The 288358-nt window shown below is 46.1% G+C and overlaps 6 protein-coding genes and 1 long non-coding RNA gene across 12 annotated transcripts in view; 3 read left to right on the top strand and 4 right to left on the bottom strand.

The window, feature by feature from the left end:
- Sbp2 (SECIS-binding protein 2) overlaps positions 1-17828 on the bottom strand; it is a 72647-nt gene extending 54819 nt beyond the window's left edge. Inside the window, exons 1-4 of the mRNA XM_065434142.2 lie at positions 17181-17828; positions 12629-12821; positions 11518-11635; positions 1210-1891 (exon numbers count right to left, since the gene is read on the bottom strand). Coding sequence (XP_065290214.1) covers positions 1210-1891; positions 11518-11635; positions 12629-12821; positions 17181-17482 — 1295 coding nt within the window. The 5' untranslated portion in view covers positions 17483-17828. The remainder of the gene's footprint in view (positions 1-1209; positions 1892-11517; positions 11636-12628; positions 12822-17180) is intronic.
- Positions 17829-18022: 194 nt separating this feature from the next.
- D12 (YEATS domain containing 2 homolog D12) lies at positions 18023-50706 on the top strand. Of its 2 annotated transcripts, XM_065434140.2 has the most exons (17): positions 18023-18419; positions 19389-19486; positions 20280-20372; positions 21131-21358; positions 23076-23194; positions 24720-24890; positions 25605-25716; positions 26513-26557; positions 30386-32148; positions 34930-35012; positions 36965-37044; positions 40340-40481; positions 43034-43069; positions 44472-44758; positions 45399-45473; positions 47543-47616; positions 50507-50706. In XM_065434140.2, the coding sequence occupies exons 1-17, from the start codon at positions 18320-18322 to the stop codon at positions 50637-50639; spliced, it is 3639 nt and encodes a 1212-aa protein (XP_065290212.1). In that variant the 5' UTR covers positions 18023-18319; the 3' UTR covers positions 50640-50706. The 2 variants fall into 2 exon arrangements, with proteins under 2 accessions (XP_065290212.1, XP_065290213.1); XM_065434141.2 differs by lacking the exons at positions 40340-40481; positions 43034-43069; positions 44472-44758; ... (1 more) ...; positions 47543-47616; positions 50507-50706 and adding an exon at positions 37157-37330.
- Positions 32094-92517, bottom strand: LOC135903764 (uncharacterized). The gene is made up of 3 exons (XR_010564925.1): positions 92146-92517; positions 43011-43108; positions 32094-32222 (listed from the first exon to the last, which is right to left on the bottom strand). It is a non-coding gene; the product is annotated as an uncharacterized lncRNA (long non-coding RNA).
- Positions 92518-105082: 12565 nt separating this feature from the next.
- LOC135903815 (uncharacterized) lies at positions 105083-109349 on the bottom strand. Its single transcript, XM_065434233.1, has 3 exons — positions 108303-109349; positions 107033-107253; positions 105083-105570 (listed from the first exon to the last, which is right to left on the bottom strand). Exons 1-2 carry the CDS (start codon positions 109111-109113, stop codon positions 107114-107116), a joined length of 951 nt encoding a protein of 316 aa, XP_065290305.1. The 5' UTR covers positions 109114-109349; the 3' UTR covers positions 105083-105570; positions 107033-107113.
- Positions 109350-116303: 6954 nt separating this feature from the next.
- Positions 116304-122207, top strand: MED6 (mediator complex subunit 6). The gene is made up of 2 exons (XM_065434148.2): positions 116304-116829; positions 120643-122207. The coding sequence occupies exons 1-2, from the start codon at positions 116563-116565 to the stop codon at positions 121030-121032; spliced, it is 657 nt and encodes a 218-aa protein (XP_065290220.1). The 5' UTR covers positions 116304-116562; the 3' UTR covers positions 121033-122207.
- Positions 122208-123005: 798 nt separating this feature from the next.
- On the bottom strand, positions 123006-256103 carry LOC135903765 (protein Aster-B-like). 5 transcript variants are annotated; one of them, XM_070537741.1, is made up of 18 exons: positions 255564-256103; positions 169033-169281; positions 158000-158170; positions 151913-151978; positions 150316-150502; positions 148952-149185; positions 148680-148764; positions 148152-148255; positions 142984-143160; positions 142172-142342; positions 140223-140612; positions 136475-136667; positions 133968-134021; positions 133071-133217; positions 131839-131905; positions 128294-128395; positions 127830-127950; positions 123006-124200 (listed from the first exon to the last, which is right to left on the bottom strand). In XM_070537741.1, the coding sequence occupies exons 1-18, from the start codon at positions 255680-255682 to the stop codon at positions 124093-124095; spliced, it is 2745 nt and encodes a 914-aa protein (XP_070393842.1). In that variant the 5' UTR covers positions 255683-256103; the 3' UTR covers positions 123006-124092. The 5 variants fall into 5 exon arrangements, with proteins under 5 accessions (XP_070393842.1, XP_070393841.1, XP_065290215.1 ...); XM_070537740.1 differs by lacking the exon at positions 255564-256103 and adding an exon at positions 182240-182477; XM_065434143.2 differs by lacking the exon at positions 255564-256103 and adding an exon at positions 182240-182459 and having other exon boundaries at positions 148952-149122.
- Positions 256104-256648: 545 nt separating this feature from the next.
- mRpL41 (mitochondrial ribosomal protein L41) lies at positions 256649-273893 on the top strand. The gene is made up of 4 exons (XM_065434149.2): positions 256649-256985; positions 258481-258575; positions 260600-260733; positions 273729-273893. Exons 1-4 carry the CDS (start codon positions 256823-256825, stop codon positions 273835-273837), a joined length of 501 nt encoding a protein of 166 aa, XP_065290221.1. The 5' UTR covers positions 256649-256822; the 3' UTR covers positions 273838-273893.
- The last annotated feature ends 14465 nt before the right edge of the window (positions 273894-288358 follow it).

The following is a 288358-nucleotide window of genomic DNA, read 5'->3' as shown; positions in this document are numbered from 1 at the left end:
CTTCCCTAACTTGCTTTATCGGCGTCTCGTATGGACGGGGGGCCCTGTAGCGCCCACCAACGCCGCAAAGCAGTGCGCTTTGATTGGTGCTCGGACGAAAACAAAGTTCGCAGGCGCATGCTCGAGGTGCAAGCTAAGCATGCGCAGTGCTGTTCTGGAAGCCTGCTACATTGTTCGCCGCAGCCGCTTTCGCCCTTCTGTCGAAGTAAATGTAGGAATGACAGCACAGCTCTTGGACTGTTGTCACAACATCCTACAATCTATTAATTCGAATTAATGAGGGGACAATTAACCCACTTTTACTGTAGTGTGTAGTGGGCGTTTGCTTTACCATTATACTTCAACATAATGGACAATGACAGCTAAAATTCGACATTTACCATCAGAATGCAAGGTTCCAAATGCAGCACGGTTGAAGAAAACACAAACAATTAGGTTTTTCTAACACGCAAAGGCACTTGATTTATATAATTCCTGAAAATTTTCTAGTTCTCAGCACTGCCGAAAAGATAGCATAATTCTGCAAGACGCACAAGGTCACATGTCAACATGGTGATGACAATTAGGGGACCTTTATGCACGTCAAATATTACGATTCTGTCCCTTGGTCTACATGAAGGCTCTCTGCGGTACTGATTTGTCCAAAATGCATATAATAAGAAAGTGGTGTGTTTGCATGGGATCTAGCGGCTGGAAAACGTATCATCAATCACAGTTTGGAGACGTACTGAATGTTGGTGTCGAAGAATCGCGTTTTCCAGAAATGTATGGACCAGTAAAAAATGAGTAACTCAATTGAGTCATTCTTTGTGTTCTCGATTGCGAACGTTGGTGCTGGGAAAACATACATAACGGGAGCATATCAATGAGGTCCTGCTGTATATATATACATAAAAAAACATTCATTTTGGGAGTGCACCATGAATCCTGTGAAAGCAACCCATGCTTTATCATGGCCACAGAGCCTACACGTCATACAGCTAATTTCGGCTGCTCACATGTAGCGTTTGAAAAATAAAGTGCATACCAGTAGGCTATTTTCGAAGTAACTTTCACAACTCTGATGTCACTAAAAAGCAGCCAATTGCTGTCGCATCGCTAAAAAAATTGCCGGTGGCTAAATTGAAAAATTTGTCGCTAAACAGACAAGAAAGTCACTAAATTTAATAATATCACTGAAATGGCAATGATGATGCCAGGCGGGCTCACCTAGGTACATTTTGTACAACAGCTTCTGTTTCATGCCTCAGCTCCGATTTGTCCTTTTCGGGGGCCTCGAACTGATGCTTCTCAGCACCTCCGTCGATGGCTGGCACAGCTGCCTTCGCTCCTCCACCACTTCTCTTTGGGCCCCTCCTCTCCTGCTGGTGATGCTGCATCCTTGTTGATGGTTCTGTGTCTTCCACACGCCTGACCCCTTCAATCCCGCCACCAACACCAGCGCCCCCACCACCACCACCACGCCGATGTTTGCGCGACCCACTGCCTCTTTTGTGATGCTTGTTATTTGCATCGTTGGGGCTGTTGCTGCTACTGTTTCCACCACCACGACGTCCTTGTTGTATGCTTCGCGTGTTCACCCCCGCTGTAGATGACCCCAGCTCTTCTGTGTCCCTGTTTGTCGTGGCCCCAGAGGGAACTGCAGGTGGCCGGGGTGCTTTCTGCTGCTGTAGTGCCGTAGAGTAGCTGATGCCCGAAGGTGACTGCCGTTGTGGAAAATCCTGCACAGACAGCGACGGGAACTCGGAGCTGCTGGAGAAGTCGGGGCTGGCCAGCCCTCCCTGCCACTCTTCACGGTCGACAGTAGTGACCCTCGCTGCACCTGCACCGCTCCTCCCTGAAGCCTGCCCAAACTCGGGCAGGACGTTTGTGTTTGCATCGACTGCTGTCACTGCACAAGAAAAGCGACAACACATGAGGCTGCCTGCAACCAGAACACACAAGTAAACGGAAGACTGTTCTGAAGTGAAGCTGCATGTTCAGACAGTCCTGTGGAATTCAAGCGGTATTCAGACATACAGAGGCTTTCCTTATAGTGGGATTAGAATAGAAATGATTGCAACTTTGCTTCTAGTAGCCCTTCTGTACTTCATTAATGGAGAACAGCACAACTCTACAATCAAGTATGCAAAAAGTTCTCTCACCTCAAACAGCACCACAATAACCACATGACACTAGCTAAACGTTTAGCCCCTATGGCTGCAAGGGCTGGCTGGAGCACCTCTGACAGCCAGGGAGATTATTGTTCTTACTCAATCCATCCCATATACTGGAAAAATCTCTTAACTCTCTCCTTTTTTACTGTTCCTGATTTCACGTTTCTGTAACCCTTCTGTCTAGTAGTAGATTCATAAGCAAGCTTGGTCACCAAGCAGTCGCCAACGAATCAGAAAACGACTGTCAGCATATGTCAGGCCCGATCACTGACGGTGGCTACTTATACTCACTAACAGCAAGCTTCCGGTGACGACCCTGACAAAAATTAATTTTTGTAACTATTACTTCCTTAGGCCTAACTACTGCCATTACACAAGTCTGCATGGCCAGTGACCGAAACTTAGTTTGGTGCTAAGTTGATGAATATTTCTTTACAGCACCTAAATTGCACATGGAAGGCCAAGAATCACCTCAGAAATGACAAGAGGGAGAGCAATAACTTGATTAGTATCAAAATTGCTTACGAACGCCATATCTAAGACGTCACATGTGTGGATTGAGCACTAAAAATGGAGCGAGACACTGTGCAGCACTTGAAATTTTTATCTGCTAGAAATTGGTTCTAGGGAGTAGGTGCCAGAGCTTCTGAAATGTACAAATAATCAAGCAGGCCAAAATTATCTAATTTCTAGAGTTCCGGTTGTTTACTGTAGCAATAAAGTACCAATTCCCCTACAGCCAAAATAAACAATCAATCAATCAACATCAATCAACACAATCACTTACCACTTAAATGACAGACATCAGAATATGAAGATGGTTGTGCAGAAGTGCATCTTTAAAAACAATGTTATATTTCTCGAATGGTGTAAACTTGGTGGTCTCCTGCACAGCGGTATTGTAAGCAAACATCAAGTATGGCAAAATTTCATCCCATGTTTTGTGTTCCACAGTAATGTACATGGAGAGCATGTAGGCCAATGTTCTGTTTAGGTGCTCTGTTAAGCCATTAGTTTGGGGATGATAGGCTGTGGTCTTTCGGTGGTCAGTGTGCATTAGCGTGACGACTTGTTGCAATAACTCCACTGCACTGCGGTCAGTAATCAGTACAACGGATGCACCATGACGAAGCATGATGTTGTGGACAAAGAAGCTGGCGACTTTAGCAGCAGTTCCCCACGGCACAGCTTTCGTCTCCACATAGCAAGTTAAATCGTCAGTTGCCACGGTTATCCACTTGTTTTGCAAGGATGACGTGGGGTATACCCCAGAGCTAAGCCCAGCGAGGAGTTCGGCCGAGCTTACCCCTGTGCACGTACACACCAGCCGCCGTCTCCAGGGACTGCAGCCACAGCACGGTCTGTTACCCAAACGAACTAGAATAACGAACCAACCACATCCTGCCACTACTGCAGCATCGCACGTGGTCGTCAATCACAGAGGACGCCGACGACTGGCTTGACCATTTTGACTGGGTTACCAACCTCAACGACTGGACCCACGAGCGTAAGCTACGAGACGTGTACTTCACTCTTAAGATTCCGCGAAAACATGGTTTGCAAACCACGAGGCGACATTGACGTCATGGGAAGAATTTCGTCGGCAGTTCCTCGATGCCTTCGCCAGGGTGGACAGGAAGGAAAGGGCGGAGTTAGCAATGGAGGCGAGAATTCAAGGCCCGAAGGAGCGAGTGCTGGCATATGTAGAAGACATGAATCGGCTCTTCAGACGTACAGACCCTTCTATGACTGAAACAAAGAAGGTGCGCCATGCAATGCGCGGCGTCAAAGAGGAAATCTTGGCGTTAAAGAGGAAATCTTTGCTGGCCTCATTTGAAACCCGCTGACGGCAGTTGCAGAGTTCCATGACGAAGCCACTACCATGGAAAAGGCACTTCAACCGCAGGCCAGGCAATACAACCGCGACACCGTGATTTCACGGGAGCTCTCTGCAGTTACCCTCAGTAACGACATCAGCGCCTTGTGAGAACTCATCAGGGCTGTCATCAAGGAGGAATTGCAGAAGATACAGACGACCGCTGCCCCTATAGGACAACTTTCCATTGCGGAAATGGCGCGCGCCGAGGTCCGACAGGCCATCCATGTCCCTGGACTGTACGATGCACCACAGCAGGGACCGCGTGCTGAAATGAATTACAGTCGAACCCGGCTATATCGAACTCGCAAAAAAAAACGCCTATCAGTTCGATATAGAGCATAATTCGATATAAGCCTGCTAAATAATTGGATGTCATAAAAGCACATACCATTTATGAAATCACTTTATTGATGAAACTAGCTTCGTTTCGCACGAAATGGTTCTGCATTTTCTTCTGCTTGGGCAATTTAGCTGCGTGCGAGGCACGCACTTCCCCACGTTGTCTAAGGAGTCAGAGCAGCTGAGGCCGCAACATTCCGCATTCGCGCAGAAGCACCGGACTAGTGCGAGCGCACCAATCACTTCGGAGGATGTGGGCCAAAGACGGTCGTTGCTTTCCTTGTTGCGCCCATTTTCACTTGTGCTCGGCACGATGTCGGCAATGTAGTCTTCGTTTCCGGGCTCTCCTGTGGTCGCGACACCATCATTTGCGCTCACAAACTCGTCCACCGTTGATTCGTCAACAGCTTCTGGAAATTCTGACAGCTCGCTCTAAACTTCGGCAACAATGACAACGGCTTCATCGCATTAATCAGAATTTACAGTCATCACCGAGCACGCGGAAGTCGGCACGGCTGAAGCTATTTTGGATGAACCACTCGTACACGGCCGTGCGTACGCGTCGGGCGCCACGGGCACTACGGGCACCGGTTCACGAGTTAGGCCGCTTTAGCCCTAATTTCCCCCTTCAAGATCGTGCCAAGAGTGCACCTCGGAATCTTGTACGTTGCGGGGACATCCGACTTGTCACCGCGTTCGACCCGGTTTATGATTTCGAGCTTCACGACGAAAGGCGAATTCTGCCGCTTCATCACAGCAACACTGCAGGAGAAGGCGCACACAATGAATCAGATAAGCAGCGAGACAACTCGCACTTTCGCCATCTTGCACGACGAGGGCACAAGAGCCTCTGATTGGCTGTCTGAGCAAGCGCTGCGGGCGGGCGGGCCAGGATCATTTTTTGTAGGGGGGTGTCGCAGCTCCAAGGTAGCGCGGTCACGTAGGGAGAGCAGTTGGATGGAGCCGCGCCACCGGGTTTTCCCTTCACCGCGAGGGAAAGCCAACTTCCGGGGGCACTTTCCGCCGCTTGACGTTCAATATATCCGGAGTCGCTACTAGTTTTGTTCGATGTATGCGTAATTTTTGCAATATATACTCATTGTAACTATACCGTGTCCAGAAATTGTTCGATATATGGAATAATTCGATGTAAACGGGTTCGATATAGTCGGGTTCAACTGTACGCTGAAGCAGTATGCCGTCCACCACACTTAAGTGCGTACAGCATGATATAGCCCACACCTCCACCAGGAATGTCATCCAGCTAGTACAAGCTAAAATAGTTCACCAGTGACAGATTGGCAAAAAATGTCTGCTTTTAGCAATGGCTGATCTTGGCGCAACCACGAACTTCCTTGTTCTTGCCTCAAGGGGCCAGAGTCATCATGTGCCAACCTATTTCGCGTCAACATATGTAGAGGTGACCGAATATTAAATTTTTCAAATACGAATTGAATATAAATAGTACTGAATATTGAATAGAATAGACCCACACAAGCATACATATTTATAACAGGAATATTTATTTTCGTATAATTAGGTACCAAGCTTGTACAGGTAAGTGAAAAACAACACAGCCCATTCCCACTGACAATCAGCATCAGCTTTAAACAGAAAATCACTAATTGTTAATACACAAACAGCCTCCATACATCTTTAGAGCCCGATTACAAACAAGTTGTTCAAGAATCAATGGCTGCTATATGACTAGCTTTCCAAAAACGACAAATTAATGGTTGTTAAAAAAGATCAAAGGCTGCTGAAAAACTTGTGTGCTGAAGACCCATAGAAAAGGGCCCATTCCAAGAAAGACATCAGTGGTTATACATTTGAACCCATTTATAACAATATTCAAGTGCCACGAAAATACCATTGTTATAACCAATAATTATAACCATATTACATGAAAAAATCAAAATCGCAGGATGGTAGAGCGGATGTCAGAAAACTATAACGGCGGGGAGGCCAGTGCCCCTCCCTACCACCTTGCTCCATCCGGGTGCTTATTGTGTTCACTCTTGCTTCCTGGGCACTCCAATCGCATGCAACAAGCCGCGGCTGTCAGTGTTAAAGAATGGCACTGCTATAACAACTGCAAAGAGGGGTCACGGGTGGCAAGCGATATGCGAGCACCGCCGAGGCATCGCTTTGGTGGCCCCCAAAGGGGCCTTCTAAATATTGCGAAAAAGCTGCCGCAGCAGCCTGTCAGCTTGAGAAATCCAGAAGAAACATTGGGGCGAGATCCCCACAAGCCTCTCACCACATGCTTCTCACTGGTTTGCACAAGAAAACCCTATGTGCATCAGCCCTGATTGCTTACGCGTAGCTCGCCGATATCCTTCTCCAAGGAAAATGAGCACGCGGCAGCTGTTGCAGCTGCATCCCCATCGTGCAACAGCTCAAATTTTTCATTTTCTCTTTGTCTCTTCGAGAGTATTGCATTTCACTACCTTTCGGCTCAGATAACCGGCAGCCAGACTTCCATCGTTATAACCAATAATGTGTCATGAGGGCATTGCAGCAAGCGGGCTATTTTACTATAGAAAACATACAAAAGTTGATGGTGCAGCAGCTTCACTGTTATAACCGATATACTGTTAAAACCGGTGTCGTTATAAGTGGGTTCGACTGTAGCGTAAGAGATTAAACTGCTACATGACTAGACTGCAAGAAATACTGAATCTGCTTTTTGCGAGCTCCAAGTGCACATGCACTGTACCACAGTGGCAAGCGCCGTAACGTTTCGTAGGGCATCAACAATTCGTGGAGCAGACGACGTGTGCATGGAATAGCAGGAGTAGTGTGCAGCGTAGTTGATGCGGACGCAAACTCCTATGGGGGGGGGGGGGGGGCAGTGCCGACAACACAGTATTTGCACTAGTGCTCTTGTATAAATTCCAGCTGTTCACAACAATATTCAGATAATATGTGGTATGCTCCACTGCAGGCCAACGCGACACCGATGCAAACAAGAAGTCGATATGACACCGACAGCAACATAGGCAGACTAGTTGGCAGACCATGTCAATGGGTTTGTGACTATTTAGGACAGTCGAGAAGCGAGGACGATTGGTTCTAACAGAAAATCGGTTCCAAAACCCAGCACAACAGCACACCCGGCTCGTTGCCCACGTATGTCAATCGCCCATTTAAATGGCACACACAACGGACACGCACCCGGGCACATTCATGCGCAATTTGCATGCAGTGCAAGTGTGCTGATGGTAGCAAAGCCCCTATCCGTAAACGCTAGTTCGCTTCTGCAGTGTCTACTTCTACCTTTTCTTGGTAAAAAGGCCCAACATGCACTTCGATGCGTGCAAGACACACCACGATCTTGTATCTGTGCAACGCAGGCTTTCAGGGTTAGCACTGCAAGGACCATTTCGCAGTGCAAGCGACTAGCAACATTCGTGAGCGAAAAATAAGCCACCTTTGCGCAGTCGACACAGTCTTGTAGCAGTAAATTGACAAGTTCTGGCTTTTCATAACCTCGGGAAACTGTCACGGACGTGCAGATATCTCGGAAGATAAGCCTCCGATAGTCATATTTCGAATTTCCCTTCGAAGTCTGTTCGAGTTTGATATATACAACATCAACTGGATATCTATTTCAGTGTATCTACACTTTTGTTCTCATTATAAGTATTTACGCAAGCCTATCTGCATTCATGAATAAACAATGCATATGGAAAAATGTTTTTCACTGTATGGTCATTCTAAGAAAATTGCTGTAACTTTTTCAATATAGGTCACTTTAAAGATTTTAAATCTGCAATAAACAATATCGACACTCGGGGGTTGCATTTGGTGAAAAATGGTGACCATCAAAGGGTAGAGCGCCACTCAAGTACTTTTAAGTATTCCTCTCTCTAGTCAGATCTGCACAGTAACACAAAGCTAGCGAACTTCGAGGTACTTCCACCATTCGCTCTATAATTCTAGAAGCATATTTTCTCATCTCTCCGAGCTTGCTCAGTCTCAGTTTTTAAAGTGCTGTAAACGCGCCTTTTTGTACGCATGGTTGCACCACATGGAGAGCACATCCGCAGATGGGACGGGGGCTCGCCGACTTTGTTGACCCCTACCATGGCAATTCTCAGTTCAAATATTAGCACCGTAGCGCAAGGCCACCATCGCATGTTTCTGTCGTCCGTCGTATGTTTATAGAACAGGTTTCTCTTTTTCTTCTTTTTTTTTTCTGTTTTACCCTCACACAGCAGTGCTATCGCAGAAGTGTGCATGTCAAAACAAAATAATGTAAACGATATATCATGAAAATAGGATTGTGAGGACCATATTAAGAGTGCATTTGCAATTATCAGTGTCATTTTTTTCCCTTCTTAATGACCAAGAATGAATCATTGGGTTTGTTTTATAATAGCTGAGGAAAAAAGAAACAAGACCCTTGGGATGGCTCACCTCCGGAAAAAAACTCTGCATTCAAAGGGTTCAAGAGCTATGGTCGCTATGGTCAATAATGAACTATAAGAGCAATTTTTATTGTCCTATTGTGTACATTCAACGCAGATCTAACAGTGGAAAATGCATCAACTCAGCTGATATATGCTATGCCTAACCTCCGCTGAGCGAAATTGAGTTCGGCTCAAACTTAATGTGGCCGGCTGAAGCAAGTGTTCAAGTTCGTGTACTTTAACTTCCAAAGCATGTTTGCATTTATAATGAGCACGACTAAACATGAATACAAGTGTAGGCATTCTGGCAATCACGTTACAGTACAATGTATTCGTTCAGTGGCCCATTGCATGGTGATGGGTTTTGTTGGTGTAGCTGCACAAAAGCCTGTCATCGCACATCAACTCACAGTTGTCAGTCGCACTGGAGTCATTATCGGCTTTGATCTCCTGCCTAGGAAGCATCCAGTGACAAAACAAAAATTACAAGAATGACTGACAAATGCACAAAAACAACTCGGCTCACTTCTTGCAGCGCACTCCTCTCTGCATCCAGTGGCGCCCCGACGCCGTACATTTTGGTTCTTGCAGTGACCACTTGGGTGGCACCACAGTGCAGTGCAAAAGACGAATTACACACTACAAGCAAAAACCATGTAGGCTAATGCCGCGAAACCTAAATCACTGCTTGCATTACACATTTTCTTTCAGCATTGCTTTAAAAGCTTTTGCACTTGTTTCCCTTCTGATAATTTGGGATATTTCGTTAAGTAGACAGAAAACAGTAACCCTACTACAAGAGTCAGTTATTGCAAAATATTTGGCTAGTTTACATTTTCGAAAGTACCAAATAGTTCATTTTCAACTATAAATAGCCAGCGTAATATTGAATTCGAACTTCGAATATTCACCCACCCCTAGTTATTTGTGACCCTTAAGCTCATTACTGGCAAGAACAAACCCAACTGGAAAAAATCCTTTGTATAGGTTAGCCGCCCCCTCCATCTGGCATTGACTGAGCTCCATCTGGTGCAGTTTTTTCTGAACATGGATGTTGCAGTATTGACAATTGGCCACACTGGTGCACAATTCTTACTGGTGAAATTTGATTGAACCCAGATACTACATAGAACTCAAAGAGGATAAGAAAATAGTGTGATATGTAGATACAAAAAATTGCACTTTATTATGCAGATTATTTTCATAACTCAGACCCCTATTTTCACAGTGACAGTTGGACTGTTCAATAGAGGCAATAAATCTATGCATGAGTATGTTACACAGGTAGAGCTGTAGATTTTGTTGATATGCACATACTGTAGACCTTAAGCGAAATTCCATAAGCAGACTTCCCAACAAATCAGAATGGCCCTAACTATGAAGGCTGTGATCATGCTGGAACCAGCATCAAAGCTGGCACCATGAGCTGGCACAACAGCTTTTTTGCGTTCCTAGCCCAATGTCCACCATACCTTGAGCAGGCCAAGTATGCTGTGTGGCGAAACACAGTTGTAGAATTCGGCATAAAATCAATATACTTCTCAAACCCAAAGACAGCTCAGGCTTTTGAAGTCTGTCCGTATTATCGACTAGTATGTCACAAACAAGAAAAACCTATTTCTTGTTTAACTATACCACAGCTAGATGCGGACAGCCGCATCTCCATTTACATTCACAAAGTAACAAAAACAGCTTTTCTTCTAGACGGCCACATCTCCATTTATATGGAGGAAGTAACAAAAACAGCTTTTCTTATGATGAAGGTGTAACAGTGTGGTAGGTTGGCATGTTGATGCTAAATTCCAAATTCTATCAATTAGCTATATTTCAAACATGCTTCACAGGTGCTTTTCATTGTCTATTACGACACAAATGTCTAGCTCAAATTAGTAAACATTCCCCGAAGTGACAGCAAAAGCACTATCCCCAAATCACTCCCATACAGTCTAACATAGGCAACATTATTTATCTGGGATTACTGTTATATATGATCACTTCAGAGTTAACTTTGAGAAAGATTGAAAGCAATCTGCACTACAATGTAAAAAAAGGTCGCACCAGGCTACAGTCACCAACTGATAATTTGGACTCAACGGGGACCGCCAAAACATCCGAATAATCAGGAGTCCGAAAAACTAGATTCCCCTTAAATTAAGTGACTTCATATCACAAGTGGCCAAAAAAAGGTGTGCTATATTTTCGGACAGGCACTGTCGGGGATACCTTTAATTTTGCACGGCTAATGCAAGATGCATCGGCGTCTACGAGTGACGCCATTTTTAGCACGGTGCCAAGCATGCTATCTTATCACAGTGTGGAAACGCTGCCACCCATCAACGTTTCCAGTGGTAGTCACACAAAGTGTGAGTATCTTCCCAAGTGATGGCCCGAGAAAACGACCCAAAAGAAATGTGCCGCTTAAAGTCTAAGTCTTCTTTCTTGCGAGCTCTGCATTCTTTCGAGTGACCTCCTAAATATATGCAATTGCATCAACTCCTGTAGTCTTCAGTGCCTGTAGAAGAAAGTACTCCAACACTGTATTGCATGCAGCTTTGCTAATACAAGACAGAGGAAAATACCAGGCACACCATGCTAAATAAAGAAATTGCATGCAAGATTGATGACAATTATTGTTTGGAGCCTAAACCCCAAACAGTGTGAACATCTTTTAGAGTATATAGTAACGAAAACACACACACACAGGCACACAAATAAAGAGCACGCTTACTAGCATCCCTATGTGGAGCACTCTCTCTCCTGCGTCCACTTCTACTTTTTTTTTTATTTCTTCTGGCATTTTGAACCATGGGCTGCTGTAGCTGCTGCTGCAAGGGCTGCTGCTGTGCCTGAAAACAGGGATGCAAAAATCAAAACCCAAGAGAGACACCTTATAGCAGGTGTAAGCCGAGACTACAAAGCTGACACTTTCTGAAACTCAAGCGGGAGAGAAAGGATAGCAAAGGAATGTGGCTGTAGCTGATGCAGGCCCACTATTATCACAGCTTCTAACATGCTGCTGGCAGAATCTTAACTTTAATATTTTCTCATTCACGTAAAAGGCATGCAGAGCACTTGACAAGACATGTTTTCAGAATAGATATGTGTGCTGGCACATTTTTATGTGTTGCCACAGTATGAGTACCAATTATCCTAATTTTGTAAGCTCAATGATGATGAATTATTGAACAAAAAAAGGATGTCCCTAATTCAAATCCAATGTGCCGACCACTCAGCAAATTCAGGCACTGTAAAAGGACGTGCATGCTACTACAAACGTGGCATGTGTACATGTTGAGGCAAAGAACCCATGAACCTGTTTTTTTTTTTTACTTTATGTGGCGCATCACAATTGTCCGTTAGGCCTCAGGACTACAGGCAACACAGGTTCACATAAAGCACCTAGATTTAGCTTTGTGGTTATCTTTAGGTTCAAGGCACTACTTGAGCCATACCAGTCGAGTGCAGAGACTGGCCCCACTGCCATTTTTGTTGGCAAAAAATTTCATAGTACTTCACACATGCTTCTGAAGCTTTATTTACTTGTGGTGTCATACACAGATCTGCGAGGGAAGGCCTATGCAAGTGTATTTCAAGTGAACTGCTTCTTAGAGTTATTCCAACAACAAATTCAAACATGCCTGTCATATTGCATGACTGACATGATTGTACAGTTTGCTATCTGTATTCTATCTATGCACAATCACTTTTCACATCTTCAGAACTGCACTAACTGCTTCACTAGTGACCAGCCTGTCTTGTGGACAAAGGTGACCCACAGGTACATTGAAATGTAAATTCAGTCAAACCCTCTGCCAGGACAAGCCAAGTTAACTGCTCACCCCAGAAGTAGCTGCAGTGGCAGGAGCCACTATGGCAGTAACAGGTGGTTCGTCAGCCACTGACGGCATGCTCTCCTCCATAGGGCAGCAGACACCCATGGGTGGTGTGGGCTGGTACAGACATTGGTACTGCATGGTGTAGAAGGGCATCGCTGGTGTTGGCACGTACGAGGCATAGTATCCAGGCAGGCCCCTGCACATTGGCACAACATAACGGCTTGCTTGCAAACAAATGCTGAGGCAGGGGAGAAAGAAGAAACAGTTCAACTCACAAGTGGCTGCCTTCTGCAGATGTTGCATCTGTTAAAAACATTTGGATGAGTGAATGACTGTGTTTACCTCTCATAACAATGCCGGGGCTAGGAAAGATACCAGCTGTGGATTATATTGAACTTCGCGAAGTACTGTCTTTTAACATGCACACAAAGATAGGTAAACAAGCATTTTTGCATTCTGCCCTTACTGCACAGCTGCGAAATCGAATCCGCTTCCTCACACACAGGGTCAGAATGCCTTTGAGACAGCATCAGTCCTATTGTAAAGGCAGCATTCTTCATTGACATAGGCAGGAATGGAAAAAAAGTCAGCACAAAGGACTCACAGCTATGAATTGCAACATTCTAGCATGCTTCTGTTAGCAGCTTTGGGATCACCAACATTTCTCCTCAGTGCACCTTGACATGCAGTGATCCCTAAATAAATCCAGCATGCATGCAATGCTCTGTATAATATATTACTTACAGAAGTCTGCTCATACTGCAAACATATCACTGCCTATTATATGAAAAAAAAATTCCCATTAGTTTTATCATATATTTAGTTATACTTAGCCCAAATCTGCTCTGCTCTTGCCATTAAAGGGCAACTCCAAAATTTTTTTTTTTAAAGATATTAGGATATAGTCATTTTCAAATGGCACTGACAGTCCTGCCACCAGTAGGCTGGTTCAATTTGCTTAGAAAGTCATCAATATCCAATAAACGAGGTATCAAACCGAAACAGGTGGCTGCATCGTGTGACGTCTACGATGACGTCAGATCCTACACTACCACAACAATGAAAACACACAGAATGCGTACTAAATATGCAGTACACGTGGTGTGAACGCCAAGAACTAATGCTCACGATGTCTTCCGATGACACGGAGAACTTTTCCAGCTCTTTCAAACTACACAGCAGCGATTTCAAGGATTATTCCAGCAACAGTATGAGCGCTGAAGGATTGCCATTTGCTTTTGACCCACCACTACCGCGCGAGGCAGATGCCCCAAGCTCAATGCATTGTGCTGCAGCAAGACAGAGAGAAGCACCAGTTACCACATCAGTCAAAACGACGATTGTCGAAAGTCGTCGTGCAGAAAAAGGAACCAGCTTCATCCTTTCTGGGCGAGGTGGCGGTGTAGCCTCCAATGTCACAAACATAGGGGAGCCAGTAAAAAAGTGATACGTTCATGGGCATGAGTCGGGAACACGCAAGCAATCTTTAAAATTTATTTTCAAGAAAACTAAATGACTCGCAGTCATATAGTTTGACCCAGATAATCAGAGTGCAGGAGAGAACATAAATTCGAAATTTTATCAAGGTCAGTGGACACTGAAAAATGGCCGGAGTTGCCCTTTAGCAGCAGCCATCGACTCACTCCTGCATTAATTTATAGTGCCCAAGAAGCGAATGGCAAACCATTTGTGCCTGTGAATGTCAATAATCAACAAAGCACTTCAGTTGCACTGCGTAAACCCCGCGCATGCTTTATACTGCATAACAATTAGACATGAGCAATATTTTAGGGACTGCCACGACAACTACCCTCATTTTCAATGACCGCACAAGATTACCCTTTAATTTGTGGCTTGCCATTTGCTATTAGACTCTTTAGAGACAGGCCATAGCAAACATCAAACACTTGCAACTATGTTAATTATTATACAGTGTAACCTGCCACAGTGGCATTCCAAGCGGCACAACCACATTCCAACGGTCGTAGAATGCAAAAGCGCTTGTGTACAGCAGTTTGCACGCCCATTAAAAAGCGCTGGATGGTTAAAATTAAGCCAGAACGTTTCACTACATCTCTGATAGCTACTCTGTTGCTTTTGGAAACCTCCTCAACCATTGCTTCAGTATTTTCTTCCTAACCTTCGCTTCAAAATATCAGCTGCATTTTGTAACGTAATGCTGTATTTTTATATAGCTTCATACCCATCTAACTTTTTAAAAACTCCTGCACTATTTCCTGATTAGCATGCATTCAAAGCCAGGGGGAAAACAAGGAAAGCATGCCACACACAGCCTGGGTGTACATGTGCATTACACAAATGATGCACACAGCTACACAATGCAAGTCTCAATTTCTGGCTGCAGGCTTAGGTAGTGATGTTTTGCTTGTTCATGTGTCCTCACAGTCAACAAAACTTTGTCTGCTCTTGTGCAGTGGTGCCAAAAATTTGGCACGCTTGTCAGTATAAGTTAGTCCTTTTGCCTCCAGCATCTTATCAGAAAGAGAAAAGTATTTCTTCTCAATCACTTCAGAGCCCAAAGAAAGAATGAGCCACACTTTGCACTATAAAAAAAAAAAAATGAACCTCTGAGTTCTGTCCTGTAATTCAACTGTCTGCTTGTTAAGACAAACTAATGTTTTGACATACTCTCAGGAGACTTTCTTTAGCGTACTAAAATTATCAGAAAATGAACATGCCCTTTCGCACATAAAGGAACAAGGGAACTTCAACTTGATTTTATCTGATTACATTTGTAACATGCTTCAAGCTTCAGCAGATCAGCTCAATACAAGCCTTTCACACATTGTACAAGTGCCAAGGCTGGCATTTACTCACCACTCGAGTGTGCAACATGTTATGCAATTAACTTTGCTACATGTGACGGGGTCAGGATTCCTTCATTCAAAAGTGCTAAAACATGCTAAATTTACACCTTTAATACTGATCAAGCGTTATGCTTTAAAAAGATTATTCGCACAAGCAGTGAAAACAAGGTTGTCAAAAATACTGCTGGAACTAATTTTCTTAATATAGGGCTGCGCTGCTTTTTCAAGCAGAACTGAAAAGTTCCAGAGCTGCTTTTCATTTATAGAGACAAAAAGGCTGATTAAATACATCATATCATGAGTGGCATTTTATCGTAGACATGTTACAAGATCTCAAGCATGTTATCAATTTCTACACTTTAAAATTTGGAACACTGGTCGACATAGCAAACTTTTGTACTATGGTAACGTTAGAATGCTGGCACTGTAAAGTGTATCATTGGTTATTTTTCACTTCGTCAGTGCAGATGAATTGTGTTTTCATTACCTTTGTGTACCCTCCCAGTGTTGAGGCTATGCTCAATGCCCCACACAGGCTCATATTCTTGTGAGAAGAGCCAGAAATTTATTTATTTATCCAGAAGTGACGACCTATGCAGAATGTTGGAATAAGACAGTAGCCCACTTTAAGCTTCCATCCTTTAAACAACAGTGCAAATCATTACATATCTCACATCTACTCAAACGGTGTTCGCGCACCTTCAAGCGCCTTAGCGGGCTTTTCTCTTTGAGGACAAATAAGTGTACAACTGTGCTTGCACGCACTGTCAACATTATCACGTGTTAACTTGTCCGACACATCTACGTCAACAGTAGGCATGGTGCGGGCTCAGATAGGTTTCGCAACTTTAGCGGTCTGAACGATAATGCGCGGCGCGTGGACAGAAAACTACGCCTCTGTGCGGCCGACGAGCGACGATTCGGTTCAAGTTGCGATCGTGGTGCAGCAAACCACGATTGCAACTTGAACCGAATCCTCGCTCGTCGGCCGCACAGAGGCACAGGTGCAGCAACATAGGATTTAGGAAAACGTCGCTTCCTTATCAGCTACAGTTACGACACACGACGAGCACTTGCCTCCGCTGCCGTCGCATACAAGTGGCCGACAACGCGCACATTTCCTGGCTCTGAAAGCGTATACCCAAAAAAGACTTTCCGGGGTTTTTTTTTGTTGTTGTTTAGCGGGATGCGGTTCAAATTGTCAACTGTGATGCCACCGCACAATACCTATCATCCCACCACGCAATGAATTGACAGGGGAGAGAGGCGATAGCAAGCGAAGCGCGGGATGTATCAGCATGCGCGCCGTGAATTATGCGCCGCGATGGATAGCATCCGCCACATTTTGGGAAGTCGCCATGCGCTTCGGAAACGCCACGTTGCTCACGTGAAAGGAGACGCGAGCGAAGTTATGTCGCACGTTGGCGATTCAAACAAGCAAGCTTTTTTTTTTTTTTTGTACGCAATGAAGGGCAACCGCAAAAGGGAAAAAAAAAGGCGGGTGAATCCCCCATGAGCACAACGAAACGACCCACCAAAGCGCGGGCGCTGCACGCGTGCCATTGCCCTCTATCACGCTGGCGTTTCAGCGTGAATCCACAACTCGCGAAAGAAAAGCGAGGGTGAGGGTGGAGAAAAAAAATTATAGTTCGGGGAAAGGTCGTACCGACACAGAAGTCGCGCGCGACTCGGCCGCGCAAGGGTCGCTGATGCGAAGAGACGCTTACGTGACGTAGATGGTTTGAACATTGGGAGGCAGTGGCGGTGCGTATGACATGTCGCTGTCGGCCACCGTCGCTGCGGCTGGGGCCGTCGCGGCAGCAGCGAAGGGAGTTTGTGGAGTGGCCGCCGCCACGACGGGCACAGAGAAGTTCTTGGGCACGAAGGGTGATGCGTTGGGAGACAGCGTAGATCTCTGGGCAACGGGAACAGAGGGTTGCAACGGCACGCACGGGTCCGCCGCAGCTGCCGCAGGAGGCACGCCGAAAACCACCGTGCCCTGCGCACTCACGATTCCACTGCCGGACATGATTTGATGTGATGTTGTCGGGGGGACTTCGCCGATGAAGGGTCGTCGAACGGAAAAAGGGGGTGTTGGTGGGAGATTTGCAAGCGAGCACGATGGCGTAACTGCTAAGGATCACAGCGGCTCATGCCAGAGGGCTGCTAGGGAGAGGTTCGGCACTGGGGCGGAAAATTAAAGCAGCTTTTCACGCTAAGCAAGGCATTATCGGGGGGAAGAAAAAAAACGCGGACAACACAAAACAATTCACAAACACCGTGCGCACGAATAATGGTCGGCGCAGTGGCAAATTTTCTCCCGTAGCGCCCGCTGCGCCACCTACTCCCCGCGAGCTCCTCGCGAGGTACTCGAGCAACTATGGTCAAGCTAGCGCCAAGCGCGCGCACCTGATCAGCGCACAAGCTCAGTAATATTTAAGACCAGTATGTTCTGGCTATCTCAAATTGTTTGGCTAAAATTATGCAACATTATTTACTTCAATTGCCTACATTGTTTTTACTTGTTTGTTGCATCAGAGAAAGTGATCGCTTATGGTGCTTCATGCGCGTGTGTTTTAAACATGGCGGCGCCCATGATACAGTGTCAACTCCTTCCATTAACATAAGAAAGCGCTGCGTTTCTAGTGATATTGGTTGTTATACTGTGTTATAATCGACTTTCAGGCTACATGGAAAGAGAAAAATAAGCTTTTAATATACAGTTAATGAGTTTATGCAGCGTTTGTAGACGGTTCTCGCAGAGAGAACATAATCGAGGCGACCCCCCTCGATCCCTGAACAGGGGCAGTAATCACCTCTGTTTCATGTTTTATTTTTCTCATTCCTCGCCTCCTGTTATCGCAGTATGTCACAGGGGCAAAAGAGGGTCATCGATCAGGACCCAGACTATGAGTCTATTCCTTTTCAAACCCAGCAGAAGAGACTCAAGTTACACGAACAAGACGGTGAGTTGACCACCGACCGAAACGATGAGGCCGTAGCTGCCGTAGCTTAATTATGATACTGAAGGGGCTCTTTGAATTAGTTATAATAAAGAAAACACACACACAAGGTTGCGCTCGAAAGGTTGGCGTGATAGCTACCCTATTCTTATTTCAGTTCAACGCGAGCATAAGCAGCGTACATATGGTCGGAGCACTACGCCACCACACTGCTTGACTGAAAGGTCGCAACAAATAGTGGTACCATGCAGTAGCAAAGAAGCACTTTATTTTGTGTGAAAATGGTGTCATGTTGGCTGGAACGTCATCGGTTCAAGACGTGCGTAATACGCTACCATTGAGGTGTCAACTTCGCAAAGGACGCTTGTTACACATTCGCATTAAATTAAAGAGCAAGGTAAACTCCAGCCAAATTTTGTTTTAGTACTGTTGCCTCTGTCGCCAGATTTTGCGTTGTGATGAAAGACCGTGAGTTCGTGCGTTGGCATACCTGCTAAAGCCCGTTCGCGGATACATAGAATGTAGAGCAGCAGACAACATTGATGCAGAGCTTCCCTGAAAACCCCGACTGCATAGCTGAAATCTCATGCCTTAAGCTTCAAGCATAGGGGTAGAAGTTTCTAATTGCGTGACGCGGCAAACTGTCTACCATATAGCAGTGTGGTAAAGGAGGGGAGCACTAGCTGCATATATATATTCGCTGAGTAAGGTTTCTACTAAAAGGCAGCTTTCATTTGCTTCGTTTTCTTAGTCATGTGCCCTTAATATTACCATAGTCCTTTGATATATTACCAATACAGTAGAACTGCACAAAGAAAGCACAGTGATGGGTCTCTTGTTCAACCTTTCCTTTTACATTATGTGCCGTGCCTTACCTAAAATGTTCATCATTTTTGATAATCTGCAGGCCCTTTGCATTGCATGCCGAGATGCATGCAGCCATGTCAACCATTTGTCTTTTCACTTCCACAGCCAAGGATGCTGCTGTCAAGAAAATTGAGAAGATCGTCCGAAATCAATTCTGTGACGAAATCTCAGCCCGAGAGGCCGAACTGGACCTCATCAACAAGGTTTGAATTTTCTGGTACACAGCAGCTAGTGTGACAGTTCCCGCTGTTGGCGCTGTTGTAGTCTTTCCACTCCAGGTTATTCACTCAATTTATTGTTGTTCTGTCAACTGTCATACCTTTTGCATACCACCTGCAGCTTCTCTTGCTTGGAACAAAGTCAAAACGTCGATGGAATGCATATGCTGTACTTGTGTTCATCTTTATTCATTCCTTGTCTTTCAGGCCTGTATTGCTTAATTAAGCACTGAATTGGAGCCCAAATTGCAGTTGGAGTTATGAGGTGCATTCTGCTATGTGGTAAACCCCTTCAGCACTCTGCATTTCTGTGGGGTGGAGAATTAGTGAATTCTAGACAGGGCGGTGATCTTGCCGAACAAGTTATCCACAGTTTTAGCACTGACAAACACAGTTTGTTCCTGATGCAATATGAGCACACACATGCTCTACATACGGCCATGGCAGTGGGGCATACGATAACTGAAGGATTTACAAGGAAGCACACTGCAGAGCCCATTGTACTAGAAACAAATTCAGTTTCTAGTATCCTGGTGTCTGTGTCTGTCAGTGCTAAAACAAGTACACTATGAATTCTAGAGATGCTTGGTATGAAACTTTTGTTTGTTCACACTCCACTGCCTGCACGCACGTACAGGAAGTCTAGGTTATCCTCCCCTACACACTGGTGCCAGTTATAGCACCCAACATTATTTACAAACATAAAAGAACACTTTTAGCAGTTTGTGACTTAATGCAGCAAGAAAAAAGGTAATATGCCCTGCCATTGGTGTTTCAGAGAATCTACCAGGCCCAGATGATGCTGGATCGTTTGCGTGTAGGCATCATCACCAAGTACTACGCCAGCGGTGGGCAGGCTGCTTCCGACAATGTGCGTATCTATTATTCGTTATCTTCTTTGTGATGTGACTACATCATATGAGCAGCTTGTGGTTTTATGTGTGCCCATAGAAGGCTGCCAGTAAAAACTGCAGTTTACGCCCTGGGTATAGAAAATCTAATTTGCCTGGAGAATGTAAAGATATGAGGGAAGAGCCTGACATCACTACTCTTTCATGTGGCTGTATTCATAATATTTGCAGCCACATTTGTAGCATCTTTAACAGTGTGGTACTCTCTTCACCACTGCACCAGCTGGTGCATCGGTGATGTGACATCATCATCATTTTCATGACACGTAGAGGCCCTAGGCCAAGAAGCTGTGCTAAATTTGCTGCGAGTTTTGAATTTCTCTCATTAAAAGATTTCTCAATTCATTGTTTGTTGAACCTTCGAGAAGTTAAGGCCTCGTACCAATCATACCAGTGATTACAGAGTCGGAAGTTACCTAATAAAGCAAAAATAATAGAAAACAATCATTTGTGTCGATACTCCTTAAATAATAGTACTTGTCTCTAGAGAAATGATTAATTGAATCTCATCTCGCATCATTGGGAGGTCAATTCATAATATACAAAGAAGCATATTACAAACTGCCACTTTGTTTAGTGAACAAAGCTTCCTGCAGAAGCTGCAACTTTTCTTTTATCCTTTAACCATGCCATTTTTTTATTGGTGTTCTGTTTCCTTGTGATTCACCTTGACTGTGCCTTTTCATGCTTCTTGCCTGTAAATGCACATCTTCCTTAGGGTGGAACGTCAATCCATGGTGGCTGGGAGGACAGCCAGCAGGCCCTGGCCAGTGTGCATCCGACTGTTCGCCAGTTCCTGGGGAAGGCACCACCCGCACACATGCGACCCACTAGCCAGTCAGACGAGAGCCATCACCACAACTATGCAGAATTGAGAGCATCACTCACTCTCATCACTGGGGACAGCATTGATGGAACAGGAGCTGCTTCCAGGCTTGATGCAGAGGCAAGTCTTGCACAGCAAAAAAAGTGTGTTTATATATAATCTGTATATCACTTCATGTTTTCAAAGAGTGAGTGTGCTGCATGATGTACAGATGTCCTCACTTCTGTCTAGAGCTGCTTAACAAAGTGAAGAAGGAGTAACAACACAGCAGTTTCTAGGTCCAAGGTACCAGGCTGAATACTGTGTGACCCAGGTGTCCCTGTGGCTTCCATTATCCACAAGCATTTTCTCTCAAACTGGCCAGCCATACACAGATACTGATTTATTTGCATTGCTGCACCAATTTGGCACTCTGCACAGAAGGGTGGACAACTTTGCATGTACATAAGTACCCAAAAAAGGGGAGGGCGGACCTCCACCGCTATAACAGTAGAGCACTGCGTGCTCCCATAGTCTATGGGTTTGCCTTCGACCAGTGACACATTGTCTCTTCTTTGGCTTTCATTTCATTTATCTTTTTCACAGATCTGAAGGGGGACATATATTATACCCTCACCTACAATTAACTAGATGCCTTATTCGTACAAAAGTGATGCATTGCCATTTTTGGGCTCCCTCTTTGTTGGCTTCCTGCAGTGGTTACTTCAGTTCCCTTAGTTACCCTGATCCCTCTCGCACATCACTCTTGGTGATGCTTCTCAGTTCTGCACAGCATAATTTTTGGGACAGTGTCTCATTCATGTTGCAAAAAGTGCTCTTTTTGCAATTTATCTATTCAGCACTACCAGCTGTAAATGCTTCTGTGGACTGTGTTGTTATCCATGGTGAAGAGCTCCCATGTCTCACTTTGTTAACGCACGTTTGGTCACCTAACGTGGTATTCATTTAAAGAGTCGGTGAGACCATCCAAGTTGGAGTGCACACTTTTGGTTGGGTTCATCAGCTCCCTTGGATAATCATCTCCTCTGTGCTAGTCTTGTCTCGCTAGTGCAGTCATACGCAGTTGTGAGCAATACGAAAAGGAAAAAGGATTCGATTTTGCATGCAGCTATGATTGCATGCAGTGTGTGAATTCCAACCTAACATCTTAGTAGTAGCATGTGACAAGTAGCTCTCCCATGAAACATTTAGCATCTGAGCACATTCATGCAGGACATATGTGTTTAACTGTTATGGCCTCTTGAAGACAATCTTAGTGTTCCTTTTCATATTGCTTGAGAGCATGCCACTGATTGTGGACATGCCTTTGCCCAAACTTCACACCTCTTCAGGACATTCTACAATATCACATGCATCTGTGAGGCTTTTTCGGCAGCTCTCTAAAATGCCCAACCTTCCCAATAAAATCTAGACTTATCAGGAATTATATTACACATCCTCTCGAAGTTCATGGAGGACACGAATTCACTATCGCTATAATTCCATAACCAACTTAAAACATATCACACGAGGGCATACAAGGAAGCAATGCCAGCATCATTTAATATGGCTGACCAGGCCTCTGTGCATACGACAAACTCGTTGACGCTCCTTGGATGTTTTAATGTGTCGCATTGTAGGCGGTAATGATGTGCTTTACACGCCATGCTTGTTTGCAAAACTTATGAATGAACCTTTTAGAGCTAGCCCTTTAATTAAGAAGCAGTGCAGTAAATGTGAAGAAAAAGAGGCTGCAGCGCTCTAGGATATAAAATATAATTGTGTGACCAGCCCAGAGAGTTGCTTGTAGGCCCATCCTGCAGCACCTGGCGATGACAAATGCACATTTTCTCCCCAGCATGCCGCAAAACTTTCTGGGAAAGAAGCAGGAACCGGGAAAAATGCGACCACTGCAAGAATCAGCAGAGGACCTCGATGCAAGAACAGAGTTCGGGTTATCGTTGGCAACATCTCCAAGTGAGTACTAGTACAACTACAGCTGATACAGCCCAATCCCTTTCCTGTTTCCTAACTTGACCACTACTACCCAGAGCCATACTTTTTGAGCTAGTAAAGATTGATTTATTCATGTGGACTATTTACTACAGGCTACTTTGTAGTGCTGTTTCACCTTGTGGTAAACAAGACCATTTAGGTACAGGTACAGCAGGCTTAGCTTTCTCTGGCTAGCAGAACTGAAGGTCCATTTGATTCACCTACGCGTCATGAATTATTCAGGAGGGCTTCATTCCACAAATATTTTCACCAGTTTAACATGGTGTCATATACGCTCGTTGCCATTCACTTCACACTGCGCAGGACCACTCCACAGCAGTCCCTGCACTTGCTGTAGAGTTGAAGCAGGGCTCTGTAAGGTTGGTTATGCACGAGCAAAGACCAACTCTCAACTGATGTGAACTAGTCCTGGAGGAGTAGGTTCAATTTAAGGGATCTTTAGTTTTATTCTGATCCCTAACTTCTTTCAGTGTTTGAATGCAGTCAGATCTCATTTTTATAGTCACTATAAGCATACATGCTGATATGTATACAGGGGAAAACATTTTTTTTTTTAGATTGGGTCTATGTGAAGGAAATGAAAGTTTGATGCCTCCAATGGACAAGCGAAGAGTCCCCAGTTGATTTTGACGGCACGTTGGTGGCTTGCCATGCCAAGACATGGTACAAGAACAATGCTTAATTACAAACCCACTTTCCACCATCGTTAATATGCAACTCTGCAGTCTGTGTGACCAGCTAAGTCACACAGATGCACACTCGCATCCTAAATGTGCCATTAAAAATTGCTCCTGATGATGCGTATGCTACCAAAATACGCGCATGTTGAGCTGAGAGCAAACAAATATTCGCTTTGCTATAATCAGTATTGTCTCAGATCTAGCATTTTGAGTTTTATTGTATAGTAGTAAGATACTCTTTGAAGCAAAGCATGGCCAGCCAAATTTATATGCACTTCATTATATCCAATAATTTGTTGTATCTAGGTTTGTTATATCGAGTTTCAACTGTTATAAACCTACGAGTGACCTGCCGCTTCATGTAAATTCAAGATGATGAGCAAAACAAAAACAAGGTAAAAGCGGGAGCCAATGTTTCGACAAGGTGTCTTCATAGTGTTTCGTTATAGCAAGGACGTAAGAGATAGTACGGTTCTCTCTCTAGCTTTCTGTTGAAAACTTCAAAGCTCTAAATGCAAAATTCAGAATAGTTTGTTGGTCTTTTAGGCCCATAAAATTGCCCTATGTAACCTGTGTAACGAGAAGCTAGATCGTTGCAATGCTGAGCTCGATCCCAGTCGTGGCAGCCGTATTCCAATGAGGGTGGAATGCAAAAGCGCTAGCGCACTGTGCATTGGGTGTGCGTTAAAGAACCCCAGGTAGTCAAAATTAGTCCGGAGTCCCCCCCACCCCTAAACTATGACGTGCCTCATAAGCAGATCGTGGCTTTGATTTAAATTTTTTAAGGTTGTCCCATGCACTTGTAGGTACATTCCACTCGACCGGCGAGATGATGGCAGCGGAGATCAGGCGACACACAAGTGGCTGGCCTATGTGCGGACAGCACCAGAAGAGCCCTATACCATCGGCGAGCTCGTGCGGCATGTGCGTTTCTTTCTTCACCCCAGCTATCGGCCGCATGACCTGGTTGAGATCACGTAAGTTTGGGCACATTTGCTCTCCCCTCTCTCTGGGGGCCTTCTCGGTAATGGTGATACACAGCACAAACTCGGGAGTAAATTCTCCCCTAGGGTATAGGGAACAGCTTTTGTTTGCTCCATGCTGGAGAAATTTGTTTTACACATTTGGAAGCCAGCGTTCTGTCGTGTTGTATGTCGGTTATCCTGGCTCACCCTCAACAAGTGTGGGAACAGGAGGAGAGAGTACTGCATCGAAAAAGAGCGTCTAAAAATGTAGAAAGGTCATACAATGTTAACTGAAGGAAAGTAGCAGCAGCACGCAAAATAGTGGCGCCCTTTTTTGCAGTACCTCATTTCTTTTTGCCAGCTTGTTGCTGGTTGTAATAAAATAAGGTGCAAAGAACTGTAGCACTGCTTGTTTCATCACTGCAGCAGATTTTTTATTCTAGTTTTAGACCTTATTTTAGTTTAGACTCTAGTGTTTCACTTTTAAAGAGAAGTTTGACCACCAGTTAAAGCAGTTGATATCATAGCTGTAATACGTAGCACTAAAACGGGTTTGACACCACCTTTTGGGACTGAGCATTCACATTTTCTCTGCACTTTGGTGCAGAGCATGTTTCTTAGTTTAAGGAATTAGACACCTCTTAACAAAGCTCCAGGTTTAGTACCACCTATACATTGACCATTGGAATTTTATGTTAATAATGGTGGCATTTGGGGGCATTCCAGGGAGCCACCTTTCCAAGTCCAGCGTAAGGGCTGGGGCGAGTTTCCACTGCGAGTGCAGCTGCATTTTCATGATCGCTGGACAAAGCACGTGGACATCATACACCACCTCAAGGTTGACTATAAGCTCTCTGTTTTCTCTTTCTCTCTGACAGTTCATGTTAAAGAGACACTAAAAAGTAAAAGTAAATCAGTTTAGACTGATAAAGTATTCATTTTGGTGTAAGAATTTGATTACTCGAAGATAAAATAAAGGCCGAACTTCCATTTCTCTAAAATGACACTAAAGCCCCAGCATCGGTACGCAAGTAAGATGTCATGAATTTCAAAGTATTTTCGCATATTTTGGGCCATTGTAAAGCAGTAAAAGTTCCTGAAGCTTGCTAAGTTCAGTTCAGTTCTGGCTTCATTAAATACAATGCAGTCCATTCTCACTGACAAAAAAATTAGCTAAACCTGAGCAGGTGCAGTCAAGGTTCATGACATCACTGCGAGCTGGTGCAGGAACTTCAAGGCAGTGTTGACATACATCGTTCATTCTTGTGTTTCTGTTCTGGCTTATCAAGCCCATTCTTGTGGTAAGAGTAATCTACTAATGCAACTACTCTTATCCTTTTTTTATTGTCATTTCAAAGATAAAGGAGTCCTGAAGCAAAATTTTGAACCAGAGTTTTCCTAATTATTTACTACTATTTTTCACCAGGAAAAGTAAATTGCAGTAGTAGTAGTAGATCTGAATTTCTAGCTGGCAGCTATAAGGGGCATTGCAGGGAACAGGAATGTGCCACGGCATCTTAGGTGTAAAGTGAACAGTAAGGAAGTGGCAAAAACAAAGAATTTTGCTCTTGTACCTGTGACATGCATACATTGCCCTTGTCTCCTTTTTTCTTTCTTTGCTTGTTTTTTCATAGTTGGACAAGACTTACACAGGGTTGCAGACGCTTGGAGCAGAAACGGTGAGTGTGCAGAAATACGCTAACACACATAAGATGCACTCATGCTAGTGTAAATACACATGAAAATCGAAAGAACACACTATAACATTACGGATGATTACCTATGTTGAGCAAAGTGGCCATTGAGTAAACAATCTTGTGGTTCTTCACGCTGTTAGTACAGTAGAATATCATTACTTTGTACTCCTAGGGGGACCAGTAATTTATTTGAATAAAAAGTATTTCGAACTAAAGAGAGCCTTTTTAAGCATAGTGCCTGATCAGTCAATCAATGATGTTGTAGAGCGTGTGAAACCAAAACCGTCAGTGGGCTCACATTGAAAAGGTCTTATCTTTTCTCCATCAGCGTGCAACAACATGTGCCAGAAGCCTAGGTTCTGTATAAAGTCCAAGTGCAGTAAGATTGCGCCTCACGAACCGCTCTCTATGCGTGCAAGGGTGAGCCAAGAAGGTTGGTGGCTTGGTGCTCTTGTACTCTCACATGCCCATGTTGATATTACATGATCGAGCACATGCTGCTAGGCGGGTATGAGCTGTTCTGCTTGCTGCAGTTCAGTCTTGGCTCCCTGCTCGTCCTCCTTCATAGTTTTTACAGCATACGACATTACAGTAGTTAGCGACGCATCGAATCTTCATCTTTGGCTCTGGTATGTCTGAAAAGCGGTGCATGGGAGTGAGAAATTTTGTTAAGAATAACCGTTGCATAGTGTTTGGACTTTGAATTTGCAGGAGCATTTCTCTAGTCAGAAACATAGGACTTTGCCGGCACTAACAGGGCAATTTAAATTATTGGCATTTCACTGTTTAAAGTATACGTGCTTGTTGATGACTCCTTGATGCTGTCACTATGGGTACTATTTAAATAATGCAGTGGATGTTCAGTGGGACTGCACGCATTCAAAACTAGGGAACACTTCAGGAGCAACTGTTTCATGAGTCTTAAGTCCAGTGCAAGCCACAGCTGTCAAGAGCAGCTTTGGAAAATGAGACCTCCAGCTTTGACCTCGCATGGCCGCATGGAATAATGACTTATGCGTCGAGACTTTTAGGAGCAATCATGTATCTGGTTGGCATAGTCCTATCAGTCTTTCTTGCCCAGGGCATTCGCAGTTTGTTGAAAGGCCCCTCACCAGGTCTGGCCATATTGAGCTGACAGGCGCCATGCATGCAATGTGCGCTAACAATCGTGTCTGCTAAGTATTATATCGCTGCGCACCGTGAAAAGAGCTGAAATTTCAAACTGAACTCCATTTGCCCTTCTCCTTGTGGGCGCCGCGCTCCCAGCCGGAGAGTCAACATACACTGCACAAGTGCACCTACGTACATCACATTGCTGTGACGTCGCTCATAGTGACACGCGACCGAGAATTATTCAAGGCAACATCTGCTATTTGTGTAATCTGTTGCTTCAGCAGATGAATTAAAGCTTAGAGAAATAATAAAACACACAAAATGAATGTCTGCATGTTCTTGTTTTATCTTGCTCTGCAGCAAGAGAGATGTACTTCCATTCTGTCTGCTTGTTCCCACGTCATGCAGTTGTGTGCGCACACAATGAAAAGCAGCTCAAAAGCAGTTCATAAAGCAGCCAATCATGCTTTGTGAACCGCTTGTGTCTGCCTCAGTATTTGTGTAGCGCTGATTTGTACCGCTATCTATTTGTGTAGCGCTGATTTGTACCGCTATCAGGTGTTCTCACGCACAGCACACAAAATCGTGTGCTGCACAAAACAAAACAAATGCAAGAACTTGCGCATCGCCATGAGCGGACGTGCACTGCACAGCAAGAAATCGGGGGGGAAAAATGAAGGCAGGGCCCATAACGTATGCATCGCACAATCCTCGAGCTCCGGTATGGGAAAACACAGGGAAGGAATTTCGCTTGTGGAGGCCAGACGAGGCAAGTGGAGAGAACGTTTCTCTCGACAGTGGTCCTCGCTTCCTGATCTCACGGGTTCGTGACACTGAAATATTTCTATCTCGGCTATTAATGAACCAATTTGAAAAATTCTCATGGCAGAACACTCCCTAGAGGGCACGTAACAATTTCCAGCATATAATCAAAATTTGCTATATCATCTGGTCAGTTGTCATCTGTCAGTTGTCAGTTGTCAGTATGTCATCTGGCAATAAAGCTGCGGCATCGTGTCCCTCTGCAAGGCAGCGGATAAGCAGAATGGCTGCGACGTGTCAGACTGTTGATAACCGATTGGCACTAGGATTTGCGCATTTGCAGCTGTCGCTTTACGGTGGAGCATTACTACCACAATAGCATTTCGCATGTCCGGTATTCAGGTAAACGCAAGCACAAGCAGACTGATCCTGTCTGTTTCATGGGATGAGTGGAGGCGTAAACGTGAATGATCTGCACAATGCAGTCACCTGGTGGCACAGAGTTCATCCAAACAAATAACTAATATAGCAGTAACGAAATGTATTCTACTTTGCCGCTGGTGTAAACTTTTAGCAGGAGCGTAATTGTGAGCACATTGTCTTTCTAAATGCTTAAAATGTTTACACAGGGTTAGAGCAATTAGCTCTTTGTTTGGCTGGTAAGCGCTGCACCACCTGGTGGCTGAACCGTGCAGATCGATCAGGCAGCTCACGTACGTATACACTAAAGCTCCTAAATCACAGCAATAGTAGTATGGAGGGGCTTTAGTTTACGCCTCCACCCATCTGTTGAAACGCCCAGCTCGCCTGTGGTTACCAGAACACCGGACACGCTCAGCGCTGTGACAGAATGCTCACAATGCACGCTGCTTCAATAGCTCTCACTTGGGATCGACTGCCAGGCGGCAGAGAGGTTGGAGAGGCTTCGTGCACTGGTTCAAGACAACCAGGAGTAGATGACACGACGTTCCATCATGACGCAGAGCCATTGAAGGCAGAGCTTAGCCTCGATCACTTGGTGAATGAGTTGAGGGTAACTTGTAATTGTCTGTATCTCTCGTAATATGGGACACTTCACACAAATTGTGGTGTGAATGATTTACTGTAGCTATACCCTATGCATCTACAAAATTTGTCCAAACCGTTTCAGGGACCCTGTAAGTTTCATTGAGGGAAGTTATAGATGGAACTAAGCATTCACAAACATTTTGGAAGTGGTCTGGGCTTTGTCTTGCAGTGATCAGGTGCAGACTATGGTTTGTATAATTTGAGCATAGGTGTGCGCACAAGAAGGGGCCAGCAGGGCCATGGCCCCCCCCTGGCCTTGGCCAGTTCTGTTGTGGAGGGGGCCGTAAATCGAGTGCACACTCTTTAGTTCCATGTCCCATGAGTGCCTTTGATGATCGGAACCTTTACTCAAATGACACATGTTCTTTAGCATCCTGAGCAGTTAATGTTCCTTAAAAAGCATGGTGCAAGATCTTTGGAACATTGCTTTCCATTTCTAAGAAGGTGTAACTCCTTAAATGTTTCTTATGCTAAGGACAGTTATGAAAAGCAACCTCCACATTTATGACTGCACAACAATCAACACCTTGTGCATTTTCTTTTACAGAAAGAGAAAGTCATTTATATATATAGTTTTTTTGCACCAGTTTGTATGATACTAGTTCCTTGTACACCGTTGCAGGTTGTTTAAAATAAGCTATAGACAAAATACACATTGCACAACAGCGTAGCACATTGCAAAGTAGAAGTGTGGCAAGTAATTATTTAATAAATATTATACTGTATTTTGACTTCATTTTTCATTGAATCTCAGCAGAATGTCCTAGGGTGGACTCAACCACATAGATTCAATTGACGAGACTTGAGCACTCGCTGCAGGTATCCATGCGAGGCATGTGAAAGTCCTAACCTTTTCTTGTATTACAGGTTGTTGACCTCTGGTTGCCTGCTTCAGCAACAAGATCTGAGGACTCGTCCACTGCTGGAAACGACATCAGTTCATCCAGTGGAGGCATGCATAAAGCAGTGGAGTCAGCTTCAGCATCACGCAATGAAGGGGTAGTTGCTGACAAAGCAGAAAACGAGACTTCTATCAGCACAGGCGACTGCAAAGATCCTATGCCAGATCATCCAACGTCACAGCAGCATTCAGAAACTTCCAGCACGTCAGAAAGTGTGCCCATTGTGTCATCAACCTCAGCAACTGAACAGCTTTGTAGATTGGTCAAACTGTCAAAAACAGAGCCAGCAGCCAGTAGTGCCATCACAGACACTGAGACTTGTCTAGCACTGCCAGTGGAAGTTGATAACTTAAAGCCACCAGCAGCAAAGTGCAGTGCTAGTAAGCCAAGTGCCACATCAGTCGTAGAGATGCCATCGCCATGCACAGTGGCTGGAGCAGCCTCATCACCTGTCAGCATTGCACCAAAGCCGGTACTGCCAAAGGTCCCTGCAGTGGTCAGTTCGAATGGAGTCATGTCATCCACATTTGTGAAATGCACTGATGCCCTTGGCAGGGTACTCCTTATCCCAGCAACATCACTGCTCTCAGCTTCTAGTTCACCCATACAACAGGCAACAGTGTCACAACAGTCATCACTCCTACGGTCCGGTGGTGTAAATGTTCCTGTTGGTGCTGCAGTTTCTGCAACCACGCCTAAACCGCTAGGCCTTGTGTTGGCAAGTGCTAGCAGTTGTACTCGCAATGCGTCTCCAGTGAATGTCACGGCAGTTGGTGCTACATCAGGAGCAGCCCTGAGCAAAGGAGGCACTGCTGTTGGAATTACCCATGAAGAGATGCCTCCGTCTTCATCCAAAATACCAGGGAAAGCTGCCACAATCACCGTTGTTCCATCTAGTGTGCCTCATGTAGCAAGCGTTACACCTGCGAATGTTATTGCGAACGTTGCAACTCTTCCACTTCCCAAGGGCAGTCTCATTGCTACACCTGGTGCTGCTGGCATTGCCAATGTAAAGAAAGTTGTGCCTGCAGTAAGAGTGATTAGGCCTGCCTTGTCATCATGTGCTGCAATTGTGAACAGGACAGCTGCGCCTACTGGCACTCTTCATGCTGCCTTTGCTTCCACAGTAGGAGGTACAGGTGGTGCGGGGCTCCTTAATCATTCCAGTGTAGTGTGTACAGCGCCCATGTCCCCAAGTGTCAAGGCTGGAGTGGTGCCAGCAGTGGCAAACAGAACAAATTTACTCAGCGTCATCTGCAGCAGACCAGCTGTCACTAGTGTAAGCGGTTCTGCTCCCATTGCATCTGGTGTGTCACCGCAGTTTGTTGCGATTGCTCCAGCAGCAGTGAATAAAACCAGCCCACTCAGTGTCGTCTATAGTAAAGCCGCCTCAGAAAGAACATTGGTGGTGCCACAAGTGGCATCGTCAGTAATGTCATCTGCTTCTAAGGTGAAACCTGTACCGAGCACATCACCCTACACATTAGTCATGCTTCCTGGCACTGGCAGTGGCCAGGGCCAAGTTGTCTTGCTCCCAACATCTTCTGTGAAGCCCAAGGACACAGTCCCAGCTCCAGTGGTTGCCCAAGGGAAGCAATGCCCTCTGCCATTTGGTTCACCAGGCAACCAGGCTGTGCCCACAGTTGTCTCTCCTGCAGCCTCTTTGCCAGCCCAGCCTGAAAAAGTTGATCCTGTGAAGGAGTTGCGAGACAGACTGGACTCTATTAGGTTAGAGAATTTGCTTCAGGTCTTTTTTGAAGGGCTTTGCAGGACTTGCATCTTTCACTATTTGTTTGAGCCACCTGCAAGGAAAACATTCGTGGTCAAAGTCTTTGGCATGTGCAGTGTTGAGTGCACATTTAATATGCATTTAATATGCCCCTAAAGATCTGCTGTTGTGTGCCTGACTTGTTAAACTTGTAGTACCAGTGTCACGCAATGCAAGTACTACTTCGCTTAAATCCTTTGTGAAAGCAGCTTAACCACCGGTTCTTTGTGAAAAGGAGAAACGTCTGTAGGGGTTTTTTTTCCTCTTTAATTTCTCCGGGATATTATTGTACATCTTGGCTCGAGGTTGTAAAACTACATTCCCGGATTGCCCTTCATTATTCATTCAGAAAGCAAGAAATGTATGTTGCACCCTGCACATATGCAGGGTGCGTATTTGAGAATAAGTTTTAGTCAGGCCATAATTACCTACAGGCGGTAACATAACAAAAGTTAATAAAAGGAAAGTGAGACCTCCACCCAAACATAGCTAATTACTGCAAAGAAAACCTATACAGGTTCCTCGAAAGAAAAGCCTTGCAGTTGAAAAAAAAATCGTCCTGGTCCGGGACTCAGACCCGGGACCACTGCCTTTCCAGGGCAGCCGCTCTACCATTTAAGCTAACCAGGTGGCTAGTAGATGGCAGGGCAAAGTCAAATTTATCAACAACTCAAAGCAAAGGCAAGCGTTTGACATAAATAGTTCTGCCCGCAAGGTGGAGAGAAGTAATTAATAAAGGGAAAATGAGACATCCACCCAAGTGTACCTAACTGCTACAAAGGAAGCCCACACGGGTTCCTCGAAAGAAAAGCCCCACAGTTATTATTATTATTATTACTTCTCTCTTATTAATTACTTCTCTCCACTTTGCGGGTTTCCACAGAACTATTACGTCATAGCAAAAGTTGTTCTAAGAAAGTGGCTTTCCCGCAGTGCATAAAAATTTTATTTCAGATTATTTGTCTTATCATGCCGACACATGTGGGAACAAGAAAATAAAATGCATGAATGTCAAATGACACTTGGTTGTAACACAACTGTTGGTTCGTTTCTGGCAAATAAAGTAAGGCAACACTACATACTCTGTTTTATACTTAGCAGGCAGCACAATGTGAGCTATGCAAGTAATGCCATAATAGAAGTTTCATTCCATGCACTTCACAGTGCAGTCATTTTTTTATTTGCGATGATTTCTACAGAATAATTACTTCTTATATTACAACTACTGCTTGTGGATGTGAGGTTACATCAAATAACATATTAGTTGTAATTTGTACTGCAAATATGCGACATACTATGTTTTGGTCACAAGCTCTAGCGGTATGCTGGTCACAGAAACATGCTAGTTTTCTTGTTCTGTGATTAAATAAGTTCATATGTGCAATGCCTTCCGTGTAATTATGTCAACTTTTGCAACGTAAATTTATGAGACCTAATATTACATTGAATATACATGGTACATACCCATATTTTTCTTTGATATGCAACGCACTATTTCTGGTAAAATGCAAGGAGGTTAGAGAAATCACTCTAGCCTTTGCCGCATTGAAACAAACCACAACTTAGACATGATGAGCTTGTCTTTAGTAATATCAGTAGAAAGCACTAGGACAAGTTTAGCTAATTTTTTGAACAATTTAACCACGGTTTGTTTCCATCTGTGAGTTCAGATTAAACCCTGTGACTACATATGTAATGGTCATTAGAAGTCTCATTTCCAGAAGAGTTTTTACTTAAGGGGCAGATAAAGGCAGGAGCATGCTGTTGTCAATTTGCATCATATGTGCTTAACAGTACGTAGGCAAACAATGGGTCACTTTGACTTGTGCAGCAAAAGCCACAGTGTGTGTGTAGAGTACAGTATTTCTTCTCACTACTGTCGAGGCCCCACAAGGCTTCAAAGCCTAATTGCACAGCATGCTATGTTTTAAATTCGGCACCGATTTATGTGTTAGCAGTGACGTAAATGACACACAAGCCCTGGTATTCCGTATTAAAGGGGTTCTGCCAAACATTTTTAGCATGGTAAATAAACCTGCTTAGTCGTTGCAGAATATTGTCATGAGCATTTGAGCTTAATATCATTGCTGTACTTAGAGCCAAGGACCCTACAAAAGACTGCTTCCTCTTCTCTTGAACTTTCTGAAATTCCTGCCATTTATTGTGTATATCCCTATACACTTATACACAATAGGCATTCACTGAATTTCTTTAGATGCCAGTTCTTAGCAGTGATCTTAGCAGATGCAAAAACAAACAATCTCACTGCATATGGGGAGGAGGTGCCATCTGCTGTTAGGGTATGATACTACTGTACCAATACTATGACTTACAAGATCAGGTACCACAAGGGTCTGTTGTGACACATGATTTCAAAGTCATGATGATAGGCACAGCATAGTTGAACAGTTTTGAGTGCAGTCAGAATGCAAAATGAAAAGGAGGCTGGGTAGGCATGGCACCAGCAGCTCTCTATGGCTGATAGCAGTTTGTACAAGGTGCAGTCAAAAACTTTCTGATGGAGTAGCTCTATAAACAGACACCCAATCTAACAGCCACGGAAGGTGCCCAGGATGACACAAACACATTTCACACATCTTGTAAAAGGTGTCACTGGTAATACACATGTGAGCCGACACAAGCTGCACATTCTGCCTCAAGTGTGCGCAATCCTTATGATTTCAGTACCAGTCTACAATGTGCGATTCTGCATTCTGAAATTACTATTTTCTACTCTACAGGCTCTGTGACTTCAAAGATATGAGAGAGACTCTCTTTGCAGTGGTGGCACATTTTCCCCTAGTCGGTGTTACAGAGTGTGAGAGTAAGTAGCCTATTTCTAGAGTTGGTCATTGCATTTTTCTGAATCACTTTAATTTAGTTTACAATTCCGAACTCATAAGGCTGTGCTCGCATTGTACCTCCATGGTGGTTGCATACTACCACTTAAACGGCCCCACACCACGTTTGGACAGTGCAAGCAGACAAGCGCAGTTCGTGGATTAGGCAGTGGAAATCGTGTCTGGAAAGTATCAAACAGCTGCATGGCACAAGAACAGCTGAGATTTCAAACATTAGCCTGCACAGTCTTCCTTCCAGGGGAGCCCCGCTTCTAGCCAGAAAGTCAAGCTCGCAGAGGAAAATGCTTTTACATAAGATGCAGTGCCTGCAATGGCACATAACCTCGGTAAATTATCTAGTGCACAATGCACAATATCATCATTGGGAGTATGGGGTGCTGCAATAAGGATAAGACAAAAATATGGAAGAGAGGCTCATGATGTAAACATGATGCAGACGCTTGGCTCCGGTGTGGGAGAAGGCTGGGAAGAAAACTCGCGTCACGTGCAGACGCTAGCCAAGGTAGAGGGGGAGAGTGCTTACATTGGCTGTGAAGCTCTTCCCTGGCAGCATGGCAACACATTTCAGTATCTCCTGTTTTCTAATAATGAACCAATTTGAAAAATTATTGCAGTAGAATGTTCCCTAGACTGCACTCTTCAGGTTGCAGTCGATAACTAAAATTGGCAGTGGTGCTCGATGATAAAGGCACACTAAAGAGAAGCGCTAAATCAGTCTAGACTGATAACGTGTTCTTTCAAAACTCTATTTTCATTATTGTCATGGTATATGGTGAATTACTAGGAAGCAAGAATGAAAGCCAAACTTTCATTTTTTAACTTTCATGCCAACACCCAAGCACCGGTATGTCCGTCAGACATCATATATTTCAAAGTATTTCTTTCTATTTAGGCCGTTGTGGTGTAATAAAAGCTCTTAAAATTTTCCAAGTTCGTTATGTGGCTGCTTTAGAATACAATGTAATACCTACCAATAAAAAATTAAATAGGCCTGAACAGAGGAAGTCAGAATCCATGATGTCATAATGAGCTAGCGCAGGAACTTTAAGGCAGCTGTGCCATCAGTCTCTCACTATGGCATCTATTCCGGCTTATCAGCCCTTTGTAAGGCTGGCTGTTTTGGTATTGTACATGGGTAATTTTAATTTACTAATACAGCTGAACTTTATTTTCTCTTTAGTGTCCCTTTACCACGAGGTTGCTTGTTCGATCCCTTATCATGGCTGTCGCATACTAATGAAGGTGAAGCATAGATATTCGTCTGCTCAGTTTTTATGCACTTCAGTGAAACCCAGGTGGTCAAGGAAGGAAGGAAAACAAGAGGTGAAAGGTAGAGGGGTTACGGGTGGTCAAAATAATTCAGCAAATCTTCACTACCATGTTCCTCTTTGTTTACTATACAGTTTGGATTTGTCAAATCCGATTGGTAATAATTTCATAAATTAAATTGTAGCTAATCGGGCTAGATGTCTGTCTACCTGCTCGGGCACATCGTTTTGTGCTGAGTTTGTATTTATTGTGCTAGAAAGGCAGTGACCAAATATGGTGGAGTTTTTAGCACATGTTTATCTCATTTAAATTTATAGCCAAGCAGGTAACTGGGTGAGTTGATTGACATTCACATGAATGACTGCGGCACAGTTTTTAATTACGCATGCCAAACCAGACAGGATGACATTTGTGCTTCTTTTTGTACAGTGTCATTAAATATGTACTGCAATTATCAGGATATTTCACTTGGATTAGAAATTTAAAACTCGCCAATGACAATATAATAACTATATTATTTCATAATACTGGAGACCACCAAATGTCTCCCAAGTTGAATCAATGGCTTACTAGTGAGGGTCAGGCAGAATTCACTGAATCTATTCTTGATCTTTACACACAATTTAGCTACCTTTCTTGTTTCCAGAACTGAACTGCTTTCCATATGCTGCAACCGATAGTGCAACATACTTTTCGTGGCCTTTGCCCAAGCGGCGAGCCTCGGAGGTGAGTGTAATCCACAGTGCTGCTTCAAATTTCCTTTCTGTTGTGTTTTATGGCGATAAGTGTCATGGGCTCGTTCCCCTAATCATTTTGATATTTGTCACTGGAATCCCAGAGCACTTTATCAGAACTTCAAAGAAGAAAAGTTGCAGTGCCCTGTGAAGACTCGAACTCTGGAATCTCTGGTTGCCAGCCGAGGAGTCTGCCTCAGCAATTTCACCAATGCTGCATCAAAGAATACTGTGCTTCAACAACAATGTGCCTGGTCTCCTGAGCACATTTAAAACGATTGGCTGTTGTGGATTATTCATACAATAGTGCCAAGGCAAAAATATATTTAAACAGAGCTGGTAGTGTGAAGCAAAATACAGGATAGGAAAAGCAGAAAGAAAGAGTTGTATCTCCACTTCACCACTTGGGATCACTACCTACACAAATTAACACGACTCGGACTAGAGGCATCACTATTTAGAAATAGTTTCACTTTTCCGAGATTTTGCAAGACTCAGCATTGGACGTGTCAAAATATGTTGGCTACAGCACTCTTGGCATTGTGCGAAGATAGTGGCAAAGCTTCAGAAACTGTCAGCCAGATATGCGGATGCATCTGGTGCCTAGTTTCACAAAAGGTCGCAAAAGTGATTGCTCGAAAATACTGCCCCTGTGAATTTTTCTCACAACCAATACCATATAAGACAGTGCAAGACTTGCGTTGCATAATATTGCGCTGGCTATTGCATCACTGCTTTGCATTATGGGCAAAACTGCAACTTTCCTTTTTCTCCCTTATTGGAAATGAGTTGTGTGTGTATGTGTGAAAGAGAGAGAGAGAGAGAGATATTTAGACTACTCGCTAAACTTTTACTTTCTTGTGTATATTTTTGTTTATTCTTGTCCCTTTCATTTGCATGAAGGTTGGATGGGAAAACAGCATGACATGCATAAGATGAGGCAAGCAATGGGCACAGATTGCGCAGAACTACGAAGTGACGTACAATAACACGGAAGGCCACATAATGTACAAGAAGGTTTCTTGTTTAGGTTATTGTTGTTGATTATTTATGTGCACATTAATTTTGTTTCCCTCTGGCTGTCTTGAACATTTCCAGTCACCATAATAGCCTATGACTACTGTTTGTTCCTTGTTGTTCGTAGGAAATTGTTCAACAAGGTTTCCAATAGAGCTTGTTGGTTTTCCATTATGAACGTGTAGCGTTGCATGTAAAACATAGACACAGACTGTGTATGTCACCATGTTCCTTCTCTTGTCTATGTTTTGTATGCAATGGTACATGTTCGTAAAGAAGATTGTTGTAGTTGTAGACAGTGCACAGACACCACAGCTGGAGAGGCACTATCATGAAGTATGTGCAGCCATCATATTTACTTACCATGCACCTGACCTTCACATACTCGGAGATATGGCAACAAGCGTTGCCAAGTGACGGGCTCACATATTTCGGCGTATGCTTTAATGCTTTAGTGACCGGTACAGAATGCTATAAAGTCATAAAATGCAAAGATATTGATTACCTTTCACTTTGTCTGGACTGCAACAGTTGTCTCTTTTTGCTTAATGTATATGCTGATGGCACCAATTCTCTATAGCAGAAATATACTTTTATTGTCTTATTCATTAATTCAAAAGCTATGCTAAATGTAATCAGACTATAATAAAATTTTTACTGCACAACTTTTAAGCATAATCGCCTTGCAAGGCCCTTCTAACCTCATCTCTAGATATAGGAGGAGTTTCTATATACTGTTCATTATTGTTTCAAATAGAGTACTCCTGAGTCCTCTGAGTACTGTACAGGTCAGTATAGAATTCTTCTGCTGCTTTTATTACACCTTTGAGATTGCTGATGATATTACCCTGCTTATTTTTCATTGCATACATCTTGGTTTGCCTGTGCCAAGTTTCCTTCCAACTGATTTCAGGCTGCGACCATTTTTTATGGCTTCTTCAGTCTTTCTCACGTTATAATTTAGAATATCACTTATTTTAGCTTTTTTTATCAGTTTTGACAGTTTCGCGAATTCGATCTTATCTCTTGAGTTGGACACTTTCATTCTTTGTCATTTCTTTATTAGGTCCTTTGTTACTTGGGAGAGCTAGCCTACTGGTTGCCTTGGTGCCTTGCCTCCCACTTCAATTGCTGCCTCTGAAGCCAGCCTCGTTATGGTTTCATTCATTACCTTTATGTCATCACCATCATCTCTATGTTCTAAGGCTGCATATTCGTTTTCAAGTACCAGCCTAAATTTGTCTGCTTTTACCCTTGCTGCCTCTAAGTTGACCTGTTTATTCTTGGCCAATTTTATTCTTTCTCTGTTCAAATTGAGGTGAACCCTAGCCCTCACTAACCTATGATCACTGCACTTTACCCTACCTATCACTTCTACATCCTGCACTATGCTGGGATCGGCAGAAAGTATGAAATCAACTTCGTTTCTTGTTTCACCATTAGAGCTTTTTGAGGTTCACTTTCTGTTGCTGCATTTCCTGAAAAAGGTGTTCATTATTCTCAACTTATTCCTTTCTGCGAATTGTACCAGCATCTCTCCTCTAGCATTTCCAGAATCGACACCGTAGTTGCCAATTGCCGCCTGCCTTTTCCCTACTTTTGCATTGAAGTCACTCATTACTACCGTATACAGAGTTTGCGCTTTTCTCATCGCTAACTCAACATCTTCATAAAAGTGATCTACTTCATCGTCGTAACTGGATGTTGGAGCTTAGGCTTGTACTACCTTTAATCTGTACCTCTTATTAAGTTTGATTATGACTACTGCCGCCCTCGTTAATGCTGTAGAATTCGTCATTGTTGCCCGCTATGTCTTTATGAATTAGGAATCCTACCTCACGTTGCTTTTTATCAGGAAGGCCTCTATAGCTAAGGACATGGCCGTTATTTAGCAATGTGGAAGCCTCACAAGTTCTTCTAATCTCACTAGGGCTGATAATATCCCAAACAATGTCTGATAGTTGCTCAAGGAGTCCTGCTAAACTAGCCTCACTCAGCAGGGTTCAGGTGTTAAACGTTGCAAGGGTCAGTGTTTAATTCTTACTGCAAAATCAACGTAACAGTAACTGCAGTGTAAGAAAGTCCACTTTTTTTCAAATCTGCATATTCCTGCAGCATTGCAATTGTCTCAACACATGCCATGTTGTAACTACCTATAGGCCGTGAAAGTTACCACTTCTTGTGTACATTTTTTACACAATTTATGCTAAGCCTATCCTTGTTGTCTCTTTGATTGTACAACTGTCCGTGCTGTTTATCTTATTGGACAGTGGATGCGGGCTTGCGACGTGCGACAGACTCTCCAGCTGCTCATCCAGCGCCAGCAGCCTTCTTGGCTTTTGTCATATCTCCCTTCGCGGCGAGCCATTGTCCTGCTGTGTCGTCGTTTTGGCTTCACACCTCTACACCTCGGTAAGAAGCAAACAGAGAGCTAATATCAGAGAGACAGCTGTAACATTCATTGGAGAGCCATCCAATGTATGTCCACAATGGCTGGTATCTAAAACTTTCCAGACACTCTGTCGTCAATTGTTTTGGTGTTTTATATTTGTAAGTACTCACAGCAACATGAAATGTTGCTTTAAAGTCCAACTGTAGCGAAATTTTGGACAGCGTAAGAAACCTAGATTAAGATAATGTAGATATAAAGGAGCGTCCATGCAAAATTTTGCATTTGAAATATGAGTGTAAGTGTCACAAAAAGCTTGCAAAAGTAGCAGTCACGAGGTGCCACAATGAGCCCTCTTTTCCTCCAGACGCTCGAGTCTACGAAGTGCGGCTGCCTGCGACAAGCTGAAAAATCTCCAAATGCAGCCTGATAAATTATACAATGACCAGCTCTGTGGCTATATCAAGATTGGTTCAGGGAAATATAAAACTACTCGCCTATAACAAATTTAGCCAGCGTAATATTGCAGTAGGCCTTTAACTCCACAAATCCCAGACACTATTCCACATCACGGAAAATAAAGCAACTTGTTAACCATTTTTTTCTGTCCATGAAGGTTATTTTCGTACAAAAAGATCAACAATAAAGTGTTAATTGAGTAAACATTAACTTGTCTAGTAATGAAATACTTAATAAGTTATTTGCTGAACTAACAGCAACTGAGAACTCAATTCGTCTTATCGAAAACACTAGCAAGGGCTTTTCGGTAATTATGTGCTCGAGTCAAAACTTTAAGGCGTCAAACCCAGTGCAGTAAATATTATATGTTGTACTTCATGGAGTTAAATAAGTGAAGCATGTATAAATAGGTTTTTCACCTAAACTGCTTGCTCATTCTTGCTCACATTTCATGCAAGGCATTTCACAGTTCGGTTTTGTTTAATGCCGTCGTAAGGTGCACGGCTGCGTAGCCAGCAGATGTTGCCCATTGCCAATTCAGCATCCTGACCGGTGTGCGTGTTGCAGTTTTCTTTATCCTGCCCAAATTAATGTAATTGGAAAATAAACTCTAAACAACACCTGCCTGTGGACAGAGTGAATTAATAGATGAAGTGAACCGTGTTAATTGAAGTGAAAAAGGTGAAACAACCTGAGCATTGTAATACCAATTTCACTAAAAGTGCAGCTACTACTACTTGTTGCACATAGTCCTCTGTATAGTTTTTTGTTCTAGTTCTCTTGTCTTTTCGAGTTGCATAATACTCAGTCCTATTTGTGAATCTTTCTTCTTCGAATGCTGAGCAACAGCTGTGCTACTCACCCCAGGTCTTTACCATCATGGTTGGCACTGTGGCTATGTTGGTCTGTTGATTAGCACTAGGTCGCAGGTTCAGTTTTTTTTTTTTTTTTCATGTGTCGATATATATAGCAACTGTTGTGCATCAGGCTGTTATAGGGTGGGTTTACAACACTGACATACAATGCTTCAAAATTCAAGTAAATAGAGTGCCTAGTGCCTAGAACTTTATATAATGCAATCTTATGTAGTTGAGAGAAAAATGACCAAACTTCAATGTAGCACTGTTATACACCTCTGGTTTGAGGTACTGCACACGAATTTGGAGTTTCGGTAGGTAGCCACGTTTCAACAGGGTCGGAATCCAAAAACACCAAAGTGCCATGTTTTGGGAGCCTGTCGAAGGATCTCGGGGGGATTTTAAACACAGTCAATCAATTGATCTCCTACCTCCCTCTCCCCTAGATTATGTTGCCTCAGCAAATGTAGCAACCCTACATGCGTGAGCTAGACATTTTGGTATGTGAACTTGATGAGATGCTGTTCTTCAAATATGAATATTGTGTATACTTTTTTCCTTGTATTCTGTAGGTTTATATTTTTGCATAAGCAAAGCACCTTAGGTATGCTATTTCTAAAACTCTCTATCTATTGATTAATAGGTTTTAACGTCCAAAGCAACTGCAAGGTTGAGAGATACTGTAGTGGAGGGCTCCAGATCAATTTTGACCTCCTGGCTTTCTGTAACGTAAAACTAAATTAAAGTTCACGAGCGTTTTTTATTTCGCCTCCAGCCAAATGCGGCTGCTGTAGCGTAGAATCGAACTCACAACCTCACGCTCAGCAGCTCAATGCCATCTCCACTGAGTTGCAGCAGAGTCATCTGCAGTATCATCTTATTACAAGCAAGCTATGGCTCCGCTTTTAAAATCTCACAAAGGCTAGGCTTGGCTTGGCCCCAAGAGTCACTGTAGAAAATATCTCAGAGACTGACAGTATTGAAGATAAGCAAAATAAATACTTAAGTTGAACAAACATTTCAAGATACATGGTTTAATTAAGTGATGACATTTTGCAGCAATTAGAAAAAACTGCTGTCAAAGTGTCTTTCTTGGACACATGCATTTAGCACACCTCTTTTGTTCAAGAATGCCAGTTACAGTGGTTCCTGTGCCCTTATTCACTGAGCATTCATTTTTTTACCTTTATAAAAGCAAGCATCGTATCTCCTTTGCTGTGATTGAATGTCACTTACAATCCTCCTTGTACATTTTGCAGATGCTGATAATGAAATCGAAGAGATGGAAATTGGCAGTAAGTACTTGGAAGTTCAACATTCGTTTATCTTTGCACCTGGAATAAAAAAGCAGCTTATCAGTCCCTTAAGTCACATGTTCCTAAACACTGTAAGCTTTTAAGTGGAGTGGGGATAAATTATAGACATAATAAATTCAATAAACATTTATTAAACATTGTACAGCCAGTGCACACTTCTCAGAGATATATATTAGGTGACTGTATTGAGACGGCTTTTCAGTTTTGTGTACAATTACCACTTTCTTTTTCTTTTTTAAAAAAAAATTCATGTTTATTTCTATAAACTCACCAACTGTACATTGTGTAACTTTGCCTTGGCAGTTATGTTTTATTGCGAACAGACGCAGATCGCATATGGCTGTTTCACCAATCAGCAGATATTCTGTTACTTACTAATTACCATGTTCAGTGTACAGGCCTATTTCATGCATTTAAAGCTCGAGGCTGCTCCATTTTGCAGAACTTTCTGTTGCAATTTCATGTAAGGATGCCCATGCCCTAAAATTGCAGTCCATGTGCTATGCATTATGCACCATGTTGGGGACGGAGCAGGCGATCACACATTTGAATATTGTGTACAGCAAGATCATTGAAAGACCCCACTAGATACTTCAGGGTTCTTGGTTTTTGTTTGTGGTATCTTGTTTCATTTCACCGTTTTTTGTTTTTTTGTTGTTAATTTACAATACTGCTACTCTCACTTGAGAGCGTGGCAGTTGGGCGATACAGTATACATGTATATCAGTACACATCTAGGCAGAACAGTTAATTGAAAAAAGGAAAATAAAAAGAAAACAATTGCCCAAGGATGGCAATATAAGAAGAAAGCTGATATGGCACAATGTTGTGACAGATTATTGTTAAACATTCACTTCTTGAAGAGCACATTTGTGTGTCTGCACTATTATACTCTCTCTTTTTCTGTTTCCACTGTGTGCTTCTAACCTTTGGTGCAGTTCACCAAGACTCGTTTCTGCTGATGAACCAGGCAGCCATGCCAAATTTTGAAAAGCTGTGCAGTGTGGGAACAGAGCACAAGCTGATCAGATGACGTTCTATGCTGTGCATTGTAAATTCTGCCTTGTTATGGCATGCTCCACACTGCAATTGAGCACACTGTACGACAAAGCTGAAGTGTCTACCCAAATCTGCCTCCTTTGCTCGATCTCGCCCACCCTTTTTTTTTTTTAACTCACAGAGCTGATGACACACAGCAGTGATTGTCGTCTGATATGTTCACCCAGAGAAAGTGGCAGCCATTGCACTTGTATGCCATTCCCTCTGCCTTTTTGTCCTGTGTTCCAGGACTGTGCACTTAACCATTCCGTTACCTTGAGCCCCAGGTATCAACCCAAATGTGTCACTTGCATAATAATTACTGCATTTTCCTTGCTCACAGCTACAGATGCTGATGCATGCAACAGCTACTCAGAGCCAAGTGAGCTGGTCTCACGGCTTGCCAATGCTGCATGCACCATGGAAGGTGCCCAGGACGACACAGGCAATGTTGAGGAAGAGGTGGATGTGATGGGGCAGGAAGCTGGAGCAACCTTGATAAAGCGAAATGGTCGCACGAATACTGTGTTGAAATGTGACTCCTCACCAGAAAAGTGCCTGCCACGCAAGGCGAAAATTCACTTACCACTGTCTCCGAGGGCTGCCTTCATCCGAGAGGCTGCCTCTGAGGTAATCATCTCCATCTGTTTCTGGTTTGTCCCGATCTGCATATGCACTTATAAGGGAAGCTACAGTGGACCTGTTGATGACATTTACAACTATAAACGATTCACCCACAGCAACAGTCGTCGATCAGCTGAAGTACCATATTGCACACATAGCCCACGCATGCACATATCCTGTTTTCCAATTTTCTTTTTTGCCTTATAGTCAACTAAGTCAACGGTTCAATCAAAAGTACTGGGTAGCTGGCATTGAATCTATAGGTGAACATTTGCTACAAACAGCTAATGCCTGCACAGACACTTAAGCTCACAAAAAGTTATAATACTATATACTTTGTTGCTTGGCACACCATTATTCAGCATAAAATAGTTGTGTTTGGCCTATGTACTGCATGGAAGAGTATGCATTTTGAGTTCTGTCAGAATCATTGGGTTATGAATATCATAAGGTGTTATGCTGGTGGTGTCAATACAAATAGAATTAAAACTTAAAGCACTAGGTGCACTTTTTTTTTGTGTCCATGTGCATGTGTCTGCATGGTTTTCAGGAGCATGTGTTTGACATTGAAAAGTGCTGCAGGCAGTTTCTTCTTCACTGTTTCTTCACTTGGTGCATTTCCGAGATTGTGCTCTCTTTCTAACAGGTTGGTGTCCACCTCAGCAGCTGTGAATTAGAGCCACGAATCGATGTACCTGTTGTGGAGGAAATGATAGTCTCTGTAAGTGTGCCCCATACTTTTTGGTGCAATTTGTTACAGGATTTATTGCCATGTGCTTGCCCATTCTCATAAAAGCAAAGACCTCTAGAGATGCACACCTGTGTTCCTTCTTAATTTTAAAGGAAATGTAACTGATAAAAAGGCTGATGTAAGTACTACATTTCGCCACTTGCTGGGAAATGCTTGATATGACACATTAGGCATGCACATGGGTGCATTATATATATATATATATATTGCTACGGAACAGCCGCCACAGTGTGGCTGCACTGAGGAGGATGAAGACGACGTGTGTGCCCATTTGATTTAGTGTCACCATTCTGGCCTCCGTGAGCTTCCCTGTAAATAAATTGTAAATAGTATTCGGCTTCAGTTTCACGTAACATTAATTTGGTGGAGGTGCAGGTTAGAACGGGCGAAGGAAAAGGAGGGGGCATTATGCCGCTGCAATTTTGACCCACACGGCCTTGACCTTCTGCTCGTCATTCCATCGAACCTGCGTTCGATGGTCCTCCAGCAACTTCACGATGCTCCCTTGGCTGGACACTTGGGCGTCTCGCGCACATACGACCGTGTACGCCGTCGATTCTTTTGGCCGGGTCTCGCCACTCCGTGCGGCGCTACATTGCCGCTTGTGAGCCCTGTCAGCGCCGGAAGAAGCCCTCCACACCTCCAGCTGGATGTCTCCAGCCGATCGACATCCCACCCGAACCGTTTTTCCGTGTTGGTCTAGACCTTCTTGCACCATTTCCTCTCTCGGGCTCCAGAAATAAATGGGTCGCCGTCGCTACCGATTATGCTACGCGGTACACAATCATCAGAGCCCTCCCAACAAGTTGCGCTACTGACGTTGCTGACTTTCTGCTCTATGACATCATTTTAGTGCATGGTGCTCCGCACCAATTACTCACTGACCGTGGCCGCAACTTTCTGTCAGCAGTCGTCGAGAACATCCTCCGCTCCTGCTCGACAAAGCACAAGTTCAGCACGTCCTACCACCCACAGACCAACGGCCTCACGGAGCGCTTCAACCGGACCATCACCGACGTGCTTTCGAAGTACGTTGCGACCGACCACCACGACTGGTATCTTCACTTACCATATGTGACGTTCGCGTATAATTCATCGTGTCACGACACCGCTGGCTATTCACCATTCTATCTTCTATATACGGCCGAGAACCCGCGTTGCCCTTGGAAACTTTGCTGCCCTCTGCCACACATTCCGCCACTGAATATGCCCGCGACACGATCGCACCCGCCGACCACGCGCGCCAGCTCGCCCGCACCTGTCTCGAGGCCTCACAGGAGCATCAGAGATGCCTCTACGATTGCCACCATCCTGACATGCACTTTTCTCCGGGTTCTCTGGTGCTTCTCTGGTCACCCGTTCGACGTGTGGGCCTTTCTGAAAAGCTGCTGTCACGCTACACTGGCCCTTACCGTGTGGTACGACAAGTGACCGATGTCGCGTATGAAATCATCCCCGCCGATCTCTCAGCGTCATCATCAGTTGCAACTTACATCGTTCACGTGGCAAGACTAAAACCATACCATACACCTTTCACCGCGGATGTGTAGATTAAGCACCGGGACGGTGCTTCTACAGCCGGGGGTGATGCTACTAAACAGCCGCCACAGTGTGGCTGCACTGAGGAGAACAAAGACGACGTGCGTGCCTGTTTGATATAGCGTCGCCATTTTGGCCTCTGTGAGCTTCCCTGTAAATAAATTGTAAATAGTATTCGGCTTCAGTTTCACGTAACAATATATATATATATATAACTATAAAAGTAAGTGTTTTTGGCAACTGTTTCAGTTTTGTCAGTTTTGAGTAAGTGCATAGTGCAAAACAAATTTGTTTCGATTTTCGATGTTTTGGCCTAAACCAAAAAATTAAAATAATAAAAATAGATTTGTTGCATCGTTAATTAAGATACTTATTTATATATTTACATGCTGGTCTTTTTGTCTTATCTCAGCTGTAATCGATGATGAAATACAGATGACCGACTACATAAATGATCGTTTATGTATTGGACTTTTACATGAATAATATATAACTTGCAGGCCTGCAAAAACTTTGCCACAAAATTGATGAGGAGTGCAGTGAACATGGCCTTCAAGAGAGTTTGCGATGAAAGGTGAGTACTATATCTTCCCTGGTGATGGAATTAAGCCTCTATTACATGTGCCTTACACATTCCTGAATGTAACTTAAACATGTCAGCTTAAAAGGCAGCCAATTTAGGGGTGTATGAGAAAGCAACGTTAAATGTAGCTTAATCATGTTAGCCATGTGCCCATTTTGTACAAGGCTACTGTTCTTGATGAGCACGTTTCACTTCATTCTAATATTTACCCCATCTGTTCTTTGATTCGTGGCTTTAAAGCCATGCCTTGTTTATGCCTTTTTCTTGATATCACTTCCTTTTTTCATCAACTTCAAAAATCATTTGCCTCTTGCTATGATTTTGAACTGGTAGCTTAATGGTATATTACTAAATTCTTGAATACAATTTTGACTTGGATACTCAATACAAATTCATTCAGTCAAGAATAAGCACTCTTTAATTACACTGAAGCTCCTTTCATACGTTTCGGAAAAAGCCGCGAGAAAAAACGTACTAACCGGGAAACGTACAATCCGTAGTAAAAAAAAAAAATTTGACAGACTCAACTAATGTTGATATCTACGTAATGCAAATCGTTGCGGAACGAGACGTCGACGCGAATTGAGCCAGTGGTGCTCCGGCGTTTCGAGACACGTTTTGTTGTTTTCATATTGTGTGGTGTTTATAGAGCGTGACGGGAAAACCGAAACGAAGTCGAGCTGGTGGGCGATGCCGGATGCCGACGAAGTGTAACATGATGCCTACATCGCGCCACCTGCAGCAGGAAAATAGCAGCGCGTTTGGATTATCGCCTACTGAAAACGTGAAGTACGCTACCAACGTCACTACACTCTCAGACAAAGGTACACTCTTTGGGGTGTGTATCTGCCACACAACAATAATCGTTATCTGCCCTGCTTCCATTTCCTTTCTTGAAAACGCCACGCCCGCTACTTTCCTGTCGGGAATGCTATGTCGTTATGATAATGCGCATGCCGTTCGTTACTGGGAAGTACCGTGCTCGCAGCGTTAAAGGAAGGAAATGCGGGCAAGACAGACGACGTTTATTGTTGTGAGGCAAGATACAAACCAAAGGGTGTAATTTTGTTTTAGAGTGTACGCACCATGTGCTGCAAAACAGATGCTTATCGCTATAGGTTTGGCCGCGAAGGCTGTGAATGCAGCGTGCGATGACCCGGGCAGAAAATTGGTGGTACTGGAATAAGAAACTGTGCATGTCGTTGTCTTCACATGAGACGAATCTCGATTGTGCACACCTCGCACCTTTTCTTGTTCACATGGGATCTAGTGGCCAGAAAACGTTTATGGTCGCAGTCTGCAGCAGGGAAGAGCAGCGCATTTCGCTTATCGCCTATTAGAAGCATGCACATGCAGCGAGCTCTCAATTCCCCGGAATATGCACCCCGACCGTCATACAGGTCGACGAAAGGCAAGAGCACAAGCCCTGGCTCGCCTATTTGGCGATGACACATCAAGCACTCCAGTCCTATACACCGACATGGCCTGCTACCCACAGAAACGTGCCCTATGTCTAGTCATACTAGATAGTGCAGACATTCTGAGAGCTTCGGCCACGCTCAACACGCGGGACAGTGGCATGGCGGAAGAGGCTGCTATTGCCCTAGCCATCGTACACGCTTCAACCATGCCGGCGCCGGATGGACCTATCACAGTGGTCACTGAGGGCGACACCCTACACACACTGCATCCTTACATCATTACACCCCACAGCGTTACACAGGGTGCGTATCGTCTGGACGCCTGGACACGCCTCTTTCCATGGTAATGAACGCGCTAATGCAATAGCTCGAGAGCTCGCTAACCATCAATAAAGGAACAGACATCCCATGCTGCATACAAAAAACCACAGGGCGAGAGAATGCTTGTTGTGGTGGAGGGCACTCACTATGGGGACGATGCTCGCCACTCAAGCTTGCCTGTGGACACTTTTTACAGAACTGCGGATGTCATATTAGTTATTCCAAGAACTTTACAGGAGACAGCTACATTAATTGCTCTCAAAGGCCAACCATCACCATAATGCTCTCTTTATTTCGAACAAGGTTACTGGAGCTTCTGTGTGATGCATGCATGTCAATTTGTTGCAGTAACAAATGACTGCTTGCAGCTGCTTTACTTCAATAAAGAAAAGGGGGAGCGAATGCTGAATTAAGTTCTTTGTATTTTTTCTTGCCAAAAATGTTAGTGGCAGTAGCAGACAGTAATGTTAAAGGGACACTAAAGTGAAAAATGAGTTCATCTGCATCAGTAAATTACCGTTCTACAACACGAAAAACACCACTCTTACAACGATATGATGTTTGGTAAGTCAGAAAAAGCGCAACTAAATACGGGTAGCGACGCCTACTTAAGTTCACACACCTGGGGGCTGTGACGCCTTGGATTTTGATAGCATCTTCTAGGGCCTACTAATTACATATAGCAGTACAGATTGACTACATTGTGTTCTAAAGGAACCAAATATTCAACATGGCAAGTTTCTGGAACCTTTATTCAGCCAACGTGGCCCAAATGCGAAAACACACCTCGGTATCCCTGACGTCATGCTGACGTACCGGCGCTGGGGTGTCGGCGCGAAATCCAAATACTGATACTTGAACCTTCATTTTCTCATCTAATAATCAAACTATTTTTTTAAATGACTGCCTGCAGGGTCCTCAAACAATGATTCACTAGTCTAAACTAATTTATTGTTTCGCTTTAGTGTCCCTTTAAAGCATGATTGTTTGACATTCGTGGCATATTGGCTTTTCCTTGCACATTATAGAGGCCAGGTTTATTCATTTTGACAGCGTGAAAATTGCCATTGCTGCATTAGTAATCTATTCCCAAAGAAGTTACAGTGCAGTGACAGCTGACTCCTTTGTCTTACTCACAGGATACCATCAGTAGTGACGTTGGAGGACACGTACCGTGGTATACTGGACCTCAAGGAGTGCAGTTTCCTGACAAACGAGAACCTTGGCATCGAATCGACTAGGGAAGGCAACTGCGATGACACTCATGTCTAGCAGCTGCACATTCAGCCATCATGTCGAGCTGCATGCTCATGTGATTAAAGGCTATATCAATTGTTGATACTGGTGAGGTCATTTCCTTAGTTCACATGCTCACTGAAAATGCTGTCAGTAGGCAGGAGAGAACAGTCCCGCACATTTGCAATTTCTTGTGCATAATGTTTTAGTAAATCTGAGAATTAATATTCAGGTTCACTAGTGACATTTTATCTCATAGCTTATGCTTGAGCAGTATACTTACATGATGCAATTTAGGTAGGTCAATTTGCCACATTCTGTGCCTTGGCCATTTGTTTTCTGAATGATCCAGCTCTTGTCCAATCAGCATCACACAATACCAAGAGCAGTTTTCTTAATGTTTTTTCTAATCATATAAGAGATAGGATGCACCATATTAGACTTTGTTAGAACATTAGCCATGTAACTTTTAGAAGTGTGGAGGCTACAAATGCAGTCACATTTAGTAATTTATGCATTACACTTTCTGTGGTTTCTGCATTGCCTGCATTCTTTTTCGCTGTCATGGTATTGCTCATAAATCTCGCGACTGTAGCTAGGGCTTGATGAAGTTATCATTCAATGGTTAAACCAAAAATCATGGGGAATTTTCCGTATTCAAACTTATAAATTGAATTCCTTTTCTTTTCTTTTCTATTTTTTATAGATTCCACAAATTCATGCAGACAATTGTGCTGTATGGGGAGACCCATCTCTCTCTAGAGCATCATTCACCCTGAAAGGGCACGTGACAGGGTTCAACTTGAGGACAAATAAAGTGATATGGAAAGAGAGAAACAGGGGCTCTTTAATAAAAACTATATATGTTTGTCTGGCGGCATTCCCTGCAAGCTTCTTTACATGAATGCTATGACAAATGAAGTGATGCACACACAAGACACAACAGACATGCAACACACAGGAAACAAAGCATAGTTGTATTGAATTAATACTTGTAAACGTGTACATGGCACAAGTTCAGTCTGACCCTGACAGTGGATATTAACACGATAGCGTTAAGGGCCCCGTATCGCAGAAATGCTGTTTAGGCGTCTGGCACCGGCGTCCCCGTAAGCGGAAATTCACGTCTATATTTAGGTATACAGAGCCCATTATGAAAGTAATGCGCATGATTTTATTATGACACAACTATCCATGGGAGCGCGGTAAAACTGGTCGGCAAATGTGGCGAGGGTTCTACCTTACACATGTCCACATTTGCGGTACATGGCATAGTGACCGAGGATCTGCAAATGCGCAAGGTCTGCATGAAGCATGTGCTGAAAGTGTTGACAGAAGATCACAAAGAACTTCGAGTTTTGAGCTGTCAAAAATTGTTGGATTTGATTCAAAATGAGCTGGACTTTCTTAGCTCTGTTGTAACCGGAGACGAATCCTGGATGCTCAAGTACGACCCAGAATCGAAAATGCAGAGCAGCGAGTGGCACACAAAATCATCTCCCCACCCCAAGAAAGTGCAAATGAGCAAGTCTCGCATCAGAACGATGCTCATTGTCTTCTTTGAAGCCCAAGGAATCGTCCATTTTGAGTTTGTACCGCAGGGAGAAACTGTCAACTCGGCCTTTCACCTGGAGGTGCTCATGAGATTGAAACACCGGGTCGTGCACCTGAGGGCTAACACCAAAGACATGGTCAAGCTCCACCATGACAATGCCCCCAGCCACACATCCTTCATTGTTACCAACTTCCCGGCCCGGAGCAACACTCCGGTGGTCCCCCATCGCCCTTACAGTCCTTACTTGGCTCCGTGCGACTTTTTTTTTCCCCCGACTGAAGAGAGCGCTGTAGGGAAAGCATTGGGAGACCGTGGAAAACTTCCAAAAGCATGTTACAGCATTCCTCAGAGACATTCCCGTCAAGGACTTTCAAGGTGCATTCCAAGCATGGCAGATACATCTGTGCAAGTGTATTGATGCAGGGGGAGAGTATTTTGAAGAATTTTGACCTTTTGTACAGGTCCGGTCAATAAATCTATTTTTCCCAGAAAATGCACATTACTTTCATAATGGACCCTGTGTGTATAAACCCCACGCCTTGCTATATGACATGCGGTATATGCGGGTTATATTGCCATACGATTCTATCACCTAAGTTGTTCATGCCTTGTCATACATTGGTGGCGGCATCGAACCCCGGCGCTGGCAGCCGCATTTCGATGGGGGCGAAATGCGAAAGCACGCGTGTACTTAAATTTAGGTCCACATTAACGAACCCCAGGTGGTCAAAATTTGTGCAGTCCCCCACAACGGCGTGCCTCATAATCAGATTGGGGTTTTGGCATGTAAAACCCCAGAATTTATAATATTTTATCACATCATACATTCTTGACAAAGTTATTCATCGGAATTTTGAGAAAAACAGCCCACAAACAAATGTCATGAAACGAAACACCAACAGTGCATGTCTTTTATGTTAAACCTTCTCAGACTGAAATAGTAAATGTGCGAAACAATAGCAGAAACCTGAAAATTATGTAAATTTCTGGCGCGGCTGTGCACTACCTCCGGGATCGTCCCATGCAAGGGGCCGCGTTTCTACCAGAAAGCTTGCCTGCGTGCTGTTGTGCCCGGCGGTCCTTCAGAGTGGGGGATGCCACCTCAGCAACTTACAGTTGTCACGCCTCATTCTACGATTCTTCACCCCTGTCAGCAGCCCAAATTGGCCTGTCCACGCCGGAGATGAGTGATGTGCGTGCGTCTCTGACCAAGCTCCCTTTAGAGGAAAAGGGCAACCGACCTCCTGACGCCATCAATCTCCCGACGCCGGATTGGTCTCCTGATGGCACCAGTTTTCCAACGCCGGATTGGGGGAGGCGACTGAGCAGTGACAATGTGGCTAGGGCATAAAAGCGGATCCAGACGGCTGAGGAGAGAGAAAATTTATTTTCATGTAGGGTGGTGTGGTGGAACAGCCCTCAGTCCAGAGCCTCGCTTGCGGCATTCTTCAGTGCAGCACAAGCTGAGGAGGAAGACGCATCGGAAACAATGTGGTGCCCGGACATGCTAAGATCGACACCACCAGCTCCGATAGTTGGAGCCGTGCTGTAAAACTCAACCATGTACTTTTTTGAAATATAGTCCTTTTTTTTTATTCTCTTAAGCGTCGCTCGGAACCCTTTCTCCCAGCTCACACCATCAATGGAAACTTCGTTGGCCGCGTGGACCCCCGACGTCACAACAGGGCATAGCGTTCGCCGCCAGCGTTTCTTGGTAAACATTACGGTTACATAAGCTTTGACGTGCTTTTCTAGACTTCTTCAGGGAAAATGTAGGGCCTGGCCGCCTCTTTGGAGAGCCTACCTCGGGGCCTCACCGCCTCGAGGAAGAAAGCACCAGTACACTCTCGCATACTAAAATAAGAAAAGGGAGGAGACTGCATTCTCTGACGTTTTAAATCAGATGGGCAATCGTTGCAGAGGGGATAATGGAGGCTGACAGACACGCACACAGTCACGACAAATATTGCCGTATATAAAAATAATTTAAGCGCTTCGCTTAGAACCCTCCATGTTGCACAGCATAGAGGCACGGAGGCATGGATGCCACTCGCAATGTTCGGCACCGTGCGACGGCAGACTCTGTAGAGAAGGGTATCACTTGGTCGGTACTGCAGGGTGACGAGTTATGCCCACTAAAAACTGTTTGTTGCTTGTTCCGTGGTTGTAGCGTCCAAGATTGTCAGCATTCTTTTTATGATGAACAGAAACATTTATGAACCTGCGCTGTGATAACATGCTCCGTTGTCCTCGATCATTTCATTTTCATTACCTTAGCACCTCTTTAGCGAATTCTTGTCGAATAATCCGCAATCTGTTTGATCCCGCGAAACACGAAATTAGTGGGGTAAAGATCACTCGCCAACAGGCAAAAATAAAAAAAAAACCCTTAAAGGATCACGAAAAAAGTTTCACTTCGTGAATGCGGGTGACGTAAAAGCGTATGGGTAGCGCAGAAAGTCGGCCCTCGGTATATGCTCGATATGGTGGCGAGCTCCACCACTGGAAAACCTGGCGCTACCGTCGGCGCGACGTAGCATGAGGGATCACATGGACACAGCTGCCGCGTCGGCTGCTTTGGAAGCGGCGAAGCGAGCTGAAAACGGAAGCTTAAAGGGACCCTGAAACGGTTTTGACGATTTTCTACAAACGTACTGAGTCGTTACAGTAGGTTCTTCTGATCATTAATTGACACATCTAAGTGCTATGCGTAAAGCGTGTAATTTATTATAAGGTTTTAAAAATGCACATCACTGCCGATCGCAGCACGCTGCTCGGCGGAATTTTAAGCCGCCCCTACCCGTATGACGGAAATCACCCATATGACGTCAGTGGGGTGAGCTATCTGATTGGCTGACCAGGGCGCGTGATTGATTTTTCCAACTTTATGGTAAAAAAATAATCTTCGTAATAGTTGGAATGTTAGTTCATTTGTTTTTATAAAAAGAAAGTAACATAAAGAGAATGCGCAAGAACAATTTTTCAGTAACCCGCCATGGTTGCTCAGTGGCTATGGTGTTGGGCTGCTGAGCACGAGGTCGCGGGATCGAATCCCGGCCACGGCGGCCGCATTTCGATGGGGGCGAAATGCGAAAACACCCGTGTGCTTAGATTTAGGTGCACGTTAAAGAACCCCAGGTGGTCAAAATTTCCGGAGTCCTCCACTACGGCGTGCCTCATAATCAGAAAGTGGTTTTGGCACGTAAAACCCCAAATATAAAAAAATATATATAAAATTTTTCAGTACACTTCAGCACTTGCGGCACACAGAAAGTGTCGTCTGCTTGTGTTACAACGTACTCCATTTTGACGAGAGCTCCGCGGTCAGAGTCGGTCTCAGTCTTTTCGTGAGCACTATGATTCGACTTTGCTGCCTTGTGGACTGCAAACCTAGCGACTGGCAATATTTCAAGCTGAGACATCGTGTCCCTCTGCAAGGCAGTATACAAGCGAACTGGCTGCTGCGCATCGGACTGCCGGTATCCGATCGGCGCCAGGATTTGCGCGTTTGTGGCCGTCACTTTACACAGGAAGATTACTAACGCAATAGCGTTTCGCGAGTCCGGTATTAGGGCAAACGCAAGCGCAAGGGGACAGGGTCTGGCCGCTTGACTGTGCCGGGAGGCAAATGTGAATGGTCTGCACGGTGCAGCCACCTGGTGACACAGAGCTCAACCATACACAGTAGCAGCAAAGAAGTGTATTCTTTGGTGCTGGTGTGTATTTTTCGCAGGAGTGCAATCATCAACACGTTGATTTATAAATGTTTAAAATGTTTTACACTTGGTTAGATCAATATTAGCGTTTTGTTTGACTGGTTAAAGCAAGTGTCTGGACCGTGCAGACCGATCAGGCTGCGCACGTACGTCTACGCTAAAGTTCCTTCATCAGCTTGAGTTTATGCCTCCAGTCATTTGCCGAAATGACCAGCTTGCCTGTGGTTACCGGAATACCGGACACGTTCGGCGCTACGACAGAATGCTCGCTACGCACGCTGCGACGGCCAAGCGGCTAGCGGAGAGGTCTCGCGCGGGAGGGGGCGTGCTCCAAAACAACCGGAAGTGAACGATGTGACGTCGCATCGTGACGCTGAACCAGTGAAGGCGGAGCAGCGCCGCTCGCTCGGCGAGCTAGTTGAGGAGGAAAAGCATAGCTAGGGAGGAGGGTAACTTCTAATCGCTTGCAACTCCATTAATACGTAACGCTTCACTAAAATTGTGGTGTGAATGTTCTACTTGAGCTGTACCCTACGCGCCTACAAAATTTGTCCGAACCGTTTCAGGGGCCCTTTAAAGTCCCACCGCTGCCGTTCTGATTAAGCGGTGAGGCTTTACCGCCTTGTGTGTCTACTTGACAACATTTGAAAGTACTATCATAGGTAGTGGCTGTAGCCTAGCCTAGCGTTAGGCTACTGCTTTGTGCGGCAGTGCCGGACGTATGCAACGGAGCCCGGTGTCAGCCTTATTCACTCGTAGCCGCGGGGTAAGGAGCAGCTTGAAGCTTGGCTGGCGAAACATAGAACCGGCAGACAGCCATCGGCTACAACTTGGGTATGAAGCAAGCACAGATGCGAGGAAGATTTCTGCTACGGCGCCAGGACTGCGCGATGTTCGGTGAGTAGCAGAAAACGCGCACTGAGACGCTCGCCCGCTGCCCGGCTAATGTTATGACGCTTTATTATGTCTATGAACTTGTTGATAGTAGATTCTGGCAAGTTCACTGGAATGGAAAGGGAGCGGTAAGAAGCGCATTTAAAAAAGGCATGACATATGGTCATGTTTGTGTTATGAATTAATGCACTGGATTACGAAAAAGAAGCATGAGGGAAATCGCACGCTGAGAAGGCCGATAAACATACGGTGCGACGCAGCTTGCGAAATAATATAGAAATGTCCAAGGATTTAGAAGACAAAAAAAGATTGAACCGTTGCGACGGCACATCACAGTCGCCGTAGGCGTCGAAGTCTCTATAACGAAATTATTCTCCATCAGTTCTGATAGCGTCCGCACAACAATGGTTGCTAGTGTGCTGTCAAATGCTGATACGCTGCGACCTAAAGCTCACGGCACGGTGCGAAAACGCGCTCACAGCGAAAGCAAAACATTGTGCGCAAACATGCAGGTAGACGTGCAGTCGCTCGCCGCGAACCCGTGCGATCGCTGCATTGAGGCTTCACTCTGTTATGCCCCATTTGGTTATACAGACAGCCTACTATAAGAACATATTTCACATATCTTACTCTCAGCGTTTGCCTGCCTTTCACGCAAGAAGCCGGTTCGGGAGATGGCCATCGCGGAATCTGCGCGCAGTGGCGTTCACTGTACGTATTCGGCGAAGAGATAGCGTCTGTAAACGATTCTGTGCTTTCCGTTTGTCCAAGATGATTATATCGACAGTCAAAAACTTCCTTCGTTTTGAGGGCACCTACATAAATGTCCATTAGGCCTGCCGCGTGCTGTTTTTATTGAGCGCCGTAAGCAAAACCTATGAGGAGCGCGCCGCGTGATCCCTCATATTATGCAAGGGCGGCGCTTCCGACAGATGGCGACTCCGTAACTCCTCGCCTAAATCCTCGCCCCCAATCATGGAGCCCCCAATACTCCGTTTCATACGTCAACGCTGTGGAAGCTACGCAAGAAGTTCGGTCAAGTTATCACTCCGCGCGTTCCGTCCATGCTTCGCTGCGCGCGAACAGCGTACGCTCGCGCTCGCATGCACGTGAGGCTCCTCGCCACGGGTTGCAAATAAAAATCCGAAAAGAAGAACAAAAGTAAAAATGATCTAAAACAAAGCATTTAGCAGCCGTATACTACAGTGTGTTTGTTTCTAAGGATTAAAACTTGTTTCATTCAATACTGAGCCTCTAAAAAAGAGTTGCGCACGATTGTGGTAAAAAAAAACATCATCTAACTATATCCAAGTGCGAACGAAGCCACTGCAAGAAGTCTCTCTAGCCTCCACAGCGTTGACTGCTCTGTACGGAACGGTGTGTAGACGCCTACACTGTGCGCATCGCAGATTGCATTCAAGATAGGGCTCGCGCGGCCGCGCCATATGCAGCAACCGCCGGAGTAGAACGCCTCGTCGTAAGCATTCGCTTACAATCTAAATCACCTAGTATGGTGTCAGCGCGCAGAGGCAAACATGAATACTTCACACTCGATGACCGCGGACACTCGATCGCTGTCAAAAATTTAGAGGACGCTTAAGCTTCGCCTTTAAAAGTGGAACGCGATAGCATTCAAAGATCCCTGACTGCTTCTCACACTTCCCGGCAACTGCAGGTTATGTAACCGTAATGCTTACCGCGAAACGCTGGCGGCGAACGCTGTGCACGAAGGCGAGCTTTCTCGTAGAAATGCGGCCTCTTGCGTGGGCATAGAGGCACAGAGGAGTAATCAACTTCTGCGCCTCAACCGAACACCCACTGGGCGAAACCTATACTCCGAACTCTGGGGTTTGAGTAAAGCGGCACGATACCGATAGAAGAGCCGTGGTTCCGCATTCCTGTAAGACTCGCAGCTAACATTCAACTCAAACCGTTGCCACGAAACATGAATTCGCACCGCTATCCGGGCCGACGTAAGGCGCGGGCTGATTACTACGCCCGACGTTATCAAAATCGCGAAGACGTCCTCTATATGTCGACGCCGTGATGCCGTGATCGGGCCGCTCAAAGGAACGGCCACATGCAGCGGATGCCATGACGGAGGACGGACGCATTAACATCTCTGCCTCGATTAAAACAGCGCGCACCGACGTGGCTGAGGGGGTCGCATTAGCCCCAGCAGTGGCGCATGCGGCTGCGGATTCGACCATTACAGAAATCTGCACCCATTCCAAAAGTGCATACCGTTACTTTCTTCAAGGAGTAGCACCTAAGACGGTATCACCTAAGACTATAGTATCAGTTTTGTTTCCTAGGAGGTGCATATCTGTCGTCCCATGACACAATGTGCTCGCGTGGTATTTCGGGTGCTCATGTGGTATACCTAACTAGGAAGCCTGTTAGCATGCCCAAGAGGCCTCATTACCTGTAAGAAACTAAGTGATCATATCAATACAAACCCATCTGCCATCTGTTAAAGTTATAGCCAATGACCCATTCATTTAAGAGTAGGAGAAAGACATTTAAATGTGTATTAGGCAAAATAACAATCTTTGGCATGATACTGTGAATACTCCAGTCACGTCTTCTGAGCATATCCCTATGCACGGGCATATTTAACTACCAGCCAAAAAAATGTACAGACAGTCCAACTGGGTAACGTTTCAGCAATAAATATAGAGATCATTCGGGATAAGTACAGTAATGCATCATATATGAACTTGTCATAAAAGGGAACATACTGTTGCTGGAATGAGCAGCAGTTGTGACTGTTTAATTGTTCACCACATCATAAAATAAAACATTGTATAATGGTACTGATTTGTATTGACAAGCAGCCATTAGTCATAGTTAAACCGCATGAAGTATTGACTTATATGGTTTGAGCAATTATACTAAGCTGCTTAATGAACATACAAAGAATACATACTTGTTATTTTTGTCTCATATTGCTGCATCTACTTATTTGCAGCATACACCTGCATCACCTTTGGGTCTAATGACACAAAGGTCAAGGCCAGCCTGGCGACCATGCTTGCCAAGGGGAAGTAGTGTAAATATTAGTCTCTTTCCATAATAGCATAAGACATGTATTTTAAGAAATTCATCCATTATATCGTGCAATAAAAACGGTTAATTTATTACTGGTGCATTTGTTTTCTTTTTTGCACTGCATGATTCAGCACTCAATTCTTTCTGTTTAAGCAACATATATGAAAGTACAGCTGGTTCAGGAGCATTAATAATCTACTAACGTTAATGCATAAGTGCAGATGAAAAGCAACAGGTGCACATACATAAATACATTCAACATTTTTTGCTACCACATGTAAACAAAAATGTAAGCTAACTTGTAGATAGCAGATAGCTATGGACTTATGGCCTTATACGCTCTTTGTAGACTTGTCTATAAAATGTCTGTGTCGATAGACTGCCTATAGATTCATGAAAATTCATGTTTGTTGACAAATGTATGCAGAATGTCATAGAAAAAAAGTGTATAGGACTATAAAGTTCAGTTTTTGTAGACTGAAGTCTATAGAATGTCTATAGACTATCTATAGACATTTGTCTATAGACATTCCATCGATTTCAGTCTGCAAAAGTAGAACAGTATATATAGTTCTACTTTTGTAGATGGAAGTGTTTAAAATGTCTATAGACAAATGCCTATAGATAGTCTATAGACGTTTGTCTATAGACATTCTATAGACTTAAGTCTACAAAAATAGAACTGTATAACCCTATACACTTTTGTCTATAAACATTCTGTGGGCATCTGTCTACAAACGTGAATTTTCATTGTTCTATAGACAGTCTATAGACTCAGACTTTTTATAGACTAGTCTATAAAAAGTGTACGGCCATAAGTCTTTACACAGTCTATACATAGTCTATAGATTCAGACTTTTTATAGATTAGTCTATAAAAGGTATGGCCATTAGTCTATAGACAGTGTATAGACTAGTCTAAAGAAATGTCTATAGACAGTCTATGGACATTCTATAAACATTTTTGTAAGGGATAGTACTCTGCGGCTTAAGCATAATAAGAAATAATTCAGTTGAGTACAAAATTCACATGCAAAAATGGACTACGTTGTGAAACAAACAAATCACTCGGCGTGGCAAGTCTGCTCAGACAGCCTCGAGTTGCGATGACTTACCAAACGTGACGCGAACTTTTCAGCGAAAATGGAACAAATACACCATATGCAGCAACTATTAGCGATTCTCGCCCTGAACTCACTATTTTCTAAACACATTTCCCCAAAGGGCACAATATCTAAGATGCCCTCGTGCGAAAAGAATAAAGCTGTTAAAGAAGCACTTGTTTGGTATCATTGCGATAAAACACAGCGTGATTTAGACCCTTTACAAACGAGGCAGAGTGAAAACCTCGCACTTCAACAAAATCAACAACAGTTATGCATGAAGCAACTAGCAACAGTTCAACATGCGGGAAGCCACGCATCAAATAGATGCAAACACATGAAGTGCGCGACAGCTGGTACGAGGATTTACCAGGCCGCATAAATCCAACAATTTCAGTTCTTGCAAGCTTCAGTAGCTTTAACATGCAACACAATGCACTCGTGCAGTCGTCCAGTCGTGCTGCCTAGCTAGCGCAACGTGGTGTTGCAAATGGGTCGCAAGCCCCAAGGGTAGCGTTGGCCTGGCGGCCTGGGGCACCACTGGAAGCATCCGAAGGTCCTGGCAAAGCATGAGACGACTGCTAACAGAACAACTTGTTTATTCTAGCATCGCAAAAGAGCGGCCGGTCAGGTCGACCGAAGTGGAGAGACGGGTGAGCACGTTACTCAACAGAAGAAATCGGAGCCTCTCGTTCTATCTGTTGTTTACGTTCACGCTCATCTTTCTCTTGTTGCTCTCTAAGTTCGCGCTCCTGTCTTTTTGCCGTCTCCCTCTCCTCAATGGTCTCAAGGCATTCCGACAGCTCGTCATCCTCAGCTTCTAACTCCAGAATAGCCCTCAGCAGTTCTGGTTTTCTGAGTTTGTCTGAGACATCCAGACCCAACTCTCTTGCAAGCTCCAGCAATTTCGGTTTGCGCAACGACTTCAAATCCATGGCTGCTCTGAATGCTGCTTTCTCTACTGCCTACTATTGTCTTGCCGCAAACTAACCCGGCAGCAACGACAACCACAATTACCAGCTCTGTTTCTGACACTAACAAAAGCCTGGCAAAACTCAGAAGAAGTCCAGCACTCACCAAACCTCGCAGCCAAGAATTCAGCGCAGTCGTTCCGCTGCAGGCAACCAGTCATCACACAGGGCTCGTTGCACTGCTCCCGGATGGTCGTTGTGCTGCTCAGCAAACCGTCAACCGCATATCTTCGCTGCAGGCCTCCGTTGTCGCGATCCCACCGCTGCCACCAGCTGTTTTGATCCCGCCGATGGCACCAGCTGTTGGAACCTCACCGATGGCACCGGCTGTTGGAATCTCAGCGCTGCCACCAGCTGTTGGACCCTCAGTGCTGACACCCGTTGTTGCAACCGGACCGTTGGCGCCCGTTGTTGCAAATGGGTCGCAAGCCCCAAGGGTAGCGTTGGCCTGGCGGCCTGGGGCACACTGGAAGCATCCGAAGGTCCCAGCAAAGCATGAGTCGACTGCTAACAGAACAACTTGTTTATTCTAGCATCGCAAAGAGCGGGCGGTCAGGTCGACCGAAGTAGAGAGACGGGAGAGGCTCCGATTTCTTCTGTTGAATAACGTGCTCTCCCGTCTCTCTACTTCGGTCGACCTGACCGCCCGCTCTTTGCGATGCTAGAATAAACAAGTTGTTCTGTTAGCAGTCGACTCATGCTTTGCTGGGACCTTCGGGTGCTTCCAGTGTGCCCCAGGCCGCCAGGCCAACGCTACCCTTGGGGCTTGCGACCCATTTGCAACAACGGGCGCCAACGGTCCGGTTGCAACAACGGGTGTCAGCACTGAGGTTCCAACAGCTGGTGCCATCGGCGGGATCAAAACAGTGGTAAAGAAGCGGCGAACAGTAGAAGCAGCAAAGAGCATTCAGAACTTTAGCGAAATGCCTTTAAACCACATGCTTCACTGCAGACGAACTTCGGCGCTTACCTGTCTAAATATGATCGAGTGGAAAAAAACACCGACACGACAAAGGAAAGGATGAGAACAAGAAATTTCCCACCGAACGACGGCGACCCATTGATACTGTTTCTCCCGCTGATGAGGCTTTGCGGGGAATGATTAGAACCGTATCGCCGGCACGTTCTTGCCAATATTTGCCGGCAAGAATGACACGTTCTTCCCGGCAAAAACTTGGCGTTCTTGGCGTTCGGACGCGTCGCCCGCGTGCGCCGGGAACCACTTGAGTCTTACTTTTCTGTCTTGTAGTTTGACCGCTCGCAGTACGCGCTCGGCCTACCTGTAGATTTGGCCTTTGGCGAAGTTTCGCACCGCCTGTCTCGAGTCACTTAGCACCGTGTGGCAGTCTGCGTCGGCGATGGCCGGGGTGATGGCTACCTCCTCCGCTTCTTCCGCTCCGGCGCTTCTCACGCTCGCTGCCGTCCTCGTGGTGCCGGTTGACGCCTCTATGACGACCGCTGCGGTATTCGGCCGCGTCCACGTACCGTGCATATTCGTCGTTGGCATGCTGGTCGATGAGAGCCTTGGCCCTGGCCGCTCTTCTTCCCTTGTTGAACTCGGGTTTCATGTTCTTCGGTATGGGGTCGATTCTGGTCTGGCGTCAGACCTCTTCGGGGACGGGGATCTTCATCTTCATCTCGTTCGAGCGTCCTATTCCCAGGTCGTCCAGTATCTTCCTCCCGGTTTTGGTCATGGACAGCCGCTCCAGTTGACAGGTCCATTGCGCTTCGGCTATTTATTCGAGCGTATTGTGTATACCGAGTTGCAACAAGCGGGTCGTGCTCGTGGACTCGAACAGGCCCAGCGCCGTCTTGTACGCTCTTCTGATGATCACGTTGATTTTGTTACGTTCGTGTTGCAGCCATCTGTGGTAGGCTGCAACGTACGCGACGTGGCTGATGACGAAGGATTGGACGAGCCTAATTAGGCTCTCCTCTCTCATGCCAGCCTTCCGGGAAGTGACTCGTTTGAGGAGTCGAATCGCAATGGCTGCTTTTGCCCTGAGACGGGTGTTGGTTTCGCCGTTTCTTCCGTGCTTTTCGATGACCACAAACAGGTGGGAGGGCATTCAGGTAGGAGAATGGCCTCGAAGTCCACGCATAAACAGAAATATAGGAATGTTAGCGACCGTCGCGCCATTCAACAAACCGGTGAATGTTGAGTGTGACCGTGACCAACGGAAAATAATGTTAATAGGGGGAGCGGAGTGACGGATACGAGGAGAGAAGGGACGCGCATAAAAGGCGTCAAGAACAAAGTTGGCGGATAATTATGGACATAGGGAGAGCACCTCGTCTCGTCACTGTCCGATCGCTCAACATCAAACACTCGTGGTCTGTCGCCTAGCTGAGGCTCACCTACCATGTAGTAAAACGTGCTGCTTGCTGCGGAGAGCCCGTCCTAACAAAACGTCTCGGCAATATTCAGAATAGACGGGTGTCAGGAGACAATGCGCTTTCATATCTCTTACAGCTACAGCCCTTTATTTTACTGCGAACAACGAATGCCGTATACAATTTCCTCAAAGTCTTCTTCTTAACAGGAATCAGTCCTGCTTTGGACTGTCTACCTCTTCTGTTCCCGCGTGTGATCAAATAACAATATGCGTCGTATGATGACTACAATATCATGATTGCAAGTTACTTGCAAACATCTCTTCAAACAAGTCAGACAGCAAGTCACCAAAAGTAAGTGAAACTTCCATCATATGACACTATCGAAGTCCTAGCGCAAAGCTTCGTTCCTTTATTTTTAAATCTAGAATAATATAGCATGTGCACAGCGCCGAAAGCGCGAGTGAGTGATAGGAAACTTGCGAAATAGGGCCTGCCCTCTCCCGTACGTAGCCGTGGCCGTACCAATCGGTCTGGCTGGAGAACAACGGCGACCTACTGTTACCTGTACTGCAACTAGTCTGACCTGCAAACGAGAACACAAACGACAGTGCGCTGTCTTGTTTATGTATTTCTCCGTATTTAGCGCTGTTTGTTTTTCCAAGTCATGTACCAGCCATAGCTCATCGACACACATTATATAAATGCATCAATTCGTAAACAAAATTTTAAATTATCTTTACTATCATGATGTTTAAAGATAGCGAAAGGATGATTGCTTAATTTGATACGAAATGACTGCAACACATGCATCCTCGTTTGTCCTTGCATGGTGTACAACCTCTATATCATATATTGGCCTCGAGCTCCACCACTGGAAAAGCTGGCGCCACCGTCGTCGTGACGTGCTAGGAGGGATCACGTGGACATAGCGGCCGCGTCGGCTGCTTCGGGAGCGCCGAAGCGAGCTGAAAACGAGTTCAAATTCCCTCGTACGCTGCGGTTTTCATTTAGTGGCGAAATTTTCCCGCTTCGAGTGTCTCCTTTACAACGCTTGAAAGCACTACAATAGGTAGTGGCTGCCTTTGAAGGCGCGCAACATGGTAGGCTACTGCTCGGTGCCGCAGGGCCGGACGCACGTGACGGAGGCCGGTGTCGGCCTTATTCACACGTAGCCGCAGGACAAGAAGCTGTGTGAAGCTTGGCTCGCGATACATAAAACCAGCAGTCATCGGCTACAACTCTGGTATGCAGCAAGCACAGACGCGAGGAAGATTTCTGCTACGGCGCCCGGTCTGCGATGTTCTCAAAACGCGCACTGAGACGCTCGCCTGAGTCCGCTGCCCGACTAATCATGACGGTTTGGTCTATGAACTTGTCGATACTATAGATACTGCCAAGTTCAGTGGAGTGGAAAGGCAGCGGTGAGAAGCACATTTAAAGAAAGCATGGCATATAGTCATGTTTGTGTTATGAATTAATGCACTGGATTACAAAAAAGGAGCAGCGGGAAATTGCACGCTGAGAACGCCGATAAACATACAGTGCGACGCAACTCGAGAAATAGTATTGAAAGGTCAAAGAATTTAGAAGAAAAAAAAGATTGCATCGTCGCGACGGCACATCACAGTCCCCGTAGGCGTCGAAGTCTCTACAATGAAATTATTTTTGAACAGCTCTGATAGCGCCCACGCAATAATGGTTGCCTGTATACTGTCAAATGCTCATATTCTGCGGCCTAAAGCTCATGGCACGGTGCGAAAACGCGCGCGCGGAGAAAGCGAAACAGTGCGCGGACAAGCATGCAGACGCGCAGTCGGTCACTGCGAATCTGTGCGATCGCTGCATTGAGGCTTCGTTCTATTACACTCCATTTAGTTATACAAACACTATAAGAACATATTTCACATAGTTTTCTCTTAGCGTTTACCTACCTTTCACGCAAGAAGCCGGTTCGGGAGACTCCATCGCGTCGACCGCGCGCAGTGGCGTTCACTGTACGTATTCGGTAAAGAGATAGCGGTTGTAAACGATTGTGTGCTTTCAGCTTGCCCAAGATTATTATTTAGACAGTAAGAAACTTCTCTCGTTTCGAAAGTACTTACAGAAATGTCCGGGAGAGCTCGCGCGTGGTGTTTTCAGTGAGCGCTGACAGTAAAACCTATGAGGAGCGCGTCACGCGATCCCTCATACTACGGCATCGAGGTGCTTCCGATAGAGGGCGACTCCGTAACTCCTCGCCGCCAATATTGCTACAGAATAGTATTACCGATGTCGAAGAGGCGAGCAGTAAGAAGACGACGACGACGATTAGAGGCTAGCGCGGGCTGTTGCCTCTTGGCCAAGTGCGGCGTATTACGTTGTAAATATACTTGTATATAGCTTTTCATATCTGCGTCTTCTTACGTTACAATATATATAACTTGGGCACCAAGATTTTAAAAATACCCAAGAGCTCGTGCGTGCGTGCGTGCGTGCGTGCGTGCGTGCGCGTGTGTGTGTGTGTGTGCGTGCGTGTGTGTGTATGTGCGTGCGTGCGTGTGTGTGTGTGTGTGCGCGCGTGCGTGCGTGCGTGCGTGCGTGTGTGTGCTTACATGTCAGTCGCCAACCGCTGGGGCCAGCGTAAACTCTTTGCAACACCCATTCATCTTCATCTATCCGGAATCACACTTCAACAATGTTCAAATATAAAAATTCTGGGTTTGACGGTCCACGAGTCGGGATCTGGGACTGTTTGGCTCTCCAGCGCTAAAAAGCAGGCGATTCAGACGTTGTGTCTGAGTAGAGGCATTGCTCCTAAAACGGGCGGCGCCCGCTCATATGTTGCGCGACAGTTGGTGAAGGCGGTAGTGCAACGACGCCTTGTCTATCCAGCCCATTTCCAGCATTTGACAATGGCACAATGGAATAGTCATGAAGCTGTTAATCGCGAGGCAATATGGGCAATCACTTGCCTTCCCCGCATCACTCCGATCATGGCTTTCCAAGAGAATGCACAACTGAATATGCTAGATGAGCTGGTGCAGCAGCCACGTGATGCCTTTCACACGCAACGTGTGATCTCAGGGCTTACACTTTCCAGCACTCCCTTCCACACCACCGCCATCGTCAGTTCTTCCTCCCTGGAATTTTGTACAGCTGAGCGATAACAAGCCAACTGATATACGTCGCCCGACATCAACTCACGCGGCGGCGTCGCTCCGTGACCGAATCATAGCGCAAGACGCCCACCTGCCGCTTAATTGCTCCATCGTGCTTTACAGCCCTGGATGCAAGCACCCAAGACTATGAAACGACCACTGCACTTCATTGCCCTTGCGCACCCGCCCTGAATAATATGCCCCGGTTTCAACTTCAAGAGCCTCCTTGCTCCTTTTGTGCTGAGATCCTTGCTGTTCGAGAAGCACTGTGCTCTGTGGCCGCCTTTCCCATGCATGGTCCCCATGGTCCCCACGGTCCGCATCGTCATCCACACTGATGCCCTCCAGGTGGCGCGGCTCCTGCGACGCGTCAGTCGCAGCCCTGAAATATGTCAGCAGATCCATCTTCTGGCGGCACGCATCCCGCAGCAAATATCTATCGCGTGGATCCCGTGCGACCTCGTGAAGTTCCAGAGCCGTGCGGATTCTGCGACCCGTCTAGTGACCTCTCCATCGTCACTGCCTCAGCTCTTTCACCTAGATGATGCCAACCTCCTTTTGACAAGAAAGGAGCACCTCCGGCGCAGCACACGTGCTCTCATACCTCCGTGTGCGGTAACCCTCCCCCGCGGTCTTACCCGTGCAGAGGAGGTTGCGCTTCGGAGGATCCGGGTCAGGGTTGCCCTCACTCCTGCCGTGACTCAGAAGTGATCGCACTTTCGCCAGTTATATCCTCGTCCTGGGTGTTCAGTCTGCAAGTCACGCAATGCTGAAGCTGACAGCCACCACCTGCTGTGGGTTTGCCCTGCGTTGAAACCGACGAGGCTCCGGCACTTCGAAGCAGCCCGACTTTCGTCGCGTAATCCTAGCCACTACACTGCTTGGACGCAGGGACCACGTTATCGAACCCTCCTGGACTTTATTAGATCCGCAAATATTGTTTCATTAATTTAATCATCCTTATTCACCCGCATCCTATAACCCTGTATGCCCTAGCTGAGGCATTAACCCTCGCATCAAAAAAAAAAAGCAAGAGAGAACAATAACTCGCAAAACACAACGAACATATTACTATGCTACAAAAGTCTTAAACTACCGCCATGCACAGACACATACAGTCGACTTCCGTTAAATAAAAACTGCAATGCAGAGAGGACAAATAATAGAATAGAATAGAATTTATTGATAGAAAAGACAGAGAGGTCGACCGGAGCTGGTGCGCTCTAGTCTGCTACTCTGCACAGGGGAAGAGGGAAGGGGAGGACGAAGAACGGCACCAAAGCGACAGGGACTAGTGCAGGCGCTCGTCCCGGTCGTTCCTGCGCCTCCTCTTTAGGGTTGGTAATATAGATGAACGATTAATCAATTTATCGAATAAATTTATCCCGCAAAACGATTAATCTTCATCGATGACCGCCTTTCATTTATTCGACTTGATCGATTATAGACATGTTCGATTAATCGTTTTCGAGAGTTTGACAGGAATGGCGCGAAATTTAAAATCTTACTACAATGTTGAAGCACGAGCACTGGCTGCGGCTGTGGTAGAGCGACGGTCGACTGTTATTCCGAGTCCAGAGCGATGTCGAGCCGAGCGCTTTCCCTCTCTTTCCCCACACCGCCTGAAGCCGGAGGCTTGAAACGCCCTCGCAATTCAAGGCATAATCGTTTTTCATCGTCGTATCAATCCCAGTCCACTAAAGACGTGACGCAGCATGTGCGCCGATTTAGAGCATGTATTTGACAAAGCGGTGGCGTTCATGTCGTTTCCAGCAAATCTATAGCTCCTATTCTATAATCTATTCTCGCATGCTGGTTGTGTGGCCATACAAAGAAGGCATCGGTTTCACCCAAACATCCCAACCAATTGAAATTCCTTCGTTATGCATGTAGAAAAGAGCATGTGGTTTAAAATCATAAACCAATAATTTTCGCTTCCCCTGTGTGTATTGCAATTTCTTACATACTTTAGTTGGGCATCACCTTTAACTTTCGCAATTTTTTTATTTCTTGTTGAACTGTACTGTATATAGAAATTCACTAGTGCCATGTACCTGTGTAATTCTGCCTTACGTGTCATTTTATAACTTACATATATTTATAATTTCAAAAGCCGCTAGTGCCAAATCTAATTAGTCTTCAATAAATTGAAATATTATTTTTATCAAGCTTTATACACTTGTGTTTCTAAGAGTTCCACTTCTCAAATATTAAAATAGGGTCGTACAAAACTAAATAGCTCTGTTTCAGACTTTTTAAAGTGCCCGGCAAAAGTTTTGATTAATAATTTCATCAATGAAAAATCCTGCTCAGAAAGCGATTGATCAATTAAAGGCTGAAGTGACAGATGAGTAATTGTTAATCGAAGAAAAAGAGTGAATCGACCATCCCTGCAACCTTCTCCACGTTGCATTACACAGTGTTTAATGTAATTAGCATTCTTAGGGTATAACAGGCACTCTTCGCTGCCTATGTTCCTAAATGTTTACCCGGGCAAGAATTCGCGCGACGGCCGGGGGGAGGCCGTTCCCCAGCCTTGGTGTAATACGATCTGCCGCTTGCACGGCACGAACGGTCCTGCTCTCGTGCGACGTGCTGGCGGCGCGTATAAATAAAATTATGGCAAAGGAGTTCTGCTGAAGCTCGCAAGATGGAGGAAGTTTCATAAAAGGGAAAACTGTCATCCACCTGAAATTAGAACGAAGCTACAATGGAAACCAGCTTCAAGAAAAATTCGTCGTGGTCCGTCCACAAAATTGAACCCGGGAACAACGTCCTTCCGCGGTGGTCGGTCCACCACCTTAGCTAGCAAGGCGGTTAGCAAATCACCCAGAGCCAGGCCCGATTATTCGACAACGATGGCTTTCCTTTGTAGCTTCGTGCTACAGTCAGGTGGATGACATTTTTACCTTTCGTGTAAATAGAATTACGGTCATCAATTTATGTCGCCCAATGTCTCCACTTATGTGCGCCACGAGTTAGCACATACAGCTCTTAATCCCAAAAGTAATGAAAGAGTAATTAATTTAAACGTTGCACTGAGACTACTATATCAGCGAGCTCAATAAAAAAATATATATTCTGGGGTATTACGTGCCAAAACCACGATATGATTACGAGGCACACCGTAGTGTGGGGTTAATTTTGACCACTTGGGGTTCTTTAACGTGCACCCAACGCCCGGTACGCGGGTGTTTTTCGAATTTCGCCTCCATCGAAATGCGGCCGCCGCGGCCGGGTTTCGATACCGCAACCTTTGCTTAACAGCGCAACACAAAAGCCACTACGCCACCACGGCGTTTTCCGAGCACAACACTACACTCACTACTTCCAAGACCACTTACGGGAGCCATAACTAACTTAATAGCATAAGTAAACGGTAACTCTCAAGTAATAATTGCTGCGGCTACTTTTTGCTTGCAGTTACTAACTTTTAACATCATGCTGTCGTGGCCGCGGCATCGTATTTACACTGCTATCCTCATCACTTCAGAATCGTCATCCTATTGTCATGCCGTAATCGTCAATGCGCCTTCGGCGGCGCCCGTGAATGCTGCTTATAGAAAGCAGACTAGGGGAACGTAGTTTTAAACTAGAACGCTATAAAACATTCTTTACACTGAAATGGTATGGCACAAGCGGGGCCTTCAAAACCGCAGCGATACGGTGAGCTCGAGACTGGGAGCGAAAACACCTAGCCCACACCACAACCAACGCTTAAACATCCGTGTTACAGACTCACAACCGTCCTTTTGAGTTTTTGTACAGAGCGCATAGCACCTGCACTCTCTCAGCCACTGCCGCCTCTCCGCATCAGCTTGCTTTCTCTGCGTGGTTTTTTTCCTGTCCGCCCCACTGCGCAAGCATACGCCATTGTTGGCTGGTTGGTTGGTTGTTCGTCAGTGAACTCGCACAACCCACTCTGAGGGATGGGCCACGAATCTGGCCGTGTGAGGGTTAAATATAGTAATACTGCTTTTGAGAAAAACAAATTAGAACAAGATTACTAACTGGAAATTGTGAAATTGAAAATGAACTGATATTGATATGAAATTTGTAGTAACTACGCATTACAGCAAATAAATGTGTGAATAAATATGGAGGTGTGTCGTACACGGAAACAGCTATCTCCTCCTTTATCTTCTAATTGCAAGTTGTCACAGGTGGAACCAATCTCAAGAACCACCAATGTTTACAAGCCATTTACCTACGACATATAGCACGCCATGCGATGATTGACTACAGCTGCTGTAGGTGGGGACGCTATGGAATGTGGTTGCTTGCAAGTGGAGCCTCACGCGCAGCGTAGTGTACGTACGTGCTGCCCCGAAGACGGTGTTCCTAGAAAGCGTAAAATGTGTGAATGTCAGCATTAGTCTTTCCGTTTACGATTGGTATGCATTTTCGAAATGCTATGTAGATGTTGCTTTCGTGAGAGGCTGAGCGAGTTCGTTTACTCAGTCCAACCACAAAATTTTCAGGCGGCCCCTGGACCTTTACCTCGATTTGTTGGCCGTTTAACAGTCCGAGGACGTGCGAATTTGACCTGACATTATTTTGATACTAAGCGCCTTGTCTTTGGCTGAGGTTTCAGAGAGAGTTCATTTGTCAAACGCATCCGCTTCTTCTGTTAAAAGCTCGTTAAAAGCTTCGCTTGTAACGAGCAACTAAGAATTTGAGTACTGTGAATGCGACAACTTACCGTAAATGCTAGAAGATTAATACGCATGTTTTACGCGAAGACAGCAGTATATTAAACGCGCTACCAATGTAAAAAAAACTCACGTAGCCGTTTACTGTGGATGCAGTAAAAGCCAACAGCCTTAAACGAAGGATGTTCAGATAGAGACGGCTATACATCGCCTTCCAGTTCTCTAAAAGAAAAAAAAATGACGAAGAAGACGGGTGTACACATAGGCTGAGATGCGCTGCACGCACGAGCTCTGCTGTATTGTATGACGTTTCCTGCATGACTCTGACCTCAATGGTCAGCTACCTCCGCATAAAGCATCACGCTGCTTTAGTTGCAAAGCTTTCCATGGCCGACTCTGACCCCAAAGTAGTGCGCGATGGCCATGAGAAAAGCAGTGCAAGTCAGGATCATCCACGGTGGTATCACCATCTTCCGAGACTGACGCAGGCGGCTGGTTTTCTCTTTCCGGTACCATTCGGCTTGCTGTAACCCACGAATGGCGTCTTCCGTCAGCGGTGGCGGCGACTCGTGCAACGTTTGTGTTGACGCGCTAGGTCCGGCTTCGTCGATGTTCCGGCCTGCCTGCGTGGAAGAGTCACGTTTTTCCGGAACTGTGCCAGTTTCCTGGCTGCTTTCCAGGACACATGTGGGTATGGGCGTGTGGTCTCGCTTTTCTGAGGGCTGTCTGAACTCTTCGTAGGCTTTCGGCTTCCATTTCGTCATAGTCACGTGCTGTCTTGCTTGAGCCGATGGTGGACGCCCATCATCTAGCCGTTTACGAAGCCGTGCGAAGCCGCTTGATCGCCCGTGAAGAGTCTCTATAGGTAGCACTGTGCTACACGTGTCCGACAAGAGGCTTGGTCTCAGTACGCTTGTAACTTTGGACCTCAGCTTGGACTCAGCATCGCTGATGCGCCTCTTTATCTGATCTGCTTGTTCGCGTTGAAACTTTTCGGGGAAGCAGTGCGCGTTTTGAAATTTTGCGTTAAGTTCATCTGCACACTTCGTGAAAGGGGGCTGGCGATCTTTACAAGGGGTTCCTTGAGCACGCGGACCAGCGTTCACGTTATGGGCTAATGCAGGCCTAACTTCGCCAGCTAGCGTTTCGCCGTTCCCTTCACCGTGTGTTGGACTGTTCACTCTGGTAGTACTTCCCTCCGCAGATTCCCGTACGGATGCGGATGGCTCTTCCTTGGAAGGCACATTTTCGTCCGAAGATTTTTGAGCGAACGTGGATGGCTTTTCCCTGGCACTTGCGTTGTCCTCTGCCGATTTCTGTACGGCTGTCGACGGCTCCTCTCTGGCGCCGTCCTGCTGAAGTACTTCCTTCTCGCCGAAAGGACTGGCAGAGAGAACGCCTGCGTTATCTTTAGTCCTTGTTAAGTCAGAGGTCACGCAGCTTTTTATGGGCTCTGTACAGAATACTTCTCCGCCTTTGTTTGACCGAGTGCTGCTGCAATGTGGAATCAAACTGTCGGGTTGACGACGACCAGGCACACTATGCGGAGAAAGTGAAAGCGAGCCTTCGCGTGCCGATTCCATGAAGCCTTCATTATGGCTAAACTTACTGAATATGACTTTGCCGTCTGTGGGTGCACGTGCTGCCGCGTTTTCAGTAAAATTAGCCCACGGGACTTCCTTAGTGGCAAACGGCTTGTGCGAAACTTCCATCGGAGTTGAGGAGGTGAATGGGTCACGACTCGGGAAGTGGCGTGTTGCTAGTGGTGATAGGTCCGCATCATTAGCCGGCCCGGAAACATGTTCCAACTGTATGGACGTCGGTTTTGCCTGAGACGGTTCATAGCCTTCGAAAGCGGCAAGAAGATTTTTTCTAGTTCTGCTCGTAAGCTCGACGGCTACGTTGCTGGTGGTGTCAGCAGATGGCGACTCTATCGCATGACGTACTCTATCCGAGTGGTTCAGCGTTGTTTGCCACGTGGCAGTTGGTTGTAGCGGGAACTGAGCAGGCGTCTGCTGGTTCCAGAATGATCCCCACGCTTGTGTTGTTCGGTTCAAGTCGTCCATTGGTGTTGGTGGCATAACAGGAACATGACTTTGGAGTTGCATCGGCGGCAAGGCGAGCGGTGCGGTGTCCGTCGTGTTAGCGGCTGGGATGCTACGTGCGGCTTCTTTCTTCTTTCGCTGGATGCTGTTAAAATGATGCGATGTCACATCCGTTGCTTCTTTTCCTGTGCGATGACGTTCTCCAAATGGTGCTTGAAGCGCCTCTCTCCCTGGCGAGTCCTCGTTACCGCCAACGGCAGTATGGCCGGGCCGGCTGCCGTCGGAATGCACGGTACTGCTGCTGTTGCTGCTGCTGCTGCTGCAGCTGCTGTTGCTGCTACTCGCGTTCGACGAGACTTCATGCGAGTGTTTATCTGGTGGTTCGCATTTTTCTCGTTCCTCGCCTCTATCTGATGTGGCCATTCGCGCGCAAGTGACCCTTTCGGGTACCTCCATAGTGGTGGCGTCTTCCAATATGACGCTGGTCACTTTCCTGGGCACCGACCTACGTCTCGAGTCAGGGAAAACTTTTCCCGCAATATCCCGTTCTGCGCTCCGTTTACGTGACCTCGAGTACTGGACAGCGGTACGGGCCTTGCATTCAGACGACCCTTTGGTTAGCTCTGTCACGCTTTCTTCGCACGAGGAGGTCAATAGATCACCGGTGCCCTTGTCAAAATCCAAGGACTCGGATCCGGCCTCGGGCCTTGCATTCGAAGCACATGTTGCAGCTCGAACGCTTCTTTTTTGAGATGGGTTTCGTATAACCAAGTCCCTCGAGTAGCCTTCCAATGTGACGATCGGAGGGACGGTTGCCGTTGGCGTCATGGCTGACATGGCCGAGATCCCCGAGACGACCGAGCACTGGGACGGGGAACCGGCCGACTTTCGCCGGCTCTTGCGCGTGAAGTAGTAATGAAAGACTTGCTTGACTTTCTTCTGGGACTTCTTCGAGGAGTCGGCGCTTGCGCGGGGAGAAGTCGGCTCGGTCGCGGCTTCCTTCTCGTCAGGGGCAGAGGCCTTGCTCGCCCGCGATCGCATGCGGCCGCTCAGGATGGACGGAATGTAGCGCCCTTGCGATGGTGGACGGCGCCGGTCATCCATCCCTTCAGGAGCAGTCTACGGCCACGCTGCGAACAAATAAATTTGGCGTGGTCGCCGATGCAGCCGGCGCAAGGATTCCCTCGAGCACGGCATATCACGAGCTCAGACGCTGCTTCTTTTTTCTTGTGACACATTCGCCCAGAGTGGCATTGGTAAGCGAGGTAAGTAGTGGGGAGAACGCTGAAACCTTGAGGGAGGAAGACGCAACGTTGCTAGACCAGGTTAGTAACGTTGAGAAGGCGTTTGTACGATACGAATCTTTGAAGCAACTGACTGGTCATATTTAGTACAACTGGTAGGGCATCACTCCGCGAACGCAAAGAAAGGAACACCCCAAGAAGATACACATAAATAGCGTATAAGCGCCTACATACTATTCTTACGTGCATTATTTTATGGTTGAATTCGCAAATTTACTACAGTTCAATAATGGCCCACTAGCCCCTTAAGATACCTTCTCAAGTTTATCACAGCTGTTAGGGCATTTCGCCCATTTTTGACACCATTTTGTTTTCTCACTGACCTTCTTTGCATCTTGTTGCCTTAGGCGCCGAATAAGGGGGGGGGGGGGGGAGAGGCTCCGCAAAGTTTCGGCATTACCCCCCGGGCAATGCCGAAGCCCCCTCCCACCCCTCGCACACACACACACCTAAAGTGTGATTACCAGAGCTTTGTCATCCACATCATTTGAGGTTTCTCTTGACTTTCCTCGACCTTTTCATTTGAAATTTAACTGGGGCTAATAGCTTACTGCATCATTATTGGCGCGGAGGGGCACGGCTTTTAATTCGTACTTTGGCTTTATTTCTGCAAATCCTGACAATAAGAGGGCACGCACATTAGAAGCACTTGCGGCGGCTGCCTCATCCGTACTTTTTCACTTCAACAGTGTTTTAAATTTCCACTGTAAAGAGCATGCACACACACAATACATTTAAGTATACACACAGGACAAGGTTTATTATATTTTTGAAAGAGATGGAGGAAGTCAATTAAATATTATTTCTAAAGGCTATGCATAGGCTATGCATAGGCTGTGCATAGGCTATGCCTAGAGAATGAATATGTTGCTGTATGTTCACCATGCTTCAAATTGCTTTGCGTGCTTTTTCTGCCATGAAAAAAAGAAGAACCAGAGACTTCAGTGACCCCTTAGGCAGAATCTTTTATTAATGACGTATGAAATGCACGTAAATATTGTGTCTCTCAGTATTGCTTCTCTTTTCAGTAAGCAATGCTAACGACCCATGAGAAAAAAAAAACATTTATGATAATTTACGACATTTATTAGGGATGGAAACCTCGTCATTAGCATGCAAAGGTCAAACATATACAGGCTGTTCTAATTACCGAGATGTGCTATCCGAATTATCAAAGTGTCAATGAGGCATTTGAAGGCACAACCAGGGGACATCTAACTGCGGTATCTTCAGCGACGTACTAATTGCGTAATTATCTTTTTCCCGACTGATAAATACCTGCGAAATATGAAAAATACCACGTCACTGCGCTCCCACCCACCTCATAAGGCAGCCCCCTCGAGCAAGCTCCCTCCGAGTTATCCAGAAGGAAATAAAGGAAAACATCGTGATCGAGCTGGTGCCTTACCTGCCGCACCCCGGCCAAAGTAACACGTCGTGTTTGGTGTCAGTTGGAAACAAGCCGTGATACCGTTGTCTTAGCGTAGATGAAGTGCATGGCTGTTCTTTTTTTTTTCACAAAATATATCACCACAAAAGTGAATTGACAACATCAGTGCAATGGTTTAAAGGTGCATTTTGTTTCGTCCCAGTCGCCATGTCTTTCTGTAATGAGCAGAAGGTAAACATGACCCTTGCCTCGGTATCTGCAAATGGCAACAAGAGGAAGGCCGCAAATATATATACCAGTCATGGAAGTCTGGCGGTAGACCAAACGCATCGACAATCATCAGAAATTATGAAAACCTGAGACAAACCGACAGCTTCGAGAAACAGCAGCGGAGGACTCCATCTTTGAGTCCTAGCCTACGTACGGATGTTCTAGCATTCATGGCCTCAAACCCTTACGCTAGCGCGCAAGGACGTGGCCGCCCAGGTACCAATTTCCAAGTCATTAGTTTGGAAGATTCTAAATGACGACCTTTAACTCGTACTACCTGGACAGCACCAATGCTTAGAAGATAGATGTAAAATCGTCTGTAAAATCGCCTGTAAAATCGTCTAGATTTTCTCGAATTGGGTCTTCACAAAAGCCGATGAGTCACCGGACTTCTTGAGCAACATCATGTGCACAGATGAAGCCAATTTTCGCAGAAACGCCTAGGTAAATTAGCCTAATGCACACGATTGGAGGGAGAACAATGCACACTGTGTAAAGCGCAATTGGCACCAGTACCAGTGATTGCTCAATGTGTGGTTCGGAATTTACGCCGGTGCTATAATCGGTCCCATCTTCTTCGATCACACACTGACTGGACAGCGTTACGTGAACGAGATCCTTGAAGGAGTGGTGGATGGGTTTCTCAGCGAAGCCCAGCTGTCGCGTGTTCCACTTCTGTGGTATCAGCGAGATGGGCGCCAGCACACAGCAGCAGCAGCCGAGTGTGAAACTGGCTGGATGCGACTTTTCATGCGCAATAGATTGGAAGGCACGGGCCTGTAAATTGGCTGGCTAGGTCGCCTGACCTCTCTCCATTCGATTTCTTTCTTTGGTGTTATGTGGAAGATCGTGCTTACATGATCGAGACGGACGTCACATTCGTTCAAGGCAAGGATAACGGATGTCTTCCGTAGAATTGCGGCGTCGGTCATCAAGAAAGCCACTAAAGGTGTGATAAAAACGGACACAGTAGTGCGTAGCTGCGAAAGAAGACCTATTCGAACACACCATCTAGGCTGGTGTTTAACGGAGATTACGAATTTATAGATAATAAGGGCGCACTGAAATTTGATAGCTTTTTTTGTTTTTCTTTCTTTTTTTCTGCAGACATCCTGATTGCCAAATCAGCTCACATAGAAGTGGTATAGTATTTGCATTCTTGAACGCATCGGTTTTGCCTTTTCTCTACACGTTAGTTGCTTCCGGGTCTGTTTATTTCGCTTTTATTTTTTGAAACGAACCTGTTTTTGCAGCACGTATGCACTTTCATGAAAAAAAAACGGTTACTTTAATTTCACTTTGATCCGAAGCAAGTTTCCGGCACGAAATATAGCTTCGCGCGCACTCTTTCAACGCGGCGCGAGCAACGCCCAGATTTTAATACATTCCATGCCTATTCCATTACTTTTCGCATTTCGTGCGTGGTCATAGTGGCGCTTGATCGGCCGCGTTATCAAGGGGCTTTTGTTATCAATGTGATCAGTCGGTCTTGAGAGACGGATGGTAAGTGTGACGTAGAAATGACAGGAAGGAATGGCTGCAAAGCCGCGAAACCTGCTGTTGGTGCTCCTTCCTTACCATTATAAAGATGATGCGCCGTCTCTTCGGGTTTGCGACAGGCAGCGCAGTTTCTTTAAGTCAGCTTATTTGCGGGCACTGCTTTATGGATACTGGTGGGAGTGCAGTCCCGTGGTATTTTTTCATATTTCATGAGGTTTCTTTGCCAGTCAGAAAAAATTGTACGAAATTAGTACGTCGCTGAAAACAGCGCATTTAGATGTCATTTTGGTGTGCCTACAGATGTCTCATTGACACTATGAAATTTAGGACAATGCTGCTCGAGTTAGATACTTAATTGCAATTATTGAATTAAATCTCAATAACGAAAGAATTATTGGCGGTTACTCCACTGTACTGAAAACAATGTGCACTAGGTGTTCTTCGAATAACGGAACTGCTCTTCTTTGTTTAAGTCTCGTTGCATGATAATTGGGGAAAACCGTATAATTCACTCAGTGACCGAAATGAGGCCAAGCCGGATTCACTCGAAATCAGAATCAACAGCACTTATGCGCAGTAGCGCTTATACTCAGAATTATACTCGGAAAAGAGAGAGAGAGGCTGCAGTTTCGCCGGAAAGATGAAACAGAGAGTATTAGTGATATCCAAGTATGCGACAATTACACGAAGGAAGATTACACCACCGAGAGGACTCAGGCTGTGAAATTGAACTGTCTCCTACTATGAGCTCTTGTATATACTCATATAACGCCGTCACCTCAGCGCTCAATTCCTCGAGGTCACACAAAGTTTCAAGTGCAAGACATCCTATATATATATATATATATATATATATATATATATATATATATATATATATATATATATATATATATATATATGTATATATATATATATATAATGAGTTTCGCAGGCGGAAGTGCTAGCTCCAGTATTTATTGTTTTGCTTAGCTCCATCCCATCCTAAGAGAACATGCATACTTACGTGTATGCGGATGACATAGCATTGCTTATAATTGCAAACTGTATTGCTTATATTGCAAACTGCTTATATTGTCGCGGTACATAAGACTTTCGTCATGCCTTGGCGTTTATCGTATACTGCGATTTCCTGTAAATTACAGAAATAAAGTGCTTCTTCGTCGGCTTTTTTTATTAGTCATCATGTTTCCTTTGCTTTAGAAGCAGTCTGTGCCAACCCATGATTCGGACAAATAAGGAAGACGAGGATGATCAGTGTCATAATAATGAGGCTAAAAAATATTTACAAGCATGGATCAAGCAATTTTTAAGTGGCAGATAATTTTATTGCTTTCGGAACGGTTTTTCATCGAGTACACATAAGCAGGCAAAAGGAGTTTCACAGGCGGAAGTGCTAGCTCCAGTATTTATTGTTTTGCTTAGCTCCATCCCATCCTAAGAGAACATGCATACTTACGTGTATGCGGATGACATAGCATTCTTCTCATCGGCAAAGGACATTCACACACTTTACGAAAACTTGCAAAGGTTCTCGTAATGTGTGTGAATGTTCTTGTATGCGAATGTTCTATGTTCTATGCATGCAACGTGTGTGTTATATGTTCTAGAATACTGGCTAAATTTCATTCGTCTGTCTCTAAACTTGAACAAGTGCTCATTGCTCGTATTTCCTCTGAAGGACCCAGTACATATATCTCTGTCGTACCAGCTCGGATATCATTCCACAAGTAGATGTTGTCAAGTATCTTGGTGTTACATATGACCGCTCCCTTTCATGACGTACGCACATAGATTATATTGCTGCAAAGAGCGTTTGAGCAGTGGGATTATTACGTAGACTGAGCAAGAGTCGATAAGGGATATGCAGGGTCACCTTGTTATCAATCTGCCGTATGTACAGTCGCGGACAGAATAAAATGGATCACGGGATCTCCGAAAACGTTCAATTCCCGAGCAGCCTGCAACAGTAACCAGTAAAACTGCCCACGACCACGTTGTTAGCATATTCTAGTCGAGGTCCAAAATGCAAATACCAGATTGCGTTGTGAGGTTGCGGAGATATTCAGCTTTTTCTTAGATTTCATGGTCCATAATATTCTGTCCGCGACTGTACGTACGCCCTGTCGTGGAATTCGGGTGTGTGTTAATTCGACAGAAGTTTCGATAGCTTCTCGTGACAGTTTGCCTTCCACAACCACGCCTGCCTTGGCTGTTACGCCTAACCAGCGCTATTTTGCCGGGTGTCATCCACCAAAGTTAAGGTTGAGTGCCGCGAGTATGTGAATTTTGACTTGAAGTGTGGCTTCACGGCAGCATGACTCGAGCTGCAGTGAACCCACCTTTAGGGCAAAGTTCTCCGCCATCAGCGTCGCCAATGAGGAGGAGGAGGAAAAACTTTATTTGCTCTAATTGGTTAGAAATTAGCGGTAACAGATGTGGTCGGCCGTCTTCACGGTCTTCTTCCCCATCTGCGCAGGGTCGACGCCCCTATTCCAGGGCACCACTGAGGGTGGCTACTCAATAAGCGTGCCTTACTAGTCCATGCTGGACTTTCGGGTCGCTGCTGGAGAGCACCCTCTCCCACTGCTCCGCACTCGGGTCTTTTATTTGAAGGAATTGTTGATTCTGAGCGCATCCCCATGTAATGTGATATAAGGTTGGCTTGGCGCCGCACCAGGGGCAAATGTCTCTATACTGGGTGGGAAACATCTTGCTTAGTGTGTTTAGATTTGGGTATTTTAGTGTGTTTAGATTTGGGTTCCTGTTTGCAGCCTCCTCTAAGAGGTTGCTTCATGCTGATTTAGGCTGTTGTGGGGTGGAGGGTATTTGATTCGGACCCTGAAGAGGTGGGAAACAGATCAGCTGGCCGAAGATAAAACGTGAGCGATTCATGCGCCCGCGAAAGGAGATTGTTTTTACAAAGATTTCGGCGTTGTATGCGGTTATCTCCATGGATTATACGCGCAGGTGTGTTTTCTTTTCTTTTTCTATTTTCAGAGTGTTGCAATTGCGAGTGCGGCTTAATTATACACGGAAAAATAAGCATATATTCGTTCGTTTCGAACATTTCTATAACTTCGAATTCTGAAGCGTTACGGCTTGGGCGAATTGGTTGTACATGATTCTTCAGAGACGCGTGCACAAAGACAGGACGTCGAACGAAGAAGGGACACACCACATGCGCATGCGGTGTTTCTTCGTTCGAAGTACTGTCCTTGTGCGCGCGTAAGTCTCTAAAGAATGAAATTTTGAAGTTGGAGTCATAGAGCCTATCGAAAAGCGCAATATTCGATCTTATATTCGAGAATATCGAATATTCGCACGAGCCTACAGTCTACTCAAAAACACGAGGTCGCTGGTCTGATAACCAGGCGGTGGCGGTCGCATTACAGTAGGGGCGGAATGCAAATGCACATGTGTGCAATTTAGGCACGCTATAAAGGAGACCATGGTGGTCAAACTTCATCCGGCGCTTCTTTGTAATAGCCGAGATGTTCCATAGGGACGTTAAGCTCCGTTAATCAAATCTGTCAGCATCGGACTACAGTAAGAGCAAAATCAATTCAAGGTATACTTACGTAGAGTGCGATATTATTGCTGAATCATCAATGCCATTATCATGATCATTCAATCTAGGTCAACTGCAGGACGAAGGCCTATAGGCCTTCATCTTGCAGTTGCTAAGATATACCCTAGTTACTGCAGTTACACCCGTGCTCTTCAACACCGAGACCATATAATTCGCTTGCAAATTTATCTCATCGCTGCGTCTAATCACCTGCTGCCCTCTACGGCGTTTCCTCTACCTTCACACTCAATCTGCTACTATACAAACCGTGAAGTTGCGTGCAGTAGTTACTCAAATACGGCGCATATGCCCACTGTGATAGGTCGATAGGCTATGAATCGGGCGGAACATGTATTACGGTGGCAGGAAGGCGACGTGCGCTTCTGGCCACTATGCAAGGAGTTGCTGTTTTCTTCGCTCCGACAAAGAAAAAAAAAACGGATCCACTTTGTTGACACTTCAATCGAACTGTTGTGAGCAAGGATCAGCATCATTTCCAGCGTCATCTTCACCACCACCAGAGCTACGCAGCTGTGTGGTATAACTTGACGTTTAAATTTGCGCTGAGAAGGGACGTGTTGTCGCTTTCACGCTTGGTTGTTCCCACCTCTCTTGGCAATACTGTTCCCGCTTGGTTCCGACCTCTAGCATAACTTTTCATAAGTAGGTGATAAGTATAGGTAACTCGTAAAGACCTTGCTAATGAATTTAACCGACTGTTTCTGAGATCTGGGGAATTTGGTTGCCCCAGCAACAATAATAACGTCAACCAGCTCATGCAGTTTTAAACCTGAGTTCTCCTTCCGAAACTGCAAGCATCATACGTGAGCTGAAGAATAATTGCTAGCCTGGTTTCGATGGTATTAAGGCTCTACCAATTAAAGCTGTCTCTAATGTAATATGCCAGGCAATTTATAACATAATTGATTATATGCTGTCTCCCGGAACATGTCCTGCGGATATGAATATATTGTAAGAGTTACATAAGGATGGCTCCATTCATAACATGAACAATTGCCGACCTATATCTATATTTTCATGTTTTTCGAACATTGCAAAAAAATATTTCTAGATTTGTAAATTACTTGTATAAGTATATAACTTGTTATCACGTCATCAAAACGGGTTTGAAAACGGCAAATCAACTGAAAGTGCATTGCCTAATATTAGGAAGAAATGGTATCTGATACCGAAAACCAATTGAACTGTCGGGATTTTGATAGACTTAAAAATAATGTGATTCTATAAAACATAAGCTTCTCTTTGCTAAGTTACCACGGTATGGAATAAAGGAAACGCCACTTGGCCTGATTGACGGATATTTGTCAAGCTGAAGTCAGTTTGTTCTCATTAATGATGTGAAGTCCGACTTACAGCCCATTAAATGCGTTTAGGGCCTATTTTAGGACCTATTTTATTTCTTTATGTGAATGCTACCGTATTTGTTCTTCCAGAGCACTAATATAGTCACCTATGCAAATGACATAGGTGTTTTATTTTACTCTCCTCGTTAACCTCACATCATAGCTTCGGCAAACCCGTGGCTGCAGTATTTAACAGAATGGTTAAGCGTCAATCAGCTAAGTACACGTGTCCGCAAAACTAAATGCACAATATCCCATGCTATTAAAAGTACCGCAGGTGTTGCACTCTTGTAACACAAGAAGGCCAAAGTCTGCTGCACACTTGGTAATATTTGAGGTTATACAATCGCGGCTGTACTTCTTGCAATACATAACAAGCCGCAATGGGAAGTACACGTGTGGCAATACGGCAACCTCCTCACTAAGGCGCAGCTGCACGCGCTTCTTCCGCAGTGGCTTGTCTGCGCGCTCCTCCATCGCTCGCCGCCGACCACCACTCCGCTCCGACTGTGACGTCAACGCGCAGAGAGCGCGTGGGAACAACACCTGGCGCAACAGCAATTACTAAACTTAAAATTCGGCAGGCACTTAAGACTGCTTACGTGTGGGAATGCGAAAGCATTATTGGGGGCAAAGACTTACGGAGTCACCATCTGCCGGAAGCGCCTCCCTTGCGTAGTATGCGCGGCGCGATCCTCATAGGTTTGGCTTACGGCGCTCAATAAAAACACCACGCGGCAGCCCTCCTGGACATTTCTGTAAGTACTCTCAAAACGAGGTAAGTTTTTTACTGTCAAAATAATAATCTTGGGCAAACTGAAAGCATAGAATCGCTTACAGACGTTCTCTCTTTACCGAATATATACGGTGAGCACCACTGTGCGCAGTCACCGCGATGGAGTCTCCCGAACCGGCTTCTTGCGTGAAAGGCAAGCAAACGCTGAGAGTAAACTATGTGAGTAAACTATGTTCCTATAGTAGGCTGTCTGTATAAACAAATATAGCATATCAGAATGAAGCCTCAACGCAGTGATTGCGCGGGTTCGCAGAGACCGACTGTGCGTCTGCATGCATGACCGCGCACAATGTTTTGCTTTCGCTGCGGGCGCGTTTTCGTACCGTGCCGTGAGCTCAGGCCACAGAATATGAGCATATGAGAGTACACAAGCAATCATTGTTGCGTGGACGCTATCAGAACTGTTCAAAAATAATTTCGTTATAGAGACTTCAACGCCTACGGCGACTGTGATGTACCGTCGCGACAATTCAATCTTCTTTCTTTTCTTGTAAATTCTTGGACGTTTCAATACTATTTCTCAAGTTGCGTCGTCCTGTATGTTTATCAGTCTTCTCAGCGTGCGATTTCCCTCTGCTTCTTTTTCGTAATCCAGCACATTAATTCATAACACAAACATGACCATGTGTCATGTCCTTTTCTAATGTGCTTGTTACCACTCCCTTTCCATTCCAGTGAACTTGCCAGTGTCTAGCCTCAACAAGTTCGTAGACCAAATAAAGTGTCATGACATTAGCCGGGCAGCGGGCGAGCGTCTCAGAGCGCGTTTTCTGCCGTTACCGAACATCGGAGTCCCGAGGCCGTAGCAGAAGTCTTCCGCGCGTCTGTGCTTGCTGCATGCCCGAGTTCTAGCCGATGGCTGTTTGCCGGTTCTAGCAGACACACAAGGCGAGAAAACCTCACCACTTAATCAGAACCACAGCGCAGGTGGGACTTTTAATATTTAGTTTTCAGTTTGCTTCGGCGCTTCCGAAGCAGCCGTCGCGGCCGCTGTGTTCACGTGATCCCTCATGCCACGTAACGCCGACGGTGGCGCTAGCGTTTCCAGTGGCGGAGCTCGCCCCCGATAGCGTTTGTAGACCTCAAAATGTCATCAACGCGCTCATTTTGTATACTCGTCAGGTGGCGCCACCTCTTCCGCACCGTTTCACGTGCGCCGCCCAGTGACGCGCGCACTAGACAGAGAGATGGCTGCGACGGGACGTGTGCAATCAGGAACGCACTAGGCACACCTTTAGCGAGCCAGAACCGTGGAGCAGCTGCGGCTTCAGACAAGCGGGCTCGATCGTCTCGCACCCCGGAAGCCCGGGTTAGATTCCCACCAAGACCAAACTGCACCAAAGTTTCTTTTCAAAGCCACTAATTATTTTGTTTACGGGTACCTTCGTGAGAAATGCGACGTCAATCCGAGCATTTTTTACGGGTTTTTACTCTTTGCGGCGTCAGGCATTTTTCGTCACGGCACAGTTTCGCCAAGGTCACCAACAAACACCTAAGGCTTTCGCCTTAAAAACCGGTTATTTCATTCACTTCACACACACCTCAGTCTCAAGTTTTAGAGCGTGTCACAATACAAGTTTCTAGGAGTGCAATTCCACTAAATTTATGATGGACACCGCATGTAGAGTTTGTGATAAGCAACACAGGCGAAATCAATTGGTAGGATTAATAGATATCGGGCCTTGTTACCTCAACAAACAAAACGTCAGCTTTTTCTTTCATTCATTCCAGACTGCACTTCTATGTATCTTGTTAGGAGAGTGACATACCAAATCAATATGAATAACGCTTAACTTGTGCAAAGTAAAAGCTGTTCATTTCATTCATGACTTATCATATCACGAACACGTTTCGTTTTATTTTAAAGTGACTACACCGCTGACTGTCAATTATTTCTTTTGAGCTGTACTAACATTGTTTGGAACTATGAATTCAAACATTCGACCTTTACGAAACGAAAAAGTAGAGTCAGCAGTAACTAAAATGGCAAATTCCTCATATCTTAAGTACTCATACGCAAGAACAAAACCTAATGACACAATCTTCTTCCATCTTAAGAAGCCAGTCGAAAATGCATTTTCTTGATATTAAAGCAGTGTTACATACATACATACATACATACATACATACATACATACATACATACATACATACATACATACATACATACATACATACATACATACATACATACATACATACATACATACATACATACATACATACATACATACATACATACATACATACATACATACATACATACATACATACATACATACATACATACATGTTAGTTTCAATTCATTCAGTTTCCTCTATTTTATGGGTTTATACCGTGTACTTGATTTTATATTGCACAATTATGTTTTATTGTCTATATGTTGCGATAGCAGTTAAATAGACACTCCTGGCGAATTTACGTCCTCGCCGTTGCCGTCGCCGTGAGGTTATGTATGAAGCTAAACTGCGATAAGATCGCGTCCGCCCCGCCGTGTGCCGTTGGTGCGAGCAAAAGCGTGCGAAGGTGAACCGATAAGAATGATGGCTGGATACGTGCATCTTCTCGTGCGCGCAACATCTTGAAGTCAGAGGCAGCGCGAACGTGAATTCGCTCGCCGCTGCTGCCGCTGCTCTTCATCACGCCAGCGTTGTGATAGCGAGTGCTCGCGGTCATAGCACGAGATCTCTTCATGCAAGCCCGTAGGCACATGACACCATGCTTGTTAATTTAATTAGTAAGCGAATGTTTACTGTAATTTACACGGCCGATAAACTATACGAGCCTTGTGTCCAATACTTTGCCAATGTTGCGCCTTCGGGCGAAACTGCGACTTTTCTTGTTGTTCATTCAGACCCTATGAATATAGGGGTCTATGAATAGACCCCTATATTCATAGGGTCTCCCACAACCTAAGGAATGTAGCCAATCGCTACGGTGTGCCGGTGGCATTTTCTGCCCCGCGCAAGTTGGCCTCTTTGTGCCCCCGGATTGTCTCCGGCGAGGAATGCGTGCGAGACTGCACGAAACGTCACGCCACCCAGTTTGTCAGGTGTTCGGTCGGGGCTGTGTATGAAATTCCCCTGACATGTGGAAAAGTTTACATTGGCCAGACGGGCCGTTGTATAAATGAACGAGTAAGGGAACATAAGCTTTCTATGGTTAACGAAAAAGGTTCAAATTTACCCTTACATTGCGGCGCATGCCCTTTGGCTACGCCTGATAAAGCATGCCAGCCTTTGCTGGCTAGAACCAAAATCTTAAGGCGCAGTCGTAACCAGGTAGCACGTGAACTCGCAGAGGCTTTTGACATTGATAAGTCAGGTGATAAATGCGTAAGCGATTCTAGTATCAATTTGTATAAGAAAGAGAAAACGTTCTTGGCATGTGCGCTTAGGCAATGATTGAATAAAAATTTAGGTATATATATATGTATGTTCTTTCGGAATAAAATCAGTCGCGAGTTTGCGCCCGTCCATGTCCTTACTCGTCCGTGTCTTTTTTAGCGCAATTCCCTTCTTTAACTAAAGCCCTCTATACCCACCTGGTAAATTCACTGTTTTCCTGCAGCTGCACGGGCAGTATACCAACATGAAACCTCTGTAAGTGGTTTACTTCACGTTAGCTTATATTAGAGTGTTTCAAGACACCTACGTTCTTAAAGTCGACTTCACAAATACAACGAGAATTTTGGTGACTTCTTTGGCTCACTGACACCCTTCAGAAAATATTGGCAACAACCATTAGATGACAAAGATAACTTTCACTGACGCATTTTCAGCCTCAATACTTATGGCAATGACAATAAGCAAATACCTCAAGGGAGGCGATCTTCACAGTACACGCCACCTGGGCCCGCCCAGTCATGAACATGAACTTCTGTATAACTTGCAATAATACTTTGCAATAAATCAACGTGTCACTAACACATTAGATAGAATAATGTGTGATTGTTTATTGGTCTGCGGCAGCTATAGCGGCATCTACCTTACCCCCTCCCGCCCGCGCTGCGCGGGTCCGCTCCGCTCTCCTTGGTAGCAGCCCACCGTCTCAGCCTTTGTGGCAAAGCAAACGAAACGAACATGTACTGTAGAAGTCAAAGGGAAAATTATATACAAGTTTACAGTAATGCAGCTTCTGTAGTTGGCTTGGCGGCAATGCCGACATTTTAGCTGTGGCAGAGCGATCCCAGGCGGCACGTACTGCAAAGATGACTTTCCAATTAGCATACAGAGAGAGAGAGAGAGTTTGCTGATTGGAAAGTCATCTTTGTCATCTTTGTTAGTCATGATATATATATATATATATATATATATATATATATATATATATATATATATATATATATATATATATATATATATATATATATATATATATATATATAGAGAGAGAGAGAGAGAGAGATAGAGAGAGATAGAGAGAGAGAGAGAGAGACAGAGAGAGAGAGAGAGAAATGGCTTGCCCTCCCACCCACCCACACACACACATACACCAGAGAAATAGTTGGTAAGCCACTGTCCGCAGCTGGAGTAGAAGATGATATGCGCACTATAACTTGCCTCCTTCACGCCCCCCTCCGCCCACCTCCTAGCGCGCGCACGTCTGCCGGTTAGCACTCCCCCCCCCCCCCCCTCTCCCCTTGCGTGTGTGACAAGACGGTGCGTACACTCCCCACCTTCCTCTCTTGCGAGCGCGATACACCGCCGCATTAAGCCACCATAGGAGATGCGGCTCCCCTGAAACCCTGGAACACATCCTGTGCCACTGTCCAGGAGTGGCCTCTCAACGGCAGGAGATGACAGCCGCATACCGCAGCCTCGGCCTTTCAGCCAACACCGTAGCGGATCTCTTTCCCCGCGTATTCCCGGTCGCAGCACTGCAAGCCTTCCTCTAGTTTGCTCTTGCGGCCGGACTTGCCGCCTTGTAGCCGATCCCCCCGGCCACCTACTCCTTGCGGCGTCCTGCCATGACATGTTGCTGCAGCCGACCCTTCCCATAACCTACTTTCTTCCCCTCCTTACCTATATGTTTTCCCCCTCCTCCTGATGTTGAGCCGGCCGTGCTCCCTCACGGGTCGCAGAAAATAGCATCTTTTTTATTTCCTTTCTCCGAATATATATATATATATATATATATATATATATATATAAACGAGAAGAAAAGGGGTTAACCGAACCCGATTTTTATTAGTCATATCATGAGAAGCCAACAAACACTGACACCAAGGACAACATAGGGGAAATTACTTGCGCTTAATAAATGAAATGAAGAAACGATAAATTAATGGAAATGAAAGCGGACGAAAAGAGTAATACACACACACACACACACACACACACGATCCTCGGCTGACCCTCGCAAGCTTTCGTTCGCACCTGCAGCATACTTCGCGATGCCGCGGTATCATGGCGCTTGGACTTTATACGGAACATCACGGTGACGCCGACGGCGACGGCGGAAATTCGCCTAAGTGCTCATTGCTATTGCAACAATAAATTGATTGGTGCCCAACGTTTTACACATAGGGCAATGTTTTTCTATGTTTTTTTTTCTTTATTGTTTAGAGTAGTTGCCTCCGACTGCATCTTATGTATGCTCACTCCCGGTGGACTCGGCGGCAGCGCTTCTGTCCACCCCAAAAAAGCCAAATTCCGCGCATGCGCTCACGACTGCCCGGCGGGTTTTCTCGTCGCAGGGGGGGGGGGGGGGGGGGCTCGCATATGCCACACGTCGGCGAATTCCCTCATGAGCCGGCTCACTAAGACCGAATCCCATCAATATCACTGAACTACACTGAGTTCAAATACATTCTTCAAGATCGACGCGACGACTCTGGGTGTGCGACGCTCTCCGCCGATGCTCAAGAATGCCATAAACTTCCCCGCTCTTTTTCGACCGATCTTCGATGCCAACGGAAATCGCGTCGTGATGGCGACCGTATACTTCATACAGCTTTTTTTCTTGCCTCTTGGTGGGGCTCTTCCTCTCTTACCGCCTCGTTCAGCCTTTTAACTAAGTTTGTCGCGAAATATCATTTAGGGTTTCCCACGTAATTTGAGCCAAACTTTAAAGATATGCAAATGCCACGCACAGTAGCTCAACAGCACCAAGGTAATGTTGTTTGCGGTCGCCTGGAGATACTCAGGTTATTTTGTGCATTCCACCTAATTACGAACTTAGTCTTAATTATTCGTCTTCTCAAATATTATAGTTAGACGAAAAGTATCAATGGAGAATTGTAGAGCAACATGCAAAACTCCCGATACAGCTTTCTGTTGCTCCGTACGTACTACATACAAGTGTTTTTCCAAGCACGAAAGAAGCCTGCGAATACACGAAAAATTGCCACGTGACTGGCCGCTCGATAGCGCCTCATAAAGCGCGCTGCGTCTACAGCACCCGGTGCTGTGGTTGTCTATGTATAGGTATAACAGGGAATGGCCGCGGAGTGAGCACGACATGAGAGACGTATAGGTTACGACACGACATTAAATAACACTCTTTTTTTTCAAATTTACGACACGACTTCTTATGCGGGAACGCTGTTATTGCGTCCTAAAACATCCTTATGAGCCGTATCAGCTGCGCAACTATTTTTTCCCGCTCTTTACTCGTAGTGCGTGATATATGAGAAGTGTGGAGTGATTGCGCGCGACGCGACACCAGTGAAGGGATTTAAGGAACTCTGTTCGATCATTGCCTGACCCGGACACCGCCGGGCCATGCGCGCGTAACACGCGGTCATGCCACGCGGAACACAAATCTCGATATCAGCAGAAGCCACCACAACACAGCTTGCCACTTCCAGGCGCTTGCTGTGCGGCAGCGGTTAGGGAGCCTTCATACAAACTTGTACAAGGCGGGCCCGGCCCTACAGTGCGATAGTTTGTTTGATGTTCTTTCGAACGTTTGTTAAGCAAAGATGACCCCAGACGGCTTTTATAAACTTGGTTGATACAACACCTCCTACGTATAACAAAGCCTGCTTGCTCCGGTTGTGACGTCACTATTACAGTTTGACGCTTCTAGCAGTTAGCGACAGTCTGCGGTGGGTATCTCCCTTGAGCCGTGAGCGATCGTGCTCTTTTTGCCTGCTGTTAAGTTTTCTTTTCTACGTACACAGTCACGGCTCCGATGCGAAGACGCGTTGAACAGACCAGACTAACACTCGGTATAAATTGAACAGGGGTTGCTGTAAATCTAACTAATCGTGGCCGCGTGTACTTACATCCGAGTGCAACTGCGCTAACAAACGCAAAAGAATATGAAGGATTTAGTGTCCCTTGTCGGCCAGCAAAAATTTAAGGTAGGCGTTTCATTTATTACTTGGGGAGCCAATGCATTGCATCAAGAAACGACTCGAAGGCGTCTTGCGCCTGATGAACTTCTTGAAACGCCCTGCACAGACACCTGAGAAAGCAAAATTATTAGTCGGGCGTTTCATCGGCATCTATGCTGCAGTCACGCCGATTTCTTTCAAGAAAACATGGCTTGCACTACACTGCAACACACGAGTTCGAGTCAGTTATGAACAATTCTTTTGTTTGTGTGAATTGCGCTGCAGGGAAATGGCGAAAATTGTGCCTTTTACGTTGTGGGCGCAAGAATGACTGAGCAGCAAAACCACTTTCGAAGCTCAACAAAAGAGAGCACATTTCTCGGTATAAGCGTGTTTCGGAATGCTGCTGTCAAGGACAAAGCAAGGACAAACGCCGCTCTTCATTATAATTATTATTATAGAGACTGCCGAGAGCAACGCCTTCGAGAAAAGCTGGCCAGGGTGCGCTACGCGCACAGCAGCATGATCTCTTTTTTTTTTTTGTCTTTTTCAATGTACTTGGCGCTTTATCTGTTGAAGAGTTAATAGAAATAATTTCACCTACCTACGTAGAGCTGTTCGCTTCGTATTGCTTCCCCAGTATAGCCCATAACAACTTATGACGGCGGCTTTCGTCCTTCGGGAAGTAGAACAACACCGGCTTGATAGGGTAGTTTGCGCGGCACCTCTGCACACAACGCTTAAGTGGTACGTCTCTTATGTCCACAAATCAGTAACACGACCACGCAGAGACTGCAATATCGCGCGCGCACTCATCACACGCCGAGGTAGCACACTGCAGGCACGACATTCCACGATCACAAAAAGACGTGTTCCCAAGCCGGCGGCTCGTCGCCTACTGCCGGTGGACTATAAAAAATAACGCGCGTGACGTCATACGGAAAGCCAAGCAGAGGCCTTCAGTTATATCTACGGAGGTGTTCGCTGATCCCGGAGACGGGCGGGACTAAGTGGACTGATTCCGGAGACAGTGTAAACCGCTGTCGCGATGATCGCATGGATTTAGCGGTGGAGGTTTCCACATCTTGGCCGTGAAGGCACGTCATCAATATGCTGCGAAGCGCGCGTTGCAGATAAGCAGTTTTATAGTTCGATTTACACAGATTTCAATAGGTGCGTCGGATGTGCATGATTGTTTTGCCTAAAACTACTCTAGTAATACAATATAATAGAAATTGCAGCAGACTCCGTCTTGCATTTTCTTTATGTAACAGTGGCAGTTCTACCCAATTTGCGAAGCGCTGAAAACGGAAGATAGCATTGTGTTGCGTAACCGAATGGATCGAATGGTATCAGGCAGTGGTAGATCGCCGCGATGATACTTCCACGCCACGAGCGTTATACTGAAGCGTTTGCGACACTGTTCTTCCGACAGCGTTGTCACGATACATGACAGTGATATCTTACATATAACGCGATCCGAAAGAATAATGGCACTGATCGGCTTTCTTCGCGAGTCATTTGGCTAAGCCAAGGATTACCTTTGTTTCGCTGTTCTGTATGGCTCGAGGAATATGGCCAAGGAAACTCTCATAGCCTATCACTGCTGACCCTTCTGAGGCTTTGCGTGTGCTACGTTGCTCTTGTTGAGACCACGGTTTTTAATTCTCCTGTCTTCTTATCCTGTGTTTAATTTAATGTCCATATTCGCTTAACGGGAGTATGAAACGCCTTTGAAACATGAGCATTGCCTTCGAATGGCTGTAGAAGGAGCGCTTTATCGCTGCAAGCAATCATTACGCCGACCTCTATCTTTTTGTCATCACACAGCACACCGTTGTCGCCTCAATTAATCGTGGCAAGCTGGAGCAAAACTCGCAATCTGATGGGCGAAAATGAGATAGTTCATCGTTTTATCTGCGTAGCTGCACGAAAGCGCAGGTACGACTTATATATACTACGAATACAGTGGCAAGAGCTAGGCGTTTTCTGCATGCGGTGGAGTAAAGTTGGAGCACATTTATTGAGCAAATGAGTGCGCCGGGCAGGCAGGTTCAGATTACCAGCGGTTACCGTAGCCGCTTAGCTATCGAGTATATTAGAAGTTACTTGTACATCTGAGCAACACTGAATGGTCCACTAAAGCCTGTATCAATCAAAACCGATCTCAAACGACATGGTTTAGTGACCACTTCTAGGAGGTCCCTCATGTTTCGAGTTTATACCGCTGCACAACTTCCGGTACGGTAGGGTTATCCTGTGCCTTCAGCTTGCTATTTCGTGCGGCTGAGTGTAGACCGATTCTTTCAGAGGCCGCTGCAGGTACAATAGTCGCTGTATCTCGTCGATGCATGAAGCCATACAGATGGTTAACCAGCGAAGCTGAAATGTGCGGCCCCAGTGTTTATCACTAATCCCGGCGGTTCATAAAACGACGGCTTGGTAGGCTGCCAGCTCCTCGGTACGCAGTTGTTGCTGGAGCTCGGCTGCACGAGCCTGTTCTTGTGCCCGGACTGCAGCATCGGCACGGCATAGACAAGTTCTTTCCAGGTTCTGTTCACGGCGTTGCTGATCGAAAGCTGCCTGCTTGAAAGTAGTACGTATGGCTCGTGGCCTACTCATTTCGAAGCCAAAGGGAAACTGCTGCGCGCGCTCGGCTGCGACGGAGAGCAACGACGTCACTACTGGCGCAGCTAATCCAACACCACCTGGATAGAACAAGGCCTTTTCACCCCGACCCATGACGTCATGTTACTTGGCCCCACTGCCGTAGTTCTAATGTGGATGCTCCCTATATATAGTAAGGAAGGAAGGAAATCAACTTTATTCAGGTCTTGCAGGCCACGAGAGCTTTGGGCTCTCATGGAGTGGGCATCTCATACGACGGAACCGGGAGGTTGAGTTTCCTGGTGGCGTCGTGGACCTGCTGGACGGTCCAGAATTGGGGAGCGAGTTCTTCGCTCCGGATTGCTTTTTCAAACTTGCGCTTGTCCGGTTCGGAGTTTATGTGAGCTTGCGAGCACGGCCAGAGTAAATGATATAGTGAGCAATAGCGATTTTGACGTCACCACTTTCATCACGCCAGCCTTGTCAATGGAAATTTCTAGCCAGATAGCATTACAACATGGATCGGAGTAAACAGGCCTTGTGCTATCTAGGCGGTGGTGGCTAATCGTGCGCCTCTCTTTCTCTATCTTTGTTTTTTCGCGCATGCACATGGGGTTGCGCCGGAGGTGTTTTCGGTGTACAGGTGACCGACAGACAGACGGATGGACGGACGGACGGACGGCTAGCCGCATGGAGCTTCGCTGTAAAATTGAACTGTAAATAGACACATCAGTGTCCGCGAAGCCTTCTCGGACTGAAGTCCCCGACCATTTGGATATGGTGCATTGCTGTCAAATTCTATTTACGTTCGAAAATAACTTTTCTTGCGGAATATTATTTACCCGCTTAGCTTTCAGCGGCCTTTTTCAATGGCTCGCGTCGATCTGAGTACTATCAAGGTCCTTGTAATATCAGTACTATCGACCAGCGTACCTTGAGGGGAAGGCGGAACAGGTCCTCCTCGCCACCCTTTCTGGACTTTTTAATGAGTGGTATAGCAACAATTTCACGGTGCGGACAGCCGAAGTGCGTTTCAGTCTCGTTCTTGTAAATTGTCACATCGACTCACTGGCGTGGCAATTTCGCCATTATTTCGCGGGAGTCGAAGCCATGCTAGCTGTCTCTGTTCACCGATACCTCACACCTCCCAGGTAGCACAAAAGAGATACGTAACGTTTTCGTAGCGTTTATCCAAGACGATAAAAACGGGTTAAAGAAGACACGAATGAGAGAACTTCGGCGGGAAAACGTCGTATATCTCTGCTAATGTCCGGCTTAATTACTTTCTTGAGACGATCTAGAACAGGTCTGCAAGACGTATTCGAAAAGCTGGTCTAGAAATAGGATTGGGAAAGACACAAGTAATCCCTTTGCCAAAACTATTCGTAACCAATTTCTAAACGTTTTTAGGAGGTTATCAAAAAGCTGGTCTAGAAGTGGTCTTGAAAGGTTTACGATCATCTGAAGCTAATTTTCGCGAGTGACGGGTGCGATCAGACATCGTTGTTCAAAACACGCGTTTAGTTTCGCCTCACGCGACTGGCCTATTCCGCGCAGACGTCGTCAGCCGCACCCGTCGGCACGGCCTAGGCCAATCGCGTGAGGTGAAACTGATCGGGCGTTTCGAACAACGATCTCCAATCGCGCCCCAGATGAGTAGAAGCGTCGTGTTGACTGTAAGAGCCATGGCGCAGTGCCAAGCACTGTTCCCCGCATATGGCCGGCGTATCCTCTACCAAGTCCCACGAAAATAAGCCTGTTAGGAATAATGAATCCTTAATACCACCTTTAGTAAGCTACGATGCTTACAACCAAAATGGGAATGACATCCTGCAAAGAACAAATGGTTACGACTTGGCAGGCGGCAAGACCAAGCCCTTCATGCCAAAAGTGAATGAAATGAGAACATTGTGACCAAGCAAAAACACTTTATTAAAATGTAATGCTTATGCAAGCTTCGAACAAACTGTGTGAGAAATGCAAATAGAAGTAAAAGTACATCAACAATGACAAAAGTCGCAGAAATTTAAGGATTCGTAATGAACTCGAAAGTGAACATTCACTAACACATAAACAAAATTCCAAGTACACATACAAAAATGAATAGAAGAACCTGGAGTGTACTAAAGTTTCTCATTTATCATAGTAAAGAGCACGTGCTATTAGATGGACTAGAGTTATGCAGAAGTGACATTCGGAGCGAATGGAAGTAGACTGAAAAATGCAAGAGTATGAGTCGGATGGTAACTGCCTCCAAGCAATGTTACCAATCAGCTAGAAGCTTGAAAAGAGCACAAAAAGAAATACCACCGCATACCATCATAAAATAATCCTGTGACAGAAATAAAAAAATGGGAACAATGCAAAATTGGAAATATCGCCTTTAGGATATATCAAAGAAGGTAATGGCGAGAAAAATAACCATACAACAAAAAAGCAATAAAGTGAAATTAGTACAGAATACTTAAACGGGGGATTCAGTGTAACAAGTGAACACTACTGCAGTACAGCGAACGATGAGACAGTAATGCTGCATCTTGCCACTCCAGAACGTGAGAAATGAATATGCAAGCCTCATATTAGTAACTTACATAAACATGGAAATAAACTGGAATGCACTGGAAGCTGCATTTGTGTAACAAAGGAAGCAATGCTCGTAATAAATAGTAAGTGTTTTATCTAAAAAACCCTGTACAAGAGGCAATGTTGTACCTCTCTGGCAAAGACAAAGTTGCAACGAATAATTTGCAAACCAGCAAATACATTAATTAGCACACTGACATGTCACACTTTGCGCACATCTTCAGTCTCCTAAAGTAAAAAAAAAAGCACTCTGAATGAGAAAAACGTTTAACACATGTAGCCCAGAGCAAATTCTTTGCCAGTTCACCCGCACTTTCACATCCAAAAACATTTGCCACAAAGTCCAGGCATAGTTCCACTGATGTTTACCAATTCACCCCCACTTTCACGTCCAAAAATATTTGGCACACAGTCGAGGCAGAGCTTCATAGATAAACAGCTTGAGCGCACCCTACTGATTATTCTGCAGTCCCGCTGGAAATAGAACTGCCGCACAAGCTGGTAGTGATTTAAATGTAGACACACTTGCTGCCCTGGACAGGTATGCTCAGATATCTGCACTGGTGCTCCGTTTTGTGAAGTAGACACATTGATGCACTACGCTGGTAGTTGAAATGTTTTGAATGCACAAGTATTGGCTTCACCAGAAAGACTTGCCCACATACCACCACTGGCATATATATGCACTTGCTCTTCACTCAGTAGCATTGAACTTAAAGTGTTCCCTATGTGGGAGCCATGTGTAAAACCGGTGTCACACGACCACTCTCGATCGCCATCACGCCCGATCCGGATCGAAATTATCGATGCGACTGGCTCACTGTCGTAGCTTGCGCAAAAGAGCCAATCACGACCGAGAAATTCGATTTGTAACGGATTGGATAGCGGTTAAAAGAGCCCCGTGTGAAACCGGTATCAAATAATGCACAAGCGTACGCTAGGAAAATGTGTTGCACAAGGACAAAGAACTGCGGCATGCCCTGCTGTGCGAAGCGCGCGAACAGAACACATACAAAAAAAAAAAAAACCGCGCGAGCGCTTCGCTAACTCCACGCGCACACATTGCACCCGCACGAACTCGGCAGGCCGCCGACTAATTAAAGCGCGAAGGGCGCACAGCGTACATTCCGACACATGTCCCAAACGGCAAACAATGGTACTACCTGAAGCATACTCGACTCACGTGCGCAGTATCCACAAGCGAGTTATGCAGCGTACATGCTGTATCCATTCGCCAAGTAGTAAAATTGATAACAAGCACAAAGCTACAAGGGACTCAATACATTAATACCATTTGAGGCGTCAAATAAAATAGGGTTGGGCCGTTTCATATATTGGACACAATATATGGACACACGTGGTACCCCGTAAGACCATGAAATACCGCTCACGTGGGTAAAGGGGGCGAAAACACAATCGAGAACCTGAAGCGTAAACGATAAAAGCACGGTATATATGGTGCACGCAAAATTCTGTCAGTGCGCTGTAGCGCGAGGGAAGAAAATAGGGCGAGCACTTGACCTCACCTTTTGGGATACCGTACTAGTACTGAATCATAAAAAAAAAAGCCTGTTTGAACCAGTTATCTTGTCTGCAACACTCTTGCTAAACGGGAGACTAAAATACCACGATGACGGCTCTATTGCGGAGATTGGCAAGGTGCGCACAGACAGCAATTTTGCCATCTTTCTTCGCATTCTGCAAAATGCTTTCTTGTTAGGATCACGCATAGCGGCCGATCCCGACGCTAGGGACACACAGGCACAATTTATTCCCTCTAACTTTCGTCCTTATACTGCCCTTAACGCCTGAATTACAGCGTCAGTGAAAAGGCGCCTCAAATAACGTGACAATGAACTTGAAGAGCTGATTAGTGCCCTCCACTCGGCGCCCTGCAATTGAAAACACTACTGAATTCGAAATTAAAACTACGCAAACAGATCGCACAACCCAAACTAATCACAGAATGTCGTTTTCTTGACGGCAAAACACTGCAACACTTACATGACAAAGGGCAGCGGCAGCACATTGAGAACAGCCGCAAACATACCACAGCGCAATGCAAGTGCGATAACGCAACTATGCCAGGCTTCACGAATAACATGGCCGCCATGGTCCGATAACAATTGAAAACACTACTGATTTCCGAATTAAAACCACACAAACAATTTCGCACAACCCAAACTAATCACAGAATATCGTTTTCTTGACAGCAAAACACTGCAACACTTACATAGCAAAGGGCAGCGGCAGCACACTCAGAACAGCCGCAAACACACCACAGCGCAATGCGAGTGCGGGGACGCGACGACGCCATGAAGACGCGACTATGCCCGGCTCGCCCGGCTGCCCGGCATCACGAATCACGTGGCCACCTTGGTCACATGATAACTAAAGAGATAGAGCGAGTCATATGAAGTCGTTTTCAAAACGTATTCACCCCTCGTTTTTAAGCTGCCTGGCTTCCAAGGTTATCCAAACGTATTCACCCCTCGTTTTTAAGCTATCTTGTTTGGAACGTCTTTGATGCGTCGATTTTGGTCAAAAATCCATTTCAGACGTTGAATCCCTTAATACGACGTTTTCAAGACTTTGTGTGCTACCTGGGGCACACCACGGAGCTTGACCAACGCCCTCTAGGAGGTGTTGGCTTGACACGTCTTCCCCGAGGGAGACCTCACTCAATATATACCTGTGGCGCTTTCAACGTCGACGATGCATCGAATTTGAACCATGCATATTGTATCCCAGACGCCGCTCATCGAATCAAATTCGTCCCGCACGTGTACTGCTCGTCCAAGTAGCTGTTCGCACCTACAAACAAGACGCGCTGTTCTCTCAACGTCGCCACCCGTCGCCGCTTCGCCTCACGTTTTTGTGCAAGGAGCTCGTCGTTGTCCTCGCTGTACATGGCCGCCAAGCGTCGTCGTTCCGCCTCGCGCTCACGAGCCAGAAAACGTTCGTGTTCTGACTCCGGCTTAGTAGCATAACGAATACGTTATAGTTGCACTCGACGCTTCTTTAAGGCTACCATCTGTTCCACACTCAATGCAAGCTTTGGCCGTATTCTCGGCTACTTCGGTTGCCGGCTTCTTTAATCCTTGCCGCCGGTAGTGGGCAGCTTGTGTTCACTCAGCAAGACAGCAGCACCCGCAAATTGGGTGCTGCTTCGAAAGTGGTCATAGGTAGATAGCACCCCATGTTATGATTAAGGAACTTGTCCAGTTCATCCACCTTGGTGGCTGCAGCTCGAAGGCTTCTAGACCCGGAACAGGACTTCCTCACACTCCTTGTACCTCCCACCTATTCCCTGCTTCTCGTTGTCATCGCAGCGCAGGAAAAACAGGCGCATATAAGAACCCAATAAATACTGCTATGTAGGGTGACGCGTGACATTGACCTCACGAAGCTCCTGGCATCATAGCGCATCTATAGGCTACAGCATCTGCGCGCTCTCCTATCGGGCCGTCTTAGCTCTCTGGTGAATTTGTTTCCGCTGACCCTTTTCGATTAAAATTAAAACGGAATTCCGAAACGTAATTATACGTGCTTGAACAGTTCTCTTTTATTTATCAGTTTCAACCGAAAGCGCTGAACCCTATTTATGGGAAACTCTTCCTCACGTCTACCTGCCCAATTGTCGCCTTTGCGGTTTTTCCTCTCCCGGGCCTCCAAATGCCGGCACAGCAACGTGACCCTGCGCTCGGTGAACTCGATCCACTGTGCTTAGTCTGCGTTTAATCGATGCGCACTTGTTCTGCTACTTTGCGAAACGCTCTGTACACAAATTAATTTAAGAACAACAACAACAACAACAACAACAAGAAACCAAAAGAAAGGCACAAAAGCTTTCGAGATTTTTGCATAAGACGCACCACAGCGAGACGTCATGTCCTTCGCGGATTTTATCAAATTGATGTTATTAATCTCCACTGTTGGCGTGACGCTGCAAAAGCTGCTTTTATCAACTTCCATAAAATCTACACTTTAACGTGTGTGTGTGTTTGCCCCCGACAGCAACGAAGAGACTGGGATTCTGCGAGCCAAAGCGTCTCTCAATGGCTGGTCTGGGAAGCAGAAGCACGAAAACGCAGCGGTTCAGCACCACATTCAAAATACATGCAGATTCGGGGTGCTCACCACGGATCTGTACTATGTTCTGCCCCTTAACGTAGGTACCAGTGGTGCTCACATATCTGCCTTCACCCATTTACGTCGTTACTCCCTTAGAACACTGGCAACGCTAGCACCGAAACAAATAGTTGCGATAATTTATTTTATGTATTTGGAGCATACTGCCAATCCTACACGGTATTATTGCAGGAAGGGTACAAGGTCAAACAATAAACATGATAAAGTTGTAGTAAAAATGTGAAAACAGTACGAGATACAAATACATAATCTGGATAGCAAACATTAAGTAGCAACATCAAAGTGCGAAATATAAAGAAGGAAATATGTATATCTATACATTCTAGCAGTTTTTACAAAAACGTTGCAAAGAAGGTGGTGGTAACAACTTTATTGAGATTCTGCTAAGTTATGATCTGGCAGGCCCGAGTCCTAGGATGGCCCCTCACGAGGAGCGAAGGTTAGCAAATTGAGCTACCAAATTGAAGAAGGCGCGCAACAGTTCAATTTCATAACTGAGAAACCAGTAAGTAGTTTTCGAGAAGTGACAAAAAAAATGTGTAAGCGACAAACTATTGGTGATAGTGGGAGTTAAACCATTCCACTGCCTTATGGCTTGCGGAAAATGAAGAGTATTTAAAACAGTCAATTTGAAAACGATATTCATGTAGGCTTTACGAATGCTTAAGTCGTGTTATTCTGGTGTTTGCGATGGTAATGTACTTGGAACTATTAACGTTTAACTTCTTGTGAATTACCTGGTGCAGTAATTTCAACCGCGCGAGTGTGGATCGGTTTTGGATTGTGAGTATTCCGGCAGTTTTTAGTAGAGCACTTGGAGAATCTGTAAGGCGATGTTTATTGAAGATGAATCTGATTGCTTTTCTTTGTACACCCTCCAGCATGTTAATTAATTTGTTAGTCGACGGAAACCAAGCCGAGATAGCGTGTTCCAGGGTTGAAACTCACGAGTGCATTAGAGGTTAGTAATTTAGTTTAGCGTGGAGCTAAACTAAATTGGAGCGTGGAGCGGCGTAGACGCCGCTTAAGAAAGAAAAGTGGACTTAGGGCCGTTGAAGTAATATGATATGGGAGTCCCATCTAAAGTCAAACGTTAGTGTTAGACCGAGATACTTGTGCTCTGTGACTGCTGTTATGGGGTCATCGTTTATGGTGCAAGGGAACTCCTGTACATGGTGGCTTCTTGTTATTCTCAAAAGAACATATTTTTTACCATTGAGAGTCATTTTCCACTTCGTACACCATGCAGAGACTAATTTCAGTGCATTGTTTAGAATTACATGGTCATCTAGCGAAGTAATTCTTTTGTACTGTATACAATCGGCAGCGAAGAGTCGTATGTTGACGTGAATGTTAGTGGACTAGTCATTATTATAAACTAAACATAGTGCAAGTGCTAGAACGCTGCCTTGAAGCGCACCAGAGGTAACGTGAGTTAGAATTCAAATCTGCACAAATTCTTTCGGGTTAGTTAAGTAGTCTTTTGTCAATTTGCTAATACACGCAACGAGTAGGCGCCAGGATATTTTCGTACTAGTTAGCCTCGCCGTAGTCTTCACACTTCATGTGATCACCGTGAAATTATAAAGCACTAATCGTAGGTCGCCAATTTTGAAATAATTAGAGCAGGCAAAGCTCTTAGCTTTGACTTTTTCACTGAAGTGTAAAACTTGCCGGCGACGGTGGTGGTGGTGGTGGCGGTGCATGGTGTCGCGGCGGCAGCCTGAACACTATGGCTCTTGGAACCACAAGTTAATGTCACAAGGATTGTGGATGTAGCCCTATCGTAATGCACTCTTTTTTATAAATCTCAACTTGTGATGGCCGCCGGCCCCTATACAGGTCCTACTCGATATTTCACAGCGTTTCTTTTTTTCGAAATTTGTGTCCGAACTAGCTTTTTCTCAGTACATACTTCTCATACATTGTAGCAACATCGACATGCGATGTCCTTGAACAACGGGCAATAGGACGGTCCCAGTTGGATTTTAAAAAAATCTAATTATGAGGCACGCCATAGTGGAGGACTCCGGTATTTCGGACCACCTGGGGTTCTTTATCGCGCACCTAAATCTAAGCACACGGTTGTTGTGCCATTCAATTCCCATTGAAACGCGGCCGCCGTGGCAGATATTCGGTCCTGGTCCCAATTGGATGACGGGACGGGCAACAATTTCAGAAGCTAATTGCAGCAACACCTGCACCACACAGGGCTGCTTGCGTTTATGTGATGTCCCTTTCTGTTAACTTTCTTTTACTGCCAAGTGCGCTGCGGCAAATACCCAGTATAAAAAAAAGTCCTTTAAAAGAAATTCATTTTTTTTCATGCCCAAGTGAATGACAAGCCACACAGGCATGTGCACATGTGTACGCCATTTTAGTGTATTAGGCGAGAAAGAAGAGCTAGCTGTTTTAATGACATCGCTTCGTGAAACTTGCATAAAATTGCTCAAAAATCGAACTATTCTTAGATCGTGCTGACACGATTGGTGTTGGTCAACGCATAAGCCGTTACAATAGATCTTTTCCATCATCGACGTGTTCCAAAACCAGTATATCAAGGCCAACTACGTTCCCCCACATTCTCCTAGCGCAGTCCTCAATTTGATTGAAAAGCAGACTGGCCATCATTGATGCTGATAAGTCGCCATAAGCGCTGGCACGCCACGTGTGTATGCCCTAGAACACCGGCGTAATGGTATACGCACAGCCTGCGTTATACCCCAACCACGAACAGAGACATGACATTTTTCGAAATAAAATTAAATAACAAAGTTAAATAAATAAAGTATACGGTAAATATTTACTCGTCACCAGCACTGATGATCTGAACTACTCAAAATAACGGCATTTCGTTGTAAGGTTCATCTCCGACCCCTGTGGGCAGGAAAACGCTTTCGAAAATGGCGCGAAGTTCTTGACTGCTTCATTGCAGTGGGGAGAAAAACTGTTACTGCTGTTCGGGTAGAATAAACACGTAGTGTGGCAAAAGGAAATGAAAAATATTTGTTCCGGGCTGTAGCTCAAACCTTTGAGAGGGAGATCCGACTGCACATCACGAAAACGGAGGTACGCCGCGTAGGCCAAGTCGAGCGCAGGTAGCTCCGGAAAAAGTAAATGCAGATTCTGGCATGACGGGGCCTCTGAAAAGCTTGTGTTTAGCGGCTGGGCCGACAATTCGGAGACGTGGTCGCGGATCAGAACGCTCATGCTGTTCAACGCCGTCACCATCTCCATGGAGTAGATAAAGCCGAGGCCACCGTAAATCATGGCGCTGGTTCCGCTAGGATAGTACAGGGGTGGCCCGATCGCCTCTGCCGACAAAGCGATGCTATTGAACACGGGATTATAGAAAGTCAGCAGCTTATTGCCAGAAGCTATGAATATCGCGGCAACAAGGTCGCCATGGTACGTTCCGATGAACCGCTGCACGTAGCCCGCGATCGCAAACACCTCGCCAAACAGTCCGCCCGAGCCGTTATACGGTGGACCGTAGTGATGCTCCAAGCCTTCGGGACTTGCCAAGCTGTCATCGGGCCATATGACGGCTTCGACCTTCCTGAGCATGTCCTCCAATGAGTGTCTTGTTATTCTATCGATTCTTGTCGTAGACGCTAGTTTGTCAAGAGCAACAGCCTTGATGTTTTCCAAGTAGCTGTTTATACTAATCTGATCTTCTATTGAGGTACTAGCCTTAGACGCAGCTGCCCATAGAACGTGATGGATTTCTTTGCTGATAGTAACGCAGTATTCTTTCTGCGTTTGCATTCCGAACCGGGAATTAGCGACAGCGTCGAATAGGACGCGACTTGCGATGGTACAGATGTACTGCGCGAACCACCAGACGGTGTGAAACGCAATTTCTTGGGGCGAGTAAGCTTCCAAGAGACCGTCCATGATAGCTAGCAGCCGATGGTTTGTCGCAAGCACTACGTCGTTGCGGTCAATGAGTGGATCAATGTCGTACACTATTCGCAGCGGTCTCTGCCAGTCGTCCGCCGTCAATCGGCGCACATGCAAAGGCATTTTTCCCAACGGTACTTCTTTTGGTTCGAAAAGAGAATTCGTGAAGACGTTTGCGAACATGTTGAAGACATCATCTTGGATCTTCGCACTGCGCCGGACAAATGAGAGAAATTCGGGCGTTGGTTTGCGAAGTGGAAAAATGAGGCTTTCTATGACCGAAACGTAGGCACGCGAAGCTCTTGTCTTGCAAGAATTCGACTAGAGTAATTAGCGCGTTGTCGTCAGCGCTTCCGTAGATGCATTTCCGGGTCATTTCGAGTGGTCTGCTGAAGATGGAACCAGCCGGGTGCTGCGTAACCATCGCCCACGTATGGTCCATGATTCTCTGCGCAATGACACTTTCACTCAAGGCGCCATATCTGTTCCGTCCTGCAGAACAAACGAACGAGGCAAAGTTTTGGCAAGCAGCGGGGTTGGTGTCGTTGTGCGTCAAACGGAGGGCCGTAACATGGTCGACGCAATCGATATTCCCGCATATTTTGACTCTGTTGCGATCACTTCTCCAGACGACACCGACTATAACCAAGTATAAAAGTAGAACACCAGCAGCTGTAGATAGGAACACAAGCGAAACGAACTTGCGGCAATGGTGACGTGCTTCTTCCACAATGAGTGCCTGCAAGCTTCGCCAAAATGTCTGGTTCTTCACTGCAGTCTTTTCCTGCAAAAGCAATTGCAGGAAAGATCACTCTTGAGCAGTCGATCACTACTTCAGCTCACCTTACCACTCCATCTGACATGTACGGAACGCATATTTCTAGAGCAACTGCTCGTACCTGGCATAAGTGATATGCCTCAGAACTTCATCTTGGGCAATATCCCCGAAAATGCGTACTTCTGGTACAGGCACACATAAGCACCAGATCGGTGTCCGTCACCAGAATACTCGTGGTTGTATAACTGATATCTAATTCCGTGTACTTAATATTAGCACATGACGTACGTGTGGCACAACTCTCAGCAAGCACAGGTGAAATTCCCTTACGAATTTATTTAGTGTGTACTATTACACGGTGCGCCTTTACTTTAATTGCATTGTTTTTCGAAGTAACACGCAAGCATTTGGATTGGAAATAAGGATATACCACTGCACGGCTCACCAGTCTACTGATTGATGCTCGAAAAGTTTTCTCTGACCACAAAATTATTCGCTCTCGCTGTGGCATCGTGCTCTGTAAAGTACAGCTTAACAGAGGGTCTCTTTGTCTCTTCGCATATCTCGCTACCTCGCAGCCGACTAAGTTCGTATAAACAATGCCCTTTCCTTTACAGGTGAAGAATGTGCAATGCAAAGTGTATTGACCCCTGTGCTATGTGGTTTAATTCAATCAAATCAATCAAATGTTTTATTTCCAACAAACTTGTTGGGGTCCTCCAGGCGAAAAGCTGCGACATACAGCTTGAATGTGCCTGAAGGCCCTCACATGGCAGCAGTACAAATACAAATACAATATACAAATACAATACAATGTATTGTTTCAAATACAATGGGTTACATTTACAATAATTATAAAGATCACATTTCAAAAATTTCTTTACAAAAATATGCTCTAAGTTGTTTTCGAGTCAAGGTATTTGTCATAACAATTTCTTTCCCAAATTTATTTAACAGTGAAGGTAGCGTGTGTCTTAGCGACTGCATAAGGTAATTTGTACGCCTGTACTAACCACCTGTCTTTGCTGCGGGTACGCGCATCACTTCTGTCATATTCAAGTCGTGACGTATTTTTAAAAATATTTGAAACTTTTCGGAGCCGAAGCAAAAAGAATACAGTAGCCTGTATTCGTAAATGTTAGCTGCTTGTATTATGTTATAACTTTCAAAAAGTTGCGTGTATTCAATATACACGCGAACATGCATAATGCTTAAAGTATCAGCGAATTTTCAACGCATATACTTTATGCTTTATGCCTTTATGCTTACACGTTCGTATGAATTAAGACTTTCGCACGACCACAGAGCCCAAGCTTGCACTCTCATATGTTAATTGGTGCTATGTAAAAACTCACTATACTGAGGCTAGCGCCATTGACGATTTTCACTCATGTAGAAGTGTGTGTCTCAACACCTCTGCTTAGCGCGCATCCAGCAAAGCAGTACACTCGAAAACTGTTGCACTGACCAGCTCGAGGAGGGTCGATCGCATGTCCTGAGTTGAATGAGCTGCGCCACCTCCAATATCAGTCTGCGCCTCTAGGTTGGTTTAGGCGGTGACTGTGCTGAAGCTGCTTCTTGTTGTAAATGCCGCGGCTCGCTTTCCAGGAGCCCGTATAGGTGGATGATCCACGAGGCTGCTACGCGTTTGGCTCAGGCACGGGCTGGTTTGTGATGGCTGCAGTTGCCCTAGTGCGCACATGCAACAAGAGACGTCTGTTAAGAAAACTACAAAATAAAATAAGCGACCGCATTCTTCGGTAATCCGTAAACATTATAGCGTGATGCGCGCTATATTTGCCAGAACATCTCCTCTTCATGCGTATGTTGCAGTGTTTAATGCACCAGACCGAGGTGAAATGGCAGTTATTACTGTGAAAACACAATTACGAGAAATTTTCACATAGATCGAATGAGCGCAGTATACAGCAGCACATAAAAAGATTTGAGGCTAACGGGTCTGGCTAAGAAAGAATCTTGTGTGGCACTAGTGCGGTACAAGGAGTAATTCATATCTTGAGCTGCAAGAATTTTGCTGTCGACGCAACACAAAAGTTGGAATGGCTGCATATGAGCAACAAAACAGAGCTGGAAATGTGGAAATGTGGAAAGTTTCTATTTAGGCGATTTGGTAGCAGGTTGGTTGCTAAAGCCACGTAATCCCCATTCAAGATAACTTACGTTTCGTTGAATGCTCGCGCGCTGCGCTCTTCGATGTTACGTTTAGTCCTTACGCTGACAAAGCCGACCCGTATGCGTGCTATGAAAGAACTTTAGATTTATAGTACACTGGCTCGAGGAGTGTTCTAAATTGCATTTTTGCATGGTGCTGCCACGTTGGTGCTGCGTTCCACGGGGCTGATTTGTAAAAGGAATATGCCGCAGTAAAAGACCGTCGCGTTATTCTTCGTCAGTCCCGTGTCGTTTTCATTACGTCCATTATTGTGTCGGTATCGATATTCATAGCAGCACTACATGCTGGCTGAGTAACGCAATACCATGGTTGTCAAGCTCGAGCCGCACGATGTAGAGCACTATATAAAGCTGTACACAGCTCTTCGCGCGCCGCACACAACGGCATGGCGGTATGCATTCGTCAAGGGACAATAAGCTGCCACTTAAAGCATTTTATGACAGCAGCAACTTACTTCCCAATAATTTACTGTCATTTGCGACAATGTTTATTGTGGAACTTAATTTACCGACTGCTAAGCATGCAAGCGGTCACCTGTACTCACTTGACCGAGAGGCTTTGATGATCGGCTTCGTCCGTGACTCCGTCACTCGCTCCGGCACCTGCAGCTCCCGGATACACGCCTCGCTACTAACACTAGTCTCAAGATGGCTCGGCGTCTCTCTGGGAAGCTCGCTGCTGCCGCGGTCTCGACCAGTGTTACGGAGAGACTGTTCTCGCGTCGCTGGTAGTATTTGATACCCGAAGCGTTCCGTGACAGATGCTGTACTTTCTCGCCTGTAGAGATCAGCGTGCGGGCGGCCATGTTTGTGATGACGCCCGCTGCCGCTGATGGCCCGGTAGGCGGTCGTCGGTGCCGCCGTTACCTCTTTCGTTTCGGCTGCGGTCGACGTTTCAGTAGATGACCTGCCGCCTCTGGAAACAGTGACAGGCTCAGCGGCTTCGCCAGAGCGCAAAGGCATACGTATGTGATTCGGCAAGCTCGTCAACTGCTCCGGGACGGTTACGCGGCCTTCCGGGACGGGCAAAGGAATGGACGACGACTCGCTTCGACGTCGCCCGGAGTGCTCGGAAACGTTCTTGTTGCCAGCAACTGAAGAATTGGGCACTTTTTGAACAATTTGGGACATCTCGCTCGGTGACCGGGGAGCCTCGTCTGGTACTGCACCTCGGAAAACGTCATTCGTAAAGCCGGTATTTTCACGGCCATGATCACCCTGCGTTAGCTTTTCCATCGTCGGTCGTTTTACGCAGCGAGCCGTAGGGAAGCCGTTCTTGTCAGAACGCACGAGCACTTCATCTTCACTGATGTCTCGAGCGAACCACTTCTTCGCCAATGGTGCACGCGAGCTCATGGGATAGCTTATTTTATCGTTGACGAATACACGGAATTATTAAATGAATGAATCAGAATGAAGCTTCACTAGGGAAGTGGAAGATGGGTCAGGTTTACGCAAAACGAGCTTGACATCAGCATGAACATCCCCGCCCTGCTTTCGTTTGGAACTTTCACGTTGTGGTACAGCCACCATAATGTTTGCACAGCGACTAACGACTCCTTTCTTGACACCAATCGGCTGTCTTCATAAAACAGTAAGCTTACGACAATTATTTATCTATTTTTCGATTTACTTTAGCCGTTTGACTGTTCCATTTTGAACACCGAGCAGAATACGTCATTTCCGCAGTATGTTTTTCTAAACACTTTTCAGCCATTTTGTGCGAGCCACCATATTCTAGGCCGATCTCCCACGGTGGGTATGTGCCACTTGTGCAGAGAAATAACAAGAGGCCCGGCATTACGATTCCGGCAGCAAGGTTCTTCAGACGTGATAGAAAACGCCAGTTTCATGAGCGTAAAGGCAACCTTCTGGGCTTCGATGCTTCTCGGAGTGGTGCAGTCCTCGTAGAAGTTGAAGGTCAGGCCTTACAGTGCACATCAGCATAGCTGCACGAAGGGCAGAGTGCCCCGTATGAAGTAAGGGAGGCTGGGTACGGGAACTTCGCTCCTGCTATCCAGGAGCAAGTCCCTCATCTTGAGGCTCAGAGGCAAACACCCTACGCTATCGTGCAGTGGCTGTGTGTTTCTGTTCGTACGTTCCCCATTTGTTCATGACATTAGGGCGCCGAGTCTGAACCAGGATTTCTTTTTGTGAAGTCGATCTGCCTGGGGGGCGGGATTTTCGGAGGACGCCCGAAGATTGGTGAAATGTAATCTCTGAAGACATATCCTAGGGAATGCGAGAAATTTAGAACATAAATATCTTTCACCAAATCTGTCCGCATGAGCCAGCCTTCACTCATGGACGAAGATTTGGGATAGAGTGCAACTAGTACTAGTTCTGCTATAGGAAATTATATTCCGGCAGAATTCTACCAAGGATTACTGTCGCTGTTAATGCATTAGCACCGAAGTAATCTAGTGGTACACCGTATTGCCACCGCTGAAACGCGTCATGTATACAGCCGGGCTCCTCTCGCTCCTTTCCAACTTCAGTACTGTTATGGACAGTACTGAAGGGCATTGCTATCGCTCTTTGGCCAAGTTGCTGAAACTCCCTATTCCCTTGCCGTTGATGACTATTATTATTAAGGTGGAAGCTCTAGACGGCTCATCGGTCAAGAAATTCGATGTTCGGCGTTATGACACCAAAATTCATAGAGAGTCGAACCCACGTACGACCTGTGTTGTTAATTATTAAGACGCAGTTAATTAAGATGGAGTTAAGGCACTCGAATCTAAATCTGGCGGCAGTCGAACCCTCAACCTTTGGTAGGAGTCGAACCCTTTGGGCCATATGGGCGAACCGGCCATATCTCCAAGTTGGATGCCATTTGACATCATGAATGTCGAGGGTCGAACCCACAACATTTGGTTTTAATTAAGGCGGAATGAATTAAGACACAGTTAATTAAGATAGAGTTAAGGCACTCGAACCCACGACCTTAGGTGGGAGTCGAACCCACTTGGAGAGATGGACGAACCGGCCATATCTCCAAGTTGGATTCCAGTTCACATCGTGAAGGTCGAGAGTCGAACCGATTACCTTTGGTGTTAAGACGAAGGTAATTAAAGCACCATTTATTAAGATAAAGTTAATTAAGGCACTGAAACCAAGGACCTTTGGTGACAGGCGAACCGTCAACTTTTAGTGGGAATCGAACCCGCGGCCTTTGGTGCGAGTTAGGGCGAATTAGGCCATCAATTCTTTGCATCAAAGCGTGAAGCCGATGCGAAAAAACGTCAGCATGACCTGTGGTGTAAGTTAATACAAATTAAGGCATAGTTATTTAAAGTTAATTAGGGCACTCCAGCCCACGACCGTTGGTGGGAGTCGAACCTTCGTCCTTTGGCAGGAGTCAAACCCACTTGTACGTACGGGCGGACCAGCCATAACTCGATGTTGCATTCCAATGGACAACGTGAAGTTCGACAGTCGAACCCACAACCTTTGGTGTTAAGGCGAAGTGAATTAAGGCAGTGTTAATTAAGACAAAGTTAATTAAGGCACTCGAACCTACAACCTTTGGTGACAGGCGAACTCGACCTTTCATGAGGGTCGAATCCGCGACCTTGGTATGAACTAGGGCGAAGTTAATTAAGACACAGCTAATTAAGGCCGAGTTAAGGCACTTGAACCCACGAATTTTGGTGGGAGAAAACAAGTGATAGGAAGTAACAACGCATTCGAATTGAAATGTCAAGTAATGTATTGAATGTCTCGTGAGCGCGCAGGTTTTCGCCTCCATCCTCTTTAGCGTATGCACTCTTAAGCAAAATCTCACCCTTTTGCCACACAACAATAATCGTCATCTGTCTTGTCCGCATTTCCTTTCTTTAACGCGGCGAGCCCGGTACTTCCCAGTAATAATGGCATGCGCGTTATCAGCATGACAGCATTCTCGACAGGAATGTAGCGAGCGCCGAGTTTTCAAGAAAGGAAACGCCAGCAAGGCAGATGACGATTATTGTTGTGGGACAAATACACACCCCAAAGGGTGCAACCGTTTTAAGAGTGTGTAAGAAAAGTTTGCGCCCTTTGGAGTGCATATTTGTCACACGACGATAATCGTCATCTGTCTTGCCCGCATTTCCTTTCTTGAAAACGCTGCCCTCATTACTTTCCTGTCAGGAATGCTACGTAATGCTGATAACGCGCATGTCGTTCGTTACTGGAAAGTACCGGGCTCGCCGCGTTAAAGAAAGGAAATGCTGACAAGACTTATGACGATCATAGTTGTGTGGCAAATATACGCCCCAAAGGGGGCAACTATTTTTAGAGTGCATGTCGTTCGTGACTGGGAAGTACCGGGCTCGCAACGTTAAAGAAAGGAAACGCGGGCAAGACAGATGACAATTATTGTTGTGGGACAAGATAAGCCCCAAAGGGCGTAAATTTTTTTAAGAGTGTAAAGTGACTCAAGTTTTTATTGGCATCCTCTTCGAAACGAGGCGGGGACGAATAGTCACCTAGCCTGCTTGAGGAGGCTATGGCTATACAAGCTTTTCATTCTAGCATTTTATATACGTCCCTTTAATCTTTCTTTAAAATGCGTAAGCATTTCTATGTCGGCTCACTGCACTCTACACTCTAGAAAAAGTTTGCACCCTTTGGGGTGTATATCTGCAACACAACAACAATCGTCAACTGCCTTGATACGTTTCCTTTTTTTTTAACACTGCGAGCCCGGTACTTTCCAGTAACGAATGGCATGCGCGTTATCAGCATCACATAGCATTGCCGACAGGAAACTAGCGGGCGCGGTGTTTTCGAGAAAGGAAAGGCATCAAGGCAGATGACGAACGGAGCGGGGAATGCAAGACGGCGAAAGTGAAGAGAGTGCGAGGAGGAAAGCGCAGGAGGAGGGTGCAGCGGAAATTGGCCTCGAGCTCCACCACTGGAAAAGCTGGCGCCGCCGTCGGCGTGACGTGCTAGGAGGGATCACGTGGACATAGCGGCCGCGTCGGCTGCTTCGGGCGCGCTGAAGCGAGCTGAAAACGAGCTTAAATTCCCTCGTACGCTGCGGTTTTCATTTAGTGGCGAAATTTTCCCGCTTCGAGTGTCTCCTTTACAACGCTTGAAAGCACTACAATACGTAGTGGCTGCCTTTGAAGGTGCGCGACATGGTAGGCAACTGCTCGGTGCCGCAGGGCCGGACGCACGTAACGGAGGCCGGTATCAGCCTTATTCGCACGTAGCCGCAGGACAAGCTGGGTGAAGCTTGGCTCGCGAAACATAAAACCGGTAAACAGTCATCGGCTACAACTCGGGTATGCAGCAAGCCAAGACGCGAGGAAGATTTCTGCTACGGCGCCCGGTCCGCGACGTTATGAAAACGCGCACTGAGACGCTCGCGCGGGTCCGCTGCCCGACTAATGTCATGACGGTTTAGTCTATGAACTTGTGATATTATAGATACTGGCAAGTTCAGTGGAGTGGAAAGGCAGCGGTAAGAAGCACATTTAAAGAAAGCATGGCATATGGTCATGTTTGTGTTATGAATTAATGCACTGGATTACAAAAAAGGAGCAGCGGGAAATTGCGCGCTGAGAACGCCGATAAACATACAGTGCGACGCAACTCGAGAAATAGCATTGAAAGGTCAAAGAATTTAGAAGAAAAAAAAAGATTGAATCGTCGCGACAGCACATCACAGTCCCGTAGGCGTCAAGTCTCTACATTGAAATTATTTTTGAACAGCTTTGATAGCGCCCACGCAACAATGGTTGCTTGTATACTGTCAAATGCTCATATTCTGCGGCCTTAAGCTCATGGCACGGTGCGAAAACGCGCGCGCGGAGAAAGCGAAACAGTGCGCAGACAAGCATGCAGACGCGCAGTCGGTCGCGGCGAATCTGCGCGATCGCTGCATTGAGGCTTCATTCTATTACGCTCCATTTAGTTATACAAACACTATAAGAACATATTTCACATAGTTTGCTCTCAGCGTTTACCTACCTTTCACGCAAGAAGCCGGTTCGGAAGACTCCATCGCGGCGACCGCGCGCAGTGGCGTTCACTGTACGTATTCGGTAAAGAGATCGCGGCTGTAAACGATTGTGTGCTTTCAGTTTGCCAAAGATTATTATTTAGACAGTAAGAAACTTCTCTCGTTTCGGAAGTACTTACAGAAATGTCCGGGAGAGCTCGCGCGTGGTGTTTTCAGTGAGCGCTGACAGCAAAACCTATGAGGAGCGCGCCACGTGATCCCTCATACTACGCCAGCGAGGCGCTTCCGATAGAGGGCGACTCCGTAACTCCTCGCCGCCAATATGAGGTTGAAATCGAAGGAGGAGGGCATGGCGAAAGTGTGAGACTTTCGCTTTGCGGAGACGATGTCAACGAGATGGCGCCAGAGCAGCGCGAGTCATCTGGGAGGTCTGTCTGCGGCGGCTGCTGTGAATCGCGCCACACCACGCGCTGCCTCTCGGTACTCGTGATCTCCCGATTAGCGAAGCAGTCGCGCCACGCTTCACTCCGTCTGCAACGTGGCGCACGAGACATATTGTACGCGCCAGCCAGTATATCGCGAAATGAAAACAAGTATATGGCTGCGCTCAAACTTCGCATTAGGGAGCGTCGTAATCGCCGGTGAATCTTTTTGTTTTGCGTACTTGCTTTCGTATACTACTTATTTCCGTTCTCATAAAACCCTGGTAATAAACACACGACAAAAGTAACCGTTTTAAGAGTGTGAGTTGTTTTTTTTTTGTGAATACCCAGTGCTTCGAAGATCTTGGTATGTACATCATGTGGCTGCTTCGCTGTCGTACATTGATCACGCAAGTGCAGGCACTTGATAGATCTACGGCACAGATATACATGTTCAGTTACTAGACTGGGTGTTAGCGCAAATCTCAGTTTCCATGAACTCCTGCGCATTTCGCACTGCTTTCATTCAAGGCGTCCCAGCGTCCCAATCTGCACCGCAACGCAGCTTCTAGGCAGGGCAGGTTGGTGCCAGCAGAGAGACTAGGAGGGCACAACCTAGTCGGGGGCGCGCCCCTGCACAGCAGGGAGCGTCCCCTGCTTTCTATCACACGTGGCTGTGCACGCACACACATTCTCTAGCACAGGCAAACTGCTGCTTCGAAGGCGAGAGAGGAGGGGACGGTGATGAGGACGAAAGATTAAAGCCCCTTAAACTTCGTAAAGTAGCGACACTCTCCTCCTCCGTCTGCACTCCTCCTCGTTTCTCCTCTCTTTCACGCTCCCTCCTCGACCGTGGTACCGCCTACACTGCTCGAGCGTAGCAACGGCGGCAAGATGCGCTCCTCGCCACTCCGTAGACGCTTCTCGAGCAAAAATGGCGCTGATGCACGGCGCGAGGGCCCACGTGATGCTATTAGGCCAATAGCGACGCGGCGTCGGCCTCGGCCAGAGCGCGCGAGGAGGAGGCGGCATTCTTCAAAGCGTGGCACTACTTTACGAAGTTTAAGGGGTTTTACGAAAGATGCCTCCCCTTTCCCCTTATTCAAGCTGTATTCTAATGGCTCCCACAGCCGTCGGCGGTACAAAATTTGGCAAAATGGGGTTGCTAAGTTCATCATTGCCACAGTAACGGCACATGAATACTGAGCTCAATAAAATAGATCTATCGCACTCTTTAATCTATTTTAGTCCTCGCCATACACGACGACAAAGCAAACTGTGAAGAAAAGATGCAGCCGAACTAACGTTAACTGAAGCCCATTTCATATGCACATTCGTTATTACATGTATTTCATCGGCAGCACAGACTAGTAACCGTCATGAGGAAAGAACCGAACCGCACTGCTCTTACGCCACGCAGGCTTGCCCAAAAACTTAATGCCATACAATGCTGTTGCACTCATGCAAAACGTGCACCTGCTAAGAGCATTGGTATAATACTTGTGCTTACCTCGCTGTTGTCACCAAGGCAAATCCGAAAAATGTGGCCTATCAAGATATCGTGGTGTTCGAGTGCCATAGAGCCGCACATATGATGCCTCTATTTAGCCATGCCCGTCCAATGTTTCGCTGGCTTACTTTTCTGCGTCTTCCGTTCCTCGACATCTGTATCTATTTGTCTTATCTTGCCAGCTTCATTGTTAGCCCAACAACTGAAGCCAGACGCAAGCCGCCCTGCAGTATCAGTGAGCAAACGGCGACGGTGGGCGGAGGCAATGGCGACATAAAACCCCTCCATGCTACCTACTATAAACTACTGCCATCACCAACCGCTGTGAATTATTGTATGAAACTCTATGCTGCCGTGTAAGCTGATTAAGTACGACGGACTTACACCGTCCGCCGTTTCCCGAGCTGTGCCCGATTGAAAATGAATAACAACAGTAGCTGAAAAATGAATAAACGAAAAGAAGTGTGCTTTGCTGACCGCTTAATTATTTATCTGTGAAAACTAGTGACTACCAAAAGCTGTGAACGACATCTATTTCACTTTATCCAACTGTATTTTAGAATATCCGGCAACCACTAGGGAGTCAGGACCAACAAAAACGTTGGTCAGACACACATGTTCCTTGCAACCGAAACTAGAAGTCACCAACGCTATCATCATTATCACCACTATGACGGATAAAATGGCAGAGTGGATCGGCGTGTCGACATGCGTTGTCGCGTTGTTGTTGTCTCGATTGCCTTGTGTTTGCCGAGATCGTGTGTGGGTGCTGTAGGTGTTCTGTAGCTGTACTCGTTTCCGCGATCGTACAGTGGCGCGTGAAGTGCTGTGCGGTGAACCACGAAGCAATTTGTAGAACATCTGTAGAACTAGCGTGCGCCGACATCGTAGCGTGGGGCCTCCTCGCTCGCACGGCAGCCATGGACGCGGGAAAAGAAAACCCTCTGGTCCTTTCGTGGCACGACACAGCGTGGTTGCCCGCGCTGGACCCGTCGAATGTGATGGACTACTTCTCAGAACGTAGCAATCCTTTCTATGACCGCACGTGCAACAATGAGATTGTGAAGATGCAGCGCCTGAACCCCGACCAGTTGACCCACATGACTGGCTTGGAATACGTGCTGTTGCACGCACAAGATCCCATCCTGTACGTGGTGCGCAAACAGCATCGCCACTCGCCTACCCAGGTAATTGACTTCGTTAATGCATACAGTGAAAGAGCTACTTTTATATGAAGCAAAGTTGTCAAACGTAGTACTTGAATACCTACGACTATAGTAGATTGGAATAATCTGGCCGATAAAACTGTAGCACTGGACTCACTATCACTTTTCGAGACATATCTTTAATAAAAAACATCTTTTTCTTTTTGCGCTTACTGAGATTGTTGGTGATAACACTGTTTGACTGTTATGATTGAAAAAATCGCCGAAATAACGTTGTTTTTGCGCCTTTTCTTATTGCGCTTGTGTGAAGAATTTTTTAGTGCAGGTCCCAATTTTTGTATTCATTTTGTTTTGTAAACCTACTCATGTACCACGCCAGGCACGTACCCAGGGGGGGGGCCCGGGGGGGCCCGGCCCCCCCCCCCCGAAATCAAGTGGCATACCCCCCCCCCCCCCCTCCCCGCCCACGCCACCACTCCTCACACATTCCTAAAGCGCCGCCAGATCAATGTTGAGACTTCGCAGCTGTTCATCGGTCAGCATTATGCTGCCTTTTTCACTCCTTTTAGATGGCGGTAGTTATCGGCATCTCTTGTAATGTGAAGGACAGTTTTCTCGTAGATTCCGCACCCGCGCGATTAACTCGAGATGCGTTCAGTTGTCACCATCTATTCATCCGTCACGCGCAAAACTGTTGCTTTTGTTAGTTCAACCTTCTTTGTTTAGGCTGATCCTGGGACCATGAGAGGGATGCGGCTGTTACTCAGCTGGTCTGTACTCTCATGGAACGAGTTGCGGCCGGAGAAAACGTCAAATGCGGTTAACTTAGCCCTTTGCTTCTTTGTTTCCTTGAGTTACGGCTCGCCCCGACGCTGGCAGATGCCCGGAACCATATACACGTGATATGGGTTAGATAAGGTGGGAAATAAAATATTGTGAAAGAGCGTCCATAATGAAACCTTGCAATAACCCTTAAACACATAAGCAAGATAACTGTCACCCGTTACCTCGTCTGTTTTTCCCTAACTGTATAGCACTTTTCGTGCAAAATTGGCAACTGGAAACAAAAATCGCAAGGAGTTGAGAAATTAAGCGATCTACTAAGGGAGAGCCAAGGCAACAACCAAACTGCAAGCAAAAGGGAATAATAAAAAAGTTAACCGTTGTTTATGAGAATATTTATGGATCAACATCATTTTATTTAAAAAGGAAGTAGAGAAAAGGCCGCCGGAAGTGGAGAATGATTACTTGTTTTGAATGACGCTTCTACAGTTATCGGTCGAACCACCTCACGTAGCCACTTCTCTGCTGTGCTTATGTGGGTGTTTTTCTAACCTTTCGCAGTGAGCGCAGTACGTCTAGAATCGCAGAGTCCTGCGCTCTACGCGGTTGTATGGGACTGGCGGCCGCACAGCGTTACGCAATTCGCGGAACTGTCAAAACTGATCAACAAGGCGAAAATAACTGATATTCGAAACTATAACATGAGAAAGACTGAAGAAGCCGTAAAAAATGAACGCAGCCTGAAATCAGTAAAAAAGAAACCTGGAATAGGACAAACCATGATGTATGCACTTTAAGATAAGAAGGATAATATCATCAGCAATCTCGAAGATATAGTAAAAGCAGCGGAAAAATTCTAAGCTGACCTGTATACAGTACCCAGAGGAGTCACGATAGTTCATTTAGAAACAGTAATGAACAGGATACAGAAACTCTCCTATAACCAGCGATGAGGTCAGAAGGGCCCTGCAAGACATGAAACGATGAAGAGCGGCAGGATAAGGAGGAACAACAGTCGATTTAATCAAAGATGGAGGAGACATTATGCTTGGAAAACTGGCGGCTCTTTACACGAAGTGTCTATCGACTGCAAGGGTCCCAGAAAACTGGAAGAATGCAGACATTATACTAATCCACAAAAAAAGGAGACGTTAAAGAATTGAACAATTATGGGACCATTACCTTGCTCCCAGTATTATATAAAATATTTACCAAAATAATCTCCAATAGAATAAGGTTAACGCTGGATTTTGTCAACCAAGGGAACAGGCTGGCTTCAGGAAGAGATACTTTACAATGTATCACATCCATGTCATCAACCAGGTTATCGCGAAATCTGCAGAGTACAATAAGCCTCTCTATGTGGCTTATATAGATTACGAAAAGGCATTTGATTCAGTAGAGATACCAGCAATCATAGAGACACTACGCAATCAAGGAGTACAGAACGCTTACGTAAAAAGCTTGGAAAATATTGCTACATGCGTGAGGTATCTGTTTGTTTGAACGAGGCGCGTAGGCGCCATCACTCCAGAAAAGAGAAGAAAGAACGAACTGGGCTCGCGCTGTGAATCTAACCGGTCAGCGCTGCAACCGTTGTTGTAAATATAATCTGTAAATGGTTTCTCGTCTTACTGACTTGTCTTTCGCGTTAGAATATCTACGAGGTTCTACAGCTACCTTAATTCTACACAAGAAAAGCAGGGACATACCTATAGAGAAAGGGGTCAGACAGGGAGACACAATTTCTCCAAAGCTATTTTCTGCGTGCTTAGAAGAATTCAAGCTATTAAACTGGGAAGGCTTAGGAGTAAAGATCGACGGCAAATATCTGAGCAACCTTCGGTTTGCCGATGACATTGTTCTATTCAACAACAATGCAGACGAGTTACAACAAATGATTGGAGACCTTAACAGAGAGAGTGTAAGAGTGGGGTTGAATATTATTATGCAGAAGATGAAGATAATGACAAATAGCCGGGCAAAGGAACAAGAGATCAGGATGGCCAGTCCGCCACTAGAGACTGTGAAGGAGTACGTTTACCTAGGTCAATTAGAGGGAACCCTGATCATGAAAAGGAAATTCACAGAAGAATAAAAATAGGTTGGATCGCATACGGCAGACATTTCCAGCTCCTGACTGAAAGCTTACCATTATTATTGAAAAGTGAGGTGTGCAATCAGTGCATTTTGCCAGTGCAATATGTCCAGTGCCAATGCATTTGCCAGTGCATATGGGGCAGAGAGTTGAGAGCAAGTTAAGGACCACGCAAAGAGCGATCGAACGAAGATTGCTAGGCATAACGTTAAGAGAGCAAGAGAGTGGTTTGGATCAGAGATCGAACGGCTATAGACGATATTCTAATTGACATCAAGAGGAAAAAATGTAGCTGGGCAGGTCATGTAATGCGCCGGTTAGATAACCGTTGGATCATTAGGGTTACAGAATAGGTACCAAGAGTTGGGAAACGCAATCGAGGGCTACAAAACACTAGGTAGAGCGATAAAATTAGGAAATTCGCGGGCGCTAGTTGGAATCGGTTGGCGCAGGACAGGGGTAATTGGAGATCGCAGGGAGAGGCCTTCGTCCTGCAGTGGACATAAAACAGGCTGATGATGATGATGATGATGGAAGTGGTGGGCCCCCCCTGAAAAAAAAATTCTGGGTACGTGCCTGTACCACGCTGCTAATATCTTGTTTAAGATCGCAGTATATATACATTAAAGAAAAATTGTAATAAATTTCTAAGTAGTTGGCAAACCTAGCCTATATTTTGCGGCATCTAAGATTATCGCCGTGTTCTGTATAGTGTCTTACCATACCCTGGCAAGTTTAGCTCCGTCGTTCATTTTTATGCTTACGAACAGCTGAAGAGCTTTCTTGTCTGTAGGACGTGAGAACTCCGCAACGGCAGCCAGCTTCTCAGGGTCTGGCCGTACGTCCTTGTGCTCGTTCATTCCAAACTTTTTTTTTTTCGTCAGATAAATGCTGGCTTTTATTCTACTTCGACGTTTGTTTCAGCTCAAGCACTTTTTTTTGTGGCCACACAGGTAACACCGCTGGCCGACTATTACGTGCTGGCAGGCGTTGTCTACCAGGCGCCGGACCTCGGCTCGGTGCTCAACTCAAGACTTTTGGGTGCTGCACATGCGCTGCAGGGCGCGCTCCACGAAGCAATGGGCTACGCGAGGTACCACCCGTCGCGCGGATATTGGTGGCACTTCAAGGACAACCCCGTTGCTACTACTACTGCCACGACGCCCGCCGCTACCGGCGCCGCGCCGAGCAACACAGGCGCGAGCCTGTTCCAGCGCCGCCGCGTTGACATGCTGCTCGCGGAGCTGGCGGCAAAATTCCCTCCAGAGCCGCCCAAGCCGGAGCCCGCCGACGTCAAGCCGGCGAAAACTGCCGACAAGAAGCAGACCCGGCCCGCATCTTAGCGCACTAGATGGTGCCTAGTCACTGCCTTTCTGCAAGTTCTCCCTGCTGTAAGAAGGCTGGGCGACATGGTTTGTGCACATGTGCCATGAAGAAAGCCAGCCATACCACCTGTCCTGTCTGAAGAGCAGTTCGAAAACCTGTTTCTATGCAGCACTTCTGCTGATTACAACAGTGTTTCAACTTGTTATTCAAGTGTTGCTCTTGCAAGCAACATGGAACAGCACATCTGTGTAATAAGTGCATTCTGATCTCTTCTGCAGTTGTGCAGAGCTGTACCTAAGGTAATCTACTGTAGTACAATGTTTACTTGCATTGTACATAAATACATAGCATGCCATTATGTATACAATATTCTCTCTCTCCAGTGACAGTTTCAAAATGCAGACCTCCTCATTCCTGTAATTGAAGTAAACATTAAATCACTGCCAACTGGAATAATCCCATGCTGCAGTCTGGCAGCCCTGTTCTCTGCACTACTGCACCATAATGAGAACATTGCACTACAAGTGGTTATTTTTAATTGTGCAAACACTTGTGGAACAACTTTTGCAAATATTCCTCCTATACAGTGTACACACTACTGCTGCTGGCCGCTTGTCACATGTTAAGTGCTTTTTTTCTCTTGCTATTATGATGAAACAGATGGCATAGGAAATTCACTATGCAGCTTGGCTCGGGACATACCTACGTGCATAACTCATCACTTTTCCCAATTTACAACACCTAGTCTACGAGTGACAACACACTGGCGCAGCTCTATTGACACAGTGATTATACTATGAATGGATTACACAATATTTATTCGCTGCCCTTTCGTGCTCTAGGTGCTTCGGGATTCCACCTCACTTCCCTTTACACATTGATGCACAAAAATAGTTTGAGTTGTGCCCTTCAGTGGCACTATCACATTCAACATGCAAGTCTAAATATTTTTAGTGGCAGAGCTTGTATCCGATGATTGTCGGCACTCTGCAAACATCCCACAACAGCCGAGCCGCCTGTTTGCATGCCCTAATAGCCGGCGATGTTCTCGTGGAGCTGTGCAGTGTAACAGCTCGGTGGATAAACATACAGAAGGTCATAGCAATCTTGCTATTGAGAAGGCACATCCACTACGACTTCCAGCTGGTACAGAAAGTAACTGTTTTTCATTAATAAATTATGACTCTAGGAAGTTCTTAGTTGTGTGCTAGAAAGTTCTTAGCTGTGTGCTTTGGTGCCTTCACATAGTATCTAAGCTAACACCATAACACGCTTCACTGACTGAAAGGTAAATCTGAAATATACACCACTGGATCAGGCAGTCGACTGCAAAAGCTTGTCATGCACATCAGTCAGGCTTGCCACTATTTCTGATCTCTATGGACTCAAGAATCTAACAACAATGTCTTTTATATTCTGTTCTTACTGCCACTTAGTCTCTTACAAGATCAAATGGACCTGCAAGATCAAGTCTCACGGGTACAAGCAGTGCGACAATTTTCTGCCGTGGTAGCATAACATGCCTGCTTTGTTTTAAAGCTCTGTTTACTTTCAATGAAAAACATTGCTGCCTCAAGCTCGCGCTCGTGAACAGTGTCTGTCCACTATCGGACAGACAAAAACTTGTGGGGAATGCCACCTTACTCAGATGGAAAGCAAATATGTGCCACTCGCTGCCATGCTGAAAACGGGCTGGATACCGGTTCATTTTGGTTATGCCACCGACCGCATATGAAGTGACCGTCTTGCGTAATGATGGGGTGAGAAACAGTCCCATGTTCTGTTGTTTACACCAGCGAATATAAGGCAAGGAGAGTTGACAAGCCATATGCTGCTGTCACAGTGAAATCGCAGGCTTCCACAATGGATCTTGAACTGCAGGCTTTTCCGTAGCTGTAAGCCTGTTTAAAGAGCACATTCCAACAAGGCAGTCTTACGTTTTCTTCCAATAGGTGCACTCTGAAGAAAATAAAGGTGTATTGGAGAAAAATAATCAGAGAAAAATATTTTATTGCCCTTAAATTACAGGTCTATGATCGTGTGTAAGGAGAAGTGACACGACAGGCTTTGGCTTGGTAAGCTATGCCAGGGTAGACATACTTCGAAACACGCAAAATCCAACCAACAATGTCAAAACTACACCTCGTAAATTTAGGCAACAAGAGTGAAACAACAAAATACTCTGCAGCATCTCGATGCGTTACACACATATTGGGCGTGACGCGCCGAGGTTGATTGGTGGAGGTGAGAGAGGCCCCCCCCCCTCAAAACAAAAAAACAAAAAAAGAAAGGGCACAGTGCCTGTCAGACCAGCTGCCAGACGTACTGCTCCACAAAGGGGTGTGGCCGCTGCCACTTCTAACTCTGCTGACGAGGACGACTGCCCAGGAGGCGAAAGCTGGTTTTGTGGTGGAGCTGGCACGCTAGCATATCCAGATGTCTCAAAAGAAAACAGTGCGTAATAAACTACCAGGAGAAGAGACACACAGGTTGTAACTAGCAACTGAACAAATTCATGTGCCATAATAAATATTATTAGGAGCATAACTTAAGGAAAAAGAAAGGCAATTCGTTCTGTTCTGAAGATGCAGTTGAAGGACTACTGCTACTGATGCACTTCAATTGTGAATACCTAGGGCTTCGGAGATCTTGGTATGTGCATCACGTGGCTGCTTCGCTGTCGTACATTGATCAAGCAAGTGCCGGCACTTGAGAGATCTACGGCACAGATATACATGTTCAGTTACTAGACTGGGTGTTAGCGCAAATCTCAGTTTCCATGAGCTCCTGCGCATTTCGCACTGCTTTCATTCAAGGCGTCCCAGCGTCCCAATCTCTACCGCAACGCAGCTTCTAGGCAGGGCAGGTTGGTGCCAGCAGAGAGACTAGGAGGGCACAACCTAGTCGGGGGCGCGCCCCTGCACAGCAGGGAGCGTCCCCTGCTTTCTATCACACGTGGCTGTGCACGCACACACATTCTCTAGCACAGGCAAACTGCTGTTTCGAAGGCAAGAGAGGAGGGACGGTGATGAGGACGAAAGATGCCTCCCCTTTGCCTTCGCGGACTAGACAGCGCGTCATAAGTCGCCGGGTGAAGAAGAAGGGGCAGTAGGCAATGGCACACTGCTGTTGGTCACGGGGGCCATTTGCAGACTTTCCTGCAGCCGCTGCAGGGAAGACTCCATCTGCACAAACACGACAATGTGCTTTGTTCATAGCTGTGGTGAACTAAGTGTACCAGATGCAAAGTTTGGTTACATGGTATAGAAAGGCAGGCATGTAAAACAAAGAAAAACATGGACTCCAGAAGGACAATGCAAACACTGATTAAGAAATGAAAGGTCATATAGTGGTGAAAAAGAAAGATGTGAAATAGCCAGTGTCAACCCATCCATCATGAACACTTGCAGGTATTTGTGAAAGACGATGGTTTAAAGGGACAAAGGTAAATGCAAAGTCCACATGGACTGTTAAAATGACGTTCCAGGGGATAACCGAGAGGCTCAGTTTTTATTAATCGTATCGTAAGAAGCCAACAAACAAAGACACCAAGGACAACACAGGGAAAATTACTTGTATGTACTTAGTAATTTGTGTCTTTGTTGGCTTCTTATTCCAGAAACCTCACAGCACTTCTTTATGTCAAGAAAAGACTCAGTTTATGGAAAACAAAAAATGCGTTTGAAGGGTCTGCATACCTCTAGTGCAATTCAAGTAGCCCGCTCCCTGAGCGGGGAGTGGTGATGTTGCATACGCTATCACAGCCCTTTACTGCCGTTGATCCATTGATGAGCAAAACGCAAACGCACAGCCATGGTGAAACGGAGCCAAGACAGAGTTCGATTCGCCACTGCAGCTGCTCTTCAATGAAATAGAACTGGACTAGTAGCATTTACTTTCATCTTACAATACTATGCAATGATATTTTTATTACGAGTGGTTTAGTACTAGTCGCAGAATTATAATGAGGAATGCCTTCATCATCTGACTAGTACTTGAACGTCCCTGGGAGGTCTCCAATTGTGTCCTACATTTACCTTCATTTCTGGATTACTAAAGCTCCATCTTCAGTGCCCGTTTAAATATGACAATTCCATTTTATGCAATGTAATCAAGAGCTGACGTATGCACGTCCTACCACTATTATAGTAACTAATTATATGCTGTGCCTTGAGCATGGGATAGGTTTTGTGTCTTTATTTGATGCCACTGTATGACCTTTCAGTTCGTAGTCTGCATTTGTGTTGTCCCTTCTCATTCTTTTGTGTCCAATGCATGCTTGCCTTTCCATACCCTGAATCCCTACCAACTTGCAGCAGGAGGCACCCTACTCGTGCAGTGAAATGCAACAGTCGGTGCATGGCCCCTGGCACATGCAGCACTGCCTGTAGAAGTAAGGTGTTGCCTAGTGGCATACTGCGAGGGTGAGAATGTTTTTCGAGCAGGATTATTGCTTGTGGGTGTTGGCGAGCGAGTCAGTGATTCACCACAGACCCGACTTTCTGAATGTCATGCGTCATTCCATGGCTACTGTACACTGACAGGACAATGTAGGAAACTTTGAAAGACAGACAACTGTATTTATCGGGGAAAAAAATTATGCAGATACCATCAATGATAGCTGTCAATGCAAGTGAATGGTCGAATGCTTCAAGAAAGCTATTCACTTTATTAAAGAAATGCTGCGCTTGATGACATACATTTCTTGCAATGAGGATATTTAAGTGGAGTTTTCTGTTTTATTGCGTAATTCAGTAAAGAACAGAGCTATGAACCAGCTCATCTCCAGAGGTAGTATAGGAGTATAGAATGGTTGTCTCAAAAGGGCTGTGGTAGTTGGTGTTTGGCAAGGACATTCCCCACAATGTGAGCGCACGCTCATTGTGTTGGTGCCCTTGTTCCACCCTTTGACTGCCAACCACCGACCACAAAAATGGATGAAAAAGCCAGAGAATGTTATTCGCTTAAAAAGAAAAAAAGGTGCATGCCTTTAACGTTAACAGGTCAGGCATTTATACTTGAACATGCAGCATTTTTTAAGGTATTGTAGTGTAGTCAATGCAGCAATGTTCCCCTATAAATTTGGCCTATTCGAGTGCCGTGTTGTCAGCTCATCATTGTTGCAGATCGATGTTGACTCAGTCCAAACCTCAAATTATACACATTTCTAAATTTTCTGTCCAGCAATGTACAGCCAGCAATGCCAGGAATTAAGGCCGCCATCATGTCCAGCAGATGACAGAACTGCACTTCCTCCTAATACCACATACAATTATGCAAAAAAAAAAAAAAGGAGTTGCAGGAAGGTGGAAATTTAACATTACGAACAGCAGGCAAACAGGGGAAGCCCCAGCCTGGAGCCAAAGTTTCAACAAGGAGACAAAGACAGGTCGCTTTGTCAAAACGGAAAGCTGTAGTGTTAACGGCCCAAGTGAGCCTATTTCTTTGACTTAACTGCACTTTTTATACCCCCGTTCATGCATTGCAGGCAACTATGAAGGTTAGCGAGACTGCTCTCACTGGTCGCATTTGCAACCAACAAATAGCGTGTCACACATCAAAGAAATATACAGGCATTTGCCATTGCCATGTAGTTTTGTTTTGCATTAGTCTCATACTTTATGTAGAAAACATGATGTAATTATTACATCGAAAGTGTCGCATATCTACTGATACCACTAAACAAGTGGAGTGGCATATTTCTGTGATCAGAGGTCATGGAGCACTGCTTGCACCTGTAACCAAAATATAGCATGCCACGTACTGGAAATACAAGTACAAGTACATAATTAATATGTGATCTAAAGCCTCACATCCACAAGTTGTAATCATAGTACACGAAGTAGTTATTCCATGCAAACCATCACAGATAAGAGGCAACTGCACCAGGAAAAGTGCAGATTGAGACTTCTATGACCATGCTACATGCATACTGTTGCCTGCTGAGTATGAAAAGATGTACGTATAACTATATATGAAAAAAGTTTGATCATTAGGAAGGGCCAGAACCACATGGCTGACGAAGGTCGCACACTGGTATCATTCATGTGTTGCATGTAAAGCAAGGGAAGTGTGCCAACAATTTGATCTTCTTCTCGGCTTATGTAATCTTAAACTTCACACTAGGCAGCACACGATACTGGCAACAGATGTAAGGATTGAAGCAAAAAATACCGTAGATGTTTATAAGAATGGGAAGGAAAATTGTAAAGGAATATCTGTATTGCAACACAAAGGGCAGTGCCTTGCTACTTGAGGACCCAGCTGGTTGCTTAAGGATAAAAACATACCGACTCAAATACTTGGAACAAGATGAGGTATCTGTATACTGCCGCAAAAGTCCAGAGACCACTCAGCACATCCTAATGGAATGTGAAGGGGTTCACCGATTGAGACCCGTAGGTAACGTACACCTTCCGGATGTGCTTGGATTTAAAGTGGACGGAAGCATCAACCAGTCGGCAGTCAAGATAAGCAAGAGATGTTTAGCGAATTGGTAGAAAAAAAAGCAGGGAAGAGGTACAACCGGATCTGCTACAGGTATAGCTAGCGCTACAAGGTAGATAGGGAAGTTTTGAGGAAGAGAAGAAAGATTAAGGATATATATCTATACAAAAATGCTAGAATGAAAAGCATGTATAGCATACCTGATTAACTCAAGCAGGCTAAGTGATGATTTGCCACTGCCCCGTTTCGAAGGGGACACCAATAAATCTTCATCATCAGATGCCATCATGATTTCCAAAGGGGCAAAAGGCCCCGTAGGGGCTACTGCAGTAATAAACCTAGAAGTACTGAACAAGATTAGGCTCACCATATGCAACTGGTGCCGTAGGTTATGCAGGGCACGTTGCCACAGGTCAAGGCGCTGCCGGTGGAATGCCTCCCGCTGAGACATTAGGCGCACCCAATCTTCAGCATTCTGCGGAGGCGGCCTGCCATGAGGGGCAAGTGAGTAGGCGGCTATAAACACCATCCAGCTTAGCCTTTTTTTCAAGCTAGCCATGATTAGATAATTAAAGCTACAGCACTTAATTTGAAAGCCAGGTTTCCCACAAAACAGCCATTCAATATCCTGGATTTTATTGCCACGTCCAATGTGAGATAGAAAACTACACCATTGCATACAATCTATTTTTTGCAAAAGCAACATGCCAAGTGGCCAAATGGTAGAGCCAGCATGCCATTAAGTGTGACATAATAAAAAGAGCGCATTGTAATTAAAATCTTTCACAGCTCTTTCTACCACATCTATTTTGATAATATAGGCATACTCACTCGAGCACCCAGACATCGAGCGAGGGCGATCTGTCGGGCATAGCATTCGATGCCCACAGCCAGTAGAGCAATGCTATGTTCATCAATAGCACCAGGCTCACCCTGTCAATAGACGTCACCAGAGCAACATTTCAGGTGCACATTTCACAAAGATGGACAACCACTTAAACAAATGAAGAGCAACAGCATTAAATGGACAATTATGAAAGATGAAGTATAATGACACACACTCTCATCATTTTCCTACTCATGCTTCCATTGGTGGCACAGGCATTATGACATGTGCAACATGAAGTTGGGGGTTCGATTTCTTGCAACAGCAGCTGTATGTAGTTCAACAGTGGAACAGAGCAACAATACCCACATTCTGTCTGAAGTTTTGGTGCATGTTCAGGAACCCCACAAAGTCACCATGGCATTATAGTGAACCATACATGCATGAAATCCCTTGTGAGTCGGTCGTAAATTTACGATACTTGAGCTCATTCAGTCCCTCTCACTGTTACTTGTTTCATGTTATTTATGATCAACCAGATATTTTCACCCTTTACCAGGTTGGTTGTCGCCACTTGAACGGGCTATGAATATAGAGTCGAACCCACTTATAACAATACTGGTTTTGACAATATATGGGTTATAACAATGAGAAGCTGCTCCATCATCACTTTTGTATGTTTTCCATGGTGAAACAACCCACTTACTACAATGCCCCAATGCTGCATTATCAATTATAACCATGAAGTCTGGCTGCTGGGTGTCTGAGCCAAAAGGTAGTGAAATGCGAAATCCTTGAGAAGAAAAAAAAGAAAACAAGACATTCGAGCCGCTGCACGATGGCCCGCTGCTCTAACAGCCATCGCATGTTCATTTTCCAGCCTTCTCTGCACTCCTCTCTCCCATCACTCTTACACCTCTCCAAACACGAATGGGTTGCACCCATAGCTCAACGCCGTATCACCCTCCGAAAGACTGCGCCAGCTGCGCTGCTTGCATGTTGCTTGCTGGCTCCTCATGAATGCAGTTCTGCAAACAGCTTAATTGCTCGCATTCGTCTTTGTTGTTTGTGTCGAAATTGTTCCTGGCCACATAGTTTTTCAGCCTCGTTTGACTTGCCGCCGAAACGGGAGGTGGCGATCCGCCTGCTCATCATCAGAATGCATGACGTTGCTGGTGAAAAGAAAGTGCACAGCTATAGATTTGGGAACTAATTGCATCTAACTGATAGCGAGGGCGACGACAGCAGCGATGACGTGGTTGGGCAGGCTGCCTCAACGTTGTCCTCACAGGAGGCCGGGTAGATAATTCAGTCCCTCCCAGGCTTCGTTTTCGTGAGGAACCTTCTGCTGCACTATGTGGAGCACCTGGATGCCGGCAAGGATGTCGGCAAGCTTCACGTAAAGCATACAAGGCTGACAGACATAGGGTTTTCTTGTGCAAGCCAGTGAGAAGTACATGACGAGATGCTTGTGGCGATCTTGCCTCAGGGTTTCTTCTTGATTTTTCAAGCTGGCAGGTTGCCGCGGCCACCTTCTCGCATTTTTTAAAAGGCCACTCTTGGGGCCACCAAAAAAATTAAATTATGGGGTTTTACGTGCCAAAACCACTTTCTGATTATAAGGCACACCGTAGTGGAGGACTCCGGAAATTTCTACCACCTGGGGTTCTTTAACGTGCACCTAAATCTAAGCACACGAGTGTTTTCGCATTTCGCCCCCATCGAAATGCGGCCGCCGTGGCCAGGATTCGATCCCGCGACCTCGTGCTCAGCAGCCCAACACCATAGCCACTGAGCAACCATGGCGGGTTTGGGGCCACCAAAGCGATGCCTCAACGGTGCTCGCACATCGCTTGCCACCCGTGGCCCCTTTTTGCATTTGTTATAGAAGTGCCGTTCTTTAACGCTGACAGCCATGGCTTGTGGCACACGATCGGAGCGCCCAGGAAGCAGTTAAACGAGGAAATACAGTCATCAGCCGGATGGAGGAAAGTGGTGGGGATGGGCACTGGCCTCCCTGCCATTATAATTTTCTCACATCAGATCTGCCATTCCCCTATTTTGATTTTTGCATGCAACCAAGTTATAACAATTATTGGTTATAGCAATGGAACTTTCATGGCACTTGAATATTGTTATAAGTGGATTCGACAGTACATCAATAGGTGTGCAGCACCTCTGATGAGTGCTTGTGAAAGTTCGTAACTTATATTAATAAAACAAAACATAAGTGCAAACCTGCAAGAGTTAAGATTCTTCCTGTCCCATAGTACTCACAGCTCCGATTATCCCCCATTTCTAAATTCAACGAATGTGTTAAACACGCTTTCGGAGATAGAGGGAAGCTGGAACAGCGGTTACCTTAACGAAAACAACGTTTATTTAGGTAAAAGTAAGACAGGGAGACTGGAATGTGGTGTCTCGCTAGATGTGCATCCGTCCCTGTTCTATCCTTTTTTCCATGCACACCCACGGGCACGGGAGGGTGTTCACTCCGGGTTCAAGTTACACTACCGCTGAAACCGCCGGCCAGCTCCACTTGGCCAGGTCCTGTCCCCTTGTGCTTGCGTTTACCCGTATGCAGGACTTGCAAAACACTATTGTGGTAGTAATCCTCCGGTTGAAGTGACGGCCGCAAACATGCAAATCCTGGCGTCAATCGGATAGCAACAATCCAATGCGCTGCAGCCAGTCCGCTCGTCTGATGCTTTGCAGAGGGACACGACGTCGCAGCTTGAAATGTTGCCAGTCGCTACGTTTGCAGCTCACAACGCAACAAAGTCGAATCATGGTGCTCGCGAAAAGACTGAGACTGACTCTGATCGCGGAGCTCTCGTCAAAATGGAGCACGTTGTAACACAAGCAGACGACGCTTGCTATGTGCTGAAAGTGCTTAAGTGTAGTGAGAAATTGTTCTTGTGCATTCTCTTTCTGTTACTTTCTTTTTATAGAAACAAATTAACTAACGTTCCAACTATTACGAACAACATTTGTTCACCACAAAGGTGGAAAAATCTATGGGCACTTTGCTGAGCTAAACTGCAATAGGCGAAAGCCTGTCTATGACTGCCTCTGCTGCTGTTGTTTGAACTGTTCTGCGAATGGATGCCACTGTGGCCGTGAGCATGGGATGCAATGACAGCCACATGACTGCAAGGTTTGTCGCCAATAGGTGTGCACGCGCATGTCCACGCTCCCCCATGCGGCCACTCGCACAGTGCTACTGGCATGGCGCCTCCTCTCCTTGCTCCCCTCGCCGCTGATCACAAATGGGTAGAGGCGGCTTAAAATTCAGCCAAGCGATGTGCTGTGATCGGCAGCGATGTAGCTTTTTAAAACCTTATAATAAATTACATGCTTTACGTGGAGCACATAGATGTGTCAATTAGCTATCAGAAGGACCTACTTTAATGACTCCGTACGTTTGTACAAGATCGTCAAAATCACTTCAGGGTTCCTTTAAGAAAAACCTAATGCTCTGCTTAGTGGTCTGCATTCATGTAAGATCAAAATGAAGTATGGTACACAATTATCAAAGTATGCGACTCACAGTACGAGCAGGACCTTGACAGCTGTGCTAGTTGCCAGACGACGACCTTCTGAGCTCCTGGCAAGCACTGAAATTGAAAACATGGCACCATATGTTAAGGTTCTTTCTGAATCAAACTTATGTCCTTTCTGCTATGTGTGGGATCTAGTGAGGGATGGTTTTTTGCTGTAGGGCTCAAGAAATGACACAGAGCTGCTCTACAACTTGCTTTGGTTGCTTTCATACTAAAATCATAGAATCTCTAAAGCAAAAGATGCAGCATTTCAAAAAGAGCACAAATGAAAAGATGAAGAAAATCTGTGTGCAAAAAGGATTGAGCATGAAATAATAAAGCAAGAATGAAAACGCTAAACAAGAGGTTTGTAAGCATGCTTCCTGCATCCATTCCCAACAACGCAAAAAAAAGTGATGCAGTGATGGTTTGGATGTGCGAGACGAGAATTAAATTTGCAAGTACCTACACTTTATTTCTTTAGCTTATCTGCTGCTCATTAACCAACCTTACCTGTTCAAGCAAAACACGATGACAAAAAAGGACAGGCCCAAATTTCTGCCAGCACGTTCAACAAAACATGCTATAGTATGTGGTGTAGTCAAATGAGCATTGCAAATTTTGGCCTCTGTTTCACAACTGACATGACAGTGCTTCTCTTGACCTGAAGATGACACAAATTGATTTAATTGATGATGATTAAAATTCATGACGAGCAAGCTATACGTACTAGACCAACAGGTCACCATGGGCCCTTGGTTGACCTCAGAAAATGTCAGTGTGCAGCTATTACAAAAGATACAATGTACACTACTATAATACATTCTTTTAATCAAAGCAAGTGAACAGTTGTAGCGTGCATAATGATGACGTCAATTTTATTTACACGACTTTCTTGTGCAAACCTGCTCCATTCCATTAAGTCACAGAGTTGATTAATGCTGTAACGCAAACATTCTACTCTGTTGCCTTCATGCAGTTTTGTTATCCCAACTACAGAGCTAACTACAGTCAAACCTCGTAATAACGAAGTTGTATCTGACACAAAAATGACACAGTTATGTCTAATATTCATTATAAGCATATATTCATTACATGCTGTTATCAGCAAAAAAACATCTTGGATTTACTTCATTATGTGTGACAAATTGTTATATCCAAGTTCATTAAACCATAGCATGACTGCATAGCCTAAGTACTTGACGCGATCAAAGAGCAGTGCCTCTAAGGCAGTCCTTACCAAAGGAGGATCCAAATCCCGCCTGGGAGCTGCTGGAGTGATCACGGTTGGCAATGCTACGCTTGGTACCCTGAAGACGCCGCCGCCGTTGCTTTAGATTACCACCAGACGGCTGCAGTCGTTCTGCTTCTCGCAGCAATGCTGACTCTGCAGACATTGCCAAAACTACTCAGAACATGCAGGTGGACTTTGAGGTGGCTCAAAAATTTAATTCTGGGGTTTTACATGGCAAAAACATGACATGATTATGAGGCCCGCCATAGTGGGGCACTCTAGGTTAATTTGGAACACCTGGGCTTCTTTAGTGTGCACCAATGCATGGTACACAGGTGTTTCTGCATTTAGCCCCCCCCCCCATTGAAATGTGGCCGCCACAGCCAGGGTTTCATTCTGTGACTTTGAGCTTAGCACGGTAGTGCCAAAGCCACTATGCCACCACGGCGGGTCAAACTGAGGTGGCTCTCTGCTCCTGCCTTTGCCAGTAAGCACTGCCAGCCCCCTGTGATACAAACACATGCTTGAGCAAGGAGTCCTTTGCATGCTACCACAAGGAAGACTTTCTCTTGTCACTTCCCTTTTCATCCGACAACATTCAAGGGAAAAACACAATCCCCAAGGTTGTCCTTCATATAGTCATATAGTAATACGCAAATAAAGCAGTACTTTGGCTGGACAACCATTCCTACACAAAGTGAATACATCTTGTATGCCAGGCGCTGATGCCTGGCAGCAAGCAAGAGGAATCTTAACAGAGCTTGTAAATGGTCTGCCTAATTAGTACGTAGTCTTAAATAAAGTAAATCAGTGTGGGACTAGATGATACACCCTCAATAAGCAAGACAGGATATGTGTTAGTGTGCGTACACAGTCAGATGTGCTGCTGTGTACCGAACTCACCGAGATCATTGCAGAAGCCTTCCAGACCCTGTTGGGTATTCTTCTCTATTACAGCTGCAAAGAAATGATTCAGTGAGAAAAAGAATGACTGCAATGTATTTTTAGCACAGAGATGCTATAAAGCAGCGTGAGAGAAACAATGTGAGTGAAGCAGTGTGAGGCTGTGGTAAGGCTAACCATTTAATAATCTGCATTTCTCACCAAACAGATCACCATATGATCACTATGTTTCTTTCCATGAACCTGTTCTGCGAAGGGAAACCATTTAATACCTTGTGTTGCATATTACAAAAGACTAGACATGCACAGGTTAAGTGAGAACAGCTTTTGTACGGCACACGTTAAATGTCGTAAGATAGTATTTTTCATGTGTGTGCATTGTCTTTTGTCACCTGCTTCAAACATTACAACAACAAAGTTTTTTCAAGTTTTATTGTGGAGACCAACTCATTCCAATGAACTTACTTCACTGGCTGCACAAATTTTAAAATTAAATTCTGGGGTTTTACACGCCAGACCACAATACGATTATCGGGCACACCATAGTGTGGAACTCCAGATTAATACTGGCTACTTGGGTTTCTTTAACATGCACCCACAACACAGTAGCCACTGGTGTTTTTTAATTTCACCCCTATAAGAATGTAAATGCCATGGCCGAAATTCGATCCCATGTCCCTCGGGCTTAGCAGTGCAATGACAATGCCACTATGCCACCATGATGGGTCGCTGAGCAAATGGCACCGCATGATGGTACATTTGTCATAAATAACAAAAGAAGCTATGACTGAGTGTGGGCTGAGCTCAGCAGTAGACTCTAACTAAATGATTGCAGTTTACATTGCAAAGTCATGTGATAGCCTTAAAAAACAACTGTAAGGGGCAAGACTTGCCCACATTGACTGCAACGACTTGGTTGAACAATCTTGTGCTCAATGCAAGAGCAGTTCACCTGCTAAATTGCTATTACCGAAAACATTGCCCCAGGAGCCCATATGTAAATAAATGTGGATGGAGGAAGTCTTTCTTGATACCCACTGCACTGATTTTGATTAGGTTTGTTGCACTTACAAATAAAAGTTAATCCATAGTACAGCAACTGTAAGAAGTAGATATTTTACTTAGTCCATCAATTCCTTAATAAAAAAAAAAAGAGAAAAAGAATAGAAAACCTGAAGTAATATCAACTTTACTATCAAGAAGTACTGTCAAATTAGCAATAATAAATCATACCTCAATTCTGTGTACTATGAAGCTTTTTGAAGTGGATGAAATTGATGTATTATATACTGCTCTGAAATATGACTAATTTGTGAGCAGAACTTTTGCAAAGTCCTTGTAAACACTGTACCAATGTCACATAAGCTGTTTACTCACATATCTCATTTGTCGGCTGTAGATGCTCTAACAGATGCAGGTCACAGAACTGCGAATTCTGTTTTTGGTGCAGAGTTATGCATTTGTAAACTTCGTACTTCATTTTTTTTATTTACAAATTTTTGGCACTTTTTGTAACAGATTTGAGAAGCTAAATTAAAATTTTGCTTCCTGCAGAATCCAGATTTCTCAGAAATGAGACAAATTTCATTTAAAACAGATTAGTGCTTGTCTAACGAGAGTGATCCTACGTTTTACATGTATTTGAATGGAGAAATGGGAGTTGGGGCCGAGGTAATGCTGCTTCTTAAGAGTGACCACAGAGCATCCATCAGTAGCAGCAGCAGTAAGATGTGGCTTTGGGTGAGTTATGACTAGTGCATAATGCGAGACAAAGCATACAGAAGACGTGGACAGGCACTGACTTTCTACTACCTCATGACAGAATTGACAGTAACGTGGGCAGCGCTGTTTGTGTGCCCTGTTTCGGTATTGGAATGAAGAAAGACAAACTTTTGTCAGCAAATACCTAAATAATAAAATAATGTAAATTGCTCTAGCCCCCCGCAGCATTGCACTGCAATACTGCCATTGCAACATGGGCTTTAAACCCAGTAACTGAAGTGAACAAATTGCAATGCAAATGGATTGCAATGGCTACATGCCTACCTAGTGTCCGCCGTGCTGAAGGGACAAGTAGTGGAGAAGCATCCTCGCAACATGCAGCAGTTAGATCTTATTTTTAGAAATCTGTTTCAGTTAAAAAGATCACCTGGTATGTTCTAACATTACATGACGAGCCAAATTCCACTCCTTCCTTTTGATCTCAGCTTGATGAGCTACCCATGTGGCTATCTAATTAATACTGCTGTCCTCGTATCTCTAAATGTTGCATAAATCATTTTTCACTCCATGACTCTTTGGAACACTCTCACGTCCGAGGGTTCTCAGCTGGGCTAGCTGGTTTATCAAGGCAAAAAGTGCAGGCAATGGAATAAGTAATGTAAATAGGACAGTGCATCCATCCTGTTCCCATCACTTGTCCCATCATCTGTGCTATTTGCCATGTTCAACTCTCATGCTCCAAAGTAAGCCAGGACTACTGCAAACAAATTGTGGAAGCGTGGCACCTTTTACAAGCCCCCAGACAGACTTCTTGTAGCGGACGCAACCATATATGCACAGGCGGGAGCGGCTGTCGGACAGCCGAGCCAGGCAGTAGTGGGATTTGACACAGAAGGCATCACAGTATGGCACGCCTGTGCTCTGCACGTCGCAGTCAATGGCATAGACATGGCCCGGCCGGCTTGCCTTGTGCAGAATCTGATGTGGGAAAAAAAACACACAGTAACTGCAAATTAGCACGAATGCCACAGCAGCTAGTCGAGTATAAGAAGGTTGACAGCGTGGCAGGAAAAGAAATGCTGTATTCATGTTACAGAACTGTGAAATCTGTTTTTGCTGCTGAGTTATGTATTTTGTGTGCAGTTATGGAACTTTGTGCTGTAGTTTTGTAAGCTCCCAAATTTCTGTCCATTTTTGCAAAAGAAAAAAAAAATGCCTTGTACCCTTTCAAACTAGTATTGCATAAAGAAAGCTTAAGAGAGTGGCAAAATCAGTGACCAGAACTTGCCATGAAGAGTCACTGCATCAGTACACTCACAAACTACAGTACTCCATTTCACACATAGCAGGTGATACTATGAAGGCTAGAGCGACTTCTCTCACTGCTCACAGTCACTACCACAAAATAGTGTGTCACATGAAAGAGAGAGATTGGTATGTGTCATGTATTTCTATGTAACATTAAGTCTCATGCTATTTATGCCGTAGATCTGAACTTAATTACCACCAAATAAGCGGGTTGACACGTTTCTGTGACGAGCAGCCACAGTGCACCGCTAGCGCTCACAACCAAGACATAGTATGTCGCATACTGGAAGTGTAAAGAAGGAAAGATATGTAATTTGACCTAACCTTATGTCCACAAGTTGTTGTTATACATTATTTAAGTAGTTATTCTGCAGCAACCATCACAAGTCTAAAACAGCTGAACTGTGAAACGTACAGAGTGAGGCTTCTATAACCGCACAACTTGTGCAGCTTTCACAGCATTGCCTGCTCTGTATGAAATGGAGTATATAAAGGTCTTTGTTTCATGAAACTAACAAGCTTCTTGGCTAGTGAACGAGAAGCCCTTAAGCACATGGTTGGCAGCCAGTGCAGTGTGTTCATAATTGACATCTTTCACGTTGCTAACATCACCAGTTTGTTTTGGTAGTACTTTGAGAAACAGCCAGTGTTTTTGCCAAGCTAGCATGACATGTAGCTTACAAAGTTACCGTTCCCTTTGCTGTGCAACCTGAACCCACGGTGTGGCCCTTGTGATAGTGTAATGTGAGCTATGTACAATTGCTCTTGCACATCTGTGACACACAATCCAAATTTTTTACACAGTAATCTTATTTAACATACATGTCTTCTGGCTCCTGTGATGGATGCCCCAACAACCCCACTCCCCATTTTCCAGCAATACCACCAATACTTTTTCCTATGCATCCACGACTACTAACTAAACCTCACACTCTCCTAAGTGGTCGCCTATTGCAAGCACTTATCTTAGATCATGTACCTGGCAGAATTTGTTACGCAGGTCCTGGAGCATTCAGTCAGCAAGGCCATGGACGAGTAGTCTACAGCAAGCACTATACTCCCTTTTTATGAATTAAATATATTCTTACATCAGGCTGTAACGCGATAGCGTTAAGGGCCCCGTGTTGCAAGAAATGTGGTGTCGGCGTCTCACGTTGGACGTCGTTTGGTGAAAAATCATTCCAAACCACAACCACGCAGGCACTCTGCATTTTGCAAAGGCATTACTGAACTAATTGAATTCCTCAAAGTAAGATGTATCAGAAAAATAATAAACTACGACTTACACACAACCTACAGACAAAATAGCGTCAGATTGTAATTTGAATATACCAAAAAACATAATTCTGTCACGTGAAATCATAAACCCCCTTTCCAGCATTTCTACCATTCATAGAGCGGAGCACTGCGCTCAGTTCCTTGCAACAACACCATTCAGATGGTGCTCGCCTCCGTGCATCCGCGGCCCACACAAGAGGCCACATTTCTACCAGAAAGATCGCACGCTCGCCTTCGTGCATAGCATTCGCCGCCAGCGCTACCCGGTAAATATTACGGTTACATCAGCTAGAGTTGCCAGGAGGCATGAGAAGCAGTCAGGGATCTTTTAATGCTATCGCGTTCCACTCTTAAAGGCGAACCTTAAAGGCAATCCTTTAAGGGACACTAAAGGCAAATATTAAGTCAAGCTAAAGTAACAAATTAGTGCTCTAGAATATCTAAGGTGTCAATATTATCGCGAACAGAGCCTTAAAAATAGAGAAATTGAGGTAAATGCAGGACATGGTTAGAGACTTCCGTGGGACATTGAAGCACTTGCCCGATGACAAAAGCACTCCTCAGTTATATTCTGTCATTAGTACTCAACCATTTGTTGCAAAAAACATCTTTGTATTGTATTATAAGACGACAGAAAATGCTATTTCTCCAGTTCTATTTTGTTTTTGAGTAAAAAGAACTATTTGAAGTTACCCTTGACAACAATGCGGGTGATCAAAAGGTTTCGTTTTTGCTCAACTCTGAACAGCCCACGCTTTTGTGTTTCACTTGTTTCGTTATCATGCAGTGCTGCACTGGTTTCACTAGGTCGTGAAACTGCAGCTGCAGAAAAGCAGCTGCAGTGGCAAATCCACCACTCTGCCTTGGCTTGGTAGCGCCGTCTGTTGGGAGGGGTTTTACTCACCGATGGCAGCAAAGGGTGGGGATGGTGTATGCAACGTCACCACTCCCTCAGTTGAGTGGCGGGAGACTTGAATTTCGATAAAGGCATTCAAACCCTTCAGATGTAATTCTCTTGTAAACTATGTCTTTTCTTGGTGCGAAACAAGCGTTGCGAGGTTTCTGGAATGGTATTTGAACAGTCCACGTTGACTTAGTATTTGACTTTAGTGTCCCTTTAAGCATCCTCCAAATTTTTTTGAAAGTGACTGCAAAAGTACCAGCTGTTAACAGCCTAGTTTTTACATTTCACCAAACCTTTCTCACTGCTGATAAGGTATACATATAACGGCATCTGCACAGCATCTAATCTAGTCTCCCACAATGTCTCCTCCTAATTCACACCATGGAATAATGGACATAGTCCACAACAGGAACATGAAGCCAGTATTTGTAGGGAAAAATCTTAAATGCTTCCCATTGAACCTAAGTGCCAACTGCAATGATTGTCAAGCTACTTGGCCCATGGAAACCAGCACAGCAGAAAGCAGTGCACTCGTTTGGGTGGTTCTTGAAAAGCAAGCAACACAACTGGCATGTATGAGTAGAGACACAGTGTTATGAACAATGCAAATTGTTTAACATGCTTTAACTTTTTCAGTTGGTTTTTCTTCTCATAATTTTACCCATTTTGTTAGCTATTAATTTACAGCTACGATTCCTTGTATCTATATCATGTGCTGTGCGCATGTGCAATCTAGAGTAAAAAAATAATACCAGTTGACCCCTGCCAGCAATAGTCAACTGGCCTTTACTTATGGTACCCTTTACGTTATGGAGTGTACTGGGGCATTGTGTGCTTTCTTGGACTTTTCAAGCACGCTTGTGCTGCCCAGGTTATGTGCGTATTCATTTTTTTTTTTACTAACTTGAACTTTCTGTACATTTAAATGAAAACGAGTAGCTCTATGTTGACGAAGTCTCTTATTTTCATTTCAATGAAAGGATAATTGCACTCTCAGACCCGAAGAGGGCACCTACAAGTAAAGGCTACAAAGCCTTAGTCACCTGAGTCTCTGTTGTCTGTGCTGCCTTGGCCATGGCGTGGTTGAGGGTGACTGTGTAGGTGAGCTGGCGCAGTTTGTTTCCCGTTTCGGGGCAGGGCTGCCAGTTGCTCTCGGTGACATCGTACGTCTTGCGCGAGGTCAGAAGGTCATGGAAGAAGCGCGACCCTGTGAACAGCAGCGTGAACAGCTGGTCCACAGACAGCGGCAGCGTCAGGTTCAGGATCTGCCTGCCCTCGTGTGTCGACGGACATTCGGGTGGCTCGGCTGTGTCGCTGGAGTCACTCAAGTCTGTTGGCATCTCCGAATGCTGAGCCTCGCGGGCACTTGCAAACATCTCGGGCCCCGAGGCCTCTTCATCTTCATCGTCTTCCCCATTGGGAAGCTCTTCCTCCTGGCACATGGTTATTCAAAGATCTCAGGTGGCACAACTTTGTGGACTGACAGGGGAACAGCCTTGATCACGAAACCTTAGGCTAGACTTTCGCTTTCAAGTTCAGAGTTTCAGCCAACACGTTGTGTTTGCACAAATGTAACGGCAGTTTCCCACAAATGTAACCTGCGATATTCTGAACCACATGTTCTGGATGTAACGCAGGATCATTTCACCAATTTCACACATGAAGATATAGCAAGCGCAACTACTATGCAAGTGAGATTTGTGGGAAAGCCAGCCTTCAAAGGCTCTAGGAAGACAACACAGGCACATGGTAAAACTTGAGCGCAATTAATTGCAATGACAAAGGAAGGAACCTATTTAAAGAAAGGAAGGACGCACAGGCAATAAAAGGATTGCTGCATGCAATTAATTACAATGTGCACCTCAAGCATGTACAGATTGTACAGAGAGAGCATGCGTAGCAGTGGTGCACCATGCATAATGCCATACCCAAGCCTATTACAAAAGCTGCATTGTGTCTAACTACTGTTTTCTAATGATAACATTTTCTAAGCTTTCCAAGAAGAACCATATTTGTGGTTTCTCTGTATCTGTGGAACTACACCAACATTTGGTGGAACACAGTTATAAACATTGCTTCATTGCTAAGAATTTTTTAAAGTCTGGTGAGCAGCATTGATTCAAACTCCAACAAGCCAGATATTTCTTTATTGAATTACCTGATGTTTGAATGACTTATTACTGTGGTAAAAATAGGTGAAGACAAACAGCAGCCAGGGGAAAGCCTTTGCCCACTAAGTGCCCCCTATGTGCAATATGCACACAACATAGACATGGCAACTCGGGTCCATCCACAACATGTCAGCTAGATTTAGTGTTCCAGGCCTCTGCGATTTCCACCCACAAAAGCTCCCTGCATTAAAAGACGCCACTTGTGTGAAGATAAAGTTGCCTATTCCGCTACACAAGAGGTACCAACTCGCACAAGCAATGGTGTAATTTCATTTGAGACAGCGTTTCGCAACGTGGTGCGACCACTCGTCCTGCTCCCATGTTACTCATCAGTGTTGGTAACTTGGCGAGAAAGTTGCTAAATCTAGCGAGCTTTTTTCACTTTAACAACTTTGACTCTTTGGAGACTACTTTAGTGACATAAACAGCCACTGAATTCTGGCAAAATTACTCAAGGGACTTTGGCTAAGGTCAATGCTTCGCCACAATTTTATCCCCAAGGGGGGCATTCACCCTAGATGTATATGGAAGTGTTTATTAGTGAGCCATAAGGGTGCATGAAAGTTGCTTCTCTAAATCAAAACCTTGAAATCTGATATTGTTTCAAAATCGGAGGTTGCTTTTGCCTTTTCACATTCCGGCTGTTGACTCAAATACTGCAGGAGGTAATTTAGAGTTAGCTTAAGAAATAGGAAAGTAGGTGCCTAGGAACAATTAAAACAAGACAAAATTTGGAAAGTCAATCATTGTCATCACTGGAGCGCTCTGGGCCGTGACCTGGTGACTTTGTCTAAAAAAAAGTTACCAACACTGTTACTCACAAAGAGGCTAGGTGGCTGAGGGCCAGCCTTGAGGGCAGCGGCGAGCCGTCCTCGGCGTGCCTCGTCTTCCAGATATGGCGGTGCGACGTAGTCGTCATCGTCACTCGTCAGCCCCAGTTCATCTCCGTAACTGTAGTGGACCCACTGCCACAGCTCCTGTGTTGACATGGGCTGCCCGGAGCAAAGCCACAGTGAGCAGGGCTACCCTAGTGGAGGTTGCCCGAGCCGCATTCCGATTTCAGTACCCGGAAAAGTCTGTCCCCTGGCCACACACAGTGCATTAGCTACGGCAGTGGAAGTTGCTGGGTCGATTCAGTTAAAATAAAGGATGCAGGAACTTTGACTATACCCCCGTGCCCATGTTTTAGAAAGTTGCCTTGTGAAAGTTGAATAAGTTACAGAAGGTAATATGAGCATAACATCCATGACCAAATAACGTAAGTCTTTAGCATTAGTCATTCAAATGGCTTCTGCTTAAAGGTGAAGATGACAAGTTTTGGAGTTGTTCTTACAGCTGTTTCTACAACTGCAGCCCATGTTTGGGTGACTGTTCGGTTGCAGAAGTATGATGTTTGAAATCATGACATGTTCATTGATTGAGTGACACAGAATGTCCAGCATAACAGTTGCTGTGGAATGCATTATATGAAGGCCATCTTGGTGGAACATGACGGCCCCTGCACCAACACTTCACATCGTAACAGAACTGGCCCAACCACTTCCACACTTCAGACATTCAGCAAATGCCTTTGGGGCACAGTCCTCAAGGGGGCTGATATCAGAGTGCAGGAATTAGTGCATATGCAGCTTACCTGCTCCATGAGTGCATTCTGCCAGATGCGGAACAGCATGAGGTATGTCTTGTCCCGCGCACCAAACGATGTGAAGAAGTGCCTTTCGTGGTCTGTGCATACCTGGACTGCATTGGGGATCACACGGGCAGTCTTCTCCTTGGTCATGCTGGTCACGTCCTTGCACCGGATCACCACCTGTCACATATCAGAGCTCCATTAGCAGACAAAAAAAAAAAATTAAACTGTGGGGCTTTACCATAGTCGTTTTACCATGGGGTTTTACATAGTGCCAAAACCACGTTCCGATTATGAGGCACGCCACAGTGGGGGACTCCAGAAATTTGGACCACCTGGAGTTCTTTAATGTGCACCTAAATCTAAGCACACAGGTGTTTTTGCATTTCGCCCCCATTGAAATGCAGCTGCTGTGGCCGGAATTCGATCCCACGACCTCGTGCTTGGTAGCCCAACACCATAGCCAGAAAGCAACCATGGCAGGTCATTACCAGACATCCTCAGGTTTCACATAATCTTTAGGTTTCACATATGCAGGGTGGACAATGTCCACTGATGCAGCTGAGTCCCTAAGTACCTCACACGACATTCCATTCACTACTAGGTCGCAGAGGTAGGGTTCTAAGAAGGCCAAGTTGTCATTGTCACCTTTCAAGAAAGAAAAAACAATTCTAGGCTTCCGACAGCAGATTGCAAGGTCTTCAGGCTCCTGGCAACGGAAACAACCAGTTTTCTAGCCTCAAACGCTTTTCCTGTTTTTCTTTCCTCTTTCACTGCGGTGTTATTCTGTCCTGAATTATTGGTCTGCACATTTTTTGTCCCACCTTTAGCTTTCTTGTTGTGAAAGGGGTGCCTGTTTTCCTCTTAGCTGAATTTAGTGAACAGCCTGACGTGTGTTTTCTAGGATTTGCGACGTGCGGCAAATTCCCCTGCTAGCACTGCAGCTCATTTCAACCCCTTTTTTCCTGACTTGTTTTGAATCCATAGGCGCATCTTTTCGTTCAAGGACCTACAGAATTGCTCCATGCAGATTAACTCAACAACCTTCTCATGACAACTGAACACATCTTCTCCTTTTAGCCGCTCAATTAAATTGACTTTCAACTTTTAAGTGAAATCTTGAAAAGACCCGCTCGGTTTTCTAGCTGCCTCACGAAAATGACGCCAGAAAGCCTCCACTGAGAGCCGATATTTCCTTAGCAACGCAGCTTTTACTTTCTGATAGTCATCTGCGTCGTTTCTCATTAGCCTTGCAATCATTTCAGTTGCTTCACCAGGAAGAACGGTCCGAATCTGTGGCCAACTCTCTAGTGCCAACCAGTTTTTCTCATAGGTTCGTTCAAAAGTAATGAGAAACAATCCCATGTCATTGTTTACCTTGAACGACAGCATATGATCCCTTTACCCCTGCTTCACCTGAGTGCCTTTCATTTATTGAGATCTTATTTGCCGATTGCCTGGCCAGATCCCGCTGCAAGACTAGTTCCTTTAGCTTTGGTTCAAGGGCTCTTTGCTCCTCTCATTCCTTTCTTTCTGCAGCTTCCTTTTCATCAGCTCTTTGCCTTTCTTCTACTGCGTTTTGTTTAGCTTTCTAAGCTTGTTGCTCTATATCTTCCTATGCATATAAAATTTCAAGCATTATGTCTCCTACATCTTTTATTAAATCGACTGGTAGTCTGTCTTCTCCTGCTGCTTTTCCCTATTTCATGTCTTGCAAAGCCCTTCTAAATTCATCGCTAGGTTCTGAAGGAGCCTCTGTAATCTGTTCATTACTACTTCGAATGGAGGTATCGTGGCTGCTTTGGGTACAGTACGGGTCAGTATAGAATTCTGGTGCTGCTTTTACTATATCTTAGAGATTGCTGATGATATTACCCTGCCTATCTTTCAGTGCATACATCTTGGCTTGTCCAATGCCCAGTTTTCTTCTCACTGTTTTCAGGCTGTGTCCATTTTTTAGTGCTTCCTCAGACTTTCTCACATTATAATTTCGAATGTCCCTTATTTTCTCCTTGTTGATCAGTTTGGCAGTTCCACGAATTCTATCTGGTCTCTTGAGTTGAACACTTTCATTCTCTGTCGTTTCTTTATTAGGTCATTTGTTACTTGGGAGAGCTTACCTACTGGTTGCCTTGGTGCCTTACCTCCCTATTCCATTGCTGCTTCTGAAGCCAGCCTAGTTATGGTCTCGTTCATTACTTCTATGTCATCGACATCTCACTGTTCTAAGGCTGCATACTTGTTGGCCAGTGCCAACCTGAATTGGTCTGCTTTTACCCTTACTGCATCTAAGTTGGCCTGTTCCTTCTTGACCAATTTACTCTTTTTGTCTTCGAATTGAGGTGAATTCTAGCCCTCATTAACCAATGATCACTGCACTTTACCCTACCTAACACTTCTACATCCTGCACTATGCTGGGATCGGCAGAAAGTATGAAATCAATTTCAGTTCTTGTTTCACCATTAGGGCTTTTCCAGGTCCACTTTTTGTTGCAATGATTTCGGAAGGTGTACATTATTCGCAGCTTATTCCTTTCTGTGAATTCTTCCAACATGTCTCCTCGAGTGTTCCTAGAATCCGTGCCGTAGTTGCGAATTACTTGTTCACCAGCCTGATTTTTCCTCACTTTTGCATTGAAGTCGCCCATGACTACAGTATACTGAGTTTGCACTTTTCGTATCCCTAATTCAACATCTTCACAAAAATGTTCTATTTCTTCATAATCGTGACTGTAGGTTGGAGTGTAGCTTTGTACTACCTTTATTCTATACCTCCTATTTAGCTTTCTTACGACTACTGCTACCCTCTCATTAATGCTGTAGAATTCGTCAATGTTGCCCGTTATGTCCTTATGGATTAGGAATCCTACTCCGAACTGCTTCCTATATGGTAGTCCTCTATAGCAGAGGACATGGCCATTTGTTAGCACTGCATAAGCCTCACCAGTTCTTTTAACCTCGCTAAGGCCAATAATATTCCAAACAATGCTGTGACGTTATTGATCATTGAAGGGCACCACCGCGTTGGTAAATAAAAAGGCACGCATGACTAGGCTGGTCAGTGTGTGGTATGCCCTCGACTGGCGTGTTGTCCTTCACTCGTGGCCGGGAAATGTTCCCAGCCCGGATTATCACAACTGGTGACAAGCGATAAACCATGGTCACGTTTGCGTTATCCGCCCCCCTTTATCGGCCATGTTTGTTGTCGGGAAGGTGGAACCATTCGACGTGGGTATGTCGGATTGGACCGAGTATTGTGAACGGGTGGAACTGTACTTTGCAGCGAACAACATTGCTGAGGTGAACAAGACTGCTGTGTTTCTGACGTGCTGTGGATCAGAAACATACTCGCTGCTGTGGGGCCTGCTAGCCCCTACGAAGCCTACCGACACCACCTTGGCTGCAATTTTCAACGCTCTGAACAAGCACTACTCGCCAAAGGTATCGGAGGTTGTGGCACCTGACTTGTCAGATCAGAGTTCTGAAGTCTCCTGTCCAGGGCTATCAACTGAGGAACCAAGGCAGCCCAGGGCTGCAGAACGTGCAGCGTCCCCTCATCAAACACCTGTCACCACACCTCTCCGACGGGGCACCAGGGTTCATCAGCCTGTACAGACCTACTCCCCATAACCCAAGTGCTGTCATTGTTACACTTAATCACCTTATGATTGTTTGGTTTTTTTATTAACTTAGGGTGGGAGGGATGTGACGTTATTGATCACTGGAGGGCACCACCGTGTCAGTCAATAAAAAGGCACGCATGACTGGGCTAGTCAGAGCGTGGTATACCCTCGACTGGCGTGTTGTCCTTCACTCATGGCCGGGAAATGTTCCCAGCCCGGATTATCACAAATGCCTGATAGTTCCTCAAAGAGCCCTGCTAGGCTTGCTTCACTCGAGAGGGTTCAGGTGCTAAACGTTGCAAGGGTATTTCCATTGGCGACCTACCCGGGTCCAAAGATTCTTAGTACCTTCTGCTGTGTTACAGATCTGACCGTTGCTTTGGTCAGGTGCTCTGCAGCTGCTGGGGACTGAGGGCCATTGGTTAGTCGAATGAGTCATTTGGGAGGGAGTGGCCTAATACTGCAGCAGGGAGGCCAATTCCTGTTCTGGTGAGGGAGTGTCTTGTAGTAGCTTTGTTGAAGTGTCTTGTTGAAACTCATTGCAGTGTTGTAAAAGTGCCTCAAGTGGAGTTGTTCGAGATTATTTCATCAGAAATGAAGAAATAGGAAACTCGCATTCAATGTTTGGTACCCTTAACTTTATCAATGTCACCGTTCTATCACAGTCATCAACGAGTTCTATAGCAAGCCAGACGTCACGAGAAAAATCCTTGCCTTCTTCACTGGGCTCCTTAAACTACCCCCCCTCCTCCCCCCGCCACCTTGCACTTCTGTTCACATGTCTGTGTGTACAGGATTATTCTCACTGTAAGGGGGACCATAGTATTAATGAAATAGCATTAAGGGCCCTATGTCGCAGAAAATCCAGTGTCGGCATCTGCCATCAGCGCCGGGCAGCCTGTGAATAAAAATTGCCATATATGTATATTCTGTATGACACTACAGTTCTTCTATCACTAAAATTGCTCATGTCCTGTCTTATATTTTTTACAAAGTTATTGCCCGGAATTTTGAGAATGACAGCCCGCAGACATCATGAGACAAAAGAGCGACAGTGCATGCCTTCTATGTTAAACCTTCTCAGACTGAAATACTAAAAGTACGAAACAATAACAGAAGACTGGCCCTCACAAGAAGCCGTGTTTTTACAAGAAAGCTTGCCTTCATGCATAGTGTTCATCGCCAGTATTCCTGGTAAACATTACAGTTTGCCATGAAGCGTGAGAAGCAGTCAGGGATCTTTGAATGCTATGCATATTGTGTTCCACCCTTAAAGGTGAAGCTTAAGCATCCTACAAAGTTTTACATTTCAAACCAGTGCAAATTCATCTTTTTTTTTTATTTGAAAGAAATAGCAGATATGACAAGTTAAGCAGACTACTCTTGATGACTGATTAATCATCTCTGTGCCCTGATGCCACAATGAAGCCAGCTAATAGTGCTATAAAACTAATCAGAGCACACCCATAACAGTGGAAGACCCTGCACATAAAAGGCTGCCACTCATGCTTAGCTTGCATGCAAGGCTGGAGACAGCTAACAACTCACATTGGTCTCCCAGCGGAAGATGTTGGCGTAGAAGCAGATGAAGTTCTGTGTCACATAAAGGCGCCCATGCACAAGGATGTCCCTCTGCAGGGCGCATGAGTAGTCTGCACAAAACGAGGATCTCATTACTGGCTTCATTATTTCCTTTGAAAAGGCCAATTGCACGACACAAAACTGTTTTCGCATAACAATTGCAAAGGAAGAAAGCAAAACTGGATTATACACATAGCAGCAAATAAAAAAACTGAATGAGCAAATTCAAATAACAGAAAAAAGATCGTGCTTCAAGATATTAAATTATTTAAGGATATTAAATGATGGCATTGGTTTTCTCCAGTCATGACTGGTGCACTGCATAACATACTTCCATCACCCCCTTTGTATTACATCTGCTGAAAACTGTGCATACATCATTGCAATAAAGAAAGAGCTGATGAGTGCCATGCTGAGAGATAACTAAATGTTTAATTGCATTGCCATAAAGTTAGGGTAGATGCATGTGTTCCTGTGTAAGTAGGAGGAGCATACCAACAATGAGTCGTTCTGTCTCAGGCAAGTCCTTAAAGAGCCGCTTGAAGTCTTCACTGCGCGACTTGTACGTTGGATTCAGCATCTGCAGAGCCAGCCGAAAGTAACGCCAATAGCGATCACTGCCCAACATGTACTATTGTTTCATTTGATTCACGTCGTCAACAGTTGCCGCCATTATCAAGCAATGAAAGTAAGGTCACGAACATGTGCAACTGTAGAGTTGAACATTTTAAGAAAACTCAATCTAGATGAGGAGAACCTCAACTTACATTGTACCAGGACGATGTCTTCTTTTTCTTCTCAAGCATCTTGTTACTTCCTTTGCTGTCTGTAGATTTCTCAAGGCTTCGGCTTAAGGACTCACGTGTCCCTTCAGGACTGGGCCGTGGCGACATCCCCATCTCCGGTGGGCAGCCAAGAAGAGAAGGTGGTGCCAGTGGCTGCATAACATGCATACCAGGCATGAGTTGGCAGGTCAGTTGCATGTGGCACTCATATATAGTCTGGAACAGAAGTTTGTGAATTACAGAGGTAGCAAAAAAGGAATACTGAGTAGTAGTATCGCAGACCGTCTCTGACTTACTATTGACACATGCACCCGAAACTTCAGCATGCAAACATTGTGGCGCACCTGTCGAAGTCACATTATGCACCTGTACCACCTGTTCTAACTTGCTGCTCCTAATGCTGTTGTGGAAATCACGGTCCACATGCTTTTGTCCCTGGCTGTGCTACTTCTATTACAAAATGATAACTTCCGTGCCCTTCAATCCCAACAGACTGAGTGCGTAGCAAAAGGATTGCCCTCAATTGCCGAAATGCACTGAACGAGTGATAGGTGCCAAGGAATACAGCAAAAGGCATTTTTGCAAGATGTGCTCTAAAGATAAGGAAATAAATCACAAATCAAAAGTGCACCTGGCAGATTCCATCCAGAAAGTCAGAAATGTTGACACCAGGCATTTGCAAAATATTCGCAGCCTCCCCTTAATTAAGGTAAGTTAAACTGCAATGAAGATGAAAGCATTTTTGTGCAGGTAACAGATTATTTGAATTTCACACACATTTTAGAAAGTAAATTGGAGTGGGTACTGAGATAAAGCAGCAGCCAGGTACAGCATGAAGGCATGCTGTTTTGCAATACTGTACGGCTGTTCTGTACATGTTATGTTTGGCTTACAGCTTCACACTGGCATGGCAGAGTGTATGCCAAACACCACACAGAACACCAATGGCTTGTCATGGCCACTCTTGTACCATATTTCAGGACAATAAAACAAGGAGGCTGCTATAACACACACCTTCACCAGAGTTCATAAAGTAACCATAATGAAAGGGAAGGTGGGCATCCTCGTAAAAGCAGCACAAAACTACAACAGGAACCTACACATGTTCCTCATGAACAAACTTCTGCTGTTGAATTTGTCCACACCCAAAAATCAAACCTGATGCTATCACCTTTCTTAGGCACTTTACTAGCTCAGTCAACTAAGAGGCTGGCAGGTGGCAGGGAAAGGGTGAATTGAGAGACAACTCTGACTTCCACATGAATGACAACTTTCCTATCATGGACACACCTCTAGTGGATTTCTATGGAATTCATGTTTAATGAAAGTGCAGAATAAGTGGTTACCTGGGAGGAACGAGATGAGTCTGATGCTCGGTCCAGAGATCCTTGGCTGTCACCCACTGCAGCTGCATTCTCTGAAGAAGCATCAAGTGGTAGCACTCCAGCCGAGGTTGCTGTGCGATCCCCATCGAAACATGGAGACCGAGCACCCAGCTGTGGGCTTTGGCTTGGACTTGATGGTGATGGGCACCTGCAGTGTGTACAGGTAAGGTCAAGGGCTACAGCTGTTCTCGTGGCACTTTCTATTAGTCTCTATATCTGTAATCAGAGTTCATGCCTGTGAGCACAGTAGGATGCACATGTATTTTTGGTGACCTTGAACCCCAAGCATAGTGCAATAGCCGATGCCAACTAATAGCACTGTTATGTATGCTTTTCTGTCACACTTTACGCATCCCAGTTGCTTTTATTTACAAAAAGATGATATGCAGAAAACATCTCAAGGTGCGCCAAAAATTTATTTCCGAGCACTCAGATGAAACAGACTTAAGCCTGAAGAGACCCTGCCATGATTTTCATAATAAAACCAAGTGCCTTGGAACAATGAAGTTTCCAGTTGCGTTGGAGACATATATCAATGCTTGCACCAAGACAAATGGCACCCAGTGGCATTTGCAATATCCTACTAATGCAATATCACAAGGCCTTGGGGATAAGCTTACTCCCAAAAAACATGCCCTAAGCTGGCTTACACTTTAAAAACTGCAACTGGCCATTTCAAGGTTGCCTGCATATGTATTATAGGTTGCAATGATCATTTTCAGTGATACATTTCAGCATAGTATCAGACAGGATGTGTTGCTTCTTTATCCCTTCCATCAATCTTTGTGCAAGACATTTGACAATAATAAAATGTGAATAAAAAATAAACAAAAGCAAGCTCACCAAATATCTTTCATCACCCTCCCGTCCAGTAAATTACAGCAAACTTGCCCGTGCAGAAAGTGACGTTACAGAAAATGATTGCTCGAAACTACAGCTGCTGGGCAGGGCACAAGGTAAGCTCCCCTCCTCTTGCAGGCAACATAATAAGCTATAAATGGCTGTGATTCTGCAAGATCGCACAAGTCTGTTGTCTTTCTTTTACAGTGAATAAAAGAAGCCCAGATTGGTTAATTAGTGCTAAGAATGAAAGATGACCAAGAGCAGCTGGTGCAGAGCAGTAGTTCAAAGCATTGTGAGTGACCTAGGCATTACGATATGAAACATTTAGTGATCATTCGAGTTGTATATTCTGCAAGTCAACCCACTCAATATATGCGAGAATTCTGCACCACTGTTGCACAAAAGAATAAAAGCTGTTGCACAAAAGAATATAAGTACATTTTTCACTGTTATCTGTTGAATCCCAGTGTGGTTTCACAGGAATATGGAGCAAAATAACTATATGCAAGCTTCAGGTGTGACTTCACAGCAATGCTGAACGTATCTTGTTGAGACTGCAACTATAGGCAAAATTATTCTTTTCATTGGGGATTGCATGGATGAAAACGCATTAATTTGTGAGTAATAATTTACAGGAGCAATAGAACAATGCAAGTGCCCTATTACAGGCTTGCCAGAGCACCCTGCAGCAGCACAGCTCGAAACCCAAACCCACCTGACAGCTTCATTCCGGCTGCTATGCAGTGACACCTGGAGAGTTGGTGAGCCCTCAGGTTTCCTCCTGCACAAGATAGGCATTCAGGCTTTCTTCACGCCAGACAATGGTAATTTGCAAGCACAACCAATACTCATAGCAGAGACACCCAGAAGAATCTGAATTCGTTGAGTTTACCCTATCCACAGAAGAAATAAATAAGTGATAGTTTCGTTAAGACTTGGCAAACTGGTGGAAGCTAATGCCTTGAGGTGATGAAGTGAGCGTCATTTTGTGGAAGCGTGCCGCAGCTGATGACGGTGGAGCACAGGCGTTAAAGTCTGGCTTGCATTTGCAATTTCTACATTGCCAGATGGCCCTCCCTCCCCATTTTAACTTTGTTATTATGTTGCCTCAGCCTGTCATTCAAGCACTGCTCTGTTTGGCCCACGCACAACACCCACCGCAGAAGGCGCTGTGGTTGCCAGAAGCCATGACAAATGGGTTCGATTAATAATATAGGCCAAAAGGATCATTGAGGCAGGTGATAAGTGCGTAAGTGTTGCATCGATATCATTATCATGCAAAGAACTGCTTTACCTGAAGAATGTGCACTGAGAAACTGTGATTGCGCTCCTAGGATAAATAGTGGCGTTTTTTCTCTCATACACAGAGCAGCAGAGTTTAACGGAGAAAAACAAACAAGAAAGAAAAAGGAGAAATGTTCAGGTAGATGCAGGCAGAATTTGTATTCTAGCCACAGTGAGTCGTGCGTGTCTAAGGCATGCGCAGATAAATGGAAAGGGTTAATTTTCGAATAGAATGATCTAACCCAACATGCCAAATTCGCTCTTTCCCACTTTTAATATGCTTCACTGAACGGTGGTTCGGTCTTGCGACTGTTAGTATGTTTCACTGCAATACACGTTTTCATGGCGCACTGCGCGTTACACTTTATTATTTTTTTAATGGTTAATTAATTATTAGGTTCTGTCACTCTGCTTCACCGCAGTACACAATTGCAAACTTCTTCACCACACTCCGCTTCTGTATTGCGGTAAAGCATACTTAAGCACATCCGCCATTGAATTTCGCGTTCAAAATGCCGGCACGCCAACGTGCCGTCACAGATTGCAAAATGGATTCTGTATCTGGGCAGATTTTGCGCATAAAAGGTTTTCGAACTTCCCATATTGAGGCTTTAGTAAGAATGCAGTAAATATTTATTGACAAACATTTAGCCACGCATTCTCGAGAAGGCGCTGTCAAAATCCATGGCGTCATTGACGGTAGCGGCAGGTTCGCGTCACTACTATAATAGCAGGGTCTTTCGATACTTTGCATCTGGCCATGAAACTTCCACGAAAGTTTCATGTAGGGCCAGAAGGCGGCACCAGAGACGCTGGCCTAAGTAGAAGGTGAACAATCTGCCGAACAATCTGCCGCGCCAGATGACCGGGCGGCACAATAATGCAAGTCTTTCATAAGGAAAGGCGCCTCTCCCACTATTATTTCAGCTTGTTTGTAAAGTGAACATGTAATGGTAACTTTTAACAAAATAATTTAATGTGCGATGCGCTTGTGTTTAAATTATACACGGCAACATTTTATGATCGACATCGCTCCCTATCCTCCTAGTAGCCTTCCTTGCACTAACTGTTTCGTTCAACTGTCTATTTGCACTTTGTCCAGTTAATTGGATAAGCCATATTTAGTTAGCTAGTTCAGTGTGTTAGTCGTTAGTTGGTAAGTTAATTAATTTTGCTTAGTTATTGTAGTTAGGTAGGCTATTAGCGAATAATTTTGTTATTTCAATTAGATAAATTAGTTAACCAGTAGGTTAGCTTTATTCATTTGATTAGCTAATTAGTTTTGTCAGTTACCTTATCTATTTAGTTAGTAGGTATATTACTTAGTTATTATGTGGTTAATTTAGTGGTTCAGTTTATTTTCTTACTGTAATTTGTTTCGTTACTTATTGAGCTTAGTTAATGTACTCGTAGTTGTTAGACTAGTTACTAAGTTAGGTTAGTTATTAGTTCGATAATTAGCTTAGTAATTACCTATGTGGCTGGCTAGTTAACCAGCTGGTTAGATTTGTTACTATAATAAACAGTAATTCGCTGGTAATTAGGTTAGTAATAATTAGTAATACTTTCGTAATAACATGCAATTAATAATTAGTATGTCCAGCAATATGGTAATTACTAGTTTGTTAATCAGTTGGTTAGCTTTGTTAGTTTGAAACGCAGGATTTTTACAGCGAAGCTGTTAAGAGCTACTTTCTCCACTATCGCGTGCGCGTGTAGAAAAAAAAATCCGAAGATGGTGCAATGCCGGGCCAAACGTTGGCCGGGCCGACCCGCGGCGGAGGTGCAGTTCGCAGTTAAGGCGCCCGCATATACAGCTTCGCTGGTCATCCTTCTTCACAGAGTGGAAGGGCACTGAGTTTTTTTTTTTTTACGCACATTTACATAAAAGTGCGACATGAACTTGCTCTGTAGTCGGTTCCTAACGCCGGAGTAGTCCAGGTGTACAATTTGAATTATGAATTAAGCCGCTATTGCGAACGCAGTTTAACCTGTAAATGAAACAAGGCGTTGTAGTTCTTTCAAAATTGTTCGTGTTTATGTTTCTGAACACTGCACAGAAATAGGGAGGTGATTTTCACGTTGTCTCGACAATATTCACACGCCGATACAGGCAGTCAACCCTTGCGCAATGGCGAGCGTACTTACAGAACGCCTGTGACGTCCGCTCGTCGTCTGCTCCAGTCCACCGATGGATGGATGGATGTTATGAGCGTCCCCTTTGGAACGGGGCGGTGGGTTGCGCGACCAAGCTCTTGCTACTATACTACCTAATATTCTACCTAGGTTAAACAATGAAAAAAGACAAAAAAAAACACTATGAACTACCACGCCCAAATTTTCTGATCCCCTATAGCGAACTGTGCTTTTGTACGTCTTCGTCTTTTGTCGTTTCCCTACTTTTCTTCCACCAATCCTCCAGTCGCCTCTTACTAATGTCTATTGCGGACATGTTTGCTTTACCACTGCTCCCTATGAACTCAAGGGCTTCAAGGAGGCCAGTGGTGCCTAAATCGACCGCTGGGTAGACGTCTTCACATTCTAATAAAACATGCTCCATAGTTTCCCTAGCTTTACCACAGCAAGCACATGCTTCTTCTTCCTTCTTATATCTCGCTTTATAGGTGCTTGTTCTAAGGCATCCTGATCTCGCTTCGAAAAGTAATGAGCTTCCCTTTGAGTTATCATAAATGGTTTCTTTCCTGATTTCGTTTTTTCCTCTAAAGTAGTTACTCATGGCAGGTTTCTTTTCCATTGCCGCCATCCAGGAGATTAATTCAGCCTCTCTGACTTTCCGCTTGACCTTCTTTGTTCCTGTGTTGTCCACCCTACAGGCCGTATACTTGCTGGTAAGCTTCCTAGTTCTTTTCCTCCACTGTGAATCAATGTTTTTCCTGTACAGATACCTGAACACTCTCCCAGCCCATTTACTTTCTTCCATATTCCTCAGCCTTTCTTCATACTCAATTTTACTGCGAGATTCCCTCACTTCAAAACTAGTCCAGCCCATATCACCCTGCACAGCTTCATTTGTAGTCTTCCCGTGAGCGCCCAATGCGAGGCGACCCACTGACCTTTGGTTCCCGTCGAGTCCTGATTGTACCCCTGATTTATAGCAAACAACCGCATTTCCAAAAGTAAGTCCTGGAACCATTACACCTTTCCACATACATCGGAGGACCTCGTACCTATTGTATCCCCATAGCGCTCTGTGCTTCATTATGGCTGCATTTCTCTTCCCCTTTACTGTTATGGTTTTTTCCTGTGTTTCCATATATTCATTGCCTTCGTTTATCCATATACCAAGGTATTTATATTCTGTAACCCGAGGTATTTCTTGGCCCTGTATCTCCACTGTCTGCTCACTGTTTTCATTGAATACCATAACACCTGATTTTCTAACACTATACCCGCCGTGGTTGCTCAGTGGCTATGGTGTTGGGCTGCTGAGCACGAGGTCGCGGGATCGAATCCCGGCCACGGCGGCCGCATTTCGATGGGGGCGAAATGCGAAAACACCCGTGTGCTTAGATTTAGGTGCACGTTAAAGAACCCCAGGTGGTCAAAATTTCCGGAGTCCTCCACTACGGCGTGCCTCATAATCAGAAAGTGGTTTTGGCACGTAAAACCCCAAATATTATTATTTCTAACACTAAACTTCAAACCTAAATCGTTGCCTTCCTGTCCACAGATATTAGCCAGACGTTGCAAATCACTTTGCTTGTTAGCTAGCAACACAATGTCGTCCGCATAAAATAAACCTGGGATTTGCTGCTCTATTACTGTACCCGCCTGTTTGTATGAGAGATTAAACCCGATATTACTTCCTTCTAGCGCCCTCTCCATCCTCACCATGTACATCATAAACACCTTCTACTTGCGCTAGCGCCGCGGTGCGGGCGCTATGTGAAGCTCTCCCGCAGCGTGGCGTGGACTAGTCTCGTTTTTGCAAATTTTCTGACTTAAGTCTCCACTGGAGGCAACCGTGACACTTACGGCATTACAGAAATGCAATTTACAAACGTAGCGTTAACTAATATTCCTTTCTGTTCCTGACGTCGCCACCTGTATTTCGCTCTTGCACCTTTTCTGGCTTCCAGTTGCGTGTCGAAATGAAGATTTCTCATATTTTAGCAATGCAGTTCCATCAATCCAAATGAACTGAACGTCACTCTTCAGTGTCTCCATATTAAGATGACACGAATCCAAGATAACTACAAGTGTGTAGTCGACGTATTACACTGTGGCGATTTCGTGCCTTCCTAGCTAGGACAAAACAGTCGCAGCGGTAATCACAAAAGAAACAACAAAAAGCAATGAAAAAAAATGTATAAGGAATCTCGTTCTATTCAAGGAACAGCTAAAATGCAAGCCTAAAAAATATCGTTAGCCTTCTGCTAGAATACTTTATCTGCGCGAATAGAACGCAAAATAAGGACCTGACGATCTCTATAAGAGAAAATATATGAGAATAATAACGCGAACTGACATTGCATATGCAACCACAGTCGCGACCCTTAAATAAACAGCTCCAGCATACAGTGACGTCGAATCCAACACATCCATTCGCGCTCCTGCGGGGCTGCCTGCGTATATGGCACCTCCCTATGGCGGTAACAAGTGGCGCTATGTTAATGCTCAAAAAAAAAAACGATGCAATATACCAAAGAGCCATAGGCGTTAGCACAGATGAGTGCGTGTTTGCGTCCACTTCTCCCTACGATGTCGAGGAGCTGGCTTTTCACCATAGCTCTGTCGACTAGTGGTTGAGCTCGACGAACTTTCGAAGCGACGGACGAGAAGTTAAAGGGTCAATTGTCGTGCTTCATTTAGAGAAATGCTTGAATGACAACCGAAGCGTGCTCTCGATAATTTGAAACGAAAAAGAAAAGAAGTGTTGGACAAACACGTTACGACTAGCAATGTTGTTCAACAGAAAGCACACGACGCAAGAGAGACGAGTACATCGCACAAAATGTACGCAACACTGACGAATACTAATGACAACCGACACAAACTACACAAGCCACACAAGAATAAGCGCTACCATCTGGGGGCTAGCACGCACATGCAAGTGCTAAAGTTTCATGCAGAACGCGTAGCACACTGAATGCTGTGAAACACTCCGTGTGAGCCCATGCAACGCGCTATATCGTAGCACGTTCTGGAACCATGTTTTAAATATTGGTACTATAGTATCAGGAGTTATACTAAATAAACATTACTTCACGACAAGCGTAAAAATGTTAATTTGCGAAGCTGTAAAATATCTTACTGAACACTGCGATTTGTCGTGCAAGAAAGTAATGTTGATTTCTTGAACCTGTCAACCTGGAGTGGCAGTATTGCGCTATCAGCTATGGGCGATTAGAAATGTGCGCATAGAAGCGAAAATACTCGGAATAGTTCTGGCTGCACTGCATGGGTAACAGCAAGATCAGCGGATCACGTGCGGGTATCCAGGGTGGTCTCGGCAAGCAGTTGGCGTCGCGGCATCGTCCAGAGCAAGTCAACTCACTTCTTACGGCGGCGTGTCCGCTGGCCGGTCGATTCGGCGTTAGACGCGGCGTCCGGCTCGGCCGACGCCACCGCCGTGGCTGCCACTGCGTTAACCGCTGGTGTCGTGGAGGACGGCGCGGCTGCGGGCCTTGGACGCAGCCGGTCCGACGCCTCGGCCACCGGCGTGGGGCTACGATGATGCAGCACGCGAGCATCGAGTAAGCGCGTAGATTCCCTGTTTAGCCTCTCTTCCACTCGCCCCTTTCCACACGTGCGCCCCATCACCTTGCTCACCCATCGCTTGCTGCTACACCATGGCCGATGCGTCTATCACAGCCCGTTCGACGGCCGTCTCAACCTCTGTTACCATTTTTTTTTACTTTTCTCATCCATATTCATCCCCCCTTTCCTCTTTTCCCCATTACATCTATTCTACGCTCTCTCTGTGTGCACAATTTGACTGCCACCAAGCCTTGGGCCACCCTATCGCGACCCGTCTCACGGTAATTTATATCCCCTTTTTACCTTTCTACGCCTTTCTCATGCATCTTTCCCCAAATAGAACATCCTCTCATAACTTTTCCCCATACATGACCAAACTTTGGGGTGACACGCAAGTTACCGTATTGTGCGTCAACCGACACAAAACGTACATTAACAGGTCGGCGCACACTTCACATTCAGCAGCGGACACAGGCTTGCTAAAAGGTTTTCACAAACGCCACAGATATGGACAAGTTTCGCACTGTCAATGCAACGACACTTTTGGAAGCACATAAGCGTGACGAAACACAGACACATGAAACGCTGATGAAAAGAAAAGGAAGAAAAAACAACGAAAGTAACTATGGCCGCTTATCTTGCCTACAAAGGCAATGAGGACGTTAATGCTCGCAGGCGTATTGATAGCGTGCCGTATTGCCGTACTGTGACCGAATTCCGTCGAGAGCATAATGCAGAGCGCTTGTGTCGTTATAACTGCGTATTTCAGTGCACAGTGAAAGGCAAAGCATGCGTGCTAAAAATTAAACCGGAGCCCTCCAGAACGGCATCTCTTACAGCTCCGCGGTGTTCCGAGGTTCTCGGCTTTGTCACTGCTGATGTACCATTCGAAATTCCTTAGAAATCATTCAGAACGTTTGAACGGCCGTGCGCTCTGTCCGGAGTATCACCACATTAGTCAAGGGCGCAGAGAGCTTTAGTACATCGCAGTCTTACTAGAGAAAACGCATACGGGAATAGTTTAAGAGGTACCCAGGAACAGCAGCAACGGTAGCGTTATATCCTGGGAGATTGTGTTCACCTACAGAAACACTTTCGTGGTGCGAATTTTTTCTCGGGGGAAAAAAAAAAAGAAGAGAAGCGTTTTTGGCGATCCTGAGGCTGCCTGCTAATTAGTGTCGGCAGATGAGCGCAATACACTTAGTGAATGCAATACATTTTCGGCCCACTTCGGTTAACGCCAGAAAAATGTCACCGCTGCAGCACTGCTGCTTGCGGCTTCGTCTTTCGGCACAGGTCGCGCTATGCTGAGTGCGCGGTACACAGTTACGATGCTAACTGCAGCGCAAGAAACTGTGTGCAAAAGGCAGACATTCGTAATCGCGTAGCAGCGGAGTAGCTAGACGCTCTTTTGTGGCCAACTCTTCGAAGATATCGTCCGTGTTGCAAATACAAGTAATCCACAAATAAAGTACAAATAAAGCAAGAAAAAAAGGTGCACTGAAGAGGCTACAAAACCATCTAGCAAAGACTGCCCTCACAAGTTTAACTTGATCTCCTTGTAGCGCAGCTACTCTCGATACACAGCGGCACCTTTCGACAGGGCCAAATAACTTTAGCTGCGCCGTCCCGACCACGCAGAGACGGCAGTAAACTGCGGCTGGCAATGGAGCCGGTGTGCAACAGGGCATGTTGTTATGCAGTAAGCAGGCAGCTTCTCGTAGTTGATCTCAGGCGAGGTTCTGCGAGAACAGGCGGTCAAAACCATCGTACGAAAAAAAAAAGAAAAGACAGAAGGTACGGGCCGGGGTGTGTTGCTTCTGTTTTGATTCCTTGTGTTACATTACACTGAAATTTATCCATTAGTTACAGTATGAAACTAAGTCTAATTTCGTTTGGTGTTCAAACGTCAGCGCTGTGGTGGAGGACGCCTTGATCGGGTGTTCCGAATTAATTTTGATTATCTGTATTCCGTTAGTAAACGTACGCCTTTTGCATTTCTTGTACTCGGACTGCATCGTAATGCCGCCGTCGCCAGGTATCGAACCGTCGACCTCGCGCCAAGCAGCAGGGCATTGATATTGAGCCGCTGCCGTAAGTGACCATGCAAGTTCGCTAACGAAGCACCAAGATTTTCCTGAATCGTAGGTCGGATTATTTCACCTTACCTCACGAAGACAATGTCAGCAGTATGGAGATTCTTGCTGCTCCAATACAGACGAACCATTAGGAAGGCACAAAGCTGTACACGATAGTCGGTGCCAATGAAGAAGGCCAGTGTCCGTATATCACACGGCAGCATCAGCGCGGCAAGAAGTCAAGGCGACGTCAGCTCTGGACGCATGCAGCCCGGGCACCTTACAACCGGCACACGAAGACACCTTAGCCAGTTCGACGTGAATGTATAGATTTCCGACGAAGAAAGAAAAGTGCCCCCGTGGGCTCGAACTGCCGCTTTCCTTGTAACGTGCCGCGCCTGTGTCAGCAGCGAATGTTCCGCTCAATGTAGTGCATGTAGTGTCCAGAGATGAACCGCACAAAGACGCCGTTTCAACACGCGACCCAGCGGGCCAGCCAGCAACTTCTGTAACAGCTGATAAACGCCGCCCAGGCTCAAACCCGCTCGCGTGCTCAGTATTTCAAGTAGCACTTGTAAGTGGCGCGTCCTTAGCGAAACGTGTCCGTTTATCGCCGAACCTCGCGTCGACCGGGGAGCGGGTGCTTCAGGGAAGAAACGCTTATGTTTCCCTCTCTTTCAGCAATTGCATAGCTCCGAGTTTCGTCGTATGATATGGCGGGGTGATGAGATTAGGAAATTTGCAGGCATAGATGGGTTCAGCTGACGCAGGTCAAGGTTAACTGGACACTGTCGGGGAGAGGCTTGCGTTCTGCATTGGATTTAAATCAAGAGGTGTCATAACAGAATTAAACAACAGATACAGCAAGCGCTCATGCACACCAGGCACTAGAGGGACGCCGGAAGTGCTCGGCGGCTGCGGCAGGAGCGCGAGAGCGGCCACCTGTCCGCCACTGATAGCGATCTGGAAGTCTGCTCTTAAATACAGACAAACTTAAGGCAGAAGTGTAACAATACATATGCAGTAATCCGAGATAATGTGTAGCGCTCCAAAATGCATCCCGACTGCGTTTTAAAATTCGCAGTGGGTGAACGAGGGAGCCCGGCTGTCTATCAACTGAAGTCTCCATATTGCTGCGAACGCTTTGTATGTTTTAGATTGCGTTTTGTAAATAAAAAAATAATAAAAAACCCTAATTGTTTGATCTTCCTGGAAGTGTACCTTTATGAGCAAAGTTGAGAACTATATAACGTAGTCCCAAGCATTCCATAAGACACATGTGCTTTTTCAAGTAAGTTAACTTTTGTATAATCGTATTTTGGGCTTCCGAAGGGCTCAGAAAGACTGGCGGGACAATTACTTGAATGCCACCAGCAAAATTGAAATCACATACTTTTGTTATTTGAAGCAGACGCAAAATCTGCAATTTTGATGTCTCTGTGACCGTTTAACGCGACAATGAGCTCAACTTTCATATGGGCGCACGACCAGGTATACCATAATTGCACCTTGTGCGGCTGACCGGACGCTCCGTTGCCATGGGAGACAAGGGTTAATCGTTTGATCGTCTCTCGGTGAACGCCCTGCTAAGAAGGGGCTTCCACCCTCCACTGTCTCCGCTTCCGTGTCCTTATGCCAGACAAGAATGCATAGTATTGGCACAACGGGGCCCGCAGACGGCCTGATCGGTGTGCACCTTATACTTGCGAAGACACGTTAGTTTTTCATGCCTAGCAATGACAGTTGGGCGCTAAAGGCAGTGTGAAACACAGTGGCGCATACAACGAACGACATTGTACAATAATATGCCTCAAGGACGTTGTGATATTATATATACATATTGTGAAGAGGCGTTATAGTTTAACTGATGAAGCCCTCAGAGAGAGTAGAGCACCGAAGAGAGAGGTCACACAGCTTAGGCAACACAGGCACAAGGCTTCGAACAACTCGTCGTCGTCCTTCTCGGAGCAGTGCCTGTTGCTCGTTCTTCAGGAGAAGAAGAGCCGTCTCGGCGACCTACGGGCAGGATAGCACACGTGGATCGAAGTACGGCTTGAGCCGCTGAACGTGCACGATTTCTCGCCCTCGGCAGCGCTTATCCGAAGGCGGCTCAAGGGGTTCACGACGGCAGCGCACGTGAGTGGAACCAGAGGTGAAGGTGGCTGATTAGCGAGAGGTAGTGCGTCGCTGACTTGCTCATGTATGACCCGTCGAAGTTCCAGGGACAAAGAGGACTCAGACGACTGGGTAGCAGGCAGCAGTGAGAGTTGGCGCGCGACTCCTTCGCGAACGAATTGTTTGATTTGGTCGGGGAACAGAGAGTGGGTGGGATCAGCACTGGAACTGTGGGTTAGGGCCGAAAGCGTGTCGTCTGGCACGACAGTTCGGCGCGTAGTAAGGCGTTGTTTGCGGAGCTCATCGTAGCTCTGGCACAGGGTAATGACTTCGTCAACCGTTTGAGGATTTTTTGCCAAGAGCATTTGGAAGGCGTCATCCTCTATGCCCTTCATGACATTCTTTACCTTTTCAGCGTCGGGCATAGCGGGATTAATGCGCCGGCAAAGATGAACTACGTCTTCTATGTAGCTGGTGAAGTTTTCACCCTTTTTCTGAGCGCGACCACGCAAGCGTTGTTCTGCGCGAAGCTTGCGCACAGCAGGGCGACCGAAGACTTCTTTGAAACAATTCATAAATGCTGTCCAGATGGTAAGGTTGGATTCAAGGTTCCGGAACTAGAGATTAGCGAGTCCAGAAAGATAGAAGATGACGTTAGCTGTGTCATCCCATTTGTTATGCGCACTCACGCGGTCGTATGACGAGAGCCAATTCTCCACGTCATGCATCGTCGCTGCCGCTGAAGACTGGAGGACCTCGTTGGCGTAGGGTACCGGAGCAGACGACAGGCGATGCCTGGGGAGGATCGGGCTGCGCGGCGTCCTGAGGCATGTCAGAAACGGTAGGGAGCGTCCGGCTGCGGAGTTCCAGGTTTGTAAAGGGCCCAACACGTCTATAGACGTGTTGCCAATTGTCAAGAGGCGTTATAGTTTAATTGATAAAACCCTTCATGCAGACGCGATTGAAGAGCGTAAGAGTGCGACAACGAATATTGGCGCCTGACGAGTGACCTGCACCGCGTTTCGCCAACGATTTCATTCACTCATTTGGAACTTCATTCTTTCTAAGCCTCTTCCTCTCTACTGATAAGAACAGACAGCTATATGGCTAGATTGTAACGATTCCGGCGAATGAACCGTTTCGCTTATGGCTCGAAGAATAAGGCCTGTGTCTCCGAAATTCGTAACCGACGACATCGCCAGGGCCGTCGTCGTCTTTCGCACTGCCGTTGCCACACTGCAGGTGAACGCGCTTCACCGATGTGAACACGACACACAAGCCGGGCCGCTATGACTATAGAAAGATCGCGCTTCCGTTCCACTCATGCGAAGAGACTGGTCTGGATGAAGACTGCGTTTTCGAGCTTGCCATGCGGTGTAGCCAAGAGTTTTCCGAAGGTGACATTTGCACAGAGAACGGCGCGAAGAGGTGAACGTAACATTTCCCTTCTAACGACACGCACTCCGCGATTTAATATTTCTAGCCTACAATAAATGTCACCTACGTATACGCACTACTTGCTAATCAGAAGAAAGATGAACATTTTGCCTTCGGATCATCAGCGTCCTATTTTATGTTCACTGCAGGACGAAAGCTTTTCCCAGCGACCTCCAGTAACATGTTTTGCGCCAGCTGCCACCAATCTACGACTGGCAATATCTTATTACACTGCCTATATATTTAGGGTCCTTCGTTTGCTTTTCTTTTGTTTAGTTCCGTGGGTAGAAATCGGTTTCAAAGAGGAAAACCGGGGAGAAATTGTTTTATCTTTTTTTACTTTTTTTTCTAGTAGCCGAAACTTCGAGATTTTTCTGGTAACTTTCACAAACTATTAAAACAGGCACTGGCCACCTTTAGTGCAGAAATGCTCTATTTAAACAAGATAGATCACTCACAAGTATACATGTAAGGACAAAAAGAGCGCCTCGGAAGTAATGTGATGAACTTATATGTACAAAAAATTACATGGACAAAAACAATAGAGACGTGTTTGTCGATCCCTTTACATTATTCTCTGTAGTGTATCTTTTTTTTAACACGAAAAATAAAGTACAAATAGTAGTGCATACAGGCATGCTTTGAAAGAGCTGTGAGAGAGAGAGGGCTCTTTATTAGAAAAACAGAATTTTGCCTGCGCGTATATAACCGCTGGCATGCTACTCTGTATAGGGATGGGGAATGGGATTAAAAGATTCCAGAAAAGAGTGGGAGAAAAAAGATAAAAATAAATATGAAATGTCCGAGTGGACCTGATACTAATATTTACAGGTGACATGGCGGGTAAATTTAGGCTTTTGTATAGGAAAGATGCAATTTTTAAAGCTTTCCTATTTGACCAATTTCTGTCAGGTATTTGAACAATAAATCCAAAACCCGTCGCTGTTTTGAAGGGCCGGGCATTGGACCTAAGATGCTCGGTAACGTTAACGGTTCGTGGCAAATGATGTCCATTTGGTGCTCAAACAATTGTCTCTCGTCGCGGTACGCGGGGCATTCTAGTAATATGTGCTCAATTGTCTCTGAGTTGCGACAGTTATCACAGTATGTGCTAGTGGTAAGTCCTATGCGGTACAGATAATTGTTCGTGTATGCCACGTTCAGTCGAAGACGATGGTACAATGTCTCTAAGTGTCGAGGAAGTGGTCGTGGAATTTTCGGTCTCATTTCTGGGTCAATGTAACGTAGGAAGTTATCTTGGTGAAGCGGCAGATTCGAGATGCGGTCTTTTTCTTGATAAGCATATTTTTTTTGCCATGGTTGAAGCGTCGGCTTTTGTAAAATATGTTCTTCTGAACTTGCGGTATTAGAGTCCATTTCTGGCAGCTTCGTCCGCTCTACATTTCCCGAAATGCCGGCATGGCCAGGTATCCACTGGAACTTTATGCAATGCCCAGCAATCTTAGCCCTGTGGTGAAGATAAGCAATGTCAAATGCTGCTGGTTGATTATTGCAATGCTTGTGCCTGTTCCACATACTTTGTAGGGCTGCTTTTGAGTCTGTGAAAATCACCCATGTCTTTGGCGGCTGGTGTCGAAGTACATACACAAGGGCCTCCTTATTGCCATATAGCTCCGCTGAAGTAGATGATGTCGCTCGCTCAAGACGAAACGAGAATCGTTGCCCTGTAGAGGGAACAAAAAGTCCGCATGATGAACGATGTGGAGTTGTAGAGCCATCTGGGAAAATATGCGTTGCGGCTGCGTATTCTTTGTGCATACATTCTAAAGCTATCTGATAAGTCCGCTGCTTGAGGCATTTTCTTTTTCGCACTGATTCCAGGTATGTATGGCACGATTTCCAAAAAAAGAGCTGTGATGCTTTTCTTTAGCTTACAACCCCTTGCTGACGGACGTTATCATATGCATATTGAGTATTTCAGTGTCTATCCAGAGCTGTCGGGCCTTTCGTTCCTGTCGGTTATCGTCCTCTTTTACTGACTCCCGCTGTACGCTCGTGCAACAAATTAATGGAGTGCTATTAGCCAAATCTGGCACCCTTTCTGAACCTAACATATGGTTGGGTAAACGTTTTCTCAATGCCGAACAACGTAAGTACTGTGTTCGCTTCCCAGCGCATTACCACCGTTTATATACAAGAATGCGACATTCGACAAATGCGATGCGATGCGATGCGCGATTGTCGTATTTACGTTAACGCAGCTACTAAAAAGGAAATAAGCTTTCTTTTACTCAAGGCCGGCAGGCCCTGAGTATATATATATATATATATGCCTATTTGGCGCTTGAGGCAAGATGTGTGTATGTATATATGCTATTAATAATATCATATATCTGGGACACTTCCTCACAAAAGGTGGGTAGCATTAATTAATTTCGTAACATTTGCATTTATTATCCTTTACGAAACGGCAGAATTCGAGGAGGAATTGGGTGTAACCCCGGTTTTCATAAAGCTTGTTTGCGGGCGCAAAAATCGGGAATTATCGGGTTTTATGCGAGAACGAAGAACCTTTGCCGTCCTCGACTGCGCTCCCTTCCCTTGGCACCCGTTTCGTATAACTCTAGTAGGCCATCGGTTTTCTGCCCTACGCATTATGTGGTTTGTCCAAGTTCATTTCTTCCGCTTTACGTCAACTAAAATATCGGCTATTCTATTTCGCTCCCTAATCCAAACCGCTGTCTTCCTCTTTCCCAACGTCACGCCTGTCATTTTTCGCTCCATCACTCGTTGCGCGGTTCTCAAGCTTCATTCACGTATTCCTTTAAAAATTTTTGTCCCCTTAATTTTGTTGAGCGCCGATAGGCACTAGCAAATGACTCCAATAAAAAAAATCGTGGAATTAGACCTGTACAGATGATTAGGTTAAAAAGCATGATGAGTAAAGTTAACAATGACGTTCCTCATAGTACTATAAACAGTGCCTTCGACAACGACACGCGGCACTAAATCGTCCTTGTAGATATACCAAACATGCAACACGAGCAAGACGTTTGCGAATGTGACAAGCTTCGGTGATCCTGCCGATTTAGGCATTATGAGGCACGTTTCCACAATCTCCTTCCTAAAGCATTGCGAACAAAGCACACGCATTATTAAAGAAAGCAATACGAAGCCATTCAGCAGACTTCATAGCGCTAAAGATGAAGATGATGAAGAAAGATAAGACAGAATCTCGAATAACGGGCCATATTTTCAGTTTCCTTCGGAGACGCGTGCGGATCCGCACCAGAGAAGCTTTCCTCAGATTGTCGTCCGAATTGATTGAAGTCCTTCAAGCGCTCGTAGAGAGCCGCTCTCTTGTGACTGCTATAGCCGTATCTGGATGGGTGCCAAGATGGCGATGCTAAGGACGTTTGGGACGTTGCTCAGCGTTTACCCTTTCCTTTTTTTTCCTGCGGCTTCGGCAATCTATGCAATAGCGGCCCAGCCACACCGTCCAGCGCCCAGGTTTGAACAACGGTGTCAGTCGTAGATCTTCCCCGCCAAAGCGTTCTTTTCTATTTTTTTTAAAGGCTGCCTGCGCCACGCTGTTGGCACTTCATTGACAACAACCAGCTACCGCGCTTCGCTCACTCGATCCTCGGTGCTCAAGGTCGCGGACTACATTTCCCGGAGAAAAGGGTGGGAGGAGGGGAGACCGTTTTCGCCGCTATAAAGGCCGCACGACACGACCCGGGACCATAAAGAACCAAACGCCTTCTCGCACTGTACTTCCAGCAGGGCAATGACATGGGTTGAGGAATCAGGAAGGATGCATAGCACGTGGGAACGCATCAATCGCTTGGCTGGTCATTTCGTTTTTAGCCGCGTGATGGTAGCGCACTGCTGTTACGACCCGCAAGAACACACACACACACACACACACACACACACACACACACACACACACACACACACACACACACACACACACACACACACACACACACACACACACACACACACACACACACACACACACACCACACACACACACACACACACACACACACACGCACACAAAAAGAAAGAAGAAAAAGCAGAAAAGAAAAATGGGAAATGATCGAGCGCCGAGCACATCACTTCCGCCTCGCGAACGCCGATCTCGGTTAGAAGTTGGCCTGTCGCTGCTGGTCAGGACGTCGAGCACTTTGTGCGACGTTATACTTCAGCGTGCGCGGGCGGCCGTTTCCCGCGGGCTCTGTGAGAACGTTCGCCAAATGAATTCTTCCGCTGCTCGAGCGCAACGAGCCAGCTCACCGTCGTAATCGACCCTCCGTCGTCCCGTTAACTGGGGCAGCCTGAACGAGCGCTGCACGAACAACGCTTCTGCCTTTCCGCACGCGACTACGGCAGCGCGGACGTAGTGGTAAGCCACGCTGAGACGAGATCCGCGCGCGCTGGCCAACACTTGCTGTTTTATTGCTCGCGACACTGATATCTGAAGCAGTTATTTGCTCAATCTCTGCGTGTGACACGTGTACACAAAGTAGTACCCGCCGTCGAGCGAGAAACCAACTCCTGCGCTTTCTCATCAAGGATATGTTGTAGCGCGCAACGTTTTGCGCCCGTCCGCCGGCCGCACTGGCGCGGTGCAGCGAAGCGCCCCGCGCAGGCTCGCAGGGAGCCACCGCGACGCCAGGCGGGATGCGTTCGATGGAGGCGACGGGTGCATGGCACGGCAGCCGTCGTACCCACCATGCTTGCTATACGTAGAGCCGCGCAGCGACCAGGCGTGCAAGCGCAAGACAGCCCGGATGACGACGACGACAACGGCGTTCGGCACCTCCAGCACCGAGCGAAGCAAGACTCGCGCACGTCACCGCTTAGCTCAGCGAGTGTTGATCCCGCGCCACGTCGCGCCGTCGCTCAGTCACTCGACATGAGGTTGCTCGGGCCATTTTCTTCGAGCCAGTCTGTCAACGCGTTTTGACGGCATGCCGAACCGACTAGCGCACACACGATGCCTGCACTCACTCTCCGAGGACGCAGGCACCGTCATCCTCCCCCCACTTCCTGGATTCCCAAAACCTCAACAAGCGCGGCTGTTTCCGTGTCCCTCGTCGCGGCTTTCACCCGGGAGGCGGGCCCCCGCTGTCGATCAACCTCCCCTTTTCCCGACTACTCCGAAGAGCGGGAGGCTCACCCGCATGGCACACACGCCGCGAAAGGTCGCCGCGCGGCGAAGCGCACTCACCAGGCGGGCGCCGACTCTTCCACCGGTGTGGCGGCCGCTGACGTTGGCTGCGGAGGCTGCAACTCGGTGGCGGCGGCGGCGGCGATGCGGCGCGGGGCAGCAGCCGCCATCGCGGCGTCGGCGGGTTGCGCGATGCCGCAGCCACCTTCGCCGCCGTTAGGGGCGCCTTCATCGCCGGCGACGACGACCGCAGCGGCCCCTTCGGGAGACGGTGCCGCGGGAGGAGAGGAACGGCGGGTGACGCCGTTGCTGCGAAGTGGGGAAGAAAAGAAAAAAGAATAGCGTGTGAGTCAAATTCTAACGAAGTTCTACCTATCGCTACGAAGTCACATCCACAGCAGCAAGCAGCTACTGGGGTACCGACAAATAATAATGCTAAAAACAAATTCGGGAATAAAGGAAGAGGAACTGGGATATTGATGCGGTACCACCAGAAGGCTTGCACGCGAGTTTACACGGAAATTAGAACTGTCTCCAGAGGCCCACGTTAACGGCGCTGTGCAGTTACAAGAAAAGGAAAGGAAGGACTCAAATAATGAGGCAGCAAAGGGGAAAATGGGGAGATGGGGATGAGTACTGAGAGAGGGCAAGCCGTTGCCTCGGGAGACTGGCATGTTCGCGTCATTTCTTTCCGTCCCCGAAAGTGATTCGTTTAGCTGCACGACGACAAATTCGTCTCGCACACGCACATACACAACACGTACAAAATACAACCCACGTAGACGATAACGCTTCCAACAGAGAAAACAACGATCGACCTTGCACGATCAAAGAAAGGGGTGGGCGTCGGAGAACAGAGTTGGATAACTTTGCGGTTGCGAGCGAAATTGCTTCCTGCCCGGCGTCTCCTCGCGAACTCATTCCGCCGGGCAGGCTTCCCATTAATATTGGAAGCATGCACTAACAGTGTTTGTTTACTCATCGCATTAGAGAGATGAAGGGGCGGGCGTGCACGCCGTCCCAGTCGAGGCCGGGGACCTCTGGAAAGCAAAATCGACACAACAATAAAGCGCATACGAGAAGCGACACAAGGCGAGTCCTATGACCTGCCTATGCGATATTGCAGGTGACCTACACTGGTGGCAAAATTGATGCGCTGATACACGTCATAGCAGCTGTGAATAAAACGAAAGAGCGAAGGGAGGGGTACCGTTGCTTCTACGACGTAAACGACACACAAACAAAGTGGCAGTTGTGTGCAAGTCACGAAGAAAGCCATGGCTGTGGGACCCCGCCTGGAGCCAGGGCCGCGCACACACCGCCTCGTAGTGGTAACATGAACAAACAAATGGCACAAAGAAGTACTATACAGAAAAAAGCAGAACGCCGACGAAAATAATAAATTTAATATGAATAATGCATCTAATATGAATCTAGTTCCCGACCAGACGAGATGTAGTCTAATTCTTGATTTCAACAACACATTATAAAGGTGAAAAAAAAAGAAAGAAACCAAGCAATAAGAGTAAATTGATATTTCTGTTACAAAAGAAAAAAAATATTTCAAGGGAAAAAAACTTTTTTTTTATTTGTAAAAAAGAAGTCTGTTTAAGTTGGAAGACAAATTTTTTCTTGATTTCAACATAAATTGTCCCCGCACCGTAAAGCCAAAAGTTTGTCATTAGTACTGTGAGAGAAATTATATTTTTTCGTCTCTTTACTATCCTCAATAATATTTTTGTGCAGCTTCACCATGTAGGCAGATAAATTTCGTATGCACGAGCCTATGCGTCTTAACTTGTGAAAGCAACTACAGCCGCTGTTCGGTCAAGTCATACCACTCGGACGATGGCTGTAAAATCTTGTGGAGTGAGCACTCGAGAGGTGTGTCGCAGAATGCTGCCGGGTGTCTTGTCACATGTTCCATATAACGTCCTTATCTGTACATTTAGGCTCGTGTTACAACGGCAACCCAGCATTTGACTCTTTCGTACACCAGGAAAGCTGCAAGCACGAGGAGAGTAAAAGTTACTACCATAAGAGAGTAAGCCGTGCAACATACTTTTTTCCCTGTAACATGACGGAAAAGTCGTGAACAGAAAATGCTATAGCGAAACTACAGAAAAAGAGAGAAACAGAAAAGCTACGTAACTCAGTCTACAATGCTCAGCGATGGAACACGAAACTGACTGCGCGCCGGCCGGCGCTTATTACGCCACCGGTGAGCGTTGGGTAATTAATGTGGTCGCCACGGGTGGTGACAACTGGTGTTCAGCAAGGTGGATGCCATAGCCACTGCTCAACCACGGCTGGTGCCTTATCTTTCTAATCTGTGGTTCTTCCTAATCATTAGCCCTGCACTGTTGAGGTTGGTGTTTCTTTCACTCTTAAGAGGAAATGGAAATCTTACGCATTGCAGGGACAGAACTTTCCTTTGAATGGCTCTAGGTGTAATTCTTCGTTCTGCGCTCTATTCGGCGTCCCTTCGTGGATGTGTGAAAACATCACAGTGCAGTCTTGGAGCCGCGCATTGCGCGGAAAAAAGAAGATTTTTAAGGCGAGGATTTCTTTGCGAACAGTCCCGCACTTTCATAGCGTATCTGCTGGGTGCGCACGTTAGCGAACCCCTTGTGACTGAAATTATAACCCGGAGCCATCCACAACGGAGTCCACTCATAAACTAAATGTTGCTTTGGGACACGGAGGAAAGAAACGAAACAGGAGAGGTCCTGGTGTCATGTTTTTGAAGCCGGAAATACAGCCATGTCGGTGTGCCATCTCCCTCTGCGCCTCCAAATCAGCTTGCCGGAGCAGACAGGCGCGAGCTTTGAACTTGCATTGCTACGAGCCGCCCGAAGTGCGTGATGCTGACGTGCGTTAGAACAAAGCCTACGAAACTTCTGTAACAGTTTTGGTGAAGCAGACCCGCGCCGTGATTACTTGATTGTGTTTGGTGTTGACTGACACTCACACTCACAGACCCCAAACAACTTTCAAGCTTACACACCGCGCTCCAAAGTCAGCTTGTCTCGCGAACGAGGTGTGCTGCGAGAATGACACGGGCATAAAAAAACTTGTCTTACTTTTCAGAGGCCTAGAGCAGCAGCCGGAGCTTCAGAAACGCGGCTACTATGGCAACGTCGTAGTTTGGGGTACCAGTTCAAGTGCTCCTTTGCGAAAAACAGCACGTAACTTCCGCCACACTATCTCCAACACGTCCGTGCTGGCTGGGACCTCTCCTACATTTTCCTGCCTCCATGCTTTGGGACGTTCAACGTCATGAATCAACAAAGACAGGGCGGGAAACAGCAAAGAAACATTTGCTCTTCATATGTGCGTGTAGCTGCAAAATCCAGGAATTATTTGTCGCTTGTCAGAGGAAGCGCGCGCACTACTACAAGTAATGACGGCTGGCATGCAGAAGACACCTACGAACGCGCGACTGCTTTCTGAAAGCCTTCAGCACCAGAACGAATAAAATTCAAAAAAAGAAAGAAAAATCTCAGTGCCTTTCCACTCGGTGAAGAAGGATGACCAGTGAAGTCGGTTTCATTTAACACTTCACTTAACAGCTTCGATGTAATACGCTGTAAAATTGCTGTTTTAATTAATTAATTAGTTAATGACGCCGACGAACGCGGGACCAGTGGCATGAGCGCATTCGTCCGGCAGGTAGTGGTGGTGGAAAGCATTTATTAAACAAGAAACAGAGGTGTGGACTCGCGCAGGAGCCCTACATACTAGGTGGAGTCCCTTGTCCGGGGCCCCATTGGTCGAAGCCGCCAGCCAGGCCTTCTTGACCAAGGCCTTTTGGGCCTGAAGGTCAGAGCAACCACGCAGAGCCACCTTCCAATCCTCTCGGGTAGGGTTGGGGTGGGGGGGGGGGGATGAGAGCCGAATTTTGCTGGCAGGCCCACACCATGTAATAAGTGTCAGCCACCTCGCAGCTCCGCGGGTCGCCAACGAGCCAGCAGCAACGAGCAGTAACGACGCTGGAGCCAGTCGTGATAGTTTTGTGTTAACACACGGTCGCAATCCTGGGGGAAGCATGATTTTTTACAGCGGAGCTCTTAAGGGCGAGTGGCGATTTAGCGGTAAACGCGAGCAAAATGCGTTAGCATTACGTTGCACTTCTTTGAGGTCCCAGATCCACGATTTAAACCACGTTCACCACATTGCAATGTGCTCAGAAGCTCACTCGACACACGTCTTGCCTTTTCGAAGAACCAGGTGCAACTGACGGTAGTCCGGAGCAGACCACCCTCGGTTGCACAATATATACATATATACGCGCTCTTCGTAAGCTCTCCCATCCCGTATCTCTACCACGTGACCGGCTTCCCACACTTTACACGCATATCCTTTTTTAAAATTTGACGCTTCTAATGCTAACATTTAGAAAGAAAGGATGGGCATTTACACGTGATCAAACGAAAGCTCGATGCCACAGTGATGAAGCATGCAAAATCTGTCCATAATCTAGTCCCGGCGTCTCATCTTGATTCCGGAAGCTGTCAAACTGGCGACCACGCGGAACAAGTCAACCCGGAGCTCTTCGGTACGTCTGGTGTCAGCTTATTTGTCTCGCACCCTTGTCTTTTTTAATGCGCTGCAGCTAAAGGTCATGTAAACCAACATAGGCTGCCAACTTGTGTTGATCAAAGCTAAGCCCCTTATCTACGAGCGGAGTGGCGATTTCGTAGCGATATTCGCCACCGGGTAACCAACGACACCCTGTGTGTCAGCATAAACATCTTCATGGTGTATACCAAGTTGACATTTTCAATTTCCCCGAGTTTTCCAGGTTTTCCATGAGCGACACAGAACTTTATGTCAAGACAGGCTGACACCACGTCGCCCGATGCTGTCACGCTCAAGTAAGCATTTTAAGCAAATAAAAAAAAAAGTTTAATCCAGCTTGAATGATAAGAAGTAGTGTATTTTATCCAATATAGAAAACTGAAGGGAGGGGGTAGTAAAATGCGCATCAAATATCTTCGAAAAAGAAAAAAAATGGTAAAGGCCATTGCAAATCGAGTCGAACACCTTCAAATACGAATAAAAAGAGATGCATAGAGAAGCGAATATTTTTGAAAATGAGCTATTTCTATCAAGTGATAGCAAGATCATAGGTATTAAAAATTTGACGCTTCTAATGCTAACATTTAGAAAGAAAGGATGGGCATTTACACGTGATCAAACGAAAGCTCGATGCCACAGTGATGAAGCATGCAAAATCTGTCCATAATCTAGGCCCGAACTTTGTCACAAGTGAGATTTTCTCAGCAACTGGAAAGTCAACCTCAACTGTCCTCACATACTCTCAGCCCACGCACAGTGCCCCTTTTCGTGTTTCACTGCTTTTAAGAGCTTATTTAGGTTTGGATGAGGGTCACCTGCATCTTTGTGTCAGCCAACACTTTGCTTTTTGAGCTCGAGCTCCTTCAAAGAAGAAGCGGCACAGTTCCCTTCCCGATCATTCTTCAATGCGACGGTAATTTCTGTTCTTGTCCTCGCTCCACCGTGCGTTCGCCCCACGGACCATTTGAAGCATCTTCTCGATCAGTTGTACAGTTAACGTCCGATTTTTCGGGCTCCCTAGGGCCCACGAAAACGTCCGAAAAATCAAATCGGGCATTCCGAAAAAATGGATGCGTGTCTTTTACTACCCTTAAAGGCTCAAATCGTCACAGGCACGTCCGAAAAATCTATGAAGGCCTGCCAGTACACCTATTAGGCATATCGGTGCTCGTGCTGTGACAGGGAACGGTGGGTGCACGCGTGTATAATTATGGAATACGTACTGTGTCCCGTGACAATTGCCCCTTCCCACACTTGTTAAGCTTCACCGCAATACTCCACGTACGCTTCACCGCGTAACATCCCTGTGCTGAGGCGAAGCTGCCATTCACAAACCGGCGTCATGCAACGCGCACGCTTTATAAGCTTCGAAGCCAATCGTGAGGACTAAAGAGGCGGAGTCGGTGCCATTACTGAGAGCGGCGAATTCGTTCAATGAAAAACATGGCACCGAACGGCAAAAGCCTTAATAGCAAACGTCGAAGCAGCTACGCTTCGCGTTGCCGGGGTGGTGGCTACGGCTGCCAGCGGATCTGCTTGTGAGAGAGCCGGTTCGAGGCGGCGGGATAATCAAAACGGCGGTGTTGGCTTTGATTAATGCCATTTCGGACCTCCGGTAGCGGAAAAAGTGCGGAAAATCGGACGGCGAAGGGTTCTTGCGTCTGAAATTAGACGTTCTTATACATTGACTCGTACTGGTATCGCAAAGCCGTCTACATTATCGGGCATTTCCCTAAAATCAGGTGTCCGGAAAATCGGTCCTTGAATGTAACCTGGCAACTCCTCCAGCCGACGACACGGCGTCAAAGACAATTCGTTACGATTCCTCTCTTTTACTCGAGCCAGCAGTAGGGCGACTTTCGTTCTCTTTCAATAAAATGACAGCTAATTTTCCCTGATTGAAGCACAAATTCCCCGAGTTGTCGCTGAGTTTCTCCAAACTATTCAAAATCCTTGAGAATTCCCGGTTTTCCCGGTTGGTAGACACCCTGAGTATCTTCAATCAATGGGCATACCACACGAGACGACCCCGGTGTGCTTCAAAGCACACAGGATGTCTCTTATGCGGCTTGATCTAGGGAACATATTCTCAATCTATCACTTTATCGAGTTGCACTCTCGCGTCACGTAGAACCCTTAACCTTACGGTGAGTAAAAAAAAAGCAAAGAAAAAAAGATATTGTAGATGAACGCGACCTCAAACAACAGCTGAAGCCGCAGACGAATACTGAACCCATTGTGACAACTTGGTGCGTACCAAAATATCCGGCACAAGCGATATCTATGAAAGTGCAGTCCATGCAGCTTTAGAGTTGTCTGTTGCAGCTCCAATTATGTTTACACGCCATAGAAAAAAAAAAATGCGGATCCCACGCGATGTGGCAATCGGTTTAAGCGAAGTTTTCACTGATGTTTGCGAAGAACGTTGTCCTCGTTTGGCGAGTATAAAGCACACGATTAAGTTGGGCACGTTTGAAGCGTAAGACACTTCGTTCAACGCGCATTTGTGGCGCTCGAACGTGCGGATCAACCGGACGAAAACGAAAAAATGACAGTGAAATTAGGACGTTGGAATGACGACAACTGCATGACAGCAATTGGGTGACGACACCGGAATGACTGCGATAAAATAACGACGATGGAACGATAATGACGGCACGATGACGACTGTGCGATGACAGTATGAAGACGACTGTACGACGACCATGGAATGACGGCGACGGTCTGAGCACGATGGAACGACGACAATGGGATGATGGCACTGGAATGGATACTACAGAATGACGACGATGAAATGACGACAACGGCGGCGTGATGACAACGCAGTGACGTCGACACAGTGAACCCGGTACGTAGACGAAGACGGCGTGTTCTTGTGCTGAAGTTCACGTCCGCGGTTACACATCTGCCGCCCAGGGCAGCGTGTTTGTATATACTCCGCGCTTGTTTGTACTTTGTCCGGCACCAGCCAATCGTGCAAGACAGCAGCTAGCACGCGAAAAGTGGCCGAAAGAGGGAAAGAAAAACTTCGTTTTGAATGACAAAAAAAAAAACACCTTCGTTTGGCCCCATTAACGATTTGATCCTAACCTATAGAGGTTGAGGGTGTTAGCAGCACCCTTATAGGAGTAATATCTTTACTGCGTAACGTCCAGTGTGACGCTTCAATACAGCGAGGGACGTCTTGTCAATGATCTCGATAACAGTATACATTCGTGACGTGACTACAGCGCGAATTAAAGACGTGCAATCCACCTTGTCGCGACTGCTTCCGTATGCTTCAGCTAGTCAACGTATAATAGTGACGTCCCACAAAGTGATAAATCGATATAGAGGACCCAAAAGTCACGGTTTCAGGATTTCATTTATAACAGGAGCCCATCAACAAGAGGCAAGAACACGAGAAAGGGTTTACGATTAGTACTTTTCTCGGATAGAGTCGCTTCTCTTTAGTCGATCAAGGGAAGCGCAAACGTAGATTTTGGCTAGCGTCTCAAGTTGTGCTGGCGCTCATGTGCATGCCTTAACTATAAACTCAGATACCAAATATATTGCCATGTCGTTAAGATGGGGGATCTTGCGAAAAGATTATCAGTTTAGTCGCAGAGAACGTATGCAAATCCTTGACAGCATACGCACGACAATCACCCGCGAACACCGTGCAGGCAACGTTACAGGTGTGAGAGACGCACAGCTCTAAGTGCTTTGCAGCCGTTTACGCTATAGTGTGCTACGCAAGTGCCGCATTTTCTGCTGCAGCAAATTTTCCTTCTCCCGCATTTTCGTGCGACCGCTTTACATCACCATCGCTTTAGAACACCGTATCGTAGACAATGATTTAAATAATTGTTACGTTCTCAATAATCTGGAACGTTATTTTTACCAGCTTCTCCCTCGTTTCTTTCTTCATGGAGTTGAATAGCTTTTGGAAGTTTTAAGACGCGCATGACGCGAGGAATGAAAACATACCGAGCACACTTGAATGAGGCAATTACTAACACAATACAAGGCTTCAGGTTCTCTGTATGCAGTCAACTTGGTTGATTACTTAAGCTAAAAAAGAATTAAAAAGCCTTCGATCAGCTTCATAATTGTGTCAAAGAGCAAGTTTACTCACTCACAATTTCGTCACTGCAATTTTGTCACTGAGGGGCGCACGTTGCACGCATGGAAATGGTTCAAAATGAGCAAGCGTTCAGTTGCCCGAATCACGAAAATGTAATAACCGGAAGGACGCCTGTCTCCATAGGCGCCGACTACGGGGGGGGGGGGGGGGGGGGGGGTCTCCGCGGCCCGAGCCCCCTCCGAGGGTAAATTGGGGGGAGCTCGGATTACCCGAGCAATGCCGAAGCCTGCCCCCCCCCCCCCCCCCCCCTAACGTGTCACTGCCACAGTTTTGTCACCCACATCATTTGAGATTTCTTTTGACTTGCATAGACTTTTTCACTTACAATTTTATTCTGGCTAATAGCTTACTGCATCATTGTTGGCGCGGACGTGCATCTTAATTCATACTTTGCTTTACTTCTACAAATCCTTACAATAGGAGAACAAGCGCATTAGAAGTACCAGCGAAGCTTTGAATCCTAGCCTGCACACTGATGTTCTAGCATTTATGGCCTCAAACGCTCATGCTAGCGTGCGGTACGTGGCCGCCCAGGTACCAATTTCCAAGTCATCAGATTGGAGGATTCTAAACGACGGCCTTTCACCCGTACCCCTTCAACCAGCGCCAGTGCTTGGAAGATAGGGACCTGTAGAATCGTCTAGATTTCTCGAATTGGGTCCTCACAGAAGCCGATGGGCCACCGCACTTTTTGAGCAGCACCATATGTACGTAGATGAAGCCAATTTTCGCAGGAACGCCCAAGTGAATTTACATGACGCATACTATTACAGCGACTACAATGCACACTGGGTAAAGCGCAATCTGCCCCAGTAGCAGTGGTCGTTCACTGTGGGGTGCGGGATTTACGTCGGTGATATATAATCAGTCCCGTCTTCTTCGGTCCCACACTATCTGGACAGCGTTACGTGGACGAAATTCTTGAAAGAGTGGTGGATGAGTTTCTCAGCGAAGTCCCGTTGGCACGTCTTCCACATCTGTGGCATCAGCAAGATAGGGCGCCATCACAGCAGCAGCCGAGCACGAAACTTGTTGGATGCGACTTTTCGTGCGCAATAGACTGGAAAACACGGGCCTGGAAATTGGCCGGCTAGGTCACCTGACCTCTGCCCACTCAATTTCTTGCATTGGGGTTATGTAAAAGATCGCTCTTAGATCATCCAGACGGACGTCAGATTAGCTCGAGGCAAGGATAACGGATGTCTGCCGTGAATTCGAGCGTAGGTCACCAAGAAAGCCACTGGATGGAAGGTAGGAGTGTCCCCTTTGAAACGGGGTGATGGCAGTTGCCACCATGCTCAGCTTTTTATTTTTGTTTAACTGTGTTGTAAGTTATTAAAATTTACCATTTTCTTTAAATACTTCTTCCTACACTTTTAATCTTATGTCACCTTTCTACTTTTGAGCCACCAATCTTTCGATCGCTTTTTGCTAATTTCCACCGCATATTTATTTACATGACTATTGTTATGAATGACGATGTGATAAAGCGGACTCTGTACTGCGTAGCTGCAGAAGAACACCTATTCGAACTCGTCGTCTAGGCAGCAGCTGGTGTTCAACGGCACTTATGAATTCACAGATAATAAGGGCACACTGAAATCTGCTGTATGTTTTGTTTGTTTTTTGTGCAGCCGTCCCGATTGCAATTTCGGTTCATTTAGAAGTGATTATTACTTTCTTGACCGCATCGGTTTTGCCTTTTCTCATCAGATGGGTTGCTTCCCGGTCTGTTTATTTCGCTTTTATTTTATGACCTGAACCTGTTTTTGCAGCACGTATACATTTTCATGAAAACTACAACAATCACTTAATTTTGGCTTTGGTGCGTAGCTAGTTTCTGGCATGAAATATAGCTGCGAGCGCACTCTGTCGATGCCGTGCGAGCAAAACCGGGATTTCAAAACATGATATGCCTATTAGATTGCTTTTTTAGCAGCTATGGTGTTGGGCTGCTATAAGCACGAAATCGCGGGATGAATCCCGGCCACGGCGGCCGCATTTCTATGGGGACGAAATGCGAAAACACCCGTGTGTTCAGGTGCACGTTAAAGAACCCCGGATAGTCCAAACGTCCGTAGTCTCGCACTACAGCCTGCCTCATAATCAAAGTGGTTTTGGCACGTAAAACCCCATAATTTAATTACATTGCTTTTCGCGTTTCGTGCGTGCGCAGAGCGGCGCTTTGGCCACTTATCAAGTGACTTTTGTTATCAATGTGATCAGTCGGCCTTGAGAGACATAAGTGTGACGTAGTAAGGAAGGAATAGCTGCAAAGCCGCGAAACCTGCTATTGATGCTCCTTTCGTACCATTATCAAGGTGATGCGCTGTCTCTTCGGGTTTGCGACGGGCAATGCAGTTGCTCTCAGTCAGCTTACTCGAGGGCACTGCTTTATGATACGGGTGGGAGTGCAGTCCCAAGGTATTTTTCATATTTCATGAGGTTTAATTTTTTGCCAGTAGGAAAAAAATTGCACGCAATTAGTACGTTGCTGAAAACACAGCAGTTAGATGTCATTCGGGGGTACCTGGGGGTACGTACAGATGCCCCATTGACACTGATAATTAGGACAGTACTTCTCGAATTACATCATTAATTGCAATTGCCGAATTAAATTTCAGGAACGAAAGAATAGCTGGCGGCTACTCCACTGTACTGGAAACAATATGCGCTAGGTTTTCTTCGAGTAACGTAAGTGCTTTTTTTAAGTTTTGGTGCGTGACAAATCGGGCACCCTGCGTAATTCACTCAGTAACCGAAATGAGGACAAGCCGGATTCACTCGAAATTAGAATCAACAGTAGTCATGCGCAGAAGCGCTTGCATTCGGACTCACAGAAAAAGAAAAAAAAACCCCTGAAAGGCTCTAGTTTCGCCTGAAAAACGAAGCAGTATTACTGATAGCGAAGTATACGACAATTACGCGAAGGTAGATTACACCACCGAAAGACGCCAGATTCCTGGTGGTGGGAGAGGACTCAGGTTGTGAAATTGAACTGTCTCCTACTATGGGGTCTTGTAAAGTTTTATATAAGGCCGTCACTTCAGTGTTCTTCCAAGTCACACAAAGTTCCTTCAAGTGCCCCCCCCGCCCCGAAAAATGAAAACTTTCCGCCTATGCGTGCCACCTTCGGTGCAGGCTTGCCGCTTGCAACGTAACAACTTCAAATAGCAATTACGCGGTTTAAAACTTTCTGCGCCGAACTCGCAAGCCTAGTCCTGCAGCCGAAGTCGTCCGATGCCAAAGAAATCAAGGGGAGCCGGGAAACACGCCGAGTTCCGTGCACATCCAAAATTGCTCAGAACTGTGTGCTCCGAAAACAGCGCACTTCGTGTTCAGGCTCTATACAGCAAGAAACGCATGCACGCACGTTCCCGTTCGTCGTGCGACGGCCTTTATTGTCGTGCGCAAATCACGGCGGCAGGCATAACGCTTTGAAGACAAGCGGTGCGATGCATAGGAAAACAACCACCAGAGCACCACGGCATGCCTTTGTCTTACATAGGGTACATCTGGTGCGTTTCCCACACCTGCGTGATGGGGCGGTCCGAGGTGGATAAGACGCGTAACGCCTGAACTGCGGGTTCGTGCCTGCAATACGGCACGCAATCACCTTTCCATCGTCTAAGAGCGGCAGGAAGCAGGCGTGCCCGGTGATCACCCTGGGCGCCATTTTTCTATTCGATCCTATGCCCGCAAAGACGATTTCCCTAGACTGAAGCAGCGAAAGCGGACAGACCGGTTCGCAGTCGGGACGAGCGATGCCATCAGTGGCAGCAAATCGTCCCGTGGCCTCCGAGATCAAGAAACAAACTGTATTTTCAAGCCCAACACTTATGCACCAACACTTTAGCAGCACCACACCACACGTATCGGTGATTGTCTTCGTGGAAATGACAACGAGAATACGGCTCAATGCGATGGACCCCCGATGGGAGGATTCTGAGGCAAAGACGCCAAGTGTGGACACAACTCGGGCTCGGATCGTCCTCCCGTCGGATCGCTGCGCGTTCTTGGCACGCGAAATATGGGAGTGAGCGGTTATCGCCATCGGCGCAGCTATAGGGACGGTGCACTTGTCAACCGTTCGTGCACGGAACGGCGTTTCGATCCAGCATGTAGTATGACTCGCGAAGATGCACGGCACATCTTTTGCGAGCGAAACATAAGTTTCCTAGCAGCAGCGATTGCAACAATCTTGGGCGTCTCTTAAATATAGGAAAAGATTCAACTGTCAGCGTAAGGGTCGACGGGAGAGATAGACAGAAGCGGACGCCCGAGACTGTAGGCACAATTCAAGTGTATACACCCTCCTCGGCTACCACGGCTGCCGAGCAAAGGATGGAAGACTAGCTGTGCGCTTGTCCGTCATGTTCGACTATATTTTCTGCAGCGCAGGCGGCACCATGGACGAAGAAATAAACCGACAACAGGGGCGCTGAATTCCAACCATCTTACTGGGCCCGGGTCGGCAAGCGGACGACAGGAAGGGACCCTCAGACAGGAAACCGAGGAAGCTCGCCAACGCAAGTCCACTTCAGCTTCTCAGGAGCTCACCTGTAGTTGATCAGAGGTGCTTTAGCGCGGTGCTTGAGTGCTTCGAGAATGCTCGGTGCTAGGGCACCGACGGGGACGCCCACCATGCTGTGCACTGCTGTAGCGCGCTCATTCGTCGACGTGCTCTGCACTCGGGTCGGCCGCGCATAACTGTGCGCGCCGGATGGCTCCTTGTTGTGGTCACGTGGGACGCGATTTAGCAGAGTGCGGGGAGAGGACGAGAAAGGGGAGGGGGGCATGGAGCACACCGCGCGAACTCCGTAGCAGCGTGGCGCGACAGGGGAGTTCTCCGCGCGTCCTATCAAGGGGGCAGGTCACCTTTCCGCAACAACCCGTCGTGTTTACTCAGTCTGCGGCACACCAGCCGCGCATATCGGAGCGCTCGGCGCGCGGGACCTCTTCGTACACGCAGCGCACGCGACTCGGCGCAGTCTCCGAAAAGGAAACAAAAGGCTTTTGTCTGAGCACGGGCGGGCGACGCCGCGCTATCGACGGCGCCGACGGCGAGGCACCTCTGCCCGGGCGACCGAGCGCGGCAATTAGCCAGGCACGGAAGTTTACCCACGCGTCTGTCATACCCGCGGCGTACAAGCGCGCACTTCTGCTCGCGGCAACGCAGCGTCGAAGCCGAAGTCCTGCTGCAGCACTTGCAGTTATAGACGGGGATAATGAATAGGGAACCGCACAGCGGCGCATTCTCGGCGTATCTTTGACGCTCAGTGGCCTCGCGTTGGAGCGTGCATTTTTGCAGAGCACGAAAACTGGGTAGTTACCGATGTGCGTTTCGAACATCGTAATAGCCCACATTTTCCGCGGCGTGCAACGAACTCGCAGATTATCATAGACACACAGACCGTATACGCGGCGACAGGTAGCGGCCGGCCGTTAGTGAAGACTTCGTCGACCTTAACAATGTGACGACGCCGTCCGTACAATTAAACGGTTGATGCGGAGCTTGGATCTTGTCAAGTACGCGCACGCGATATTCCGCAGAGGCCAATTCAGTGAAAAGGTTTTCGTGAAGTCAGAACAAGACCCGTAAAGAGCCCCTGCACCCAACCCCGTCTTGCCACCCCTAAGCATATGTATGCCTAAAACGAAACACTTGTGAAATCACGCTGGCTTGTTGTAAGCCAGGTTGCCGACATCAGTAAAGATCAAGCGCGTTTCGCTCGCGCCGCATAAGTTTGAGTGATGTTACGAACTTCAACCGCTGCACCACGATAACGGCTTTGTGGTCCCGTAGCGCTCGTCACCCGTTTCGTGACAGAGCGTTGGTAGCGAAGACTCCGAGCCTGGCGTCGATGAGAATAACAAAAGGGACTTTATACATTATATACAGGTTATCATACAGGACATGAACGGGTCGGCACTGGGGCCGAGTGCTCACAACAAACGCGACTGTTCTCGCACGACGACGTCCGGCGAAAACGCGTTTCACATCTCACCCCAGTCGGGAGCGATACTCTCTCCCGGTGGGGTCGGCAGATCCTGTTTTCGAGCGGCGTGTCTCTGCTTTTATAATCCCCGAGGCCCATTGTCACTCAACCGGCCCAATACAAAGTCAGCACACGACGGTCGTCCGAGGGGTCCAACCAGCGACCGCGCTGGCCACCCGGTTCAAAGTTCGCGCGCGCGGTGACCTCCAGGCAAGGGAGGTGCGGCGCCGGGCCGTCGGGCACACGCGGACACGTCAAAACACGCTGCTCCGCCGAGGCTTCTCCCGCACGAAGGCGCAGCATCTTGACTTGTGAAGGGAGAGTTATGGCGCTCGCAGGATAGATTCTGCATCTTGCAGATTCGGGATCCGGGCTTGTGGTAATGGCACAACAGCATCCCCGCCCTCAGATAAGGCGCCGGGAAGACGAGCTGCCTCCACGTGGCTCGGATGCCAGGCGCGCACGTTCGTCAGGCTCGTCCAAGTTCACGTCCAGTGTCGGGACGCCAGGTAACCTCACGTGCCCAGGTCCGACTCGCCAGGACAGGAGCTCTGCTCACCACGTCGTCGCCAAGGCACCTTGACCAGCTCCGCTCGGGTCGTTCCTAAGACCTTGCTTCTCGCCACTGGTCCCGCTTGGTCGTTCTGCAGCTTGCAAAACCGACCGGCAAAAGGCAACACCCAACACGAACAAGTGCCCTCTGTCTCCCGTCAAACACCAGACAAGGCCATAATTCAAATCAACCTAACTAAATTGTTTTCCCCTTTTTTTCTCCCGCTGCAACAAGAGGCAGGTGTACGATCTAGCACACAAGGCTTAAACAATCAGTTTTCAAATCAACAACACATCAAAATAGAAACAATTATTAATCAGCAATAATAATTACAAATAGAATGGTCCCCTTGAAATCGCTTTGGACCGAAAACATACTTCTGAGGAAGCAAATGAGGTCATTCATTTTTCCCGGCGATATTTTCGCGGAATCTGAAGCTGCTTATATTTGCGACCCTGCTTATCCGTGTAGCGGCGGTACAATAAGCCAGATTCCTTGCCAAATGAAACCTCCTTTTTTTTCACTCCCCGTTTGACGCTCTTCCTCAGATCGGCTAGTGAACAATCTTCCTGTTGTTCGCGAATCCGAGTTTCCCTTTCAACTGCAGCCTGCTCCTGCCAGCTGGCGGAAACCGGAGCGAGTGTGGAGCCCGCGTCGCCTAATTGCGGCGTCGCGTCTCTATCGCGGCTAGCACTGCACGCGTCACTCCCACTCACCTCCAGGACCCGCTCGCCTAGGCCAGCCTCCGAGCTCTGCCTCTCCCGTGACTGCTCGCCACTCAAGTTACCGTGATCGGTCCGTGTGCCGCACCGCCTTTCGCTAACCGACGCTAAGCCAAGTTCCCTCGACAGCGGGCGCGCTTTGGATCGCGTGGGGGCCATGTACGCCACGTCGGCAAAGAATGATTTGCCCTGATCCCTCAGCAGCTGCTCCGAGCTATTTGAGAAGAGGTAGGAAAATTGCTCCGGGAGGGCGGCTGACACAGCGGCTTCGGTGTTAAGTTTCCCAAATTCTCCTTCAATGCTAACCGTTGCGATCGGTAAACAGACACTCTCCTTCTCGGCCACTTGCCGTATCCTAACGCACTCTCCCGTAAAATCACTCGAGGAGACGAAAGACGGGTGAACAACGTCCATAGTTGCTGCAGAGTCCCGCAGTGCTCGGCACTTCTTGCCGTTTACCTTAATTTCCTGCACATAGGGCTCCAATAGACGTATGTTCTTGTGAGTTTCCCGTATCGTTGCAAAAGCAATTCTCTCTGGGCAGCTTGCAGCGATGTGCCCTTGCTTTTTGCAATTGTAGCAGGTTAACGGTCTCCGTTTTTCAAAAGAACGCGTCATTTCGTTTCGCTGTTTCGGACCATCGTCATCATTCTGAGATGCATTCTGTCCATCCCTTACAGTTTCTTTGGGAAGGGACTCGTCGTCCCGAAACTCGCGACGCGTGATTTCCTTCCGTTCGTCGGGCTTCCCGTAAAACCCATCTCTTCTATCTGCTTTTTCTATGCGCACTGCCTTGCTGTGCAAGCTGCGGCGTGTGTAATACTCTTCCGCTAACTCTGCTGCCTTGTTTAGCTTAACCTCCTTTAGCCTATCTTGCAGCCAGAGCCGGACATCCTCATCAATGCAACGGTAGAACTGCTCCAACGCGATGCATTCGACAATTTTGTCGCGGTCGTCGTAAACCTCTTCGCCCTTCAGCCATTCCACCAAGTCGGCTTTTAGACGAAACGCGAAGTCAACATTCGACTCCTTACCCTTTTTTGCATACCGGAACCTCTGCCGGAAAGCTTCGGGCGACAATTTGTACTTCCGCAGTAGCGCTTCCTTCACATCACTGTAGCTCTCAAACGCCTCCTTCGATAAGCAAGTTATTACGTCTGATGCCTCCCCAGGAAGCAAGGCTAACAGATTCTGTGCCCAAAGGGATCGCTCAATGCTATTCCGTTCGCAGACGTGCTCAAATTTCACGAGGTATTTGGCCATATCCTCTCCGACGACAAAGGGTGGAAGTTGATCGCGTATTCTTGGAACATTAGAAGTGAGACTAGGCGCCGGCGAGTTATTTCGGATCTCCAACTCTTTCATTTTAAGCTCGTGCTCACGTCGCTCCCTCTCTCTCCTTTCCTCCTTTTCCTCCTCGCGAAGTTCCTTTTCTCTCCTTTCCTGCTTTTCCTCCTCGCGGCGTTCCTGTTCTCTCCTTTCCTCCCTTTCCCGTCGTTCATTTTCCTTCCTTTCCTGCTCGCAACGTTCCTTCTCCTCCCTTTCCCGACGTTCATTGATATCCGCCCAGGCCTCTGCGGCTTCCTCAGCCGTTACGTCCCCGGTCCTCATGACCTCAAGGATCGCATTCTTTCTTTTGGTTGAGCCCAACTCAATGCCCAACTCCTCACAAATTTCGAGAAGTTCCTTCACCTTGTACTTCTCCATCGTTCACACTGTCCTCCTGCTGTTTACCCTTTTTGAATATACCTGCCGTACGCTACTATAACACTACTAGTAAGACATATGCAAGTATTTCACACACTGCCCTGTTTACCCCCTCAGCATCCCCTGGTTTTCAAAACACTCTTACTAGGCTTGAAACACACAAGGTTATCACAATGCAACACCAAATCCTTCCCTAAGCTACTATAACCTGTGTCAGAGAAAGTCTGGTGTTTGAGGTAAACTTCAGGCACTCACCGCGCCGAGGTAGCTGATGCCGGTCAATCCCGTAGCTGCCATCCAGTGTTACGAACTTCAACCGCTGCACCACGATAACGGCTTTGTGGTCCCGTAGCGCTCGTCACCCGTTTCGTGACAGAGCGTTGGTAGCGAAGACTCCGAGCCTGGCGTCGATGAGAATAACAAAAGGGACTTTATACATTATATACAGGTTATCATACAGGACATGAACGGGTCGGCACTGGGGCCGAGTGCTCACAACAAACGCGACTGTTCTCGCACGACGACGTCCGGCGAAAACGCGTTTCACATCTCACCCCAGTCGGGAGCGATACTCTCTCCCGGTGGGGTCGGCAGATCCTGTTTTCGAGCGGCGTGTCTCTGCTTTTATAATCCCCGAGGCCCATTGTCACTCAACCGGCCCAATACAAAGTCAGCACACGACGGTCGTCCGAGGGGTCCAACCAGCGACCGCGCTGGCCACCCGGTTCAAAGTTCGCGCGCGCGGTGACCTCCAGGCAAGGGAGGTGCGGCGCCGGGCCGTCGGGCACACGCGGACACGTCAAAACACGCTGCTCCGCCGAGGCTTCTCCCGCACGAAGGCGCAGCATCTTGACTTGTGAAGGGAGAGTTATGGCGCTCGCAGGATAGATTCTGCATCTTGCAGATTCGGGATCCGGGCTTGTGGTAATGGCACAACAGTGAGTCCATAAGCACAGAGGTCTCAGTCGTTAAACGTGCTTCGCCTAGAGAAAACGCCTTCCTACGATCTACCGCCACCTCTGATATCAGAATTCCTTTCCTTTCCTTTCTTTTCTCGAAGGTGCCATGCAAGTTTGCACACTGAAAAGGAATGCGCAGTCAATTTCGCCTTTCAAGTCTACCCCGACTGCGTGTTATGCTCGCTGCCTCTGGGCATTAGTGCGCAACGGGAAAGCGCATCCAGAGGCTTGTCGTAATGACACAAGCGTTGGAGGAAAACATCGAAAAAAGCGCACAGGGCCATCGGTATATATATATATATAGGCTCGAAAAAGCTACACAAGCCACATGCGCTGTATCGATACGCCGCCAAGGCCGGCGTCTGCAAGCAAAAGCGCCTCGAGCATGCGCCAGCCTCGCTGTCGTTTTAAAACACGGCGTCGACTGCGAAAGACTGTTGAATGCTAAACATGCCCGATTTTATGCTCAGATGCAAACTAACGCGCAGACGAAACCGGATAGATGAATTCCTCGGAAAATGGGTGAACGTTTGGTGGAACAGCGTAGTCAAATAGCAGGCTGAGAAAGTTCTGCAGCTAAAATCCATGCACTCTCACATGCTTCCGAGAAAAACGATTAGAGAAAACGAATACACGCGATTAGCGGCGTTCATATCGGCTCGTGCGAGCTCGGGAGTTCAAAACATGAAGCCGGAGGCAGCAGCCGGAGTGTTTACCAAAGTAGCTGAGAGATAGGTGCCGTTAGTTGATGCAATGGGTGATAAATGTATATGAGTTGCCAATTACCAGCAAAACAATGGAATGATCATGAAAGGTGCAAATCTGTGCAAGCCCCATTGCACCATAGGTTTGTCGAAGAGGTATCTGTCGCAACATAAACTCGGCGTTTCGAGATGTTGTTCGTGTCTGCGTACTTCGCGAAAAGACGCCGTTAACGACCATTGGACTGCCACACGGATAATAACCCTTCGGCTCGCTAAGAACTGCAGCCGTAGGGAAAGCTCTCGATGTTGCCTGTTCATCTAGCGATTGTTCCTCCACACGGCAGGGAAGCTAGGCACGGTACTTACATTCATATAACTGTTCATGCGGCTCCAAAGAGACCAAATAATTACGCGCATTTCGACGTGACGTCCGCTGTCAAGTTAAAATTAAACCAGCGCCAGTGAACCGGCGGCAAGTAAAAGCCGCACTCCACTATCGCTACTCCTCCTTGAAACCAAGTACGGAACTGCTATTATTAGACAGGGATTAACGTCAGTGGTGCAACATTGAGCTTGAGTCGAAGTCTGAACTCACAGCTAGGCACAGCCATGCATGTGCGACTTCGCGGTTCCCACAAGGTCGAGTCGGTAGTTACTGCGAGACGATGCCACTCGAAGCTACGTGCCAGCACGCGGTGAGCTTCTTGACCACCGACCGCTTCAAGAAGGCGTGCCACGAAAAAGTCCCATATCGGCTGCCGTCAGGACATTGACCCCGAGCAGCGGGGTATTATAAAACAACACGATCGTTTCGCCGCTGAGAGGAATTTCAGAAGGCGCCGCAAAACCGGACGCGGAAGTTTCTACGGCTAACAGCGACTCTTGTCGCCCGGAAAGCTACTTCCGTCGGAGGTGGACTCACGGGGACGTAATAGACTTCCGGAAGTCGTCGGTCGGCGACACTTAGAGACGACGTCGAACTATAAGTACGCTAGCGGCCTGACTGCACAGCCGTGTTATGCTTCGCGGTTTTTGTGCCCATACGACGGTCGCTAGAATGCGAGACACGCGAGCCGACGCTCGACTCAAGGAAAACATGTAGTGAAGCGTGGACGGACAGTGCAAGTTAAAATCCTCGTATTTCTCAGTTCGTTCGAAGGAAATCGACTGACAGTGCACCGCAAAACCGTCCGGTATACTGCAAGAGAACATCTGTGAGTTCTTCAAAGCGCAGTGTAAAGTGCGCCCACATTTAGCTCAGTGTTTCTGGCTCCAGCGATAACCTTTTGTTCTGTTGGCAAAACGGTGAAGTAAATGGTGGCGGTAGGCGGGTGGGAGGAACGCCATCTCTACGGATCAGCTTTCTTGCTTTCCCGCTGTTTCTTGTCTCGGCCCTTAAACGTCGCGATTCGTGGCGCAACAAGCTATAGATCCTTAAATTATTTTTGCACAAGTTTAACTTAGCAAAGGAAAAAAAGAGAAAGAAGAAAGAAAATCGCCGGCCAAGCACTCCGTACAGATGGTTAATCAGCGAAGCTGAAACGTGCGACCCCGGTGTGTTTATCACTGGGTTTATCCCGACGGTTCAATAAACGACTGTTTGGTAGGCTGCCGGATCCTCGGTGCGCAGTTGCTGCTTGCGCTCGGCTGCACGAGCCTGCTCTTGTTTCCGGGCTGCAGCACCGGCACGGCGTAGACAAGCTCGTTCCCCGTTCTGCTCGCGGCGTTATTAACGAAAATTTACTGCTCCTAAGGAATGTACGTATGACGCGCCTACCCATTTCGGAGCCGGAGAGAAACTGCTGCGCGCGCTCTCGGCTGCGACTGAGAGCAACGACGTCACTACTGGCGCAGCCAATCCAGCACCACCTAGATAGCACAGGACCTTTTCACTCCGATGCATGACGTCATGTCACCCGGCACGACTACCATTGAACCTCATGGAGATGCTCCCGAGTAGGCAACAATGATTTTGACGTCACCGCTTTCATCACGTCATTCTTGTCAATGAAAATTTCGGGCCAGGTAGCGTGACATCTTGGACCAGAGAAAACAGGCCTTGCGCTATCTAGGTGGTGCTGGCTAATCGCGCGCGCCTCTCTCTCTCTCTCTCTCTCTCTCTCTCTCTTTATCCCGCGTGCGCAAGGGGTTGCGCCGGAGGAGTTCTCGGCGCACAGGCGACCGACAGACGGACGGACGGACGGATGGACGAATCGGCTAGCTATATACAGCTTCGCTGTAAAAAACGAGATATCGTTCCCTTCATTGTGTTCTCCCTGCTATTGTACAACTAATCTGTCAGCCGTCTTTCTTCACCACAAATGAATTCCCATTTTGCTCAGCATCCTCAAATACCTAACACACACTGACAGTGGGGAGTAGGCGCGTCCACATCCAATTCGTCACGGGTGCTGCGACTTTCCGAGAAGATGCGCTCAATGGTCCCTGCATGTCTTCTAGTTCAGCGAGTGTACTGCGTCGTCGTCGCTTCGATAGCATTTTTCCTCCAAACAGTGTTCAGACTCAACGAGAACCAACTATAGTATTTTACCTTTCCACTCTTACAGCACAACTACTAGCTATGGAAGAATCGTTGTCATCGGCAAATTTTCTTTTCTGACTGCTCGTCATCGAGGCGTCCTATCCTCAAAGTACCCGGTGCGTTTCTATTATTATTATTTTTTGGGTTTTACGTGCCAAAACCACTTTCTGATTATGAGGCACGCCGTAGTGGAGGACTCCGGAAATTTCGACCACCTGGGGTTCTTTAACGTGCACCTAAATCTAAGTACACGGGTGTTTTCGCATTTCGCCCCCATCGAAATGCGGCCGCCGTGGCCGGTATTCGATCCAGCGACCTCGTGCTCAGCAGCCTAACACCATAGCCACTGAGCAACCACGGCGGGTCCGGTGCGTTTCGTGCACCTCACCACGAGAGAAGGGCGAGCAACGGTCGCTTGAAAAACATAGCTGCGGAAAGAAAGCCCGAGCAAATATTGCCGTTAGACACAACATGTACACAAAAACGGGCATTGTTTTGCTGTCCAGGTTGGTTGCGCATGATAAGGAGCAGACACCGTGGCGAGTACTCTTCCTGAACACGAGAGGTGATCGACCGGAACAGCAGCGTTTCCGCAAAAGAGGCTGGTCGAGCTTCTCTTCGCACTAACCCCGACACCAGCGCTCTACGTATGCACCACTTGTGCTCTACTACACAGAGTTGCTTGTTTTCGGGGCCCGGTGCTGGCACAACGAACTTCGCAATGCTCACCGCTCTGCGTTACGATCTCACTAGAGGCAAGGCCACGGAGCAGCTCCAACATGTAAAAAGAAGTCGGCAAATCTCTCTCTCTCTCTCTCTCTCTCTCTCTCTCTCTCTCTCTCTCTCTCTCTCACACACACACACACACACACACACACACACACACACACACACACACACACACACACACACACACACACACACACACACACACACACACACACACACACACACACACACACACACACACACACACACACCTGCTTACCGTATCGTGTAAAAGATTCACTTTGAACTTAATGTACCAGCACGAACGCCAGTATGTCATAGATATTATAAGCATAACCATATGTAGCCAACAGACAATGAAGTCGAGGAATGCATTGGAAAATTTATTTGTAATTTTTACTTTAAGTGTAGAAATGTAAGCTAAAGCAAATGAATGTGGACGAAAATACAACTTGCCGCAGGTGGAAGACCAACCTGCAACCTCCGCATAAAGCGTGCGTTTCGAGAGTCTAATCCTGCACACATACATGCCCAAAAATGAGGACGTGGGAGGGCCGCAGCCGTAGCACAATTGGCAGTGCAACACACGTTTAATGCGGAGATTGTGGGTCCGGCTCCCACCGGCAGCAAGTTGTTTCTTCGTCCACATCCATTTCTCTTTGGCTTGTTATTTCTACACTCCAAATAAAAAAACTCAAGGGGCACTATGTGGATGAATGCGAAAGCGTTGCGGCCACGTCAGCAGAAGCGCCGCGACATGACCAAAGGTGTTCGTCATAAGGTGCGCACAACGGACGGTCGTGCGTTCGACTCCCACCAAAGGTTGTGCGTTCGAGTGCCTTAATTAACTCTATCTTAATTTCCTGTGCCTTCATAACGCTGACCTTACTCAACACCAGAGGTCGAGACTTCGAGTGCTTTAATTTAATTACCTGTGCCTTAATCAACCACGCCTTAAATAACACCGAATGTTGAGGGCTCGATTCCCATCAAAGGTGATGGGTTCGAGTGCCTTATTTACTGTCCCTCAATTATATGTGCTTCAATTAGCCGCGCGTTAATTCCAAAGGTCGTGGGTTCGGCTCCCACCATAGGTCGAGGGTTTGTAGCCTTTTGAACATGGCGTGGTCACGCCAAAGCCGGATTTTGCGCCTCAGGAGCCATATAATACTTTCGCATTAAAACTACAAATAAGTTCCCCTATTTCCCAAACCACGTAGACGAGATATTTAATATATGCTTTCCTTGGCTGCATTATCTGTTGATTTTGTATGGTTGTGATTAACAAAAAATCGGGCTCCCCGGCTTCTCATTCGTATTATAAGCATGTGACACACAAGCACGTATAATTTGGTATAAACACAGCTTCGTGGTTTGCAGTAGACCATGTGCTGTGCGCGTGCACGAACACACGCCACTTACATTTACACAAAACGCGTGGCCGTGTTCCTTGATCTCGGTTATGCGTGTACCAAAGCGCGGACGTGAATATGAAGCGTTTCGTGCTTCGTTTGCTGTGGGCACGCCGCTTGAGCACAAAACTAGCACTGCTTAGCCAGGCGTGATGTACGAGGCAGAGAGAAAGAGATATATAAAAAAAGAGGGGGAGCAGGTATTGTTCTAGCTCGACCCTCAAGGAACAGTTCATGCTAATGTGGCTATACATACAGAACAGGCATCCCCTGGAAGCGACAACGACCTCGCATCGATATGCACCGAAAAGGAGTGTTTGTAGCCCAACACGGTACTTCTGGCCAAAGGCTCTCGCAGACAGAGTTCGCAAAGGTTGTTTGTGTGCGCCAGTTTCCCGCCGCTTGATAATGAGCCCTATCGGATGCGCCAAAGGACTCTAAGGGGCAGACAGCTCTGCGCTAACCATGGCTGCGACGCGAAAGCTCGGAAACAAAACGAACAAGATTAGCACTAAGACGCATAAGGGGGTCAACAGTAAGATCACATGGGGCAATCAGGGGACGAGAGGAACGGTACGCCTGCCTATCTGGCTCAAGGAGTGATAGATCACGGGCACCCCGCAGAGCCACAGTAACATTCGCCTTCTGTTGTGACACTCGACTGGGGTTGCCGCGTTTCTTGCGTGTTAGAATTATAGCAATACCTGTTCAAAAATAAAAATAAAGGAAAAGGAGAGAGGGGAAGGGGGATACATAAGAATCATGAGGTGCTCTCTAAGATTTGTTGCAACCACGTAGACGAGATATTTAAATATAAGATATATGTGATGCCTTTTGATGATTAACTGGCACGGTCTTGTTCATGATATTTATGCGACCGAATAAGCGGTAACTATCACCAACCAGCGAGACAGCGAAACAGTCCGTCAGAACCCGTATTACTATAGTGAAATGCGTTATGCATTTGCTACGCTGCATATACTTCCATTAATTAGTAGTCAACATTTTCAATGCGATTTTTCGTATCTGTAACGCACTTTGAGTTTACTTAGTAAACAGCGAATATTCAAAATTTTCGAATAACGAATAGAATAGTGTCCCATTCGATTTGGTCTTCATATCGAATAGTCACTATTCATAAATTCGAATATTTTTCGAATGCTTTTTCGAATATTTCACTACGTCAACTGCGCCCAAATAAAGGTAAAATCGGAGCAAAAGTACCGCAAGTTTTCACCTCTGCAGGCATAGTACAGACATATAAATACGAGAATTTGCGAAGTGCAACAGGCTACGTCACTTAGGTAGCCATACTTTACAGGCTGCACAGCAATCATTACCACTCTCTGAAGAGCCCTGTTCATGCGAAGGAACTTGTTTGTTCCTTATGCTCAATTTGTGCGTTTAATAAACAACGCTTCCTAACGTACTGTGTAATGACAGACTCTTGCTAACTTTAAGAACACTGGGATGTGATCATCGTTTTATAAAAGTTGTGATAACAGATATTGATTATTAAAAAAAAGTATTCGATATTCGATTCTATTCGCTTCTGGCACTATTCGATTCGTACTCGATTCGGTGTCAAAAATCACTATTCGCACACCCCTTGTTAATCATATACGTACAACTGGAGCTAGGCGTGTATAACTCGCAGCACACTAGCGGTAACAAAACGCCAGTTACCACTACCATTCCGTCCTTGCTTTGACTGTCCGACATGCACGTCGGTAAGGCATGTGTATGCGATCATGCGCACGTTGGACCTTTGCTGAGGTGACGAACAAGAGGGTTGAAGATGTCGTCAGACGTCGTGGTCTGTATATTGCCTGTTTTCCGGGGCGTTGTGTACGCCAACAAATAACGCTGAGTTCTTTAGGCAAACTACCGCGCAGGATGCAGCAGTGAAGCGCCGTTTATGGGCACCTCTGAAATGCGCGCGCAATTTTAAGTGGAGACATTTCAGCTCGAAATAGTCTGACATGCCATGCGCCCATTTTTCAGACGGCCCCAAAGATATCGTCAAATTCGGTGACAACAGTATATCGGCGGCTGCCATGGCAATTGCACGGCTGACGTTAAAACACGCACGCATACGTAGACACCAACCCAAAAAGCACATTCAAAGTTCGCAACAAGGACGTACTGCTCGAACAAGGGAGATACCGGGGATCGAACAATCACCCCGATGAAGTCACGCAGGGGTGGATTGCATGGCGTCCACTGCGAACGCTCTTTTATCTGAATGCGGCTTATCGGAGCACATAAGGGAGCTATGGCATACAGCTTTAAGAACAATCTCTCTTGGAGAAAAAAAGCACTCTAATTTGAGACACTACACGTGCCATCGTGTGTACACATTCCAGCATCCACGAGACCTTCAAAATTAATAGACAGGGTATAACCGAATCAGAGCGCGTATACCAGACAGCGCTATGATATAATCGAATGCCGATCAAAGTCTCTCTGGTCTTTCAGATTACGCAAGGTGCTTCTGTGAGACACGTTGCACATAGCGACAATCTTGACCAGGTCAAGAGGTATACGCAAGGTCGTGGCAGCTTTCCTAGCACAGTATCGGCCACGTGGAGGAGGTGGGCCACTTGCATCGGCTCGTACAATATCTATCGCCTAAGGCAAACGGGTGGGCGTAGCGGAAAAGTGAGACGATTCCCGTAAGCCCTCGTTGCGTGCGTGTCGTGTGCAAATCTCACAGGAAACAATGGCAGCGCGCGCCCACGCAATGCATTCATATCACTACGCCGTGATCCTGTAATTTCCCGTCAACTTCACATGCACTGCGCAGCTGCAGAGGCCGCTGCTTGCTGTACTTTTTCACTTTCTCTCATCCGGGTATTTAGCTCTGCGGAAATAACACGGAGAATACTCCACCAGATGGGACAAGCGTTCTATTCCGCCGTACGAGCTGTCATCAACGTTTGCCCACCTTTCATATACGGTGGGAATGCGCTGGGTGGGCAAGCGCGAGAAGGTATTCTTGACGGCAATGCGGGAATCCTGCAAGTCTTTGGCACGTTCAAGAGGAAAAAAAAAGAAACAGAACAAACCAGCACAGCTGCTGGCCAGCTGACGACACAAGCCGTCGCCATTTGTCGACGGCTGACGGCACGGCGACAGCGCTTTCAAAGAGCAACGCTGACAAGTAAACATGCCTCCCATTTCCGCATAGAGGCTCTACGAATTTCCAAAGAACTGACGATCGCTTGCGCGCCTTGACTAAGCTGACTAAGCCAGCGGTGGCAGTACCCTGACAAAGGGAGCGTCGAAAAATTATTTAGCGGGAGTAACCGCTTGCACATTTTTCTATAGGGAAGTACAAACTCTCCAAAACGAAAACGATTAATACGAAAACCATTACTAACTATTAAACTATTAAACGAAAACCATTAATAAACCAGGTGCAGGAACAGCATGTTTAGTAAAAAGGCACTACATAATGTGCGTGGGCTTTCATTAGTAAGCCTAAACTTCTCGAACGTTTTCGGCAAGCAAATACGCTAACATTTAAAATCCGTGCTTAGTGCGTGGCGGAATATACTCTAGTGCTCAGAGTGTCCACTGAGCGAGAAAAACGGTGTTTTAAACTAGTTGCACTGCATGCACATATCAGCGCCATCTTTCACGATTTTCGATCTAAAGTATAGCAGTAGTTTGAATCCATATAGAAGGCTAACTTTCAATAAATTAAATTTTATGAACAATTGAGGAACATGAGAATCGCAAGGCCGACCTGCAGTCGAACAAAGAGCATTTATATTGTTCTTCCATTTTCTTCTTCTTCTTTTGCAGGAGAAACAAATTATACATCGACTGCTCGCTTGCGTTACCCCAAATTAAATGAGAATAACGCAAGTTAGAAGCAAGAAGTGCGTTATACAAAAAAAAACTTCTAAGAAAGTGGTAAAATCCACTGGCAATTTTTTAACACTCCTAAAATTTTACAGCTTGTTATGCATGTTATGTAATAAATAGGCATGGTGGTCCCATCCCATGCATGCGTACAAAATATGACCCAATGTCGTTACGGTGGAAGAAAACACTTTTTTTATTTATTATTAGAGGACAAGGAAGTTCACAGAAAGAGGAATTATCGCGCAAGATAACAGCTTTTGTTTTGTAACAATCAGTTTGCCGAGATTGGAAAAAATCCGTGTCCAACCGTATATGTTGTTTAATGCAATGTTAGCTGTATCAACAAAATTATCAATACTCGTCCCGAAAAAAAGACATGTGCCATTCGCGTAGATAATGTAATCAAAAGGGTAAATCCTTACATACGATTAATAAACACGTGAACATCAGTGAACATCAATAGTGAACATTAATATGGAGCCGCAGCAGCACCGGTTCAATCCGTCACCAAAAATTCGGAGGAACGTCAATATGAGAAAACAAAACTGAGCACCCGGATTTACCTGTGTCAACACGCGCATTCGCGAAGCTGCTGAGCGGCACAGTCGTAGGCTTCCTGCTGTAGTTCCAGCAGAATTCAAGCGCTCAAAGCTGCGTCGCTTGTTACAGCTTGTCTCCTCAGTATAGATAGGATCAAAAGTCGGGCAAGACGGTAAGTAACATCATTTTGCTGCAGCGCGAAAGGACGAAGACATAGACGAGACACACAGGACGAGCGCTCGTCCTGTGGATTTCGTCTACGTCGCCCTTTCGCGCTGCAGCAAAATCATGTCCTCAGTAGAGTAACTGGTTACATGCAACGGTTACTAAAAAAGGAAGTGACTTACAATTAGCGTTACCGAGTAAGCAATAATCAATTATTTACAAAACTACCAAAAAATGTAATTGACTGCAAGTAATTAATTACATGCAATTCCTTACGTACATACCTGGTACGAGTAGCCGGAGTGTCTAAATTGCGTCGCTGCCAACAGGATGAGGAAAGCTCGTCACACCCTAGTCCTCGAAAACTTTATGAGGGACTTAACAACGTTTGGCGGTGGGGTGACGGCGGTAACGACCTAAATAGAATGGCGGTAATGTGCGCAGCTATGTTAAGCCGTCCACACATGCTTTTCACGTGCTCAATTTCGAAGGGACGCGCGTCTTTGGGGAAGGGAGGGACAGGAATGGAAGGAAATGGAGCATAGACTGTTACAAAGGGCATGCAGTGGGCTAGGGTTTGAAAGACACGCAGGCGCATGGCTGTACAAGGGCAGAGTAACAAAGGGCTACTGGTGGTGCCCCTTTGTCTCTGGGTGGTATACCCAGAGATTGAGGTAACCAACGTTCGGTCGAGTGAATGAATGCACGTCAAGGTGGAAAAGAACGCAGTCGACGTCGACAGAGGATTAAAGTTATGACGTTAGGAAATGTGTAGAGGCCTATAGGGCTGTTGCGACTGATGCACGACGGGGGTTAATTCGAGATGTTTTCCACTGAGAGAGTGAGCTATCTGTTCCCTTGCCCTCATTTCTTTTTTCTGTCCCTCTTAAAGCGCGCAGGGGCACCAACCGCGGACCAGGACAATTTACTTCCAATTCTTTGTTTTCTCACTCTCTCCCTATTTTTGGCGGAATCACTTGTCCGGCAGTGTACTTAAATAAACTGAAGTCGGTGATGAGGCCTAAGGGAAAACAATCGGTGCAAAGTCTGCGACGAGGGCACGGCGCAGTGCACGCGCTAGGCCAACCAACGACAGACCCCAACCAGGCGAACTACTTGTCAATGCAGATGCCCCCCCCCCCCACCCCTCCCCCCGCGCTGCGCAGTCGTGTAGCTCGGAACAGCCCGAGAATACAGTGGTCCTTCAAGCGTGCGCGCACAAGCGTTTGCAATGGTAGCGAGTATAGGTGATACTGCCCGCGCGATGCTGACGCGGAAGCGAGGTTGAGCAGGCGCCCGGTGACCACAAGAGACACGCTAATACGGGCAGTGTTTGCAGCTCCTTTGTCCCCGTCGCGACGGTAAACACTTCGCACCGGAAGAGTTTCGAGTGGCCGCAAGAAGGTTCAGCCCAGATTGCCAGCGCGCACGCCTGCGGTTGCTGGGCGGCCTGAGAAACGGGCAGCAACGCCAGTGAAAACAGTGACATTAAGCCGTACCCTGACTTGTCATGATTTGCAAACACACTTGCCATGACAGATAGTTTTGTCATTAGAGAGTTTTAGAATAGGGGCCCCAATAGTTTCGGGCCCCAAAGAGGCTTTGTGGGTGTTAGCGTTGGGGCACGCAGGAATGAAGAGTTTTAGAATAGGGATTTGCGTTTGCGGATAGCGTCCTGCGCTGACAGCGCCACTGCGGCGTCAAAGAAAAGCTATTAGAAATAATTAAATAAAATATACCATTTTATGATAGGAATAGTGATTTTGACTTGCATGTATTCGCGTTTAATTACAATTTAGAGGTTATTCTGTAAGCAGCAAACAATTAGTTGCGCTTAGTTTTGAGCAAACTAACTTTACGTGCCTTCACCAGCCAAACTTAGCCGTGTTAGGCCTACGAGCCATAAAACCCACAATCGAATTCGGAATCAGCAGCGTCTAATGAATCAATCTTCATAACAAACGCTAGTTGAGAGAAAGCGATAATCGCAGTCACGTCTCCTAGCTTGCGAACCTCACGCGTTATCGCGAATCGAACCATTTTGTGCTAGGTTAGAGCCGTCGCTTCGATGGGTGCCGCCATGTTAGCTGACGCAAAGCTTTTGGGGCCGCTATTTGGGCTCCCGCTAAATGCTAAATCGGTGAAATAGCGTTCCCAACGCGAAACCGAAACGCAGTTCGCGTCTCGCGCATGCGCAGTGGCTTCGACGCTATTTCTTTGGGGCCCCAAAACGTTTGGGGCCTCTATTCTAAAACTCTCTATTAATACTTCAAAGCCGCGACAATATATAAACACACTTGCATAAACTGGACAAAAGTGGGTCAACACTGCTCGTAAAAACTTGGCAGAGGATCGTGACTGAGCATCGTGTCGGAGCTCGGTGGGTCAAGTCAGATCGGCTAGCCTATACGTGCATGGATTAGGCTAGCTTATCAAAACCTGGTGTGATAACACGCAGTCGAGTCGAGTCGACGCACCACTAAAAAAAAAAAAAAAGCACCGCGCGCTGTAGTCGCGAACTGTTCTCTTTACATCGACGCAGGGTGCCTCTGAGATTTCCGGAAACCTAAAACAACGTTGCCTGACGTGAGCCTGGTGTTTAGACGCCGTCGGGTTGCGCTGTCTCACTTTCGACCGGATTTCTGAATCGACTCGCATGCGTCAGCTGTCTCATGTGCTGTTACTATATTTAGCTGTCCCATGGGACTCACACACATTTGTTTTATAAATTCGGCTCTCTTGCTGTGTGCGAAAGCAAACCGAAAATTTTTGCATCAGCCTATAGTGCGACACATTCCATTCTTAGGAAAGTAGCGATAAATCCAACTCTGCTGAAAATGCAAGCACCATGTCCTGCTGACCACTGCGGCATAGCATTAGCGCTCCACTCAATAGTTTCCCATAAAGCCTGCCTTACGCACTCCAGGCCAAACTCCGATTTACCTCACTGAAACATGCAAGTTACATACCCCGTGTATCAGCTGCATTCGATTCTGCCACACAATACAACTTTCCCTCAGTGCGGTCAAGCGACTGGCTGATGAAAACATTTGTACGTTTCACATGCGTTCTAATTGCGCAAATTGATGAAGGGCTCAAGCTAAAACCCATCTTTTAAATGTGCGACGTAGGAGCTTCGCACTCACCTTACTTCTACGTGGCCTCGAAACCTAACCAGCTTTAATTTACCCATGAACACGCAAACGAGCAACGATGAACGTACGGTGACAGCGGTCGCAGTGAAAGGGCGCTCGGGCCGTGTGTCGTTTATTGCGACAACGTGGGAGCGGAAGTGACTCAGGGGAAGCGTTCTAGCCAGCGGGGCCAAGGACCGTTCACAACTGCGCGTGTGGGAGTCTAGCCAGCGAAGGCTTTTTGACGATCCATATGTGAAGCTAGAACCAGAGCTTTAGCGAAAACTAGACCGTGCTATCACGCGGTACCTCACGGCCCTCTCCTAACTTGAGGTGGCGAGGAAGAAAGCTCAACGGGATGATTCCTACGGAACTGCGCTAGTCAGCGAAAGTACTCAGCCCTCCTTGCGAATATATCTGCCATCCGGTAATTCCGTTGGCTCTCATCGAAATGAGGCCATGCATGAACTTCCTGGAGCCCACGATACTGTTATCGTGTTGGAAATTGATACCGAAAACTCATCGTCCACATGACATCGTTTATCCCGCAGTATTCATGCGTAAACCACCCCCTCGACTCGAATCTTCTCTTCAAGTGCGCCGAATGAAGCAACGTCGCTCCTCAACTAGACATGTCACTAGTTTTAACTAACTCACTTCGGCGATTTCTAATGTTTCATTTCGTAAAATGACATATTGACGGTCTCCGCAGAGGCACTCGGGTAAAAGGGGTTTTCTTCAAGCAACCCTTCATCGCAAGAATCGCAGCCGAGTGTTAGTGAAGCGCAGTCGCAACTGCACTCTCAATATAAACGGAGTAACTCCAACTAAGGAGTCAATGGAGTCAACTTTTTAAGGAGTCAATGCTTGTCTCAAGCTTGACTCCATTTTCAAGTGCTCTCGTACTCCCCCGGGAGTTCATGCACTCTACCTGGGAACTGCCAAACCAAACGTACTACCTCAGAAAGTACAAGGGCTCTCAAGATCAGGGTAAAATGTACAAGAAAAATTTGCATCCTTTGAAGTTTATCGCGTTCCTAATCAATAATGGTCATCTATCTTGCCTGCCTTTCTTTTCATCAATGCTGCGCACCTGGTACCTGAAGGTCAGGAACCGCATGCGTGACATAGTGTTCCTGGCAGGAAATTACCGAGCGCGCAGTGTTAGAGAAGGAATATGAACGCAATATTTAGGACAATTATTGTTTGATGATAAGATAAGCGCCAAAGGGATTAAAACAGAAATTCAGCGAAGGACGAGCATTCACCTCAGCATAAAGAAGTTAAACGGCAGCATTCCACAAAATGGAAGGCAGTTCCGCCTTTCGACTACCCCAGTCGATATGGGGCAACAAAGCGAAGCAGTGTTGAGCTCAGGGCATATGTCTCCCCGCCTTGTTCCGGTTGGAAATAGCGATGATGATAAACTTTAATTAACGAGACCCGCGGCGATACTTGTGCGGCCCCGTCGGCTGGGCGCCAGCTAGTGGAAGCGGATGCCGGAAGTGGATGCCGAGTGCTAGCCGGCGTTTCGCCAAGTGAGCATTTTTTTGAAATACCTGAAATTTAGCAATTTCATTCTACAAAACGCATTTGAAGATTCGTATGACTGACCTCGACTAACATGTATTTAGGCGCCTCGCAAAAGCAATTACTCTAGCCTCTCGACTCATCCATCTTCGGTGCCCAATTCGTTTGCTTAAAAGCTTGGCATAAGTTAAACGAGATGCCCTGCACAGCGGTTTACGAGCCCGTCTCCCAAGTTTCGGTGCACATGACACTCGTTCGACCATACGTCAAAAACGCACTGTATTATTTAGCTAGCAAGAAGAGAGAGCTTAAACTTTTGTCCAAACTTTCGCACATTGCGTGAATAGGTTGGTCAAGCTGATTACGTTGTCGTGTAGCTGGTAGCTGCAAGCAACGGCGAAGCAGCAGTTATTCTGCAGTCTTTACCGAACGAACAAACAAACAAACAAACAAACAAACAAACAAACAAACAAACAAACAAACAAACAAACAAACAAACAAACAAACAAACAAACACGGGAGAATAGAAAGAGCCTTAAAGATGCAGACGCACGAGAAGCGTTCGAATTAAGGCACACAACCGAAGCACCATATACTCTGTGTATATATAGTGCATAATTATATAACATGCAAAAAAAAAAAAACGTGCGCAGCTTGCACCAGTGGTGCAAGGCTGGAGTCAACGGCGGAGCTTATGATCGCCTATAGCTTTTACGTGGCTTGCCTAAGTTGTTTGTAGGTTTTGCAAGGTTATGGTAGGCTTGGCTAAGTTGTCTCGGCGGGCTTGACGCCGGAAGTTTTCGAGCTTTCGCAGGGCGGGATCGCTTTCTCCGCGACGCCGAGCGTTCAGGCGCCGACTCTCGCGTTCCCTTGACTGAAACTCGGGATCCTCGACTCGGCGTCGCCTCTTCTCAGCCGCAGCTCCGGCGCGGTGTTCAGGATCAGCTCGGCGGCGACGCATCGCTTCTCGCTTGGCAGCATACGGAGCTCTTCTTGGTAAGCCGCCTTCGGGCATCCGGGCATCCGGACTTCTTCAGGTCTTCCCATGGCAGCAGCCCGCACGCACGGAGTAGAGGAGGCGAGAGGTGTGTCGCCGCGCCGGCTGTTCCGAGCTTTCACTCGCCTGTGACGTCACGACTCCACCCTACGCGAGTGGGGTGCGAGGAGGTTACGTGTCTCGGTGCTCTCGCAGATAGTTGCTATAGGCAACGCGAGGCGGCGCACAGCTGGGCTGTTCTTTCTGGTAACGCTCTACGGCGGAACAAAAAGCTTAAAGGGTCACTAAAGCGAAACAATAAATCAGTTTAGACTAATGAAGCATTGTTTGAGAACCCTGCAGGCAGTCATTAAAAAAAGATAGTTTGACTATTAGATGAGAAAATGAAGGTCCAAGTATCAGTATTTGAATATCGCGCCGAAACCCCAGCGCCGGTACGTCAGCGTGACGTTAGGGATTCCAAAGTATGTTTTCGCATTTGGGCCGCGTTGGCTGAATAAAGGTTCTCGAAACTTGCCACGTTTAATATTTGGTTCCTTTAGAACACAATGTAGTCAATCTATACCGCTGTATATAATTAGTAGGCTCTAGAAGATGCCATCAAAATCTAAGACGTCACAGCCCCCAGGTGCGGGAACTTAAGTAGGCGTCGCCACCCGTATTTCGTTTCTTGCACTTTTTCTGGCTTACCAAACGTCTTATCATTGTAAGAGTGGTGTTTTTGCTGTTGTAGAACAGTAATTTACTGATGCAGAAGAAATCATCTTTCACTTTACTGTCCCTTTAAAACAGATCCGCTGTTAAAAGTGTCGCAGAAAGGTAAGCACATATCAGGAAGATTTCTGAGGCACAAAATTTTATTTCAAAGTTGCGCTGAGTAAAATGTACAAGCCGAACAACTGCCTTCGAAGAAAGGGTGCCAAGAACGGGGCCACTCACAGCTACACTCGCGGACAAAAAGGTTGCAAACAAGTGCACTGCGCATGCGTCGTTGAAGGCGAACCTCACCTCCGCCCTCCTCCGCACGGCCGTCAATTTAAACCACAGTGGGGTGTGATGGATGGACGAGCAAAACGCCAAGAAAAGCCTTTGTCGACGACGATGACGACAAGCGTATAAGGACGCCAATGATGCAAGCACAAACCCGAACACGCGACAGCACAACGCGACCAACATGTCTCCGGCACACAAAACGCTACGAGCCAACCAATTGGCATGCCTGACAACCGGTGGACTTAAACTTCGTCAAAATCCCGTAGACACGACAACGCGGAAGGAGTGGAGAGGGTGAACAGCACGAATTAAAAACTAACAAACATCAGCGGCGATTTAGCGGTAAATGCGAGAAAAATGCGTTAGCATTATGTCGCACCTCTCTGAGGTCCCGGACCGATGCCTTCAACCACGCTCACAATATTATTGCAAAGACACACGTCCTGCCTTTTCGAGGAGCGAATCACACACACACACACACACACACACACACACACACACACACACACACACACACACACACACACACACACACACACACACACACACACACAACGCCGTGCCGTGTAGCATCCCGGCTTGCACACACAACGGATTAGCTATATATATAGGACAAAGAGATTAGAAGAACGCGCGCTATCGATTCGCATCCCGGCTTGCATCCCGGCTTGCACACACACACACACACACACACACACACACACACACACACACACACACACACACACACACACACACACACACACACACACACACACACACACACACACACACACACACACACACACACACACACACACACACACACACACACACACACACACACACACACACACACACACACACACACACACACACACACACACACACACACACACACACACACACACACACACACACACACACACACACACACACACACACACACACACACACACACACACACACACACACACACACACACACACACACACACACACACACACACACACACACACACACACACACACACACACACACACACACACACACACACACACACACACACACACACACACACACACACACACACACACACACACACACACACACACACACACACACACACACACACACACACACACACACACACACACACACACACACACACACACACACACACACACACACACACACACACACACACACACACACACACACACTTCTAAGCTCTCCCATCCTTCATGCACCCGCCGTGGCTGCTCAGTGGCTATGGTGTTAGGCTGCTGAGCACGAGGTCGCGGGATCGAATCCCGGCCACGGCGGCCGCATTTCGATGGGGGCGAAATGCGAGAACACCCGTGTACTTAGATTTAGGTGCACGTTAAAGAACCCCAGGTGGTCTAAATTTCCGGAGTCCTCCACTACGGCGTGCCTCATAATCAGAAAGTGGTTTTGGCACGTAAACCCCATATATTATTATTATCCTTCATGCACTTCATGTACATACACTTTTTGTACTTTGACACTGCTAACGTTAACGAATTAATAATGAGTTCCCTGCGCACACACCTTTTATAGGATACAATTGCGCTTTATTCACGCTGATTTGCCTTTAGGACATGCACAGAAGACGCAGCAAAACTATAGGAACACTAGAGGCTGACAAGTAACACATCGTTTTTAGATCGCAGTGACTTCTTCAGCGATTTCGTAGCTGCCGATCTTGCTTGTTACAAGAACTTGTCTCAATAAAGTAGTTCGAAGCAACTACCCCTCTGGTCTCCTTCCATTATCAAAACACCTCCAAGGGTATGGTCGGAAACCGGCGAGCTAAGCTTTATTCCTGAACAAAAGTTTTGACGATAGACTCGTAAAATCGTAGAACGAGCCCAAATTCGTAAGCTTTACGAAAAATTCGGGAGAGTTAGCAGTTACTAAGTGGTGAACGGTATACCAAAGACCGAAACGTAAGGTAATGTTGGAGTCATTATGGCACGGATGCTGTCAATCAACGGATTAGCTATATATATAGGACAAAGAGATTAGAAGAACGCGCGCTATCGATTCGCATCCCGGCTTGCATCGCTCCACTGCGCGCTAACAAATAGCGAGACTTAACACAGGACTATATAGCGTATATTATGAATGAAGAATAAAATGAAAAAGAAAACAACAACAAATACATAAAAGACACTGAGTAGAACACGTATTCGATACGTTTCTCACGGTGCGCGAAATTGAAGAGTACGACGCCTCGAAGTGACTGAGCGATAGAGATGTCGAAAGCTCAAAAATGCAGTAGCCAATGCCTCCATTTAGCGCGCTTAGCCATTATATTCATTGCTTGACTATACATTCTTCAACAGCACTCTGTCTCCTTCTCGTACTCAGCACTGCGTCCCACGAACGCGGATGTTAACTACGTGATCATCAAACCTATATGCAGAAACGCAACGGCTAGAATCCGCCATGATGGTGTAGTGGCTTTGGAGTTGCGCTCGCTGCTAAGCCCGAAGGCGCGGGATCGAACCCCGGCGGCGGCGGCGGCATTTAAATGGGGGTGAAATGCAAAGACGCCCGTGTACCGTGCATTGGGTGCAAGTTGAAGAACCCCAGAGGGTCAAAGTTAGTGCGCAGTCCCCCACTACGGCGTGCCTCATAATTGTATCCTAGTTTTGGCACGTAAAACAGAATTTAAGCAACGGCTAGATCCACTTTGCGGTTGCATCCATGACTTCTGTGGGCGGAATGGTTGCTCAGGGCGAAGGGTGGGAAGGGTAAAGATTGAGCGGCCTTACGGCGCAAGGGGGGTATTCTGCCGCCGGGATTTTTCACGCGATGGAAGGACAGATAATTATACGCAGTCAAGGCAGCCCTACGAAAGACTCTTATGTCAGATGTGCGTCAGGTAAGCTCGTGAAATCGCCGACAGCACGTGCAAGCGGCTCAATGGAGATGTGCGTATGGATAACCACGAATCGCGGTGTGCGCTATAGATCGGTGTGATATGCCTTATGGCATTTAATTCTCTTTATCGCGCAAATACATTACACCTGTTTGGTGCAACAGAGCTAGCGTGTTTCTTTTTTTCCTTTTGTCGTTGCTTTTCTCTCTCTCTCTCAAGAGGAAGACGAGCGACCGGGAGCGGCTTCCAACACCCGTCCTTCATGTATGAGCACGTGCATGTCCGGGAGCCCTAGTGCACGGAATCGGAAACCGGCGACCACGACCGCCACAAACGCCTGTACCTTTTGCACGGCAGGCGGTCTTCGCCCTTCGCCAGGGAGATCCAAATCGCGAGCGTCATGCGGCGGTGCCGTGTAGCATCCTGGGTGCAGCATGCCCCAGAAGTAACACTTTCACAGGCCTGAGGCAATCGCTGGGGCTTGGAGAGTGACCCTTCCGACTTCCTTCTGATTTTAGGTGTGCTTTCCGCACGGCAATAGAGGCGCGCTATTTACAGGATGACCTTGCCAACAGTACGGCGGACTCAGAGGTGCACGCAGCGTGGTGGGCTGTCTCGACGACACGCCCAGCTAGAGTTTACATGAACGGATGCTCGGCCCGACGAAGCCAACTCATCTCGAGCTGAGTAAATTCGAAGGAAGGACTACTTTGTGGTGGGATGCGATAAGCTTGGAGCTCGTGACAAACTGTACTTTTTCGTTCATTCTACGGTAATTGGTTGGTGCCATTCTGATGTAATGCCGTTAAGCACGAAAGAACTTGAGAATTCGGAACCTGATTCTGCAGATTTGTCAGACGTCGTAATAACTAGAAGTTGGGAAATTATTATTGGGTGGGTAGACGACGGGTACAGATAAAAGCGCTTGAGGAGGTGTAAACACCTCCTGTAGCAATGCGCATATCTCATCGCATTCTAGGACAATACACTTTCAGCTGCTCTCATGGGCTCTGCTTGGTGTACTCCAAAATCCACCTATTGACCCTCTTGGCGCTGCAGCTTGTTCTAGGGAACGAGATGGCGCTTTCGGCGGCGCGCTGCACCTTGCCTCAGCGAAAGCGCGCGCATATGAAACCACTGCAGCTTCTGTTCTGCTTCTGTGCGATCAGCTATCGGAAATTAACTGGGTGTTCGCTGACGCACTGTGCTTCATTCATGCTGCAAAATGTTGAGTGGTAGACAGAAAACATGTGCAGTATTTAGCTGCTAAAATACTGGCTGGCGTATTAAGTAATGGGACGAGTTTGTGTGATCAAGTACACGGACCACTGCTACATAATGACTACCTGTGTTGTCGGCAGACCTTCACGATACACGGCTTTTCTCGAGGATAAAAACATTCACTCAGCCACTAGCGTTGTATCGCTGACCTCCAAAGAAAGGAATTCAACCCCGGAACGTCGACAAAAGTGAGTACCGCTCATTACACAGTGAGAAAGGGAGTAGCGCCGCTTTCTGGCATATTTTCTTCCATGTTATCTGCACACATAGACCCCAACTCACACGCAAACTTACGCCCACTCTATCGTCCACTTATAACAATTAAGTTATTGGGCCCGCACTTGAATCAATGCGCCGAAGCGTGGGTGACGGCGACTACACCGACAACACACGAATGTTCGAGGCTGAACGTTTTCTGACTGTTCACAGAGTAAGCGAGTGAATAGCGATAATGCGCCTTCGCTACAAGCTGTTACAAAGTACAGAACGTCTACGTTCCAAGCCTTATGCGCGGCAAGAACAAATCTATCGTAACTGAGCGCACTCGCGAGCGTTTAGACAGAAAAACAAATAGTGACCGCACCGAGGAGCTTTACTGGGTCGGAAGCACGACAAGCCATTGCCTCAAAGTCTTTCCCAAATAAAGAACGAAAGAAATAAACACACCAATCCAGGTTTAACTCATAAGCGGAAAGTGTGAACCACTTGGAATAAATTTCATGCCGTGCTTTTGGTACAAGTACCGCAAACGCTGCTCGCGCCATTTGAATAAGGCGTCATAAATTCCGAAGGCGCTTATATGTCATTTGAAGCTGTGGCCAAAATTTCGCGTCGTCAACCTAGGCACAATCTACGGTATCTCCCGAAACAGAGGCTTGCTGAGCAAACCATTGTAAACACGGATGCAAGAAAGACAGCTGAGGCAAGCAATGGCCCCGTCACCCCGATATCAAACATGGCGGCGCCCATGGGGTCGCCGTGAAAAGGGTCTATACCATGGACTAAGACACATAACTGCAAAAGAAGAGTCACATCGGCAGGCTGCCTACACCGCACAAGCCAAGCCATGGAGTTCAAGGGCTTCGTTGTCCCCTCACATAGCACCAGGGACCCGGAAGGGACAGTAAACAACGAACTGCAACGGCAAGGTCATTCAAGTGCACTGTGTGCGTACCAACCGCTACCCACGCTCCATTCACCGAAACGTTGGGTCGCGTCAACCTCGCGCCGCTATCTACGCCTGAGGGCGCATTGGTGCTGGGGCACTGGCGAGCATGCACCACACGTTCTTCGAACCATGCGCACGTGCTCGATGGGACCGTGAACGGCGGGAGCGCCGCTGCACAGTGCCTACGGTGGAGGGATGCAATGGATATCATAGTTCGCATTCACATCGCGACTAACGGCGTGCATTTCCTGGCAGGATCTGCATATAACGTAAGAAATGCACTATAGCACTTCTAGGCGTTATCATGGTGCATTTATTGCGCACATTACTAATTTCAATGAGTACAACATGCTGCTACTCATTATGCGGCCCGATGTAGCAGCACGACAGACGATCGAGCGAGCCGAAGCGAGTGCCCAAACGTCACGGTGTCCTGCTTCCACGTAACCACCTTCTGCATCGTGTCGCGACACCTTCTGCAAACTACCTTTTGCAAACCACTTTCTGCAAACAAAGCAAGAAAGGGGTTCATAGAGTACTACAGCAAATTATTTAACGTGTTCTGAAACTTGCCACTAGGTTTTTCTATGGTTATGAGGTCGCGGTCTTTTATTTAAAGCGAACGTAAGTCGAAAATGCCATGTCACTACTGCTTTGAAGAAGTAATGACCCATATTTTGAGCAGTTGTAGAAACAGCAGCACATTCTTCCTCGCGAAGGGACCACACGTAGCAATTATGAAGGCTGGGAAACAATCATAAGATATTTAAATTTTATACTAAAGTTGTCTCGAAATTTCGAACCTGGCATCATTGACATTACCGTAACGTCCTGACGCAGAGCTCAATTTTTCTTACGTCGTGTAGCAACACAGCGAGGTATGACGGTGTCGCGTATAAAATAAAAGAAAGCGCAGTGCGCGTTTCTTATGGCTGCGTTTGCGAGTTCAGCAGCCACAGTAATCACACGAACTGGGCCAACCACTGTGTCATGACGCCATGACGCATCCACCTCAAGGATATCGAATCAGAAACTGGTTCGTATACGAACCATTTTCTAAACGTTCACATCATTTTGACTTTACATAACGGAACAACAACAACGACGACGACGACGACGACGACGACGACGACAACAACAACAACGACAAGAAGATGTCATATGTCAGTACTTCTTTAAAAAGAAAGAACCTGACGTGGTCGAGACTAATAGAGGCGCATGGAGCGTTTGTCCGTCTGCCTTTCCTGTGGCACTGCTGTGTGCATCGCATTCAAACTTACAAGGCACATAACAACAGGCTTAGTGATATATTCTGCTTAGCAGCTCGCTTCCTTGTTTCAGTGATAGCTCTTACCTTTTGTTCTCATAGCACACTTCACATGTCATCGCCATAGTTTTAATACACATTTTACACATTTTACGCTGTTTATAGCGAATATTTTTAGGCCACTGTACAACCACGTCACAAACACCATTTGCTATTTATCGCGCCGTCGACTACATCATATCATGTTATGGCGTTCTTTTGGCCATAATAGGCCCTTTTGCCACAACACCCTATGTATCATCATCGTCATTCCTTGCTTCAGCGCGCAGGACAAAAGAGTGGTGAAATATGCACTTTGCTTCCCTTCGTCTGTATTATACTGCTCTGTTTGTATTTATTTCTTGCACGATGATATCGATGTCATGTTCAATATGTGTTGATGTACGCATGGGATCTTTATGTTTCACAGCACTAAATAAATAAAAGAAAAGAAAACAACAAAGAAATCAAATTTAACGAGCGAAGGAAAGCGAGACAGACGCATGCGTTCTCACGCGTCGTCTCCCTTGATGTGACATGCGCTGCTGTGTATGCACGTAGGAGCCCTAGAGGTAAACAAATTCTTGCGTCTGCGCATTATATACACATTTCCGACGTCGTCCCCGCTGAAATCGCAATTTCAACCCGACCTACCATGCGTTTGGAGACACGTGCTATGCATTTATGGAATAGTCTGAAGTATAGCCAGAACGTTATCGTTATTTCCTTTTCCGAACCAAAGAATGGTTTCCTCGTTCTCTCCGACAATTAAACAATGTAAAAATCAGGCGCCGACACAAAGCACCGCGTGAGCATCGTTCAACCCCTGAACGTATCTAAGGACGCATGCCCGCGGTTGAGAGTTTGCGTGCGTGCTACTGTACCCTGTTCGTACGTGAATGCACTAACTCGCCCAGAAAAGCATACCACACTGCGCGCTGCCGGGTGCAGCAGTCCTCGGACTCCGATATCATACAGTTGGCGGGCCAATGTTTGCGTGACTGTGCAATGCTGTCCACCAACCGTTGATAGCGTTATCCACATTCTCAAATATTTAAACGCACGCGATAGCACTGCCATGTATTTCCGGGAACCGCGGATAGAAGAGGCCCCTTTTCAATGACCGGCCACGGGCATCCCGTCGTGGTCTGGTCCTCACAAGGGCGTCTTCAAGCCTAACTTGACGCCATCCTCGCATAATGAGATGTGGTTGTTTACTGCGACAGCATTTGCAGGCTCTCACAGCGTACACCACTACATATTATCGAGAACAACTTCTCTGCGACGCACATGACGTCGTCCTCGTTCGCTACAGCATTGATTGTCGTGGCCTCCGAAATGCACGCGCGGAAACCACCAGTCTCGAAGTTTATGCGGGGCGCAAGGTCCCGGACAAGTTACCAAGCGCCAAAGTATCGCGGAGTCGTTAGCTTGTCCATCTTCCAAACGAATGAACAATACCGCAGGAGCACGAGCTCTAATCCCTGCAGTGGCAACGATGGGTAACGTTTTTTTTTTCTTTTCTTTTTCCGTTGTGTAAGCATTGTGCGGCTAGGGTGAAGAAGAGGGTGAGGAGGTAACCTGCTTGCAACGGCTGTGTCGTCAGTGTAAAAAAAAAAAAAACGCGCACAGCAATCCGCTTTGATCTTTTAACGGTTGTCCCAATATAAAAAAAGGAGCTCATACGGAGCAATGGAGTTGTCCAAAAATGAAGGCTTATGACGTATACATGACAATGATACAGAAGGGCTCAAGAAACTTGCGCGGTGAGAATAAGAGCTGATAAAATTTACCGATGGACACTTTAAAACATTAAGTGTTGTCGGTGTTTACGTTCTATATAGTACTACGCAGTTTTTCTGTTCACGACTGGTATTCATGCTTCCCTGCTTGTATTTTTGGAAGTCTTTCTTCCTTTTTCTTTCAGTTCTGGGTATCGTACATGTGTGCTTACATTTATTTCATTTTTAAGGTTTATGTGCATGGAAATACGACGTTACTGCACTTGTGTGTACATTTCCTTTGGTTGTTATGCATTTTTGTTATTTCTTGCCTCCCATGTCATAACCCATGACACAAGAGCCACAAACCTAACGTAGGTAAGGCTAATGTAACTATTTGTCAGGGATTCATCCCATATCTCGGGGGAATGAAGCCTAACCCCAACGTCGATACAATACAATAACGATGGTGAGTATAGAGGATGAGTGGCGAATAAAGGATCGCGTGCTTGCATACCCTAAGCGAGTGCAAAACCTCGATATTGACGTCGTTCTTTATTATCACCGACCTATTCCCACTCGCATGCCGGCATGACCGCGAAGCGCGCAGCCTCAATCGGACTACATATACGAGTACTGGTGGCCTAAACGGCTTAGCACGTGCATATACGCGGCGAATTCGGCAGCCGCCTACACACACGTTGCGCGCGCGGGGACGCCGTCGGACGAATTGCTGCCCCTTTCGTTTATCCCGTTATGAATGGCGTGCCTCTAGTGGGCTTGACACAAGGGTCATATGCATGTAAGGAAGAGCGCAGAACTATACACGCCAAATGCATTGCACTTAACGACGGTACCACCAAAGTACACGCGAAAATGCTTTAAAATATTCAATTGCGCATCCCAACGCAGTGCCAAAACGCCATTTTACACACCTTACTCAACGATAAATTCTTAATATATATGTATAGCTCCCCACCGCCGTACACTGAACACTGAGACGCGAAGACTGTAGAATTTTTTGACGGCTCCAAAACAACTCCCTCTTCACATTACAAACACAGGTGAAGCTACACCCAAGTGAAACGAATACATGACGCCACAAGCGTCAGCGAATGTGTACACATCAACAGCGCTTGAACGGCGCTTGAAGAATCGGAATCATTATCATCATTTCACATCATTACGTTCACAAGCAAACTTGGCCCCACAGTCTATGCAAGTTCCTTAAAGGGCTGGGAATGCCGGGATATGGAAAGTGCGGCTTGTCTTGCACCTGGCGTAACCTAACACATATATACATGGCGGCGTAAGTAAGAGTTCCTCTAAGTGCCCATGAAACGTGTCAGCCCCCGTTGTACATATTGCATTAACGTTTGGTGACATATAACAAGTAAACGAACCAAATATACGATTGAAGCCGCCCCACAGCGAGACGTTCTCGACTATCTAAACACATTTTAGTGACCCGACGGTGACACTGTTCACACTCTCCTACACATTATAGCGCGAGCCCTACATTGAAAGCGCAAATTCTCAGATAATAAATGCTGCAAGTACAGCATCTTACATGCTGCTTTGGTAGAGACTGACCCATTGTGAGAGACGGGACATTGGTCGACAGACGAGTCTTCGAGGCTTTGTGAGAAAGAAAACAATTCGAAGCTTGTTCCACTTCTCTGCATTCTAACGCAAGCAGCAGCACCGCAGCGCCGCACAGGTAACCGTACGAAACTCTATACAACCGAGTGAAAGTAACGATTGAGCTCTTAATTGAATGCTTCAAGCTCTTCAGAGTGACAGCTCGACGCAAGTGACAGCCACGTCTACAGGAGAGTTCAGTCTGAACCCCCACAAAGAAAAAACAAACTAACGAGTTATTTTCGGCGTGAGCACCGGTCATTGCGGCATCCTCAAGAGCAACATGCGTAGTTCACATCGCATAGCCCAGCGACGGTTCCCTCACAGCTAGCGAGGGTAATCTCGAAGGCCATGCTTTTGCGCACTGCAAGACTCAGAAATGACGTCACGGCTGTCATGTTTTGAACACCGCCTATTATGCGACGCCGAGTCAAGCACGCTAAGCGCCGAACTCTACCCATGCCGTACATATCAGCGCTAATTGCAGAAATGGCTAGCGAACAGAACAGACCACAAAGTTTGATGCAGACTATGACCTCCAAGGCGGGGCGACATATATGTAAACCACGAGAAACCTTAACTCGAAAAATAACAAGAAGCTTCTATAAAGCAAAAGCGAGGAAATAAGAGACTCAGATGCAACTGCTGCGAATGCAGAACGGCGCTGGTTCCGACGACGTCAACATGTGATCCACGCGCAGTGCTTTGTTCTGAGGACGAAAACCAGCTGCGTCTGTCTCACCGTGGAGAGACAGGCGCAGCTGGTCTAGACGGAGCCGGTACAGAAAACGACGATGTCAACAAAATTAGAAGAGAAAAGAAAACAAACAGTGCTTTCAGGCTATAACAGCCGGCCAAAACAGTGGTGCAATAGCCGTGCGCAAATGCCACGTCGATCTTTTCCAAACCAAAGCGGAGCTAAGCCATCCTTACCTGCCTGTCAGCGAGAGACCCATATGGCGGGTACGGGAGGATCTGCTGCTCACTGTAAGCGAGAAATCGCAGATGCGACACACACACACACGCACACACACACACACACACACACACGCACACGCACACACACACACACACACACACACACACACACGCGCGCACGCACGCACGCACGCACGCACGCACGCACGCACGAACGAACGAACGAACGCATGCAGACCAAGACTGACACGGAATGAGCGCTAACCGGCAGACAGAATTATCAAACCGCTGAGCACGAGGTCGCGGGATCGACACCCCACGGCGACCGCATTTCGATAGGGGCGAAATGCGAAAACATTGAGTCGTCCAATACGGCGAGCCTCATAATCAGAAAGTGGTTTTGGCACGTAAAACCCCATAATTTTAAGAATTATCAAATATGTAGCCAAAGGTCTGCGGTTTATTGACGTAACCTGCGACTGATGTGCGACGAGCGACACCTGTGCATGTTTCATTCTGGAATATCGACCGATCGTCTTATCTGATTCGTTATTAAACATATCGGTTCTTCCTATGGCGAAATTCTTGTTCGAATATTAGAAGAAAAAAAACGAAAGAAAGAGGATGAAGGGGGGGGGGGGGGTCTCGCACAACGAACACCTAGTATGTTTCCTTCCACACGCACAAAAAGCAACATGGAGATGGAAGGCGGTAAAACTTTATTTCATTGGATGCAGGCAAAGCTATTTGGAAGTTTATTGAACTGGGTCGCTCGTAAATTAACTAGAACATGAAAGTCCCGACATGTTCCAAGCTGGCGCTGATTTAAAGCGCCCAGTGAATATGCGCTGCATGCATCGACCTTCATTTCATTTTCATCGCGGGCACGTTGCAGGAATCGTATAAACGCCGAATATTCGACCGTAACCGAATACAAAAATATGTCGAGTGGGCCGAATGCTTCGATTGCAAAGAAAGATTACGGTTAGCATTCCAAATATTCCGAACAGTCGCTATAAGGTAAACACGCGGATATCGTCATCATCGCGATGCATGCGGCGCGAAAGGCACACATTTAGAGCAATTCGGTCCGGACTAGGCCGGCTAAGCGGGAGGCGCTGTGATACGATGATTAGTTGTGTCGTGCGCTTATACAGGGGCGCTGATGCATTCCGCTATGCTCGACTTTCAGAACGCCCGGTATGGCGACGCTTCAATACATGTGATTGAGGTGTATAATCACCAACCTCGACAGAAGCTTCACTGTCTTCCTATACTGCGCTCGGGGTCAGTGGGCGTACATACTGTAATGACAGGTGGTAAAGAGAATACGCTTCTACCTTTTCTGTGTTAACTTTTCAATACCCTGGCCCCGAATAAATAGAGCGTCCTTTGCAGCCTCACAAGAATAGACACATATAATTACGACAAGTAATGAATATTTATTAGAGTATTTATGATACAGTCTGGCATGCGCCTGCAGGGAGATTCCTATAGCATGGAATTCCGAAGGCGCGGTGTGCAGCACACGATTCGATTTCATCGCACACGTTAACGGTTTCCAGCCAGTATCAAAATGAGCGCGTGACTGAAGCACATGCAGTGTTTGCGATTTTAAGCACAAGTGCGACCCGCCAAGGTTACACGAGCCGGGCATCGACGTGACCGCCAACACCGGACCCTGCAAAGTAACACCGCTCAGCGTCTACGTTTATTAGACAATTAGAAAGGGTCAGTGAGCGAGGATAGACTAGGATGAAGGAACTTATTTACATAATATACACTGTAATAAATAAATAAATAAATAAATAAATAAATAAATAAATAAATAAATAAATATTTTAATAAATATATGACATGCAGAAGCAAGATGTAATACATGGCAAGTCGGAATGCTTTCACGATCGGTAGTGCAAAAGGAGACACTTACACACAGAAAAGGAAGACGACACATGGGCTTACAAAGAAATTAAGTTTTTATCCACAGAAAAAAAAAAAAGCTTATATATGCGTGCCCAATAGAACAAGCAAAAACCACATGCATACATTGCTCGTGCGTAGCGTGCTCCTAAGTGTTGACCATGGCTCAACAATTGCTTATCTCGCAGTGAAGCAGGAGTTGTAGCGTGAGATAGTTGAAGCATGTTTAAACTACACAAAACAGCAGGTGTGTAAAAGCCATCCGTCGTTATCGCTTGCAGTGTTACGCATGGCGGTCCCTCAGAGTCGGGGATGCGCCACCAGCAACACGCAGCTATCACGGTTTATGTTCGCGCCTCATCATTCACTTCAAGGCAGCTCCCCTTGAAAACAGCAATGTCGCCTCTCCTGACCATCACGAAGAGGCCATTGATCGCCGACAGGGTCATCGTCGAGAACTGCCGGGGAAAAGCGTCGACGGCAGGTTCAGTTTGGCACGTGGCTGCCTCCTATTGCGCCAGGTTGGAGACAGGTGCGCCACGTTGGAGACCCGAGCAGCACGTTGGAGACCAGTGAGGGGTGATAGAAGTGGTGAATGATTCGGCGTTTGCGATTGGTCAGTTGATTTCCCCAACGAGGGAAAGAAGGAAGAAAAGGACATAAAAAGCGAATCCAGACGGCTGTGAGAGGGAGACGCTCGGACATGCAAAGATGCTAGCATGTAGTGTGGTCCGATAGTTGCAGCCGCGCTGTAAAACTGAACCATGCACCTTTTTTTGAATATATTCCTTTTTTCATTCTCTTCAACGTCACTCGGAACCCTTCTTTCTTGGCACGGCACCATCCATGGAATCTTAGTTGGCCGCACGGACCCGCAGGTTGCACAACAGTGGTAAGCAGCGGTGAGATTGACCTCAATGAACTTGGGACCCCCGACCTAACAACAGTAAGCAATGAGCTGGCTATGCTGGACTCATGCTTCACCGCGAGATTTTTAAAGCTATTTCTGCGAAGAAATTCGCATGTGTCCCCTTCCTTTTCTGCGTGTAAGTGTTGTGTCTGTTTTTTGCACTGTCGATCATGAATAGACAACAGACTCGTTCGACCTTGCAGAATCACGACCCGATTTCGAGCGACACTGCTTCTTACAAACAGTTGCAATTTCAGTTGTTTGTAATTAAACCAGATATCTTAACTAAAGCCTTGCCCGCATATGGCGCTTTCTAGCACTTGCTAATGAATGTTTTACAATGGTAGTAATTCATCCACGCACATTTTACTTCTCAAGAACATTGGTCACAATGTTTCCCCCATTTTCACTAAATCTGATATTAGCTCGCTTGCCTCGTATAACTTAAGGCGAAGCGTTTGTAAACCCGACCCCGCACACCGGCACTGTTTAGACAGCAGTCACCGCCGTAGCAGGTTCCTTCTCGATGATGGGTTGAGCAGAAGAACAAAAGAGAGAGAGAAAAGAAAAAAGAAAAAAAGAGAAAGAAACACGTATACTTTTTTTTTGCTTCACGCGAAGCTCAACCAGCAGGCCCAGGGGGATCAATCGTCACCACGGCTGGAAGAGGTGAACGCCAGAAAATGGAGCGACATGGCACTGCGCCAGTTCGACGAATGCAAGCACGCGACGCTTGTTTACCGCCAGCCGTACATCGCGTGCGTCGCACCGTTCCCTCGCCACGTGAAACCGGCATGCGCCTCCTCGAGCATGCACAGAGCTTCGCGCAAACGATTGTCGCGCGACTGCTGAAACGGCTCGTTTATCCCGTTCAGTCACGAACTAAGACTGAGTGTTTACGATGATCATCGTGACGTACGGGGTTTTACGGCGCAAGGGGACAACGATGGCCAAAGAACGCCAACCAATGGTGCAATGTAGCCTACGATGCGGTTAATGACAAATGGTAGCTGTATAGATGTAGCGTCGCTGTATAGAGAGCTAAAAACTGTCGCCATAAAGTGAGTAAAATATATGCGAGTTAGAATAATGGCAATGACTGGTGAAGTTTGCTATGGATATTAAAGGTACGGTTTGAATGAATTGATATATTGAAACGTATAAGTGTCACTATAACACTACTTCTTGGTCAAAGCCCTTAAAGGGCCCCTCACCAGGTCTGGTCATGTTGAGCTGACAAGCGCAGAGCGTATACAATGCACGCTAACGATTGTGTCTGCAAAACATTACATCGCTAAGCGCCGCGGAAAGATATGAAATTTCAAACCGAACGCCGTTTTCCCTTCTCGCGGCCACCGCTCTCCAAGCCGGACGGTGACGTAGTCGTGCTCCTGCGCCTACGTAGTCGTGTCCGCAGTGTGGCGTCACTCGTGGTGACACGTGACTTCGAGAATTATTGAAAGCAACATCTGTTAATTGTGTGATCTGTTGCTTGAATTGAAGAATATAAGTTTAGAGAAATAATAAAACACAAACGGAATGTGTCCGTGTTCTTTGTTTTATTCGCACCGAAGCAATAGAGAAAAAAAAATAAAGAAAGCCAGGAGAGAAAAAAAAAAACGAAGGCGGGGCCCGTGACGTATGTGTCACGCGATTCTTGAAGTCCGGTATGGGAGAACGCAGGGAAGGAATTTCGCTTGCGGAGGCTAGACGGGGCGAGTGGAGAAAGTTTGTCGCTACGCAGTGGAGCCACCATTGTTTTGCCTTACTCTCCATACTAACGTGACTGAGGTTATTGTTTTTGGTTAGAAAAAGGCTATGTTTATGCATTCAGCGTTATGTTCAACATTTTTATTCTCTCGACACTAGTCGTAACAATCAAAAGCAAGCTGCGTCTGCATATAGAAACACCGAGACTGAGGGGATTTTACGAATGAACCTCCTTGGATCCTACACGGTTTGGCGCGCGCCTAGGCAGCTGTAAGCACGCGACCTCAAGAAACTTCCGGTCCCGTGTTTTATCAACCATTTATATATGCGAGGAAAATGTGCGAGGAAAAAAACAACAAAAAACGCGCTTTCAAGTTGTGTCACCGTACGAGGCACGACATTAGGTTTTCAAATAAAAATAAATGAGCATTATGCCTCAAACACATATATTGATATTTTTTTTGTAATAAAGCCATGTAAACTGATTTGCAAATTTGTGTTTAGCGGCAAAGGAAAACCAGTGAAAATCTGCGGGTTTCGCTTCTGCCGCAATCTTCAGTTTTCCATTACCTTTCTTGTACGATTTATTTGGGCGAGGAAAACAGGAAGCTTAACGTCTCCGTTTTCAAACACCGAAATGGTACGTCTTACAACCTTTAGCAGCCGTAGTGGCTAGCTCAGCATAACGTTCTGCTGGTGAACACAGGGCCTTGGCCTCTGCGGCGTCATTCTGATACGGAGGCGGAGTGCGAAAACGCCCGCGTGGGCGTAACGTCACGTGCACTTCGGAGATCCCCGCGATCCATGAAGCCACTCCGGGATATTTTCCAACTGTGGTATCAGGTCCCCCTCGGTGGTCCGTGTGCTATGGAAGTCTGCTGTTCAGCACGAGGTCGCGGCCCCATTCGATTTACAGCAGGACGGAATTAAAAAAAAAAGCTTTAGTAGCGCGCCTATATAGAGTACAAGTTGCAGAATATCAGGTGATCAAAATTAATGCAGGGTGCCCCCCCCCCCCCCCCCTTCCCCCGTATCGCGTTATTGTATAGCGCACGCGTGTACGCGAACCCTCGTAGATTCCGTCACCACAAGACAGAGAGTAGCGATTCGATTCAGCACTGTCGCGAAAGCATGCACGCAGCACCCTATCCGTTTTCATCATGAAATCATACAGGCGTTTGAATCATTCGATCACCATAGCGACGGCAGCACTATACTGTGGAAAGTGATCCTCTTGCTATTCCTATGCGCCGGAGATGTTCAGTGTTCGGATGCTTCTAATTATTAACAATTCACAGAATAATCCTCAAGTAGGGAAATTCTCTCTCTGTCTGTCTCTCTCTCTCTCTCTCTCTCTCTCTCTCTCTCTCTATATATATATATATATATATATATATATATATATATATATATATATATATATATAAAAGAGGGGCTCGAAATGTCCATGTCTCAAGTCAGGATTCCACGGAGAATAAGGTCGAAGACCTAAGGTTGGGGCTAGCTGGTTGTACATGTTGAATGTTTGCCGCGCGCTGTACTGCTAAATAAGACGCTCGGACACAAAAAAACGGACGAAGACGACAGTGGACAAAAGTGTCGTCCTCGTGCTTTCTTTGAGTCCGAGCGTCTTATTTCGCAGTACATCGCGCTGCAATCGCTCGGCGAACACATTTAAAGAAGTATAGGCGACAACGTTCGGTGCGCAGGGCGAGTAGAAGAAGTCAGACATAGGTTGCACACCGAGTATAAAGGGAGCTAATTTTGTAGCGATTCTTTTTAGCCCTTTCACGTCCTTCACCTCAGAAAGTAACTGCAGAAGTAAAGATGGAGGGAGAAAGCCCGCTCCGCGGAAGTATATAACGGTATCAATTCAAATGTAAATAATAATAATAATAATAATAATAATAATAATAATAATAATAATAATAATAATAATAATAATAATAATAATAATAATAATAATAATAAACGAGAAAGAGTTATAGGATAATTGCAGTCCGTCGTATCAGTCTAACCAGAGACAAAAATTTATTTAAAAAGTATTCCTAACAAAAGGCGTCCACTCGCAAGGCTCGCGCATGCTTACGCCAATCCAACAGACGATAGTTCGTTATCTGTTATGTACCTTACACGTGCCTCAAAATGCAGCCAATCTACGCTGCTGTCAACGAAACGTACGATAACAGTGACCCAGTGACCTCCACGTGCGATAAAATAGGACAATAAGAACTTCCGAACATGTATTCTTAGAAATCCTATCAGGCAACGGTGCGACGATCGCGACCCTGAATCAACGCCTCCGCTCCCGTAGCCTTTTCTATATATACCGTGTATGCTGTAACATAACGTATACAGCATAAAGAAGAAGAAAAAATACACATATATGGGTACCGGAGTATCGCCATATATAACCTCTTCCGTGTGCGACAGAAGCGGCAAACACACTTGCTGTAGGCAGCAAACGTTAAGTATAGAAAAGGGAGAAGAAAATAAGAAGAGAGAGACAAAATCTATCTTACATAAAATATCCCATCAAACATTCATACAGAAAGCAAATCGGTACGCCCAAAGCGTTTCGAGTTCTGGCACTTTTACTTAGAGAGAAGCGGTAAATGCATGGAACTCGCCATGCTGCGTCCTTCACTATGTCTTTGTTATTTTATTTTATCTATGTTGCTGTGCAGACTTCCGGATGTGAATGGAACTTATATGCGCGCGACTGTCAGTCCCGCGCGCAACCGCGTTCGAGCGGTTGCGCTGAGGGCCGGGCGCAAGCGAGCTGGCTGTGGAAAAAGACGACGATACTCGGGCCATTGCTGATGATGATAGTTGATGACGACGACGACGACGATACTTTCCTCTTGCCAATGAATGGCTGATGTCGACTTAACCAATGAGCGGCAACGGAGCCAGCTGTGAAAGTAGATGACGACGACGAACGTGTGAGTAGCGGCACTTCGTGCGGTTGCGCCGAGTGGCGCCAACGAGCTATTTCGCGGATATTTCGCGGACGACGGAAATACCCTAACCATATAGAGCTTCGCTGTAAAAATAGACAACAGAATATCAAGCCGGAATAGCTTGGGTGTTTACGACTAAACATATTGCTGCCACTGACAATGTCGCTTTTTTGTACACACCAAATGTTTGTGTTCCTTTCAACAGAACGTCTCTCTACATTTCCTGCCGTCCTTATTTCAGTTCCGATGTTTCGCACGAAGAATGCGCAGATCGGCGGACTTTGGTCTTGGCGCGCCGCTATTCGCGCGAACGGGCGGCTTCTGCGACGCGTCGCAAGCGGCGCACTACTTTTGAGTGGAGCCGATTGTCACTTCCATTGTAGGGTTCATTGAACGTGGCAAACAGGCCAGCGAGCAGCCACAGGCACACAGCGCACGTTGTAGCCATGACACTTGAATATGCGGCGCCTGCATGTGTTTGAGTGTGTGTGTGTGTGTGTGTGTGTGGGCGCACACACTGACGGACGGACGGACGGACGGACGGAAAGTCCTCGTGCTCATTAGCAAGCAAGAAGCGCTCGTTGCCCGCAGAGTGCTCAGCCACCGTACTCGCCTTCGCTACGCGTGATGATGTTTCTCGGTGGCGACCGGTCTCCGATCAAGGTAACGGGGCGAATGCGAAGGTCGCGCTACGTATAAAGCGTCCTCGGAGTGCGTGGTGCGCACCCCTCACCGCCGAGAGCAAGTGACACAACGCCGCAAATTGGGGCGATATATAGTGGGCTGTATAACCAAAAGAACATGTGGATGTTTGCAAGGTGCCCGTATACACTGCTGTGGTTTGGATAGCAAACAAGGTGCGCTGATAGCGCGTTATTACGGAGTCACTGCAGACTGCAAGTTTTGCACCGAAGAGGTTACCGACATTACCGATGACGCCATGCGAGAAGGCGTCAGCCGGAATGAAGAGCCGAATGCGCAAAGCTGTTCTCGCATATTAGACTGTCCGGCGTATTCACTGTGGTATACTGCCGGCTATCTGATTGGCTGGCACCTTGGCGTTGCCAGATCCAGACATTTCTAATGTTAATATGTCTTACAATTCGGCTCATGTCAATACAGGTCCCACTTTCAGTAGCTTCAGTGGCGCGGCTTAAGAAGAAAGAAGAAGGCCGCCGCGATAGCGCAGTCACAGCTATTTCGAAGCACGAATGCATATGATTATAGCCGTGAGGTGGAAGTACACCAGCCTGCGTAGCGCGGCCGAACGCTTTGTGAGGTCGATACAGAGCCGAACTCACGAAAGAATTCGCACGCTAGTTCGTAAGAGAAGCTGCCTAATGGATGCAATCTCCTTAGTGTCAAGTGTTTCTATTAATCACACGTTTTGTATTGTTCCCCCTTTACCCATTGCGTAATGTCCTCAGGGCCTTTAGGGTATCTAAATAAATAAATAAATAAACTTAAAAGCGAACATATTGTTTGCTAACTCGGTCAGTCAGTAACACAGTTTGTATACTAGGGAAAAGCTATGCGAGTGGGCCGAATTCGGAAAGCTTTTCGTCCGCAAGCAATGCTTGACAATGGCCAGCTGCCTTCGCTAACGACGGAACACACGGCGCCCGTTCTTACGAAGCGGTGTTATCTTTATAGAGTGACGCAGAACAGCGAGATACTCTATCATCGTCTTGGTCGCACAGAATCTGCAGTCGTGGTGCGGTGTCGGCGCAATAAAGTACTTTGCGAACGTGAGCCCTGAATTGCTTGCGCCGGGCAGCCAACTATAGGCTGCGTACCATGTGGACGCTCTAGAGATATCTCATACTGTCCCATGTGATAATATGCTACCTTTGCGATGGCTGCCTTCTGCCAAGGCAAGTCGAAGCACGGCTCTATACTTACCCTTAAACAATACGCGATGCGCTTTGAAAGAGCGCCCGGTAATGCACTCACTGCTGGCAAACGAGGAAGTGCGACCTCAAGACACTAGTGTATAAAGGAGCGACAGCGTTTGTTCTACGAGCAGAAAGGGTCTGTTCCGATTAGCTTAAACAATTTGGATGAAGCATACAGCGGTGGCACTTGGGCGAATTCTGCTCTTCAGCAACCTCTATAGCACTATTAGCAGATGAATTCGAGCCAACAAGCGGATGGCACTATACCAAAACAAGCCCGAATGAGACGGCGCGTACGCCATGTCCAAGAATTGCCTAAAACCAGCGGAACATTTTGTCCTGTAAATCTCGTGAAAAATCCGACTCGCCTGAATTAAAAATGCACTTTGCACATTATGATGCCTGAAGGTGGTGGAACTTGCAAAATCATCGAAGAAACAGGCCGAAGTCCGGCTGCCATAAATTTACTGCAACGGTGTCTTGCCTTAAAAAACGTGGTGATAGCATTCATGCAGTCTGCTATTCTCGTTTCTTGCCAGTGTCGCACTGAAATGGGTGTACTAGTCCACTCTAGTTGTAATTAAATTACACTACGAAGAAAGACTCGGGAAGGCAAAGTAGCCAATGTCTGACAAAAACATAACTAATTAAAGCGTGATTTACCAACAAACTCATTGACATTTAACATTTCAAATCAACACAGGGGCTATGAGAGATATTGACCCTTTTCGCGAAGCAGTTTGTTTTGGAGAAACGAGATGGCGCTTTCGGCGGCGCGCCGCACGTGGCCTCAGCGACAGTGCACGAATGCGAAACCATCAACTCTTCTACCTTGCTTCTGTGCGATCGGTTGTCCGAAATGCAATTAAATTTTCGCTAGCGCGCTGTGCTCCAATCATGCTGAATTGAATCATGTGGATTAAAAACATTTGTAATAGTTGGCTGCAAAAATAGTGACTGGCACATTAAAGGGACCCTGAAACGATTTTGGCGATTTTCTACAAACGTACTGAGTCGTTAGAGTAGGTTCTTCTGATCATTAATTGATGCATCTAAGTGCTCTGCGTAAAGCGTGTAATTTATTATAAGGTTTTAAAAATACACATCGCTGCCGATCGCAGCGCACTGCTCGGCGGAATTTTAAGCCGCCCCTACCCATATAATGCAAATAACCCATATTACGTCACATGGGCGAGCTATCTGATTGGCTGACCAGGGCGCGTGGTCGATAATTTTTCCAACTTTATGGTGAACAAATGATGCTCGTAATAGTTGGAATGTTAGTTACTTTGTTTTTGTAAAAAGAAAATAACTTAAAGAGAATACACAAGAATAGTTTTTTAGTACACTTCAGCACATCCGGCACACAGCGAGTGTCGTCTGCATGTGTTACAACGTACTCCATTTTGACGAGAGCTCCGCAGTCAGAGTCGGTCTCAGTCTTTTCGCGAGCACTATGATTCGACTTTGTTGCCTTGTGGACTGCAAGCCTAGCGACCTGCAAACCGCGAGTCCAGTATTAGGGCAAACGCAAGCGCAAGGGGACAGGGTCAGGCCGCTTGACTGTGCCGGGATGAGCCACGAGATGAGCAGAAGGGCAAATGTGAACGGTCTGCACGGTGCAGCCACCTGGTGGCACAGAGCTCAACCATACACAGTAGCAGCAACGAAGTGTATTCTTTGCTGCTGGTGTGTATTTTTCGCAGGAGTGTAATAATCAACACGTTGATTTATAAATGTTTAAAATGCTTTACACTTGGTTAGAGCAATATTAGCGCTTTGTTTGACTGGTTAAGCGCTGCGCCAGCAAGTGTCTGGACCGTGCAGACCGATCAGGCTGCTCACGTACGTCTACGCTAAAGTTCCTTCATCAGCTTGAGTTTATGCCTCCAGTCATTTGCCGAAATGACCAGCTTGCCTGTTTTTAGCGGAGTACCGGACACGTTCGGCGCTACGACAGAATGCTCGCAACGCAGGCTGCTTCGATAGCTCTCGGTCGACGGCCAAGCGGCTAGCGGAAAGGTCTCGCGCGGGAGGGGGCGTGCCCCTAAACAACCGGAAGTGAGCGATGTGACGTCGCATCGTGACGCTGAACCAGTGAAGGCGGAGCTTAGCGCCGCTCGCTCGGCGAGCGAGTTGAGGAGGAAAAGCATAGATAGGGAGGAGGGTAACTTCTAATCGCTTGCAGCTCCATTAATACGTAACGCTTCACTTAAATTGTGGTGCGAATGTTCTACTTAAGCTGTACCCTACGCGCCTACAAAATTTGTCCTAACCGTTTCAGGGGCCCTTTAAGGAATCGACTTCATCTGGGACCATATAACGTAAAACTTTTCCAACGTGTTTTTATTAAAATCTCCTGACGTCAAACTTGCGTAACTGCCGACGCAAGTATCGGGCGGTAACCCGCAGTGTTGCCCCAACAGTCCAATCAAACGCTCTCTTAGTTTATTGGAGGTCACTTTTCTTTGCTTTTAAAACGGATAACATTGCCTACATTGAACAGCTTTTCGTTTGTAATTGGCTTCCAGGAGGCGAGGAGCACGTTTAAATGTAGAGGGTTTCGATGGGGCCGAGCCAGTGCGATGAAAATAGATAACCGGATGAAGAGCGTGGTGCAGGCGTCTGCGATTGGTCCGCTCTCCCTTAGCTTGCGGTGGCTGGTCGAAAATCGCGGCGGCGTGCAACGGAAGATCAAGAATGTTGCTAAAACGGATCCTCAGCAAGGAAGAGTTGGCAGAGCGAGGTCGTAAACGTGCCGGAAGTGCTCGAAAACGCTACATGGCCACGCAGAAAGTTTTATTACACGCAAATAAACCCATGCTCTCCGGCAGGTGCGAGTAGCCAGCGCCTGAGCGATCGGCGACAGCCATCTTTTATTCATTTCGGAGCGGGGCAGCCTGCGACTATCCAGAAAAAAAAAATCGGTTTCGTTCGGCACATTAATGCATCTTTAAGGCGTACACGTCACTTTAACGCGGTGAGCTTTCGCGGTTTTGTGACGTGGCGTGAGAAGCAGGTGAAGTGGATGCAGCCCGACAACTTTTGACCAATAGCCGAGGGCTAATAGCGAAAAGGCGTCGAATGTGAAATTTCTATTTTTCTTTTGTTCGGTCAAAGCATACATAATCAGTGTGTACACGTCATACCAGATGGGGAGCTATCGTGGCTTACGTGACGTCGCGTGACAGACAGGCGAAGTGGGGGTGGTCCAAAAATGTTTTTGACCAATCGCGGAGGGCTGATTGCAGAATTTAAATAGAAAAGTTTGGAATAGCCTTACGTTATAGCGCTCCTGTGTAGCCAAGTTCGCGGACCGCTGGTGCACCTGTCCGTACGCGTCACCGGCACTTTGAGAAATTTGCTCATCCGGCAGCGTTGTATCGTTAACCTTCAAAGAGACGGCGTGAGTTCCAGACGCCGGCAAGAGTGAGTACCGTTCATTAAACAATGACATCGGGAGTAGTGCCGCTTCCTATTATAGTGAGTTTCGTGCACAGTATCCACGCACATCTACCACAAATGGCACGGTAACTTACGTCCACTCTATCGCCAACGTGTTAGGAATAAGTGAATATACGCGCGGTATATAGGCATGATAAGTAACGGACTACATCGACGGTGCACGAGTGGTCGAAGCTGAATGTTTCCTGACGGTCCACAAGAGTAAGCGAGTTACTACCGATAATACATCTTTGCTACAAGGTATTACAACGTATAGAACAGTTACGTTGCAAGCCTTGTGCGCATCAAGAACAAATCTATTGGAACTGAGTACACACGCGAGCGACTATAGCCAGAAAATAATTGGATAGTGACCACACCGAAGAACTTTACTGAGTCAGAAACGTGACAAGCCGCTACTTCAATAGATCTGCCAAATAATGAACGAATAGTAAAGCACAGTAATCTTGATTCAATTCATGATCGGTCAATTTGGATACCTTGAAATACATATTTGGGCCTGCTTTTAGAACAACCATCATATACGCTTCTCGCGCCGTTTGAACATAGCTTAATCAGCTCCGAAAGCTATTTTGCATGCTCTCTGAAGCTGTGGCCAAAGCTTCGTGTCGTCCACCCAGTCACCGTCTACGATATCTCCCGAAATGGAGGTTTGCTAAGCACGCCGGCGTCATATACATCCATTGTAAACCCGGAGGCAATGGAGGCAGTTGAGGCAAGTAATGGACGCGTCACCAAGTGATAAAACATGGCAGCGCCCAAGGGATCGCCGCGAAAAGGGTCAGCACGACGGATGACTTCAGATTAATTTTGACCGGTCCTTCAACACGCTCCAAACGTATGATACACGCTAATCGCGAGCTCGCCTATCCAGACTGCACGTAACTACGCCTCGTCCAATGTCACCTGTATTTTGACACCTGCTCTGGATGTTTAGCTACACAACTCCTTCCCTCGCCCAACCACCTATTCACACCTCCTTTTCCACTTTTTAGAGTTGCGAAGGGGGAGGGGGGAGTGTTCTACTTTTCCATGCTTGAATCTGTATACTTAATCGTCAGATGTTTTCAATGAACCTTTTGTTGAGAAAAAAAAAAGAATAAGACAGCGATCGTGTCGTCCCTACTTTTTCTTGTGTCTTTCTTGTGCAGTAAACTATGAACAAGTTACAACTGGCCCACTACTCCATTCATGGTCTATTAACGGTTTTGCATTCCGCTCCATCGGAATGCTGCCGCTGCGACGGGGTATCGAACCCCCAACATTGCGTTCTATAGCAGCAGAGCACCATAGTCAATGATTCACTGCGGCGGATGAGAAGACCAAATAATATTTTGCGACGAGCGGCCGCAGGGTATTAGAAGCAACCTGGCAAAAATGACAAGCTCATATCCATTTTATACGCGAACCGGGCCACCACGGTCTCGAGGCTGCTCATTGCGAGGGAGCTTATATATATGCGGAAACGGAACACTTTTATGGCAAACCGCATCGGGGCGGTGGCGGCGTCAGAGAAAGGCCGAGGCGGAGGGACGAAGGCCACGCTAGCGCAATCTGAAGGTCTCCGACGATCATTGAGAGCACGAGAGAATTTATGTCACAAGGAAATGCAGACAATTAAGTGGGCCTCAAGCGGTTTGCTTGGTCTTCTTCTCGCGCAGGCGCAGAAAGGGGGCAAAAAAAGAACAATAAAGGATGGCTAAGGGCGGCAATGAGGAGACGGAGCAGATGACGCCTGCACACACGGAAATACGACGCCGACGGAACTGCTCTCAGGGCCGCCAGCCGCGAGGTCTGTGTCGCGGCAAGGACAGTTACTCCTTCCTGGGAGCCGATCGCGCCGAGCCTATACTGTTCTCTCCACTTTCGCGACGAGCGTCAAGTACTGGCTCTCCGGTTGTACGTCCGTGACTGTCAGACTATTTTTTTCTTTAAAAGCAGAAGTCCGTTTCCTCACAATACACTTGTCACCAACTACAATGGCAGCAGAAGCCACCGTTCAGAGAAAGAAGTGTGAAGTCTGCAAGTTTGAGTAACTTGCAGTCACACGTGGCCTGATCGCGGAAGCCACTTTAATACGCACTGCATAACTGCGTAACTAGTACCCAGGTAATAATATGCCAACCTCTTCTTATACTGACTAGTAAGAAAACTGGCTTGGCAATCAGTAAAATCGTCTATAGTCACTCAGCACCGCCATGAAAACAAGAACGCCTCGAAAATGCATGATGTGTTGCGAGAGACGCTTCAATGGGAGGCGCCCGAATATTTTGACTATATGGTGTTTTTCAACACGCATCAAAAGCACAGCACACGAAAGTTGTTGCATTTCGAGCCCACAAGAATGTGGCGACCACGGCAGGGCGTCGAACCGCCGTCACCATTGAGTCATCAAGGCAATAGCGTGCGTCCTGTAATCTAAATCTGAATCTAAATCTAAATGAAAGCCCCCCCCCCCCACCCCCCTCCCTCACCACACACACAAACACATTCCCATCCGCTTAAGCTGCTACACGCGCCACAATCGCTACACGCACGTCGGGGGAAACAAGGCTATTTTGTTATAGCGTTGTATTGCTCTTGAGCGCATGATTATCGTCATCGTCTCCATTCTGTTTTCGCCGTGGCGTTAGCGGTACGATGAGAACACAAAAAGGAAGAAATGGAAATAATTCAAGTGTTCAAGGGGCGCGCTGCTAGATAATACCGTAATTCTCTACCTTGCACACGCTGCATATCTTTTTCTCCCCCCTCCCCCGCAAACACAATTGACTCTATAAGGCCAGTACTTTCTTACTGCGATGCAGCGCGGCGATTGTTCTTCAATTTGCCTATTGTGAGCACTGTGCGTATACCCTCTAGTATGCGCTCATCGCTGTGGCTATCTATGCACAGTTCGCACATATATACGTCTGTATACGCACAATCGCGCCGACGCATCTACAGGGACGCTGGTGGATGCTGTAACGTTTAAGACCTCCAGAGAGAGGCGACTGACGTCAGTGTATTGACCGCGCGCTCTGTTCGGCGGCGTCACCGATGTCCACGCAGCGCTCGGGCGGCTGGTTGGCCCCCTCGACCCGTCCCAGTTTCCAGCGGCGCTCAACTTTCCCCTCTGCTCGCAGTGGAACCCGTTATCGCATACTTGGCGACGACTGCGCTCCGGCGAGTTCACCGGCTCGCGCACTTGGGAACAAAGAGACAGTGCGGCTCGCCAGAACGGTGCGAATAGACTGACTGGCCTCCTTTCGCGTCTGGAGCGGCCGCGATCGCCGTCCTTCTCCCTGTCTCTCTTCCTGCTGTCCTTGAGTCGTCCCTCCTTTGGCTTATTGTTGCGTCAGAACCTCTTTCCCGCCCCCACCTGGCACGCCCACCCAGCCGCGCTAATGTACTACGTAAGCCGCATGCTCTGGGGAGCGGGTAGATTTGGTGCGTTCAGGCCGTGACGGAAGAACGTGCAGAATGCGTGGTCAGAGACGGGGCTTCGGCTGGCCAGCCGGTTTCGAGTGCGAGAACGTTTCGGCGCGATGCCCGCATCTTTGAATGCGGCAGTGCGCGGCGGTGACGCGACGTACGCGACCTCTTTGACGAAGGGAGCTGAACTGGTTCCGCTGCAGTCTCCGGACTTCGCGCGGTGGGAACGGAGCGTCGGGGGCACGCGTTACACGTTCTGCAGCGTCGACCCTCGGATTGTCCGGCGCACTCGGCGATTATCCTCCGGTAGCCGCGGCGGCCGGAGTGAGTTGCGCACGATTTTTGGCTTTGCCTTTGTGATTGCGTCGAAGAAGTGGCAGAGGCTACAGGGCTGCCATGCGCCGCCTTTTCGCTTGCAGGCACGTATACTCACCTAAGAGAGAGGCTAAATACCAGGAATGGACAACGCCTCTTTCTCCGCTCAGCTGTTCCCCGTGTGTTATAGAATAAAAAAAAAACGAGAAAAGAACGATGGGGGAAGGCGGGAATTTCCCTGCGCGGGGTATACTTAGCTCACGCGCCAACTCGGCGCAAGACCAAGCGTGTTTTCGTACGATACAGTGTGGATGTTCCGAGGCTCTGTTAAGAGACCTGTTCCCCTTAGAATGAAATTTGTGATCACGAACACGCTATGTGAGCACAATAATACGCGGATATTGCCGCTACCGTTCCACAGACTTCATACGATTGACTATTGTTCCAGATAACGTTAGCAAGTTGTTCAACGAAAAAAAAGGATGATAAAAAAAAAACATGCTTGGTTAACAGCTTGGTTAACGATAGCCGGGACAAGCGGTATCTATAGCAGGTCAAAACACAGAAACGAAATTACCCACAGTGACTACTGCTCGTTTAAGTTAAAGCGCCATGTTCTAGTTTTCTTCTGGTTTTTGCTTTGCATTATATAGAAATGATCAACATGTGCCAAAAGACTCACGCCGAAGGGTGTTTGGGAAGCATGGTCCTGAAATTAACGATCTTATCGCCAGAATGCTCACTGGCAAGTTTTTCACGGAACTCTACAAGTGAAACGACGCTTTTTCATTCCGCTCAGCTGGTTTATCCCCTGCACAAACCTTACGCTGGCACCGCAGCACCATAGCTATCTCAACGAGACGGATAAACAAGAGAGAATGTCCTTCAGGAGACGACACGTGAGGCGCGGTATACTTACGAGACAAAGTGAGAAGTAACAAAAGAAAGGCGCGGAGCCTTAGAAGGAAGTTGGTGTCAGCGAATGCACAACGGGCAAGAAACAAACGTTTCCGAGCGTACACGATCGAGCCTCGCACGTGTTTTCCTTTCCGCTGATGGACGAGACACAGAGGATGCGGGAAATGCGTCGCAACTTGAGCGGCACGTGCAGAGTACCTATGTATATGCGCATACGTATATACATATATCTTACGGTTGTTTGTGTTGTCCACTGACCGGTCTTTATTTGGGCTTCTCTTCACACAATTATATTAACTGCCTGTATGAACACCGAAACGCCGCTGAGGCGTTGAAGCTGTTTGTTGTTTTGTTTGCTTCAAGATCAGAGATGCTCGGAAGAATAAGATAGCAAGCCGATATCCTCTCTGTATCCGCCATATATAAACCATTACGTCAACGGTATAGGGCACCTATGACTGAACCTCGCAGGAAACGCGACTGTCTCTCTTTGAATACAACACATTATACATGACGGGCGCTGGTGGTAAAGTTACAGAAAGTATACAGGAGGTACGTAACCAAGCACATATAAGCTCAGCTAGCGTGCTGTTTTGTCTTGCGTAGCACTTAGCCAATACACGAACGTATTATCAGTGCACATAACGGAATACATGTGACCGAATACACAAAATACATGTGACGATCAGGCGTCCTTGCTATCAATGCGTGTCCGTTTCCATTACACACGCCGCGGTTACGTAGTGGCTATGGTGTTGGGCTGCTAAGAACGGGGACGCGGGATCGAATCCCGGCCACGGCGGCCGCATTTCGATGGGGGCGAACTACGAAAACACCCGTGTACGTAGATTTAGGTGCACGTTAAACAACCCCAGTTGGTCAAAATTTCCGGAGTCCCCCACTACGGCGTGCCTCATAATCAGATTGTGGTATTGGCACGTAAAACCCGATAATTAAATTTTTCCGTTATCTGCTCTGGTAATGCGTCGCATAACGTCATGCTTATTTTGCGTTTCGTTTCTACTGTGTGCGCCTGCTGTGTGTTACCTATAGGTTATCGAGCGGCTCGCTTCTGTTTTCATTAACGACACCTGCGTCCCTTCCAGACATCAGCTAATTCGGTCCAAAGTTTACTGATAACGCATTTCTTTACTTTTCGTCACCTATAAAGCAACACAGTAGCAGAAAAGCAAAAAAAAAAGAAAGTAAATGTCAATGCCTTTCAGTGTGGACCCAAACGCCACAACTCGAGCATACGGAAACGAAACCTACTATTTCGCATGGACTGCTTTTGGTAGATGCCTAGTCATTTCAGCAATTATCCTGTAGTAAATCATCAGTTTTAACATCAACTACACAGCTGAACACGCTATATACAGGGAAGACACATGCACTCACCCAGGTGGCAATCGCCCAAACTTGAATACTTCAAGCTCTATTTAGACACCTTACGCAAATTAAAGCGATCTCACAACATGATTACTTTCTTTAGTGCTTACGATTCTCAGACACGATATTTGTGTGCAGAGTTGCAGACCCAGTGCCTAAAGTAAATATGCAGTGCAAGGAAATACTGTGACTACGTGGCTGAACAACGTTATTTGGTGTCATTAGTGAACAGCTCGGCAACACAATTAAAAAAAAAGAAAGGAGAAAACACATTTAAAGGGACAGACAACCGCTCAGAACATGAATCAAGATAGCTCCGCTGATGGAATGACTCCCTGTCGTAGTGGCTAAAATCAGGGTTGCCAGATTAAGCGATTAATAGCCAAATTGGGCTACCTTTTGTCCGAGTTGCCGTCAGAATTTCTCTTTTGGCTATGTGGCTATTTTTGGGCTACATCTTTCCCTGTGTAAAAAATAAATGAGAAGTATTAAGCACAAATGAAAAGTACGCTGGAATCAAAATGCAGACGACAGCAGGTTCAAGGAGTAGAGCGCGTCTGCTACAAAGCCAAAATTTGCAAGCTCTATGTGAGAGAGCACATATCCATGTCAAAAAGTCAAGGATCGCGACCTTTTGATAATTTTAATTAAGAAAGCTGGCCTCAGGAAACACGTCTCCATCTGCGAACTAACGGTACCCGCGCGCGCGCGCGCCAGCGAGCATAGATTGCTGCTGTTTCCACATGTGAGCTTTCGGCGTATACGTTTTAAGCACGAGATGCTTTTGGCTCCCGTTGACGGTGCGCTGCGTTAGACCTCGGTGCCAGAACGGAGGGAAAACACCGAACCGAAATTTGCAATATTTTCTGTCTGCTGCATGGAGTCTATATGCATACGTGGCAATTCGCTCGGACCCTTCCTGCCCAAATTGCTCCTCCTCCAACACCAACGTAGAACATGTCCTCCTCCGTTGCCCCACAGCCACCACAGCTATCTGTTCCCTACACAACTCCAAACCTTCCTCCTGTCTTTGCCTCCTGTCGTTTCAAATGCCGCCGTAACGAGTGTTAATTCAGCCAGGTCTCGCTCATTAAAACCGACCTTCGAAATAGAATGTCAAATGAGACATTGGTAGCGCTCCTCCACGTGGAGTTTGGCCTGGCCAGGAACGGAGGCTGCTGCAAGGATTTTAAACCGGGCCAAGAAGTTTCGTCCTGTTTTAGCTCTGGAATTTTGCATGGTCCACGAAGTTCCGCTTCGGAATAAGCTCGTGATGCTGAATCACAGCATATTTATGTCTATATATCGTACTAGATTTTGTATGAACCGTCATCTATTGTGTTAGACTTTGTCTTGCATTTCTTGTTTTTTTTCTTAGTGTGTTGTGTGGTGTTAAGCGAAATTATCATGAGCTGTAAGTAATAATACTGAACACCTTAATGCATGTCATTGCTTAGCGTGTTTATTTCGCGGTGCTATTTTTGTGTTGTTCCTTGCGCGATTTTTCGGTGTTCTGGGAAAAATAGAACAGTGCATTTGCAATGAACACCGCGTTTGCCTTATCATAAATTTGCCTGCATGTCTGCGTTTCTGCACTTCCTGCGCTTGTGCAGCATCTGTCTTCCGTGCCGCATGGCCTCCGTGACGATGCGCGCGGAGGTCATGCGTGGTCAAGCGTGGAAAAACTAATATGTAGGTATTCTTGGCGAACATTAATTCAATATGCTTAAGAAATGACTTCACAAGAAGACGAACATTTTTGGCTACTTTTGGGCTACTGCGGAGGCCAATTTGGCTACCTGTGGTTGGAGCGATCTGGCAACCCGGGCTAAAATGAGCCACGTTTTTTCCCCATTAAACGTGCATTTATATATTTAATTTATCAATAAAAACAGCGACAGATAACCTTCGGCGCCCCACGTGGCAAAAACGTGAAGATCTATAAGAGGTCCACCCATGACCTTCCAGTGGTGCACGCGGTTACTGGACTTTTGATTAGTATTGAAATGCAGTACACCTTTTATTATTATAAGTTTTTCCTGACTTACAATGTGCAGATAAGCCTTCGTTTGTAGTGAGCTGGAAAGTGGCGCTGCCTTCGCCTTCGTTGAGTTGGCTTGGCTCATCTGTCGACAGAACAACGACGACGGCCAGCCAGCCACGACGCAGGCGTGCACTTGGGGGAAAACGCGGCATAAATACAAGAAATGTCTGTACAACAACGTGAACTTATTGCACCACCTTCTTATTTTCTAAAGCGGTTGAAAAGGATAAAATGTAGGTGGTTAACCACAGTTGGACTCACTCCTGTGAAAGTATAGAACGATAGGTGGCTTTCACCATTCCCAAGGCGGGCTATCGACATCGCTTTCCCTTCTCAGCGTTGCTGGAGGAGGGACTCTTACTCTTTTAGAGGCTTCTCAGGTCGAAAAGTTCTGCTTACTAAATATTCACGCGCTTTTGGAAGTAACTGCTGCAGATGTAAACACAACCGAGGGTGAGCTTTGCGTTGTGCCATAAAAAACTAGGTCCTTGAAAATCGGCTGTCAGTCACTTGAAGTCCCTTTATAAAAACTTGGTCAAAGGCACACCCAAGAGCAAGGCTATCAACGGAGTAAGAGCTAAAATCTCACCCGAAATCTCCGCGAGTACTGAACGATGCCAACATGCCATCACTACTATTATTACAATTTCATTACCGTGTTTCGCTTCTTGAAGCGGCAATCCTTGCATCTGTCAAACAGTAGTTGCACCAACGTAATCAGAATTAGCCAGAACTCTTTTATTTGTTTTCGTTTCCACTGATTCAGCAGCGAACGAGTAACCTGATCGCTGCAGATTTCTTTTTTAGGTCAGCACACGCATACAGCGACGACAGTTGGCAGAGTGACTACGCATCGGCGCGGGTGCGCAGCAACAGTGTCAGCTGCAGTGCACAGTTGTGGCGCACGACAGCGAAGCCGCGCCGAGCGCGTGCCCGGTGTGCTCTTACCGGCACAGGAAACGTGCGTTGTCGGGCTCTTGACTATCTACACCCGGTGTCCTCCCGTGCGTGTCACTCGACGAACGTCCCGCTGTCACTGCAGGCATCCTCCGTATGATTTGCACGCACAGAATCAGTCTAGATCATATAACTGTGTCGCACCTTGCGAGCTTGAGACAATGCGACTTTATTACAGCGCTATAATTAAGGACGCGCCAAGAGGAAGAAGAGAGTGTCTTCTCTGCTTTCTTCTCAATGGTGCATATTTTTTTCTGTCTTTGTCAGCGCCTTTAGTCACAGCGTTTCTCGTAGCTGCAATTCTCTATCACCAGATGCCCGCAGTGTTGCGAGGCCAATACTGTGGTTGCTTCCCCATAGCCTTTTTTTATCACTACCATGACTTTTGTTTTACGTCGTTGCAATCAATCAATCAATCAATCAATCAATCAATCAATCAATCAATCAATCAATCAATCAATCAATCAATCAATCAATCAAAACCTGCACACGTAGCAAGGACATTCAGCATAGCGTGTTCACACAGCATAACGAGTTCACGCAGCCCACAGACTAATTCTTACTCCACGCAACTCCTCGTCAGTATAGATAGCACTATATACTGACCCGCCGCGGTATAGCTTAGTGGCTATGGCGTTGTGCAGCTGAGCTTCGAGGTCGCGGGTTCAATCCCGGCCCTGGCGGCCGCATTTAGAGGGGGCGAAATGCAAAAAACGCTCGTGTACTTAGATTTAGGTTCCCGTTAAAGACCTTAAAGTATCTAAAATCCGGAGTGCACCCCTACGGCGTGTCCGATAATTAGATCGCGGTTTTGGCACGCAGAACACATTTTTAAAAAGTTATGTAGCAGTACTAACGCAATGTAGTATACTATACAGTTGCATTTGATTACCGCTTGCGAAATGTAGCGTTCATTATACGGACGTTAAGTTTACAGAGCGCAATTTAGCAGCAGGAGTCTAGTAGAAATCTCAACGGGAGCAATTTCTTTCGTTCTCTTTCACAAGTTCACTTACCTACGGTAACCGTGACTGCGGCGAACCACGTGGAAACAGAATGCTATGGTATCGAGGTCCTCACAATGCTCGCACGGTTCCCGAAGTCCGCGACCTTTTCCGGTTCAATGAACGCCGTCCACACAGTCCGCTGCGCGGTCCGACGCACCGATCCGCATGCATGCTCCGCGGCGCGCGACAAACGGCGACGATCGGGAGCATCAGACGCGTCGCGGCACAGCGACTGACTGATGCTATTCCGAGCAACCGGCGCCCAGGTGCCACATATATTTGGCACGAGCGAAGCTTGCTCGCTTATATCGCATCTGAAATGCGCCCCCCGCCAGGACGTTCCGCATAGCCCACGATGATGGCAGCACTCGGGGCTTTGCTGCTGCGACTGGGCACCAGCTTCCTTTCAGTTCAGAACTGGGCCGCCCGTGACATAATGACAGAGCCTGCTTGGGTGCGGTTAATCCCTTATTGATGACGAATGGCTACACTTAATGCTACTTGTTGGTGGGCTAGCTGGTTCATACTTTCTTCGTGGCGTAAAAAAACGCACGCCACTATTATGCCAGCCGCTTGCAGGTATTAGTCGCGCACAACCTGCTGCGGCAGTGAAGCGAAATCTGCGGGGTGCAGTAGTTCGGTAGCGTCTGACAGCGCTTTTCGTTTGTTGAAGCAGATATTGAACAGGCGCAGCTTCACTTTGTGGCGGTGGGTTCACTGAGATGCGGAAGAGAAAAGTAGAAATTTAAGTCAAATTTAACACTCAGTGGTGTGTTTTGCTTAATTTTGCTGTTATACATAAGGTGTTTATCCTTTCTATATTCCACCCGTCGTGGTTGCTTAGTGGCTATGGTGTTGGGCTGCTATATATATAAGCACGAGGTCGCGGTATCGAATCTCGGCCACGGCGGCCGCATTTTGATGGGGGCGAAATACGAAAACACCTGTGTACTTAGATTTAGGTGCACGCTAAATAACCCCAGATCGTCCAAATTTCCACAGTCCCTCACTAGGACGTCCCTCATAATAAGAAAGCTGTTCTGGCACGTAAAACCCCATTATTAATTTTTAAAATTTTTTTCCTTTCTATATTCCGAAGCTTAAACTAATGCGGATGGAGAATGTGGGACTATATTCAGGAGCGCTGTCATTTGTGCGCACTTTGCCTCCGTAGCTCTGCATTCATTGCCTCAGAAAGTTGTCCGCGAGTACAGTAGTAATCTTCTGTCGGGGAGTGCGGGAACTGCCGGAATGATCGAACGGCCTTCATACCCAGCCTTTTTGTCTCGCTTGTCAAAAATGACAAGACCGTATCAAAAGGAAGATATCAAGATAATAATAAAATGCGCCAATAATAACTTCCGCTCACTTGCCTACGCCATCGTGGTCCACGCACATATGAGCCAAGTCCTTCCAGCAACATCCCTCTCGGAAGAAGCACAGGCGCGTTGGCGCAATAGTTAGTGGAGGATTAATATAATAATAATATTTGGGGTTTTACGTGCCAAAACCACTTTCTGATTATGAGGCACGCCGTAGTGGAGGACTCCGGAAATTTTGACCACCCGGGGTTCTTTAACGTGCACCTAAATCTAAGCACACGGGTGTTTTCGCATTTCGCCCCCATCGAAATGCGGCCGCCGTGGCCGGGATTCGATCCCGCGACCTTCTGCTCAGCAGCCCAACACCATAGCCACTGAGCAACCACGGCGGGTAGTTAGTGGAGGATTATTGCACCAAAGAAAACGAGACACATGTATAAGCGACACGTCTGCGACCCTGCGAGCGAGAACACCAATCATTTAACTTTTTGGGATGAACGTGCAGTATGACAACTTGATTTCCTCTGGTATCCGTTTGTCACTGCGGTGCGCAATGTTATTCACGCACGCCTTTCTCGAAAAGTGATCTGTTCGCTCCGAATAAACTTAGGTGCGAGTGGTATGCTTTGCTGTCATGTAGCTTTCTTGTTTTTGTTTTTTTAATACTTCGCATCATTTTGAGCACGCACCCTATGGGGATCGACACCGGCCGCATGGCGGCAAAGCGGTGCCACCACCACGACCACCATCACTACAATCATCATCATCATCATCATCATCATCATCATCATAACCACCACCACCACCGGAGTGGAGCTCACGCGCCCAGGCCACGCGCAGCGAGCCTGGCACGGGGAGCGGCGATCAGGAATCTGGGTTATGGCTCAGTTTGTCTGCGCTCCGGACAGTAAAGCTTGTCCTTTGCATGTCTCCCGCACTCTGCGCCGTTTCTGAGAGCCTCAGCTGGGCCCTGGCTCTGAAGCCACGGCCCTGAGCCCACATTTGGCGCCCCACGTTGGGCGCCAATGTGGGAACAGCGCGGTCCCTTAGTCCACGCCAGCAGGCCCTGCAGTCCTGGCCGGCGGCGCCCAAAAGCGCCCAGCCTGGCCTCGAACCACCTCTAGCGATCACGAGTCACTTTGTCCTCCACTTCTTCGACTGTTGGCTCCAATGCCGGAGTTCCCATAACGCAAATGGTTACAAAGCATTTTTTTTATGAAATGAAATACTCAACCTAGCAGGTCTTGACAACTTTTCCTGGGCTAATAAGTACGCCCTATAAACACGGAGAGACACCTTTGAAATCAGTGACATCACACGGACGTGCCACGCTGCGGTTGACAGACAGGTTTCAGACGAAAGAAATGTACGAAAGGTAGTACCAATAGTGCGAGCAAAACAAAGAGAAAGGTACGAAAAGGAAGCGACTAAAGCGAGAGTGCCTGAAAGGCCTGTTTTCTACACAGCTTGGAGCTTAACGCCAACGCGGAAACAACCGTTGCAGGAAACGTGCCCGCGGTGTCGGATATAGCGCCGACGAGTGTAGCCTGCTACTACACAGCACTTGCAGCTACAGCCATAGCAGAAATGGATGCAGCAGTGTCGTTTGAAATATTCTGAAAAACCACCGCTGCAAAGTTGGTCACACAATGCGCATCTGATCGGCTTGAGCAGCTAATGAATGGATTGGAACCCAGATAATGGGTCTATTTTCATCTGAATAAAGCTTACAATTGATCCACGTACATAAGTATTCAAGCACATTACATAGGTCCACGCCAATCATTACACGAATTAAATTCGGATTAATTTCTCGCGGAATGGATGAAGAGGCTAGAGCCGAGCTGATTGGTTTTGATATCTGGTTTACTTAACTGAATACCACAGTCTGCGTGCATGCGTCCCATATAAAATGTTGGGTGACAACCGAACGTTTGCAAGAGTAATGTAATTGTATATTGTCTTGCAAAAATGTGCTTCTCATGTGGTGCCGTTTATTTTATTTATTTCACAACACTGCAGGTCATGACAGGCCCAAGCAAGAGTGGAAAACCAAAACGTAATTAGTATAAATTGGGATTACAAATGAATAACGCCATTATCAATCAAACAGGGTTACATCACTACACATATAATACGCACTTGGTAACAAGCAAAAAAAGAAAACTAAAACAACAATTTTTCCAGTGGCGTATGAAAATCAGCCTCCTCAAAAATGACTCTAGGAAGGGCGTACCAGTCAGAAATTGTCCGGGGAAAGAAACTGTGTTTAAATGCATTGGGTTTAGCAAATATCGGTTTCAGTGCATGGTCATGATTCTGTCGAGTCTTTCTGGTGTCTAAGGGCTTTACATATGAAGGTATGGATGTGTCAAATTTACCTTTGAACATGTTATGCAAGAACACTATCCGAACATATTTTCGACGCACCTGTAATGTTGTAATCCCGTGTTCTTGCATAAGTTTAGTAGGGGAGTCACACCTTATATATTTACCAAAAATGAATCTGATTGCTTTTCTTTGAAACATCTCAAGTTTATTATACCCTGCTTAGTTTCGGGATCCCAAATTACGGAAGCACATTCTAATTTCGGCCTTATGTAAGTATTGCACGCTAGCAACTCTAACTTTGCTGGAGCTTTGTTTAGTTTCCTTCTTAGGAAACACAATTTCTTAAGTACTGATGCACATATATCGGAAACGTAACCTGACCAGGATAATTTAGAAGTAAGTGTAACACCTAAATACTTTTAGCTTGTGACCTTTGCTATTTCTTGGTTACAAAGAGTTTAGGGATAAGAAGTAGCCCGTAATTTACGTGTAAATGTTAATAAGACTGTTTATTTGCATGTTAACTTCCATATCCCAAGTTACGCACCACTGCTCAATCTGGAACAATTGGTCCTGCAATACAACCTGATCACTCTCACGCAATATCTCCTTGTATATAGTACAGTCATCAGCAAAAAGTTTTATACACACTGTATCAGACAAAAATTCAATGAGGTCATTCACATAAACCAAGAAAAGCAAGGGTCCGAGTACACTGCCCTGAAGCACACCAGAAGAAACAGGGAGCATATCAGACGCACATTCATCCACTACAACAAATTGTTTTCTGCTATGCAAGTATGCTTCAACCCATTTCACTAAGTAGCAAGGAAGACCGGTTAATTTCAGCTTATGTATTAGTTTCGTATGCGACACTTGTCAAACGCTAAAGTCTGTAAAGAATGCATTGCCCCGAGTGGTCCAATGTTATTATAAAGTCATGTACAGTGTTGAGTAACTGAGTCGTAGTAGATCTTCCCTTGGTAAATCCGCGTTGATAAGGAGAGAAAACTTTATTATCAGACAAAAAATACCTTATATATACAGCTATGACGTGTTCCATAAGTTTCGAACAAGTAGATATAATCGACACGGGCCTATAATTTGTTATGTTAAGCTTGTCGCCTTTCTTAAAAGTCGGCACAACGCGTGCTATCTGCCAGTCATCAGGAAGCTCACTAGTGGTTAAAGAAAGCTGAAAAAGATTTGCCAAGTAGTCTGCAATTTGCGCTGCAAAGCGCTTCAAGAAAACAGTAGGGATGCCATCCTTACCAGCGCTTTTTTTCTCGTTGAATTTACATAGCATAGATAGAACCCCCTCACTCGTTATCACTGGTACATCTGTCTTCGAAAGTTCCTTATGTATGCTGTAGTTGTCATTAGGGGAAAAAACCCTATGAAAATATACATTAAATGCGTGAGCTATATCAGCTGCGTTTTCGACAAGGTGATCATTTACTGAAATATTTTGAATAGACTCATTTGTCTTTCCGAGGTAACGCCAAAATTTTGATGAATCAGTTCTAAGAAATTCTGGAAGGGAAAAAGAGAAGTAATAATGCTTTGCTTGTTGCACCTTAATTGCCAATTCATTCCTCAGTTCCATGAGTTTGTTTAACGACACATACAATATTTCCTTGATGGGGCACTCTGAATGACAGTGCCCTCTAACATGTTTTTTTACACCTATCGACAAAAAAAAAAAAGAAAACAAGGCCAATTTATTTCATTAGTTGGCTAATGTCAGTCAATAGTTTTTGTGCACAAGCTTTCTACGTGTTGAGGTCCTCGCTTTTAAGTCAGCTACGGTCTTTTGTGACGAACAGTCAGCTACAAAGTAAGCGGGCACGCAGCTAGCAGTTCGAACGCGAACACAGTGTGAATAATAATGAGCTTTGATGCTACCAAATAAGAGTGATGTCCCGATTATGATGATGATGATGATGATGCAGTGACGTACGATGGTGCATGTGTATTTCCCTTAATTATTGCACGCAAGACAATATTTGATTAATACACAGTGACAGTCACATATAGCAAATACAATCTTCCAGTTCAAAATTCCCTGTTTGATTTTTATTTGCAGTGAGTGGCTTACCTATGTGAGAAAGTTAAGCTTACTCCAGTCACGAGATATTCGATTGAAAGGGACAATTGACATAGCAAACAACGAGGTCTGTCAAACAGATTCTTGTGAACAGCGGCGAGCTTGGCGTTGCTATTTTAGGCCAAAGCACACCCCTTCGGGGCAACGACACAGTTACTTTTCGATCACACCTACAGATGCGTCAAAAGACATGGCGTCGTTTTTCTGGATCAGTCTTCAGCACAACTGGACCTATATACACTCATAAAGCTTAGCGTATGAACAAACTTTTTTGCAGTGCTGCCAGGGGAGGCTGTCATCCTCCCCCTTGTTCAGCTATTTGTACAGGAAAAACATTGACTCACAGTGGAGGAAAAGAACTAGGAAGCTTACCAGCAAGTATGCAGCCTGTAGAGTGAGAAACACGACAACAAAGAACATCAAACAGAAAAACCTACTTTGAGCTATGAGTAAATACCTAAGAGTATATACCGAGCTGTCAGTTTAGGCTCATCTGGCCTCCTTGAAGCCCTTGTATTCAGGGATAGCAGGGGGAAAGTGTGTGTGTGGGGGGGGGGGGGGGGGGGGGGAGACATTAGGCAAAATTAGAACGAGAGCTTTGTGGTGCAACCCACCATCCCGTTTGAAAGGGAACGCTCATAGCATCCATACATCCATCCATTGTTCCCGCTTTAAGTTGAGCGCATAGAAAGGCGACTGGAAGGGAGTGAATTAGGGTTTCATTTATCTAACATGCATAAGGGACAAATGGTGCAACAGAAGGTCCCTTGATTGATGCACGCGGACGACACAGTGCTACTAGCGGACAATGCAAGAGGTTTACAGACACCTGCGAATACGTGCGGCAATGCAGCAACAAACCTAGGCCTTAAGTTCAGCACAGAGAAATCGAATAATAATAATAATATTTGGGGTTTTACGTGCCAAAACCACTTTCTGATTATGAGGCACGCCGTAGTGGAGGACTCCGGAAATTTTGACCACCTGGGGTTCTTTAACGTGCACCTAAATCTAAGTACATGGGTGTTTTCGCATTTCGCCCCCATCGAAATGCGGCCGCCATGGCCGGGATTCGATCCCGCGACCTCATGCTCAGCAGCCCAACACCATAGCCACTGAGCAACCACGGCGGGTCAGAGAAATCGAGAATGATGATCTTTAATGAAGAGGCGAGTAATTACGTGATGTCAATTCAACGGCGAGTCGTATCCATAGTCAAGCAATGTAAATAACCCGGCGTATACGTAAAAGAAGGAAAGAATTACTCAAGACTTACACCAAGATAATTTGAAAATAAAAGGGAAGCGGAAAACAGCAATTATGAAACATAGAGCACTTTGGGGCCACAATAAGAGTGAGGTGGCGCGTGCAATCTGGAAAGGAGTAGCAGCGGACACAAAATGGAGGAAGAGGTCAAGAAAGCTGGCAACCAAGTACGGGGTAACTGAAAGTGTAAATACAACCAGGAGTCATCAAGAAGAAAGCGATAGAAACAGGGACAGTGAAGCGGACGAAAAATGGAGACAGCAGAGACCGTGGAAATTTCCAAGAATGATAAAAAAGAAATTAGAAGGGGAAATCTGTACGATAACACAAAGGGCAGTGCCTTGCTACTTCAGGCTCGAGCTGGAAAGACAAAGACATAGCGGAGCAAATATTTGAAACAAGATGAGGTATGTGTACGCTGCTGCAAAAATCCGGAGACTACTCGGAACATCCTAATGGAATACGAAGTTATTCCCCCTATAAGACCCGTAGGCAACGTACCTTTTCCAGAAGCGCTTGGATTTAAAGTAAATGTAAGCATCAACCAGTCAGGAGTCCAGATCAGCGAAAGACGTTTAGAGTACTGGTAGAAAAGAAAGCAGGGAAGAGATTGATACGACGAAATCCGTTGCAAGCATTGGTATCGGTGCAAAGTAAATGTAGATGTGTAGATCTGCGTGCGTGTGCGTGTGAGAGAGAGAGAGACAGAGAGAGAGACAGAGAGAGAGTATATACGACACTTCTATGACAAAACGCGTCAGCACCATGCAGCAATGCATGTAGGCAATACTGCAGTAGGCAATACAAACTATAAAAAAAAAAGCCATTACAATCCAGCAACGGCCCTTCGCGCTGGCTATACGGACGAAACAACTGGCCCCATATGTAATAATACTATAGACGTCTGTGAGGAGTCTCGAACCTGCACACAAGGAAAGGTAAGCCAACCTCTGCGCACATAGGTGCGAAGTCGCACTTTCTCAAGCACGTCACGTTTGTCAAACCTGCTTCAGCCACTGGTGCCGTGGTGTAGCAGGTGGCCCGCGTCTAGCTCGTCCGCTACGGATGAGCGGGTCGGATGCTTTCACCCTCGGCGAGCTGCGGCGGCTTCCGAGCGACAGCCGTCGCGCCACAATTGCTTCTGCACTATCTTGCCGGAAACAGACGGTGCGGCCGCCGGCCTCGCTACAAGCTTTATTTCTTTTTTTTTAAATAGCCCTTAAAAACGGACTAGACAATAGGAATCACGGTTGCTGGCCTAGTGAAGTGCGTGTTGCGTTATGAAACGCCGCTGCACCTGCGGAGTCTTGCGAGTGCGCATTGTGACGGTTTCTCGAACGCAAGGTCTTATAAGTACCTTCACTTCCTTTAGCTGGGGTTTGTACTACCCTGCAATGTCTTTCAGACTCGTTTTTCGTGGTAATTTATACCCCCCGCAGAGAGAGAGAGAGAGAGAGGGAGAGAGAGAAAGCAAAGGCAGGGAGTTGAACCAACACCACTTTGTTTTAGGTGCTGTTGATAGATTCCTTAACATTCAGTGTTCCTGTGCTTCTAATTTTCGATTGATTCACCCTCGCGCTGCGATCTGCTAGCCTCCTGGTAAGATCAGATGGTAGAGCGACCATTCCGGCGAGGCGTTTGTCCCTGGTTCGAATCGCGGACCAAGACGAATTTTCCCACTGCGAAGCGTTCTTCCCTAGTAAACCAGTGTGGGTTTTCTTTGTAGCTTCGTGCAACATTCGGGTGGATCAAAATATTTAAGAAAAGTTGGCCCTAAATTTGTCCATCATCATCCGCCTATTTTATGTCCGATGCCAGGACGAAGGCCTCTCCCTGCGATCTCCAATTACCCCTGTCCGGCGCCATGAACCGATTCCAACTAGCGCCTGCGCATTTCTTAGTTTCATCACCCAACCTAGTCTACTGCCGTCATCGACTGCGCTTCCCTTCTCTTGGCACCCGTTCTGTGACCCTAATGGTCGACCGGTTATCTAACCTGCGCATTACATGACCTGGCCAGCTACATTTTTTTTCCCGAATGTCAATTATTATATCGGCTATCCACATTTGCTCTCTGATCCACACCGCTCTCTCCATGTCTCTTAACGTTACGCCTAACACGCTTCGTTTCATAGCTCTTCGTACCTTCGTTCCATCGTTCCATCGCTCTTAACTTGTTTTCGAGCTTCTTTGTCATTCACCAAGTTTCTGCCCCATATGTTAGCACCAGCAGAATGCACTGATTGTACACATTCCTTGTTAAGAATGGTAAGCTCCAGTCAGGAGCTGACAATGTGTATGCGCCCCAACCCATTTTTATTCTTCTGTACATTTCCTTCTCATGATCAATCGGGGTCGTTTGTGAGTAATTGACCTAGGTAAACGTACGCTTTCACGGACTCTAGAGGCTGACAGGCGATCCTAACTTCTTGGTCCCTTGCCCGGCTATTGATCATTATCTTTGTCTTCTGCCTATGAATCTTCAACCCCACTCTTACACTCTCTCTGTTAAGGTCCCCAATCATTTGTTGTAACTCGTCCCCATTGCTGCTGAACAGGACAATGTAATACCGGTGTCACACGTGCACTTCTGAGCGCGATCGGGGCTGATCCGGATCGAATTTCTCCATCGCGATCAACAATGGTCGCTGCTACACGATCCAATGATCCGGATCGAGTTATCGTCTGCTGATCGTCAGAAACTCTCAGAACTGCATAATCTATTAGCTACAAATTCTGATTTGCAAATTATGGTTAAATTTGGACAATAGTTCAATTTTACAGCTTATTATTGCTGGTAAAAGATTTTTAAACGTTTTTAACAGAGCTGGCTCCACGTTTTGTTTTTGACGTTTTCAGAATACTGCTCTAGAGGGCGTAGACGTCAGCCTGCGATCGCGATCAAGGGGCCTGCATGATCGCGATTCTCGGATCGCGAACACCCACATCCGGATCCCGCAGTATCGCGATCGTAAATGGCCGTGTAGCATCACGCAATCCGGATCAAGCTCGACACGGATCCGATCGCGATCAGAAGTGTACGCGTCACACCAGTATAATCTGCAAATCGAAGAATGCTGAGATATTCGCCGTTGATCTCCGCTGCTAAGTTTTCCCGTTTAATAGCTTGAATACTTCTTCCAAGCACGCAGTGAATAGCATTGGAGAGATTGTCTCCTTGTCTGACCCCTTTCTTTATAGGTATCTTTCTACTTTTCTTGTGTAGAATTAAGGTGGCTGTGGAATCTCTCTATATATTTTCTAGGGCATTTACGTAAGCGGTCTGTACTCCTTGATTACGCACTGCCTCTATGACTGCTGGTATGTCTACTGAATCAAATGCTTTTTCGTAATCTATGAAAGCCATGTAGAGAGGTTTATTGTACTCTGCGGATTTCTCGATAACCTGATTAATGACATGGATGTGATCTATTGCAGAGTATCCCTCCCTGAAGGCAGCTTGTTCCCTTCGTTGACTGAAGTCCAGTGTTGCTCTTATTCTATTGGAGATTATCTTGGTGAATATATTATATAATACTGAAGTAAGCTATTGGGCCTATAATTTTTCTATTATTTAACGTCTCCCTTTTTGTGGATTAGTATAACGTTTGCTTTCTTCCAGTTTTCTGGGACCCTTGCAGACGATAGACACTTCGTATAGAGAGCCGCCAGTTTTCCTAGCATGATGTCTCTTCCATCTTTGATTAAATCGACTGTTATTCCACCCTCTCCTGCCGCTTTTCCCCGTTTCATGCCTTGCAAGGCCCTTCTGATCTCATCACTAGTTATAGGAAGGAGTTTCCCTATCCTGTTCATTACCGTTTCTAATTGAGGTATCCTGACTCCTCTGGGTACTGTACAGGTCAGTATGGAATTCTTCCGCTGCTTTTATTATACCTTCGAGATTGCTGATGATATTACCTTGATTATCTTTCAGTGCATACATCTTGGTTTGTCCTATGCCAAGTTTCCTTGTCACTGATTTCAAGCTGCGTCCATTTTTTACGGCTTCTTCAGTCTTTCTCACGTTATAATTTCGAATGTCCCTTATTTTCGCTTTGTTGATCAGGAAGGGTATTCTGTAAGAGTCCACCTAGTGGACTGTCCATTTCGGCCGCTGCTGATTGGACGCAGCTGTACGAGGGCGGAGGAGACGAGCGGCCCTAGCCAATGAGCAGTGGCCAAAATGGACAGTGCACTAGGTGGACTCTTACAGAATACCCCCCCCCCCCTCCGTTTTGACAGTTCCGAGAATTCTATCTTATCTCTTGAGTTGGACGCTTTCATTCTTTGTCGTTTGTTTATTAGGTCCTTTGTTACTTCGGAGAGCTTGCCTGCTGTTTGCCTTGGTGCCTTGCCTCCAACTTCAACTGCTGCCTCTGAAGCTAGCTTCGTTACGGTTTCATTCATTACCTCTATGTCATCATCATCATCTCTCTGTTCTAAGGCTGCATATTTGTTTGCAAGTATCAGCCTAAATTTGTCTGCTTTTACCCTTACTGCGTCTAAGTTGATCTGTTTTCTCTTGACCTTATTCTTTCTCTGCTAAAATTGAGGTGAACCCTAGCCCTCACTAACCTACGATCACTGCACTTTACCCTACCTATCAGTTCTACATCCTGCACTATGCTGGGATCGGCAGAAAGTGTGAAACCAATTTCATTTCTTGTTTCCCCATTAGGGCTTTTCCAGGTCCACTTTCTGTTGCTACGTTTCCTGGAAAAGGTGTTCATTACACTCAGCTTATTGCTTTCTGCGAATTCTACCAGCATCTCTCCTCTAGCGTTTCTAGAATCGACGCCGTAGTTTCCAATTCCTTGTTCACCAGCCTGCTTCCCCCCCCCCCCCCCCCCCTTAGCACTGAAGTCACCCATTACTATTGTATACCGAGTTTGTACTTTTCTCATCGCTAATTCAACATCTTCATAATACTGATCTACTTCCTCATCGTCGTGACTGGATGTTGGAGCGTAGGCTTGTACTACCTTTAATCTATACCTCTTATTAAATTTAATTACGACTACTGTTACCATCTCGTTAATGCTGTAGAATTCGTCAATGTTGCTCGCTATATTCTTATGGATTAGGAATCCTACACCGTATTGCTTCTTATGCGGGAGACCTCTATAGCAGAGGACATGGCCGTTATTTAGCAATGTGTAAGCCTCAACGGTTCTTCTAATCTCACTAAGGCCGATAATATCCCACACAATGTCTGATATTTCCTTGAAGAGTCCTGCTAAGCTAGCCTCACTCGAGAGGGTTTGGGTTTTAAACGTTGCAAGGGTCAGTTTCCATTGAAGGCCTGTCTGGACCCAGAGATTCTTAGCACCCTCTGCTTCGTTACAGACGTGAGTGCCGCCTTGGTCAGGTGCTCCGCAGTTGCTGGGGACTGAGGGCCATTGGTTAATTGAAAAAATCATCAGGGAGGTTGTGGCCGAATACTGCGCCAGGGAGGCAAATTCCTGTTCTGGTGAGGGAGTATGTTTGTTCAGCTTAGTGGCCTTCCTAATTTGGTTGTACCTGGATTAGTATAGCACCACTCGCTCTCGCCATCTTTCGCCGGTGTCAGGTGTCACTCCAAACGTGCAAGCATATGGCGCCCTAATTGCGGAAACGGGTGCCCTTCCCGCAGAATGTCAGCACTAAAGGAAACACTGCGTGCACTGCAATTATTACGCGAGCAACAAAGAGCCGGCCTCGATTGGGGTGCGCTGGAATACGACCAATGACTCGTGTTTTGCGGCCGCTGCAGTGTACACGTACAGATAAACGAGCGCGACAACAGCGGTCGCTGACGCTCCACCGAGCATCGATCGATCGAGCGTGAGCGCTCGCCCTAGGATTTGCGGGTCTAGCCATGTCAGCACAACCGGCGCTCGTCGTTATAACCATAGTTTGGCGACGTCGCGGTGGTTAGGAATGTCACTGAAGTCTGTCTGTCTACGCACTGTCTGGTATGTTAGGGCTTAGAATTCAGTGCATCGACGTATAGGGCTGGCATTTCGTGACGAGCCAGTGTATGATGTTGTATGTGACCTTTTAATGCGGCGATGTCTGAAAGAGCAAAGGTGATGTTAAAGGAGCGCCTGTACATATTTTAGAAGCCGTAGATACTCTGCCACGCCTTTCACGCATGAAAAGTGATGACAGCGAATAAGCTGGTTAGAAAAGACATGTCAGATATTTTATTCTTTATCCTCTTTTTTCCCAGGCAGAACCACCTGCGCCAACCGGCATTATAAAACATATTACGCAGAATAAAACATACCAGGCCAAATACGTATCAGACAGAAGAAAACGTATCAGCATAGCTGAGGCTTACGGTTTTCGCCGGTAACAAATTCCATTCCTTAATCATTTTCGGAAAGAAAGAACATTTAAAAAGATCTGTCCTAGGGAGGTACTCCTGAACCTTGAAAGCGTGGTCTGTTCAGGCGCACATCTAATGTAGTTAGTGTGAGTATGAAGGGGTCACAATTGCATTTGGTTAATATAAATTGTATATAAAAAACTTTAAGCCAATATTTCTACGGCGCTCGCCACAAGGAGTCCAGCCTAGCTGTTCCTTCATATTTGTTGCGCTACCTTAACGGCTGCACTAGTATGACCTTCATGCTGGTCTCAAAGTGCCGGACCAGGCGTCATCGCCATTATCGCAACGTCATGAAACAGAGCAAAATTTGATGACGTTGTGTAGCAGTAAGGCTATAGGTATGATGGCGTTCATCATAAAGAAATAAACAAGTATCACGCGTGTATTATTCACGGCATTTTGACGCTTGGTAGCACCTTTTCAATAGTCTAGAGCATTTGGAGCTTCATTTAACGATAAGGCTACAGTTCGAAAATGTCACGTCGGCATACTCCTTTCAAATACTACACGCACTCTCTTGTTTTCGTGAGCACTCTTCGCATCTGCGAGCGAAATCTTTAACATTCACTAAGCTCCTTTTCCGATGGTAAACTCTGAAATCAATGCATTCAAGAAACGGGAAAGCTAATCTCACAGCTCATAACTGTAATTAATCATGACTGCAGCCTAGGGAATCAGTGCACTCTTGAATTACCGGTTGAACTCACAGATTTATAGCTGTAAACGGCGGTTATAGTTTAATCCTATACATTCGAGTTTTACTTGAAGGGATGCTGAAAAAGATTAAGTAAATGGCAACTCTGCAATAGCGAGACGGCCACTACTGCGGTGAGGAAATCCTTGTTCAGCCATAAGAATACGCAAGAAAGAAACAAGGATGGCGACGCCAGGTCCTGCACTAGTCCGGCGTGACGTCACTAATTTTGACCGCCTACTTAATTGTTTATTACGAAGGAACGACTACACTGAATTCTACAGGAAGCAAGAGCCCAATGTAGCATATGCTATACGTCTCGATAACTTCATGCTCCCAAATGGCTCAAATGCGACAAAATAACTTGAAATCTGTGAATGCACACCGACATACTGAAAGAATGCCATGCCAAGCTAAAATGATTTGCAAATATATTCTTTAGCGCCCCTTTGTGATGTCTGCTACCGACCTGCGCGTCATCCACTGTACTACACGGCAATGGTATTAAGTTACGTTTCGTAATTCTGTAATTTGGCTGTAGATTTAGCGATGTGGCACAGTTATATGCAATTTTAAGTTTTAAAGTTACGTTTGAAATTGCATGTTGCCTAATATGCATTTACAAATGGTCTGACACACGCCCACCTTCGTTCCTCGCAGCTGCAGCGGCTTTCTCACTAAAACTAACGAACCGGTTCATCTAGTTTATCGAATTACCAGAACGACGAGTAGACGTGAAACTATACTTCTTTCCTCGTTTTCACTAGTTATGCTGGGCAAACGCTTCGCAAGCTTGTGGACCGGAACATATCGAACCGGAAATTGCGGCAGACGCGGAGAATTAATTAATTCTCCGCACCTCGACTGTACTCGTCATCAGGGACAAGGGATGTACAAATGTTGGAAATTTCAAATACACATCAAATAGTCACTGTTTTCGGTTGTTTCGAGGATTCAATTGTTTTCGATGTTTCGCTATTCGAAGTTGCCGAATATTCGTCTCTGTTCTAACACCGTAAGGGATAGCCGTTGCTGCAGTCTACAAAGAAATAGACCGATGCCAGTGGGGACACTTCCGAATATTCAGCTACAGGAGAATCCCGGTTAGTGCATACGCATCAGTTCTTTAGTGAACGCAGGGAGAAGATAACTTCTGTGGTTAACACATGATAACACATGTGGTTAAATAAGCTTTCCTCGACTTAGGCAGACTACAAGTATGCTTTCCTGGTTTAGGCAAAGCCATTTACTATTTGACCAATCTCGCCGTGTCTGGCCCCTTTATGTATGGTGCTGTGTAGTTTTTCACTTTCGGTATTGCATGGTGTGTCACTTTCAACGAGCACAACACTGCTACGACACCGTTGATGTACCGTTTCCTTGTTTCATTACTATCATGGTACAGCACATACGATCACCTTCCAGTCGATTCCTCTCAGTTGATCTGCCATGTTAACATGCGACTCCCCCCCCCCCTCTTTTTTTTTAGGCAAATGGACTCCATGCATTCTACTTCGTTGAGAAACTGGAAATATTCGGTATTCGATTATATATTCGAAGGTCGTTTTTCTCGGATGTGCGTATTCGGTTACACGTAATAATAGAGGGCGAACCGCATATCCTATACTATGTATGTGAACATGGTCCATGTTCACTCTACCGGAGGAGCTTTGAATGGGAATAACGTTCATCATCAGCAGTGATGCTCAGCATCATGCATAAGCTTGAAGCACGGCTGTTCGTCAGGGTCCAGAATATGCTCAGGCCGAGGGAAGCCAAGTATCATTCATCCTGCACCTCCGGCAAGCTGCAATGCGATTCCCACAGAAACCTGAGCAGCATATAGCACGACATCTTTTGAGCGAAGAGGAGATCGATGGAGTTTGCTCCGAGATGGAATTTTGCTTTTAGATTCATTACTTGTAATTTCTTGCTTGCACCTACAATACTCCATACCTTTCACCTTTTCCACGCACTGTCCGATTCCCTTGTGCAAGCGAGCACTTCTACGTAAATCTGTGCGCGAAATGCGTTAACGATTGTCTCCTTTTGTCGAGCTTTATCTCACTCCTTCCTTTGTATTGCAGTGAACGTCACACGAGGCTCGGTAGTCCTGCCTTTAAAGCGCCCAACAGCGCAGTTTGTAATGGCCAGCAAAGCTGTGTGACGCACCAAGTGGAAGAACTTTTTTTTTCTTTTTTTTTCCGTACGCGATTACAAGCTATTATACCTGTATATTTGTTGATCTATTAAACCACGGCTCGGAAGGCGAATTTCTTATTGCAGCTTATGCAAAACTGCCTCCGATGTCCTTCGTCTACAGGTGCGTCAACGTGCTCGTTGATATTCAAGAGAGATTCCAAGGAGGCGCCTGCAAGGACCTTGTTTGCAATGCCGAACTCCGCAACGTCTCCTTGATCAGTTTTTGTTTCTACGTCAGCATTCTGTCACTTTCTTCAAGGCAGAGAGGCACACGGAGAAGATTTCTACAGTACAAAGCATGGCATTCAACACTTTCTGAACGATAACTTAGACATTCGGCAGATGGCCAGATCTTTCGACATTTATGTATTGAGCAACACATAAGCAACGAAAATGCGACGGAGAGGATGAGAACGGTTGAATTTTGCCGCAAACTCGCCGCTGCTGCTTAGCGGCTATGGTGTTGCGCTGCTAAGCACGAGATCGCGGGATCGAATCCCGGCAGCGGCGGCCGCGTTTGGGGGCACGTCAAAGATCACCAGGTGGTCAAAATAAGTCCGGAGTCCCGCACTACGGCGTGCCTGATCACCAAATCATGGTTTTGGCACATAAAACCCCAGAATTCAATTGACGCAAGCACTGATCAAGCTAGCGCTCGCTGAAGCAATACGTATCCGAAAGTTCAGCTGCTACTAGCACTTTCGCTTTATATCATCTGGCCCACACCCGCACACAGAATTGAAAAACCAAGCTACCGATTCCATCTTCGAGCCGCTCTGCTGTGTTATCGCAGCTGCCTGTGATAGCGCTTCGAGACGTGTCACCTGATCTGCCAGCCGAGACAACACGAAAAGCCTCCCTCTGAAGCAACGGCCCCAAAGGAAATGATCGTGCCGGCAAGACTGTCAGAGACGTCTGGAAGCCAAGGCCGGCCGTGCCGTGCTCGACCGGTCAGCTGGCTGGACGGCCGGCTGGTCGAGCCGCGCACCACACGTCCTTGGCGTCGTCGCACCGTAACCGCCGCACGTGCGCCAACGGCGCCTAGACACGCAGACAGGTGAACGCGAGGTCCACCAGCTGCTAACGCCGATTATCAGGGCTCGTTCAACCCGCGCGTACGCGGTCAGCGACGCGGGTTAGCCGCGAAACTACGACGGCGCCTTCAAACGCTCCCCCGAACAATCTCAAAGCAACTCACATTTCCTGCGCTCCCCCGCTGGAGCTGCGTTTGAGAGAAGCCTGGCTACCGCTGCTGCTCTCCGATGACCGGTCGCCGCCGCCTCCTTGAGGAGCCATCAAGAGCTCGGCCGTGGACATCAGCACATGTTGCGGGTCACACACTGAGGCGGCTCGCACGACACGAAAACAAAACAGCTGCGGGACTGTAGCCGCGGTCCAGCTAGGGGTGCCCAGCGAACCGATCTCAACGGGATGCAAGCGTAGCGGTCCGAACCGAGCCACTCCAGTCGCGCAGGGAGCGAGAGCGCGAATGGCAAATCCAATTTCCCCAGATCTAGGGAAGAAAGACTACTTGTTGGGCCGGTGTTGCGCGTACCGTCTGCTGTGTCGCTTGTCACTGTTTTTGCTTTCAGTAACGCACTATACTGTGGCCGTTCACATTGCTTGAAGCGGCAGTATTGGGCAGCTAAACCGTTACCGTTAAAGACAAGAAGGTCTTGGAGAAGTGGCGAAAAACACTGGAAAGAAGCAAGCTATGCAATCGGTGCTTACGAAACTGGGCTTCTCGTCGAAACACACTCTATTGGTGATAAGTGCGCAATTTATTGTTCACAATGAATAAAGTATAGCGTTTCTGCTTCTGTTTATAGTTGCTAAGATACGTAACACGACCGTTGCATGTCGTAGCTTGCGGAACCACAAAACACTACATGTCTGACCTTTTTTTTTTTGGCTACGTTACATTCCCTACTCGAAACTGAGAGCCGCTGAGCGGTGACAAAGAGATGTTGCACAAATGGTTTCAAAATAAATTTACTTTCGTCCTGTCTAAAAAAATTGGAAAAGTCTCCAATAACAATTAACATTTCTTTCTACATGATTCATATCAACAATATTTAATGTTTAGGCACCCTCGCAAACATGCACCACAATTTTGCCAAAGTATTTTAGCATTTATTTATTAACTTATTTATTTATTTACTTATTAAAAAGCGCGCTTAATTTTTTGTGCGATTATACTTTTTAGTTGGCATTATTCATTGTTTACTTTAAACGCAACAACGGTTAAAGTACGTTCTGAAAAATTTGGGCCGCTGTAAACATTGAGAGAGGCAGCGGTGGGAAATACAGAAAGCACTGAAGGCTGCGGTGGTATCTAGTTCGGCTACACTAGACTCGCTTGAGCTTGGTAGGGCAGAAAAATTAGTTTATTGAGTACACATTTCCTTCTTTAGAAGTGCCGCGATCTAGAAAGCACAGTAGGCAACAGGTCTAATAATGAACTCCTCGTTGAAGCAAGTAGCAGCAGTTACGTGGTCGCAGGTCAGGCACATTTCAACGACGGGACCATGCCTCGGAAAGAGAAACTTCCGCAAGTTTCCTGTGCACAACATTCGTGGGACATTTCACGATCGTCGTCGCAAGGATCGTGTGATTGAGAGTGAGTCGCCTCATCGCTATGTTGCGACTCCGTGGTGTGGCAAGCGGCGGACAACTCCTTGCTTCTACTTCTTGGAACTGCGGATGACCGTTACTGGGCTTGCGCAGTTCCTTTCGCTGCGTCTGCATATCACAGTTGTTCGCGTTACTACCCGTTATTGACTAGTTTTCACCTTCAGCCAGGCTCTCATAAAGGCATATTTCATGCTTACGATATCATTTTACGATTGCCGTGACCATTGTTCTTTACGAACGCAATAGAGCTCTTGACTGAAAACCATGTCAAACTAACTGGTAACAAACTACCTGCTACGAGCTTTAAATAAGGCAAATAATATTCGCGCTGGCTAGCTATTTTCGCTCGCACCTGCAAGCGTCCAATGCCTTTCAGATGTACACGGTACCGCGAAGATACGCCTAATGCATTCTTGCGCAATGATGCTTACCGAAACTTTTCGCGAGTTACGATAATATGTTCCTCCCTGTACTGTGTTTACAAAGTGAAACGGCAGTTATTGCACACATGCGTGCCACGTAGTTGAACCTTTGGTGGGACAAGGTAATGTAAAAAATGTTCTGTTTTCACGTTTATTGACCTCTTTGCTCGTACACGGCAGCTCTGAATCAATCTCAGGAGTCAGATCCCCTTATCCCTGCCACCCTTTTTGTGCACCTTCTCGCTGCTGTTTCCTTCATGCTATGTCTTATTCGTCGATATGCTGGCATCAGTATGAGGGTTGTTCTATGTACTCTAGCTTGCATGCTGCTATCAGTGTGTCCTTCCAGCATAAACCTATAGGGCCAGAACTTGGTGGATAACATAGAAATGGGAAAAGCTGAGGAACATGCATTGAGCGGTGGCATGAAAAATGATAGGCATAATGTTGTATGTCTAAGGCCAACTGTTACAAAATGTCTCATTAGCCAAATTATTTATAAATGAGTAGTACTATATACTATTCAAGCAATCTTTGCAAAGCAGCAGGGCTGGTAGTTGTCTAATTTCAACATTAACAGCCTTTAAATCGCACCACACAAATGATATACCTGGTAGTTGGCAGACATGATATGAATACTAACATATCGCTCAAAAATTTTCCCGTGTACTTTGGGCAGGCCGTTAGTACCACCCAATCTTTGAGGTCATGCCGAGGAGTTGCAGTGGCTATCGATACTCTGGGTCAAGCATCACTTGGCTAGTGGTTTGAGCTTCCTTTGCCAGACAGTAGTGGGTTAGAATTTTGTAAAGTCAGTTTCTCATCTTGAAGAAAAAGTGCATAATAACTGATAAGGACAAAAGAGACTGCAGACACAGGCTCTTATTCTTCAAGATAAACAGAATTGAACTTACTGTACTTATTATGCTTATGGTGTCGATACTTATAGTACTTATGGTGTTGCTGTCTGGTGTGCCAGGTGGCTTAGCATCAGTGATGTGCACCTTAAAGTGAAGTTTTTTAGTGTAGCAAATATTCACTTTTGACATGTGTGCACAGCTTATGGAGTGCGCTGGCCGTCTGTGTCGCACCGAGGACCCCCAATACCCGAAATGGTTCCTGAGCTCATAGTGCCTGACCTCACAAACTGTCAGGTAAGAATACCACTTCCGCAAAGATATCTGACTGCTTGTGAATTGTGCTTTTAAATGTCTGAGCTGTGAGCTATATCTATATTTGTTAGACAAAAGTTCTTGAGGAAGCTTTAGCTGGACGCTTGTTCTAATTTCTGCTTTCAAATATTACATGTGAAATGTAGAAAAGCTTTCATTTGGCCACTGTTAGAAGTGATTTGGATTCCGTAACTCTTTCTCTTGCTTCATTGTCTAATTGCTTGGTGTAGTTGTAACTAAAAAACAAAATTGAAGTGTTTAATTCCCGTTATTCTTTTTGCTCGTAGGATCAAATTTGTTCCATTTAAATAAAAGCATGATTGTAATCACACTGGGGCCACAGAAGCTCTGTGCCCAGAACTAAGTTTAAATATGAAAAATAATGAAACAGCAATGAGTCATGTGATATTCAATAAAATAAGCTTAAAGAATAAAACATGAGAGAGAGGAAAAGAAAAACCAATGAAACAGTTGAACATTCTCGGACCCTGCCATGAAGCGTCTTGTGCCTACCTTGCATCATGACGACCTCATACACTTTCTATTTGTGATCGAGGCACGTTGCTGTAATAGTTGTATGTGTTTTTATTATTTTTGGAAGCATCAGTTTTGCTTTCACTTATTGTGGCTCCACTTTGTACAGTGCGTTTGTTCTTCATTTTTACTGAATTCATTACTTTAAATAATTTCATGTAGCCCGCATGATTTTTCAGTTGCATATGTTTTCCAGCTTACAATAATTGTTGTATATTGTCATAAAATGACATATCATGTTTTCATTTGTATGCTTTTACTTTTGTGCTATTGCGTTGTTTCCCCTCACTTTTCTGTTAATATTTATAGCTTATGTATCCGTTTTATAGCATGCTGCAATCTATGCTTGCTATGTATAGTATTAGGTGGTCCCTCTGACAGTTTCATAACTATGTGACCACAGAATGTAATAACAGCACTAATGCTGTTATCATGTAGCAAGAAAGTGGGAATAAACTTGAACTGGAACTTGTCGGATGCAAGCACTTGGAGACACCAGTGGCACTGGCAGACCCCTAGGAGCTGTTATACAATGCTTTCAATGTTTACCAGCTGCCTGCTGGCCCTTGTGCCCCAGCCACTCGCAGGTTCCACATGGGCTACCTCAGAGCAGAGATGTGATCGTTAACGACAGGCTTGATTGATTGATTCATGGGTTATAATGTCAAAAAGCAAGACTAGGGACGTGTGAGGCACCTTACAGGGAGGCTTCAGATTCATTTTCGATCATCTGGGCTGCTTTAAATTGCACCTAAATGTAAGTACACACAAAATCTTTTGCATTCTGCCTCCCATAGCGATGCAGCTGCCAAGGCTGGGAAGTGAACTGGCTACCCCGCGCTCAGTAGCAGAATGTCATTGCCACTGAGCTACCACTACAGTTGATGATAGGCTTGACCATGGTGAATAGAAAACTACCCAACGCGCTTGACTTATCACCCTTTAGCACAATTATCTCTCAGTACTATCCGGAAGTAGCATCACCTTAATATCCTTTTTTGCATATTGTTTTTAACTGTGCTCCCTGTTCCTATCGATGGCCATGTGACAGTGCACTTCTGGGGATGTGGTTATACAGCTTCGTGTTTCATGATGGTAATGTGTTAGGAAAGAGCGTTGATAAACTTACATCAAAACTTTTGCCATTGATTGGGTGATAGATTAGTTTATCAGTGTGCATGAAAAATTGACCTCCCGACCAGAAAAGAGAACAACTCCTTCACATGTGCAAAGTGATTTGCTTATGCGTGTTGCAGAAGTTTGAACACTTTAACTTACCCTATACCGAATTTATTTTGTTTGTGTGTCAGTACCTTGTTGTCTGTGTGCCTTCTCTTTTTATCCTGTATAATTCAAGCATTGCCATTTTCAAGAGCTTTAGATATTCAATGTGCACTTTTGACAGTGTTTGAGTCTTTCCCAGCACTACGACATTACCATTGGCTTCGTTGATACAATTACATTGTGCGCAGCTTGGTCCATATGTCTCATACCGTGCACCTGAAGTGTGCCAAGGGCCATTCACAGCCCGGGACCTGTTTGATGCAGTCTACTCTGATGCAGTGGCCAAGGACTTCAAGGATGGGCAAGCAGACAAGAGTGTCAGGTGACAGGCTCGGCTGTTATGAGCTCTTGACTCCCCTGGATGCATTCAGTGTCGCTGTCATTCACATATTTTGCCATAATTCAATATGTTGAAACATGTACATATCCACTGGCACATAAGTATCTGCTAAATAACCACCTCTTTTGATGAGCACTGTGCCTTTATACACTAAAATATATAAATCACCGAAAAATCATTAAAGCACGTGCTAAATGCATTCTTCAGTTGGCAGAGTGTGAGTTATGATACATAATTAGAGTAAACGTTAAGTATCAATGAAGACCTGCAGTGGGAACTGCCGCTTTGCTCTGCAATATTTACATACTCATTCGAGAATCATTAGATTATGCTTATTTAAGATTTGCATGCATCATTGTATAGTCTTCATAAGCTCAGTACTCTAGACACTGTTGAAGCATGAAATTAATCCAGTCAAAAGAAGAAGGCAGATTCACAGCGATGTGTCTTTATTTTTGTTCAGGCTATTGCTGTCTGCTCCGCACTTGTGTGAAACTGCAGTTTTTATCTTTTTCACCCAGCTAATGTGGTCTAGTTTGAATTTTCTGGTCTAGTTCTGGCATAAACCACAGTCATCACTTTTTTGAGAGCTTACACCCCTGCTGTATTCGTGGAAAGCACGGCCATGTGAATTCATCAGAACGGCACTGCACAGACAGAAATCACGGCATGTGTATAGCATCTGGTGAGGTGCAGTCATTTTGCCAGGAGAGCTATAAGGGGATACAGGTAAATGCCCGAAAATAAAGAGACAAATGTACCTCACCAACTGAATCGTGATAATTTTGTTTCTACCTGTTCAGACATGGGCATCACCTTTTGCCTACTTCTTAATTGAGGCCACTGTGCCTCACTCAAGAGGCTACCATAAAAGAGGCTGATTGCAGTAACACATTCAATACACTATTGCTGAAAATAAAAGAAATCTTTTGTGCCAAGTCTTGTCCGGTGTGCAGTACGGTAAAACCTCGTTCTTCCAGATTTCACGGGACAAAAGAAAATGTCCAGATTAAACGAATGTCGAATTATCGAGGGTATCAAGAAAACAATAAACAAATGCTTACTACATCAACACGTTTTTATTTACTTAATTAATCAGCAAATCCTGTTTATATTTTACACAATAGCAGTGCGGAAGCTGCAATTCTCATCATCTCGAGACTGCTTACCGCTCGCAGCAGCGAATGCTTCACAACTTCCTTCACAGCACGGCTGAGGTGCGCGTCTTCATCTGAGACATGCTTTTCACTACTGCGCGCACGTCCTAATTATTTTCTTGCCAATGTCGCCAGGTTGCCGCCCATCGTGATGTTGATGGTGAAATTCATCCTGGAGAGCTTTGCACTGAGTAAAAACGAAACTACTGTTTGCCGCAAACACCGTGGGTGAAACTGCGGCTGCTGTCAACGTAAACATGGACAGCGACCTTGCGGCTCTTAAGGCGCATGGCCGGCACACGCACTGAGTCAAAATGAAACTGTTTGCTGTGACTGCGGATGACACCACCGTCGCCATTGACGCAATCATGTGTGGAGACTACACAGTTACGTGGTACCGAATCAAAACAAAACTGCTCTTTGCCGCAACCACTGCGAACAAAACTGCAGCCGCTATCGATGCAATCATGGTTGGCGACTATATACGCAGTCATGAAGGCACGTGACCAATGCGGTGCTATGCATACTGTTAAACGCAAGAATAAAGGCTGTAAAGGCACAAATAGGCGCGAAGCGTTCTGACATTGCTATGAGTCACGATTTCCACTGATGGCGATGCGATTTCTGCCGCTTCGTGTTGGTGGACTCTTGAGCGTACAGTTAAACTTCGATATAACGAAGTCGGTAAAATCAGCAATTTGATTCGTTATATTGAAATTTCGTTGTATTGAAATTCGACCTTTTATGCAAGTAAGTACAGTCGCCAATCAATTTTTCTCTCAAGGAAAGAAGCTTAAAAATTTTCCAAATGATGGGGCAATGGAAGAAAGCAAGTTTGCATGAGAAAGCAATTCATTTTGATAAATTTCCAAGTCGGCGACGAAGGATGCGATTTCATGCTGTGTACGTCGACAATATCTTCACATCAACGGTATTCACATTCACATTCGAACAGAAACGGCTATTGAATAATTTTAATAGTTGATTCTGAAGTCAAATGTGATCTGAATAGCAAATACCATTCGATTAGCCTCTATGTTTCTGCTATATTTCACATAGTGGCACGTTGAAGGAGATCACCAGACAAGCCACGGAGATTACATTGGTAAAAACTTCCTGGTCTCCCCGATTTAGTCTGAGTACATAGGCAATATTTTATCCTAACACTGTTGTTCATATTAAAGTCCAATAATTGGATTGATTCCTTTTCTTCGAAAGTCAATTGGTTCACCTGGAACTGGCGCAGCTTTTAAAAGAAATGTGCTTACTCCGATCAGGAGTTTTCACTTTTTCAATCAGTGCACTTAGAATATTTGATCATTTTTCTCTTACCCATGTTGTGGATATGTCTGTCTATGTACCTTTAAATTTACTTAGAAGTGCATTGGTCATCTGCATCTCTTTGTGTCGCACAGCTAAAGGGACACTAAAGGGAAAAATGATTTCTTCTGCATCAGTAAATTACCGTTCTACAACACCAAAAACACCACTCTTACAACGATAAGACGTTTGACAAGCCAGAAAAAGCGCAAGAACGAAATACGGGTGGCGACACCTACTTAAGTTCCCGCACGCGGGGGCTGTGACGTCTTGGATTTTGATGGCATCTTCTAGGGCCTACTATTATATATAGCGGTACAGATTGACTACATTGTGTTCTAAAGGAACCAAATATTAAACATGGCAAGTTTCGGGAACCTTTATTCAGCCAACGCAGTGCAAATATGAAAACATACTTTGGAATCCCTGACGTCACGCTGACGTACCGGCGCTGGGGTTTCGACGTGAAATTCAAATACTGATACTTGTACTTTCATTTTCTCATCTAATAACCAAACTATTTTTTTGAAATTACTGCCTGCAGGGTTCTCAAAGAATGCTTCATTAGTCTAAACTGATTTATTGTTTCACTTTAGTGTCCCTTTAATAAGCCTCATTTATTTCACTATGATATTGTTTTCTTTGATCATTGTCCTTGATCAATATTCTACCAAAAAGCACGCTTAAAATGGCACAGTATCAACAAAATTTTCTTATGTAGCTTCATGTTCCAGGTAGGTGACTTCTGTGGCAAAAATTATGTGTTACTCTTGGAAAACAATGTTAGAAATAGTGGTTCACTTGGCTGAAACAACAACTGCTACTGGCCGACAAGAGTTGCAGGTGCACCGAAGCAAGTAAAACCATAAAAAATTTTACTGCAGACTTTCTACAAAAAAAACCTGGGCATCCACCAACGTCCATGCAACGAGTGCGCGCTTGCTATCAGAAAATGCACTTGACGACGACAGCAAAATTGAAGATGTCATGTTGTACAACCCATGCCTCAGATACGTACACATAGCAAAAAGGTGTCAATATAAATGTGCAGTTGAAATAAAACACCATTATAAAAGCTTAGGCACGCAATCAGTCTCAGTACCTACAGCGAAATTACGTTGAATATGCCGTGAAGTACATCTCCGCCCCAATCCAAATCGCTCGCAGCGCTCTCCCACAATTTTTTCACACGTGGCGCCTCAGTGGGAGACCACTGTACGGCCCACTTGACAATTGTGTAGTACATCCTAGTGGAAGCTAACGCCGTCCTTGCTCTTGTGCGTCGCACATTTGCGGTACACCACGCAAAAAGAGATGTTGAAGCGGTGTCTCCTATGTGTTTCCGTGGCCGAGGACTTTCAGGCGGGTGCCGGGCTTTTCGATAGCTGGGCCAAGGTTGTGAGTTCCAAGATCTGCAGCAGTGGCAATAAATATGTCCAACACGTCCACAGCTGGAGATAGGCTTGTCATCAGAAGTGCGCCATTCCCTTGGGCTTCAATAACGAGGACGAGTGTATGAACTTTGTGGTATGAGGGCAAATCAGAAAGTCTTTGCACCTATTTTATACTAGCCAAAATAAGGTACGTACAGATAATTAAAAATATATGTACTGTTCTACTTACCTTACACTATTTTTCCACATGCAGTGGAACCCCGGGCATACGTCCCCTGGTTTTGCGATGACCCGGGTTTTACGACGGATTAGCGCAGTCCCGGCGAGGTCCCCATAGAAGCAATGCATTGAAAACCCTGGTTATCGGACACAATTTTACGCCTGACCCACCTTATACAATGACCCTCGCGAAGCACAGTGCGGAACAGTGGATGAAAGAAAAGTGCCACGGGTCTCTTTCCTTGCTCCGTCTCTCCGCATACGGAGCGCTTGACACCACTTGACCGGTTCGCTCCGGCATAGCTTTCTTCCCTGCCTCGTCTCATCGTTCGTTTCTCTCTCCCCCACCAGCAGCCGCCCGCGACGCTCGCTGCGTTGAAATAGTGCCTTTTCTTTTCCACAACCACTTTCTCCCTCTATTCACGGTGGCGTCGCCTCTCATTGTGTTGGGGAAGTGTTTCTCTCCCCCCCACTAGCAGCTGCCCGCTGTGCTGAAATAGCCCCTTTTCTTCTCCACAATCATTTTATCCCCCTCTTCTCGGCGGCGTCACCTCTTGTCGCGTTGGGGAAGCATTTCTCTCCTTCCAGTTTCCCAGCGGCAGGTCGCCAACAAGGTAGCACAGAGAGGCCTAGGTTTATCGCACGTGTTCTTCGTCGTAATCCTAGCGACCAGCGTTCAGCGGAGATTTTGAGTTATGTGGAGCAATGCGACGCACAATGTCCCGAAAGCGGACAGTTCTGTTGCTTGGCGATGAGCTGAATGTTATCGAGGAAGCGGAAAAGCAGCATGGAGCCACGAAAGCCAGCATTGCCTGGGATCTTGAGATACGCGAATCTTAGCTTAAGACTATCCTGGCAAACAAAGCGTTGATATTGCAGAATGCCAACAAGTTCAGGCTGAAGTGGAAAGCGGCAAAAGGACAGCATGAGAAGTTAGAAAAAGTTCTCGTCAAGTGGCTGCACCAAGCACGGAGCTCTGTGATCAACGGCGGACCTTCTGGGCAGACCTTGTGGCATTGCATCTGGGCATCGACAACTTCCAGGCATCGAACGGGTGGCTGGATCGCTTTATGAAACGAAACAGGATTGCGTACAGCCGCTCCTGCAGAGAAAGCACTTCTGTGGACGTTTTGACGGTGATCAAGTGGATGGAGTCGGTGCCGGAGATGATTGCTCCATACAAGCCCTGCGATGTTTTCAGCACCGATGGGAGCGGTATTTTTTACCATATGCAGCCCGAGCAAACACTTGCGTCTAAGGGTGGCAGCTGTCGCGGTAGCAAGCGTAGTAAAGAGCGTGTGATGGCACTATTATGTGTTAACGAGGACGGTTCCAAGAGGCTGCCTGTGCTTGTTGTTGAAAGTTTGCAAAGCCATGGTGATTTAAGAACTTGAAGACTCTGCTGTGCAGCTACAACTTCAACAAAAAGGCGTGGATGACGTTTTCACTCTTCAGCAATTTTTCGCAGCAGCTGGATAACAAAATGGGTGCTAAGGCGAGGAAAATATTGCTTTTCGTGGACAATGCACCGTGCCACCCACCTGATATGTCCAGCCTGAAGAACATAAAGGGTGTTCTTTTTCTGCCCAACTGCACAAGCCGGCTGCAGCCGCTGGATGCTGGTATCATTAAGTGCGTCAAGCAAGAGTATCGGACGCAGTTCGTGCAACGTCGGCTGGTGGCTATGCAGCGCAGCGAGTTGGAAGAAAAAATAACTTTGCTCGACGCCATGCATTTTCTTTTATTCTTTTATTGACAGTTCGTGCAATGCAGTGTCGCGAAACACAATTGCTAACTCGTTCAAGCACTGTGGCTTTAAGCAAAAGACTGCCTGCTCTACTGGGGACGCAACAACCTCGATGCCGCTCGAGGCCGATGCAAGCTTCATGGACGACGATTTCGAGGGTTTAAACCTCGCCACGACCTTAGCCGAGTACATGGAGGCCGACGACAATGTTGCGATCTGTGGCGAGGTGCCGCTGGATGACGCCATCGAGGAGGCTTTACCTAGTGCCCACACCTCTGCGACATAGGAGGAGGACGACGACACAGATGCCGGGCCTGTGCCTACCCTGTTCGCCAGGGTGCTATGGCACATAGACGGCATCCGGAACTTCATCAGTTCACGCGACGCCGCAGAGGACGTTCTTTTGGACGTTGCCTAACTCGAGCGAAAGCTTTTGGTTCACAGATCAAACAAGGTCCTAAAGAAACTTACTGGCTTTTTTTAAAGTTTGCGCCAGCTGGTGGGAATTGCGGGAGTGGGCAGTGGAGTTCGTTTGAATAAAGCATGATTGGTACCTGTACTGCAGCATTAATTCTTATCGCATTTACTTGTTTGGTAATTTGGGTTTCCAAGCCCTGCAGAGTATGTTAGTAGTTTACATTGAAGTTTCTCGTAAATCCATCGTGCGATATTAGTATTTTTATAGGCATAATTTATGTTCCAATTTTACGACACCCGCATTTTACGATGCTTTTTCTCAGTCCTGAGAAAGTCGTATAATCAGTGTTCCATTGTAGTCCCCGTAGCAGTTCAGACATTTGCCCTATCGCAGCGCTAAATTTGATATGCCTCTGTGGTAGAATTCATCATCTGGCTGACTGTGGAACCACTGTTGGACTGCTGTCTTGTCTTCATCGTCGCATGTGAATCACCGTCCTGCGAGAAACTTTTTCAGTGGACCGAAAATGAGGAAAACATTAGGGGTGAAGTCCAGATGCGAACTCACAACAACACCACCTGACACTTCTCAAAGTGAGACACCTTTCTATACGTGGGTTGCACTTCACTGTGGATTCGATGGGCGTTCATCTCTTGCTCCATGAAAAATTAATCGTACTTCATTGCTCGTACACCGTGGACGTGTGGACCACAACCGCCATCTTCGATAACTGACAGCATATTGGTTAAAACACGTTGGTGGGCTGGTTGGTTAGTATCCATGTTGGAGTGTATAACCGTGACTGAACGAGGACGTAGAAAGAAACAGATGCACAGAGACAACGCTTCACTTTCAACTATAGGTTTTATTTTCTCACTCATTGATAAATATATACTGTACGAGCAGAAACAAACGTGACAGCAAAAAAAGAACATTCAGTGGTGCATTTCAATGAACCGTACACGTCTGCGAGGCATGGTGAAAACATGTACTGCAATGGTTACAAAGATAAACCAAGGAATCGTATCTTTTCAGATAGCGACACTTTTCTTTCCGCACCTTTCCTCTTAATTTAGCAATTTTGTAGGCCTCCGCAATCTCCTTTGTCATCCTGCTATGAGCCCTATACAGAATCGAAGTACTTTCAAATATGGGTTTGCAGGAACAATCTCAGCAATTAATACCCAAACGACCCGAGATTACCCTAGTGACGTTATATCGATGTTCTTTTAATCTCTCATTGATGCATCTGCTGGTTTGACCAACATACGTTATTCCACACGAAAGTGGAATGGCATAGACAATGTAATGAGTGCTGGTTACAAATTGTGTGCGATGTTGAGTAGAACATGCGTGCCTTTTATTATTCTCTGTGTTAACCTGTTTGCATAGCTTGTGTAGACGCTCAGGGGCAGAAAAAATCACGTCCACCCTCGATTTTGCCGCTATTCTTCTAAACTTATGTGAAATGCAATGAATGTACGGTACCATAGCAACTTTCTTTGCTCTAGCATTGGTACTGCTTCCATTCGATGCGTTTTACACTTCCTGCTTAAGCTTTCCACGACTAAGGTGAGCATACGCATCGGGTAACCAGAATCTGCCAGACGCTTGGCCTTATCTCTGAAAGTGGCTTCCACTTTGTGGTCACATGACTTCGTCAGAGAATTATTGAAACACAATGCTACTACTGCGCATTTTACAAGTTTTGAATGAGCATAATGAAATGGTAGGACTGGCTTATTGCCTCTCAGCTGATAAATCCAGCAGGCCTTTTGTGGGGAAAAGTGCAATCCCAAGTCTAAAAACCTTATGAAATTGCCTATGGGGACTTCATGTGTCAACGACAAAGGGGACAGGACTTGAGTGAACGAGGTCACGGTTTTTGAAACCAGCGAGTCAAAATTGTGTGATTCGTTATTCAAAATGATAGAAAATCTCCAACAAATCTAAACACTTTCACGACATTGATGTTATTTTTCAGGCGTTCGTCAAGTCACATTTAGCTAGATATAAGTCACTTAAGCAGGGAGCAATACATGACCCAATGCATGTGCGATCTTTTTGCTTGACAACATTACCCACCCAAGTTGTGTAAGTCGAGTTAACATAAAAACAAAGTAGCTCTAAAAATCTGTCGCAAGTCAAACCAGAAGCGTTTTGAAATCGAACTGCTCCAATCTTGTCAGTGCAGTCAGTTACACATTTCATCAAGTCATTTTGCGGCAGAGAATAGTACATGTCCTTTAAGTCAATAGCAAAAGTGACAAGGTTCCTGTGTTGACAGTCTTTAAAGAATTCCACCACTTGTTCAGACTTAGTTACCGAAATGGGTCGTCACTTGGCAAGAGTTTTAACTACTTTTGTAAAAATGTCGCTACAAGTTTCTGCCAGGTTGCATTCTTTGGCACTATCACTCGGAGAGGACATTCTGGCTTGTGCATTTTTGCTGAAAAAAACAATTCAAGGTCCCCCTTTGTGCCTTTTTCGATAGACTGGGATAAGCCATCTAGTTTGAAGCTTTTGCATAGCTTCTTTGCTTCATTTTGTACTTTAAGTGTTATGTCGTTGTGGATCCTGAAAGTTGACGAAATGGCTTCACATGCCTTTGAATTATACATCATCCTGTTCATCACCACGAAACCACCTTCCTTATTCGCAGGGATAAGTGTGAGCACATTGTCTTTCATGAACTTAAGTCTTATTCAAGGGGAACCTTCCGCTAAGGGGTCAGACCGCATTATCACATCCACTCCCTCTGATCTTTTCTACTTCCGGCATCTTCTTTGTGTGGCACACAATAGCCGAGCAAGTGTGAAATTTCTGCAACAAATTGCACACTTGTAGGCCTTATATCTCCTTATGAGCACTAATATGTGCACAGGCTTGAGTTTGATCGATTATACCAACTATGGCTGAGTGAGCTCTCTCGTACGTAGCTGCTCCCGCTCTGATCGATGAATGTACTTCTGAACTATGCCTCTCCGAATGCTGAGCATGAGGCTAAATTTAGCTCCATTCGTGTTGTGCATAGCATCACCACAGTGCCATCTGTACGCACGAAACATAGTGATTGGGTAATGGCTTATTTTCTCTACACAACAAAACCTGAGTAAGGCGTGTAGCTAGTATGGTTGCAAAGATATGTGATAATGCTATGGCATGCGTTCATTTAATGTGCTTTTAGCAAGTGACTCCCTCTGATCGGTTTTAAAGACGTTTCACATCTAAAATGTTTTACGATGTTTTTTTGTGTTATCAATGCGGTATTGGATGCTCTGGCTAGTAAGCTTCCCACAGTGTTAAAAAAAGAAAGTGGCTAGCATAGATATTGGTTCTTGGTCCCTTTAAGATATGATCTTCGTAACCAACATATCAATATGCAGGGTTTCCCAGCTAACGTTAGCCAAGCTCTTAAATAGAAAATATAGAATATGTGAGGGCGCAACCAATGGTAGCCTGTCAGAAGGGACACACTGCACCAGCAGGATTTTTTCATAATTGTACTATTGATAATTAGATGAGATTGAGCAGTGTTGTAGGCCAGTTGGTGATTCATAATTTGGGAAGTTACCGTAACGAACACACGAGACGAAGAAAGGAAGAGGTTGTCCCTTTCTTAGTCGTGTATTTCTCCCGGTAACTTTCCCAAGAGATGAGGTTAATTAACAAACTTCATAATTACTAAAATGAGCGGTATAATTCTGATAAAAAAGTAATAATTGTACAGAAAACACGCAAAACGTAAAAATAGCTGAATGATTACATGTTCGTGTGCCGCAACTTTAGCAGTCCCAGGCATTACTCTGAAAAAGGAAATGTCTTCGCGATTCATGTGGAAAAGGCAGCTCGCAGTTTGCGGTGACCAACACTGATACCAATACCTCGCCACTTTCATGTGACTGCCGAGCCAGGCATTGAGAAGAGTTAATTCTTCCAACTAATAACTAATGCCTGGGTCTGCTGGTGCCGTGGTTCATGGACATGTAATCATGCAGTTATTTTCGTATTTCGCACGTTTTCTTTATAATACAGAAAAATAATTGCGCGTGACATAGCGCACTGAAAACAACTGAATTTGGTGCTTTAAAACATGATTAATACTTTTCTAAAATTAGACGCCTCAATTTAGTAATTAAGGAGTTTGTTAGCCTCATCAAATTATCGATAGTTCAGTTATGAAAAAAAATCCTCCTGGTTCATTTTTTACAGTTTCTGGAACAATGTGAATAGTGGTGTCAGCGAAAAAAAAAAGAAAAAGGCATGAAAAACTATGACATTACAAAAGAATAATAGTGTAAGAAATCATGGCAATTACTATGGTTTCAGCATAAGTCTAGTATGCACCGGCTGCGCTAAATTCCTGTCAGGATAGTCACCATGGTGTCCTTGTTGTACCACTATCAGCTCCCACATGTAATGATAGTACCGTTCCCTTCCTTTGACCTGCATCATTGCACTTTCCGGGGATGCGGTTTCTTAGTAATCCAATGCTTTTATTTGCCCCTCAAAAGGTGTTATGCGTCTTGCTGCGAATATTATGGTCAGGTCTATATCGATACCCAAGTTCTACAGCAGTTTGTAAATCCTAAGCAAATGGGTTAACCCCTTCACTGCTGTGACAAATTTCCAAAATGTTTTTGAAAGTGCAGAATGTTTTTTAGACCTGCATATTTTTGCGCTGACATTTTCTAAAAGTGTGGTACCGAAAACGCCTATTGTATTTTTACTGGTCTTGTTAAAAAGAATTGGCAAAAGTCATTGTGTATTATTCATTTGTCAAAATTAGAAGAAACTCCACGTATACAGATATGCGAAAATCAGGGAATGTTCACAGTTCACTCATCATCGGTAGTTAAAGGGACACTAAAGCGAAACGATAGATCAGTTTGGACTAATGAAGCATTGTTTGAGAACCCTGCAGGCAGTCATCTCAAAAAAATAGTTTGATTATTAGATGAGAAAATGAAGGTCCAAGTATCAGTATTTGAATTTCGCACCAAAACCCCAGTGCCAGTATGTCAGTGTGACGTCAGGGATTCCAAAGTATGTTTTCGTATTTGGGCCGCGTTGGCTGAATAAAGGTTCCCGGAACTCGCCATGTTTAATATTTGGTTCCTTTAGAACACAATGTAGTCAATCTGTACCGCTATATATAATTAGCAGGCCCTAGAAGATGCCATCTAAATCCAATACCTCACAGCCCCCAGGTGCGGGAACATAAGTAGGCGTCGCCACCTGTATTTTGTTTTTGCGCTTTTTCTGGCTTACCAAACGTCGTATCGTTGTAAGAGTGGTGTTTTTGGTGTTGTAGAACGGTAATTTACTGGTACAGAAGAAATCATTTTTCACTTTAGTGTCCCTTTAAGGTGTACACCTACCTACATGACAAGTTTCAAAAAAATGTAGAAGTGGGGAATGTTATTTAGACCTACAAATTTTGCACCCATACTTTCTAAAAAACGTGGTACCAGGAATGCCCATTGCATTTTTACTGGTCTTGGTGAAAAAAGAAAGCTTGTTGTGTATTAATTATTTTTCAACATTACAAGCAACTACAAGTATACACATGCGCAAGAATTGTAGGAAGTTCTTGATGATTAAACTCGTCATCAGCACCAGAGGATGCTTGTTGTGATGGCAAGTTACATAGTCATTGGCAGTTAAGGGGCTAAGCTTTCACATACAAAGACTGGTGCAATGTGACAGTGAAGCCACAAAAACTGGCCTGGGGGCAGGTGGAATAGGGTCATATATGCACTGAAACATTTTGCCCATCTACTATCACTGAACATCAGAAAGGTGATGATTTGTCTTTAGTCATATGCAAAGCCTAGATTGCTTCCGTTCTTCATTTGATTGGAAGTGCACTAAATGCACATGGGTCTGGGGGTGATCATTATAGACTGTTTTCATGACTTGATACAACTTTAACGACACCAGAAGAAAACAATGTGTTGACAACATTAATTCAGCACTTCATACCGAGCGATCTGTAATCAGAGTTTGAATAAAGATCATATTAGTGCTTCTTTGAATGAGGGTCAACCATGTTTGTAAAAATTTAATCTTACTTACAAAAGCGCAAAGTGGTGAATTAGAGCAATAGTGAAGGTACATTTAAATATTTTTTTAATATCCTGATGGCTTCACTATAGCGAAGTTCTTCGTGCTTGAAATCTGGTGGGCTGGTATAAAGGGAATTTGATGGAACGCACTTTATGGGTTGATATATATATATATATTTCCATTAGAAAGTTTGATGTGTGGAGTAGCAGAACAGGCCAAGTATTTTATGTGTGCATATTGTGTAGGAGTTCGGGGGATTAACCCCATCTAGCTTTTTCCAGCCAAACCTATGCCAGTCTTCTGCCTCTTCTCCTTATGATGTGTTCCACCACCTCCCTAGAGGAAGAGGTTTCAGTAAAGTCCAGCAGGTTCTTTGGTGTGGACCATTGGTCCTCAGATGGTAATCGGGGGGTGGCTTAGAGCTCGCCCTAATTTCAACAGGTGCATTGATCAGCACAGTCCAGAACAAATTCACCAGGTAAGTTATATAGATTTCACATTTGAAGAAAGCAGATGCTGTGCTGTTTTCACTAGGAACAAATGTTAGATTGGTCAGAATAGTATGTATTCCCATCATCAGCCAGTTTTGGCTGTAAACTATAAGCCAGCCCTCGACCACAAAGCTTTTTTTTTTGTTTTTATAATTGCTGCAGGCACCTGGATGAACAGCCAAGTCCCGAAGATGCACGTGTGCGGGCACGCCAAACCGGCAGTGACATTTTTCCACCACTGTGGCGGGTACGCAAGATGGAAGATCAATAGGCGGGATTTGTTTACATATGTAGATTTTATATTAAATGTCACATTTCTGAGTACAATGCTTGTGTCTGTTCCACAAAGGTATTCCTGCCCTGAGTATGAGGAGTTAATTCATCTGTACCACACTGAATGTGATGGTGATCATGTGACAATATGTGCACCTTGGTCAGTATGGCCTGATGACAAAGGTAATGTCTGCGATGACACGGCTTGAGGATAATTATTACCTAGAGGATGCAATTGGCCATAAATATTTTTCAAATAAAAGAGAAAGACATGTTCTCAATGAAGCTCTCCCCCCCAAAATTTGGAATTGTTCTTCACTTTCCTTTTTTTTTTGTTTTTGCGCACTCGGGGTATATGTAGCGCAATACATCAAATTATATGTGTCTCAGGGGGCTCCTTTAGCAACTGCCACTGTCAGAAAGGCATGTGTATTACCACTGTGCTTTTGCTTAATGACAGCTAAGCCCCCGCATGTTCCGATATGTCATACGGTTCATATGCATATTGAAAGGAACGTCTTTGGCTGCGAGGGGACTTGCAGGCTCTTGAAGAGGATGTGGGATTATTGCGGTGGGCAGCGCATGGCATCTGAGATCAGGCGACTTGCGCGTGCTGACTGATCCTGGAGGCTGCGCGCTGAGTGTACCAGTACCAGTAATTAATGATGACGATGGGTGGTGCTAGTGCGGCTGTATGCATTTGGTTTTAGAGATAGCAGGGGGGAAAGCAAACATGTGAAGGTAAAATAGCTCTGAATTGCCGATAAAAAGAACACAGACAGAAAAAAACATGGAAACATGCATGTCTTGTCTGTGTTTGCTTTTTCCATCTGTGAATTCAGCACTCTTCTCCCTTAATTGTTGCATCAACCAGCCCAATAGCTCATGCTTCTACGGACAGTAAACATGCCCGTAACTAGTATATTCTAGGCACTATACCCCAACAGAGATTAGTAAAAGGTGGTTGGAGGTTTGGTGGAAGAAAAATAGAGAGAACACAAACTACGGAGGCGTACAAAAATGAAGATCCCAATAATGGCTCAGAAAGTTTGACGGTGGGAATTTTTTGGTTCAGAAATAATACTAATACTAATGGAGGTAGGACATTCGACAAAATAAGCAATAAGGCTAGGTGGCACAACCCACCACCCTGTTCCATACAGGGCGGTCGGCTGCACCCCATATGCACCGATTCATACACCCATCCATCCATACAGATAGCCTGTTCTGGAGTGGCACCGCAGTAACTGGCTGTTTCGGCTCAGAATCTCCTATTTTCTCTGCGCCTTGTGTTGTGTCAGTTCGTTTAAAAAGACTTGCATGCACCGTCAAGAGAGCAGCTATAGTGGATTAACCTTTAAGACGTTCAACACATCGCTTTGCTCCTGTGTGTAAGCTCAACCAAACCGTTTTTATGGTCATTAAAAATGCATTGAAATTGCAGGCTGGATTTGCTTTCTGTGTTGTCAAGAAGTTGACTCCAGTTGTACACACCTATCACTCAAAAGATTTCACTGTATCTGTCATGTATATCATATATATTGAAAGGTATCACCATTACATAGAACTTGATATCATCAGGTTCTATGTAATGACAAGGCTGCATTTCTTCATAAAAGCAGAGAAGACAAGAAGCCAGACAGCAGCAGCTGTGCTATTTGAAGCTTCGTAGCATTCTGCAAGTTTTTCTGCATATAGAATTTTTGAATATAGAATTGTGATTTTGAACCATGTGTTGCATGACATTCATCATCATCAGCCTATCTTTATGTCCACTGCAGGATGAAGACCTCTCGCAGCGATCCCCAATTACCCCTGTCGTGCGCTAGCTGATTCATGATATACCCTAATAAGCCCGCAGTCTTTCAACTCTCTGGACAATTTGTTTGTGTATGTGTGCTTCGAGATGTAGCAACTCGGAATACATTGTACTTGCCAACTGCCTAACTTTCATATAAAAGCTAGACACTGAACGGCCACTTAAGAAAAAAGAAAGAAAAAAAAAGCACAACTTGATACCTCCATTCGAAGCAGTAATGAACAGGTTGCAGAGACTTCTATAACTAGCGATGAGGTTAGAAGGGCTGTGCAAGACATGAAACAGGGAAAAGCAGCAGGAGAAGATGGAATAACAGTCGATTTAATCAAAAATAGAGACATAATGCTTCAAAAGCTGACGGCTCTCTGTACGAACTGTCTATCGACTTCAAGGGTTCCAGAGAATTGGACGAATGCCAACAAAACTAATCTACAAAAAGGGAGATATTAAAGAATTGAAGAATTATTGGTCTATTAGCTTACTCCCAGTATTACATAAAATATTCACCAAGATAATTTCCAAACGAATAAGGGCAACACTCGGCTTTAGTCGCAAAGGAACAGGCTGACTTCAGGAAGAGATACTCTGGAATAGATCACATCCATGTCTGTAATCGGATAATCAAGAAATCCACAGAGTACAATGAGCCTCTCTATATGGCTTTCATAGATTACAAAAAGGCATTTGATTTAGTAAAGATAATAGCAGTCATAGAGGCGTGCGTAATCAAGGAGTACACGACGCTTACGTAAATATCTTGGAAAATATCTACGGAGATTCCACATCTTCCTTAAATCTCAACAATAAGAGTAGGAAGATGCCTATAAAGATAGGGGTCAGACAAGGAGTCACAATCTCTCCAATGCTTTTCACTGTGTGCTTGGAAGAAGTATTCAAGCTATTGAACTGGGAAGACTTAGGAGTAAGGATCAATGATGAATATCTCGGCAACCTTTGGTTTGCAGATGACATTGTCCTGTTCAGCAACACTGGAGACAAGTTACAACAAATGATTGAGGATTATAGAGAGAGTGTAAGAGTGTGGTTGAAGATTAAAATGCAGAAGACAAAGGCAATGGTGAATAGCCGGGCAAAGGAACAAGAGCTCAGGATCGCCAGTTGGCCTTAGAGTCTGTGAAGGAGTATGTTTACCTACGACAATTACTCGAAGGGAACCCTGATCATGAAAAGGAAATATAGAGAAGAATAAACATGGGTTGGAGTTTATACGGCACACATTGTTAGCTCCTGACTGAAAGCTTACCACTATCATAGAAAAGAAAGTTGTATAATCAGTGCATTTTACCGATGCTGGCATACGGGGCAGAAACTTGGAGACTGAAAAGGAAGCTTGAGGACAAGGACCCCTCAAAGAGGGATGGAACAAAGAATGCTAGGCATAACGTTAAGAGACACTATAAGGGGTGCGACTGTTTTTAGTGCTCGGCATCTATTGGCATTTACTTGCTACCGTCATCACGTACCATACTAGAGCGGTACACTCTTAAACAAATGTACACCCTTTGGGTCGTATCTTGCCACACAACAATAATCGCCATCTGTCGCTTTCGTTTCCTTTCTTGAAAACACTGTGGTCGCTACTTTCCTGCCGAGAACGCTCTGTCATGCTGATAACGTACATGCCATTCGTGACTTGGAAGTACCGAGCTCGCAGAGTTAAACAAAGGAAATACGGACAAGACAGATGACGATTATTGTTATGTGGCAAGATACGACCCAAAGGGTATAATTTACTGCGAAGCTGTATACTCATAAAATAGTTAACACCCTTTGGGGCGTATCTTGTCCCACAACAATAATTGCCATCTGTCTTGCCCGCATTTCCTTTCTTTAACGCTGCGAGCCCAGTACTTCCCAGTCATGAACGGCATGTGCGTTATCAACGTGACGTAGCATTCTCGACAGGAAAGTAGCGAGCGCCAAGTTTTCAAGGAAGGAAACGCAAGCAGGGCAGATGGCGATTATGGTTGTGGGTCAAATATACACCCCAAAGGGTGCAACTGTTTTAAGAGTGCTGTACCGCCCATGAAAACTTTCGTATCGTTGTGGTAAGCAAAACTGCCCCTACGTGGGCCGATCCCGAAGATAGTGCACTGCCGGGCCGACCCGCGGTGGAGGTGAAGCAGACGTTAAGCACTCCCCATACGTGGGCCGATCGCGAAGACAGTGCAATGCCGGGCTTTCAGAGCAAAAGTATCGTGGAGAAAACTGTAGACCATCCTGAAAAATTCCCTATCCAGATAGAGATAGTTTAATTGAAAGAAGGCAGAGAGGTCGGCCTGAGCTAACGCGCTCTAGCCTGCTACTCTGCACAGGGGGAGGGGGAACAGGGACATAAAGGTGTGATGAGGGATGATGATGACATAGAAAGGGGGATGCGCAATGGTGAAAGCGAGTTAAACATTCTGATGATACATTCAGAAATCTCATCCATGAAGCCACTATCAGGTTCCTTATCAAGTCTGTTGTCGCCAATTCAGGTGAACTTAAAAATAAAGGCGCTAGGACGAAGCTGATGTGTGGGTCTCCCCTGCGTGATCAGCTCAAGCGCAAAACAAAAGCTTTATAGCATATAAAGAGCTACGACAAGCGGCTCCAGCACAGCGAGCACTTGCAGGGCACCTTTAGCGGCCGGATTCTCGAGGCCATCGAGAATCACGCGCATTGACTCTGCCAGGTGCTTCAGCATTTTCTGTACACTCTCCTTCTAATTGTATTGATCTCCTTGCTTGCCCCCATAGTGTCACCGGTTTCATAGGCTTTATAATTCTTGGCTTTATGGCGCAGAGGACCACTAGGACCCGCTGGCATGGCCGTGGGCCTAGAGGGCAGCAAAGGCCATTCCGTTTCTGTATCAGCCGGTGGAGGTGAACATTTGCCGCGTGCTGTCATCGACTTAAAGTTAGTACTAGGCGCCGTTACCGTCCTAGATGCACGCACAGGCAGAGGTGGTCGTGGCGTCTGTTCCCCGCTACGTACTTCTGAAATGGCTTTGTGAGGCTTCTGTCGCGAGCGTTGGTCACTTTGGCGAACAGATTGAGCAGCCTCGTTACGTGTAGATTGGTCTCTTGCCATTTTTCGAAGAATACGAACTTCTTATTTCGGGCATTCCTTCGAAGTCGCTTCGTGAGAGCCAGTACAGTTGGGACATTTAAATGAGGACGCTTCACAGTCGATGTTCTCCGCCGCAACGCGAGCAGGTGGCTTTGCTTCTACAAGCAGCGCTCACGTGTCCTATCTTGTGACATTTCCGGCACTGAATAGGCCTCGGAACGAATTGTCGTACTCGGTGTATCACGTAGCCCACTTTGACAGACGCTGGTAATGTCGAAGAAGCAAATATTAACTTGATACATCGGGAGTGCCAAAAGGGTGAATCTCAAGAATGCGCACCGATGACCTCAAAAGACTCTTGAGGTCCACATGCTTGATTTCAAGCTCCACGTCGGAAATCACTCCAGTTGTCTCCTTCCCGTAAGTAATAATGGAGCGGACGAGGATTGCGCTTAACTGTGGAATGGTCTTTAACTTCTCAAGTATTGCGGAATTTTTCACATCTATTGTCAGGATGTTCTTGCGAGCGTTGATCCTAACCTCGTTGATTTGTCCAGGGGTCACACTTTCGAAATATTCGGTTCGAAACTGCCTGCTGAGGGAGTTCATTCTGTGTGACGGCGAGAGCGGCACGTAAGAAATCATGAAGGATTCCTGCTCACTCTCATTCGATGAAGTCGCCTCAGTCGACATACGGCGCATCTTCTTCATACGGCGGCCCATGACTACGGTGTACTCGCTGTCAGAGTCCATGGCTTCTGGCGTTGAGCTCTCCCAGGAATCGAGCAGGTCCGAGCTTCCAAAGGCACGTCATCCAAAAACGAGCGATGAAGTAGACGACTGACCTTGTTCACGTGGTCGTGGGAACATCTTGCTCATCCTTGATGGAAGGACTCTCACGAAAATGGCAAAAACGTAAAAAATTTCGTAACAGCGAGAGGCCCAGATCACCAGTGATAGTATGGTATGGTATTCCTTATGCGATGGCGCACACCCTCAGGGGGGGGGGGGGAGGTGAGGAAGATGATGATGATGATAGCCTCATATTATGGCTCATACCCACACTGGGGGATTGGCCAAGAATTGCGTGCTGAAACGTTCACCTATGTTTTTTTTTGAAGTGCCACTTATTCGATGATAAAAATATATATATATATATAACGAAAGAGAGATAAGAAAACATACAAAAACAAATAAAATACAAGACAAAAGTGAAAAATTTATTCGTTTTGTTGACGTTATGTAACTGCAAACGGCATCAAATACGTCCCTGTGGCTGACCCCTATAACTGACGCACCGAAAGATAGTATGGTTTCTGGTGATAACATTAACCCTAATTTTGCGAAAGGAAGTTCTAGATGTCTTTTTCTTAACAATTTGTATCGTCGACATGCCAAAAAATAATGATCTAGTGGTTCTGTTTCTTGACAGTATGGACACAGAGGTGATAGCGTCAGACCAGTCCTGTGTAAATATAGGTTTAGTGGAGGGACACGGCAGCGTAATCTCGTGACCGCTACTTCTGATTGTCTTGATGGACACCACTGGATTTTCCACGGAAATTTGAGGTGCTGATATTCTGTCCATGTTATTGATTCACTGACATCTCTATGAATTGAATATTTTCTATATCTGATTGCTGTTATGTGGGCCATCAAAGGAAGAACCGGCATTATAGGTCCACTCAGGGATGCTCGCGCTAATGCGTCTGCCATTTCATTTAAATGTAAGCCACAATGTCCAGGTACCCATAATAGTTTTAGAGAATTCAACTGCGGAGGAACTAATGTTAGAAACGTCTTTATTGGTGGCGAATTGGGTGAAGCCGTAAGCGAAGTACAGACCGAAAGGGAATCTGTTATAATAACCGCACTTATTGAGTTCGACGGTAGTTTCCGAAGCGCTAATAGAATTGCTAAAAGCTCGGCTTCAAAAACAGGTGTGAAGTCTGGTAGTCTCAGGGAGAATGACCAGCCAAGCGGAAGCGAGAAGATGCCTACGCCCGCCTTTTCGTTGTTCACTGAAGCGTCTGTAGCTATTATGTTATTTGTTTGCACGTGTGCTAGGTAATCTTGCAACAGGTTATTTAAAAATGTGGCTGATTGAAACTTAGAGTTTGGGGGGAAAATGTCATCAAAATCTATCTTAATATTCTGATGTGATTCGGTTGACGGAATTACCGCTTGAATGTTCACATTCAGGCTATCTAATTGTTTTTGAACAAATATGATCTGTGGAGTGTGAAATCGAGGCCAATGAGCAAGGAAGAAGGAATTTGGATCATTAATGAATGCGTATTCAGATCGTCTAAGCGGCAAGCTGTAAAATTTCAGGAATGCTTGAACTGTTAAGATGCGAAATCTGCAGGGCAATGTTGGAAGGCGCGCTTCTTGGTAGATAACATTAATAGCCACAAACCTGGGGAGTCCCAGACACAGGCGTAGGGCCTCACGCTCCAAAAGAACCAGAGGCTTTATTTTATAAGCAGGGCCGCCTGAGAACAAGACACACCCAAATTCCAATATGGGGCGCACATACATTTTATAAATCATCAACAATGTATCCCTACGTAGTGCATATTTCCGGTTACTCATTCTGCGCAGAATACCTAAAGCACGTTGTGCCTTACCTGCTACACTCTCTATGTGTGGACTCCAGTTGAGTTTTCCATTATATGTGATTCCCAAATATTTTAGACTCAACCTGTGGAATGGGTTTTTGCTTATAAGTTATAGAAATTGAAACCGGAGCTATGACCGAGAACACTAAAATGGCGCTTTTGCTTACGTTTAATGACATACAAATTGTCTGAAGCCATACTTCTAGCATGCTCATGTATCTTTGTAATTTTTGGTATAATGTGTCAATGTCAGTGTCGGCAGCAAAAAATGCAATGTCATCTGCATACACGTAAACGTGCACGTCCTGACAAGTGGGGATAGAGCTCATTAATATATTAAATAATAGTGGGGATAGGACAGATCTTCGGGGAACTCCGCGAGTTTGTCTGAATTTAGACGAAGAACATCCGTCCTTGAAGCAATAAAATTCTCTTGATCGAAAAAATTCTGCCACCCACGCGGTTATATAATTGGGGAAATTACGACGCTGCAGAATGTCAAGTAGAATTGAATGTTCGACGCTGTCATAAGCTTTAGCTATATCTAATTTCATCAAAGCAGAATATTCTCTCCTTTTCCGGGCAAGTTGGATGCGGCTCTCTAAATCAGCATGGGCACACCATATTGAGCAATTAGCTCTAAAGCCTATTTGATTTGGACTTAATATTAAGTTATCCGTCATCCAGATAGTAATTCAGCAGTGTAATACCCTCTCTATGACTTTGACCATATTAGAAGTAAGAGAAATAGGTCTGATGTTTTCTATGTTATAACCTAGTCCTTGTTTTTTAGGTATCGGGATTACTTTAGCTACTTTCCAATCGTTAGGTATCCAGGCTTTGTGTAAGGAATAGTTTATAACGTTTAGAAGGTCTCCAGGAGATAGATCAAATAAAATTTTTATCATTTGCACGGTAATTCCATCAGGACCAGGGGCTGACAAAGGTAAGTTTCCAAACACTTGGGATAATTCAGGCAATGTAACTTCAGTATACACTAAGGATGGGGCTACTTTTTGCAAATTGTACGACATCGATGACGTGAATCTACTCTCCAAGCCTTTAGCCAGGAGTTCAAGAGATTTTCTCATTTCATCGGGAGACAGATTGACATAAACAATATTAGCTGGCAACGGCAGAATTTTTCGATATCTCATATATCTAAACAACGATTTTTTGTTTTTAGATTTAGAAAGGAAATCATAGTGTTTCCCATCATATTCCTCTTTAGCTTTATACTGTACGTTTAAAGACTGCAGCTTGAAACTTGTAATCAAACCAATTTTTGGGGCACTGGTTGTAGAGGAGCTGCTTCCAAGCTGCCTGTCGGCGTCGGTGGTCTCGCGTGCAGTCTGTATTCCACCAAGGGTTGTAAGATGTTTGCTTTGCAGATGTAACACTGAATTCAGCCTTTTTGTATGTTCTTTTAATCACCGCACAAAGTTTCATAGCCTTGGTGTCTTCGTGCTCTTCAGAATGAGAAGCCAAATGTACCTTAAGATCGGATTTAAGTTCAACATAATCTACAAATAAGCGTACTTGGGAGCACGATGGCATAATCGGGCAAGCAATTTCAACCATTATTGGAAAGTGGTCACTGTTGGTTGCACAGTCCAAGGCTGTCCAGGATGAGTTAGTGAAGGACGAACTTACGAAACTTAAATCCAGTGCGGAGCGGGACTGTTTACAAATATATGTAGGAATTCTAGAGTTCAGACAACACAGATTATTATCTATTGTCCAATCCCACAAGCGTTTGCCACATTGGTCAGTTCGAAAGCCCCAGCACGTGTGATGGGAGTTGAAATCTCCAACCAGAATTTTATCCTTACACCATGAAGTCACTGCTGAATTCAAACATCGAGTGTTCTGTACACCCGCAGGAAAGTATGCGTTTACTAAGGAGAAAGGTAGACATCCTGGTTTAGTTATATCTAATGCGAGAATTTCACTTTCGGGGGACATATGTTTATATGAAATCTTTGCTTTAAGGCTAATTCTGTTATTGATCAAGAAAGCTAAACCTCCGCCCTTCGATGGACGGTCCAGTCGGAAAGATCGATAGTTCGTCAATTGAAAACTTTGATGTACTGAAAGCCATGTTTCTTGCAAAGCAATGATATCCGGGGAGAATTTAGATGATAGATACAATAAATCTGTTGCTGCTGAGTAAATTGATCGGCAATTCCAATGAATAATTTTGAGGAGACCTATGGTTGCGTAAGTATGGGCTCAGTAACTGCCTTACCTAAAATTTTTTCCTTTAAGAAATCATCCTTGGTAAGGCTGTCTTTCTGATACTTTTTTGTCTTTGCCTGAGTTAGAGTCGTAGCTTTTTTAGACAAAGGGGACCTACATGGTTTTAACGTCCGAGGATCCATGTCCATTTCCTCTGCGCCCTCGGTATTATCGTTGGAGCCTGTACATTGGGTCTGGTTAAAATCGACTGGTGGGATTACAATTTGGGCATCTTGCGACGTGTAATTGGCGGTTACTTCCTCGTTTGGAGTAGGTGGACACTCAGTAGTTCACGAAGTTATACCAACTGCTGTTGTTGTTGCGAATATCTGCGCCATCTGGCTAGTTAGAATTTGTGTCAGGGACTCACAAAGGTTTCCAGCTAGGCGCTCCATAGATTTTTCCATTGCCCTTTCGATGGCATTAGCAATAGAAATTGAAAGAGCCGCATCCGTTGCTGTCACCTGGCGTGCTGTGACGCCGGCGTATCCCTGTGTCCTAGAATGAATTTCCGCTACGGCTTCTCTACGCGAACAACGTCTTCGTTCAATGATTTCCAGAATTTCAATTTCCCGTGCTTTTGCTGAGCAATTAGAATAATCTGCAGGGTGCGCGTCATTGCAAAGGCACCACCTTTCTTCCTTGCTTTTGCATTCGCTAGCATTGTGCTCTTCACCACAAATTCGGCATCTGGAAGGAGATCTACATCCTTTTAACGTGTGTCCGTAACGCCAGCATTTCACACATTGGAGGGGACGAGGGGACAGAGGTTCCACTCTGTAGATTAAAGGCCATGCCTTTATCTCTGAGGGTCGAAGTGTCCCTGCAAATGTGGCTATGATCGACTCAGTAGGGATCCTATTTTTCTCGACCACACGTCCACACCGATAAACTGAAATTACACCCGCGGGTGAAAGCATCTCTAATACCTCTGTCGGTGTCATGTTCACGTCGACGCCGCGGACAAGCCCTTTCACACATGCCAAGTGGGGAGGAATAAATGCGCTCACCGGATTGGCGGCAAACAACGAACACTTTAACAGGTCTTGTACACAGGACTGGTCTGCCGAAAAGCAGAGGACTCCACCTCTGCCAAACTGGCGGACCTCAGAGCTGGTCTGGAAATGGGCCGTCGCCGAGCGCAATTCCGCCTGAATCGCTTTCGGATTCTTCATCCGTATGACTCCGTTATTGGTTGGGACAAGAGCCACAGGAACTGATGAGATGCCGTTGCGTAGAAACAGATCCACAGGTAACTCCTGCAGAGGAATAGAAGCGGACTAGGGGGAGGCCCCTGGCCCTGGTGAAGAAAAGGACATCTGTGTGGTCTTATTAGCTAAATAATAATAGGACTAGCAAAACTGTTGAGAAGCGATAAAAGAGAAAAAAAAAACAGCTATGCAATTCTAGGCCAAAACCCTGCGAGGCAAGAGCAGTTCCACTCGGACGACGGATGACGTGCCGATCAGGAGCTGGAAGGCCGAAGCTGGAAGGCTTGGCCCGATCGAACGACGACGGGGGTGAAGCTCTGGGCACTTCTTTCTCTTCCAACGTTCTGTTGCCCATGGTGCCAGGAAACACCCACGCAAACCATACCAAACCCGAGTGCGGAGCAATGGGAAGGAATGCTCTCCAGCGACCGTCAGGACGTCCAACGGGCTGATCCGACGGGCCCAGCTGGCAGCAGCATCCAGCGGAGCCCTGGACTAGGGGCAGACGGCCATTGCCAAGAAGATGGAAGACACCATCTGACTCCGCGAAATTCATAAAATTTTCAAGAGCTCAATAAACGTTTTTCCTCCTCAACCTCCTCCTGCGAAACACGAGAAAGTGAATATTGAATTCTAAAAAAAATGAAACGTTCACTGACGCTTAGAAGCGCGCGAACGCGTCTAAAAAGGCATCGTGAATAATTCTTACCGTTACTCCAATCCGCCCATGGCAGCTTGCGTTTCTAAGCAACTAAATTGTGGGGGTTAACTTCCCGAAACTGCGCACGCGTAAACGTATGAGGAATGCCGTAGTGGAGAGCTTCGGACTAATTTTGACTCCTTGGGATTCTTTATCGTGCACCTAAATATAGATGCACGCGCGCTTTTGCATTTCGCCCGCAAGTGTGGCCGCCGCTGCGGGTAATCGAACTTGCGGCCATGTGCTTTAGCAGCAGAATCCCAGACAAACGAAGCGTTCACTTATGCTAGTATAACGATAAAGAACGAAAAGACGCTCGAGTAAACAACATTTCGTTTTCACTGGTTCCCTCATGCAATGCGCGGAATTTGCATGATTTTTTTAAGACTAATTGACGCACAATATTCCCTAATTCGATTCAGCTTGATGTGATCTTAAACCAATTCACTTTGTTTATTACACCTCTTTTTGTGTGCCTTTTCTGGACTAACCGATATTGTCGAATACCTAACAGGATTAGTGTCATTGCCCTTGAGGCCAACAGCAGCAGCAGATGCAACAACGATAGCATTGCGTCTGCACCTACACAACGCGTCCACAGCGCTGGGATTTGATTTACCTGTGAGTCAAGAACACTGCGCTTACGTCGCATCCGCGGTTTTGGTATATGCTTACAAACGCAAGAAAACGCCGCTATAGAAAGCGAAGAAAGGAACGAGGGCGTCGAAAGCGGTGCGCGTGTTCTTAGTCCCGAAAGGCAAAACGGCGCGTGAAAGAAGCGTCGCTCGACGCAAACTTTCGTCCACAAATGACGTAACTCGCTTCTCTGCGCATTGCGCCGCCAGCGCGGGCTCCTACCTGTGCATAAAGTAGAGCGAGAGAACGTTAGAGAGCCGAATGAAGAATACAAAATAAAGTGAGCCCTGCGTGTTTCTAGTTGCACCTTTCATCTCCGTCGCTTCTTTTTAGCTTGAATGTTTAAATCCAAGAAATGCAAGCGCTTGAACTTGCCACAGCCAGAGGTGCCCTCGTATACTGGTCGGCGGGCGAGCCAGACGGGCTGCGTGACTGACGTGAATCGGCAGAGGAGCAGCACAAGATCAACTTCCCCAGCTAAGGTTTCTCAATCATTGTGCTCGTTCACTTTGTTCAGCGCCTTGCGTGCCGCGGTCGGCGGCCTGCCGCTCGCTTTCGAATGGCCCGCAGACGCTCGTCCCTTGCTCTTCCCATTCAGCGCCAAGCTCACGCGAGCCGAGACAGCCGCGATGAGAAAGGAAGGCCAGTCGGCTCCGATGGACAGTTGGACCATCCGTTTCTCACGCGAAGCTCCTCCCTGCCCAAGACAACTCGGTCAAGCGTTCCAGACCGCGGGGCCCGGCCCTCTCAGACGTCTATAAAGATGCCGTATACCACCGATTCTGCACTTAGCTGACTGGCCATCCGATTGACGCGGCAACGAGGTTTCTCTCCGGACGGCCCTTATCAAGAAATTGGACCGACCCAAAGACACCACATCGCCCCGAACCGCCTACGGTGTCTCTATATGTACGATTGGTATGCTTGTGGTGGCTGTACACTGGTTAAAACGAGAGCAGAGGGAATACCGTGTTCTGCATAAGACTTCTGGCAGCATCGTTCTCCTCACACGTACGTATAGTAGCTGAATCGTGCATCACAGTACTTAACCTTACTCTGTGTGAAAGCGTTGCAGAATATATTCGATGCTGCTTATTTTTTTCAGTCACTGATAATCTGATCTGCATTAACGCACGTCCTCTTTATGGAGTATCGACGACTGTAGGTGAAAAAGTAATCGGGACAGCTATGGCTTCTTTCTTCACAGCACATTGTTGTTTTAGCACAATATATGGAGTTGATAAAGATAAAGGTGCGATAATTTGAGCCACCAGCTTGGCTTTGTAAAACTAAATTACCCGTGCGAATATACTTAAGAATAATTTGTCCTTAATGGACGTATTGAACCAGCCATCAATAACACACGACGGGCCGAAGGCGAAGGCTGTTCGAAAATTCACTAAGTAGAGTAAAAGTAAATATCGCTCGCAAATGCAAGATCCAGGGAAACCGGCTCTACATTCGGCAGTATGGCGTGACGCGGCTGGGCGCGAGGTCACGGGCTCGATCCCAACCACGGCGGCCGCGTTTCGATAGGGACTAAATGCAAAATGCTCGTGTACTTAGATTTCATCACCATCATCATCATCAGCCTGTTTTATGTCCACTGCAGGACGGAGGCTTCTCCCTGCGATCTCCAATTACCCCTGTCCTGCACCAACCAATTCCAACTTGCACCCGCGAATTTATGTCCACTGCAGTACGGAGGCCTCTCCCTGCGATCTCCAATTACCCCTGTCCTGCACCAGTCAATTCCAACTTGCACCCGCGAATTTCCTAATTTCATCGCTCCACCCAGTCTTTTGCCGTCCTCGACTGCATTTCCCTTCTCTTGGTACCCATTCTGTAACCCCAATGGTCCAATGGTTATCTAACCGGCGCATTACATGACCTGCGCAGCTCCATTTTTCTTTGTCTTCATGTCAATTAGAATATCGTCTATACCCGTTTACTCTCCGATCCAAACCGCTCTCTTTCTGTCTGTTAACGTTATGCCTAGCAATCTTCGTTTACTTCGTTTTCGTAATTAGATTTGCGTGCACCTTAAAGAACCCCAGGGGGACAAAATAAATCCGGTGTCCCCCAAAACTGTGTGCCTCATAATCAGATCGTAGTTATGGCACTTTAAAACCATAGAATATAATTATTTAAATTTTAAGACAGGCTATGCGGCGTTTTTCTGGCAAGGAGCAGAGTTAGAGTGTCGGATAGCACCGGTG

Source organism: Dermacentor albipictus, chromosome 4 (assembly GCF_038994185.2).
Source record: "Dermacentor albipictus isolate Rhodes 1998 colony chromosome 4, USDA_Dalb.pri_finalv2, whole genome shotgun sequence".
Taxonomy (NCBI): domain Eukaryota; kingdom Metazoa; phylum Arthropoda; class Arachnida; order Ixodida; family Ixodidae; genus Dermacentor; species Dermacentor albipictus.
This window is presented reverse-complemented; position numbering and strand designations above follow the sequence as displayed.

What these genes read in the sequence shown, in the direction of transcription:
- D12 (XM_065434140.2), top strand. Translation starts at nt 18,320, where the DNA reads ATGTCACAGGGGCAAAAGAGGGTCATCGATCAGGACCCAGACTATGAG. An exon ending in CATGACCTGGTTGAGATCAC is followed by an intron (nt 24,891 to 25,604) that starts GTAAGTTTGGGC and finishes GGGGCATTCCAG; the next exon opens with GGAGCCACCTTTCCAAGTCC. An exon ending in CTTCACACCTCTACACCTCG is followed by an intron (nt 40,482 to 43,033) that starts GTAAGAAGCAAA and finishes TACATTTTGCAG; the next exon opens with ATGCTGATAATGAAATCGAA.
- MED6 (XM_065434148.2), top strand. Translation starts at nt 116,563, where the DNA reads ATGGACGCGGGAAAAGAAAACCCTCTGGTCCTTTCGTGGCACGACACA. An exon ending in ATCGCCACTCGCCTACCCAG is followed by an intron (nt 116,830 to 120,642) that starts GTAATTGACTTC and finishes GTGGCCACACAG; the next exon opens with GTAACACCGCTGGCCGACTA.
- mRpL41 (XM_065434149.2), top strand. Translation starts at nt 256,823, where the DNA reads ATGAACTCCTCGTTGAAGCAAGTAGCAGCAGTTACGTGGTCGCAGGTC. An exon ending in CTGACCTCACAAACTGTCAG is followed by an intron (nt 258,576 to 260,599) that starts GTAAGAATACCA and finishes CATTGTGCGCAG; the next exon opens with CTTGGTCCATATGTCTCATA. An exon ending in CAAGCAGACAAGAGTGTCAG is followed by an intron (nt 260,734 to 273,728) that starts GTGACAGGCTCG and finishes TAATTGCTGCAG; the next exon opens with GCACCTGGATGAACAGCCAA.
- LOC135903815 (XM_065434233.1), bottom strand. Translation starts at nt 109,113, where the DNA reads ATGAGCTCGCGTGCACCATTGGCGAAGAAGTGGTTCGCTCGAGACATC. An exon ending in CATCAAAGCCTCTCGGTCAA is followed by an intron (nt 107,254 to 108,302) that starts GTGAGTACAGGT and finishes TGTGCGCACTAG; the next exon opens with GGCAACTGCAGCCATCACAA.
- LOC135903765 (XM_070537741.1), bottom strand. Translation starts at nt 255,682, where the DNA reads ATGTCCACGGCCGAGCTCTTGATGGCTCCTCAAGGAGGCGGCGGCGAC. An exon ending in CGGACACGCCGCCGTAAGAA is followed by an intron (nt 151,979 to 157,999) that starts GTGAGTTGACTT and finishes TATCTTGTGCAG; the next exon opens with GAGGAAACCTGAGGGCTCAC. An exon ending in AGACATCGTCCTGGTACAAT is followed by an intron (nt 148,765 to 148,951) that starts GTAAGTTGAGGT and finishes CTGGCTCTGCAG; the next exon opens with ATGCTGAATCCAACGTACAA.